This window comes from Gorilla gorilla, chromosome 11, assembly GCF_029281585.2.
Source record: "Gorilla gorilla gorilla isolate KB3781 chromosome 11, NHGRI_mGorGor1-v2.1_pri, whole genome shotgun sequence".
In the NCBI taxonomy this organism is placed as follows: domain Eukaryota; kingdom Metazoa; phylum Chordata; class Mammalia; order Primates; family Hominidae; genus Gorilla; species Gorilla gorilla.
The window spans coordinates 57,419,596-57,707,953 of record NC_073235.2 but is presented as its reverse complement, the minus strand read 5'-3'; the positions used below and the strand labels follow the sequence as shown (position 1 = coordinate 57,707,953).

General features: G+C 34.1%; 1 long non-coding RNA gene and 2 pseudogenes across 1 annotated transcript; all 3 read left to right on the top strand.

Moving 5' to 3' along the window:
* Positions 1-134,778: 134,778 nt before the first annotated feature.
* LOC115933823 (uncharacterized) lies at positions 134,779-134,878 on the top strand (annotated as a pseudogene).
* A 13,964-nt stretch (positions 134,879-148,842) lies between these two features.
* LOC109025910 (uncharacterized) lies at positions 148,843-263,394 on the top strand. The gene is made up of 8 exons (XR_008677703.2): positions 148,843-148,959; positions 187,859-187,917; positions 209,080-209,316; positions 258,144-258,369; positions 259,852-260,046; positions 262,134-262,318; positions 262,621-262,693; positions 263,266-263,394. It is a non-coding gene; the product is annotated as an uncharacterized lncRNA (long non-coding RNA).
* A 23,361-nt stretch (positions 263,395-286,755) lies between these two features.
* LOC101148504 (chromobox protein homolog 3-like) overlaps positions 286,756-288,358 on the top strand; it is a 4,807-nt pseudogene continuing 3,204 nt past the window's right edge.

Genomic DNA, 288,358 nt, shown 5'->3' with positions numbered 1-288,358 from the left:
AAAATAAAAAAATAAAAAACAAGCAACAAAAGAAGGTCTGATAATGATTAGCTTTCTAGAAACACCCGGATTTTTAGGGCAGGAACGTTAATAACTGCTAAAATAAAGGAGAAGCTGTTATGAAAAAAATCTCAAAACTGGAAAACAAAGTTGACAAGATATCCCCAAAGCTGTAACAGTGATGTATTTTTCCTTTCATAAGAGGAAAGCCTGCCTTCTTTGCAAAGCATTTGAAATGTATTTTACTTGATGGTGAAAGCAGAGATAATTTTGTAAAATTATATGTTTAGAGTTCAAAGGGACATTTCGGATAATATGTGCCAATGTCTTGCCTACAAAGATAAGAAAATTCAGATTCAACATGTTTATGTTGCCCAAGGTAATTATTGGAGTCACTCAATGGACTGCTTCTTCCATTGATTTTTGGAACACGTGTCATTGACTGTTCCTTTACAGATGTCTTTATCATGTTGCTTCTCTCATTACTTGTGTTTTTTCTTTGCTCTTTAAGTCTTCCTATTCATTCTCTCCACCAAACATATTAATGTCACATCGTATACAAAAATAAATTTTGTAGAGTTTTGTAATCCTGTTTTTAAAATAGTACTTTTCTTGATATTATATAAATATGATAAATGTTGTTGTTAAAAGTGGGAAAATGGCAAAAAATCAAACGTGAAGTATTTGCTATTGTGCATAGATTTATTATTTAGCTATGTTAAATATATCCCATCTCCACAATTAGACCAATGCTTATATTAGGAAGGAAACTTACATGTGAAACCAAAGTGCACCTTGGATTATGATTGATTATATAATTGATGAACACCTTGTAGGCATTCATACATTTTAGTGACTCATTAATTTATTAGAAAACTTTTTTACCTCTGAAAAATCTATGCTCCATTAATGTACATTTGAAAACACTACTTTGAACAAATATTTAACACAAAAATATATTTACCATTCTTTCTAGCTAAAATAAAAAACAATGAAATCCTAAAATAAAAGGACAATGGAAAATTGAGCTGTAGCTAAATATTTAAATTATCTTAGACTCATGACTTGAAAAGTGTCTTAGAAATAATCTAGTTCAATATCCTACTTCTACTTCAATATTGCAATTAAGGTATTCCAATTCAGTGTTTAGCCTCTACATGACACTCAGCAGATTAAAATAAAAATCTGACTACCTTTTCATTATGTATTTTGCATTCATTGTAGATTTGCTGTCTGGAGAGATAGATGAAATTTAAAGATGGCAATCCATTCCCTTTCCATCATGCTTCGTTTTCTACAGGTAAGCATTTTTCATTTCTCTAACTTTCCAACTCTTCTCCCATATCCTAATATTCCAAAGCTTTATCATTCTATTTATATATATTTGCACACACTTTTTTTTGTTTCAATTTGATCCTTAAATTGCGAAGTTCAAACTAAGCATAATGCATTAGGTACATTCTTTCTTAGAGCAATGTGTGGGCAGCACTGGATTTTTCTGGGCATGCATTTGTCGCAAGGCAACTTAACTTCAAATTAACTCTTATTAGAGACATATACTTTTATGACTAATAGTCTTCTTATAATCACGCCGTCTTCCAGTGTATACTTACATGATTTGTTTACTTTTTAAATCTGAAAATAGAATATTATACTTTTTCTAGACACAATGAAATGAAAACAAGACATATGATTTATCCTAAAAGAATTGATGAGCCAGTAGGGGGCACACAGGAAACATCTAGGAAACACTACACTGTGAAATATTCACTTAACAAGTGAATGAACCAAGTATATTGCAAAGGAGAATTAAATAGATACCTTAATAGAGAGATAAATAAATGGTATAGCACAAAAAGGAAAAGAGAGTTTCATTTCCACATAAAATTTCAAGAAAGTTTTTATTGCATAAGAAATTTTACTAAGTTTGGAAGGAAAAAATATAGAAGCATTGTATTGCATTATCGTTTTTGGTTTATTTGTTTTTCTCTCTTATTTGATCATGTTTATTTTATAGTAGAGACCTAACCTAATATTTAATGTCTTTAATACCAAATATAAGTGCCTGGCCTAGTGCAGTTATCATATTCATGTTGAAGTAATGAGTAAGTGATGGATATTATTGGAAAAAGATACAAGGTTAGAAAAATGTTAGTAATAAAATGACATGGTAGATTCTTTGTCCACTGTAATTTTAATGCAGGTTTCATGAGGACCTTGGTTTTCAAAAAAGAACATCAAAAGGTCAGTTAATGTCAACATAATGGCAGTTGTGTTTGCCATGGTAAGAATGTTACTGTGTGGAGGTAGGAGATGATCTTAAAGACAGGTGTGACATGATAGGCATTGTCTTCTATGAATATGCTACTTAGTAAGGAAAAGGATACACTTGATAATTTAAATAGAGTGGGAAGATGAGATCAGAAACTATTGTAATCATGAAGACAGAATGAAAAGGGTCAGAATTAGGGCAGTATCACAAGACATTTGTAAAACGTTTTATTAGATATAATTCACATCATGAAGATTCAGATTACAGATTTCCTGGATGACTTTTTAGTTGAAATGGTAGGAAAACAGAAGTCTGGAAATCTACCCTGTGTATCTGAGAAGACTAATGTGACTCAAGAAAGTCCTGATGTTCAATACCCTATTTAGTGTATTAAATGCAATGAATTTTTCTAAATAATTCTTGTATTACATTTATATGTACTCAAAGGTAAGGTATTTCTTCTCCTGTGTTCCTGGTCATCAATTTATTTATTTATTAATTTAGGAAAACATTTATTTAGTCACCCATTTAAACTATATGTTTTAAACCGTTGTAGACTATAACACCACAATGCGGTACCAGACAGCTATATTCTACATAAAATTGTTTCCAAAGTTTCCTGATGTCAATTTATCTTCCAAAGAAACCCAGAAGAGGGGGAACTATTGAATTTCTATCCTGTTAACAATAACTTTCACTAGGTTTTTCTCAAATCCAATGCCTACAAATTGCCCAGACTCTCTTCTGAGCTATCCAACTATATCCCAAATCCCCAATGAAACAATAATTTGAATAAATATGCTATTGGATATAGTGTATATTTATAAACTATGATAGTATCAAACAGGCTTACAATTTTTGTTGCTTGTTAATGCAGTTTTTGAATTCTTTAACTTATATGATATAAAGAGAAGCGATTTCTGTAGAATTTCATTCTCCCGAAAATGTATCTTATGATACACTGAATGAAAAGCAATAAACACACTGTTAAGCAGAAAATTTCTATCATTTATTTGTTTTCTCTTTTGTCTCAGAAGAAAGTCAAAATATTCGGTTGCTACATTAACAGCTTAATACAAGATCAGAGAGCAAAACAATCTAGAGATTTATTAGCACATACTAAAATCAGAGAAGTGTTTGTTTCATTTTGTGATTCAACCAAATGAAAGTCCATCATAGGTTTGGCACAAAATCTGAGCTTATAATGTTAGTATGCTCATAATAGTCAGTAAACACTGAGTAATAGAATAAGTCTAGTGACAAACTTTTACTGTTAGAGCCAAAGTGGAAAAATATCTTAGAAATTAATTTCAGTGAGTGTAATTTCTAGTAGCCTTTGCACATAAATTGAAAAAAAAGCTCTTGGATTGTCTGAAATCCTTCAGTTTTACATGTGACCATTAGAAACAACAGTAAAGTACATATTTCAGGTATATTACTAAACTAGCAAGAATGATAATCTTTCTACAGACATATTTATTATGAGGCATAAACCGAGGGCTCAGTGCACCTCAGTGTGAGCTTACATAAATGGATCATACTACATCTAGTATTAAGAAACTTACTTTTTTTCATTTAATATTGTGGCTATAGCTCTGTTTTTATTTATCATAATGTATCACAGTTTATTGAACAGACTGTGTTTCCATATATTTCATTATAATCCATGATGTTGTGAATCTCTTTCTATACACATATATACACACACACAGAAGTTAAACTGCCAAAGCAAAATGTATGCATTTTTCATTTGCATAGACAATCCTAAGTCCCTTTCAAAAAAGACGGACAATTTCACACTCTCACCAAAACTGTGTGATGATATGCATTTTTTCACACACTATCAACCGTAGATATAATCAATATTTTTCCTTTTCTCCTATGATGATTGAAAAATGATATATGCCTCAAATTCTTCATGTTGATTCTTATATATTATAGCATTTTCACTGTTTAGTTGAACATTTTCTTTTAATTACATATATTTTTTAATTTTTAATTTTAACTTTTGTGAGTACATATTAAGTGTATATGTTTATGGGATACATGAGATGTTTTGATACAGGTGTACAATGTGTAATAATCACATGATGTGCAATGTGGTGCCCATCCCCTCAAGCATTTATCCTTTGTGTTACAAGCAATCCAGTTATAATCTTCTAGTTATTTTTAAATGTACAATTAAGTTATTATTGGCTGTATTGCCCCTGTTGTGCTATCAAATACTAGGTGTTGTTCATTGTGCCTATTATTTTGTACCCATTAACCATCTCCACTTCCTCCCCACCCACCCGACTACCTTTCCCAGCCTCTGGTAACCCTCCTTCTGCTCTTTATCTCTATAGGTTCAATTGCTTTGATTTTTAGATCCTACAAGTATGTGATGACATACGATATTTGTCTTTCTGTGTCTTGTTTATTTCACTTTGTAGAAAGACGTCCAGTTCCATTCATGTTGTTGCAAATGACAGTATCTCATTCTTTTGTATGGCTGAATAGTACTCCAAATTTTCTTTATTCATTTATCTATTGATGGGCACTGAGGTTGCTTCCAAAGTTTGGCTATTATGAACAGTGCTGCAACAAACATGGGAGTGCGGATATCTCTTTGATATACTAATTTCCTTCCATTTCGGTATATACCTAGGAGTAGGATTGCTGGAGCATATGGTAGCTCCATTTTTAGTTTTCTGAGGTACCTTCTAATTATACTTTTTAATTGAAATTTGGCCAATATATGGGAAAATTGTTCATTTCTTATCTTATATCAAGCCATATTAGCTCATACTGGTTTAAATGTAGTTTTAAAGTGTTTGATGTTATTACATCATATTACTATTATTTTGTATAATGTTTAAGACAATGCACTTTTAGTGTGACATATCAGGACTCGAATCTCATTTTTAATGTTAGGCATATTCTGTATTCTTTTCTAGATCATATTAATAAAAAGTCTTGGCTTTATCTTTGAAGGCTTATTCAATTTCTTTTATACTTATTAGTCTAGCCAGGTTTTCTACTTCTAGATAAATTCTTATGCTTTACATATTGCTAGGAATTAATGTGCTGTATCTAGATTTTTAAAATGTATTTATATATAATTGCTTTATGCCCACTAAATTCATTCATTTATTCATTCACATTCCTGGTAATATTTGATATTTATATCTTTACTAAACTTTCTAAATTATCTTTGCTAGCCCAAATAAGGTTGTATTTAAACTATTTTAAAGATCAAACCTATACTTTTAAATTCTATTAATTTTGGCTTATTATTTATTTTACCTGAGAACATCTTTGACTATATTTTATAAATTGGGTAAAATTCTATCTGCCTTTGATTTCTAAATTATGCTAGCTTATTTTAAAAAATTACTTATAAGTGAATTTATAAGTGAACATACTTTTGGAGTATCCTTTTGTTATTTTACTGTGGATTTATTGCATTTTGTTAAGTAATGTGCTATGTAGGATTTTTAAGTTTTTGAAACTCACTGGGATTTCTTGTGTTGCCCAATATATTTGTTAATCATATGCTATTTTTCTTTACTCATGTATTTAATACTTGGTTTGTTATTCTTTGTGAGAGGCTTTTTGAAGTCAATCAGAATTTATAAAAACTTTTAAATTTTCTCTTGTGCTTCTAATATTTTTGTGCTTTATAAATTTCATTGCTAAATTTTTTAATGTAAAATATGCTCATTATTTTTCTATTTCTTGGGTGGATTTAAACTTTTATTAACATAAAGTACTTCTCTTTTTTATTTAAAGCATTTTCTTAAATTTTATTTTCATTGATATATTAAATTATATTTAACATTCCTCTTTTTTATTCTTTCCTTCCCATAAATTACCCCCAGTATTGTTTTGTCTGTAATATTATTGTGTATTTTTGATTAATTAAATGTACATTTTTAGAAATAGTTATTTAGATACAATTTTGTTTTTCTTTATTTGTCCCCAAAATGTGTCTTGTATTTCACAAGATCTTTTTGATTTTCTTTTCTGTTTTCATCAATTTATCATCTACTAATTTTACCAGAATTTTTTGGGATATAGTTCAAACTTCATATTGGACCACTAGTTTTTTCCTGGTTTAGGTTGTTAGGTTTAAAATAATTAAATAATTCCCGTGCAGGCGTTATATTTTAGCAGCTATTAAAATCTTTATGACAAAGATTTTCTGTTTTTTTTCTTTCTATTTATTTTTGGATTCTGACACTTGACAAAAATACATCTAAATTTGTCTCATTAAAATATACTGAGAACTTTTGGTTTTGTTTTTCTGTTTCATTTTTTTTCTGATGAGAGACCTCTGAGCCCTTTCAATCTGAAAACTGCCTTCCTACAATTCAGGGAAATTTATTCAACTGTGTCTTTATCTTTCTCTATCCATTTATTCTGTACTCTCATTTTATAAATTTCTTTTATATGGATCTTGAAACCTGTAGATACATCTCATCATTTTTCTTAATTTCTCTCTCATTCAATCACTTTGCCATTGGCTTAGCATTCAGGCAGAAAATCTCAGTCAGACATTCTGGTTTAAGCCAATCTTCAGCATGTTTATTTTGTTTCCCTTTAAAATAAATTGTTTTAATTTCTTTAAAGAAGGAAACCTTTCCTTTCTGTCAGATGTTCATTTCTGTTGAGGCTATTGAACATGTAGTTTCTTTAAACTCAACTACTTTCATGAGGCCCGTTTGTAGGGCTTCCTCTTTACGTGAAACCTTTACTTTTCTGAAACGTATGTTCATTCAATGTTTTTTCTTCCCGAATATATTTGATTATTGATATTTCCTTGTTATTGAACCTGTGTTCTTGTTATGGCTAAAAACTCTGAGTGATTATAAATAAGGGAGAGTGTTTATCTTCCCACTACAGGAGTTCTCTATCCAACTGGCTGGAGTTATGGTGGCACCTTGTCTGAAGTCTTACTTAGAGTCACTGCTTCAGTATGGGAGGCTGAGTCAGATGCATTTCTTTTCTTTGTGTTTCTGCCTCTGTAGTCCCTGTAGTGGTCTGGAGTTAGCTTTACTCCTGTAAATCTTCATCGTTAGTTGCTGAGTAGGATCTCTCTCTAAGCAGTTACTTTACTCTGTTTAGAAAATGTTTGAGGGAGATTGACAGTCAAGACTGCCTATGCTGCCTAGCTTCTCAGAATAAAGATCTTAACCGTGGTAAAGATGGCCCTCAGTCCTTGCAGATACTCTTTTGCTCTTCATAATTCACTCTCGTTTGAGAGTATTTCTACAGGCTTCCCTGATAAGGCTTTATTTGTAGTTTCCTCTAGTCTTTATTGTCAAGTAAACATACCATGCCTACCTCCTAATTTTCCAATAATTTCTTAAAATATAAAATCTGCTGCTGGGAAACTCTGATTTTCCCTAAGATTATGAGTTTACGCTTTAAAAACATGTAAAACCCACTGTATCATTTCAAAGACTTCTGGGATAATGGAAAGAAGAGGTAGACAATTCTGACCATTGGCTCTTAACTTAAAAAATAAATATTATATATGCATTCTCTAATTAATAATATGCTTTTCTTAAACCTCTTGTATTATCTTCTATATTTTTATGTTTATCTTGATATATTTATCTCTTATTTAAACAACTATAACAGTGAATTGAAGCCAATTTTATTTCATATTTTTTATTATATACTATGGTAAGGATTTGGGGGACCTTGAATGTAAGATAATAATAGTATAATATAAATAACAATTAACCTTAGATTCAAGTAGAACTATTTTAAGTTCTGGTTTTGACAGCTATTAGCTCTGTGACCTTGAAGTATTTGTTTAATGCCCCTAAACCTCTGTGGCTCCAGATGCAGACTAAGAATAGTAATAATGAATCTATTGAGTTATTGGGTTGTGTTGTCTGAAGTCTTACTTAGAGTCATGGCTTCAGTATGGGAGGCTGAGTCAGAGGTGTTTCTTTTCTTTCTGTTTCTGCTTTAGTCCTTACAGCAGTATGGCATTAGCCCTGAGGATTAAATAGGATAATGCATGTGAAGCATGTCAATGACAACTGGCAAATAGTCGAAAAATGCAAGCTTATCATTATTAACCTTAGTAATGATGTAATAAATACTTATTAAATTTAAAATACTTTAAAATAATGCTTTTTGTATTCTAACTTCAAAAATGTTTTAGATACATTGATGAGTATAAGCATTTCCAAGTCATAACAAAGATAATAATTGAGATGAGATATCATACGTTTTTAGTGTGCCTGGTCTAGATTGTATTTTGTTGCTTCAGAATAACTCTCTGCAGCATGAGAAGTGGAAGAAGGGGTATAGTTTTGGTAACGTTAGTTTAGAGTGGCAGTAGTTTATGCTGGAACCAGAATACATGGAATGTTTGTCAGGACATTCCAGAAGTTTCTGAACATGGGTGTCTAGATTGGACAAGGAGTCATATACAGCCAATAGGACTGAATTAGAAAAGAGACGAGATCAGAAGTCCTACTGTCAGTATTATTATTCTTTTCTATATTTCTGTTACTTTAAAGAAATTTTTGAAGAAGAGATAATAATTTCTCAAATTCTACAGGATTGATACAGGAAGATAGTTACATAGATATAGATAGATGGATGGATAGATAGATAGATATCCAAATGCAAAACTAGCATCTCCTAGAATTTTGTATGGGTATATAACAAAAACTGTTCTGTTTTTAGAAAACAGCATCAGAATAATATAGCTATTGGTTTTAGATTTGAATCTTCTTTGTGTACTAAACTCTTTGATGTCTGGGTTTCAACCATATTTTCTACAAGTCGGGAATGGTGCTATCTCATAGAGATGTTGTTAAGTGAATTAAATACAAGTTCTCAAAGCATCACACACTTTTTAAAGCTGAAGTTTGCCCATGTTCTTAAAAGTCTCCATGAAGTTGGGCACCTTTGATGCTGAAGTTACCTTTCTGGTTCTTCCTCTGCTCCCCATTCAGCCTCCACTGTATTTTCTCAGGCTCTCTCACCTCCCGCTGAGACAACTGGGCAGACCTGATGATGATCCTCGATCTTTATTCTTATTTCTTCCTCAAATTGCTGCCAGAATGATCTTTCTAAAATGGAGCTGGTAGTTTAAATAGTAACGTGTATCCCAAATCCTCCTTTTAGTTTTATCTCCCACCATTTGCTGCCATGCATTTTCCATGTGAGCTGCACTGGATTTTAAAGCATTTATGTGAATGCTCCAGGTAGTTTCACCATGTCCGTGTTTTTTATGCAATCTATTCTTTTGGAATTAGCTATTTTTCCTTCTTAGTTTGACAGAAGTCTATTTATCCTTATGGATGTTCTGATATTCCTTTACTCTCAGTTTGTGGAAGGTATTTGCACACACGGCTGTAGCCTATTCCACTGGCTCTCTCTTGTTTGTTGCACTGCATATTTACACTTTCAGGGCAGACATTCTATCACTTGAGTTTTGCATTTCACATGCTTAGTACAATACTTAGTTTAACATATGGGGTTTTGAATGACTTGAATTGAATAGTTCTAGAAATCAGAGAACTCTTTTTGAATTGTATTGAAAAGCATTTTCTTGTTAATTGTGAGATTCATAATAATTCCCCTTCTCTGTTTATTGTGGTTGAAGTTTATCTGGTTGCATTTGCCTTAGAGCTGAACAATATATATTAATGTTATTCCAAATTTAGTGGAAAATATGTCCATGTTCATATTTAACACTAGCATTCTTCATATCTCAGTGACACCTTTATTCTTTCTTATATGGTATATCGGTTCTAAAACAAAGTGTGAATAATAACATTTGGGAAGTCACATTCTGGTTCTTTATTAGGAAAGAGTGCTAAACTGGTGAGAATAGAAAGGCTTTTGTTTGTAGCTGCTATCTTTCACAATGCAATTATCTAACATCAATCACTTGGCTAATAGGATGGTAACTTTCAATCATTAACTTTCCTTGAAAGGAAATGACTTCATAAGAACTGCACAGATAATTAGAAGCAAGAAGTCTACTTAGACATTAGAGAAAGGACAAATTTGAAGAATTTCAGAATGTTTGTTAAATTCTCCTTTAGATTCACACAGCCTATTCATTGTTCTTAACAATAATTCTTTTGAAGGACATCAGGATATTGGTAAAGTTATACAATAACTTTTGGAGGTTATTGCAATGCACCTCTTTATTTGTGTACTAGTTTGTGTGTGTGTGAGTGTGTTTTGCACCTAAGTGGCTAAACAGAGGTTTCAAAACATGTTTTTCTATGGAAGAAGGAAATGATGAAAAACTAAATGAAGGAAAACAGATGTGTTTGCCTGGCTTTTTGAAACGCAGACAACAGAATGTCTCTTCTCCCTTTCCCTTCCTGTCTTTCTTGTCACCAGGATATAGTGCAGTGCTGTGATCATAACTCACTGCAGCATCGAACTCCTGGGCTCGAGCAGTCCTCTGGCCTCAGCCTCCTCAGTAGGTGAGACTTCAGAGCCCAGCTCTGTACATGTGTGCCATCATGCCCAGCTATGAATTTCACTATCAATTACTATGCTATCATAAACCGACCCCACTAAGCTTAGGCTATAAACCCAACACATTAAAAGATATAAACTGTGAATTTATGCCTCTTCACTCTGTGAGAAGACAAAATTCTAAATTGAAATGTTAAGACAATTAACATTTACAATGTTCTAAGGAAATTATCACCTTCTTTTTTTATAACATGAAAGACAGTACAATCATTATGAAGACAAAAGTACCAAGTTAAATAAAAAATAATAAGATACAGTATCTTGGAATTGGACTTACTGCCTCTATAAGACTCTTTTCAAATCTATGTTCTATCATGTACTAACCATATAGAGTGGACAAGGTATTTATTCTTCTAGGGTGATAGTTTCCTATTGTGTAAAGAGATGCTAAGTTTTTGGATCTAATGTGTTTGGTTGTGGTGAGGGTTAATTAATTAGCATCATGTCCTGCACATTGTAAATACTCAATAAATCATTACTATTTGGAAGAAATGGCATTTTACAACATGCTTAGCATTGCAATTGATGATTTCTTATGTTTCCATTGAAACTTAAGAAGACATACCAGATTAATTCCATCAGAAACATATCTATAAAATATGACACATACGTAAAATGAGATACATATATCATATATAAAATAAGACTATTCATTACAATATTGGACGAATTGCACTTGAGAAGAAAAAAGCATATTCTGAATAAAGAAGATTTATAAGTATGCCACATATGCCTAAATTATTTTATTTTAAAAATGGAAACAATTTATTTCCTCTGATTATAAAAGCAATAAAATTATGATGTAAAATATTAATTAGGCAGTATATAAAGATATAAAGTAGTAACTTTTATTCATACAGTTCAGATATTTCCACTGTCTCCATTTACTGAATGACCACTATAGGCTAGATGTTTTTCTATGAATATGCAAGTACATGTCTTTAATGCAAGATTATTTTTATTCATAGTTTTATACATTTTATTTTAATATGTCATGAATTTCTAAATAATAATTTATATAATGATGTAAATATTTCAATTTTGTCACCATCAAGATCAAGTATATTACCAAGTTCACAGAAAGTGTTCAATAAATATGCATTAAGTGAATGAATGCCTGAATGTTTGAGCCATCACACTCTTCCTTGGCAATGAACATAGATTTACAGTATTTTAATGAAAAAAATAAATAAATTGTATGGATACACATTGATTTATCTAACTGATCTACTCCTGAGGAACATTTACATTGTTTCCACATTTTTTCTACTTTGAGTAACATGACAATGCAGTACATTAATTTACTTACACTTCACTTGGCCAATACCAGAAATTGAGATTCAGAAAGCTGGTGCACCAACTGGCAGCCACAGGGTTCCATCACTTTAACTGCAATCTTAAATCTAAAGATCAAGCACTAAACACTAGAACTGTTGGCTCTGGAGTCACCACACATTTGCTTGACAAGGGACTACCTTGCCTCTTGTATCTCTTTTCTTCTCTTCTTTCTTCTCTTATCCTCTCCTCTTTCCTTCCCTTCTTCTTTTACTCCTCTCTTCACCTTATTTCTCTTCCTCTTCCTTGTTTCTTCCTCATTCCCCTTCCATGCCTTTCATCTTTCTTCTCTCTATCTTATTTCAATTCACTTTCCAATTCAGATCTACATGAAGAAATTGGATGAAAGAAATCTAAATCACACATAGGTCCCTAGCTTCAATGAACTCAAATGACATGTTTCTTTGCTTTCTATCTCTGCAGTAAAGGAAGGTCCAATAAAAAGGAGGTTGGGATGGATGATGGATAATCTATAATGGTGAATATTCCACACCTTCTAGCTCTGACTTTCCAGCCTTAAGTCTACAGTAAAAGTTTTGCTGTGGTTTATGAAAATTTCCACAACATACTTCCAATAATTCTCTCTGGTCTCTTGAAAGGCAATTCCTGTTAGCATCTGATAGTTTCCTTTAATTTGGTTGAAACTGTATGGTATGTGTCAGTCACTCCAGGTTTTGAGGATGCCATTGAGGCTGTTTCCTCATACAATCATGAAATAATGGAAATTTATTTCTCTTCACCTGCTACATTTATTTCTTCAGGACACAGAAAGCCTGTTATTTTCAGATAACTTCCGTGCTATTCCTTTACAATCTATTTTAGGAAAGTGGTTACTCAGATACTTTTTACCAGAAATCACCAATTTAATTTAACAATTTGGTGACACTAATTTTTTTTCTGTGTTTGAATGTGAGTTTTGCCAACTATAAAAACAAATGTTCAGCTTCTAAATTAGGGACTTGTAGAGAAATGTGTAGATCAGAACCAACAATAAGTCCATATTTAAGTGGACTAAATGGCTTTTAAATTGAGACTTTTAGATCAAGATTTCTCAGCCTCAGCATCATTGACATCTCAAACTGGAAATTTCTTTGCTGTGAGGAGTAGTACCTTGTGCAATGTAGGATGTTTAGCAGCATCCGTTGCCTTTACCCAGTACATACAAGTAGCACCCCCAATTGGAACCAAAATGTCTCCAGACATATCCAGATGTTCCCTGGGAGCCATAATTGCCTTTGATGAGAATTACCACCTTAGATGTTACTTTTAGTGTTACCATTAGGCAACTAAGTAGCACATTTGCAAAGTGGTAATTTCTGGAGTTTTACAGAATTAACACAATATTCAAACAAAAACAATCATGGCTAAGCCTGGTGGCTCACACCTGTAATCACAGTTTGGGAAGCTGAAGCATGTGGATCACTTAGGTCAGAAGTTTGAGACTGGCCTGGCCAACATGGCAAAATTCCGTCTTCACTAAAATTACAAAAATTAGCCAGGCCTGATGACGCACATCTGTAATGCTAGCTACTTGGGAGGCTGAGGCATGATAACCACTTGAACCTGGGAGATGGAAGTGGCAATGAGCTGAGATTGCACCACTGCACTCCAGCCTCCAGGCTCCAGCCTGGGTAACAGAGTAAGACTATGTCAAAAAAAAAATTATAAAAACTGTGGCTCAACTTTCTATTTGGGAAGATATTATAACCCAAAGGAGTGGATAGAGTAAAAAATACTTACATATGCTTGGATGCACTTGATTCCTCTTCCCTTTGCTTCATGAATGTTAATCCTGTTCCTGATTTGAGAAGGTAAATGAGTGTTTAAAGGAAGCCTCACTACTTAACAAAAATGCATGGTATATGCATGCTAACTTTATTTTTGGGTGGAATACATGACTGCCAGTTGTGCTGTACAAAGGCAATCATATTTTTATTTATCATGTACCTGGTCAATGAGTTCAAGTACAGATATCCATTTTCACGAACAAAAATCCGCTTAGGTAACATTGTTTTTTATAAATTCAATGTCCTTTAAAAGATGATACAAAGAGAAATGAACTACACTATGAAATAAGGATCAGAGATGCATTTATAGGAGAAGACATGTATATGCTTAAAATGTTCATCTATTCACTCATTAAACTGGAACTGAGTGCCCTGGAAATAGAGATGGGATTCCAAATTCTGTATATTCCAGGCATATTTCAAAATAGTATGAAATGTAATAGTTTTTTATTTGTTTTGGTTATATTTTATTATAAAATTTAGCCTAACTTATCAATGGTAAAATGCAAAGTAAATACTCTAACTTATTAGTTTTGAGAATTGAAAAAAATTAGAAATTATGGAACTTATTTTCTATAAATAATTATCATATAAATTATATTTAGAAAAATTGCATTATTTTTTCTTAAAAATTATAAAAATTTGAAAGTTGAAATGATTGTTTATTAAACGTAATAAGATGATATGCCATTTTGGTAAATATAATGGCAATTTCTGTTTAGGTTTAATTATGGACTTAAGTGGGAAGACTTCTTGATGCATGATTTTTGTCAGAAGTTTGGACATTTTTGTAGAATGTTAAGAATTTTTCCACTTATAAAAATAGTTTTGAAAGAATAAAACTGTATTTAGATTGCCTTTTCTAAAACACAAGTTGTTATTAACAATTTATTTAGTAGAAAATTCTCAAAAGAAAAATTATGAGAAAATAAATGCACAAGATAAAAATAATTTTAGAAAGATAAAAAGGGTCTACAAACCCTCTAAATTTTGCACATTTTTCATTCATCTTTACTAAGGCAAGTACCTACGTATATTTACATTCATAATTAGCTTAGAAAAAAATAGGATATTGCTCAAATATTTATGTGTCATAATATCTGACCTTAAATTTATACAGACACATACAAAAGAATGCATGTAAAAGTTTTTTATTCAAATGTGTGTAAAAGTTTTCAATTCAATTAAAATGTAACACACTCAAGAATGTGGTATAATTGGTGTTAGTTTTAAGAGCCTCACAGAATTTTATGTTTCCCATTACTCCTAGCAATATTGTTTCATAATTATTTCATGGAATTTGCTTTAAATTTGAGTTCAAGCCATTTTCAGACCATAAAAGTAAATGGAACATGCCAATGCAATAAAAATCATTTCCTAACAAAAGCTGAAATTATTCATTTTTATTTTCTATGAAACTTTTAGTATAATGACTTTTCTCTGACATCTGATTAAACACTAACGTATGCTCTGCTTCTCTGAAATAATGGACTGGAATGAATAAATCTATCTACCAGCAACCTCATTTCACAACAAGTTTTATTGTCTACCTTTAACTGGAAAGAGATATTTCCTTTCTTTTCTCTTATAATCATGTAAGCTTTATCCTATAATGGCTGATTTATAACTTTTAGCCATTTTGTTCTGTCCTTTTAAATGTGTGCAAATAATACTTTAAAGAACTGAGCACTTATTTAAATGCAAAGGAAAAATCTTAATGTATAATTTTATGTTTGTATATTTGCAGAAGAGCTAAAAGAAAAATATCCTATTTGTGTACATGCATAATTGTTACCTCTCCTTATAGCCAAGCTGATAATAACATCTAGATCTTTTATGCAATATTCATATTTGCTAGCCTGCCCGCCTTCCTTCTTCCTTCCTTCCTTCCTGTTCCCTTCTTTCTCTTCCATTTTCTTTCTTTCTTTTTTCTTTTCTTTTCCTTTCTTTCTCTTTTCTTTTACTTTCTTTTCTTTTTTTCTTTTCTTCCTTCTCTTCTTTCTTTCTTTCTCTTTTCTTTCTTTCTTTCTTTCTTTCTTTCTTTCTTTCTTTCTTTCTTTCTTTCTTTCTTTCTTTCTTTCTTTCTCTTTATCCCTTTCTCTCTTTCTTTCTCTTTCTCTCTCTTTCTTTTTATCTTTCTTTCTTCAAATGTTTATTGACCTGGTACTCTACTTCAGTGTGGGGGCACAGTGGTGAATAAGACCAGAGAATCCTTGTTTTAATGGAGCTAACATTTTAGTGTAAAGAGGCAGCTGACAAAAGTTAGTATGCTAAATAAATTATTTTAATTATAACTGCCTGTAGAAAATAAAAGAGGTAAATGGACTGGAGAGGGAATGTGCAGGAATAAAGTATCTTATTTTCAAAAATAAAAAAGTAACAAAAATCCTCTAACATAAAAAAGTAAATGAACTAAAGATATAGATAAACAAAGCATAGTTAAGAAATTAGAAGTATTAGACACATAGTATGAGGAACATAGACTGTCAGTCCATTTTAAATCTAGTTTGCTATGTGAAAAATGCAGTTTTAAATATTTCAGATTTAAAGCACATGACTAAGAAAAATAAATTGTATATGTAAAGGCAGATTAAGATGAAAATCAGTAAAGCTATAGGGCTGAGAGATGCTGCCATATTGTACTAACTATATATTGATTGTATAATCATCCTTGTAGAGATTGTGCTTTTATGAGGCGAGAGTAAAAATGAATTGAGGAAAAATTCTGCAAGATAAAATTTCCATCCTCAAAATATGTTTTACTTGCATCTAGCTATTTCCTGTCCTAGAATTATCTCCCCTACCCCATCACCACCTGACTCACTTATGTCTTTTCCCAATTTACTCCCAAACTCATCATGGCTTAAATAAAACTGCCAGGAAAATGTTTTCTGATTATCCAAACTACTAATAGGTCAGGGCTTCCATTTTCCTCTCATAGTGTTTCATGCTTCTGTTTGTATCTTTATTTGCATGACTCTATCTACTCCCTGCTCAACACTGAGCAGTTGAAGTATACCCGAGTGACCTTGAGCTAGCGGTATTTCTCCTTAAACTAATTTCAACAATTAAAAAACATAAAAAATTTTAAAACTTTCCTAATAAAAACATTCTCATACAGTAAAGTGTCCTAGAATTATTCATTTCCTCTCAAAAATCCTCTCTAATCAACTCAGTTTCTCCTTCCTGGCAATTGCTAAATCTGTCTCTTGGTCTCAGTTGGTCTTAAAATATCCCATTGAGATTTCCCCATCCCCCCTACTCTTTGTGTTAAAACAATAAGGGTATTAATTAACAAGAAGTCCAAATGTAGAGTATCTTCCAAGTTGGTGCTGTCTTTATTTTCCACCATCCTCACCTTATTGGCATTTCCCTTGGGCTTTGATGCCTATAGTTACAAGAAACTGGCTACACAGACAAGCAAGACAATGCTTTTCTCCTCTTAGGTGTCCCATTTAACAGCAATGAAACCTTTCGTAGGAGTCCTGTCACATATGACCCCTCACGTTGCCCAGAATCACACAACACTCTGGTGACCTAACCAGTCACTCGCAAGAGCAATGAGATTACCATAACTAGTTGAGGTCAGTGGTTCACAAAGAGTGATCCCTTGTCAGCGACAGCGTGATCTGGAACTTGTTAAAAGTGCAGATTCTCAGGTCTGACTCAATCTGGTGGTGGGACTGTGCAGTCTAGTTTTTTGTTTTAACACATCTTCCAGATGATTCCTATGTAAGATAAAGTTTGAGAAATGACAGTTTAGAATAATTAGGATTTATACTTGAGTTGGGGATGAATTCACCTTATTCAAAGTTATATGGATACTTCAAAAAATCATGCTTTATTTGCAAAGAAGTGTGCAATGGCTTTGCAATATTGTGGATGTTGTTCAAATTATCAGAAGCTGCAAAGAACGTTCCACATTGACAAACTCCTCCCTCTGTGACCAAGGTCTCTATATAAACAGTGCCAACTTTGTCTCTAATATAACAGTGCCTAAACTATAAGCCTTCTAAGGGCAGGAATCTGGCTCACCTCTCTATCTGAGCCCCTAAGTGGCCCTGTAACTAACAGTAGGTAGTCTAACCTTTTTTGAATTAATGGCAATTTTTCTCTACAAATGCTTAAATGTCCCATTTTGGTGCTAAGGGATATGGGGGGTGATTTCAGAAGCAGGAGAGTTTGAAAATGCATACTGACTCTTGTCCATTGTTTGGAGCTGTGGCAAATATCTAAATCTTTTGAGGACTGAGTGTTTCTCCTAAAAAAAGGGCTCTTCCTTTGAAACTAAACCTCCTTAACACAACTGGTCTTCAACATATTCTTTCTCCTTTTTTGCCAGTAGAAATGAATATGCCTCACAATAATTCAGTTTGGAACCTGAAAATCTAAGTCTCTAATTCAAGTGCAGGTTACACAGATAGTGGAAGACAGTACCCTTGATTAAATCCCGGCTCCATCACTTCCTATAGTGTGACTTAGAGGAAGTTACTTATTTTTCCCAGTGTATTTTTTTAATTGAGGGAAAACACACATAGCATAACCTTTACCATCTTATGCCATCTTAGCCATGTTTAAGTATACAATTTAGTTGTATTAAGTATAATTAAAATGTTGTACAATCACGTTACCAACATCCATTTCTATAACTCTTTTAATCTTGTAAAACTGAAACTGTATTCCTATTAACAAAAACTTCCAAATTTCCCCTTCCACTTGCCACTGGTAACGACCATTCTACTGTCTGTCTCTTTGAGTATGACTACTATAAGTACCTCATATAAGTGGAATCATAGTCTTTTGTGACTGGCTCATTTCACTTAGCATAGTGTCTTCAAGGTTCATTCATGCAGCATATGTCAAAATTTCCTTCTTTCATTAAGGCTCAATAATGCTTCAATTCATGTGTATACCATATTTTGCTTATTCACTCATCTACTGATGAACTCTTGGCTGGCTCCCATGTTTTAGCAATTGCAGATAATGCTGCTATGAACATGGGTATAAATATCATTTTGAGATCTTGATTTCAATTCTTTTGGGTATATACCCATAATTGGAATTGCTGGATCATATGATAATCCTATTTTTAATTTTTTGAGGAACCATCATACTGTTTTCTACAGCAGATGCATGATTTTACATTTCCACCAGCAGTGCACAAGTGTTCTAATTTCTTTATATCCTCATCAACACTTGTTACTTTCTGTTTTATCAATCATAGCCATCCTAATGTGTGTGAGATGGTATCTCGTTATAGTTCCGATTTACATTTCCCTAATGATTAGTTGTGTGAGCATCTTTTCATGTGCTTATTGGCATTTGTATCTCTTCTTTGAAAAAAAATGTTTATTTAGGTCTTTTTTTCATTTTTGAAACAGATTCTTGGTTAGATTGCTTTTCTTTTTCATAATCACTATTCCTCTTCTACTTTTCTCTATGTGTTTATCTCCCTCCTGTCTTCACAAATAGAAAAATTTAGCCTTTTGAAATAGTCAACTCCAAATATTACCCTAACCTGGCAGCAAACTGATATGGTTTGACTCTGTGTCCCCACCCAAATCTCATCTTGTATCTCCCATAATTCCCCCCTGTTGTGGGAGGGACCTGGTGGGAGATGATTTAATCAGGGGGGTGGATCTTTCCCATGCTGTTCTCATGATAGTGAATGGGTCTCACAAGACCTGATGGTTTTAAAAATGGGAGTTCCTCTGCTCAAGCTCTCTTTGCCTGTTGCCATCCACGTAAGATGTGTCTTATTCCTCCTTGCCTTCTGCCATGATTGTGAGGCCTCCCTAACTGTGAGGAATTATAAGTCCAATTAAAACTTTTTTTTTTAATAAATTGCCCAGTCTTGCATTTGTCTTTATTAGCAGCATGAAAACAGAATAATACACAAATGTACAGCTGTCAGGTTAGGGTAATATTCCCCATCATTTTGTCCCCATTACCCAGCATGGTGGCAGGCCCAACAGAGCTATAAATGTCAACTTACTATTCATGAATAAGGAAAAAAGGAAGTCAATTGAAATTCAAGAGACCAGCTTTATAGGGAGAACCTCACCTTTTGCTTTTGCTGCTTATTTTTCTTTTGCACCAGAACATTTAAGAACAAAAATTTAATGGGCACTGTGGCAGGAGGGAATGGCAGTTGTGAAGTCTCTACTAGAGATTCAGACTTTCTTTTGGCACAGGTACAGAGCCAAGGCCACTTTGAACAATAGTTATTATTAATCCTGAATCCAAGGCCTTTACATTTTCTACAAATATATTTGAGACTTGACCAACTGATCAGTAGGATTGATTCCAAAATAATTGAAGAGAAAAGCTGCTCCAGTAATCAGTGTATTGCCTCTCAGCACCACATTCACACTTCAGTACTTCCTCTGCAATGGTGTATGGGATTCTGTCAAGTATTTCCCATTTACAGTGAACATGTGTGTTGTTAACCTTTCAACACTGCAGGGAGAGGGGACTTCTCTTTTGGATTCGGATTGCAGCATTGCTGGTCAGCAATGCGGGTGTGAGGACATTGGGTTGTACTTTGTTCCAGTAACACATCTGGAAGACAAGTCCCCTCAGCAACAAACTTGCATCTCCAGTGGGCCTGTTGATCACCTTCCTGTGGTCTTCCCTTTGTGTAGTACGCTGTCCTCTGGCAGGTTTGTTTTCTGCCTTCCCATTGACAGTGCAGCAGCTCTAACCCTGGCAGCTATACAGTGGGCAACCGCTCCTTCCCAATGAAGATGCCTGAATTCCAACTTTGAAAAAGGGTCTCCCCTTTCTGGTTTGGTCTTTCTTGGGTACTCTTCTTCAGTCCTAGGATTAGATTTTTCCAGATATGCACAATTGCCAAGAAATCACAGTCAACTAAAAACTGAATGAATTTCTTGTATCTAATGAATTTCAAAAACCAAATCACCAAGACCTTTGAAATGTGTGTAGAAAATTTATAGTTAAAAGATATTTAATTTTTAGTATTTTGCTATGGTCTGCAGGTATCCAAAATAAAAATACCAAAGGCTTACCAAAATATTAAACCTAACCTAGTGAAAACTAAAACTGATCAGAGTTAAATGATGAAACCATGTTACAATGATTTTTTTCTTTTTTTTTCAAATGTTAAAGACTTTAATTTCAAAGAAACTATGTGGAAAGCTATGGAATTTTCAGTATTAAGATGATGCAGACTGTACTTAAAAATTAAAATTAGTCAAATTTAATAGTAGTGATTGAAAACTATTTCAATGTTATTACCTTATATCTTTCTCCACATATATTCTCCATAATATCCAAATTTATATTTTATAACATTTGGATTAAAACTACTAGGATTAAATTTTACAACACAAATTTTGAAATTGCTGATATTGTAAGCTCTATGCTTCTCTCAGTTAGCTGGGCTTAAATAAACTTTCATCTCCCTAGGGGCTTACTGATACACTATTAAAATGTTCTGAATTATCTGCTACTTCACTATGACCAGAGATTGCCACTTAGGGTGTTATTTTAAATGTCAGCTATCCATGAAGACAGTAAATGTGGGTGGGAGAGAGAGAAAGAGAGAACATTTGATCATCTGCTTTGTAATTAATTGGGCCTAAATTTCAAATAAGTAATATTTGCTATTTTTTATTCGCTAGTGAATAAGTTTGTTCACCCCTCCCTGATGTGAAGAATCAACATTTCTCAAATAAGACTAATGATTTACTTCTACTGTGTTTGACTATGATTTAATAGACATAAAATGTGTCCTCTATTGTCTTTCTCTTTATTCCAGTAATATGAATTTCCTTGCTAAAGTTAAAAAATAAGACCATCCTGACATAAGACAATTTGGATAAAATGGAAGCATTAATTATCAAAAGAAAGCAGAGCCAAAATATTTTAAAATATAATAGGATTGATTGAATAGTTTATTTTTCATTCAGATATCTGGGACTTTTTTGAAAGCTACTGCCGAAAGTACATTCAGAACAGCCTGTGGATAGAGTCTTCTTTAGGCCTAGATCCTATTTCCTGAGTCCTAATGCTGAATTTTCATGTCGCCAAACCCAGTCATTTTAGCAGTTCTTTGTGGGCCACTTATTTAAAGCAGGTTTTCAGTATTTCTGGAGGAGCAAAATAAAGCAAAGAACATTTTTTTCTATGTCTATTTTGCACGATTTATTTTCGTAAACATACAGAAACATAAAAATAAAAAGTAGCATGAGAAAACCTCAAAGAAGTGTGATAGGTTAACTTCATCTAAACAACCTCATCTGATATTAATTTCTTAGAATTTTAGCTACTAGCAATTTTTCTGTTTTAAAAATTGGAAACATACATACAGCTTCTTGTGTCAAAGTGCTTTAGAGTGAGATTTTTATCTTTTTTATGACTTTCCTTTGATGTCTATTGGAGACATATTTTCTGCAATGCAGATCAGCCTGCATTTGCATTTAGCACCCAAGTGGGGGTGTCTGTGGCTTTCTGTAGCAGTCTAAGTTCCATTTTTTTCCACATCCTCATTAACATTGCAGCATCTTTGAGGGAAGTTTGGCTGAGGTGCCTCAATTAGAATGGGATGCTTAAGGTCCTCAGGCCTTTTGATCATTTATGTCTTTACACGGTGTTTTCCCATCCAACAGAGGGTAATGCCTGAGTTGCAATGAGTTGATCCTTCAATAAAGACAGTCAGTGTAGCTTAATTTGGAATAAAAATGATTGCCATTAATAAGCTTAACTTTCCAGCAATCCAGCTTTCTTTAAAGCAATCCCTCTGGGAATGTACATTAGACTGCCTTTGACAGACTGCAAATTTGGAAACCCATAACTCTATAAAAAGTTATAAATATTTTGTTATGTATTATGAGTCTATTTATTATGAATATAATAGCTTAAAACATATCACAAATAAAATAACGTTATTTATGAATAAAAATGTGAATTACCAAGTGGGCAATTTAAGGATTAATATTAATACCCTTTATAAATTTTGATTAAATCTAAACAATTACTGAATCTTGAAATGCATATTGCATATGTAGAAAGAAAAATATTCCCACTTATTCTTAAATTTTTGAAAAATGTTTGTTGTCAGTTTCTCCTATATGGGTAAACATGGTAATGAAAATATATTGTAGACTCAGGAAGTACATGCCATTAATGTGAGAAATAGAGTGGTATGTCAAGTTTTTTCGTAGTCTTATTGAATGTATGAACCACCTCCATAATAAATGCCCAATCCCACATTCACATAAAATTTTATAGATCCATCCGTTGTCAACTGTCTTTACCTCTTGATGACCTTTTGAGTTCCCATGATCTCCAAGTGAAGATATTGCATATTCATAATGCTATTTAATCAGAAGAAAGGGATTATTGTCATCTTTGAGCTCTCTACTTATTGACTAATTTATTTTGGAGAAATCGTCACTGGTATTTGAGAAAAACATATCCCTAGTTATTAAAAAAAAAGGTACAATGCAGATTTGGTCACTTAGAATAAGTATTACATCAGATATTTTAGATTATCAAATGCTTACTTTTAATGTAGAAAAGCACGTATCTGATATAATTTGCACTCTGTAAACTCATGGATAGAAAAGCAGTACAGTGATTTTAGATTTTAATTGGGTGCTTCAGAAGTGCACCCTAAGCCCCAAACCACTTATGTTTATTACTATGAAGTATCCCTATTAAAATATGAAATAGACCACATTTTATTGCCTCTTGTATTATTACTTTTCATTTTGTGAGAATAAAGTTGAAAACATGGCCTATTTCCCTTTGGCTGTAAGTATCAAACAAGCAGACGTAGCAGGCTGTGTTATAGAACTAATTCAATATAAGTGGCTAGAATCAATTAATATAAAGTTTCTAATCCATCAAGGAAATATTTAGTAAAGCATATTTATTAAAATATTTTGATAACAAACCCAAAATAATAAAAATATATTAAAACAACTAAGTTTTGAGCCTACTCTATATTGCATATTGTTATTATATTAAGTGTATTGCCCCATATCTAAAAATAACTTTTCAAATAAAATGGATTCCATTTTACAGGTGAAGAAATTGAGAAATAGAAATGTCAGACTAATTGCTCTGGTGTCAAACCATAATCACAAACAAATTTTATCTGGCTCCAAAAATTTTGTCTTCCTCTTATGTAATGTGAACTCTGTAAAAGCGATAAATACTTGATTAGGAATTGTATTGTGTCTAGCTTCTTTGTGTTAATGAATGTAATTTTGAGCTTAAATTCTTTTTTTTCTGTCTATACAATTTTGAAAATAAATTTTACTATTATAAAATAGTAAGTGAGCTTTTAAAGATTATAATCACAGTCAGCAATTGTCTTTTTGTAAAAAATTACATAAAATGTGCATACCATAAATTCCACCCTTCAAAATGTAAAATTCAGTGGTTTGGGTATAGTCTCAAATTTGTGCAACCCACACTGTATATAATTACAGAATATTCTCATCATTTAAAAAGAAATTAGGAACCTATTAACACTCAGTAGCAATTTTCCCACTCCTCATCCTCTGGCAACCATTCATCTTATTTATGTCTCCATGCATTTGCCTGTTCTAGGCATTTCATAAATAGAATCATATAAAATATATTTTGTTGTATCTGGCTTCTTTCAACAAGTATAAACTTACCGAAGTTTATTCATGTAGCAGGTATTAATAACTCATCCCTTTTTAAGGCTGAATAATAATCCATTGTATGGATACACCACATCCTGTTTTTCCATTCACCAGGTTTTGGATATTTGGGCTGTCCCTAGTTTTTGGCTATTTTAAATAATGATGCTATGAACATTAGAATATGCATTTTTTTTGTGTGTGTACCTATGTTCTGAGTACTTTGGGTGTATACCTAGGAATGGAATTGGCTGAGTCATATGAAAATTCTGTTTAATTTATTGAGGAATGATCACTGTTTTCCACAGCATTGCAGCATTTTAAATACCCACACAGACTCTACAAGGGTTTCATTTTCTTTACATTCTTTCTAACACTTGTTATGAGTATTATCTATCCTTTTTTTAATAGCCATCTTAGGGTATGTGAAATGGTATCTCATTATGGTTTTGATTTGCATTTTCTTGATGACTACTAATGTTGAGAAATGTTACATCTGCTTATTGGCTATTTATTAATCTTTTAAAATAAAACATATACCTTATTTTTTTTGCCTAATTTTGAGTAGGCTAGTTTTCATTCATTACTGAGTCGTAAGTTTTTTTATATGTAACAGATATGTCTGACATATAAAAAATCTTATTAGATACAACTCATAAATATTTTCTTTCATTCTGTAGGTTGCATGTACACTCTCTTAATAGTGTCTGTTGATATACAAATATTTAATTTTGAAGTTCAGTTTATTAACTAATGATTTTATGTATTTATTTATTTAGCTTATGCTTCGGATATTATATTTAAGAAACTGTTGCCTCAAAGCCAAGGTTATGAAAATTTAAACCTATGTTTCCTTTGAAGAGTTTTAAAGTTTTAGATCTTGCATGTAGGTTTTAAATTCATTTTATGTTAATTTTAGTATATGATATGAGGTAGGGGTTCATCTTCAATTCTTTGCATGTGGCTATTTTGTTGTCCCACTGCCATTTACTAAAGAGACTATGTGTTCTCAATGAATGGAATTAACATCCTTTTCAAATATCAATTGACCATACACTGGGTGCCTGGAATCCGAGCACTTTGGGAGGCTGAGGCAGGCGGATTGCTCGAGGCCAGGAATTGAAGACCAGCCTGGCCAACCTGGCGAAACCCCATCTCTACTAAAAATACAAAAATTAGCCGGGTGTGTTGGCATATGCCTGTAATCCCTGCTACTCAGGAGGCTGAGGCACGAGAATCTCTTGAACCCAGGAGACGGGCGTTGCAGTGAGCTGAGATCAGGCCACTGCACTGCAGCCTGGCTGAGAGAGTGAGACTCTGTCTCAAAGAAAAGGAAAAAAAAAATCAATTGACCATAGATGTGTCAGTTTATTTCTGGACTCTCAATTTTATTCCATTAATTTTTGTTAATTTTCCCTATTTTTTTATTCTCTCTCATTAATTTTCACTCTAATCTTTATCATTCCATTATTTAAGTGGTTTAGGTTAGCTTTTCCTCTTACTCTAGTGTCTTAAGATAGAAGCCTACATTATTGATTTCCAACCTTTCTTCTATTTTAATGTAGACAATTACAGTATTCCATTTCCCATTAAACACAATTTTAGCCAATATCCATAAGTTTAGGTATACCCTGCCTGTATTTTATTCATGTCAAAGTATGTTCTAATTTCTCTTGTGATTTCATCTTTGAACTATTGCTTATTTAGAAGTATGTTGCTTAATTGTTACATATTTATACACTTTCCAGATTCCCTTCTGTAACTGATTTCTAATTTTATTCCATTGTTGTTGAGAAGATACTTTGCATGATTTCCTTCTTTTAAAATTGTATTAAGACTTTTATTAATGCCCTAATATATGGTCTATTCTGAACAATGTTCCATGCGCACCTCAGAGTGTCATCCTCATGTCTTCTGATTTTTATAGTTTTTGACAGTAAATTAGCTAATGATGTTACAGAGAATTCTGTGTAATAATGAATCATTGCTCTCTTGTTGCTTCCAAAATTTTCTCTTTGCTTTTAACTTTCAACTGTTTGATTCTGCTATGTCTAGTTGTGGCTCTCTTTGAGTTTTTCTATTTGAAGTTGGCTGATATTTTTAGATGTGCAGATAAATTTTTTGAACAATTTTGGGGATTTTTTTAGCCATTATTTCTGTAACTATTCTTTCTGCCCCTTTCTTACTCTGTCTTCTTGTGGAATTCATATCATGTATATGATGATATATAGATAGTTCCTGACTTCCAATGGTTCAACTTATAATTTTTTCAATTTTAGGATGGTGCAAAAGCAATACATTTTCATTATGTTTCTTGACTTACGATGGAGTTACATATGGATAAAACCATCCTAAGTTGAAAACATTATAAGTCAAAAACTCAAAACTCAAAAAACTCAAAAAATAGGATATCTATATATATCTATGTATCTATATATATCTGTATCTATATCTCTATCTATCTATCTATCTATCTATCTATCTATCTATCTATCTATTATTAGTTCTGTCCCTCTATAGAACCCTAATACACAAGTCAAACCTGCTTTTCAACCTCTCTGGTGAATTTTTTATTTCAGTTGTTCTTATTACCTCCAGAATTATCTATATTATTTTTACTAGCATTTTCTTTTGATTGGTATTCTCTATTAAGACATTGTTCTCATACTTCAGATTTTCTTTTTTTTAATTTTATTTTGTTATTATTATACTTTAAGTTTTAGGGTACATGTGCACAATGTGCAGGTTTGTTACATATGTATACATGTGCCATGTTGGTGTACTGCACCCATTAACTCGTCATTTAGCGTTAGGTATATCTCCTAATGTTATCCCTCCCCCCCTCCCCCCACCCCACAACAGTCCCTGGAGTGTGATGTTCCCCTTCCTGTGTCCATGTGTTCTCGTTGTTCAATTCCCACCTATAAGTGAGAACATGCGGTGTTCGGTTTTCTTTACCATAGTTTCCTTTAGTTCTTTGAACATATTTAAAACAGTATATTTAAAATATTTGTCTACGAATCTCAGTTTCCTCAGAGACAATTTTAGTTGACAACATTCTTTTCCTTTTTATGGGCCTTACATTCTTATTTCTCTTTGCCTGTATTATAATTTTTTGGCTAAAAATTTGACATCTTTAATATTATAATACAATGGCAACTTTGGAAACAAAATTACCCCCTTTACCAGGGCTTTTATGTTGTTGTTTCTGTTGGTGTTGCTGCTGTTTATTTATGTAATTCCTTTCATGAACAAGTTCTGTAAATTCTGTATTCTTGGTCATGCATGGCTACTAAAATCTCTGGTCTGTTTGCTTAGTGGTCAGTTAATAATTGGACAAAATTATCTTAAATTCTTGGAATCAGTAAGTCTTTGCTGACTTATTGCAATTTGTCAAATAATCCTTGCTCAGGGGCTCTATTTGCATTTTGGGGCATGCTTGCAGTACTCAAGCAGGCACGTTTACTTCTATGTCTGAATCTCCCCTTATCATTTATGTAGACTCTTAAGGTCAGCCAGAAGTGAGATCTTAAAGACTTCTCCAATCTTTGGGAGCATCTGCACAGCCATGTGTATATACAGCCGCATGTGTGTAAGTGGCCCCCTAGATTCCCAAGAATGTGACAAAGTTTTTCAAAGCCGCATATGTTCATCTCATTTTCCAGATTTTCCTTTTAACTGTTTTCACCAGCTTGTGATTTGCCCCAATTCATTTTGCTGCTTCCTAAGGTTGTTATGTTAAGCTATTGATACAGTTTTCAACAAACATCTCCCAGAAAAAGACTGTTTGTACTGGACAAACTTTGAATCAGTTTAAATTAAGATAAGGCTGACAAGTGGAATTTTTCAGGAAACTATTATATAGGTAACCTGAGGACTGTTTTCTGGGAATGGGACTTTGTGGGAGCACTACTCTATTCTGCCACTTCAAGTGGTCGATAGACTTCTGTTTTTCACTATAATTATGGAGCTGCTAGTTTTCAAGGCTACTATGGCATTGGGGAGAGGAGGACATAAATAGGACACGTTAAGACATGACAAACCTTACTGCTCTTACCAAGAGTTACCAATTCTGGTTTTCTTAATTAAATGTTCCCCAGATTGTTGCAAGTCTCTGGTTCATTTGTACAGTTCTAAAAATAAGTTGATTTTGAGAACGTTTGGCAGTGTCTTTATTGCTTTTATGAAAGAGAAGATTTTCAAAGGTCCATACTTAACCATTTCTATCGATATCATTCACACTTTTTTTAAACTATAAAATGGAAATTATGTTAAATGTCTTTAAATATGTTTATTCAAAGTTACATGTTCAACAATTAATTTATAAATGATTAGTGCTTTCTGAAAAATCAAGTAAAAAAACAAAATCGGAAAGAGTTCTAATGTTAAATGTATGTTTGAATTGAATTTGGAAAAGCATTTACTACATGGGAATTTAAATCCAATATTTAAACCTAAAGAAAGAAATAGAACTAAATATAAAACTGGTTACTACAATTATAAGTAATTTGGTTGTTATGTGATAGTTTCTGAGCTGAGACAGGTTTCATTTTTAGAAGTAACCTTGAATAAAGTTGGAAACATCCTAAATCAAGCCAAGTGCTAAATCAGGCTCAAGATCTAATTGTTATGTTATGTTTCCTAAAGTGCTTATTAACTATACTATGATTCAGGTTTCTTGGCGATGTTGTCTAGATAAATTCTAGTTTGATATCTCTTAGGTCTTTAAGCTAAATGTGCTGAGTTATATCTCCACCTGCTATACAATGTTATAACTAAATAAACAAAGGGATTTTAACTGTTCTTAAGTGTTTTTACCATAAATTATGCATAACATTTTTATATTGACCAGGAAATTTAAAGAAAATGATTGCTCCATGGTTTCTCATTTCTATTGGTTGAATGAGTAGGCCTTTCTTTCAAACACAAAAATGGCAGATTGCAACTCCCCAGCATCTCTATTTGGAATCTTAGCAATTCTAAAAATGAACACTGCTGATAGGCTTCTATGTAAATTTCTAACATTTGCTATTCTATTTTAATAGCTGAATACATTGGAAGACTAGGAAATCGCATCATCAGTGTAGGTAAGGAATTTATTTGGCAAAGGGAAAGCTGAGGATTATCCTGTCTATATAACAAGTGCACAAAGTTAACTGCAGTGTGTAACTAGCAAGATGAAACCAGTTATTAATATGAGCATCTGAATTACGTTTGATAATGGCCTTTTTATTTTAATTTCAAATAAATTGTGCATCACAATCTCACTCTTAAATCCAAAGTAGGACTATTATAATGCTTCTGGCTTGAATGAAACATCCAGGGTTGCCAGGATACCGTTGTAGGTGGCTGGCCAGGGCAGTAGACTATTGTTAGTTGAGCTCTGACTGGCCTCAGTGGTAATCATGGTCTCCTCTAAGGCTGAAAATTCAGCCTTTAAATTCAGTAATATTGAGACAATATGTTTTTCTACTCGGCTCTGAATTATGATTATTCACTGTTTCTTCTTAAAAGTCAAACACTGTTTATTGCTGAACCACTTAGTGCTGAAAAGCTAACTGAGTTACAAAAGAGCTTCTTTCTGTATATCTACTTGATTAACATGGTTCATCCAATTCACTAAGAATGGTTATTATACTAAATTAACCTTTCTTATCTTGCCTGCATTCTTTGTATATTTGTGAGAACAAAAAGAGGTATGATAAACTCCTTTTGAAATATATATGTATATTTAACTATGAGTAGTAGTTTTCACACATATGAAAAATATACTCTGTATCAATTGTGTATGTGTGTGCATGTTTGTGATGTATATGTATGTCTGTGCATTTCTCTCTTGTGTGTTTGGTATATCCTAGACTCTGTATTTATTATTTTAATTCCTGATATAAATCATTTCTTTTGGAAATGGTTATTAATTACCTAATTTGAGCAACATGTAGTGGTAAGTAAGATAAAGTCCCTACACTCCTCAAGTTTATATTTTGGTGGAGTAGGTAGAAATTATCAGTATTAATTTTTGGTGGGGCATAGAGAAAGACATCGTCAAGTGTACGGTGCTTTGACGTGCTGAGCACTTTTTAATTCAAGGAAATTTAAAGACCTTAGAAGTTGTCTTAAAACCAAGGACTTTCTAACCTTCCCTTGTATCCTCCCCAACACCCCACCCCATCCCACTTTCCCAAGTGCAGGGAAAAGCTGTCTCTGAAACTTTCTTGATCTGACTGAGGAAATATGCTTCCAAAAGAAATAATTGTCTTAACCTCCCCTCCCCGCCACTGGGAATTTCATTAAATAATCGGAAAAGATTAATCACCAGAGAAAAGAAGAGACTACAATTTATCACCACACCCAGACAGACTTTTCATCTATTCGTCCTTCTAACAGTGGCTCTGAGAGATTAGTTAAGAGAATTTGTCTGCATTATAAGATAACCTTTGTTCACAGTGCAGTTCTGCCCCTCACCTTCCTGTCAGTCCCGCTCAGTTTCCAAAGAGAATCCTTTACTAGCTACTGTCTGCTCTTTGGCCCCATTTATTCTCTCTGAAAATAATTTACCACTCCTCACAGTTGCCCACATCTCTGAGTTCCCTTTTCCCTCTGAAAAGGGGATTTAAGCCTCAATCATCCAGTCCTTCTTTGAGTCTCAGATTTGTGGGATCCTCATGTACATGTGCATGTTAACAAATGTGTATGCCTTTTCTTCTGCTAATTTGTATATTGTCAGTTTACTTTTGCAGGGTGACTCAATTATCAAAAATTCAAAGGGAAAGTTTAAACTTTCCTATATTTCTTACTGCTACTATAAAAAGCTACTATAAAGTTATTCGCTTAAACCAATACAAATATTCTCTTGTAGTTGAGGAGGTCAGCAGCCTGAAGTCAAGGTGGAAATTCCTTTTAGAAGCTGAAAAAGGAAACTTATGACTTTATTCTCAAATTACTCCAATTTTTTCCTTCCATCATTGCACCTACTATTACTCACTGTAATCCTCCTGCCTTGTTAGACATGGTACACACCTGTATAATCCAGGATACTCTGCTTATCTCAGAATCCTTAATCACATTTGCAAAGTCCCTTTCACGGTGTGAGGTAATAGGTTCGGCAATTAGGACATGATGTATTGGGAGAGAGGGTTATTTAGCCTGCTAAAGTAAGCAAAAAAAATTTTAAGATACAAAATACTATCAGGTAAACAATAATATCAAGTGTTATTGATAAAAAATAAACAAGATGAAGAACTTGAGAATAGTGGCCAAAAAATATAGTATGATCGGAGACATGAAGAAGGAATATTGAATAAAATCTTGCACAAAGCAAGGGAAAAAAAAACAGTAGAGGATTTGGCAGAAGTGAATTTCAGCAAAGGACACAGCTGGTGCAGGGGTTCTAATTCAGAAACAAGTTTGGCATGTTCAAGAATCAGCAGGAAGAGCAGATTGAGCAAGGGCAGTGGAAGGAGAACAGGTCACTCAGGTTGGTAAAAAACAGGAAAAAAAAAAGAGCTTTGTAGGCCATGGTAAAGACAATCATTCATTAGTAACTCTCCATGCTCATGACATGTGTAATCTATCATTTTTCTGGGGTGCAATTCTGAACTCTGCTTGCTGCTATAACCTTTATCTGCAGAAATGAACCACTGGGCTTGTGAGGAAGACTAACAACGCAGCATGATATCTAATGTTCTCTACTTTCGTATAGCAAAAGACTCTCCTAAAGTGATAATTCCTATGCTTTTGTTAAATTAGCCTGCAGAGAAAGTCATAGTCTATTTATGTGGCTAGAAATGGAGAAAGACTAAAATTATGTAGCATGAGATTATTCTTAGCCAGAAAATAGAAATTTGAGGTAAGTTAATTTTCAGAAAACTGAATTCAGTAGTGACTCAAATTTATGACTTGAACAAGTCTAACATATTCTATATTTTGTGAAGCTGTTTTAGTTTCCTAGACAATGCCAAACTGTGCAGCAGGTGAGAGCTAAAAGCTTAGAGAAAGTTGAGAATTGGTTAATATCCTATTTCAAAATAGACAAAAGGTACAAATGATTTTAGACTTCAGGCGTCATCATGCTATATTAATCAACAACACAATCTAGTCATTTTTTTCTAAATATCTTGAAATAGAAAATATTTCCCCATTACAAACATTTGATTCTAAGACACCATCATCTTTCATCCATCAATTACTTAAGTCCCTCACTCAGGTTTTCTCGATGACTACACAACCATACTTTTGACAGCCCAACTTATTTCCCACAGCATACATAATCTTTTATAAACAAAAACATAATTTTAAAAATACATCATATACTTTTTCCCCTTAAATCACTTAGCTCCTCCTTAATAAGATTGCAATAAAAATCATAATTTTTACATGTCCCATAAGGCATTACAGAAATTTATTTTCATTAATACCCTCTTATTACAGTTTCAAATAAACATGCTTTTCTTTCTGTCTGATGCTGTTACCCCAGCTGTTTCTTCTTTTTCAAGGCTGATTATCTTCTGATTCCAATTAACAATTGCTAGTCATTAACGATTGATCTCAATGCAAACCACCTTCTCAAAGGAACCATTTCTAGAAGATGACCCACTGTAATGTGTTTATATCTCTCTATATATCTTCTTCATTGACAATTTCACAACTGCTACTTACAAGATTCTTAACGGCTTGTCTGTTTCTCTGTCAAACATAAGACTATACAGTCCTTGATCATAAAATACAAATCTGTCATATTTACCCAGTTTCCCTGAGACTTTAAATCCCAGGACATCCAGAAAAATATATTTTTACTGAATAGTGCATTTCCAGTTTCTAGCACAGTACTTTCATGTAATAGACGCTAAGGAAATATTTGTTGAATTGATAAATAATAAATGAATAGGTGCAGTGGGGTGGCTTACACCTATAGTTCTAGCACTTTGGGAGGCCAAGGCAGGGAAATGGCTTGAGCTGAGGAGTTTGAAACCAGCCTGGGCAACATAGCAAAACCCCATCTCTAAAGAAAAATACAAAAAATAATTAGCTGGGCATGGTGACCTGTGCCTGTAGTCTCAGCTATGCTGGAGGCTGAGGTGAGAGGATCACCTGAGCCCAGGAGGTCGAGGCTGCACTGAGCCATGATCACACCACTGCACTCCAGCATGGGTAACAGAATGAGACCCTGTCTCAAATAAATAAATAAAATAATAAATTAATAAATGAAAGAAGACAACATGCCTACCCTCTAATAAAGTGGGATGTTAAATCCACTACCTGCACATTGAAAATGAGGTTGGAGGCTGTTGGTTGTTTTCAGTATCCTTCCTATTCTCCAGTTTTCATATGAGAGCTCAGGTTTCAGTTCACAGTTTGTATAGTGTGAAGACTTATATGTAAATATTTGCCTGATATTGCCATTTGTATTAAGAACAGCCTGTTCTTTGACATGGGTCAAACAAAATATAAGTTCAAGTAGAGGTTCAACAAAAATGGTGCTAAAGTTGAATTGAAAATTCAAAATTCACAATACATATGTGGTAAATATACCACAAAGTTTTAAATTGAAAAAGGTTATGCAGTTTAAAAGCCTGAAAGAATAAAGAGGTATATAACAAGTTTACTAATATACAAGAGAAATTATGGTTGCTTAATTTGGGTTTAACTCTTCACTAAAAAGAAAGAATCATTCACAGACAGAATGATATAGACAGAAATACCTGTATCAAGTATCCAACTACTTAATAATCAAAAATATCATGACACATCTAAAAATAAATATTTGGATTTTACTTAAATTGCCTGGAGCATAAATCTTATTTTTTATATTATTTTTCTAAAGCATTGGACATGCTTTTTTGCACCAGACACATTCATGAAAGTATGCCAGAGACTGTAAAAATACCCTTTCCATTTTATTTTTCAAGAAATTGCCACGTAGTTCTAAATGTATAGCTTCAGGTAGAATAGTAGTATTTCTTTTATTTGCGGTTCAAACAACTATGTAGTTTTTGAAAAATCTGGTGCCAAGACACAAGATTTGTGTATTTTTTAAAATAATCTATTTCAAGTCTGTGTTTAAAAATTATATTTTCCAAGTATTGCATTATTGGAGTACTTAAGACTAATTTAGAGAAAAAAGATTTCTCATTTGATATAATTTTTCTTGGTTTCACTGTGTGAAAAGAGGCAGATATTTCATGAAAGCGGGAACTTTGCCCATTAACTCAAGAAATGTGTATTTCAATGATACCTCTGTGGTCTTTTCTAGAGATATAGTCCAAAATTTCCTCATATTTTTAGATTATGCAATTAATAAAAACAACCTCTTTAATTACAGTTTTCTACACATGATAATATAGGATATGCTACTTTTTTATAATTTATGTATCATAGTTTCTAGTTTTTACAAAAGTTGTTATGGGAAGTTTTAATAAGCTGGTGTTCTCTTGATTCATATGAAAGTTGATTGCCTTTTTTGTTCCCTCTATTCAGTGTATGGTGTGTATTTTTCTTATTTGCCGTGGGTACCATATTCCATTTTTCAAATTGAGTGATAATTTTCTGAAAATTGGTTTTATGTTTTGGTAAACAGTACTTATTGTTGTTTCAAACTGAAGTTTACTAAGAGATCTATCATACTGAGTTTCCTATTGATAATTTAAAATGTTGGCCACTCATATCAGATTTTATGTCATTTTTGTTGAACCTCTACTTGAACTTATATTTTTTCTGTATTTTTTTGTGTGAGGGTGATCGTTCTTGCTTTTTATTTGATGTGAAATAGCCTTGTTATTTTATTTTGAAAATTCAGAGAAGCTTAATTTGATATCAAATAAAGTTTGTATTTTACGCAGGAAAAAGCATTCTCTAGTGTACGATTTAAGTATATTTGTCCTCATATACAGAAAGTTATTAATTTACAATCTATATGCTTGATGTTTAAAATTATAATATTTTTGTATTTTTAAAAAGATGAACTTTATAGTCTACTGTTCTTTCTTGATTGCTAATTTTGGGTGTGATTTCGTAAATAGAAATCAGCAGTGTAGAATGTTTAATATATTTTCACTCCTTAAAAAGTTTGAACACAGTTTTCAGCTTACAGTGAGGGAAAGGAAGTGATGGAGGACTGTGTTCGCCACAAGAAAAATCTAAATACAATGAATCACCTTATCATTACATAACAGGCAATTTCTATTATGTTTCCCTTTTCTGGGTTCTGCTGTTATTCGAATCCATAGTTCTTTGAAGCTTTCTGTGAATTTTGCATAACCAACTAAGAATGCATTTTCACTCTGAGTAGAGCTTACAACCTCTAAGCATTACATTCTAATTCTTGAAATCACTTGGATGGAAAGAAGCGAGAAGGTATTCTTCAAGTGGGATGGTTTAGCTAAATTGTCCATTTATTAGGAATAAATGAGAAAAATACATATTTACATAAAGAATCTACTTTATTAGCAATTTTTAAATATGTGACATATTGTTATTAACTGTAGTCACCATGATGTGTAACAGATATCTTAAGCTTATTCCTCCTCTCTAATTGAAATTTTGTTTTGATTGACAAATATCTCCCCAGTCTCCTACCCTCTAGCCTTTGGTAACCACCATTTTACTATGTATGAGTTAGATTCCACATGCAAGTGAGATCATGCTGTATTTGTCTTTCTGTGCCTGGTTTATTTCACTTACCGTACTGTCTTCCAGGTTCATCCATGTTGTATGTTAAATGACAGGATTTCTTTTTCTTAGGCTAAATAGTACTCCATTGTGTATATATACCATATTTTTTTAATCTATTCATCCATTGATGGACACTTAGTTTGTTTTCATACCTTGACTATCATAAATCATACTGCAATGAACATGGGAGTGCAGCCATCTGTTTAACTTAATATCCTTTCCTTTGGATATATAGCCAGTAGTGGGATTGTTGAATCATGTAATAGTTCTATTTTATAATTTTTTTTTGAGAACCCTCTGTACTGTTTTCCACAGTGGCTGTACTAATTTACATTTTCCCACCAGCAATGTACAAGGGTTCCCTTATCATCGCATCGCATCCTCACCAACACTTAATTATTGTCTTTTTAATAGTAGCCACGCAAACGGGTGTCAGAGGATATCTCATTGTGGTATTACTTTGGATTTCCCTAATGATTAGTGATGTTGCACTTTTTTTCATGTACTTCTTGGACTTTTGTATGTCTCCTTTTGAAAAATGTCTATTCAGGTTCTCTGCCTTTTTTTTTTTCTTTTTTGACAGAGTCTCACACCGTCACCCAGACTGGAGTGCAGTGGTGTGGTCTTGGTTCACTGCAACCTCCAATCCCAGGTTCAAGTGATTCTCCTGCCTCAGCCTCTCGAGTAGCTGGGACTACAGACATGCATTGACATGCCCAGCTAATTTTTATATTTTTAGTAAAGATGAGATTTTGCGATGTTGGCCAGGCTGGTCTCAAACTCCTGGCCTCAAGTGATCCACCTGCCTCAGCCTCCCAAAGTGCTGGGATGACAGGAATGAGCCATCATGCCCAGCCTTTTGCCTATTTTTTAATTGAGCTATTTGTTTTCTTAGTATTGAGTTGAGTTCCTTATATATTTTGGATATTAATCACTTATCAAATGTACGGTTTACAGATACTTTCTCCCATTCTATAGGTTATTTCTTCACTCTAATTGTTTTCTTTGCTGTGCAGGAACCTTTTTAGTTTGATACCATCCCGTGTGTCTATTTTTTCTCTTGTTGACTGTACTTTCGCGTTTATATGCCAAAAACCATTACTCAGAAAAATATGAGGATTTTTCCCTATGTTTTCTTTTAGTAATTTTACAGTTTCAGGTTTTACATTGAAATCTTTAATATATTTTGAGTTTTTTAATTTTTAACTTGGTGTGAGATGAGGGCCTAGCATTGCTTGAGGCAGACTTTCATCCTCACATGACACATTAAATATCTGTGTTTTCCTTTTAAGTCTTGTGCTGCTCTGAACTTCCCGGGTTGCATGAAGTGTGAGCTACGTCTCTCCTGTCTGTTCTGAGACAGGAGAATTCTGAGTAGATTCCTGAGTGAAGCTGCTCTTCGTGCTTCAGCAGACTGTGTGCTTGGGACACTAGTCAGAAATAACACCTTTGTAGTACTTTATTCAGAAAACCAAAACCCTCTCCCTGGCCTGAACTTTTGAATTTTCTAAGCCTTGAATAAGTTGTGCTTCTTCAGTAGCAGCAGAAATATATTTTTCTGCCTCATCATTTTTGGTAGCAATGTAATGGTCCTCTGGTTTTTTTTATTTCTTTTGTTGCTTCTCTAGTTCCAATCAGGCTGTTTTTTTGGTTTGTTTGTTTAACATTTGTAACTTGATTTTTCAGTTTGTCTCTCTTCTCTGCTGCTGTATGCTAAATATCTACTCTTTGCTTGATCTTTCTTCTGTTCCATACTTACCTTTCTAAAGTATTTTTCCTCAGTGTCTTATATGTTCCCCCGTATTTGGAGACAATAAATCAAGTAATTCTGGGTTTTCCCAGAATAATACATTAAATGAGTCAAATCTTGAGATATCATGTTCTCTCACATTATACACCTCATTCAGTTGTATAATTCTACATAGGATTCTGTCAGCAGAATAACATCTTACCCAGGCTGGAAATGAGGGTATTAGAGTCCTCCTCCTTTTATCCCTTTTATTGTAATTCACTTTCTCAAACTGGTCCTTACAATCCTAAATGCATTCCTTGAGGAAAATCACGTATCTGTATTCTTATTTATAATAATTATTATTTTTAAATTAATATAATGATACTAGACTTAGGATCCATAGATTCATTTTGCCAACAGAAAAGGGCTAGCTGGGTGCCAGGCATGTCCAACATGGGGGCTCCATCTTCTTTTTTTCTTAGCATGTGTACAGTAATGAAGAAATGGGCACATGGTGCAGCTTAGGCAGAGAAGCCACCCACATAATAAAAGATTAGGGTGGGGGCTACCAGAGATTTGCACCCTATGCAAATGGCACCCTGCTCCAACCAGTCTTTTGTGCCCTAAGTAAATCAGACACCACCTCCTCACCAGCTCATCTATAATACCCCTTGCATTTCATCATGGATCCAGCAGCCCATTTTTCTGGGACTCCTCTCTGCAGCAGAGAGCTATTCTCTTTCTTTCACCTATTAAACTTCTGCTCTCAACCTTACTCTTTGTGAATCTGTGTCCTCATTCTCTGTGGCCAGGAGACAAGAGTGTTACTCCGGATGATGAGGCCATTCACCATTTTTATGGCTCATCTTAAAGATGAATTATGTCTTGGGGCAAGGATAATATTCAAAATATTTGTCAAGCAGGTCCAACAGAGCTTAAAGTTAAAAAAATTATAAAATAATAATAATAAACCAAAACCAAAATATGTATCAACTAGTTTGGCACAGACCAATCAGAAATGTAAGCTAGAAGTTAAAACAAGTCCTGAAAGTCTCTTGTTTTGGCTGGTGTTCTTTTTAATTGCTAGGTTTTATGAAAAATACCCCGCTAAAGAAGGGTCTGAGCTATCCTAGAAACCAGAGGAAGAGGCCCTCAGGATAGTCAAGGAAGCAGGCATCTATTGATTGGCACAAACAATTATTTTCAAGAGTGGTACAACAATACCAGTATATTCTCCATGAATATTAGCTCTAGCTTGTTGAGTCAGCTGTAACATTTATATTTTTCTAGCCTATCACCCAACATCGTAAATTTCTCCCAGAAATTGATTTTATCTTTAAATTCCTTAATTTTCTCTAAGTTTGAAGATAGAAGTTATTTCTTCCTTATCTAAAACATCCTAGATTTTTTTCTATTGCCTGTTGTCATTTATCCTTTCACTCCCTGGGCCAACCTAATTCCTAAAACCAAAATATTGTGCATATAAGTTTGATATAGCAAATTTTGTGTGTGTTATAGAAGGCAACGAAGTGGCCATATTGCAGTAATCTCCTTAAATATACTCTTCATTTTGTGCAAGTTGTATTTCCAACACAACAGAATTGAAAGGAGTAAATACTCTGTCACCAATTATGAGCTCATGTTTTTAATTTAAATGCTCCCTAAGTACATATTACTATTTTGTAAACCAAATCAAACTTATTTTCTTTTGTCAAGTGATTTATAGACATGACTGAGAAATATAATAAATACAAATAATTTATCTCAACAGTAGCGTAGCAAAAAAAAAAAAAGTGTTGTATATAGGGACCCCAGAAATTCTAATATGATTCTTAAATAGAGAGGTAACGCTAGCTTCTTCTGGTAATCTCTTCACCATCTCAGTCTTGCCTGTTTAGTTCAGATTCTGCTGACGTCCTTCCTGTCTTCCTTGCCTTTTAGAAAACAACTCAATGCCCAATAAAAGTAACACTTGCCTGTGGTGCCATCCACATGAGCTTCTATAAGCAATCATGTTTAAGGCTTTTCATGGCCTAAATTTATTAAACACTAAGTCACTAAAGCTTACAGTTTTGCCACACCAGAAAAAAGGCTTGAGTTTTCCAAATCTTTCTTTGATCCTCAATGCCTTCTCAAAGTTTTCCAAATTAAGTGATAGTGTTTGAGGATAATTGTTTCTTCTTGTATTTTCCCTCTGAAACCACAAAAAATAGGTGCAATAGTCAGACACATGGTGATCATATGTCAGCTTTATTTCTGATATTGCCAGAGTAGGTTTCCTACTGATTCACAATCTTAATTAAAATCACCTACCTAAAACATCAGGTCTTTTCTCATGAGGAGTGGAATTTGCCCACTGGTTTACTGCAGCTTGAAGAGTAATTAGGCACACTTGTGCCTAATTAAGGGCGATAAGCCTTAGAGAAGATAAGACTTCAAGTCACACATATTTAGGTCATTTTACTCAAATCCCCACTCAGATAAGTAGGCCCTCCTCCTGGTGGAAGAACAAATGAAAGAGAACAGGAAAAGAGCTGAAATTACCTTCCTCCAATGTTTCCTCCTGTAAGTGGAGCAGAATTTTGCGCAAGCAAACAAGAGAAAAAGGTATTGTGGGTTTTTATTTCAGTTGTTTCTGGCATGTGCAGAGTGTTATAAACAAACTTTAGTGTCTGAAGAATGTTGAATAGATCAGTGAGGAATGTGCATTGGGTAAAGAATGGGGAATTGTACAGACAACATTGAAAAGTAGCTAGGATTGTGTCTGGAAACTAAGAAATTCGAAATATCCAGGCAACAAAGGCTGAAATTTTGGTAAAAAAAAATTGTAATTAATTTGTATATTGTAAGAAGTGTGTACACATTTATTGGAATACATTGGTGATAAATCTATACTTTAAAAATGAAAAACTAAAAAGAACCCTATGATTTATGGAAGTTTGAAATAAAACAAGAAAAAATCATGGGTATGTAAAACAGTTTAAAAAACTGTAATAGGAAGTAGAGTTTAAATCTCCACAAGCTGGAGACAAATTCCATCCTTGTACTCTTGGAGGAGAAAATTGACCCAAGTATAGCTCCTGGGAGCTAGAATAATTGTATTTCCAAACTTTGATACTAACCTTCCTGGTGCTCTGGACTATACCCTCTATTTTAGGGCTACAGTTAATGAGGAGGGCTCCCATTGATAAGGAAATTGTGTACACAGAGTATATTAGGTAGGAGAGCAAAGCCTTGAAGCCGTGTAGGTTCCACTCTTTCTAGAGAACCAATGGGAAACTTTCGGACCGTTGCAAAGGGGAAGCCCACAAAGACAGTGATGAGAAAGACTGTAACCTCAGCTCTTCAATTCTTTCGACATGCGGGCCTCCCTCAGACACCTGTACACAAGCGTCACTTTTCATGGAGCCTCCTGGGTGCTCGTTGACCAGAGACTGGGAAGGCTTTCAATGTTGACTCCATCATCTCTGTGGCCTTACACTAGACCATCAAAACCCTCCTCCCTCCTGCCCTCTGAAACGCACTCCTAGCCAGTGGAAACTCAATTTTTTTCTCAAGGAAATATCACCTAGAACTTTCTCTATCCCTTTTTAATAAAACCAACTCAATTCAGTTTATTGAATAATCTTTTGACTGGTTTTTCAAGGCATTGTTTTGGGGTATATTAAAGCCTTTTAAAAATTTCTTCCCCAATATTTGAATTCATAACTATAGTTTCAGGAGCTTAATTTGGAATTCAAATGCTGAAGTTTTACTTTTATTATCTTTGCATCTCTGCTATAAAATCCTAATTTTTCTGAAGTTAATGGATGCTTTTAGCTGAATAGGTGAAAGAACAGAAAAAAGAAGTGTCAAAAAGAAAGTGTGAATATGTTTTAAGATGGTATCTCACTATACATTGCACTAATTAAAGCAAAGAATGGTGTGGGCAGTAACAGCATGACAAGTCACTAAGGACTGGACATAGGAATTCTTCAGAGTAGAGTTGGCAGGAATTTGTAACTTAGAGAGTGAGGGAAGAAGCCACATTATAATTGTTTGTGGTGTGCGTGGATTAAAAAAGTGAAAGGATAAAGAGGATTTTGTTTGGTTGTTTTTGTTTCTGTAATTTGCTGTTGCTTTTACTAGGGGAAGCTTGAATATGGTGTCTGTGAGGATCGAGAAGTCAGCACAGTGCTAGGGTAACTGAAGTAGCAATGTGAGGGCAGGTAAATTGGCTTGCTTTCATAAGCGGGTGGTTAGGCCTAGACAAGATGGAAAATGTGTAATATTGTGCACAGAAGGTAGCATGCAAATGTGCTAAACACTGTGCTAGGCCACTTAAGACATAGAAGTATTTTCCTGAGACATGAGAAAGGTGTAATGCTGAAGTGTCCTGATTCGAGAACCCGAGTGTCTGAGTTCAAATCCTGCCACCTCCAATTACTAGCTTTGCGGTCTTGGAAAGTTATTTTAACCTTTCTGTGCTTTGGGTAATAGAACATATTTCCTTTTTCAATTCTGTCTTCTATTTGGCATTATGAAACTCGGGACTTTGGAGACGTTCTTCTCTTCCTATGGTTTTACCCCATGTCCCTAAATCGTATTATTTTAAGAATGGTATCAGAAAAGTGACTGAATTCTGAGCCACTTTCAGAGTTGAGGGAACCATGAATTGCCTCTATTTTTTTTTTCTTGTGTGTATAGATTTTACAGTGTCTTGCAGATACTCTTCATTGCTTGTGGCTTGAAGTTATGGTTTATTTTCTTATTTCTTTGGACATGAACTTTGTGTTACTCCTTTTTCAGGCAGTGTTTAAAAAGAGAAATTAGTGTAACAATACTTTTTATTACAGACTTCAATCTTATTTCAATTCACTTCAGTGTGTCACTATATACAAACATTTATATAAATTCTCCTTGTGAAGTAGAAGGAAATTCTAACACCTAGGACATAGTTCCAGCCCCTATACTTATTATCCTCGTGATCTTTGATAAGTAACTTATAACCATTTATTGGTCTCCTCTGTAGCAGTAAAATGTAGATTTTTTTTAAAAAAAGAAAAATACTTGTCTCTTCTTACTCCCAATATGAACTATATTTTTAAAATAAAACTGCTACACATATAAAATTTTGGTTGCTGGCATATGTCATATATGTTTGGATTTTCATGCATTAAATTTCCTTAAATTAGGACACAGAGATTTGATTTTATCTTATTTAAATTTTAGGAATATTTATCTTGTTACAGCACATAGACATTGACAAAGACATGTCACATATATATCTTTAAACTTTGCAATAATTTTGGGAGGTAGGTATTACTAGCTCTGACTCCTTATGTTTTAAATATGTAAATCATGGGCCTATGGTTCACATCTCCAAACGTTAAGGACCAGTCTTGCCCTAAGATTGATCTATGTGTACTTTTAATATATATGAAGTAAAATGTGATTTATATTTTGCTTATGAACAAATTAGAAAATATAGGTATCTAATAGTGTTTGATTTTTTTTTTTCCTTTTAGATACAGTGTCACTCTATCCCTCAGGATCAATGACAGTGGCACCATTCTAGCTCACTGCAGCCTGTCTTTTGGCTCAAAAGATTCTCCCAGCTCACATTCCCAGTAGCTGGGACTACAGGCACACGTCACCACACCTGGCTAATTTTTTTGTTTCATTTTTTGGAGAGACAGGGGACTTGCTATTTTACTCAGGCTGGTCTTGAAGTCCTGGCCTCAAGCAAATTCTCCTGCCTCGGCCTCCCAAATTGCTGGGGTTACAGGCATGAGCCACCATACCTGGCCCTGTTTAGTTCTTAATTTGATAATATCTTGGCCAGATAATCATCTAGCAGCAATTAGTACTCACTGAAAATCCTCTCAGAATGTAAAAAAAAAAAGCACCAAAAATGAGTGCATTCTAATGTCTTTTAAATACAAGGAATCAAGGAAAAGGAGAAATACTGTCTGAGGCACAGTTTTTAAAGATACAAAAAGAATGTGGTCTGCAAAATAGAGGACTTGGTCAGAGAAATGGATCTTAGAGAATCTGCAGTAGCATGGGACAATCGAAATGAAGGTTCTAGAATCTCTGAAGATCTCATTAGATTTTCTTTAAAATAATTAATTTGTATGTTTAGCTGACATTAATTTTTATGACTCCCCTTCATATCTAAGCTTTTAAATATGATGGTAGCTATTTATACCACTAAAACAATGCTGCTGTAGAAGCAAAACAAGAGTGCTTTCTCATTTCAGATAAAAGCTACAGATATTAGAGTTGGGTTCATATTAAAGTAATTATTGTTGAAGAGTAGCAAAGCTAATTTGTGTTACTTGAGGAGCTCCTTTTGTTAGATTAGTTTTTGAAATGTTTCTATTGTAAAATTTAGAATAACAAGTGTAAATATATTTGTATGTAAATATAGGTATATATTTACATATGCATATAATATTTAAATATATAAACACAAATATGTATATCAAACTTCTAGTGACTACCTTGCAATTATCTTAGGCTATCTTAAAATAATGAGATTGCACATGCAAAGAACCAATTTCTTTCTTTACATATTCCAGTTTCTCTATTCACCAACTTTCAATTAATTAGAAAAACTAAGAGACAAAATGTAGTCAATTTGAATATCAAGACTATGTCAGCTGTTGCTATATAGTTTCACCTTGGGTTTATGAAGAAATCTTATAAACAGCCTTTTAGAACCTAATCATTTTTAAACTAGGGAGCTTCTCTATATAAAAAATGATGGAATTATGGCTGATTTCTGTTTTATTTTGAGCTTTTACAATATTTCCTTTACAAATCACTACTTACATAATTAAAACTCAGCTAGGATATTTGCATGTTGTTCAGATTAAGGGTTGAAATAAATTTCTAAATTCATTTACTTATGTCCATATGATCTAATAAATATCAATTTATTTGACTGTTAATTAATTTTGCCAGCAAGTATTTTCATTTTTAATTTATATTTTTAATTATTTCAGGGCACAGATTTGAACCCTTTATCACAAAAGTTTATTTGAAGATTAGCCTTAAGAATTAAACAGTACACAGTTATAATTTTTCAGTTTGCTAATTGCCTTAATACTTTCCATTTCTCCTCAATATGAGTGATAAATATTTATTAAATTACTAATTAAACTTAAGACATGTTAGCATAGGAAAATCTATTCAATTATGGAGAAATAAAATAAAACTAAATATTATTGTGGTATTACTGCCTCTCTTTCAACTTTCCTTATGTATTAGTCTGTTCTTAGGCTGCTATGAAGAACTTCCTGGGACTGGGTAACTTCTAACAGAAAGGGGTTTGATTGACTCACAGTTCTGCAGGGCTGAGGAAGCATCAGGAAACTTACAATCATGGCAGAAGGGGAAGCAAACACATCCTTCTTCACATAGCGGCAGAAAGGAGAAGTTCTGAGCAAAAGGGGAAGAACCCCTTAAAATACCATAAAATCTCATGAGAACTCACTATCAAGAGGACAGTATGGAAGTAACTGCCCCTGGGATTCAGTTACCTCCCATTGGGCCCCACTCATGACACGTGGGGATTATGGGAACTACAATTCAAGATGAGATTTGGATGGGGACACAGCCAAACAGTATCACCTTATAATATAAAAAGTCTCTCCTTATATATATTGAAATTGTGACTCTTTCTGCCTTATTTCTCCAATTGGGGTCCATAACCCGTATGTAATTCAAATTAATGAAAAGTAGGAAAATTGAATTTTTCCAAAGACATAGTGATGTGAGGGTAGATTTCAAAGCACTCTGTCAGAGGAGTCAGTATCATAGTTGTCAGGCGTAGCAGCTTAGTTTTATCAAAGCAACACTTGCCATAGGCCTTAATATGTAAATTCGAATTTTATTCTTCTTAATTTTTTGCTATTATATAAAATTTGATGTACTTTTGTTGTTTCATGAAAACTATTTGCAGGAAGAGTTTATACTTGGTTGTGTTTATAGATACTCATTAGGAGCACTAATTTGATTCACAGAGGTCAAATAATTTATGTAGCAATCCAATAACATCTTTCTTCTATCTAAGAACATATGACTGTATTTCATTCTCTAATACTACTTAATTATGTTAGGACACACTGGTTTTTGCTATTTAATAAGTGTTTAATTAGTTCTATATAATTTATAAATAAGCATCATCATTACTCAGGTAGCAATGCATTGAAGAATTTCTATTGAAGTGATAGAGATATTTCTATTAAAAAATTTGAAAATAGAATTTAAAAATAAAATAAAGTACTTGATCTTAATGATTTACAAAGTAAAAAAAAATCATTTTTGAAATGCCAAATGAATATATTATACCTGGAAAAATTTCTTAGAACATGTATAAATTATGTAAGGCTATTTCTAGCCTCTGTAAAAACTGCAGCCACAGTGTACCACGGATGATATCCTACCTAACAGACTCCTGGTCACATATTTATCAAATTCCTGGCAACCAATTTATTAATATACTGGAAGATGTCACTGATCAAACTGCCTAATTACTAACAAGTAATAAAATAGAATAAGGCTCTTTCATAGCTTTACTATAAGCATCAGTGTCATCATATGATAGATGGACTACATGGAAAGAAAGACATCATACAATCACTTAGACATTCATTTCATATCCATGGCAGATTTAAGCCACTAGCCAGAAACTGTTTTAACTTTGACCACAGTAGCAAAGAAGATGGTGAGTTTCTACTCTCACTCCTAACAAAAGGAGAGTCATTTTTAAAGTAGAAAATAAAATTAATAAAATAAAAACAAGTTGCTGTTCTGACTTCATAGTCTAAACTTATGATTCAAACACCAGTTTACATTATTATATTTAAATTTAAATTGTTATAGTGGATATTTGGTGATAGGATGTTACAAGTTCTACAAAGTAAGTATTATAGTGATTTTTTAAAATCTAAAGTTAATATATTTAAAAACAGTGGAAGCCATATTTTATTTTATGCCTTTTAGTTTATTTTTATTTGTTTCAGAGACAGGATCTTGCTCTGACACCAGGCTGAAATGCAGTGTCATGATCATAGCTCACTGCAGCTTTGAACTTCTGGGCCTAAGTGATCCTCTTGCCTCAGCCTCCCCTAGTAGCTGAGACCACAGGCAAACTTTACCATGCCCGATTAAGCAATATTTTATACATTTAGCCAAATGTGGACATTTTAAGTGTCCTAAGAACTAAAGAAGGAAGCTGGTTATTAATAGCCTCCCTCAGTTATTACACTACAATTTGAAAAGGTATTGAAGTTATTTGAGTCTCAGTGTATTCATCTACAAAGTTGTAATGCTAATCTTCATGACTTCTAAGCTTCTATAATTAGTCTATTTTTAATATTAATGAATTCATTCATTCAAATTACATAAATAATTAAAACTAATAGAAAATAGAAAAATCAAATAATTTTAAAATTGAAAGATAGAATAATTATATTTAAATCTTATTTTAGTGAAAATATAAAAAATTAAGAAATAAGTGGAACAATCAACAATCTAAACCAAAATGTTAGAATAAAAAGGAGAGGTGACAATATAAAAGTTAATCTTTAAAATTTAATAAATATATCTGTATGTGAAAAATGTTTAGTTGTGCTAGAAGTAACAATTTAAAGAAAGACAGGAACTTTCATAATTGCCTCATGGTGCAGGAGAAAAACTGCATAGATAGAAAAAAATTGTTTGTCAATAATGTCAGAGATCTGATATAGGTTAATATTTAAACAAAACTGAAATATTTGACACCCTCAAGGAACAGATAATTATCATATTTAAACTCTTCCACTGTAAGTAATTTCTCAACTCTATTAATATATTAAACAAAGTAAATCAAAAATATCAAAATTACTTAGATGCTTCCTTATTCAGAGAAAACCTACATTCTGCCACTCCTGCAACACTGGGGTCATGTTCCCGATTTGGCCAAGGATATTTGAACAGAATTGCTGTCCATCGGTTCATGCTTGCCAAAACTTCCTTGCACAATTACCCATGCTGTGCTATTCTCTTGTGGGTCAAACATGAAGGCCAAATTTTAAAGAGAAAAACATTGCAAAGTAGAAGCAGTTTGATCCCATGAGTTTGGAAGGAGCTGCTCAGTAGAGTTTTTGAAACAGGACCACCTGCATATTGACTTTGTTTAGCAAGACTAAGTCCTCAATATTCTTGAACTGTGTTTTTAAAGCAGCTAGTATGATTTAATCTGATAATAAAAACATAGCCCAAAATTATGGTCAAGAAACATACCAACTTATAAAATCTATAGATAAATCTCAAGAATGATGATAGATACAAATTTTTCTAAATAAACTAACAGCAAATAAAATGCAGACTTTATGAAAATAATACACAATAAAAAGTAAGACATAGTTCTGGAATATTAGATAATTCTGTTGTAAAACCAATTAATATAAGGAAAAGTGGTTGATTCAGAAAGAAACAATACAAATACCAATAAAGACATGAAAAAAATATTTTCGGTGACTTCTTACATATTACGAAAAAAGACCAAATAGGTCAGTTAAATGCCATTTAAAAATTGGACAATAATAGTGTTGGGGATATTAGTGTTGGTATATTCTTGTCCATGACTGGTGGCTGTGAAAAAGTTCACAAGCTTTCAACAGGGAAGAATGCACCAAAAGTTGTAAAATATGCATTCTCTTCAATTCTGAAGTGCCATATGCAGAAAATAATCCTCAGACAATAAGGATTTCTGCACAGTATTGGTGAAGATGTTAATTGTAGCATTATGTAATGGAAAAAATATATATTCATTAATGGTTGGTGAGCTAGATATTGCACCTATGCTCTAAAATATTTTGACATTTAAAAAATATTGTAGAAAATACTTGATGATATGGAAAACTATTTATAATAAAAATTTAATGGAAAAACCAAGCTATAATACAATGCTTGAGAATATATTATTTCTTTGTGAGAATAAAATGAACTTATGCCAATTCAGAAAAATACTCTAGAAAAATACAAACAAACTACAGGGTTTGTTAGCTTATGCTATTTGTCATTTTTATTATGATTGATATTTGCAATGTACTTATAATTAATAACCTTTCCTTATATCACTCGAAATTTCTTACATTGCTGATGAAGATGAGATTCATAACAACTTAGACACCATTATAAATCTGAAATATAAACAACTTGCAAGTGTTTTATTTAGGAATACTTCTCATAAGGGTCTTGAAACAATGGCAATGTTGAGAATGCTCATCATCTCCAACAGGCTAATATTTAACACTGTTGAGATCTGTGAATAAATTCTTGACATAAATGTCAACAAATGGCCAACAAACATATGAAATGGCCAACAAACGTGAAAAAAATGCCCAACATCACTAATTGATGTGGTTTGGCTTTGTGTCCCCACCCAAATCTCATCTTGTAGCTCCCATAAATCCCACGTGTTGTGGGAGGGACCCAGTGGGAGATGATTGAATCATGGGCGCAGGTTTTTCCTGATAGTTCTCGTGATAGTGAATGGGTTTTACAAGATCTGATGGTTTTAAAAGTCGGAGTTTCTCTGCACAAGCTTTCTCTTTGCCTGCTGCCATCCACATAAGATGTGACTTGCACCTCTTGGCCTTCTGCGATGATTGTGAGGCCTCCCCAGCCATGTGGAACTGTAACTTCAATAAAGCTCTTTATTTTGTAAAATGCCCAGTCTTGGGTATGTGTTTATGAGCAGCATGAAAACAGACTAGTGCACTAACGATAGGGAAATGCAAATCAAAACCACAATGCAATACCACCTTACTCCAGCAAGAATGGCCATAATAAAAAAAATTAAAAAAAATAGATGATGACATGGAGACAGTGAAAAGGTAACACTTTTACACTGCTGGTGAGAATGTAAACTAGTACAACCACTATGGAAAACAGTTTGGAGATTCCTTAAAGAACTAAAAGTAGAGCTACCAATTGATCCAGGAATCTCACTACTAGGTATCTACCCAGAGGAAAAGAAGTCATTACACTCAAAAGATACTTGTACATGCATGTTTATAGCAGCACAATTCACAACTGCAAAAATGTGGAACCAACCCAAATGCCCATCAATGAATGAGTAGATAAAGAAACTGTGATATATATATATATATATATATATATATGAATGATGGACTACTACTCAGCCATAAAAAAGGAATGAGTTATGAAGTAACTCAGGAATAGAAAAGCAAACATCGTTTGTTCTCACTCATAATTGGGAGCTAAGCTATGAGGATGCAAAGGCATGCAAATGACACAGTGGACTTTGGGGACTCAGTGGGAAAAGGTGGGAAAGGGGTGAGGGATAAAATACTACAAATCAGGTTCAGTGTATTCTGTTCGGGTGATGGGTGCACCAAAATCTCACAAATTACCACTAAAGAACTTACTCACGTAACCCAATACCACTTGTTCCCCAAAAACCTATGGGGAAATAAAAGCCTAACATCATTCTTAAAACAAAAATGTTCTCTTTTACGTATGAGTGTCCAGCTTCACCTAATTTTCTCTGACATTGGAGGCCTATTCGTGTATTGCAATTTTGAAAGCACAGTATACTCAGAGGAAAGCAATTTCAAGGCAAAGTATATGGTGAGACAAAAAGGCATATAGAACTTAGACAGAAAGGCAATGACATTTGTTTTTCAAAAATCTTGATGCCAGCAGCATAAAAAGCTGTGGAAAGATAATTTGTTTTTTGGTGGGCACCAAGAATGGTCATTTGGTTCATTCACAGTAATATATATAAATTGAATATTTGCACTTGAAGAATGCTATTTTTATCCTAATAATACCATTAAAATGTGTCCTTATGGTACATTTTCAATATTTTATTCCTGGATACAACTTTACATCATAAAATATTACACAATATTAAAGTAATAAATGTTCACTTACTTAAAATGGTATATTCTATTCACTGAAAAGTAAAAACTAATTCGTATTTATGCGTAAAAATATAAATACAGAGAAGAAGTTGGGCCTTAAAGCTATTAATGGAATGTGTAAAAATAACTAATGGTCTGTTAGAATAATGTTGGCAATGATTGTATTAAATGATCATCTGCAAAGCAGAACTGCATTCCACAGAGCTTGGATGTTCCTCAGATGTGCTTTGGATATCCTTTGTGTCTAGGGCTGTCTAAACCTTAAACCCATTTTAGCCAAAGAAGTCCTACAATTACAAATTGTAGAGAAAATCTGTTCTCTTTATTCAACCTCTAGTTTAAGATTTTCTTGGTAGGAAGAATTTCAAAGTCAAAAATGCTTGAAACAATTTACTTCTACATGATATTAAAAATCTGCTGCTACATAATACATTAACTTTCAACTAATGTGTTTAATAGGAAGATATGTATTGAGCCTAATTTTTATTGATTATGACTGTTTATTAAATAATCTCATTTATAGGAGACCTATATTTCAAAAAGGTTGTATTGTGGTTGATATGTCACATTAAAGCATTTGCTACATGTATTTCCTATAAGTGTTGTGATCTCCTATTTCTTCAAACTCAAAGTAACATACAAGTAGCCATTCAAGCCTGTTTTGTCAAAATAAAACATATCTATGATACTGTTAAACAGTGTTAAATAAATTAATCCTGTTAGTGTTTTCAAAATTGCAAATATACTTCACTAGTATAAAGAATGCTTTTATACTTGTGTCAGAGCTTTAAAATTACTACATTAAACCAATTAATCTAAAATAGTGTTGTTACTGGGATCTCAAAGACTAAACTTCCTTTTTTATTATCCATAAAAGAAGCCTGCCAACAGTGTAAAAGTGTTCCTATTTCTCCACATCCTCTCCAGCATCTGTTGTTTCCTGACTTTTTAATGATGGCCATTCTAACTGGTGTGAGATGGTATCTCATTGTGGTTTTGATTTGCATTTCTCTGATGGCCAGGGATGATGAGCATTTTTTCATGTGTTTTTTGGCTGCATAAATGTCTTCTTTTGAGAAGTGTGTGTTCATATCCTTTGCCCACTTTTTGATGGGGTTGTTTGTTTTTTTCTTGTAAATTTGTCTGAGTTCATTGTAGATTCTGGATATTAGCCCTTTGTCAGATGAGTAGGTTGCAAAAATTTTCTCCCATTTTGTAGGTTGCCTGTTCACTCTGATGGTAGTTTCTTTTGCTGTGCAGAAGCTCTTTAGTTTAATGAGATCCCATTTGTCAATTTTGTCTTGTGTTGCCATTGCTTTTGATGTTTTAGACATCAAGTCCTTGCCCATGCCTATGTCCTGAATGGTATTGCCTATACACCATGGAATACTATGCAGCCATAAAAAAATGATGAGTTCATGTCCTTTGTAGGGACATGGATGAAGCTGGAAACCATCATTCTCAGCAAACTGTCTCAAGGTCAAAAAACCAAACACCTCATGTTCTCACTCATAGGTGGGAATTGAACAATGAGAACACATGGACACAGGAAGGGGAACATCACACTCCGGGGACTGTTGTGGGGTGGGGGGAGGGGGGAGGGATAGCATTAGGAGATATACCTAATGCTAAATGACGAGTTAATGGGTGCAGCACACCAACATGGCACATGTATACATATGTAACAAACCTGCACATTGTGCACATGTACACTAAAACTTAAAGTATAATAATAATAAATTTAAAAAAAGAAGCCTGATCTTATCGTTATCTTTTTGATATGACTCACACAGAACTTATAATATTTTTAATGTTTAATCCATACGGAATTATTTGGGTGTATGGCCTGAGATAGAAATCTATATTTATTATTTTTAATGGATTGCTAATTGTCCTATATATTAAAAATCCATTTTTTACACATTCAAATTACCGTTTTATCATATATGGACTCTAATGACTTAAAAATGCAACCAAGTATTGAAAAGAATGCGTTTCAGAAGCTTAGATGTTGATATTGATTGCCAATTTCCGTTCTGCATTAAATGCCAAATGGAGTCGTAAGCATTTAGCTAATCAGAAAATCTTGTCCAGATGAAGCCAACCAGGGGGAATATATAAAGAGAGAAGTGCAACCATGGAATACCAATGAGTGAGGATATTTAAGAGATTTGAGAGCAGGTGAAACAAAGAAAAAAAATGTAGAGTAGCAGCTCCCCATAGTCCAATAATAGTGTGCATTCTGGACAGCAAATAGACACAAGGCAGTATGCTTTAAAAAGTCCAAGTTTGTAAAAATTGTGTCCTTTTCTTTAGTGACAAACGATGTTGTAAGTAACCTTGGCTAGAGTAGTTTCAGAGGAGTTATGGACCAAAAACCCAAGACTCAAAATGCTGCTTTTGTAATATTGCAGAACACTGGCATCTAGAAACTGGGAATCTGATATTTTTTCCACAAGATTTATAAACAAATTAAGGGCTGGACTGGCACTGAAGTTAATTGTCCATAAATAAACAAAAAAGAAATGTAAAGCCACAAAAATCAAGGAAACAACTGTTTGTTTCTATTATACTTTAGAGAGGTTTTAGTGGTGGACAAGGGAAAATTCTGCATATTTCATGTTAGACACAATTCCTAGTACTGTAGCTATTCATGTGAAAAGTATTTATAGCATACTTATTTCAAATGCTAACACTTTAATTGTTTCTCCATGGGTAAAATGATTTTATTTTTTATTTTGGGGGCAAATTTCCATCTTTAAAGTTTGTTTGAATAGTAGGATCTATTTGGTTCCCAATTTCCAGGAGTGTGTGTGATTTGTTCCTATCATATATACATATACACACACACATGTATATGTATATATACACACATATATGTGTACACACATATGTATATACATGTATGTATACAGACATATGTATATATACACATATATACGTGTATACACATATGTATATATACATATATACACCCGATATATACATGTATATACACATATATACACACATATATGTATATATACATGTATACAGATATACATGTGTATATACATGCATGTATACATATATACATGTATATATACATATGTGTGTATATATCTACACATATACGTGTGTGCGTATATGTGTGTGTGTGTGTTTCATGCCTTCTTCTTGCCGTTGTAACAACTAAGTAAATGTCCAAACTTTTTCAGCATTCTTAGTCTCTGCGGAGTCTGTTGCAGACAAGATTTCTTCTTATGTTGTGTGCAGAGTTGAAAAGGAAAGTCCCAGTGGGATGTAACTTTTCTGGTCACCAGGACTTCTGTAACTGCTTTGATCTCCTCTCCTTCATGTCCCAGGGCTTAGTCATGAAACACAGTGATATGCCTATTTTGGTAATGTACATTTCCTTTGTGCTTTGCATTTTAAAAAGTATTTCATCTTTGATCTTAGGTCTAAGATTTTCCCTATAATATATCATGCCTATATTCTGAATGCTTTTTACTACCATTGGGATTTCACTTTATTTCTGGTTTCAGGTTGGACATAACTCAGGCAACACACAACTCCCTGTATCATCTGATTCAGTTGGCTCTTCTAAGTTTGACACAAAGCCATTCCTTTATTATCACTGTCTCCTTTATTTTTAAGGCAGCTCATCCTTCTATTTGAAAGAGGGGATAACGATCTTGGGTTAATCTCACTTAATTATTCAGTGATTGGTTTTAATTATTTGTATATAAGAATTCCAACTGCTTTTCCAAGTTTTTTGACAACAACAAAACATTGGTTTAGTTAAATATCTTATTTGTTCTAATTTTTCTATCACTATATACTATCACTATACTATCACTATTTTCTTATCACTATATATATATATATATTTCATTTTTCCTCCGAGTCTTCTATTTTTTGAGTTTTAAAAAAACAACAACAAATCATAATCAAAATAACTGACGAGAGGAAGACAAAGCCTGGAGATCAGACAGATACCAAGTGGCAACGGATGAGTCACAGGTCAGGCTTAGCTGGATTTGTGGAGCAAAGTGGTGGGAAGTTCCAAGGGCTTTGGGCTTTGGGCATGTAGGGTCTGCAGAAGGAGAGGGAGGTCACTTTAAAAAGTACGTATATTGTACACATCTATATGAAGTGTCCTGTGTCGAGGGAGTGGGGCGAGGTCATGGGATCTGGCCCACTTCCTCCTTGGACCAGCCTCCCTGCTGGCTCACTGGCTTGCCCAGCATGGGGACCCCTGCAGCTCTCTATCTCCTTCTGTGGAGCAAGGAGAAGGTAACAATTTAGTTCCAGCCCTTGGTGGGCAGAGGTCAGAGGCATGGGGATGGCCACCACTCCGCTAGGAAATCCCTGTGCCTTGTGCTGGTGCCTCTCACAGAAGCAAAAGAAATTTGAATTTATTGAAAAGCAAATGTAAATCCATTGATTTTGAAGAAAATTGAGGAATTTTCAAATTTTCTATTGAAGATTCTCTTTTATAGATCTTTGTTTTAAATATATATAGAGGAAGATATATTTATTTTCAAATATTTTAAATTGTATCCTTAATGATATTTTTGGTTTACACTTTCCCATCTATATTCTGAGTTGAGTATTGATTTCTCAGCCACACTTAAAGGTATATCTTTATTTGTCTGTAAATATTTTATGAATGAATAAAACATCACAACAATGTTCTTACACTTAATTTTGAAAATCATGCTTTTTTGTTTCATAACAATCAAATTGTACTAAAATTCTTTCAAAGGAAATCTCAGCATATATAAATATCTACTGCTTTCTGGGAAAAATATAGTAAGTTTAAAGTTGTTGGTTTCATGTGATATTATTTCTTCTCTAGTACTTGTAAAATATTCTAGTCTTATTTAAAAACTTATGTTTGGAATTCATTGCCTTAAAATATAAGTTTTCAGATATTATGATTCACATTTAAAGGTCCATTAAAATAAGTTAAAAGCGAGAGCATTTCATTTGGTCCCTAGAGGAACAAATATCCTCAAAGTATTACTAAGCTCCTCTCATGTGTTATCAGGAAAAGGAAAAGAATCAAATGAGACAAATTCTAGGATATGTTTATTTGAGATAGTGTAATGCCATTGTAAAGTGTATAATCTCTTCATTTCTCTTTCCTTCACAATATTAGTAAGTAGTGTTTCATATTCAGAGATCAAATCATATCACTCCCTTCCTATCTAGTATTACATTAATAATGCATAGCTTAGTAACATTTTGAATCACACGTCGGAATTCTTTAGATTGATCCAATGTTGATATAATAGCATAAATTTGAACTGCTAGGCCTGAAGACAGAGTCTCAATTTTTAAAAATGCGTTTCTATGTCTATATCCATAGCTTATGGAGCTTTGGCAGTGAAATTCCATTTATTCAGTAGGTGCTTACTGATTATATACTATGTGTCAGAAATGTGAGATGTATTGCATTCATATCCAAGTAAGATTCACTTTTGCATCAAAGTTTCTTTCAGCTTTCTCCTAGGGACAGCCCAATGAATACTTACCATACAAGGTGAGAAGTGCTATGGTGGACCTTTACCTAGACGGTTATAAGAGGGAAAATAAAAGAAAGAACCTTCCAGGGCAATGTAACTACATCTGTGAATCTGTGGAGGCATGAGAGGGACAGGGCACCCACATGCTGTGCACTGTTGGCTGTTATGGGAAAAGAGCTCATTTCAAAAATGCTGGAGGTGAAGGGGAAGAGGTAGGTTGGGTTGGAACAATAATGAGTCATGTACATCACTTTCAGGTTAACGAGGCTTTTTGTTTTCCTCAATTTTTCAAAAGTATGTTAGAGTTCATAACAATTTTATTTCTGATGTAAAAAATGTAAGTAAGATGCCTGGTCTTATTAATTCTTGTAAAGGTGATCATAAGACTGATGGGAAATCTCAAGTGGTCTCTGTCTTTTATTTAATTTTCTTTATTTTGGAAAGAAAGATATACAAAAATCATAGCTGCTCTCTGTGGGAAAGTCATGGGAGTGTCATAAGGCTTCATGTTCTCTTCTTCTCCAAGGAACTGACCACATCTCTGATATCAATACTGAGTGTTGTTCTCAGTTTCTGTATACCCCAGAAACACTTTATATGATCCGTGTGTAACATCTGGAACTCCGAGAATCTTTTTCCTTCAATGTCAACATATTGTACAATTTAAATCTCGTAAAACTGAAATTAGGGCAATAAGAAAAAATATTATTTAAGCGATATTATTAATGGATTAGATTTATATGTTTGACATGGATCTACTTTCAATAGGAACAGGGATATAAAATCAAACTTTTCTTACTTAGAATGCCATATAGTTAATAATTTCTATAAAATAATGATTTTATGATGCCTAGTAAGGAGTTAAAGAAGATCATCGCATACAAACTGATTTTCTTATTATCATATGAAGGACTGATATTCACAGACGTCATATAGCATGAGTGGAAGAGGAACATGTCTAGACTGAAAAGGAAATTTTAAGCTTATTTCAAATGTAGCCCAGAGGTAGACCTTAATAAGAGCTGCCGACCATTGCACCTGGCAAACAGCAATTAGGAAGAAGACATTTTGCTTTTAGTAAAGGTTTCTGGTCAGTTCTCAAACCTAAGCATCAAAAATATCTGTGTGTACATGTTATTACAGCAGCCATATATTAGAGGAATATTTTTAGCTACTAATGGCACAATGTTAAGAGTGGGAGGTAAGCCTGCATGGCCAGTGATAACCTATACTCTACAGAGGCATTTAGAAAGATGCTCTTTGTTATGGTTTTGTGATTTCAAATGTACTAGTTATAATTACAGAGAAGACACTAACATTCTAAGGCACAGTGATCTTTATATGACAGAGGAAAAGCCAAAATTAAAATTAAATTATACCTGCTTAAAGAAAAAAGGATGGAACCATGTTCTTTTTACATTCTACAACTGTAATTTAGCATGCCAGTTCCAATACACCCAGCAATGGATTTCTTATTCTCAGTTACCTTGTGAGTGTAATAGCAGAGTTAAGACCTACTCAAAATGTGTAACTGTAATGCCTGTCTTACAATACTTTTACTTCAATTCTACTAAAATAATAAGTACTCATTATAACTGGAATTCTGAACTGAGAAATGCTGAAAAATGCCTTGGGACCCAGAAAAATAGGAGAAAAATTGTGGACTGTTTCAGAAGAAACATTAGTCCCCGAAACTGGTGGGGAATCTCAATATTTTTTATTAGTATAATGGAGTACACATAGAAAACAAAATAATGTTCGAAACCAGTGGGCACAGCCTCATATAATTATATAAGCCTGCATTGTAGAAATATTTAAACAGATTTTACCATTAATTTCTGAGAGTTTCCAAAACTGAATGAACCTAGTAGAATTATTCAGTAAGAATATATCCTAGCTGCTATGTTTTATGCTAATGTTCGTAAGGCCCTGTATTATAAACCCTAAACATGTGAATTACTTGAACCAATAAAAATGAATCCCATTTCCACTGTCGTCTTCCATCAGTGACAACAACATGAAAACAAATGTAGTTTTTATATCCACATTATTAGATTATTGCCTCCAAGGCCTGCTCACCAGATATTAACTCCCCGCACAAAGAGTCATTTCTCCAGTTATTTCTGGGACCTTCTTGAGGTACAGTGATCTGAATAGATTCCTTTATGCCAGCGCTATTTGCTGTTTGCCACCTCCTTGTGGCATGACTACTGGGCAGATCTGTCTGCTCATCAACACTGTGCTGCCACTTGTGCCTTAGGAGTCAAAGTTGGTAACTGAGCTGCTGCCGTCATTGCTGCTGTCACTCTAGGAAAAGTAGAGACCGATCATGCTGCTGACTCTACCTAGTCTACCTCCACATCAATACAATCACAGCAACGCACCATTTCTTCCACTACATCCACTCTAGGCACAACCCAGCTTTTCCTATCTCAGAGCCTTGAAAACCCCAGAGATCAATATGTATCCTCCTCTCTGTCATACCACTCTCATTTTAGCTAGTTCATGGGATGTTTGACCATGAAATCATTGATTCCTTAACAAGTAAAGAGAATACCTGCCCCATCCATTCATATTCAGTCTCATCCTCTGGTTCAAAGGAGATTTTTTAAAAATAAGATGAAACAAAATAAATAATGCAGCTGCTCTGAACATTAGCAAGGAAATGTTTTGTGTGGGCATATGTTTTCATTTCTCATGAGTAAATACTAGGTAGGTGACACAGTAATTTTATTCCTAGGTATTTACCCAAGAGAAATGAGAACATATGTCTGCAGACAGAGTTCTATATGAATGTTTATGGAAGTTTTATTTATAATAATCAAAAAACCTAGAAATAACACAAATATTCCTCAACAAGGAAATGAATTTTAAAAAAATGGATACATTCATACACTGGAAATCAACTCAGAGATAAAAACAAACTTCTAATATTGCAACAGCGTGGGTGAATCTCACCATCATTACATTGAGTGAAATAAGCTAGCTATAAATGAATCTGCACTGTATGGTTTCATTTATATAAAATTTTTGAACAGGCAAAACAAACTTAAGGTAATATAATCAGATCACTGATAGTCTTGGGTGAAGGTGAGGGTGAGGATGGCAAGTACAAAGATAGAAATATTCTATATTTTGATTTGAGTAGGGTCACTTAAACTTGTGAATTTTATTGTAGGTAAATTATTCCTGAATAAAGTTGATTTTCTAAAGACCTAGGATAATATACCTTTTCAAGGCCTGAGTCACTCAGTCCTTATCCTACTACTTCTATCTTTTATAGCACATTACTGCAAGCATTTTCTTATGCTAATTCTCAACAGATTTTATGACTATTCCTTTACATCCAACTCTTATAAGTTAAACAGGACAAATATTAGTACCCCATTGTGCATGGTCTTGGCATATTTTCAAATGCTGATTAGTTTGCCAAGACTTGTCTTCTCTTCTTAGGCTAAAACCATTTTACCAACTAATGCAATATATAACTCATCTAAATATACTGATGGAGAACAGAATTCAAAAACTTCTTTTTATGATACTCAATAGGAAAAAAAGTACTTTGTATCTTTACCCTTTTCAGTGCATTTGTAATGATAATCTAGTTTTAACTTGTGTTGACTTCAAATGGTGATGTTTGGCTTCAGTTAAAAGGTGATATATCCCTAATTTATACAAATAGCATCTAACCTCTATATAACATAATAAGTTATGATATTTATTAACTATATCCCTTCATCATCGTCCCATATGGCCATTTCCCCACAGAGTAAACTTTTATAAAGCTATTTCCAAAAATACACTTTTCACATTTTTAAAAGCTTCACAGAATCATCTTGATATTTTTCACCTTATTTTTAACCTTAGTTCAATGCTACTACTATCGCATTGCAGAGTTTTCCACTAGGAATGAAACTAACTTTAAAATGATGTCCTTAAAATAACATGACAGAAGCATTATTTATTTTCTTTTTTTGGTGAAGAAAATATACTGCAACAACTTTATAAACTTATTCAGCAAAACCAGCCAACAACCATTAACAACATATGCTATATAGTCAAGGGCAGTGCATTGGCTCGAATTCTAAGTTAATTGTGTACCACAGGCAAAAAAAATCCTGAAAAGTGTTGTCAAAAGTATGTACTCCATAAAATTTGTATTTACCCTCATAAAATCTATCATAAACAAATTTCTAAATGTCATCAAAATTATTGTCTCTAGGTTTAGTCTCTTTAACAAATACTCAGAAATTATAAACGTCAAGGAAAAAATAACACTGATATTTCAGGTAATCTGCTAGCAAATATAAACGTATGTGTACATTCACACATAGTCTCTTCCATTTTAATACAGTCAATCTTTTTTGGCTTATATATCTAAAATATTTCACCATGTTAACACTTAAGGTACCATGTGTATCCTTTGATGTACATCTTCCTGTATTCTATAATATGCGTGTAATTCGTACTCTTCTAAAACCGAACTTTAGTCGCAGACATTTTATAGAAAATAAACTAATGTGTATAAAATAATATTTTTTATTTTTATTTTTATTGGTGTTTGCATATATACATATACACAAAGATGTGCGTAGCTTAACTGTGCAGTCTGGTTGTGTTGTAAACCACAAATATACCAAATAAAATTTATTTGTAAGAAATTAGTGTCTGTAAACATGCAATGTCTTTTCCTATCTCTGCCCTTAAAGTTGAAAGAATTATTGCAATAGTTTATATTTAGTTTTCATTCTATATTTTTTGTAGTCAATGCACCTACAGGCAGATGTATTCTAAGGCACATGTTGATTTATTTTATGTTCTAGATATTTTGTACCATCTTTACTTCTTAGGTGAATTAATGCATAATAACATTTGTATGGCCTTGAGTAATATAGAGAGCTTAGATTCGTTGCTGTTGCTGATATTACAAACAGCCTGAGCTTGGAGTATGTAATACATGATATTATCAAATATTAATTGTGCTTCATTTTGATGTACTCAAATTATTTATTTAAAGAAAAAGGTATCTAGGTGTTACGTTAAGAACTTGTGATTATGAGGGAGAAGAGCTATGCTGTCCATGTGATATACGAGGAAACTATGTTCAAGTCCTAGTTTAACCATTTACTAACAAATTGAACTTAGTAAGTCAACCTGCTTTAGTTTCCTCATCTTAAAAAGCAGGAAGAAGAACAGAGACCTAAAGTTAAAAGGCAAGATGGTAGAAACATGTAAGCATTCCTCTTCCTCCCTCTAGGTTTATCTTGATAGCTTGATACACTTGAAATTGCATTCTTTATTAGTGTAAAAATGTTAGTGAATTTTGAAATGGCTGATACAGCAGTTTTGACTTTCAACATAAAAATTTGTGAGAAGTCTGGTCCCTTGCTACATTTTATATATATAGAAAATATATGCAATTTAAAATTTTTTTTTTTTTTGAGACGGAGTCTCACACTGTCACCCAGGCTGGAATCTCAGCTCACTGCAAGCTCCTCCTCCTGGGTTCATGCCATTCTCCTGCCTCAGCCTCCCAAGTAGCTGGGACTACAGGCGCCCACCACTACACCTGGCTAATTTTTTGTATTTTTAGTAGAGACAGCGTTTCGCCGTGTTAGCCAGGATGGTCTCCATCTTCTGACCTCGTGATCCGCCTGCCTCGGCCTCCCAAAGTGCTGGGATTACAGGCATGAGCCACCGCACCCAACTGCAATTTAATTTTTATGAGATTAATGAAGTAGGAATAAAAACCCAGACTAAACTGAAACTTCTCAATTAATTCTGTGCTGCATTTACTTTGAAAAAAAAATTGGGTGTGATCCATTTGCAACATGGAGGCTATAGTTAGTAACAATTTATTGTATACTTGAAAATTGCTAAGAAAGTAGATTTTGAATGTTTTCACTACAAATAAAATAAGTATGGAAAGTTATGCATATGTTAATTTGCTTGATTTAACCATTCTACAAAGTATACATATATCCAAACATGTTGTATATCATAAATGTATATAATTTTTGTCATTTGAAATAAATAAGAGAAAATGAGATTTAAAAAAATATAGGTATAACTCGTACTCTTCTGAAACCAAACTTTGGTCTCAGACATTTTATAGGAAATAAACTAATGTGTATAAAATAATATTTTTGATTTTTATTTTAATTGAGGTTTGCATATATACATATGCACAAAGATGTGTCTAGCTTAACTGTGCAGTCTGGTGAATTTTCATAAACAGAATATACCTGTATAATTAACACCCTGCTCAAGAGACACTTACTAGAAATCCAGAGGGCTCCTTCATGCACTCTTGTTTTTGGCCACTGCTTACAATACAAGTGGAATCGCTATCTTCTAAAATCATATATTAGTTTTGCATATTTTCTACCCTACTTAAATTAAATTCTACCATTATTTCATTGTATAAATCTGTAAAATTTTCTTTCTTCATTCACCTACTGATAAATGTTTAGGTGGTTATAATTTTTGGCCATTACAAATAATGCTGAAGTGGTCATTTTGGTAATGTCTTTTGGGCAATAAAAGTATACATTCCATTGTGTACATACCTAGAAGTGTTGGGACATAGGGGATGTGTATACTCAGTTTTCATAGACACAGTTCATGTGATTTTTTTCTAAATAACCCTATCATATTTTGCTCCCACCAAGAACATTCTCCATCAGAGAATTCCAGTAACTTCACATCCTTGTTAATACTTGGTATTATGAGGCTTTTTAAATTCTAGCATTTCCAGCGGTTATGTTCCTTACTAGTCATCATGAAATCTATATTTAGTACAAATTATCGACTACTTGGCATTCTAAGTAAAGAATTTTATTACTTTATATAGTTTTGTATCCCCATTTGTATTGAAAGTAGATCCATTTCAAACCTATGAATCTGATCCATTAATGATTTTCAGATGACATTTGTTCCTTAATGTCCTAATTTCAGTGTTAGGAGGAGATTTAAATTTTATAATAATATGTTGAAATTGAAGAGGAAAAAGTCTCAAGAGTTCCAGATGTTACACGTGGATCATATAAAATGTTTCCTGAATATATGGAAACTGAGAACAACACTCAGTATTGATGTCAGAGATGTGGTCAGATCCTTGGAGAAGAAGGGAACATGAGGCCTTATGACAGTCCCATGATTTTCCCACAGAAAGCAGCTATGATTTTTGCATATCTTTCTTTCCAAAATAAAGGAAATTAAATAAAAGGGACCACTTGAGATTTACCATCAGTCTTATGATTACCTTGACAAGGATTAATAAGGCCAGGCATCTTACTGACAATAAATTCTTTTACATCAGAAAGAAAATTGTTATGAACTCTAATATATTAAGGAAAACAAAAAGCTTTGTTAACCTTAAAGCAATGTGCAAGACTCATTGTCGTTCCACCCCAAAGACCTCTTCCCCTGCATCTCCAGCATCACTGAAATGAGCTCTTTTGCTGTCACAGAAAACAGTGCACAGCATGTAGGTGCCCTGTTCCTCTCATGCCTCCGCAGATTCACAGATGCAGTCAATCCAAATAATCCAGCACATTTTACTGAAAGGAGTCTCTTTACTGTGTCAAATATATACTGTCACTTTGTCTTAAATCAGGTAACTACATGTGTGGGTCTTTTTCTGGATTCCCTATTCTGTTCTTTGAGGTATTCTGTCTATAATAGGACTGATACTATACCATTTTAATTATCCAGTAGCTTTTATGTTTTTCTTTTTCAAGATTGCTTTGGCTATTCTTGGTTTTGTGCATTTCTGTACCAATTTTAGAATCACCTTGTCAATTTCAGGAAAAAACTATTATTTGAATAACTGTATACAATTTATTATTATTATTATTACTATTCTTATTATTATTATTTTGAGCTGGAGTCTCATTCTGTCACACAGGCTGGAGTGCAGTGGTGCCATCTCAGCACACTGCAACCACTGCCTTCTCAAGCAATTCTGAAGCCTTCCAAGTAGCTTGGATTACAGGGGTGTGCCACCATACCTGGATAATTTTTGTATTTTTATTAGATATGGGTTTTCGCCATGTTGGCCAGGGTGGTCTCAAACTCCTGGCCTCAAGTGATCCACTGGTCTCAGCCTCCCAAAGTGCTGGGATTACAGGTGTGAGCCACTACTCCTGGCCTATATACAATTATTAATATATAAACATATATACGTTTATAAATTTTTGGAGAATTGACATTCTTGTAAACTTACTCTTGTAATTCATAATTATGATGTGTTGTTTCATGTATTTTGAACTTTCTATTAATAGTATTTTGTTTTTAGTGAAAAGATGTACATGTTTTGGTTTTTATGCATTTGCTATAAAAGATATATATTTTTATGGAAGGAATTGAGGGATACATTAAAAATGAACATCAGTTTGTCACTCATACATAGCAGTCAGTAGAAATTATTATAGAATTTATAGCCAACATAAAATGCTTTGAAAGATATGCATATGCATACAGGCATATGTGTGTGTGTGTGTGTGTGTGTGTGTGTGTGTGTGTATGTGTGTACCTAGCCAGGGCTATAATAGATTAGAAGTGTATAAGAAAGAATTTGAATGATTTAGGTTTCTGAGCATGAATATAAAGAGGGTAAAGAACTTTTATAAAACAAGATTAATTTATCTTCTTTAAGGTTTTTTAATTCAACATTTTTCTTTTGGGTGTTTAAAAACAAAAACTCTTTTGGAAGTAATTTCTGAAGACCGTTTAGTAAAACAATATGTCTGAGGTAGTAAAATTCAAAGGTCTTCAAGTAACTTCACTGGCAATATTTAACTGAATTGTGACTCTCAATGTTCAGTAAGTAGAATTCCTATTTCTTTTTTTTTTTGAATACTTTAAGTTCTAGGGTACATGTACACAATGTGTAGGTTTGTTACATAGGTATACATGTGCCATGTTGGTTTGGTGCACCCATTAACTCATCATTTACATTAGTATTTCTTATAACACTATACCTCCCCCAGACCCCCACCCCCAGTAGGCCCCAGTGTGTGATGTTCCCCTCCCTGTGTCCATGTGTTCTCATTGTTCAACTCCCACTTATGAGTGAGAACACGTGGTGTTTAGTTTTCCGTCCTCGTGATATTTTGCTGAGAATGATGGTTTCAAGCTTCATCCATGTCCCTGCAAAGGACATTAACTCATCCTTTTTTATGGCTGCATAGTATTCCATGGTGTATATGTGCCACATTTTCTTTATCCAGCCTATTATTGTTGGACATTTGGGTTGGTTCCAAGTCCTTGCTATTGTGAATAGTGCTGCAATAAACATACGTGTGCATGTGACTCTATAGTACCATGATTTATAATCCTTTGGGTATATACCCAGTAATAGGATGGCTAGGTCAAATGGTATTTCTAGTTCTAGATCCTTGAGGAATCACCACGCTGTCTTCCACAATAGTTGAGCTAATTTACGCTCCCACCAACAGTGTAAAAGTGTTCCTATTTCTCCACATCCTCTCCAGCATCTGTTGTTTCCTGACTTTTTAATGATCGCCATTCTAACTGGCGTGAGATGGTATCTCATTGTGGGTTTGATTTGCATTTCTCTGATGACCAGGGATGATGAGCATTTTTTCATATGTCTGTTGGCTGCATAAATGTCTTCTTTTGAGAAGTGTCTGTTCATATCCTTTGCCCTCTTTTTGATGGGGTTGGTTTTTTTTTTTCTTGTAAATTTGTTTAAGTTCTTTGTAGACTCTGGATATTAGCCCTTTGTCAGATGGATAGATTGCATAAATTTTCTCCCATTCTGTAGGTTGCCTGTTCACTCTGATGGTAGTTTCTTTTGCTGTGCAGAAGCTCTTTAGTTTAATTAGATCCCACTTGTCTATTTTGTCTTTTGTTGCCATAGCTTTTGGTGTTTTAGTCATGAAGTGTTTGCCTATGCCTATGTCCTGTTTCTATTATTAAATTAATTTTAGCCTAACCTTGCTTCCTTACATATTTTAAGTTCAGCCTAAAGGTTTCTCTGTGCATAGTGAACTGTAATCTAACTTGATGTGTAAACAGACTGTAACCTACTCTTGTACCAATCACTAAGCCTTAGGCAGTCACAGGCGGCCAACTGTTCAAACTGTGATCAAAGAAGTTAAACACTGAGCTATAACCAGTCCAGCTGTTTCTGTATGTCAATTCAGTTTTCTGAACCTCACTTTCCTTTTTCTGTCCATAAACCCTCTCTGACCATGCAGCAGTGGCAGAGTTGCTCTGAACCTATCCTGGTTGAGGAGGGGGCTGTACGATTCACGAATTGTTCTTTGCTCAATTAAACTCCATTAAATTTGTCTCCCAAAAGACAACCAGAATGGCTAGAGAGTAGAAAGGAGAACTTTATTAGTAGTATCAGTTTGCAAGCTGGGAAGCTTAGTCTCCGGTCAAAGTTGTGCCAAAGAGGTTCTCTTCAAAGAGGGGAAGATGGGTTGTGTTTTATGCCTCACAGGGTCCATATTATACAATAAGTTGTACATATTCAGCAGGTTTGGGGGGAAAACCATATGTATTCACAAGGGGAGCTGGGCATGTGCACAATGGGTAATATATGTAACATACATCCCATGTTCACTTTGAGAATGGGTTTTAGCATTAAAATGTGGTGGAATTTAGCATTTTTAGTCAAAAGGTTAACTATAGGACACAAAGTTTGTGCACAGCCTCTCTAAGCTGGCTGAAACTGGCTTAAAGTCTATAGTAGCTCATTAGAAAAGAATGTAAAGCCAGTCCTCTGTCCAATCAGGGTTGTAATACTTGGGTTGTAAATCAGAGTTCTGGTAATTTATCTGATAATTTCTTCTGTTATGGAGTTTAACGAAAGTGTGGTTTTTCTGGAATTTAAATATTTTTCATGTTAGCCAGGTCCTGAATCATCAACCTGTAGGAAACTTTGCTTCCTTAACCTTAGAAGCCGTCTTAATTAATGAAAGGGGTATTTACCTTGGTCTCTCTCAGATCATAAATTTAACTTAAGTTTTCCTTTTAATACTATAAAAAACATTTCTACTCTGAATTCTTTCTCTTATTAAAAATGGAAGGAATATACAGAATTCCATTATTATAAGTTGTTCTAAAAGTGAATATTTCCAATGTAATAAGAGTAAAAGAAAAGAAAGCAATAAAGAAAACATCTAGTAAAATCAGATTTCATAAAGATGGCTGATGGCTATCATTTAAGAACCAGAAAAATGTGGCAAAATTTAAGTTTAGGGCTGGAGTAGCACAAGAAGATTGTGGCTTATAATTAAATTCTAACAATTTATTTTTGTTTAAGTCAAATTTATAAATTAACCCACATCAGAAAAAATACAAAAAGGATCAAAGCACTTGAAAATAATTTTAAATGTTGAATAGATTTGTGAAGCAATGTTATAAATCTTTTCAATATGAAATCAAGAAATTATGTATGACCACTTAAGGCAGGAAAGTCCTCAGATGACTAAGAAATAAACCTAAGATGTCTGGGAGTCAACAAACTGGAATGAAATAAGAATATAATTAAAATAAGATATTATGATCTGTTTATAGTTTTTTAAACCCCCAAATTGGGTGTACATTAAGCAATTGAAATAATCAGGGTTGCATATTTTCTGAAAATAAGGTAATATATAGAAGCCTAAGAAACCTAAAAAAAAAGAAATTTTAATAAGACTATAAAAATAATAAAGTATCACCATAATGTGTTTCAATATTATCTTTTTAAATATTATCTTTTAATATTATCTTTTTCAATATTATCTTTTTTTGTCTCACACTATATTATATTATTGGTGATTATTTGAAGAGGTATTGTGATTTATCAATTGTGATCAGTCAATTTTAATATAAAAATTAAACTTTTTTACTTTTCAAATGCTGAAAAATAATTCAATAAACAAAATGCAGGCTAAAAATAGCAAACAGATGCAAAATTAACTGGGATAGCTTTGTTCCCTGAGGATACTTAATGAATGATATTTTCCTTAATCTCTGTGCATGCCCAGTAGGCATAGGGTTTACAGAGATTTAACCCAAATATTTTCTTGTAAAATAAGACTTGCATATATTTTGGTTTTGAGAAATATGTAACATAACATCAGCCACATCCTGAAACCAAAACATATTTGTGCCAACAAAAAAGACTCTTAATGAAGTTACCTAAACTGATAACATCTATGCTTCCGAAATAATGAGGTATTTGCTCATAAGAACTTCTCATTTTTTTTTCAGTGTGTTTATTTGTATTAGCTAACATATCTTTTGCAATGATCTTATGTGAAAAGCAATTAGAATAGTGGGGGAAATATCAAACATACACACTTTCCCAGTTTATGACCATGTATCATTGAGAAGTGCTAGTACATGCTTTCAGTGCGTTTTTTAAAATGTGAATTTGACAAATGTTCTTTTCAGAACTTGGAAAAATAGGAAATAATTCAGAAATAGTTTAAAGAAATTACCAGAAAAGCATAAAGGAATCTGACTGTGTGCAGGCATTAACATTTAACCCTGTTTATTGTTTTGAATAATATTATACAAGTTCATTTGTTTCTTTTTGTACCTCATTTTAGATATCCTTCTTTCCACCCTCACCCCATCGCATAAGATAACCCTCAAGGTACAGAGACAGTTACTGTAACCATTTGCTTTTTATTCTCCCATCTCACTCCCTCAGCTAAATGAGCTTAATCTTCTCCATTTGGGTAGCACTTCAGAAAAGCTGATTTTGGACAGGAAAAAACTCAGGAGAACCACTTCTCTCAGAGTCACAGAATCAGTAGCGAGTTGATTCTAATGCCATATGCCTGCATCCTGACTTTACTTAACCTACACCTTCACCTAGGTTCTTTACTGACTTTTTTTTTTTAACCAGAATTTTTCTCTGTGTACCAGTAGCATGGTATCCATATTATGATCTGTACCACTGACCACTATTTTGGCTACATCTCAGACCTGCTCTTTGCTTGGCCAGTTGTATAAAGTTAGCCTGTGTATCCACCTTTTGCCTCTTTATGTTGCCCACTTTCCTGCCTCTTTTATCTTAAGAAGCTACTGACCACTTCTATGTTGCTGAACTTGTGATTTGGTTTCCTCTTCTGCCCTGAAAATACCTATCAGCCCTGTCCTCATGCCTCTCAAGTCTCAGCTTGACATAATCTGTAGGTTGTTTTACTGTATAGTGCTTAGGTTGCTGGGTGAGTTGGTGATAGGAACTGAATTGTATCTCTCTCCAAATTCATATGCGGAAGCCCTAACCCCCAGTGTGACTGTCCTTGAAGAAAGGGCCAGGTTAAGTGAGGTCATAAGGATGGAACCGTAATTCAATAGCACTGAGGGATGTGCTTGCAAGAAAAGGAAGAGACATCACAGATGCACAAGCACAAAGAAAAGGCCATGTGAGGACACAGTGAGAAGGCAGCCATCTGCAAGCCAAAGAGAGAAGCCTCAGAGAAAACAAACCTGTCAGCACCTTGATCTGGAAACTCCAGCCTCCAGAGCTGTGAAGAAATAAATTTCTGTTGTTCAAGCCACTCCATCTGTGATTTTTATATGGCAGCCCTGGCAGACTAATACAGTTGCAATGAAGAATAATTGGGGATGTTTACATCTACCCAAGAAGAATAATTCGATTTATACTGGATTACCTATATATTGAGTTTCCTAAGTTACATGCAGTCAAACTTCCGAACTTTGTTGTTTAGCTTTTGTTTGTCTGTGTGCACTTAGTTATGCAATGCTAAATAATGATGATATGTCGTCTTAGAGATATAGCTTTAGTGTACTTGTTCTCTGAAGTGGATATTTATGTCTGATATAATATCACAGAACCATCTGAAGAAATGGGTCCTGAGAGACAGCCAATAGAATATATATATTGCTGAAACCATTAGAAGTTACTCTTCACACTAAATTATCTAATGTATTTATCATGTAAATTATTTAAGTCTTACTCTTTAAAGATATATATTTGTTTCAATCCTTTTTAATCACATTTATTTAGGATATTTTGGAAAGAAACCACATTACTGTCCTTTATTTGTGGAAGTGTATAATAGTTGTTATACCAGACTACATAATGTATTTTGAAGCAATTATTTCTAGATCTATGTTTATTTCTATCACTCTCTCTAGAAACAGGTTTAAACGGTCTCTGAGTGCTTTGTTTCAAGAACTTTGACTATGTATCTTTGTCATATTGCTTAATACTCAAATTCCAGATGAGTACCAATTTTGGTGAGCCCTGTAGCATGGTGTTAGTAGAAAGAACCTGCATGTTGGGTCCAAATAATGATTTATTCCTTGATTTTTCTACTTAGTATCCTTCTAGCTTTGGGCAGCTTCATTAAAATCTCTGAGTCTCAGATTTCTCATCTGGAAAACAGGTTTAATAGCATTCCGTTGTGTCCTATAGTGAAAACTAAATGAGATAAGATACACTAAGTACACAGCACAGTTTGCTGAAACATAGCATTCAAAAAAAATGCTAGCAGTTACTGAAAGCTACCTCTGAATATTTTCTGAAAGTAATCACTGCTCTGAATAGTATTCATTTCAAGTTCTTTCTGAATACATCAGGGAATTCAAAATCATGGATCTAGACTTGTTCCAGATGGGGGAAAATGAACACATGCTTTTAAAAAATTCATTTGTGGTATGGTAATATATTTTTGCCTAAATTCTTAGTCAAAATTTCAGGTGAGTTTAACAGTTAAAAAAGTAAATGCCTATTTTAGATAATATAATTGAACATAATTCCTGTTGCTAAAAGTACACCAATATATTCCTTTTCATCTAGATATGAGTAAAAAGATCAAGAAGGCCTTGGGAGACAGCTCACCAAAATGTTCAGAATATTTATGTTTATCATTTTATTATTTCTGGTTATATTAAAAAGTTTATTAAGTCAGCACTATTTAAGTTTGTTAAGTCTAACATTGGACTTCTTTTTAGCTTAGTTTTAAATAAATAGATTTTATATTTATACAGCACTCCATTTCCTTTGCATTTGTCTAGTCACTCATTTGATTAAAAACATGTAAATGTGTATTAGAAATAAAAAACCTCATATGGTTTGGCTGTGTCCCTACCCAAATCTCATCTTGAATTATAACTCCCACAATTCCCATGTGTCAAGGGAGGAACCCAGGGGGAGGTGACTGAATTATGGGAGCAGGTCTTTCCTAGGCTGTTCTCATGATAGTGAGTGAGTCTCATGAGATCTGATGGTGTTAAAAACAGGAGTTTTTCTGCACGAGCTCTCCCTTTTGCCTACCGGTATCCACGTAAGTTGTGACTTGCTCTTCCTTGCCTTTCACCTTCTGCTGTGATTGTGAGGCCTCCCCAGCCACGTGAAACTGTAAGTCCAATAAACCTCTTCCTTTTGTAAATTGCCCCATCTCTGGTATACCTTTATCAGTAGCGTGAAAACGGACTAATACAAGACCCCTTTCATGTGTTTTGAGAGTAAGTAATGAATACTAAAATTTAGAGAAAGCTGTGAGAGAAGTTTGACTTCCAAAAGTAAGAAAAATCCCATTCAGAATACAAAATATATAAATATATTTAGGTTTATTGCTTTCAAATATGCCCTTTAAAATTGTGGTAGATACTGGGCTGTTCAGATTCTCCTTTATTCAGAAAATTTCTGCAGCCAAAGAAAGCTGTCTTATCCAAGGTGACATGCCTTCCCCATCCCCAGGACAGCCTGAATCCTAAGACTGCTTATATGAAGGTTTCAAAAGGCCCAGGCTCCCTTGGTTCAAAAATGACAAATCTGATGGGTGCTGCAGCTCAGGAACTCCGAGTAAGTGAGGGAAACCTCTGTTGGCTACTACCTAGTCCCTCCCTCTCCCCTTTCTCACACGGGCATTTCCGCCTTGCCACCCTCACCCCAGAACACACTCTAATCAACTTTCTGGTTTCCAATTCCAGTTTCAGAATCTGCTTCCCTAAAGGAACCAATCAACGAAAATCCAGAAAGAAGTTATGACCAGTGATTCAGTTATAACTCACAAGCACTTATATCTTTCTCCAACCCATTGTATTCCAAAACTTTTATTTAAAGGGAGAGGGGTGGAATTGTGAGCTAGGAAAAATTATACCTATGGAAGATACAGGTTGCATCATAGAAATAATTGAGAGTAACCATGTAAAGCAATTAATTTCTTGTGGAAAAACTGTATCTTAAAGCTCTACTATATCAAATAATTTTAAATGCTAGTAAGTACAGTCTATTAAATCAATTAAACCCTTTCATATTTATTTGAGTAAAACATATTATCTGAAGGCCTCCATTTCCCTGTTACCCTGTTATAGTTTCTAGAAATCACCACACAAGGTCAGTCTTTGTGATATGCTCTCTGACAGAGCAGAAAGAGTGGCCAAAATGCTTTCATTAGTTTATTGGCAGGGGGTGATCTGAATTAACAATCCAAGTACCAATACGGAGGACTTGCAAATACTGATTAGATTGAAAGCAATACATTAGGTGATTTAAAGTATGGATATGCTTTAGTAGTGGAAAAAGAATTGCATTTGGATCATGGGCAGCCAAATGGAAGAGGAAAAGAAAAAGAACGACAAGAATAATAAATAAAGAGAAGTTCCATGACATATCACTTAGATATGTTGTATTTCTAAAGAGATGTCAACCTGCATATTCATCTGAAGAAAAAAACAAAAGCCTAGAATTTAAACAGAAAGAAAAGCAGCTCTTTGACAAGAAAAACTTAGTGCTAAGCCTTTAACATGAAATCCAGATAGAGGATCAAATCTTCATGGCTAACCCCATAAAATCTAACAAAAAATGTGTTCCAGAGGGTTTGATCTAATAATTTGCAGCCTTTTAGGCACAGACGCTCCTATGATTTGAACACAACTTTAGGTTCTGTATTTGGAAACCTATATTACTATGGTCTATAAACCAAGGATTCTAAAAAGAACAAGATGGAAATTATAGTTATAAACTATATAATTATAAAATAACCATTTAAACTGTGAGAAAAATATACTGTCCTTGTTAAAAAAAAATAAAATAAAAAGCTTAGCAGAGTTAAAAGATCCTGTGGGGGTCGGGCGTGGTAGATCATGCTTGTAATCCTAGCACTTTGGGAGGCTGAGGTGGGCAAATCACGAGGTCAGGAGTTCGATACCAGCCTGGCCAACATGGTCTCTACTAAAAACACAAAAAATTAGCTGGATGCAGTGGCGGGTGCCTGTAATCCCAGCTACTTGGGAGGCTGAGGCAGGAGAATTGCGTGAACCCAGGAGGTAGAGGTTGCAGTGAGCCAAGATCGTACCACTGCACTCCAGCCCAGGCGACAGAGTGAGACTCCACTCAAAAAAAAAAAAAAAAGAAAAAAAAGAAAAAAAGAAAAGAAAAAGAAAAAAGAAACAAGAAGTCCTGTAGGACATGTAGAACTGAATTAAATTTCCACCTGCTCTATCTATATGCTTTGTGATCGTGAAAGAGTCCATTAGCAGATCAGAAGCACAACATTCCCATACAAAAAATAGGAGTGATAAAATACTATGTCATAGAATACTTGGAATAATTAAGTAAGATTTCATATGCAATATATTTAGCACAGATTTTGACATATAAAATGATGTACTAAGTAGTCCAATAATTATAATAATTTATTAGTAATTTTATCCTAACACTTAAGCTAAACACTTTTCCAATAATCCTAATTTGAACATTCTATAACAGTAGGTAGAATTGAACTATTCTGATATTCTCTAGAACTCATTTTAAAAGACCACATTTGTATTTTGGCTTCTTAAAATCTGTTTGGAGCATTTTAAATTAAATTAAAATATACTGTGATTGAATCACAGTTGTACAAACTCTCATCTACAACACACACACATACACACACACATATATACCATATATATTGTGCTTTTCATTTCAAAGCATGATAAATAAGAAATGGAGATCAATAAGTCCTTGAAAGCCTCGTGGGGATTTGTGTGATCTAGAAATGAGGATCTTGCTTAAAATCATCTTAGAGAGGGTCTTTTTTAAAGTCATTTTAAAGTCTGCTTTTTGTTTGTATATTTTTTACTTGGAGTGATTTTTAAAACAATTCCAATTTATAAAACACATCAAGACACATGCTGAGAAACAAATTGGGTGAGTTGTGAGCCACGTCTGTGTAGCCACAAGGCCTGCTACACTGCACATCTCACCTCCTGCAGCCTTCACTTTATTAGTCTCTTGTACGTACCCATCTATTATCCAGCCCCATGTTAAACACTGGCAGAAGTTAAAAGAAGTTTTAAAATATATTAACATACAATGCATTTTTTACAATGTGCCTATAAACCATTCCATTAATCTCTGGAAAATTTAATAAAACCCTATGTAGTTTTAGAGCTGAAAATTTCTCTCCCATCATGTTAAAAATACATATTTTTAAACAAGTGTTCCTTTACAATATAAATATTGCATAGATGGTTAACTGTGCACTCTCTCTTTAGAAAATAAATCAAAATGCTAAAATCTACCAGTTATCTCAGATCAATGTTCAGATGTTCAGATGCTTTAGCATAAAAGAAGTAATTTATGAGACTGACCCACCCACTGTCAAGGAAAAATGAGTTTGAGTGGAATGCCTCATGGAGGAACTTTGCTCAGCTAAAAATGTACGTGAAGACACTGAGCATAAAATGAAGTCAAGAAGAAGGAAAAGAATCCAGATGGAGATGACTATTTAAAAAATTAGACCAGAAAAAAAAACAGTCAAATATTTAGGATAATGAATTAATACAATGTACTTTTGGATTATTGATACGTTTATTTTCTTAATTGTGCCAGTGGTTCACAGTTTTGTATAAATATGTCAAAACTTTCAGATGGTATAATTTAAATTTGTACAATTTACTGTATGTCAGTGATACCTCAAGAAAACTATATAAACACAAACTAAAAGAAAATACAAAAGACAATAAAACAAAACAAAAATAACAAATAAAACATCCCAAATGCTTAGAAATTAAATTCTTAATAATACTTTAGTTATAGAAGAAATCATAATGGAAATTAGAAAATATTCTAAATAGTTATGAAAATATTATACATAAAAATATGATATAAAACTAAAGCACTACTTTTAGGAAAATTTATAGAATTGAATAAATGTAAAAGAAAGGAAGCTAAAAAAATCAACAAAATCAACAAAACATAATTAATGTGGAAGTTAGAAACTATTAAAGAAGAATAAAAATCAAAGAAATAGAAAACATAAAATGAAGAACTCCCCATAAATTTTAAAGCTCAGACTTTGAAAATCTTAATAAAATCAAGTAATACCTTACAAAAAATGTATCAAGGAGAAAGAAGGCAAAACACAGTGTGATGGTTAATATTGAGTGTCAACTTGATTGGATTGAAGGATGCAAAGTATTGATTCTGGGTGTGTCTGTGAGGCTGTTGCCAAAGGAGATTAACATTTGAGTCAGTGGGCTGGGGAAGGCAGACCCACCCTTAATTTGGGTGGGCACCATCTAATCAGCTGCCAGTGAATAGAAAGCAAGCAGAAAAACATGAAATGGCTAGACTGGCTTAGCCTCCCAGCCTGCATCTTTCTCCCATGCAGGATGCTTCCTGCCCTTGAACATCAGACTCCAAGCTCTTCAGCTTTGGGACTCAGACTGGCTTCCTTGCTCCTCAGCTTGCAGATGGCCTATTGTGGGACCTTGTGATCATGTGACTTAATACTACTTAATAAATTCCCAAATATATATATATATATATATGAGTTTATTTTTACAAACTGTGTAATATTTATAATAGGAGATATATATATATATATATCTCCTATTATTTCCATCCATCTGGAGAGCCCTGACTAATACACACAAATTGAAAATATCAGAAATTCTAGCAACCAATTGAAAAAAATATTGAATGATACTATTTATAAAAAGATAAAGACATAAATACCTAGAAATAAAACTAAAGTGGTATAAGAGCTCTAAAAACAAAACAAAAAACATATAAATCACTTTTGGGAGAAATTAAAAACTAATTAGGAATAAGCTGTGTGATTTTAAGAGTTAATATTAAAAATGTTGTTTTAAAACTGATACATAGATTTAGTGTAATTCAAAACAAATTTCCAGTAGTTTATTTTATGAAAATGAATACATGGATTCTCTAACTTACATGAAAATGCAAAAAAAAAGAATAACAAAGACAATTATGATGCAGGAGAACTTAGAACACTAAGTATTTCATCTTCATGTAATTACGGTGTGAATAAACAGTGAGGTATGGGTACAGATAGAGATAAACTCATCAATAGAATAGAATATAAAGAGGGACACCCACACATATATAGTCAGTTGATTGTAACATAATACAAAAAATTAACAAAAGAAAAGGATAATTTGACAAATTGAACTTAATTAAAGTTAATTAAAATTTTATATCTTAAAAGACATCATTAAGGGTTAGAAAAGGCAAAAAATCAAGAAAAGATTATAGTTAAATGTTTATGTATACACACACACATATATGTATATATAACAAATATTAAAAATTTAAAAAAGATGTCTCAGGTCAACAATATCAAGATAAATAACCTGATAAGAAGATAGGCTACAGACTTGGGCAGGTGCTTCAAATAAAAGCCATCCAAATAATGCATAAACATATGAAAAGATGTTTAACCTCATTCATCATTGGGCAAACAAATGTTACAACAACAATGAAATCCCACTGTATACTTACTGGAATAACTAAAATATAATAAAATACTAATATTTCCAAGTGTTGGTGAGGATATGGAACTCTCATATATTGACGGCAGGAATGTGACTTGGAACAATCCCTTTAGACAATTATTTGGCAGTATTTACTGAAGCTAAACATACATATATTTTATAAAGTAGCAATTCTATAATATATTGTATTACCTAATAAGATGCTTGCATGTGTCCATCAAAGTACATGCAAAACTATATCATCATGATTTATAATAACTAAAATGTCCATCAATATTAAATATAGTGTGGTATATTCATATTATAGGATGCTTCATGTCAATAAAAATAAACTGAAATTGTGTGTGACAACACTGATAAATCTCAGTAACATAATGATAAGCAAAAACGCTATATTCAAATGTTACATACAATAAGATTTTATGTATATGCATTTCAGAAGTAGGCAAAGATAATTAACAGTGTAGTTCAGAGGGGGTAACAGATGATGGTAGAGGTAATGACTATGAAACAAACTTACCATGTTATGTTTTCAATGAGTAATAGCATATACAAATGTCAGGAATGGAACATGCCTTTTCTCTCTTTACTTTCTAATTTATTTTAAAATCAAGTTTTCTAAACTAGAGATTTGCCTTTGCCTGGTGGTAACAAATGAAGAGTATTTAAGAAAGGTTCTGAAAGAAATATGATCAAATATGCAAGCCCCATTGATCCAAAGCTACCTTGTTGAAAAGACATCTCACAAATCTGAATCAATGCATATGGATTCAGAACAATGCAAGTCAGATTCACTTAAATTGTCCATCTTTTATTCCCCTTTAAATCAAATATCAATAACCTTGGGGAGGTGATGCTGGCATTCAAATTAAATGACTTCTGGTTTTTCATGTTGTGGACCCGTTTATAATCTTCCCTCGTCTCAATTACCCAAATAGGGAAGAAGAGATATTATTAATTATCTTATCGATCCACTTGTCACCTGAATAAAGTAGAAACATAGTGATTTGTTTTGCTTAATATGACCTCAGGAATCACAGCAACAATAGTCAAGCTCCCAACTGTGCTCATTCTCTGCTACAAACTAAATTGTATACCCAGGCCTGTTACCTCTCCTTCCCCCTTCTCTTTTAATATGTGTTACACAGGGTGTAATTTTGCTAAAACAAGCCCTTTAATTATACATTGCCAAAAGTGTCACCTACTGTTAAACGATTCCTGTGCTGCAGACAGAAGAAACCATGAACCCTGCAAGGTTCTGAAGTTTCCATTACGTGCACAGACCCCAAGAACAGCTGTTAACAAATCTGTTGGTGGTTTTGTGTAAAAAGCAGCCAGGCTGTGCTCCTGCTGTACTTTTGGTCAGAGAAAGCAATTTGCATTTTGACAGGCTTCGTGGGCAGAAGAAAAAACAGCACAGGTATAATAATAGCTCTAAATGGAAGATTTGGAGCAATGTTTTACTAATATTGAAAGTTGCATTAAATAATGAGCAGCAATCAGAGAAAAATTATCTCAGGAGAACAGCAATATTAAGACTGTTTACTGATAACATAGATGAGAGTATTATTTTAAGGAACTTTAAGAAAAAGACGTGTGATTTAATATTTTATTAGACTGTTTAACATAAATTTTATCAAAATGAAACAAAAGAAGATAAACTTAGGTAGTAATGTAGAGCAATTTTGTCTTTAAGAAAACTTAATAATTATTTCAGTTCTCCATTCTCTTACGTTATAAAATCTTTATCTATTTTGAACCTATTTTCCCACATACTTTTAAACTGTAATAACTTACATGTAAATATAGAGTATATGTTTTGCTGCCAACCAAAATACTTAACTTTGTATTGCAATTGCTGCTCTATTTTACGATTAGACCTTAAACATAGTGATCTAGAATTGAGCATGGGCCTTGCTGAATTTAAATACTAAGTCTAAATTTACTGTTTGCATTACCGTACTTAAATTATTTTACTTTAAGTTCCTCATTAAGTAATATAATACCTTCAAAAAATTTTACATTGAACACAGATCTCAAAATAAAATAATTTACATTTATAAAATGTTAATAAGAAAGTAATGCTTTATTACTGTGATAGAAGTTGATTGTATTTATCAATATTTGGTTTTTCTCTGCTTGCTGGACATACTTAAACACATTCTACAGACATTTTGCTTCTGAATGGGACCACAAGACACAATTCTGGCTAATGGAATGTGTGTTGCAGAATGGTGTGCCACTCCCAGAGCTGACCAAAAAAGCAGTCTTAAAAACACTCTCTTCTCTCCAAGGCCCTAGAAATAGCAGACACAATACAAGGTGGGGTCTCCCTAATCAGAGCTTGGAAAATAGTTGGGTACAAAGGCCACACAACAAGGATCAAATGTATTGGACTTCACATAAATGAGAAATAAAATTGCCCAGGAGATTTTGCGGATAACTTTTTTTAAGTTACCCTTTGCTAACTGACGTTATTATGTAGATATTTAAGCAGAATATGCATCTATTTCTAAGAAAATATCCACTCTATATTAAACTTCCTTAACCCATCAGGGTGTTTTTTGTTGTTGTTGTTGTTTTGTAGAAAAGCCAGAGAATTTAAACGCTCATGTAATAAATATTCTAGATGAGAAACTTCAAAAACAAGTACTAAAAAATAGTACTTTAACAACCAAAGAAATGCATAATTATTTTAAGTCTTTAAAATCTTATCCTATCTGTTACATAATATTAAATAAGCAGATGATTTTAAGGAGATAATTTTATTCTATTTGCATGTTTGTTGAGAATCCATGCTATGCTGTGTTGGGGTCAGAAAACAATACCCTAAAATGAAGGACTCAGAAGCAACCTCACAAGTAAACGTTTTTCCTCTGACCTTCTCCTGTTCTTCTGCTTCTCAGTCCCATTCTCTCCAGAGGCTAGCTGTAGAAACTAGACTCCCTCTTCTTCCCTAGGGCAGGCCATTGAAACCAGAACTGCTTTTCCCCAAAAACAACCATAAAACCTAAAAACATTACTCCAACTTTCCCTCCATCTTTCTGTGTAAAAAGTGGCCATAAAGAAATTATCTGACCTACCTTCTTTGGCTGTAAGTCATAACACCCCATTTCCAGAAAAAGTCCTGCCGCCACTCAGAAAGGAGAAAACCTGCATAGAGAGGCCAAGAAGAATATAAACAGACAGGCCTTGCTGGGCTTCTCCTCTGTCTATTAACATTAGATCATATGCTTTGTATCCAATTATATATCTACACAGCTGTCCATACTTTGTTGAACCTAAGCAAATAAATAGACTATTTCCCCCTGTATCTCTGTGTCTTCATTTTGAAAGCTCTCATGTATACATGTTAAATAAGTTAGTATGCCTTTTCTCCAATTTATCTGTTTTCTGTGAGTTGATTTGTCAGCAAACCTGCAGAGGGCCAAGCAGAACTTTCCCCTTTCCCCCTACAGCTGTTATTGTTAGGTACAGAGAAAGATGTAAATCTTTCCTTTGTAAAAATAAAAACAAAAATGGCTTATAAGTAAGTGTACTACTGATAGGTATTTAATTATCAATAAATAGTGTGTTAACTCTATAATTCTTGAGTATATGGTATCTTTCAGACTAAAACTCAATCTCTTTGCTTGTAGTTTTATTATGATATTCTAATCAAGTTGTAATATGATATATTGGATTAATATAGCTAAGCATAATTATTTTATAAAAAGGTTTGAGATAAAGTAATACATACATATTTAAAATATTTTCTTGGAAAATGAACTACAAAGCAATATGCGAAAGTAGAAACAGCTTTCTTGGATAAAACTTTTAAAATAATACTTCTTAAGTATGATGTAACATTTTTTTCTAACATAGCTCTATGTTGACTAGACAATATATTTAGAAGATAAGAAGATAATGATTTATTTTAGTGACTCTCTGTCTGACTAACACATTTCTCATTTACACATTTTCCTTGAAGCTCTCAAAACAGCAGCAGCCGCTACAAGGCCCTGAGATTTCCAAGGCATACATCTGCATGGCCACAGATTTCATCTCCCTCCCATCTAATTACTTTGTTTTCTTTTTCTCTTCTGCTAATCTCTGTCCATCTAACTTTCTAACATCTCACAGCTCAATACATTCTTTTTGCCTCCAACTTGGTCTTTTTACCTGCGAATCACTTCCCCACTGAAGGTCTAACATCTTAGTCCCACAATGAGTACAGTTTTTTAGAAATGTTATTTCCAAATTGCCTGTGGCAAACTCAAAGCTTGGCATGTGATCCTTTTCAATGCTGCAGCTTTGAGAAATATATAAAGGATCTTAATAAGCTTTGCTTTTGTGTAAATTCAAGCTGTAGTATGGATAGGAAGTTCCCAGTTGGTTCAGAGACATCCTAACTGATATTGAAAATACAAACAGTTAAGCCAGCAGTATGAGGTAGGCCAAAGATCAAGACATAGAACAGATGGGTCTAGCGAGAGTTTAGTTCAGACAGTTGAGGATCAAAATGGCATGAATCCATATGAAGTGCAGATCAATCAGATAGACTGAATAAACAAAGAGGAAAAAAAATCCCCAAAAGTCAAGCCATTGAAGCTATCTTAATACATACTAAGCAAATATTTCTAAAATTTCATTTAATATAAAAATCACATAGTAATCTTTCCTTCTCTTCATTGCCAGACTTCTTCAAAGTTCTATAAAATAGTCTACCTTTATATTTTCAACTCTTATTTACTCACTTCATCATCTCTTTACAATCAAATTTCTGTCTCCACTGCCCTATAGAGATTTCTTCCTTTAGGGCCAAGAATAGACTTTTAATTAAGAGCTAATTGTTTCTATGCCTTCAACTTTGGCACTGCTTACTCACCCTTTTATTAATAAAATGATTAGCAATGAACTCTTAGCCTCAGTGGAATCATTTTTTTTCTGGTTTTGATTCTATGTTACAAACTTGTGCCTCCATTAGTTTTTAAATTACTTTTTCATTAGCTGAATCAGACTATATTTCAATGTGCTTGTAAAAACTGTTACAACCTCACCTCTTAAAACACTTGTTCTGACACCATATGCTTCAGACTTACAGTGCTTCTTCTATTTGCTTGTACATGACCTTGTTATGGGCCATCCTCTCTGTCTAAGGTGTCTTTTGTACTTTTTATCTGGTTAAATACTACTGGCCAAGACAGAATTAACATTTCTCTCATCTTGACTAAACTTTAGACGGGCATCCTCCCCTCCCACATAGTCACCTGTAGAATTCAGATGGCCTAACCACAGAGACCTTACCTCCCTTTTCTTAGCACATTTACTTTAGAACATTTGTAGCTGCAACTTTTTTCCTCTGCCCATTTGAGATGCAAATCCTTTAAAAAGCCTCCTTGCCAGTTGTACAACCCAGGACTATCTATCTCAACTACCTGAAGGCAATCCCCTTGAAATGTAATTATCAAAAATAAAAAATAATACCCCTTATCTCTCAGTCTCTGTGGAAGAATGGGGCTACTGTTGGTAGGAGCCTTTCTCGAAGTTGTAAAACTACCTGCTGTCATAAAGATGCGAAAGAGCTTACCTTTCCTTTGGCCAGTTAGCAAATACAGGTGGCCTGTGATCCTCCTATAGGAAATGTCCCCTGAAAGAGGCTTTGTCTTCAGAAAGGGAAACCTTCAGACCACAGCAGCTCTGTTAGAAGGAGACTAAGATGGGTTTAACCATCCTGATCATACTCACCTCTCTTTCTCTAATGTCCTGTCAATACATATCTGAAAGTCAGAGGTTCAGAGAGCCTGATGCAGGTCACATACCCAAAGAGCTAGGTGGAGAAGGGTAGATAGTAGACATAAAGAACCTAATAAAAGATTTTTTATATATGTATCTATGTTTATGTATATGTATCTATGTATATGAATATATGTATATGTATATTTATATACACACATACATAAATATTTATATCCCAGTTTGTAAACTAGTTGAGTCATTCATCAGTCTACCCACTCATCCCTTCAAAGGACTTTTTTTTTAAATGTGATTGGCAATATATTAGGTCCTGGAGATTAAAAAAGAAATCAATACAGCATTAAAATAATGATAGCATTGAATTGCTACTACAGAAACATTTCCAAATATTGTGGAATTTTAGGAAACAAAGGTACAGAAGCAGTAAAATTTTTATTGTCATTTGCTTTAAGGCTTATAAATAAATACATTGCCAAAAAAGAAGTGGAAGCAAGGCTTGATGGATGTGAGTGGTTTCGTGTATCTGGACTATAAAATCTGTGAAAAAGATAGAGAGGAAAGATGTTGGTAAAATAATAGCAAGCTAGCTAGCTAAATAGATAAGTGGATAGGTAGATAGATAACAGAAAGTCACTGTGGAGACCAAGAAAGGAATGATTACAATAATCACCCAATAGTGTCCTAACTGTGGAACACTCAGAAAAGTAAGACTGAAAATTGACCTTTGAGTTTTTGATTGTGAAAAGAGTATTATTGATCTTCACAAGACTTGCAGGTGGAAAATTATAAAAGGTTTAGATTTTATTCAAACCTGAAGAAATCTAACTACTTATTACATAAAAAACTCAAAAAGATAAATGATGAAAAGGAAGAATTACCTTGAATCGAAGTATAATGTTGAGTTAAAAAATGAACTGTTTTTCCTCTGCTGTCACACAACAATCAACACGGAACACTTCTGGGACCAAGTATCTGGGGATTTTTCCCCACCAGTAAGCAAGCAATTGATTCTGCAGTGGACACCAGCTGGGTGTTCTCCAATTCAACACTATCTACTGGGAGATAGCATCAGACCCCACAGGTTTAGGACTCAATCCACTTCTGATGCCAGTCACGAGCCTTGGGTTATTTTATTTGTGTTTCTGGCCAACCAGCTATAAGTCATAGTTCCCACAACCTCTTCCTTGGGTTTGATTAATTTGCTAGAGTGGCTCACAGAGTTGAGAGAAACAGTTATGTCCACCAGTTTATTATAAAGTATATTACAAGGGCTACACCTGATAAGATGCAGAGAGCAAAATACGGGAGAAGGGTCACAGGGCTTCCACACCCTCTTTGGGTACATCATCCTCCAGGAACCTTAATGAGTGCAGCTATCTGGAAGCTCCTTATACCATCCTCTTGGGCCTTTTATGGAAACTTCATTGCATAGACATAACTGAAGCATCAATAAGGGGATAGAAATGTGATTGGACAAAAAGGGTATGATCTAAGACAAATAAACAGAGTGGGGAAACCCAGCAAGTTCTATCTATCTGTTCAGATTCTTTTTTGGCCTCCCTGTGCAACATTTTCTCCTCCAGGGTATGGGGCAGAACCCCTTCTGAAATGGTGGTTTCATGACTTATAATCAGACAAGGTAGGTCAGAGAATTTCTTTGTGACCAGCTCCAAGACAGAAAGGCTGGAGGAAATTAGGGTATATTTGTAATTTCGGTGGCCTGCCTTGAGGCGAAAAAGGAGCAGGTGAAAGGAGGGCAGAAAAAGGTCAAAGAGAAAGAAATTCTGTGTCTGAGGCCTGATTCTGAGGTCTAAAGCATCCCAATATTATAACAAAAGATGATCTTTCACTTTTATCTCTCTGAAGTTGCTCCAAAGCTGCTTCAGGAAACAAGGACAAAAGGCCAAATACTTTTAACAAAAGGTATGCTTATTGTTTTAGTCACTTAGGAAATAACAAAGGTTACGGGGGTTATAAGCCAGGAACTGTGGACGAAAACCAATATGTATATATAATAATATAACAGGCATGTTTCTCATTTTTTCATTTACCTTTTTGCTGGTAGAGGAGAAGATTTTATTGATGGATTCCATCTTTACTGCCTTTCAAACCCTGCCTTTCTCCTCAGAGGAAATAAAAAGATTAAACAATTGTTCTATAAACAGCACATGAATTGTTCTAACCTGATATTATCAGTAATTCTTAAATATGTGTTTATCAGGAACTCAGTACAAATTCAGTATTTTTAGTCTATTATATTGTTGCGGTCCAGAACACACCACGCCAAAATATGACTGGAGAAGACCAGAATATTTCAGCCTAATATATATGTTTTTGGAATATTTTAAGCACATTATTCACATTAGTTTTAGAACCTGCAGACACAGAAGTATCTCTGAAAAGCTGTCCTTTTGTAAATATATATAAAGGAAACCTGCATTTGTAAAAGTATCTCTATCAGGAAGATAGTGGGCTGCTTCCACACAACTTTTATTACCTGAAAGACTTTTTATCAGAATAATAAGGCCATCTTTATTCACCATATATTTTCTCTTCTAACTCTCTCATAACTTGTCTTCACCACCCCACAGAAGGCCCAAGCCTTTATTGTTTTTTGTAGCTCAGGATGTTATGTAAACTTTAAACATCTGTGACCCTTCTTTAAGTTACATATTTTTGTGGGACCCCCATGCATATGTATATAATTAAATACAGTTTTTCTACTGTTAATCTGTTCATGTCAATTTAATGTATAGCCAAGCCTAAGAACTAAGAAGGGTGAAGGATGCCACTTTTCCCTCCTCTGTAATAGTCAACAGAATATTTTTCACTCTTTCATTTTGTGCTTTTTTGTCATAAGGCTTCAATAAAATTGTCAGTTCCAGGCCGGGTGTGGTGGCTTACACCTGTAATCCCAGCACTTTGGGAGGCTGAGGCAGGTGGATCACAAGGTCAGGAGATCGAGACCATCCTGGCTAACACGGTGAAACCCTGTCTCTACTAAAAAAAAAAAAAAAAAATTAGCCAGACGTGGCAGCGGGCGCCTGTAGTCCCAGCTACTTGGGAGGCTGATGCAGGAGAATGGTGTGAACCCGGGAGATGGAGCTTGCAGTGAGCTGAGATTGAGCCACTGCACTCCAGCCTGGGCGACAGAGCGAGACTCCGTCTCAAAAAAAAAAAAAAAAAAAAAAGAAAAAAAAATTGTCAGCTCCAATCTACTCATTATAAACATGTGCTATTTTTATTGAAAATTGTATCAGTGGCATTTCTAGAGAGTAGTTGTGAATTGCTAATTATGAAATATGGTAAGTACTATAAGACATTTTATACCTTAGTAATTTTAATTATTTTTAGAAATGAAACTAAAAATACCTTTTCCAAAAATTATGACAGTGAGAAATATCTGCAGAATCACTGGACTCTCGACCAATCAGATTCTACATAGATCACACTGAGAATACAACTTTTAGTGACAAAGATAAAATGATATGCCTATTAACAAATTATGTTATACTACCCTTATTTCTCCATATTTTGGTATTCTGTTGTCCACTAAGACTTTCTACAACTGTGGTAACCATAGATATTAGTTGAATTTCTATTCTGTGTCAGTAAATTTGCATATACTTTGTTTAAAGTCTCTCAGCTAGTAGGCACAGTACAGGATTTTTCTGCTAGATAGGCCATAGATACTACTGTGAAACATTTCACGTTCTAATGCAATTGCATATATCTTTCTCTACTCTTGACTGTTAGCTCCCTAAGGCTTAAATGTATCTATTCACCTATGAGTATTTTTATGCTAGCACAATGGCTAAAAGTGGGTGAATAATTTAGAATTTAAGCTATATAGATTATAACACCATAAATAAGGAACCATGATATACTTGGTAGCGGTTATATTAAATTACATGGGAAATGCTTAGAAGTCAATCAGTGGCTTTGTGAAAATTCTGATATGCTGAGTGACTACTAAGTCACTGGTCAAATGCATGCATGAGCCAGAGAGTGTCTTATTTTGAGATTGACAGATTTGATCTCAAGCTGCTCTAAGGAGATACAGAGACTGAAAACCAAGATTTAGAGAAAATGCCTAGATAGAGATAGGTGATAGATGGATGGATAGATGATTGATAGGTAGGTAGATAGATAAATAGATAGATATAGATAGATAGATAGATAGATAGATAGACAGACATAGAAATAGGTATCAGTTGTCAAAAGCTACCTTGAGGGATCCAGAGTCAGCTGATATAAGATTAAAACAGCTAAGCTGGTGTCATTAATTCATAAGGCTTTCTGTGTCATTATACAATGCCAGTAAGCAGAGGCTTCAGGAATACTGAGGTAGTCGTATTTGTTTCTGAAATCTCTTGTACATTCACGGCCACATGTGAGTAGTCCTGCTTATGAGTAGAACGCAAATTTAGCCAGAGGCAGAATCAGAATAAAGAGGTATTTATTTTCTCTTTCAGGGAAGCTTATCTATGATTATAGGAAGACTCTTCCCATATAAGAAGCTCTTAACGTGGGAAATGATAGAAAAAATGTTTCATTGCTAATTTATACTACAAATACTTCATATTCTCATAAAATTAGATTTTAAAAGTTTGTCATAAAGAATAAAAATCAAGGATGCAATAGCTGATTGCCTTTATTTAAAATGAGTATCCATTTGTGGTCTTGTCTTAAATCAGGCTTTCGATAGACACAAATATATACTTTCTCATAACTGAATGAAACTTACCTGCCCTATTTTCTTCTCATTAAGAGAATATTTTCATATTCAAGGGCTAAAACAAGTTTTCAACATGCAGTTCTGATTTAAGATTATAGATCTTATGAAATATTTAAAATCTTTAGGATTTTGTTAATTAGTTTTTCAGTGGTAAATAAAACATATCTAGAGTTCTAGGGCTTTTATAGTCTTTTAAAATCTTCTTTCAAAGTTGAAGAAATAAATAACAAAAATTTTCAAAACAAGCTTGGGAATGGAATATGCTACCACATGACAACATTAACAATGATACTGAAATTACCAAGCAATTGCACCATATTCCTTCCTGAACTCATCGCACATGTAGGACCATGCAAAAGTTTCATGTTAGATGACAGTGTTTTACAAGTATAATCATGTATGTATTTGGACATCCCATTGCTTCAGAAATGCTCTGTGGAGGAGGTGAGATCTGGGGTTGGGGAGGAGTTTCTTTGAAATAAGGCAACTACTTTCTCGGGGAAAAAAAGAGCATAATGTGTGATCAGAACAAGAAATGAAAAAATAGAAATAGAGGGGGTGGTGTGTGGCCCTTTCTAAATAAATGACCATTTAGAGACTTTTGTGACAAACCACTTGTGAACCAAATTCATGGTTTTAATTTTATATTTTCTTTCTTTTCCTTCCTTATACAAATTGCAATTAATCATTATTAGAACTATGACATTAAAATGCTTGAAAAAATGCCAGAAAAAATAATTTTTAGGTAGTAGTAGAAAATGTCATTTTTAAAAGTCCTGCCTGAAAATGCAATTAGATACCACAAAGATTCATGCAATTAGGCAGAAAATATTTCACAATGCTATTTCTAAAAAACAAAACAAAACAAAAAAATCATGCTTTCAAACTGAAGAATGATTAATTAACTAATGCAAAATAATTTCAAGTGTAATCTCTAAGTATACTGTTTGTTATAAATTTCTTAAAGTTTATAAACTATTTCAGTGGCTTTTTGAAGACAATAAAGAATGCATATTAATACTCTGTACCATTGATAAGCTGAGTGTTTATTATCTGAAATTGTTTACAATTCAGGCCAATAACAACCTGTTTAACTTTTTTCTGCCTTCATTATTATTCTTTAAGAACCAAAAGTTTTACTTCTGAAACTTAATTTTGTTGTATTTTGATGGATGATACAAAAATGGCTCATGAATAGGAAACCAAATTCAGAAGTCATATTTTTACTTTTAGAATTACAGTATTGTATTCAAGTGTGAAGCCTAAAATAAAACAACATAACATATTACTCAAAGGAAAGACTTGTCAGCTACTTTCTCTCTCCTTCCCTCATCCCTGATAGGTGTGTGTGTGTGTGTGTGTGTGTGTATTTGTCTATACACAAACACATTGTCCACATATGGGGACAAAAACACACATGTGTGTGTTCTCTAGCATAAGTAAGATTCAGATTTGCTTGGGGAAATCTTGTAACCTAGGGATCACTAGAAACTTACTTAGAGGTGGCCAAAATTCTTCATGGAAAAGGAATGAGATGTAGGAGTTTTAGACATAACAAGCATACATTAAAGGACTATCTATGGGCTTATTTAGGCAGACAAGAGTCTATTTACAAATAGGAAGAGGTATGGATGTCTTTTTTGTAGGAACATTTATCCTAAGGTGATAAAGAGCTGGACCTTACAGACTTGACCCTATATCAATAACATAAATTACAGACAGGAGAAGCAATTCTGAATAAACCTTGCTGTCCATTAAATTACATATTATGTATACATACATATTTAGTGTCCCATTCTCTTTTTCGTGCTTTGCTACTTCCATGAATTCTATCAGTCTTTTGTGTGTTGCTCTCTTAATACTTCAATCAAATAGTCACCATAGAACTGGAATGTGGACAAGTGTGGGTTCTTATTATTCTCGAACTAGTGAAAGAATCCTGATTTATCAATACTTATATTACTGGCTTCTCAAAGGCCATATAATTCTCACACTCACAATTTCAGGTACCTAGTGGGTAGTATATCTTTCCAGTTCTCATTAGTGATAAAGAATTTTGCCTATTTCAGTTAGAAAACTGAAGATGTGGGTATCAAATGCATGGACCAATTAGACCATCACATTCATCCTGAAAGTCTATATGATTGTATAGAAAGTCTCATATGTATATATGGAGGGAGTATACACACACGTACTTTTCTATATACTGAAAGTTTTGTGGTAATTCACAAAACATACAATTTAACCATTTAAAGTGTGCAATGCAAAATTCCCAGAGTTATATAACCATTATCACAATTTTAGAGCATTTTGATCACCTCAAAATGAAAGCCCATACCCTTTATCTATCACTCCAGTATTTCCAAGTCAGACAACCACTAAGCTGCTCTTTCTATAACTTGCCTATTCAGGATTTTCATATAGATGTAATCATATTATGGGTGATCTTTTGTGTCTGGCATTTTGGTATAATGTTTTCAGGGTTCATCATATTGAAACATGCATGAATATTTCACTTTTTTATAGCTTAAGAGTATTCCATTGTATGAATATATGATATTTTATTTATCTACTAATTAGTTGCTTGATACTTGTTTCCACTTTTTGATTATTCTGAATAATCCATTCTTTAAACATTCATATGCAAGTTTTTCCAAGCATATATGTTTTCACTTGGTGGGGGGGGGATATATATAGCTAGAAGTGGAATTGTTGGGTCCAATGATAATTCTATATTTAATTTTTTGAAGAACTGTCAAAATGTTTTCCAAAGTAGCTGCACCATTTTTATCTTTCCACGAGTAGTTTACGAGAGTTCCAATTTCTCTATGTCTTTGTTTACACTTTTTATTATCTGTCATTTTGATTATAGACAACCTCAGGGATGTGAAGTGTTATTTCTTATGGTTTCAATTTGCATTCATCTGATGAGTAACGAGATTGGGCATATTTTCATGTGCTCATTGGCCAGTGGTGTATTATCTTTGGGAAAGTTTGCTAATAGTGGTCATAGTGTACATTTTGATGACCCCCAATTTATTCGGTATTTTGTTGTCGCTCGTGCTTTTGGTGTCAAATGTAAAAAATCATTGCAAAATCCAAGATCATAAAAATTTACTTCCAGGTTTTCTTATAAGAGTTTCATACTTCTTGCTCTTACATATTGGTCTGTGATTCATTTTAAGTTGATTTTGTGCACAGTGTGAGATAAGGATCCAAGTCCATTATTTTGCATCTATATGCCCAGTAGTCCCAAAGCCATTTGTTGAGGAGACCATCCTTTCCCCACTGAATGGTCTGTTCATCCTTGTAAAAATCAATTGACCATAGATGTATTTGTATATTTCTGGACTATTCATTTTATTCTATTGATCTATGTGTCTATCCTGATGCCAGGACCTCACTATTTTGGAAGTGTGTTAGGAAGTGTGAGTACTCCAACTTTGTTCTTTTCTAGATTGTTTTAACTATACTGGGTACCTTAAATTTCCATATAAATTTAGGATCCACTTGTCAATTTCTACAAAAAGTCAGCTAGGATTCTGAAAGGGATTATGTAAAACTTATTGATCATTTGGGGAGTATCCTATCTTAACAATATTAGGTCTTCTGATTCTTGATCATGGATATCTTTCTATTTATCTAGAACATCTATTTATCTAGAACACCTTTCAGCAATGTTTGTAGTTTTTCATGTACATTATGACATTTTCAATTATTTTGCTAAATTTATTCCTAAGAATTTTACTTTTTGTTGCTATTGCATGTATAACTGTTTTCTTAATTTTATTTTGGATTTTTCTATCTAATTTACATAGTACAGTTGATTTTTAAATTTTGTTTTCTGCAACTCTCTGAACTCACTTATAACATTTAAAAGTTAAAAGCCCACAAAGTAGATTCTTAAAGATTTTCTATACACAAGATCATGCCATTTGTGAAAAGAGAGAGTTTTATTCTTCATTTTTAATATAGATGCTTCTTTTTTTTCTTGTCTAATTGCCCTTCTTAAACCTTCCAATTCTAAGTCAAATAGAAATGGTGAGAGTGGACATGTTATTTTTATTCCTGATCTTAGAGACAAAGCATCTGGTTTTCACTAGTAAATATGTTGCTAAGTGGAGGTTTTTTGTAGATGCCCTTTTTCAGGGTGAGAACTTTCTCTTGTGTCCCTAGTTTGTTGAGTGTTTTTATTATGAAGGAATATTGGATTTTGCCAATTGCTTTCTCTGCACAAATTAAGGCAATCATCTGTTTTTTTATCTTCATACTATTAATATGGTATTGATTGATTTTCATATGCTGAAATATTTTTGCTTTCCTGGAATAAATGTCACTTGATCATGGTGAGTAATTCTTTTTCTATGGTACTAAATTCAGTTTGCTAATATATTTTTAAGGATTTTTTTTTCATTTATATTCATAAGAGATGTTGGTCTGTTGTTTCCTTTTCTTTTCATGTTTTTGTTTGGCTTTGGTATTAGGGTTAAGTAGGTTAGGAAGCATTTTATCTTCTATTTTTTTAGAGGTTTGTGAGGAATATATGTATATATATGAGACAGGGTTTCATTCTGTCTCATACCTAGGCTGTAGTGCAGTGGCACAATCATGGCTCACTCCATCCTCGACTTCCCAGTCTCAGCCGTTCCTCCCTCCCAAGTAGCTGGTACTACGCGTGTGCACCACCATACCTGGCTAATTTTTTGTAGAGAAAGAGTCTCTCTATGTTGCCCAGGATGGTCTCAAACTCCTAGGCTCAAGACATCCTCCAGCCTCATCCTTCCGAAGTGCTGAGATCCTTCCAAAGTGAGCCACCATGCCGGGCGTATTAATTCTTTAAATGGTTGGTAGAATAAACCAGTGAAGCCATCTAACCTGTTTTATTTATTGAGGTAGTTATTGTTTATTAATAATTTAATTTTCTTGCTTGCTCAGGTCTATTCAATTGCCTTTCTCCTTGTGTCTGTGTTGGTAGTTTGTGTCTTTCTAGGAATGTATCCATTTCATCTAAGCTATCTAATTCATTGCCATGCAGTTGCTCACAATATACATACATTTATTAATGTATATTTAAGATGTATAACTATAAATATAAAAATATATACATTTCTGTAAGGTAGTGCTATTTCCTTTCTAATTCTAGTAACTTTAATATTCTTTCTTGCTTTGTCTGTGTGTGTGTCAATATAGCTAAGTATTTGCTTATTTTGTTAATTTTTTTTCAAAGAACCAACTTTTGGCTTTATTTTCCCTGTTGCTTTTCTATTCTCTATTATATTAATTTCCAACCTAATATGTATTTTTTTCTCTTTTTGCTTCAGGCTTAATTTGCTCTTATTTTTTCAGTCTCTCAAAGTGGAAGTTTAGGCTAATTAGGAATCATTCTTGCTTTTTATGTAGGTATTTCCAACTATAAATTTTCCTTCAAGCAGTGCTTTACCTGATTCCAGTAACTTTTGGTGTGGTGTGCCTTCACATTTATTTATCTCAAAGCACTTTCCAATTTCCCTCGTGATTTCTTATTTGACCTCTTAGGTATCTAGGAGTATGTTATCTAGTATTCATATATTTATGGGATTACCAGATTTCTGTTATTGATTTCTGTGTTCAATGCATTGTGACCAGAGAACATACTTTCTGTAATTTGAATCCTTTAAAATTTATTTTGACTTGTTTAATGGTCATAAACTGTCTCTCTTGGAGAAAGTTTCAGGTACACTTGAGAAAAGTGTGTATTCTACCATTGTTGGCTGCAGTATTATAGAAATGTCTGTTAGATTTAGTTGGTTTAGAGTATTGTTGATGTCTTCTACTTCTTTGATAATCTTCTGCTTGGTTGTTCTAGCCATTATTGAAAGTGTTTAATTCTCTATTTTTTAAATTATCATTTCTTTCTCTTTTTCTTTCTTCTCGTCAGTTTTATTTTTCATTTTTTGGGGGAGGGGGCCCTGTTTTGTAAGTGTCCGATTGTTACATCCAACTTATAGATTAAACTTTTATCCCTGTGAAATAAGTCTCTTTTTCTTAGTAATATTTACTTGATTTAGAGACCAAATTTTGTACGGACATTCCATATTTCTTATAATTTATGTTTTCATGATCTCTTTTTGAATCCAAAGTTTGTCTTCTGTAGTAAGTATATGGCTGGATCTTATATCTTTTAAATCCCTCTGACCATCTATGTCATTTGGAGATTTTAGTCTACTCACAATTAATGTTATTATGATATAGTTGGATTTATGGCTGTGAATTTCTTTTGGTTTTCTATATGTGTTTTATATTCTTTTATTTACTCCTTTTAATACATTAAATAAATATTTTCTAATGTAACATATTAATTACCTCAATTTGTTTGCTATATCTATGTTTTTTAGCTGTTTTCTTATTAGTTATTCTAGGGCTTACCATATATATCTTAACATTGATACTTCACATTTAGACTAACCTAATTCCACTGAGCTCTAGTAACAATATACTAATATAGCTCTATTCCCTTTTCCCCACATTTGTACTATGATTACCTTATATAATTATATGTCTCTTAAACAAGTGGGAGAAGAGAGGCGAGCAAATATGTATTTATATAGATGGTAATATTAACTTTCTTATATTTTATTTCTGGTTTTCTTTATTCCTGTGGATACCTGTTACCACCCGGTGTCATTTCCTACTCCAATATAGTTTACCTCCCACACAATTTCTTTGTAGTTGTATTAATCAGTTCTTACACTGCTATAAAACCTGAGACTGGGTAATTTATAAAGAAAAACGGCTTAATTGACTAAGGTTCCATGGGCTGTACAGGAAGCATAATGCTGGCATCTGCTTCTGGGGAAGCCTTGGGAAACTTTCAATCATGGCAGAAGGCAAAGGGAAAGCAGGCATGTCTGACATGGCTGGAGCAGGAGGGAGAAAAATGGGGAGAAGTGCCGCACATTTCTAAACAACCAGATCTAATGAGAATTCTATCACAAGACAGCACTAGCAGGATGGATGCTAAATCATTAAAAACCACCCCCATGATTCAATCACCTCCCACTGTGCCCCACCTCCAAGACTGAGGATTACGATTCAATGTAAAATTTGAGGAAGGACACAGATCTGAACCATAGCAATACAATTTTATTTTTATATATCTGTCTGTGTGTGTGTGTATAGTTTTATATACTTCCTTTTTAAGTCATTAGAAGAAAAAAGTAGAAGACGTGCATATATGCTATATTTAATAATTACACAGTTAATTTTACTGGAGGCCTTTGGTTTTGTTTTTCTTTTTATGTAGATTGGAACTATTGTCTGGAGTCATTTGCTTTTGGCCTAAAGAATATCCTTTGTTATTTCTTGTAAATTGTATCTACTAGTAATAAATTCCCTCAGTTTTTGTTTACCTGTGAATGTTTTGATTTTCTTTTCATTTTTGAAAGATAGTTTTGCTAGGTAAAATTTTTGGTTTGCAGTATTTTCTTTCAGCACTTTAAATATATTACTCTACTTCCTTTGGCCTCCATTTTTATGATGAGGAGTCAGTTGTTTAATCTTATTGGAGTTTCTTGGTAAATGAGAAGCCATTTTTCTCTTGATCTTGTCAAAATTTTCTGCTTTGACTTTCTGTACTTTTCCATGATATGTCTGTGTGTGTCTCTGTTTGTTTTCATGTTACTTGGTGTTCAATGAGCTCCTTAAATTTGTGTATTCATGTCTTTCATCAAATTTGGAAAGCTTTCCAACTTTTACAACTTGTTTTCTAATTATTTTCTTCCTTCTCATCCATAGTAATTCCATTAAAAGTATATTAGTGTGCCTAATAGTGCCCATATTTATCTGAATTTGTTTACTTTTATTCATTCTCTTTTCTTTCTATTAGTTTGATTGTATAATCTCTATCAATCTATTTTTCAAGCTTATTTATTCTTTCTTCTTCAGGTTTAAGTCCACTGTTGATCAACTCTAGTGATTTTTTTCATTTCAGTTGCTGGGTTTTTAAACCCCAGAATTACAATTTGGTTCCTTTTATAACTGCTGTTCCTTTGTTGATATTGTCTATTTGATGAGATCATATCATCATGCCTTCCTTTACTTTTTAAAGCATCATTTATTTTGCTTCTTCGAATATATGTATAATGGCTATTTTGAACCTTTTGTTTGTTAAGTACAACCTCTAATAATTCTCACATGCAGTTGCTTTTGCTCAAATTTATTTCATTATATGGGCCAAATTTTTTGTGTGTATCTTTAAATGTCTCATAATTTTTTTCCAGAAAACTAAAAATTTTAGATAATATATTCCAATAATCCTATTCACTGTTTTTTTCTCCTCCCTCTGAAGCCTGTTTTAGTTATTCATTTAATTATTTGTTTCATGACTAGATGGATAACTTCAGTACAGTCTATTCCTTTTCTCTCTCCACCCACTAAAAGCCTCTGATATTGCTCCTCAAATCTCACTGCCTTGGATATGTACACAACTAGCCTTAAATGACAGTTGTTTTAGTAGGGCTTTCTTTGATTGTCTCTTTTTCTGACCACAACCAAATGTTAATATCCTCTAATTGCCAGCTCATTATTCTGTTGTTCTTAATGTGTTCTGGAGCATAAATTCCTCCACAGGTTAATCCAGTTAATCTGGGATCTTTTGCATGAATAGTTTTTGAGTTCAACATTTTGGTTTGCCCTGATCTTTGGAGAGCACTTCTTAACTGTTTATTCATTTGGTTACTCTGATAAGCCTGTTGGTCTGTGATTTAACTTATACCTCTAATGAAATTATTAGTATCCTCTTAATTGCTTTCCACTGAAAACTTCATAATTTTTTTAGCATGCTTTTAGGTTTGAAGTTCCCTACACTCTGTTTCACATAATGACAATTATTTTAGGAAAAGCTTCTGAGCTCACTTTTTATGGCCTTTCTGTCCCCTCTGGGGAAAAAAAAAAAATTCAGGTCACATCTTTGGATCTAGGAGTGGGAACACTGTCCTGCTTCTCTTTGATTGACATTTCTGCTCTTTTCTTGCTTCTTCCATCATTGAACCTTCATCCTATGAATGAGCCAATGTGAAGCCAATCAGGATCCCAATATCCTTAACAAGTGTTCTCAAGGTAGACATTCTGTCCCACAGGTTTGGGAGGGGTGGAAGAAGATAGATACCAACATCTAAGGCAAAGTCAACCAAAATTTAGTCTCCAAAACAGGAATGTGAAGGATGAAGGATGAAATAAAAAAGATTGATTTCCTACCTCTCACACAAAGATGCCATAGCTCACAGCTGGCAGTTGGGGTAGAATAACCTGAACCTGTATTGTTAGTTATACTCACCTGGAATGGAAGTCACAATCTGCTGGGAGTGAGAAAGGACATTGTAGATCATAGTTCTAATATTACAGACTCTCACTGTTTTTACTGAGTTTTAGTCGATTTTCTTGAATAAATGTTTCTTCATTTCCTGTACACTCTTAGAAACATACCCATAGATTTAACATTGACCTTTTCTTAACGTATATAAATTTCACCAGTTTCATGGAGGATTTCCGTGGAGCTCCTCATGTTGCCATTTCAGAACACTTATTCATGAAACAAATATTTGTTGACTGTATAAAAATAGGTACTGTTTCCATGGTAATATGAAAGAATAGCAATAAAAAATAGGGAGGTAGTTCTTAGAATAAATTCCTAAAATCTGTTATTTTTAAAATTAAGAAACACAAAACTTAAATATATCCTTAGTATTAAACATCCAAAAAATATTGAGTTTCATAAAAGCAGAAATCCTAATAGGTTTTATGTGATTGTTTAATTTTTTATAACACACATGTTTTACAATAACAGGAGAGACAGTTCAACTTACTGAGCTGAGAAATACTATTGGAAATGTGTTTGCTGACTACACAACTACAGAGTAGAAAGCTTCTAAATGCAGGAAATGAAGCTATACACAAAAAGAGAAAGGTTGGGATATTTGTAGGTAAGGTGTGTAAAAAAATCCACAAGCAAGAAAGATAGTAAGAACTAAGCAATAGATTATAATAGGTTGATGCATAGAGAATTACTGGTGGTTACTTAAAGATCTGGGAAGAACTCCCTTGCCAGGTGACATATCAAAGGAAATCTAAATGACAAGAAAGGTTCAAACAGAATTTCAAAGGATAGGGAAATCCAGGTAGCAGATATGGCTATTGAAAATGATATAAAGAAAGAGACTGGTTATTAAGGGAACAGAAAGAGTCAGTGTGACTATGCCATGGTAGATAAGGAAAATGGCAATAATATTTAGTTCTTGGGTCATGGTATCTCCCAATCAAATCATCTAATCAGCTGGTATATATCCCTAAGCATTGTGTAAAAATCTGATTCCCATTCTGCACCCAAAATTTTGCAAATTCTATAAATCATTATTTAATATTATTACTAAAATGGACCTTTCATTCCTGTCATATCTGATCATCATTAAAAATACTTAGGTATTTTGTGAATAAAACCATTCTCAATTTAGATTTGATTCTCTTGTTACCTGCTTGGACCTGATATTGCTATAAAATGCTTAGGATGTAATGTATGATATAGCAATTCATTTAATTCTGCTTGTTGAATTTTCAGTTTATCTGATCTGCTTCTGTAAATGTCCTATAACTACATCCGGCCTGATTGTTTAATTATCTTGGCATTACTCCAGTCTAGAGCAGTTTCAGCATTGTTAATCCTACAATGTAAATGTAGACTCACTATGTGAGAACTCCTGAAATTATGTTGTCTGTGTAAAAAGCAGAGAAAAGTATATGACTCATAATAGGAACTAACAAAGGTAAGTTTTGTTGCCTTCCTTGCTACCTTCCTTTCTCCCTCCATTACTTTCTCCCCTTGCATGAGAAGAACCTGAGACAGGTAGGGCTATCCATTGTTTGTACATCCTAATGGGAGGGGAAGCAATGATTCGTTCAAAAGGAACTGTGGTGTGGTGGGAAATGACAGGTTTTGGTACCAAAAGACCTGAGACTAGGCTTGTGTTTAGTACTAACTTTTAATAGCTCTGTGTATTACTCAGGGTTCTCTAGCAAAACAGAACTAAAAGAATGTACATATAAGTACGTGCACGCACACACACACACACACACATTCATTTTATTTTTTAGTAGCAGAAAGATTTATTAGAAATTTATTACCCTGAACTGGTGTTGCATGTGCTATAGTACTATTAGTCATTAAAATTGATGTGAAGAAATATTCTTGCTTCCAAAATAGTTTTGAACAAAGCTATAAAATATAGTTTCCAGTGTGACTTGTGTTCTGCCTCTTTCCCTTGGCATCCCACCAATGACTATGGTTATCCCTTTTACAGATGAAGATCGTGAGATACCAAGGTAGATGCTGCTCTAATGGTTACACATTACAGTGAATGACAGGAGTTGCCTTTCTCTGCCTGGCCTAGGTGGAAGGTATTGGAGAGGCTGATGTGTCTGACCAAAGATATGGACACCCGTGGCCCCATCCAGTTGACACACAAAATAAACCATCATATTATACTTTGTTGGCATGAACAATTTACCCAAGTTCCCTGAGTATTAGTTTATTTTTGAATGAATTATAGTGGGTAAAACATCCCACAGAAATGTTATAAAGAATAAATTAAATATGCAGAATATCGGAAAGCACTTTGTAAACTTTTATGGCCATAATATTTACCATTATTTTACCTGATTTTACCAAAAATTTTTTAAATGAAGCTATAGGAATGTTTAAGTTACACATATAAAGATTCATTTATAGATTTAACAATCATACTTCTGGCACTTTTCTCATTTATGGTGCTACAGCATACTAATACATAGTATACAGTCTGCTGGAGACTGTAACTTTTAGTATCATTCAAGAAAAATTTGGTAAATATAAAAACAAAGAAAGACTATCACTTTTTTAATTTCTGAAAAAGCTTTTTGGAACATCTTTATCTAAGTCCAATCTAAGCTAATTTGAGATATTAATTTAGAGACTTTTTCATTGCACTTTCTTTAGGTCAATTGGATGAGAGAGATCATGAGGGTGCTTGAGCAAAAGCAACATCTGGCATTTTTCAGGGATGGGGGAATAATTCAGAGATCCAGGAGGATTGGGCTGTGAGAAAGGCAGGCATCAGGTGCTGTTTGCTGTGTTAACAGTTAATAATTACATTGAGGATTTTTGCTCACAATTCTTTTGTATTCTAATTATTTATAGTTCAGGTCTCCAGCTTTTACATACCCCTTTCTGCCCCACAAGTCTCTGGAGATCTCTGAAAATAACTGCTGAAGGACAGTGGCTTAGGTAACGGATTGAGTTGGATTTAAAGTCTTCATACTGAAGAATATATTATGTTTGTTTCTGTCTCCTGTTATGATAATTAAACTCCCATGGTTACTGATTATTCCCAAGCTATTCCAAATAGTGACAATCAAAAAATAGAGAGAACATAAGAGTAATGGCAAAGAGGAGATAGTACATTCAACAAGAAAACTTCTGCTTACATTGCTTGACATGGTATATTTAAATGCAATTGTAAATATTGCTTAAGGGGAACTATTTTAGAAAAAGTTAATAGTTTCTGAAAGATGGAGATTTGATTAAATCAGAATCATGCTCAGGTGATATATTAGCCAGGTTTCTCCAGAGAAACAGAACCAATTCGGTAATACGTATGTGGGGTATGTGTGTGTGCGCATGTGCGTACATTTCTCATACTATATTACCTATAATATATGGTGTAAGGAAATAACTCACATGATTATGCAAACTAGAGACATAGGAAAACTAGTAGTATGCTTTTACTTTGAAACCAAAGTCCTGAGAATCAGAAAACCAATCTTGTAAGTCCCAGGCTGAGGACAGGAGAAGACCAGTGTCTCAGCTAATGCAGTCAGCCAGAGAGAGCAAATTCTTCCTTCCTCTAACTTTTCGTTCTGTTTAGGACCTCAATAAATTGAATGATGCCTGCCCACACTGAGGAAGACAGTCTTCTCCCAATATAAATCTAGAGTCTATTGATTCTAATGCTAATTTCATACAGAAATGCCCTCTCAGACACACCCAGAAATAATGCTTAACTAAATACCTGGGCACTCTGTAAAATGTCACTCTGTCAAGCTGACATATAAAATTAGCCATCAGTGAGGTATAACTATCAACTTTCCCATTTTTAAATTCACATGTTACATTATACTGGATATAAATTTTTGGAAATGCAGGGGTGTAAAAGGTTGAGAAAATCTTAAAAATACTAAAATCAAGTAGGAGTTGAAGAAAAAATAAAATTGTGGTGAATATTGAATAAAATTGTTTCTTTGGCTAAAAACTTCCATATGGAATAGCATATTGAGTTTCTTCTCAAAGAGTGGCAAAACTATATACCAGATTGATTGAATCTGGCCTTCTGTGGAACATAAGTTTCTATACACATTTGTAGAGAACAGAAAAAAATGAGAGTCATATTAGGTGTTATGTGTAGTTACTAGCTAGTTTCTTAAAAATTAAGCATTATGTACTCTTTAAAATTTAAAGTTTCATTTTAGAAGCTATGAGATAATAATTTATTTAAATATTTTTAAACCTATATATTTTATTATAATTTATTGTTCTAGCTTGAATTTCCTGAGGGAACACAAGATACTAGTCATAAAAATGGTTCCCCACTTTTAGCGGAACAACAAAAGTGTTCTCCCCACTTTATAGAATCTTTAAATATAAAGGCAAATAGCTGATCTCCAATGAGTTAAGAAAAGTTCAAATTCTGATACGATAATGCCTATAAATATATGTGTGTATACATAGTGTGCATATATATAAACAAAACTAGTAAATATATGTTATGTATAATATATACGAATATGTTAATTATATATGCATAAATATATAATAAATTAACAAATTAGTTTTATTTTTAGACTTTTATAATACATCATTTTATATATTCTCAAATCTCAAAAAGAGATAATACAGGCTTCTTGATACTGTAGCAGGGTAGCCCAAATGGTGAGATTATGAAGGTCAACTGAGAAAATGAATAATTCAAGAATACCATATAAAAAGGTCATTGAATGATCCTGAAGCCTACATGTAGTTCTTTTTTTTTTTGTTGTTTTTTTGAGACAAGTCTCACTCTGTTGCCCAGACTGGAGTGTAGTGGCGCAATATCGGCTCACTGCAAGCTCCGCCTCCCGGGTTCCTGCCATTCTCCTGCTTCAGCCTCCTGAGTAGCTGGGACTACAGGTGCCCGCCAACACACCCGGTTAATGTTTTGTATTTTTAGTAGAGACGGGGTTTCACCGTGTTAGCCAGGATGGTCTCGATCTCCTGACCTTGTGATCCGCCCGTCTTGGCCTCCCAAAGTGCTGGGATAACAGGCGTGAGCCACCGCGCCCGGCCCCTACATGGATTTCTATACAATTGCTTTCAGTAGAAAATCTCCTCAAAAATTAAACAGAATAATTTTTAGATAATTTTAGGATTAATGCAATTGAAAGACTCAAGAATACTCCACATAAAGAATAATATGCAGAAATAAGTGGAGAAAATTAGCTACATTTTGAAAAGATATTCTTCAATCACACAGTAAAAAAATTCTCATAGTGCTGTTCTAAATTTCAAATAAAGGAGAAATTTAAAATTATAGATAAGTGAAATTTGCATATCTTTCCCAATATTAAATTTTTACAATTGCATGACAACATATAACTAAGGTAATTCACAAAAATAGTGAAGAACAGTGGATGAAATAATAATACAATGTGTTAAATATAATGACTGGTTAGTCAATTTATTTTGAATACCAAACAGAAATGAGATTTCAGAGTGAAATATTTTGCCTTTATGTTTGTCTTTCTATTTTGCTAATGATCATTACTAGACAAATTGTGAAATCCACGCACTTTTTACAAAAACTTTTTTTGTATTTTAAAAAGGGTATTTTAAAAAGAAAAAATACCCTAAACTTAATCAGGTATTAATAAAGTACTGAAATTGTGACACCATTTATAAACCTTTAAATCACAAATACTGTATTTCCATTGCCTAAGTTTTACTTTAGGCTGAAATAGAAACTAACATTTATGAGACTCATTAACCCTCAATTAAAGGATGAAAGGATAAAGAATGAGAGTTGTCAAGATTATGTAGAGTTGGGGACAAGAAATTGGAAGCGAGAAACTTTCTCTTTTGATTAGACATTCAGTCTCTCGGTTATATTTTGGCTTCTATTCAGTCTTACTCATTATTCTCTATTCCATTCATTGATGATTATTGGTGGGTGTTAAGAGCCTGGAATAATTTTAATACCTAATTAAAATGTTTTGAAGTTTGAATATCCTACATTGTTATTTTAAAAGTGTGTGTGTGTGATTTTTAAGCATTGCATTAGCAGTGATCATTTATAGGAACTGTCTTCAATATATGTGCCTCAGCCAAATTTGTGAGTTTATTATTCATAAGCACATTAGATTCATCCATATATTTTTAGCTGAAAAAGTTACTTAATCATCATTTCTTGTCAAAATTATTATAATGCCATAATGATGTGCTTGAAAGACTATAATTAAGAGTAAGTTAACAATGCCATCTGAAACTCAAAACTGAGAGATGATTATAATTTAACCCAATTACTCTATTGTAAATGATCTCAGCTTTTCAAGGACTTCTAAGTAAATTTTATTATATTCTTACAAAATATGTGCCACCTAAAATAATTCTGATGATCAAGCTCCTGAATAAAAGCATGTGTTTATTTGCCAAAAATCTCTATAAAACAAAAAATAAAACAGTCTGATTATTTCACTTATTAATAAAAAATTCTTAAAAATTCAAATTTAGTAATATTTAAAAATGGTTGAAGCAAAGCTGAACATATTGAAATGATATCCAATTTTCTATGAATTGGCCACTGTTTCCATTTGTTTTGTGAATTTGCAGGACTAGAGTCTGGAAAATGCATATCTGTATTTTATCAGGGGAAATTATCTTGTTTGGGAAATGTTTACAAACCATAACAGAAGAAATTGAAGCATGTTTTACTTAGGGTAAAATGTCAAGCAAAAAAGATAAGAAGATTATTTTCTCTGTCAATTTCTGTTTCACATAGTTTTTCTCTAAGTTGTTTTTAATAACCATGTAATATAGGTAGGCAACTTGCTCCTATGCCTGAATCAACTTGGGTGTGAACAAATCACCACTCTAAGTGGCAGAAGATTTAACATATATTTACTCTATTATTCTACACTTCAAGTAGAAGTTACTAGGCACTTTTCACCTTTCCAATAATCACCTAGTTGAATTTTAACAATGCCCTTCTCCCTTGAGCATTTATACCAAGGATTGCTCAATTTCTTTGAGATGAGTGCCACTCAATCTATTTGTGGTAAAAATATATGTTTTTCTTTTTATTATTTATTTCTAATATATGAGTTTTATGCATCAATACTTTTATAAAATAAAATAAAGAAGCTTTTACTTTTTTTTTTTTTGAGATGGAGTCTCGCTCTGTCACCCAGCTGAACTGCAGCAGTGGTGTGATCTCGGCTCACTGCAACCTCCACCTCCTGGGTTCAAGCGATTCTCCTGCCTCAACCTCCCGAGTAGCTGGGACTACAGTTGCATGCCACCACGCCCGGCTAATCTTTTGTATTTTTAGTAGAGATGGGGTTTCACCATGTTAGCCAGGATGGTCTCGATCTGCTGACCTCATGATCCACCCACCTCGGCCTCCCAAAGTGCTGAGATTACTATCACACCCGGTGAGAAGATTTTTCAAAGTCACACAAACACAGGCCATTATCACACTCCATACACGTAATACTATGGCTATGGCAATGGTTTGCAGATATCGCTTTGAGTAGCACTGCTTTGGTGACGTAGTGCACTGTTTAATTTTTGATGGGGTTATGAGACTGTGAATTAACTTAGCTTGCTCTTGCTAGTCTTTTTTCTTGACAACAGAATCCTATTCATTGTCTGTTATCTTTTGTTAACAGCATAACTAGATTGGTTTTGGTTCTGCCTGACTTACTTCTTTTCTTCATTCATGTAAGTAAGACTTCTAACTCTTACTATGAATTTCATTCCTGTTTTTAGATCTCTGTGTCTTGCCTAGAACTGGAAAGAATCTGTTACCCTTGTCCACATGGGCATTTAATGACTCGAGTCATTGCCCGAGTCATTGCCCTAATTTCCAAGTAGCTCCCTATATAAATGTATTTCTGGTTCTCTTCCAGCCTTATATATAGCATGATGTTGTAATGCTTCCCCTAACTCAACGGTTCTTAAGAGTTTTCTAGTCCTCTAGAGCATTAATCAATTTCCTTTAGAAGGTTCATGAACCTAATAGATTATATGCATTATTTTGTGCATTGGTGCGTATGACATATTGAAAGTCTTTTTTTGTTGTTGTTTAAAAAGATATACTATTGCCATTTTTTTGTGGAAATACTACAGTGCTGTCAGCCAATAAACCGTAATAGATTAAAAATTCCAAACTTGTTGGGCAGTATGGCCATTTTCACTATATTGATTCTTCCTACCCATGAGCATGGAATGTTCTTCCATTTGTTTGTATCCTCTTATTTCATTGAGCAGTGGTTTGTAGTTCTCCTTGAAGAGGTCCTTCACATCCCTTTAAGTTGGATTCCTAGGTATTTTATTCTCTTTGAAGCAATTGTGAATGGGAGTTCACTCATGATTTGGCTCTCTGTTTGTCTGTTATTGGTGTATAAGAATGCTTGTGATTTTTGCACATTGATTTTGTATCCTGAGACTTTGCTGAAGTTGCCTATCAGCTTAAGGAGATTTTGAGCTGAGACAATGGGGTTTTCTAGATATACAGTCATGTCATCTGCAAACAGGGACAATTTGACTTCCTCTTTTCCTAAATGAATACCCTTTATTTCCTTATCCTGCCTGATTGCCCTGGCCAGAACTTCCAACACTATGTTGCTGCCCAAGGTAATTTATAGATTCAATGCCATCCCCATCAAGCTACCAATGACTTTCTTCACAGAATTGGAAAAAACTGCTTTAAAGTTCATATGGAACCAAAAAAGAGCCTGCATTGCCAAGTTAATCCTAAGTCAAAAGAACGAAGCTGGAGGCATCACGCTACCTGACTTCAAACTATACTACAAGGCTACAGTAACCAAACAGCATGGTATTGGTACCAAAACAGAGATATAGGCCAGTGGAACAGAACAGAGCCCTCAGAAATAATGCCACATATCTACAACCATCTGATCTTTGACAAACCTGACAAAAACAAGAAATGGGAAAACAATTCCCTATTTAATAAATGGTGCTGGGAAAACTGACTAGCCATACATAGAAAGCTGAAACTGGATCCCTTCCTTACACCTTATACAAAAATTAATTCGAGATGGATTAAAGACTTAAATGTTAGACCTGAAACCATAAAAACCCTAGAAGAAAACCTAGGCAATACCATTCAGGACATAGGCATGGGCAAGGACTTCATGTCTAAAACACCAAAAGCAATGACAACAAAAGCCAAAATTGACAAATGGGATCTAATTAAACTAAAGAGCTTCTGCACAGCAAAAGAAACTACCATCAGAGTGAACGGACAACCTACAGAATGGGAGAAAATTTTTGCAATCTACTCATCTGACCAAGGGCTAATATCCAGAATCTACAATGAACTCAAACAAATTTACAAGAAAAAAACAAACAACCCCATCAAAAAGTGGGCGAAGGATATGAACAGACGCTTCTCAAAAGAAGACATTTATGCAGCCAACAGACACATGAAAAAATGCTCGTCATCACTGGCCATCAGAGAAATGCAAATCAGAACCACAATGAGATACCATCTCACACCAGTTAGAATGGCAATCATTAAAAAGTCAGAAACAACAGGTGCTGGAGAGGATGTGGAGAAATAGGAACACTTTTACACTGTTGGTGGGATTGTAAACTAGTTCAACCATTGTGGAAGTCAGTGTGGTGATCCCTCAGGGATCTAGAACTAGAAATACCATTTGACCCAGCAATCCCATTACTGGGTATATACCCAAAGGATTATAAATCATGCTGCTATAAAGACATATGCACATGTATGTTTATTGTGGCAAATACCATAAGTATGTACAATTATTAAATGTCGATTGTTTTAAAAACAGAGAGAAAAGAGGTTTAATTGACTCACAGTTTTGCATGGCTGAGAAGCCTTAGGAAACTTGGCAAAAGGCACCTCTTCACGTGGTGGCAGGAGAGAGAATGAGTGATGAGTGAAGGGGGAAACCCCTTATAAAACTGCCAGACCTCATGAGAACTCACTCACTATCAGAACAGCATGAGTGAAACTGCCCCCATGATTCAATTATCTTCACTTGGTTCCACCTTGACATGTGGGGATTATTACAATTCAAGGTGAGATTTGGGTGGGGACACAGAGACAAACCATATCAGCAAATTTTTGTTGTTTTAAGTCAGTAAGTTTGTGGTAATTTCTTATGGCAGCAGTAGGAAACTGATACAGAGTCCGTTGTCCATGACCAGTCATTTTTCTGTTGCTCCTTTTAGGGTTCTTTCTGGGACTCTGTTTTCAGCATTTTTATTATACTGTATCTGAGTGTGATCCTGTAGTTTGTTGAGGTTATTGGATATGTAGATTAACATTTTTCATCCAGCTTGAGAAATTTAAAATTTTTATTTCAAACATTATTTCTTTTAATAGTTTGTTCCTTTCTCTATCCTCTTCTGTGTTCCCATTTTCCATAGTTGGTGCACTTAATGGTATCCCACATTTCTCCAAAGCTCTGTTCATTTTTCTTCATTCTTAATTCTTTCTGTCCTTCATAGGATCTATCTTAAGTTAGCTGATTTTATGCCTGTCAGTCCAAATCTGCTGTTTAGCACGTCTAGTTAATGTTCCATTTCAGTTTTTAGACTTTTTGACTCTTGAATATCTATTTGGCTTTTTTTTTTTTTTTTTTTTTGGCAGTAGCTTTTCTTTCCTTTTTTAAAAGAGATGTGGTCTGAGCTATGTTCCTCATGTTGGACTCAGATCTGGGCTCAAGCAATCCTCCCACGTCAGCCTTCTGAGTAGTTAAGACTACAGGCCAGGTAAATGCCATTGTGCCCACCATCTGTTCCTTTTTAATTATTTCTATCTCCTTATTGATATTCTCTATTTGATGAGACATTATAACCATACTTTAATTATATAAGTGTGGTTTCCTTTAATTCTTTGACCATCTTGGCTCAAATACTTTGATGACAATGGCTGCTTTGAAGCCTTTGTCTGCAAAGTCTGGCATTTGGGCTTCTCACAGGCACTGTCTGTTCGTTAAGTGTTTTTGTTTGTTTGTTTGTTTTGTTTTTCTTTCTTTCCTGTGCATGGGTGACCCTTTATTTATTTTTGTTGAATTCTGGGTATTTTGGATAATATATTGAAGCAATTATGGATACTTATCCTCTCTAATTTTCCTGAGCTTGTTGTTGCTTGCTTATTTATTTGTTTACTGGCATGGCTGTAATATTTTAGTGAGTTCTTTTTATTGCAGCATGAAGCCTCTGATGCTGCTTCTTTGATGCTGCAGCCTTCAGCCCAAACCTGAAACAACAGTGAATTTATCTGGACTTTTTTTGACTGTCTCTTTCCATAATCTGTTTAACTGTCTCCCTTCATTAGAATCATGACTCAGTTGTTTGCCTCCACTAATTGTTGGATAATTGCTCTATTATTTTTGTTAATGCCCTCAGGCACAAATTTCTCCAAAGTCTGATTCAATTAAAGTTGGGCCACTTTGAGGGGTGAGTTTTGAGATGAGTCTTTGTGATGTGTTCTAACCCCAGGAGGGCTCTTTCCATCTCTTTCTCTCCTTGATTCTCTCTGCTAAACTAGCTGGCTTTTGGTTTAGCTTGTTACTCTCCTGGAGCTACCAGCTTCCTCTAAATTGCTTACTCTACCAAATGTCCATTGTTTTGAGCACACTTTTAGACTTGAAATTACCCACACTCTGTTCCAAATAAAATTGATTCACTTGGGAGATCTTCAAAACTGTCTATTTTTGTGGTCTGCCTCCCAATTTGAGCAAAATCTCTGGCCCCAGATCTGGAGGAAGAAGAGAGAACAAGGTCCTGCTTTTCTCAGTGTGGGACCTCTCATTTTTGAGCAGGATGTGAACTCGGGGTAGGAGTTTCTGGTCTTATTTGCTTGCCACTCCCAGTACGGAAGACCTGCCCTATGAGCAAGCTGGGGTTAGGATAAGAAACAGCCCACTATGCTTGAGACAGAGCCTGTGCAGGGTCCATGCCAGGTGAAGGAAAGGAGTTTTCAACCTCAGAGCTTTCCTTGTTTAGAATTTAGTTTCTGTCGCATTGAGTTGTGAAGGATGAGAAATTCCAGTGGCATGACACTCCTAGGGAGATGCTAAAGAGAGAATGAGCCCATTTTGACTTGAAGCTGGGAGAAAAGAGACCCATCTCGGCCACATCTGCCAAAATGGACCTTCTATCACCCTGAGACGGAGATTGGGGAGCACAAAAGGAGTAGATGGTGGCTCAAGTGCTACAACCACTCACTGCTTTTACTGAGATTGAGTAGATTTTTTTAAAAATCAGTGTTTCCCCCTTTGCTATATGTCCTTAGGACAATTTCCAGATACTTTAAATGACTGTATCTTTTAAAAAATAATTTTCACCCATTCTGGTGTTTCACTGGGGAATGAATCTATGGAGTTTATCATCACCACTACAGAAATAAAATTGAATGATTAATTATTTTAAATCAGATTTTCCATTCAAATTATAGATTAATAGTCTCTCTCAGAAAATTGAGAGTAGGTGATAAAGTTTTGGGGTCAGAAGAGAGCTCAGAAATGGAACGTCAGTATTGAGCTAATTCTGGATGTAAAACCAGTAAAGTCACTTGGTATGTCTAGTCAAAGTAATTTAAGAGATCAGGAAAAAATGTATATAACTAAGATCCTTCTTAAGATAACTTTTATTTCAGTGTAGGTCTGGTAGGTCTGGATGATACCAAAATATGTAGGTTTTTTTTTTTTTTAATGCTTACCTCTATATTTTGACAAAGAACTAGATTTGGTAATTTCTGTCTTAGAAGACCAATGAAAAGTTGATCTTCCCTTAAGTTACAGTCACTGAAAGATTCACTAAAGCCTCTAGAGGAAATGTGGAAAGTTTCAAGTTCCTGTAGCATATGGTGACCTCCTAAATTTGAATGGCTGACCATATTAATGAATCAAACAAACAAGAAAACCCCCAAACAAAACAAACACAAATAAATCAATGATGTGAACAAACAAAACCACTTCTAGCCATCACCTAAAAATAACTAAGCAACAGAGAACAGAGAAGATTTTAAGTCACAGACAAGTAGGAAAAGAAACACCTGGAGAGTCAGCTCCAGTGCCTGTTTTTGTCTTTGTTTTTAATTTGTTTATTTTTTATTTTATTTATTTATTTATTTTTTAAGAGATGAGGGCTTGCTATGTTGCCCGGGCTGGTCTCAAACTCATGGCCGAAAGCAATCCATCTGCCTTGGCCTCCCAAAGTTCTGAGATCACAAGTGTGAGCCACTGTGCCCGACCAGTGCCAGTTTTAAATAGAGAATTAAGTAGACAACTCATAGAAAAGAAGATTGGGGAACAAGGGTATAGGAATTACAATAAAGAAAAAACTTCCCTGCTTCCCATCAAAAGAACAAAATATCACACAGTGTGGCAAAATACAGAGAAAAATATAATCACGTAATTAAAACATGAGATTTTTCTGCAGTTTATCTATGTTTTCTTTCAATGGATCTTTCTATAGAAAATAATTCTAGATTTTGAAATGCATAAAGTATTTATTGTAATTTAGATTTTAAATGAAAGTTTTATTGTTACATAAATGTGTTATGATGATATATCATATTTCATAACCCAATTGTATGTCGTGAATGAAAACATTCCAAATATTTAATAAATATACTAGGAATATATTGTTGCCAAAGTTTATGTTAACATTCTTCTTTTGGTTCTATTTTCACCTTCCTCTTTTTTTTTTTTTGTCTTCGAAAATCACTGTAACTGTTCATGGAACTACAAAATGAGGGAAGATAAAAGGACTATCACAGTATTTGTTTTAACATTTTTAATTTCTCAAAATCCTTTTAAATAAGTCAGCATGTCTAGTCTAGTAACTGGAAGAAGCCATTTAATAATCAGATTAAAGATGAGACACACTTTAGAAAAATGAATTGACAAGATGAAAAATGAAGGAAGCTATATTTAGGTTTCATTTACTCAATTTTGTTGCATGCCTATGGAGTAGCAAAGACAAATTACAATTTCTAATAAATCGTTGAAAAGTTTAGCATTTTCAAGAAACTATAAGTAATTCTGTGCACCGCATGAACACATATTGAAATGGCAGGTGTTGCGTGGGCAGTGAGTTTTTAGAGCCATAGTAAGTGTGTGAACGTGTGTGTATATGAGAAACAAAGAGAGAAGAATTAATGTCAGTGTCTATCCTATATTAAAATATTAAAAATAGGTAACTTTATTTAAAAATATATTTATAACTAAAAAGACTTTTATGTTTTATTCATGCCAGAATGATCTTTATAGAATATTAAAATAATGCCTGTCTTAAGAAATGAAAATACATTCAATAATTATGCCTAATTTATTTCTGTGATCATATCAATGTTTTATGAGATGAAATATTTTGTAAATTGCATTTGAAGAATCACATCAAGTGAAAATAAATGATTTTCTACTAACTGGCAAATGTTTATCAAATGATTAATGAGTGCAAATAATTGTGGATTTGTCATTATGAAAAATATAACTATATTTTTGGACTATACCTCCCAAACTCTTCAAATATACAATCTAGTCAAAGAGTTGTTACATTAAAGACAAAATAACAAAAGAAAATTTGTCACAATCTAGTCCATGTTTATTTGTTAAATAAATTACTATGGCCTAACAATATGGTTACAGAATTTTGTATTTTATTCCTAAAAATTAATTGATCTAAGATGACTAAATCCTAATTGAATAAAATTTGTTTTCCCATTGCTATAGGCAAATTGCATACTAATCTTAATGAACAAGGTATTCATAACCAGATATAAGGTTTTCTAGTACATGGTATGACCCTAAATTTGTTTAAATATATCTGTTTATTTTTAAGTATAGGATAATCAATAGAATGGGAGAAAGAGAGAGAGATAAACACAGGCTATATATTCTATATCTTGGATAATGTTTTACTCATATGTTCAAAGGAAATTTATACAAATAGTTTCAGTTGAAATGTCTGAATTACTGGTAGCATTAGTATTGCTTTTTATATTAAGCTATTATGTATTTTCCAAATACCCAATATCTTATTTATATTGCTGTCATACTGTGAGAAGAACAATTATTATTAGACAATATAAAACCATATAATGATTAAGAAAGGTACGAAGAAAATAATTTAGCTTCAAAATATATATATGTATTTACCAAAATTATCTTCATTTAACCATAAATAGCATCTTCTCTATGTCTCCCTACCCAATCTCTCTCTCTCTTTCTCTCTCTCTAGCAACTTCAAGTTAGAAAGAGTGACATGCAATGATTTAAACTTTACATAATGACCGTAACTACAATTTGGCAGTTTGGAGAATGTATTAAATAGAGACACAGAAACTCTTATATGAGAATGTAACAAGAATCCAAGTAAGAAATGATAGTGGCCTGATTTTGAAAATTATTAGTAGAGAGGGATAGATGTACCATAGATGGTTTTAGGAGTTATTTAGAAGAAATTATAGATAGAAAATTATGATTATGCAGTTTCAGAGTGTAAAGAAAAAAGAAAATATATTGCTATAGTTTCATAATTAGGAACAAAGAGAAAATGATAAAATTTACTAAGATAGAAAACAGTGGTCAAAGTTGGAAGTAAGGTCATCTTTGAAAATTTAACTATGAAGTTTCTACAGCTGAAATAGGACAGATATTCAGGATAAATGTAGATGTACAGGTTTTATTTGAAAGTCATCAACATATGATGTATTTTAATTATCCTAGGTAGTAGACAGAATGAACCTGACAAAATGTGTAGAGTGATCAGAAAATAAGAGTCAGAAACAGTCTCTGTAAAAGCAAAACATTTAATAAATAGAATTAAAGCATAGCAAAGTGATTAATGTTACAATAAACAGAAGTAGCCAACTTCCGTTTTTCCATAGTAAATTTGTAAAGTATTTCCATTTCAATGCTAGAGCAAATTGACATTAATACAAGTACTGAGATATGAAGATTGGCTCAATAACAATGATATGAACTGAATTGCATTCCTTCCCCAAATTTAAATGTGGAAGCTATAATTCCCTATGTGACTATATTTGGAGATAGGGTTTTTAAAGAGGTAATTATGGTAAAATAGATCATAAGGGTGACCTCATAGTGCTAAATGAGGTCATAAGGGCTCTAATCTGATATAGCTAGAATCAGATATGAGATCCTTTATGAGAAAAAGAGACACTAGAGATCTCTGTCATTCTGCACTTGCACAGAGAAAAAGGTATATGAGGACACAACCAGAAGGTGGCCATCTAAAAGCCAAGAAGAGAGGCTTTACGGGAAACCAACACTAATAGCACCCTGATCTTGTACTCACAGCGTCAAAAATCATGAGAAAATAAATTTCTGTTGTTTAAGACACCCAGACTCTGGTATTTTGTTATGATTGCCCTAACAGACAAGATTTTGGTACCAAAAGGTAGGGTGATGCTGTAACAAATAGTGAAAAATGTGAAAGTAGCTTTGGAACTAGGTGATGGTTGGAGGTGGAAGAGTTTTGAAGTGCCTGCTGGAAAAGCTTAGACTGCCTTGAAGGGACTCTTGGTAGAAATATGAATACTAAAGGTGATACTGGTGAGGTCTCAGACAAAAATGAGGTACTTATTATTGAAAAGCGGAGGAAAGGTGTCTTAGTTTATTTTCTATGCAATAATAGAATACCATAAACTGAGTAATTTATAAAGAAAAGAAATATATTTCTTGCAGTTCTGAATGCTGGAAAGCCCAAGCGCATGGCAGTACCATTTCATGAGGGCTTTCTTGCTGTGTTATTTCATGGTGGAAGAACAGAAAAGTAAGTGAAGCATGTGAAAAAGACCTCAAGAGCAAGTTAAGTTTGCTTTCATAATAACCTGCTATCTTGAGAACCAACTCACTCTTGCGAGAACTAGTTCACCCCTGCAAAAACTAACTCCTACAATAATGACATTAATAAATTAATCAGTGCTCTACCTTCAATGACCCAGTCACCTTTTAAAGGCCCCACCTATTAATACTGCTACATTGGCAGTTAAATTTCCAACACGTGAACTTTAGGGGGATACATTCAAATCATAATCAAAGGTGATTCTTAATATAAAGTGGTAACAAACTTAGCTGAAGTATGTTCTAGTGCTTTTTGGAAAGTATATTTGCAAATAAAGACATTGAGTATTTAGCAAAGTAGATTTCTAAGCTTCTCAGGGTGAAGAATGAGCCTCGCTTCTTCTTATTGCTTGTGATAAAATGTGAGAGCAGGGAGATAAATTGAATGAATTGACCAAAAAGAATATTAGGATTTAAAAAGTACTGTCTATCCTAATTGCAAAAAAAAAAAAAAAAAAAAAAAAGAAAAGAAAAAAGAAAGCCTGTTCTAGAGAGAGAACACCGGACAATTACTTCACAAAGAGATTATACATCTAGTTAATCAGCCACCTCAGCAGAAAACAAGAATACAGAGAGGAGTATGCAAATAGGAACATTGCCAGTCTGGACTAAAGTGAACAGAGATTGGATAAAATAAATATAAGTTTTCTAACTTCTGGGATTCTACAGGACAGGATGATACAGCTTTTTAGCTGTGAATTTGCTTCTGCCTTCAAGAAATGGGAGGAGTAACTCTAAAGATGGCTCAGAAATAATTAGGGCAGACACTCCCCTCAACGGGGCTAGAAGGCAAGGTTGTTTCCTTCTTGTTTTCAGAGGATAGGGCCATCTCTTTTGTTTCAATGGGTCAGGCTGTCTTTGCTCAGAGCCTCAGAGATGGGGGTCTCTTCATAAAGCTGTGGGGATGAGGCCACACCAAAGAGCCGGGGGATGGAGTCACCATCCTGAGCTGACAGGCAGGGCCACCAGTGTCCTGAAGATTTTCCAATGTAGTAGTTTCATAGTTTATAGTAATTTCATAGTTTGAGGTCTTAGATTTAAGTCTGTAATTCATTGTGATTTGATTTTTGTGTTAGGCAAGAGAGAGGAGACAAGTTTTATTCTTCTGCATATGGATATCCAGTTTCCCCGACACCATTTGTTGAGGAGACGATGTTTTCCCCAATGTGTGTTCTTGACATTTTTGTTAAAAATGAACTCACTGTAGGTTTGTGGAAATTTAACTGCCAATGTAGCAGCATTTCTGTGTTCTCTATTCTGTTCCATTGGTCTATGTGTCTGGTTTTATGCCACTACCATGATGTTTTGGTTATTTTAGTTCTGTAGTACAATCTGAAATTAGGTAGTGTGATTCTTTCAGTTTTTGTTGTTGTTGTTCTTGTTCTTGTTCTTGTGGTGGTTATTTAGGATAGCTTTGGCTATTCTGGGAATTTTGTAGTTCCGCAAATTTTTGGATTGTTTCTTCTATTTCTGTAAAGAATGTCATTAGTATTTTGACAGGAATTGCACTGAGTCAGTATATTACTTTGCATTTAATCTGTATGACTGTTTAACAATGTTGATTCTTTTCATCCATGAACATGAAATATCTTTCGATTTTTTGGTGTCCTCTTCCATTTATTTCATCAGTGTTTTATAGTTTTTATTATAGAGATCTTTCACTTCTTCAGTTAAGTTTATTCCTAGGTATTTAATATTATTTGTGGCTATTGTAAGTGGGATTACTTTTTATTTATTTTTCAGAATGTTCACTGCTAGCATACAGAAATGCTACTGATTTTTGTATGTTGATTTTGTTTCCTGCAACTTTACTGAATCATCAATTCTAACAGATTTTTGTGGAGTCTTTAGGTTTTTCCAAATATAATATTATACCATCTATATAAACAAGCATACTTTGACCTCTTCCTTTAATTTTGGATGCCCTTTATTTTTTCCTCTTGTCTGATTGCTCTAGCTAGGACTTCCATTACTATGTTGAATAGTGGTGAAAGTGGGCATCATTGTTGTGTTTCAGATCTTAGAGAAAGGGCTTTCAGATTTTCTCCATTTAGTATGACACTAACTGTGCATCTAACATTTAGGGCTTTTATTATTTTGAGGTTTGTTCCTTCTATACCTAGTTTTTCCAGAAGATTTTTCTCATGAAGCAATATTGAATTTTATCAAATGCATTTTCAGCATTAGTTGAACTTATCATATAGATTTTTTCCTTCATTATGTTGATATGATGTATCGCATCCACTGATTTGCATATGTTGACCCATCCTTGCATCCCTGAGATAAATCTCAATTGGCCTTGATGAATTAGCTTTCTAGTTTATTGTTCTATTTAGTTTGCTGGTATCATATTGTGGATTTTTGCATCAATATTTAATTGATATATTGACCTATAATTTTTTTATGTGTCTTTGTCTGGTTTTGGTGTCAGGTTAATACTGGTCTTGTAGAATTAATTTAAAAGTATTTTTCCTCCTCTTATTTTTCAAAGTAGTATGAGTAGAATTGGTATAAGTTCTTTCTTTTTTTCTTTTGTTGTTGTTTTAAAAGGCACTTTTTTGTTTTCTTTTAGTTTCTTTTTTTTAACTTTTAAATTCAGGGGTACAGGTATGGGTTTGTTATATAAGTAAATTAGGTGTCAGGCAGGGGTTGGAGTACAGATTATTTCACCATGTAAGTAATAAGCATAGTTTCTGATAGGTAGTTTTTTGATCCTCACTCTCCTCCCTCCCTCCACCCTAAAGTAGGTCCTGGTATCTGTTTTTCTCTTCTTTGTGTCCATAGGTACTCAATTTTTAACTTCCACTTATAAGTAGGAATATGTGGTATTTGGTTTTCTGTTCCTGTGTTAGTTCATTTAGGATAATGTCCTCTAGCTCCATCTATGTTGCTTCAAAGAACATGGCCTTATTATTTTTATGGCTGCATAGTATTCCATGGTTTATATGTTCCACATTTTTTATATCCAGTCTACCATTGATGGGCATTTAGGTTGATTACATATGTTCGCTATTGTGAATAGTGCTGCAATGAACATTCATGTGTGTGTGTCTTTATGGTAAAATGATTTATATTCTTTGGCTATATACCCAATAATGGAATTGCTGTGCAGAATGACAATTCTACTTTGAAATCTTTCAGAAACTGCTGAACTGCTTTTTACAATGAGTGAACTAATTTATATTCCCACCAACATTTTATAAGCATTCCCTTTTCTCCACAACACACCAGCATCTGTTATTTTTTGACTTTCTATTAATAGCCATTCTGACCATTGAGAGATGATATCTCATTGTGGTTTTGATTTGTGTTTCTCTAATGATAATGAGTATTTTTTCATATGCTTATTGGTTGCATATATGTCTTCTTTTGAATATTATCTGATCATATCCTTTGCTCAGTTTTTATTGTTTTTTTTGTTTTTGCTTTCATATTTAAGTTCCTTATAGATTCTATATGTGAGGGCTTTGTCAGATACATAGTTTGCAAATACTTTCTCCCATTCTCTAGAATTTCTGTTTAGTCTGTTGATAGTTTGCTTGCTTTGCAGTAGGCCCCATTTTTCAATTTTTATTTTACTGCAATTGCTTTTGGTGTCTTTGTCATGAAATCTTTGCCAGGTCCTATATCCAGAATGGTATTTCCTAGGTTATCTTCCAGGGTTTTTATAGTTTTAGGTTTTACATTTAAGTATTTAATCCATCTTGAGTTGATATTTGTATATGCTGTGAAAAAGGAGTCCAGTTTCAATCTTCTTCATGTGGCTAGCCAGTTATTCCTTAGTTCTTCTTTAAAAGTTTGATAGAATTCAGCAGTGAAGCAATTAGGTCCTGGGCTTTTCATTACTGGGAGACTTTATATTATAGTTTCAATCTCGTTACTAGTTATTGACCTGCTCAGGTTTTCAATGTCTTCATATTTCAATCTTGGTAGGTTGTATGTATCTAGGAATTTATCCATTTCCTCTAGATTTTCCAATTTATTGGCATATATTTGCTCATTGTAGCTACTAATAATCCTTTGAATTTCTGTGATGTCAGTTTTAATGTCTCCTCTTTCATCTGTAATTTTGTTTATTTTTCTTTATTAATCTGACTAAAGTTTTTCCATTTTGTTAATCTTTTCAAAAAACCAATTTTTTTGTTTCATTGCTATGTCTATTGTTTTCTTCATTTCAAATTCATTTATTTCTGCTCCAATATTTATTATTTATTTCCTTCTACTAATTTTGGGTTTGGTGTCTCTTGCTTTTCTAATTCTTTAAGATCCATTCTTAGGCTATTCATTTGAAGTTTTTCTTCTTTTTGATGTAGTCACTTCTAGCTGTTAATTTCACTCAGTACTGCTTTTTCTCAGTACAGGTTTTGATATGTTATGTCTCCATTATCATTTATTTCCAGAAATTTTTCAATTTCCTTCTTAATTTATTCATTTACCCACTGGTCATTCAGGAGCATACTGTTTAATTTCCATGTATGTGTATAGTTTCCAAAATTATTCTTCTTATTGATTTCTCATTTTATTTTACTGTGGTTAGAGAAGATGCTTGATATTATTTCAGTTTATTTCAATGTTTTAACACTCGTTTTATGACCTAACATATGGTCTATCCTTGAGAATAATCAATGTGAAAAAGAGAAGAATATTTATTCTGTAGCCTTTGGATGAAATGTTCTGTAAACATCTAATAGGTCCATTTATTCTATAGTGCAGATTAAGTCTGATATTTGTTTGTGGATTTTCTGTCTGAATGATCTGCCCAATGCTGAAAGTGAGGTGTTGAAGTCTCTAGCTATTATTTTAATGAGGTCTGTCTATCTTTTTAGCTCTAGTGATATATACTTTCTATATTTGGGTGCCCAAGTGTTGGGTGCATGTATATTTACAATTGTTATAACCTTTTGCTGAATTGACCACTTTATCATTATATAATAATCTTTGTCTCTTCTTACAGTTTTTGTCTTGAAATCTGTTTTGTCTAAGTATAGCTACTCCTGCTCATTTTTGGTTTTCGTCGGTATGGAATATCTTGTTTTCATCCCTTTATTCTCATTCTATGTGTTTCTTTATAGATTAAGTGTATTTTTTGTAGGCAACAGATCATTGAGTCTTATTTCTTCATTCAGCCACTGTATATCCTTTGATTGGGAAGTTTAACTCATTTGCATTAAATGTTACTATTGGTAAGTAGGGACTTACTCCTACCATTTTGTTATTTGTTTTCTGATTGCTTTGCAGTATTCTCTTCCTTCTTTCTATCATTCTTGTATGATTTTCTCTGATGGTAGAGTTTAATTTCTCACTTTTATTTTTTGTTTATTAGTTGTATGTTTTTCAATTTGAGGCTACCATGAGGCTTGCAAATACTGTCTTATAACCCACTATTTTAAACTAATGACAACACTAATTGCATAAAGAAACAAACTTACACAAAGAAAACTAGTAAAAACTATACATTTTAACTTCATTTCCCATTTTTTAACTTTTTCTTGTTTCTCTTTGTGTTTTATTGTACTGCCTATGTCTTGAAAAGTTGTTATAGTCATTTGTTTTTGATTGGTTCCTCATTTAGTGTTTCTATTTAAGACAACAGTAGTTTATACATCATAATTACAGTGTTATAATATTCTGTATTTTTCTGTGTGTTTACTATTACCAATAAGTTTTGTACCTCCAGATGATTTCTTTGTGTTCATTAACATCTTTTCTTTCAGATTGAAGAACTCCCTTTAGCATATTTTGTAGAACAAGTCTGGTATTGATGAAATACATTGGCTTTTGTTTCTCTGGGAAGTTCTTTATTTCTCCTTCATGTTTAAAGTATATTTTCACCAAATATACTATTCTAGGGTAAAAGTCTTTTCCTTCCATGCTTTAAATATGTCATGCCACTCTCTTCTGGCCTGTAAGATTTCCACTGAAACATCTGCTGCCAGGCCTGTTGGAGGTCAGTGTTATGTTATTAATTTCTTTTCTCCTGCTATTTTTGGGTCCTTTATTTATCCTTGATTTTTGGCAATTTATTTGTTAAATATCTTGGTGTAGTGTGTAGCTTTCTTAGGGTTAAATCTGCTTGGTGTTCTATAGCCTTCTTGTATTTTAAAAAATATATATTATATATATTATATATAATATATTTTATACATGTTATATATTTTATATATATATATATATACACACACACATAGATATTTTCCTTTGAATGAACTGTGAATAAACTTTCTACACCATCTCTTTATCTGCCTTCTCTCTATGGCCAATAACTCTTAGATTTGCCTATTTTTTTTTTTTTTTTTTTTTTTGCTATTTTCTAGATCTTGTAGCATGCTTAATTCTTTTTTATTCTTTTTTCTTTGGTCTCCTGTGGCTGTGTATTTTCAAATAGCCTGTCTTCAACTCAAGCTCACTAATTATTTCTTCTTTTTGATCAATTCTGCTATTAAGAAATTCTGACACATTCTTCAGTATGTCAATTTCATTTTTCAACTCTAGAATTTATGCTTGATTCTTCTTAAGTGTTTTAATCAGGTTGTTAAATTTATCAGATCTGAATTTCTTCTCTGTGTTATTGATATGGTTTGGCTGTGTCCCCACCCAAATCTCACCTTGAATTGTAATAATCCACGTGTCAAGGGCAAGGCCAGTTGGAGATAATTGAATCCTGAGAGTGGTTTCTCCTATACTGTTCTTGTGGTAGTGAATAAGTCTCACACGATCTGATGATTTTACAAATGGGAGTTTCCCTGAACAAGCTCTCTTGCCACCGCCATGTAGGATATGACTTTGCTCCTCATTTGCCTTCCACCATGATTGTGAGGCCTCCCTAACCACGTGGAACTGTGAGTCAAATTAGACCTCTTTCCTTTATAAATTACCCAGTCTTATGTATGTCTTTATTAGCAGTGTGAGAACAGACTAATACAGTAAATTAGTATTGGGTAGTGGGGTGCTGCTCTAAAGATAGACCAAAATGTGAAAGCAACTTTGGAACTGGGAAACAGGCAGAGGCTGGAACACTTTGGAGAGTCTGGAAGAGGACAGAAAGATGTGGGAAAGTTTGGAACTTCCTAGAGACTTGTTGAATGGCTTTCACCAAAATGCTGATTGTGATATCAACAATAAGGTCCAGGCTGAGGTGGTCTCAGATGGAGATGAGGAACTTGTTGGTAACTGAAGCAAAGGTGACTTTTGCTATGATACAGTGAAAAGGCTGGTGGCATTCTGCCCATGTGCTAGAGATTTGTGGAACTTTGAACTTGAGAGATATGATTTAGGGCACCTGGCAGAAGAAATTTTAAGCATCAAAACATTCAAGAGGTTACTTGAGTTCTGTTCAAAGTATTCAGTTTTATGTATTCACAAAGATATGGTTTGGAATTTGAACTTATGTTTAAAAGGAAAGCAGAGCATGAAAGTTTAAAAAATTTGCAGCCTGATGACATAATAGAAAAGAAAAACCCATTATCTCAGGAGAAATACAAGCCGGCTGCAGAAATTTGCATGAGTAACAAGGAGCCAAATGTTAATTGTGAAGAAAATGGGAAAATATCGCCAGGGCTTTTCAGAGACCTTTGCAGCAGCCCCTCCCTTCACAGATCAGAGGCCTAGGAGGAAAAAATGGTATTGTGGGCCAGGCCCAGGGCCCACCTGTTGTGTGAAGCCTAGGGACTTGGTGCCCTGCATCCCAGCTGCTCTAGCCATGGCTAAAAGGGGCCAAGGTACAGCTTGGTCTGTGCCTTCAGAGGGTGGAAGCCCCCAGCCTTGGCAGTTTCATGTGGTGTTGGGCCTGTGGGTGCACAGAAGTCAAGAACTTGGGTTTGGGAACCCCTGCCTAGATTTCAGAGAATGTATGGAAACATGTAGATGTCCAAGCAGAAGTCTGCTTCACGGTTGGAGCCCTCATGGAGAACCTCTGCTAGGGCAGTGCAGAAGGGAAATGTGGGTTTGGAGCCCCCACACAGAGTCCCCACTGGGCACTGCCTAGTGGAGCTGTGAGAAGAGGGCCACTATCCTCCAGATCCCAGAATGGTAGATCCACTGACAGCTTGTACCATGTGCTTGGAAAAGCCACAGACACTTAATGCCAGCCCATAAAAGCAGCTGGGAGGAGGTCTGTACCCTGAAAAGCCACAGAGGCAGAACTGTGCAAGGCTGTGGGAGCCCATCTCTTGCCATCAGTGTGACGTGGGTGTGAGACATGAAGTCAAAAAAGATCATTTTGGATCTTTAAGATTTGACTGCCCCATTGGATTTTGGACTTGCATGGGGCCTGTAACCCTTTCCTTTGGCCAATGTCTCCCACTTGGAATGTGTGTATTTACCCAGTGCTTGTACCCCCATTGTATCTAGGAAATAACTAACTTGCTTTTGATTTTACAGGCTTATAGGCAGATGGGACTTGCCTTTTCTCAGATGATACCTTGGACTATGACCTTTTGACTTAATGCTAAAATGAGTTAAGACTTTGGGGGACTTTTGGGAAAACATGATTTGTTTTGAAATGTGAGGACATGAGATTTGGAAGGGGCTAAGGTAGAATGATATTGTTTGACTGTGTCCCCACTCAAATCTCACCTTGAACTATAATAATACCCATGTGTCAAGGGCAGGGTCAGGTGGAGATAACTGAATCATAGGGGTGGTTTTCCTCTCTACTGTTGTTATGGTAGTTAATAAGTCTCAAAAGATCTGATGGTTTTATAAATGTGAATTTCCCTGCACAAGCTCTCTTGCCTGCCACCACATAAGGCATGACTTTCCTCCTCTTTCACCTTCCACCATAATTGTGAGGCCTCCCCAGCCATGTGGATCTGTGAATCAATTAAACCTCTATCCTTAATAAATCACCCAATCTTGGGTGTGTCTTTATTAGTAGCATGAGAACAGACTAATCCAGTTATCTTGAATTTCTTTGAGATTCCTCAAAACAGCTAATTTTGAATTATGTGTCTGAAAAGTTACAGATCTCTTTCTCCAGGGTTGGTTCCTGGTGTCTTATTTAGTTCATTTGGTGAGGTAATATTTTCTTGAATAGTCTTGATGCTTGTAGTTGTTTGTTAGTGACTAGGCATTGAAGAGTTATGTACTTACTGTCTTCACAGTGTGGACTTGTTTGTGGAAGGCTTTCCAGTTTCTGAAAAGGACTTGGGCCCCAAACCTAATAACTCTGTGTTTTCTGCAGATTTGTAGAGGTACCACTTTGGTGGTCTTGGATAAGATCTGGAAGAATATTCTAAATTACCAGACAGAGACTTTTTATTTTTCTTGCTTTTTCCCAAACAAATGGAGTATCTCTCTCTCTGTGCTAAGCCACCTGGAACTGGGGTTGTGGAGATGCAAACACACCTTTGGTCACCACCACTGGGTCATACTTAAAGCCAGCACAGCACTGGATCTTGCCCCTGGCTAACATCTATTTTCCCTTAAGGCCCAAGGACTATATAATCAGCAGGTTGTGAAGCCATCTAGGTTTGTGTTCTCTTCAAGACAAGAAGTTACCCAGGCCCTATGTACGTATAGAGATGCTGTCTGGGAACCAGGGATCAGAGTAAAAAACCTTAGAAATTTATTGATGTTCTATTCTACCATGGCTAAGCTGACACTCAAACTACAATGCAAAATCCTTCTCACTCTTTCCTCCTCTTTTTCCAAGCAGAGCAGCCTCTCCTTATAACCACTACCAACAACAACCAACAGGGGGTTCTGGCAGGCCATTGCCAATGTTCACTTAAAGCTCAAAGGCTCTTCAGTTTTTCTCACACAGAAGGAGTCTCTTCCTATAGCCACCATAGCTGGGAATGTGCTGAGTCACACCTGAAGCCAGTATGTCTCAGAGCCCAAGGCCCCCAGCACACTACCTGGGTATTGCCACTGGTCATTTGGTGCCCACGGGCTCTTTTGTCAGCAGTTAATAAATCCTGCCAGGACTGAGTACTTCCCTTCAAGGAAGCAGGTTCCCATTTGGCCCAATTGTGTCTAGAAATGTAGTCTGTGAGGTTTGACCTGAAATGGACCTCACAACTTTGCCCAGTGCCCTATCCTCCTGTGGCTAAGCTGGTATCCAAGATGCAAGACAAAGTCCTCTTTACTCTTCACTCTCCTCTCCCTAAGCAGAAGGATGGAGTCCCTTTTGTTGTTGTGAGCTGTGCTGCCTGGGATTACATTAGGGGTGGTCTAAGCACTCCCTTAGCTGTTCCGGCTTGTGTCTCCCAAGGTCACATGCTGCCCAGTCCTCTGGCTCTGAGCCAAGCCCAGCATGAGCAATTGCCTAGGAATTTCAGTCCTAATGTCTTAGACTGCCTTTCAAGTTTACCTGGGGCCCCAGAGCACTTTGGCCCATGGTGATTAAATCTTGCTGAGTAACTGAAGTTCTGACCACTGGGATGGTATATTCCCCTCTGACTAGGTCTGGTCCAAGTGCTCCCTCCATGCATGCATCTTGGCTGACCCTAGTATAACTATGCTCTCCACTGGGACAGGATGAATTCAATGCGACGTCCCACAGTTGCTATGCACTTTGTCCTCCAAGTGCATAGGCTCTCTCTTGATGCCTCACAGCCACTGCCAAAGGACAATGAAGGGGTGGAATTGGTGAGTTTATACTGTCTATCCTGTCCTCCTTAATGCTTCTTTCAGTGATATGAAGTTAAAACCAGATACTGTGATTTTGGTTTTTGTGATGGTGCTTATTTGTGTGCAGATAGTTGTTAAAATTTGGTGTCCTTGCAGGGCAGATGAATAGTGTAGGCCTCTATTTCACAACCTTGCTCTATCCTCTAGATGACATTTAGATGAGACTTTGAACTTTAGACTTTAGAGATGATGCTAAAAATGAGTTAAGATTGTGGAGGCTGTTGAGTTGTCATGAATGTATGTTTTGTGCAAAAATGACATTAATTTTGGGGAGCTGGAAGGCAGAATGATATGGACTGAATTGTGTCCCCCTCCCTCAAAATAGTATGTTAAAGCCTTAAGCTTCAAAGTGACCCGTTTGAGATAAGTTTTTTAAGGAGGTAATTAAGGTAAAATGAGGTTATAACAGTGTGGTCCTAGAGCAATATTGGTATTCTTATAAGAAGAAGATACACAGGAGTCCTGTTTATCTCCACTAGTACACAGAGGATAGGCCATGTAAGGACACAATGAGGCATCTGTACATAAGCCAAGAAGAAACGTCTCACCAAAAACCAACATTGATGACACCTTGATTTTGGATGTATAGCCTCCACAACTGTAAGAAAATTTATTTCTGTTGTTTAAGCCACCTAGACTATTGTATTTTATCATGGTAGTCCTAGCAAACTAATACAATCAATAAGCAGGTTGATAAAATTGTTAAAAGTATAGTATGAGTTTCTTTCCTTTTGATGTAAAGTGTTTCTACTTTCTATTCAATGCCCTTCAATGTCTTCTTACTCCCAGTGCAGTTATGACAAACATTCTTTGCAGCTATATAATTCTCTCCACATTCTTACTCCTTTTGTCAATAATTCCTAAAGTCTGAAACACAAAACGTATAGTGGTTTGTGTGAGCACAAGTGAATTAAACTAGGCAATTTATTGCAGTGATTTTTAATCAACTTTTAAAAAGCATAAACTGAATACAATAAAACAAGCCCATTTAAAGTGTACATTTCAATGATTTTCATCATTACTACCCGTGTGAAAAAATCAGGAAAGTGGGACTCAGAACTCATAATCAATCAAATAAACAAATACCCTGTAATGATAGAGATTATTAAATTACAAGGCAAGGGTGTGGCAATAGCTATTATAGATATGTCAAATAATTAATGAGAACATGAATATAAAGATAAGTGAAAGAAACTATTAAAAAATGAATAGAATTTCAGGATTTGAGAATACATACCTGAAATGAAATTTCACTGAATATATTTAAAGATTCCATACAGAAGAATAGGTCAGTAAACTTGAAGACAGGAAAATACAATTTATCAAAATTGACGTACAGTGAAAACAAGAGAAAAACAAACAACAACAATAACGACAAAAACAGAGTTGTAATGACCTAGCTGTTGATATCAAGGAGTCTGACATGTATGTAATTGTAATCTCAGAAAGAGGAGAAGCAACAGAAGTAGAAGAAACAATGACTCCAAATTTCCAAAATTTGAACAGAAGTTTAAGCTCAGACTCCATGTGAACTATCAGCACAAAGAAATCAATATCAACATAACAAAATCAAATTTATGAAAACAATGATAAAGAGAAAACCTTCGAAACAGTCAGAGGAAAAAATGTGCACAGAAAACAATGATAAGAATGCCCATGAGATTCTCATCAGAAACAACAGAAGCCAATATAACATGGAAAGACATCTTGAAAATGGTGAAAAGAAAACAACTTTTAATCCAGAATCTATATTCAGCAAAAATATATTTCAAAAATAAATGCAAAATTACAACAAAGAAGCAATTAACTGGTGTTTCTGGGCATGATGGTGTTTATGTCAGAATAGTTTAATGAAGTTAAACACATTGGACCATACTCTAGGGGGCTTATTAATCATAGTAAAGTAGGCTTGTTTAGTGAAATAAAATTGCAAGTCCGAAGATGTGGCTTCTTGCTCATTACATTCACTAGAAACCTTGGCTAAATTACTATGTATCTAAGCGAAATATTCATGCTCAGTAAGTTGAGCCTAAACAAATTTTTCCAAAACAATATCCTAGGAAAGACTAGTTCCATGATATGATTAATAAAAACAGGATTTCACAATGAACTAATGCTTACAATGCTGATTATAAATACGAATGCATCACAGCCTCTGGGAACTAAAATAAAGATATTTGTTAGCACATATTTAACAAAAAAAATTGGGTAGTAATATATTATTTCCGGTAAACATTTATTGTCAGTTTTTATTTCTTTAAGGAAATATTTCTACTTACATTTCAAGTTTCAAATTTAATACTTCAAGAAGCTCAATATACTATTATATCCCAAATGGCATAATGGTTTGCAAATTTATAATTATTATAATTCTAGGGGCCTTAACCAATTTATTTGTTGTCTTTATATATATGAACTATATCAAATAACACACAGGAATGCATACTTTTTTATCAAACACAGATGTTACATCTCTGAAAAATTACATATATGGGGAGGATTATAAGGTAATATATTAGTTTAATAGTATCTGTTTTCTATTGTTACTGTAGCAAATTACCCAAAACTTACTGGTTTAAAACAATACAACTTTATTATCTTTCTGGATATCTGAGCTAGTTCTTACGGGGCTAAAATCCTAATGTTGGGAGGGCTGCATTCCTTTCTGTGAGTTCTAGGGAAGAATTCATTTTCTTGCTTTTTCCACCTTCTCAGCATCTTCAAAGCCAGCTGTGTAAAACCATAAATTTTTTCTCTCTATGATACTTCTGCATTTCTCTTTTTCTTTTAGAAGGAGCCTTTTGAACAATAAACACTGGGGCCTATTTGAGGGTGGAGGGTAGGAGGAAGGTGAGGATTAAAAACTACCTATCTGTCGGGTATTAGGCTTATTACCTCGGTGACAAAATTAACTGCACACCAAATCCTCACAGCATGCAATTTACCCATGTAACAAATCTGCAAATGTACCCCTTAAACCTAAAATAAACATTGGAAAGAAAAAAATTAATAAAGACCTTTTTGATTATATTGGTCATCTACATAATCCAAAATAATCTCTTCATCTCAAAATCCTTAATTTATTTACATCAGCGAATTCTCCTTTGCCAGGTAAGGTAACATATTCCCAGTTCCCTAAGCATTAGGACTGAATATCTTTGGTAGGGTGATTTTCTGACTACCACATTAACTAATAGTAATTTAGTATTTACTGATGTCAGGCACTGTCCAAGCATCTTCCCTCCTGCAAAGTGATCATCAGTGACACATCTGTGAACAAGATATACACTTCTGCCTTTGTAGAGGTTACAGTCTAGCAAAAGGAGACAGATGATAAGCAGTAAATGTAATAAATATTTTATATTGTTTTAAAAGGAGATGAGTGCTACTGCAAAAAAGAACAGAGTAAAGTGAAACATGATTGGGGTAGACAGAACTGGCGATTTATATGTGGTGGTCAAGATAAAGCATGCTGAAAAGGTAATGTGGCCAATTTTATACAGACATCTGGAAAATAAAAACCATCTCAGGTATAGAGAATATCTCGTTTGATTGTCCTGAGATAGAGTAGTGGCAGGCCTTCTGTGGTGAGAAAGAACAAAGGGAGTGGTGTGGTCAAACTGCAGTGAGAGAAGCATGGCTTGGGACAGCAGGAGAGCAATAGCAGATGAGGTCAGAGAGGTAATAGAAAGGGGAAAAACAAAAATATAGGACCTTGTTAGCATTCACAAGGACTTTGATTTGCCTGTGCATGAAACAGAAAGTTTCATACGGTTTTCAGAAATAAGCAAAATGATTTGATTCATGTTTTGAAATATCACTTTCACACATGTTGGCAATGACTGTAGAGGGGGCAAGATTGAATAAGAGATCTAGTTAAGTGGCTATGGCAGTTATCTAGGCAAACTTTTAGTGGTGTTTGGGGCAAGAGGTAGCAGTATACATGATGGCAAGTGACTAAAATTGAGAAATTTTGAAGGCAAACCAATAAAATTTTTTGAAAGAATGAATGTGGCATGCGAGAACAACAAAGACAACAAAATAGAAATAGGGTGACTCCGGCGATTTGGCTTGAGCAAGTACAATTGCCAGTCACAGAATTCAGAAGGCTAATTGAAAACCAGGTTTGTGGGGAAAGCGGAAGAGTTGAGTTTAAGCATATTTACTGGAGACATCTTTCTACCACTTGGTGGAGTAGAAACGACAAATTCTGAATGGAGTCAGTTATGAGTGAATGGCAGGAAATAAATTGGAGACAGTAACCATAGACAATTTCCCAGGAGTTTTGCTCCAAGGGGGCAAAGGGGAACAAAGAGATTGCTGAGAAACTGGATCAATAGAATATTCACTTTTTTTGGCTAGAAAAAAATAACAAAATTTTTGTAATTAAATGGAAACAGTCTTATTGATACATACAATTAATGATGAAGGACAGACGAGGCAGAATTGCTAGAGTGATGTCCTGAAGTAGGCAAGAGGGATTGAAATCTGGTACACATATAGAAGTGTTGACTTGAGATAGGATTATGGACAGATCACTTATAATAATATTCAGAAAGAAAGAATTTGTGGACTATTATCTTGCTAGGTGGCCAGATGTGTTTGAATGATTTGTTTTGTCAGTGACATAAAAGCGTTGAGTACAGTTTGTCCATTACACATTCAGATGTCTGGCATCATATAGCTCTAACCAGAGTATGCATATTAAGAACATGAAACGATGCTAATAAAATGACTGTGTCCAGCCATGTGATGTGTAAACCATGTTAATAATTTTGAAGCTCATGTTCCTTGATACAATAAAAAGATCAAAATCCCCCACTTAATATTTGCCAAAGTAATATTAACTTAGTAACACTAATTTTAAAAGATCTATGTTTTTAGCCTCACTCAAATAAAATTGTTTCTGTTGTCTAACAGAGATATCTCCCGTTATTTTGTTACATGCTGTTAAGAATATTTATACTCTCTGGAGATTAAGAATTTATCAGGACTGTTTACCATAAATTATAGAAGCAGAAAAAGAAATTCTGGAGAAATTAGTAAACAGTAAAAATTAATAAATATATATTTAAAAATACCTTTACCATATATATTTACTATTTATTAATATACATTAGTAAATATATATCTACTATCTTATTATATATAATGATAAATACATATTTACATATTTACTATAACTAGTAAATATATAAATATATATTTACTATAACTAGTAAATATATAAATATATATTTACTATAACTAGTAAATATATAAATATATATTTACTATAACTAGTAAATATATAAATATATATTTACTATAACTAGTAAATATATAAATATATATTTACTATAACTAGTAAATATATAAATATATATTTACTATAACTAGTAAATATATAAATATATATTTACTATAACTAGTAAATATATAAATATATATTTACTAATAGTATATATAAATATATATTTACTAATAGTATATATATAAATATATATTTACTAATAGTATATATAATCCTTTAAGTCACCCTATTTCTATTTTGTTGTCTTTGTTGTTCTCACATGCTGCATACATTCTTTCAAAAAGTTTTATTGGTTTGCCTTCAAGATATCTCAATTTTAGTCATTTGTCATCATGTGTACTGGTACCTCTTGCCCCAAACCACCACTAAAAGTTTGCCTAGATAGCTGCCGTAGCCACTTAACTAGATCTCTTATCCAATCTTGCCACGTCGACAGTCATTCTCAACTAATAGTAAATACTATTAGTAAATATATATTATATATATGTATTTACTATTTATAGTAAATAGTAAATACTATTAGTATAGTAAATGTATATTTATACTAAATAGTAAATATGTATTTATTATTAGATATAATAATAGTTACTAATAGTAATAGTAATAAGTAGTAATAATAGTAATAATTACTAATAATAAATATATATTTACTATTTGGATATTAGAAATATCAACACCTTGAAGATAAATATCAGCAGTTATAGTCTTTAGCAGAGCATTAATTACCTTTAAACATTTTACTTTTCTTAATATCAATTAATTAATTTAGTTGTAGATTCTCACAATATTTTTCAAAAAGACATTCCCCAAATACCCAATGGCTATTAAAATATTAAGTATTTCAACATGATATTAATTATGTCATACTTTTCATACTAAAACGTTGTTTATAATATTCTAATGATAGATAACTCCTGTGATGAACTTAAATATTTATCTTTCTTTTTCAAAAAAGTGATACATAATCAATGACTGACATTAGTGATAAAAGGAATATTGAAAGAAATGAAAGTAATCTAGAATTTAACTAATTTAACTAAGTAGTATAATCCATTAGAAGTCCTCTGTCAATTCCAAATGTAGAGGCACATGGAAAACATTGTTGGGTATGTCTGGCAGACAGCAATAAATATCTAATTGAAGAATGTGAAGGGCTGAGGAAAGAGTAAGATGATAGAGGTGGAAAATTCTCCCTTTGGCAAAACATATATCCACTTTTTACTTTTCTAAAGTACAAATGAAATTGAAAAACAAAAGGAAAAATTATTTCAGAGCATATGTTCTTGAAAGATTAATGCAAATGTAGGCAAAGTTCTAGGCCAATTTTGGAGTACATTAAAAAATGATCATGAAAATGAGTGTGTCTTGTAATCTGGATTTCCTAGACTTGGAGGTTTTAAGTGAAATAATTTTTACTCTAAGAAGAAAATATAGTCTTATTATGGTTAAATATAGTACCACAAATATTTACCTAACATTTAGCAGTTAAAATTATGTGTATGCTTTTATATTTGTGTGTGTGTGTGTGTGTGAGAGAGAGAGAGAGAGAGAGAGAGAGAAGGAGAGAGAGAGAGAGAGAAGATGAACCAAAATACTCCAAACTGAAGATTTTCTGACACATGTTTTACCCTTCAAGTAAATTAATTCTAATTGTATAGAGGAATGTTGAACCTGCTGCCTGGCTGATGTTTCTCAAGTTTGAGAAATTGCATCCTGTCCATGTTGGCTAAATAGAAACACATTTGAGTAAAGTAGCATACAGGGAAACAGTGCATATAGTTAGAAAGTAATCAGAATCTTACCACCTGTTTGACTATTTCAACGTTTCTTTAAAATTTGAGTTGGTGCTCAGTCCACTAGATGCAACATGCTTTCTACTTGTTGATATGGATGATAGTGTTGGAGTTACTTTTGAAGTCTCCGATTACTTTTGAAAAGCAACTTCATTTTTCCTTGTTTCTTAATCTATTTCTTACACAATTTCTCTTAAATAATCTGTGTCTATTATATATAATATTTTACTTATAACATAAAATGTAATTTTAAAGCGCATAGTTCAATGTTCTCAGGCATTTCTCTTTTGAGACTGTTTAAGTATACCACTGATTTCTGCTGCTTCATTGCCTAAGTTTCCCGTGATGAAATCTGTGTTTCCCTTAGCATTTATATTATGGCTACTTAGGTCAGCTGATAAATAAAAGTTTTTTAAAAAAATAAAGTAAAAGAAAGAATTGAATTATTCGCTCACAAACATGTAAAAAATTATGATTCAAACTTACATTGGAGATTTTTCTAAAAGCAAGTGTATAAACTATGAGTGATTATATTTCAGAGGCAAGTTCTCTGCTCATTGTAGTATCATATTCTTGAGTAAAGATAAATGAGATCTTGGGAAAAGGTGAATGAAACAGGAGTATGGTGGAGTGGTTTTAATAAATTCTCATCTTTCCTCATGGAAGTTGTCTGCTTGATAATTAAAGCTTAGTGCATTGCCTTAATCTCATCACAAAAATATTGTATATAAATTATATTGTAATGAATTGATATTAGGCAACATAGGCTGCAAAATTAAGTGTAAGGCTTTAACTAAAACAACATTTCCAAACTGTGATGTGCAGGTACATCATTTATGGAAATCATTATGGAAATTTATAAAAAATGCATGCCCTTTCCTTGCTGACTCAGAATCCTTGCTAATGGGGCTAATTGTGAAAAAAAATTAACCTGTTTCTAGTATGAGCAAAAAACAAAGTAACACACCAAATTTTAAGAGCAACTAGCTGAAATATTTTTGCTTATTAATAAGATTTAAAAAGTGTAATAAATTTCTATAGAACAAAATTTAACTTTTTTAATTGCTACACTGTCACTGAGTAGTACTAAACATTGAAATTATGGGTTTACTGATAGACGCGTGGTAAAAGGGCAATAAAATGAACCTTTCTGAATGTGGAATGGAATGGATGATTCATTTCTTGATTAAGAATTTGGCCATAATTGAAGTCTTGTAATATTACCCAAAGAAACGAACAATCTCCATCATATTAATATTTTTTTCTCTGCTATATGTCTACTGAGTTTATGATGTAACAGCAAAGAGAAAATGTGTCAAGAAATAAGTTGATTTTATTTTTCATTTATACACAGCAACTTAAACGTTTCTAGTACACAGTTCAATATGTACAGTTCCATAAATATTGAAAAATACATAGTGTCATGTAACTAACATTACAATCAGGACACAGAATAATCCCCTCACCACAGCTAAATTTTCTTATCCTGTCCCTTTGTAGTCAGATCCCCTGCTTTCCCTAATCCTTGGGAAATAATGATCTATTCTTAGTCGCTATACATTAGCATTTTTCCAGAAGTCATATATGTGGACTCCTATAAGATGTAACTTTTTTTCCCGGCTTCTTTCACTTAGCAAACACCTTTCTAGATGCAGCCATATATTTGACACTCATCCGTTGTTCATTTGATTTTAATTCTGACAGGTATTATATTGTTTAGGTGTGCGAGAATGTTTATTCACTCACCCATTAAAACATATTGGGATGTTTTCAAATTTCAGTTATTAATGAGTAATGTTGATATGTATATTTGTAAGTTTTTGAGAGAATTTTTTTTTTCTCTGATGAAATACTTAGAGCAGGACTGTTAATTCCTATGGTAAGTGTATGCCTGACTTTAAATAAAACAACACACATAGAGTGGAAGAAAGAGAAATTAGACCCTGATGACATAACTTGAGCCCTGAATTTTCTAGAGATTGAAGGATAGTTTACTCTTGGGCTTTTCAGATGGATTTTCTGTCACTTGCAGCCCAAAATTTCCAAATACATTACCAAATTCCTCTTGGTGCACAGTTCCTATGGTGCCCAATTTAGTGTTTTTCAAACTTGCATGATGATTAAAATCAGCTAGTGTTTATTAAAAATGAGATTTCCAGATAATTGTCCTGAAAATTATATTTTATTAAGGTTTCTGGTTTTAAAAATGGTCCTGAAATGAATGTTATGATCTAGAAGTTCATATCATCTAGAAGTTCTGTTAGTTCAAGCTAACAATAATAGTGCAATATTTATAATATTAAAAAACTATTAGTATGCTACCATATTCCACTTACTGAATATTATATGATTCGCAAAATTGCTTAGCAAACCAGTATACAGCTACAGAATCATGGAGTGCTACAGATAGAAAAACAGTAGATATAACCTGCTCCAACAGCCCATTCTTTACAATGAGAAATTTGTAGCTGAAAGAAGTCATACACATAAATCCCACAGGGAGTTAGTAGTAGAACAAATACTACAACATGAGCCTCCTGCTAGTTTCAATTTATCTTGCTACCAAGCTCACATGTCTAAATTAGAAAATTATGAGAAAAAATACGTAACAAGATACTGAAAAATCCACCTTTATAAGCCCCAAAGGGCTTATAGCCTGTTCTCAATTCTTAGCATACTTTTTATGAATGGGCACTCATTATTTGATCATTATAACAATAATGAATACTTTACTTTTTAAACAGACTCTAAAAGCTTATCCTAACTCATGCTGTGATTTTGTAATCATAACCTTTAATACTCATATACCAAGTATCTTATTTATAATAGAAAATTGAGAGCTGTTACTGATGAAAGGATTTTTAGGGTAGATAAGTCTTTCTTTTTCTATGAAACATTAACACAAGAAATTGCTTGAAAAATCAGGTGATCACAAAGCAATAGTCCCAAACAAGAAACTCAAAGGGTTTTACATACCAACTGAGAATTTTTCAAATTTATTTCCCAGTGTTCTGAAAAATTTATATGAAGTAGACTAGCTCCAGAGGTTGCTGATTTAAGGGGTTAATTAACATCACTTGATAGATTTAAGGTCCCAAACTTCTTCACATTATAAAATGAAGCATTATGAACTGAACATCCTCATTATTCTTTCCTCCCCTTGAGTAGTCAAAATTAAACTGATTGCCTTCTATAGCTCAAATTGTTTAAAAAAAAATTTCCATTAATGTTGCAGAAAGTGATATTTTAAATAATTTGTTGCCATTTCAAAACTCTAACATTATCCTCACTTTAGCAATGCATGTACTGAAATTGGTGTAATACAGAGATTAGCATGGCTCCTGTGCATGGATAACACACAAATTTGTGAAGCATTCCATATTTTTAATCCAGTAACATGATTCAAGATAAAATGGCCATATTAGGAATCAAACTGATATGGTAGAGCTGAAAAATCCACTACAAGAATTTCAAAACACAATCAGAAGTATTAATAGCATAATAGACCAAGCTGAGAAAAGAATCTTATAGCTCAAAGGCCAGTTTTTCAAATTAATTCAGTCAGGCAAAAATAATGAAAAAAAAAATAAAAAGAATAAACAAACCTCTGAGAAATATTGGATTATGTAATGAGGGTAAACCTATGATTCGTTGGCATCCCTGATGGAGATGGAAAGAGAGTAAGCAACTTGAAAAACATATTTGAGGATATTGTCCATGAAAATTTCCCCAACCTTGTAGAGAGATTGACATTTGAATTTAGGAAATTCAGAGAACCTGTGCAAGATACTATACAAGAGGACCGTCCTCAAGACACAGAAACATCAGATTCTCTAAAGTCATTAAAAAGAAAAAAATATTAAAGACCACTAGAGAAAAGGGGCAGGTCATCTACACAGATAACTTCATCAAGCTAACAGCAGAACTTTCAGCAGAAACCCTACAATCCAGAAGAGACTGGGGACCTACATTCAGTATCCTTAAGAAAAGAAATTCCAACCAAGAATTTTATATCCAGCCAAACTAAGCTTCATAAGTGAAGGAGAAATAAAATCTTTGTCAGACAAGCAAATGATAAAGGAATTTGTTACCACCAAACCTGCCTTGCAAGAAGTTCCTAAGGGAGTGCTAAACATGGAAATTAAAAGTCACTACTAGCCACCATAAAAACACATTTAAGTTCATAGAACATTGACACCGTTAAGAAACTCCACAATTAAGCCTACATAACAACCAGCTAACAACATAATGATGAGGTCAAATCCATACACATTAATATTAATGAGCTATATGCTATATGCTTGAACATTAATGAGCTATAAGCTCACTTGAAATGCTCAGAGTGGCAAGTTGCATAAAGAAGCAAGACCAAGTATATGCTATCTTCAAGTGACCCACCTCACACACAATGTCACCTGTAGGCTCAAAGTAAAGAGATGGAGAAAGATCTATCAAGCAAATTAAAACCAAAAAAGAGCAAGGGTTGCTACTCTTATTTCAGACTGAACAGATTTTAAATAAACAATAATCAAAAAGAACAAAAAAGATAAACATTTCAATTACATAATGATAATTACATAATGATAAACATTTCAATTCAACAAGAAGACTTAACTGTCCTAAATATATAAGCACCCAACACTGGTGCATCCAGATTTATCAAACAAATTCATAGACAACTACAAAAAAAACTAAGATAACCACACAATAATAGTGGGAGATTTCAACATCTCACTGACAGTATTAGAAATATCATCAAGGCACAAAACTGACAAAGATATTTGGGGACCTAAACTAAACACTTGATGAAATAGACCTAACAGATATATCTATATCTATCTATCTATGTCTATCTATCTATCTATCTATCTATCTATCTATCTATCTATAGAATGCTTCACCCATCAACTACAGAAAATACATTCCTGTTATTTGCACATGCCACATACTCTAAAATTGACCACATGCTCAGCTATAAAAATTTTTCAAGAAATTACAAAAGAAACTCAAAGTTATACCATCCAGACTCTTGACCACAGTATAATGAAAAATAAAAAGCAATATCAAGATGATCTCTCAAAATCATACAATTACATAAAAATGAAACAAGCTCTTCTGAAACGACTTTTGGGAAAACAGTGAAATTGAAGCAGAAATCAATAAATTCTTTGAAATTAATATAAACGAAGATACAACATAACAGAATCTCTGGGACACAGCTAAAGCCATGTGAAGAGGAAATTTATAGCACTCAAAGTGCACATCACAAAGTTAGATTTGTTAATTTCAAATTAACAAGCTAACATCACACCTAGAGGAACTAGAAAGACAAGAGCAAACCCACCCCAAAGTTAGCAGAAGAGAAAAAATAACCAAAATTGGAGCTGAACTGAATGAAATTGAGATGAAAAAAAATAAAAGATCAACAAAACCATAAATTTGTTTTTTGAAAGCATAAATAAGTTTGATAGATCATTAACTAGACTAACAAATGAAAAGAGAGAAGAACCAAATAAACACAATCTAAAGTGACAAAGTAGGCATTACCACTGAACCCGCAGAAATACGAAAACATTCCAGGACTAGTATGAACACCTTTACGCACACCAATGAGAAAAACACAGAATAACAAATGGATAATTTGCTGGAAACACACGACTTCCCAAAATTGAACCAGGAAGTAACTGAATCCCTGAATAGACCAATAACTTGTTTTGAAATTGAACTCATAACAAAAAACTGTCAACCAGAAAAAACCCCTGAACCAGAAAAAGTCACAGCTGAATTCTGCCACACATATAAAGGAGAGATGGACCAATCCTACTGAAACTTTTCCAAAAAATCTAGGAGAGACTCCTCCCTAAACTAAATCTAAGGCCAGCGTCAATCTGACACAAAATCCAGGCAGACACACAACAAGAAAAGTAAACTTCAGACTAGTATTCCTGATGAACATAGATGTAAAAATCTTCAACAAAATACTAGCAAACCAAATCCAGCAACACATCAGAAAGCTAATCTACCACAATCAAGTAGGCTTTATTCCTGTGATGCAAGGATTTTTCAACATACACAAATTAATGAATGTAATTTGTTACATAAACAAAACCATACGATCATCTCAACATACACAGAAAAAGGTTTTGATAAAATTCAACATCCCCTCATTTTAAAAACTCTCAACAAGCTTGGTACCCAAGGGATATACCTCAAAATTATAAAAACCATCTATGACAAATCTATAGCCAACATAATACTGAATGAGTAAAAGCTGGAAGCATTTCCCTTGGGAACTGGAAAAAGACAAGGATGCCCACTCTCACCACTCATATTCAAGATAGTACTGTGAGTCCTAGTCAGAGCAATCAGGCAAGAGAAGGAAATAAAAGGCATCCAAATAGGAAGATAGAAAGTCAAACTATTTCTCTTTGCAGACAGTTTGAATCTGTACCTAGAAAATTCCATCATCTGTGCCCAAAGGCTCCTAGATCTGATAAAAAAAACTTTAGTAAAGTTTCAGGATACAAAAGCAATGCACAAGAATGAGTAGCATTTCAATAGCCATGAAAAGAATAAAATAATTGGGAATAGAGCTAACCGTGAAGGTGAAAGATCTCTACAAGAATTACAATGCACAGCTAAATGAAATCAGAGATGACACAAACAAATGGAAAAGTATTCCATCCTTCTGGATAGAAAGAATCAATATTGTTAATATGACCATACTACCCAAACAATGTACAGATTTAATACGATTTTTATCGAACTACCAACGACATTAATTTTTTAAAAATTTCAATAGCTGTTGGGGTACAGGTGGAATTTGATTACTTGAGTGAATTGTATAGTGGTGAAGTCTGAGATTTTAGTGTACCCATCACCCAAGTAGTATACATTGTACCTAATATGTAGTTTTTTATCCTTCACCCCTCCCCCACCCTCCTCCTTCTGAGTCTGCATCCAAGTTGCTGCAAAAAAATATTTCATTCTTTCTTACGGCTGAGTAGTATTATATGGTATATATATATACCATATTTTCTTTATCCATTCATTGGCCAATGGCTTTTCTTCAGACAATTAGAAAAAAGTATTCTAAAATTCATATGGGACCAAAAAGACTCCAAATAACCAAAGCAATCTTAAGCAAAAAGAACAAAGCTGGCGGCATCACACTATTTGACATCAAACTATAATATAAGGCTGCAGTAATTAGAACAGCATAGTGCTGGTACAAAAATAGCCACATAGACCAACTGAACAGATTAGAGAACCCTGAAATAAAGCCAAGCACTTACAGCCATATGATTATTGATGAAGCTGATAATAACAAGGAATGGTGAAAGGACTTCCTATTCAGTAAATGATGCTGTAATAACAGGCTAGCTACATACAGAAGAATAAAACTGGACACCATTCTTTCACCATATACAAAAAACAACTAAAGATGGATTGAAGATTTAAATGTAAAACCTAAAACTATAAAAACCCTAGAAGAAAATCTAGGAAGTAGGATTCTGGATATTGGACCTACCAAAGATTTCATGACAAAGACTCCTGAAGCAACTACAACAAAAACGAAAATTGATACCGAGGACCAAATAAAACTAAAGAGCTTTGGCAAGACAAGAGAAACTATCAAGAAACTAAACAGAATACCTACAAATGGGAGAAAACATTTGCGAACTATGTATCTGACAATGGTCTAATATCCAGAATATATAAGGAACTTAAATATACCAACAAGCAAAAAACATATAACCCCATTAAAAAATGAGCAAAGGACACGAACAGACAATTCTCAATAAAAGACGTACATGTGATCAATAAGCATATGGAAAATGCTTACCATCATTAAACATTAGAGAAATGCAAATCAAAACCACAATAAGACACCCTCTCACACCAGTCAGAATGACTAGTATTAAAAAGATAAAAAATAACAGATGTTGGTGAGGTTACAGAGAAAAAGGAACAGTTATGCACTGCTGGTGGGAATGTAAGTTATTTCAGCCACTGTGGAAAGCAGTTTGGAGAATTCTCAAATAACTTAAAACATAACTGCCATTCAACCCAATTCCATTACTGAGCATATACCTAAAGGAATACAAATCATTCTGTCATAAAGATGCATGCATACATGTATTTGTCACAGCCCTATTCACAATAACAAAGATGTGCTATCCTCCTAAGTGCCCATTGATGGTGGACTGGATAAAGAAAATGTGGTCTATAGACAACATGGAATAATATGCTAGCACAGAAAGATCAAAATCATGTCCTTTGCAACAATATAGATGGATTGGAGGCCATTATCCTAAACAAATTAAGACAGAAACAGAAAAACAAGTGGACAGAAAGAAGGGAACAATAAACACCAGGGCCTACTTGAGAATGGAGGTGAGAGGAGGGTAAAGATCAAAAAACGATCTATCAGATACTATGCTCAATAGCTGGGTAACAATATAATCTGTACAGTAAACACCCACAATGTACAATTTACTCACGTAAGTAATCTGCACATGTACTTCCTAAACCTAAAATAAAAGTTGTAAAGGAAGAAAACCACCAATAATCTTGAAAATACATATGTGATCATAAAGATAAAAATTAGATACTGGCATTGCTCATGTAAAAAATGTCTTGAAGTATCATATTTATTATATCATATTTCTTGAAGTATCATTATCATATTAAATGCTGAAAATACATGTACTGTATGCATTTATGTAAATATTATTATCGCATAAATTCATTACGCATATATGTTGTCTGTTTTCCTCATAATAAATTTTTCATAGGAAATGTTTCTGAATATATTTAAATTTAAAGGGGCAATCTTGTATTATATTTATTATGAAAATAGGCAAATAAATATAGCTTTGGAATAGATTTGGAAGAAAAGTAAAAGTAGGTCATTGTATGATAGTTATTAACATTTTATAGAAAGAAGAAAAGAAAAACATTAAGTCTTTAAATAATTTCCAAATTTGGCTCTCCCTCAGAATTAACATGGATGCCTTTTAGAAGAAACAAACTCTTCACTCTAACCTTATTGAATTAGAATTTCAAGAAGTAGAGCTTTGAATTTTTTAAAGTTTTTTTCTTAGTATTTCATACCTCGGTATCTAGAGTATCATCAATCTGTCTGTGTCTGGGTTTCTACATCCTATCTCAAGGATGATGTGTACAACAGCGTCCTCTTCTGCAACTTGGGCAACTACTGATATCTACCAAGCTATTTTGCAGCAATCTGTGGTTTCAATTATGCAATACCTGGGTGTTTTTAGAAAAGTAATCAGAACAGGATTGTGATATACAATATATCTTTATTTTAAATCAAATTAAATTTCAAGATTTTTAAGAGCATCACAGCAGTATTTTAAATTTCTTAATTGGCATATGTATATAAATTCTGCTGGAAATATGCTTTCTAAGCAAATAAATGCTAAGGAAGATACATTCCAGGAGTAGGGATGATAATATAAAGAAAATGAATTAAGAGCTATTAGATCTTAAACAATTCTTACTGAATTAACTCATTGTTTAATTCAAAACATATATACATGAAAAAGCAAAAAGTACCTTAGATGGTTTTGCCGTTTATCATCCTCTTTTTATTTTGAATCTCCTTTGTGTAGTTTTAGAATGAGTATTGGCAGACTAAGGTGCAGAGAATTATTTAGAACTCCTTGTTCAGATATTGAATCTTCCATTTCAGCTAAACAATCCCTTCCTGTTCTGAAAATTAAAAAAAAATAAGATAATGAAAACCTGCATTTTTCAAGACTAATGTTTAAGGAGAAACCAAATTTCCACTATTAGTTTTCAGAGCATCAAGTGAAGCTTGTAATCTCTTAAAGAAATGTAATCAACAGTTTAAAATTATAAAAAATGATGATATAATCACTCAAAATTCTTTTTTTATGGTTTGATAGTTTATTATTGTCTTTTTTTTATTATACGTTAAGTTCTAGGGTACTTGTGCACAACGTGCAGGTTTGATACATAGGTATACACATGCCATGTTGGTTTGCTGCACCCATCAACTCATCATTTACATTAGGTATTTCTCCTAATGCTATCCCTCCCCAGCCCCCCCACCCACCGACAGGCCCTGGTGTGTGATGTTCCCCACCCTGTGTCCAGGTGTTCTCATTGTTCAATTCCAACTATGAGGGAGAACATGCAGTGTTTTGTTTTCTGTCTTTGAATCACTCAAAATTCTTAACATAAGGTCCATTAGTAAAAAGGAATATCATCTTAATCATACCAATAGGACAAGGCCAATCAACTCCTCCTACACATCAATATATAATAAATGATTTAATAATTTGGCAGAAACATTTCAGCATTTCCATAGTAAAGAATTGTAATTCTTATCAATGGCTAATCATCAATATAAGTTAGTTAAGAAAATAGCACTAGCAAATCTGGGTCCAAATAAACGTCAATTCAATTAAAATAAGAACAGAAAAGGATCTATGTGTAGAGTACATTTCTTTCTTAATTGTGTAGTCATTACTAATTAATATAGGCATTATTAGTTAGAAACATGAACTGTATCATTGATAGCAATTAAAAAATGGATAAGTTGAGTGATAAATATCTGAAAAGGAAATCCAGATATAATAGATAAGTTACTGGATTTACAGCATGAAAGGGGTAGGGATGTAGCACCAAGTTTAGGATTATGGTCTACAATGCTCCTTCCTAGAAATATATTCTGTTCTTTCATATAAGAAACATGTTCAAATTAGCCGGGCGTGGTAGTGGGCGCCTGTAGTCCCAGCTACTCTGGAGGCTGAGGCAGGAGAATGGCGTGAACCCGGGAGGTGGAGCTTGCAGTAAGCCGAGATCGCGCCACTGCACTCCAGCCTGGGCGACAAAGCAAGACTCCGTCTCAAAAAAAAAAAAAAAAAAAAAAAAAAAGAAACATGTTCATACACATTCTTCATGTGATTTTACCATTTATGAACTAATAATCTGTTAATATATTACTGTTTATTAGCAATAATAACAATAATAGCAATAATAACAACATTCATAACTTGTGGCCTTGATCTAAGAATCCTGGTTTCTAAGATATGTAAATGAATGGTTCAAATACAGCTTGTGACTTTTTTATGCCTAGCAATATTCTGCTTACCAGACATAGCTGGTGCTCCACCAGTTTGTATAAGCAGTGACACTGGAAAGTAGAATATTTGGCCCATAAAATAACTTGTTAATATTCACAGACGTTTGGTGATCATTCTCTGAAAATTTTTAAAAATAACATTTTAATACAACTTTTATTCCATGGGACACAACATCTGCAAGCACTAACTCATCATATTGACACATTATACTGTCCTAGAATTGTAATGAAGATGTACTTGATGACAGGTACCAAATAATCAATTATTGACATCTTTTGCCATTGAATTAATTTATCTTGAAACAGATCATTTATTAATGAAATAAGAAAAAAATATATTATTTGGATTTTCTTCCTTAATTCTAGTAACCACCCAAAGCTGACAAGCTTAATATTGCTTTTTCTAATAGTATGTGGCTTCGTATATTTTATGATCATTTGTGCTACTGTTAGAAAACAATGGTCTCTTTTCCTTCTTTAATAAAATTTTTTAGCATTAAAATGACAACACAGTATAGAGTTTTTAGAATTTTTCCTACTATCTCGGAAGTATGTTATATTTTGCCAATTTTATCAGCATGCTTCATTGTAAAATAGTTAATTAAATGTGACATTTTCTTTCTTCATTAGAACAAAAATAATGTTGGCAGATTAGACACATTGATGACTGTTATTTGTGGAAAATACTTAAAATCCAGTTTGAAATATATAACTGAAGAATGTTGATGTATATTATTTGTAGTTAAAATAAGAAATATGTAGCAAATAAGAGATAATTATTTTAGAATATTAATAGTCTTTTATAAATACAGATTGACACAAGTATACTATATCGGCATCTAAAAGCTGTCAAATAGTTTTGCCATGAGTGGTATGATTTCTAATATGTTCAACTACTCTTAGTAAATTTGGAACCAACTAGAGTACAATAACTTCTCATTTTGCTTGTTAGGTTTATTTCTAGAACATTCAATGTCATTAAAGCCAGGGGAAAAAAGTATTTTTGTGTGAATTTACATCTTAAAAGATAACTTTTAAATGAATTTTTTAATGTATATGTATATCTCTCTCTCAAGGCATTTGAAAGATAAGTGGTATGTAAAACCATTGCTTCCTGTTAAAAGTTGTGCTACACATAGCAGAATGCCTTGTTTCTGTAGCACTAACCAATTAAATGCCATTATCACCATCTTATCATTGAAACAAAAAAGGCTCCCAAATTTACATAATGTCCCTTAGGAATTGCACTGCCCCAGTGAGAGTCAGGACCTTGAACCTTTGGCCTCTTAATCGATCCTGTGTGCTGCCTGAAGCACCATATTGATCGTGTCACCACTCTGCTTAATATACATAAGATAAACTGCAAATTCCAATATCCTGCATCATCTTGCTCCAAACCCAACTCAGAATTTGTCTCTGTCAAGATACATTATCTTAATGCTTCCATTCATGAAGAACTCTTACACGTTTGAACCCATACTTTTTCTTGTATGTAGCATTTATACTGTTCTACACTTTACTGCTGGTATGTGTATCTCTGCTTTTATTTTTACATTATGTAGATTTGATATAGATGAATTGTTAGTTATAATTGGTGTGTTCAGAAATTTTAGTCACTAGAAATAAATAACATAAATCTATTCTATGCTATAAATATTATTCATATACTTACCTCCAAAAATAGAATAATATTGAGGTGTTAAGAAAACATTCTCATTAAAATCTTTTAGGAATACAGTTCATCTTAAAGTTCAAATAACAAGATGAAAAATATAAAAAATCCTTTTCAGATATTCAATTGCGCTTGATTATTGGCAATTTAATCAATAAATTTGCTTTGTTCTCAAATAATTTTTAATTAGAGAGTCATATTCTCGCTGAACTCTTAAATTTTTCACTGCATTTCTCCTGCTTCAAAAGTGACAAGAAAGGGATTTATGGCCAATAAGAAAAAAACAAAGCATTTCAGATTGAGGCTGACCCTGTATGTTTGCAGCTGAATCAAAATGATCTATAACTTTCAATGGGGCCAATTTGCTACAAAGAGTCTGCAAGATTCTTTAAGTGACAAAGAAGCTGGAAGTCACAGTCCAGCTGTTGAGGGCATAACATGCGTAAGTCACAGTAAATTGAATCCATAAAAACATTTTTTTTAAAAGTGATCTACCATGGAAATGTGGACTCAGCTAAAGAGACTTGTTAAATTTGCTCAATCCCAGAGGCTTTAATATTAAAGGAAAATGTGTTCTTCATGCTATATATAAGTCTTTGGACTAACAACAAAAATATACCTAGCTTTATATTTATTAAAGAAAAATATAAATGAATAAGGAATTGGGGAACTGAGAGAAATGTTAATGGCTACAAAAGGGGAAAAATTGTACTTAGCAAGTTGCAGAGAAAATAAGGAAAACCAAATTTTTACAACTGGAGAGTAAATAAGTCAAGAAAACAGGTTATTCCCTTCCAGGATAATTACCAATTGGGAAAACTGGGCCTAGCAAAGAATGACTTGGGATTATACAAAGATACACAAAACTAAACTTTTGATTCATCTCTGTCACTTGTTAGCTAAGTGACCTTGTTCAAATTATTTAATTTTTGTGAGACTTAGTTTCACCTCATTTCTTCGTAGTTTCTTTATTTGAAAATGTTATTGGTCTTTAACATAATCTGACTATTATTAGAAATTTAAAGCCAATTTTTAGTCTATATTAACACAAAGTTTCATTCTTGGATTGCTTTGATAACTATTCTTCCTTTAATAAGGCTGGGCATGGTGGCTTATGCCTGTAATCCCAGCACTTTGGGAGGCGGAGGAGGGCAGATCAGGAGGTCAAGGGATTGAGAGCATCCTGGCCAACATGGTGAAACCCTGTCTCTACTAAAAATACAAAAATTAGCTGGGCGTGGTGGGGCGCACCTGTAGTCCCAGCTACTCGGGAAGCTGAAGCAGGAGAATCGCTTGAACCCGTGACAGGGAGGTTGCAGTGAGCCGAGATCGTGCCACTACACTCCAGCCTGGCGACACAGCGAGACTCCGTCTCAAATAAATAAATAAAATCCTTTCACTGAAAGTATCTTTGTATATCACATGCCTTGGTTTGCCACTTAAGACTGTGTACATCTGACACACTATTTTGTTTTATTTTATTTTTTCTTCAACTTTTATTTTAAGTTGTGGGGTACACGTGCAGGATGTGAAGGTTTGTTACACAGGTAAATGTGTGCCATGGTGGTTCATCGCACAGATCATCCCATCACCTTGGTATTAAGCGCAGCATCCATTAGCTATTCTTTCTGATGCTCTCCCTCCTGCTACCCCTCCTCAGACAGGCCCCAGTGTGTGTTGTTCCCCACCATGTGTCCATGTGTTCTCATCATTCAGCTCCCACTTACAAGTGAGAACAGCGGTGACACACTGTTTTAAAGAGTAATATGATTTATTTCATTTGCACCTGTGCATGGCATTTTGGCTGAATTATTTACTAAGGATTCCCAGATAGTCCTAATGACTTTTTCAGGTTTTCTTACACACTTGGTATAGTGGAAAGCTCATTTACACCCTAAGGCACCTGTGCCATGTTCATCTTGGGATCACAGGGAAAGCAAACCACAACCATAAGTCTAGATTTGAAGTCACCCTAGTCCCTCCCGCAAATTACGTAGAGTGTTGGGAGTCCAAGATACTGTGCAGTCGGCCCATGCTAACTGCCGTAAAAAGCACATATGTGACTACATTATATAAATTCATATTAAAACTATTTTTGCCTGAATAAAGGATATAACCTTCTCTATAAAGTAGTATAAGTAATTGTTACCTATATAACTGTAACCAATGGTATTTTTTTCTGTTCATCATAAACAAACCCAAATTTTGTATATGCATATATATGTGAGGGTATGTTTGTATATATGTATGTGTGTATATATATGCATATACATATATAATTTTCCAGTGTAAATTACATATTAATATATATTTCAGGTGAAAGTAAAAATATCAAAAAGAAATACTGAGGAACTATAACTTCAGCAATAATATTTGTATTGTGCTGATATAAGCCTCCCATCAAAAAACCCTATAAAATTTAATAAAATATATGACTATATTTTTAGACCTTCAAAAAAGTATATTCAACACTGCAAGTCCTAAAAGAAGAAAAGCTCATGATTTTCCTACTGATTTCAGTAGTACTCTACTTGGGGATAATTTCCCAATTATGACTCATTGAGTTGAAATCCAACAGATCATGGCATCCCCTCTAAGATGCCAAAGAACAAAAGAACAACAACAACAACAACAAACCAGAGAACAAAAACCTGAAGAGATAACAAAGAAAGGCCTGGGATCGAGTTTCATATTGGAGTCCATATGGGACTGGCTGGGAGTCCATGTCTAAGAGCTGAGCTGCTTGTCATCAGGTTGTGATTACCTGAGACTTACCAGAGAGCTGTTTCGACAAGGTTCAGAACAGAACACAGAGACTTGAAATTAAACAGCACTGATGCAATTTGGAGATCTGGCCTAAATGAAGTCGAGAAATGTTATTAATGCCTTATTAACACTTGAACATCCAGCTAAGGTACCACAAAAGCCATAGAAGTAAAGACCTACCTAGACTAAGGTTTATTCAAGACCTGTTGAAACAAAGCCTAAAACCAAACTCTGACAAGATCTGCATGAGAGTATAGCCGTGAAGTTGTGTTTCAAGGAGCAGCCAAGAAAGACATGACCACTATAATAATGCTGTATCATAGGTGGGATCCTGGAGTGGAAAAAGGTTAGAAACAAACTAAGAAAATCTGAATAAACTGTGGACTTTTAAATTAAAAATAATGTATCAATATTGGCTCATTAATTGTGACAACTGTGCCCTAATAATGAATGTAAGTTGACAACAATAGAAGGAACTGGTTGTGCAATACACAGGCACTCTGCACTATTTTCACAAGTTCTCTGTAAATCTGAAATTATTCTAAATTTTTAAGCACTATGTAATACCACCTATATAATGCACAACCTATATAATGGTTAAAATCACTGCAAATGCCATTTGGTAGGACAGGAGATTGAGGCTCAAAATACATTGGGGGACCTTTCAAAGGACACAGAGCTAATAAATAAGTAAGTATTGGAGCCGATGGTAGGCCAACAATGTGGGACCTGAGTGCTTTTCACTCTGCAGCCTGATTCTGCAAATTTGTAGAAACTAAGTCCAGGAAATGACAATCAAAGATGAACTGCCACAGGCAGCAAGTATAAAATGCTGTTATTCCACTTATGAACAGGATTTAATAATCCTTCCTTACTCCTAGTTTTCAGTGTTTAATAAAATTGCCATGACTTTCTTCAAACATTTGCTTTCTTGATCAAGAAAGAAACCTTTTCTATTGGAAGTAGTCCAATTACTATTAATTCATTTTCTAAGAAAGCAAGAGGAATGAAACTATTCAAGAGCATTTACAGAACAATAGGAAAGATGAAGATTACTCTAAATTTAAAGTCAGTTTCTTAGACTCTAAACTTAATATATATGTTTTCTGTCTATAAAATGAGTTTTACTCATTGGGATGCTCGCCTGTATAGACTGACTCTTGGGAGAAGACTGTGTAAACTTTTATCTCTCTTTTTTTTCAGGTTCTGTAATGTATTTGCCTCAGGCAAATTACACATATCCACTTTTATCCCAGTAAAGCCAAACAGCATCTTAAAAAGTTAAATGCAAATATTCCTCCAAAGAATGTTAAACCAATGTAGAATCCCTGAGTTTATTTTTATTATAGCTGTGGATCTCATGAACCTTTTAATTATGTCTTCTGGATTGCTAAGAATATGCAGTCCTGTGATGTTTAGTAATGCAATATAAGAAAATGTTATGTACACAGTATAATGTTGTGTCCCAAATCCTTAGGGCTTTTTTCCTCTGCATTTTTCTCAGTATAGTTTTCTGCTATTGTTAAATTAGTCATCTCTCTTTTTGATGTTTATATACATCCCTTCCCTTTTTTGTACCTTAACCAATGTGGAGCAAAACCATGCTCCCTATGAGTAACCCAAACACATCTCATACAAGTCAGCTATCCGTAGTAGAAATTGGTTAAAGAAAGTAGATTTTTGATTATTTTTGCTCTCCCAGCCTTTCACACACCCCATTCTCTTTTGGGAGAAATAATATTCAGATGTTACCCCTTCAGTTTTCAGGCAGTATCATTCAGTGAAGCTCACTCCAGCACAAGATCCCAAGGACGGTCACGTGGGCTCATCTATGCCAAGCTTAACATTCCATCTCTGATTGCCTGATCCATGTCAGACTAATCAAATCAGAGGTAACAGAGCTGAAAGGCAGATCTTGGAGGGACTACTTGAGGCCTAAATTAAGCTATATCTGGGAAGAAAGCTCAAGATCTTGATTTTTCAGTTTATATGACCTAATAAATTTTTTTTGGCTGAAGCCACTTTGGATGGAAGTTGTAACATTTGCAATTAGAAAATTACTATCAGATACAATGTAGGCAAAGGGGAAAGGAATACAGGGAACTGATTAACATGGAATAGATAGCCCTACTTATAAAACACCATCACCACTGTGAAAATCTCAGAACTTACCTTCTACCTTCTTTCTGGCTTCTCACCATATTTCTGGCTCCTCTTTATTCTATCACATTTCATCTTGTTCTACCCTCTCTCCAGGAATCCCTCTCTGTCTTCTTCTGTAATTGACTAGTACAACTACACATTGGGCTTCGTTTATTATGCAGATAAACTACAATTTTTTCAGAGTTGGTCAGTTAATTTTTAATTTTTTAAATTTTAGTATACATGCTCATGGTATAAAATTAGAAAGGCACCGAAAGCTACACAACTGAAAGAACGTTTTCCTATCACTACTGTCTCCCACATATCCAATTTTCCTCCCTGGAGCTATACATTGCTACCAATTTATGAGAAGAAATTCAAGAAAATTTTTGAAATATTCTATTGGTTTTTAAAGAGACTTAATAGATTACACTTTTACAGAGAATTTTGAAGAATAATAATTGCTTTATTATTATATCATTATGCAAGGAATATAGATGATAATTAGATATATAATTTTATCCTTCTTAGAGAATTACATAGTAATTGCCTTTTCTGTTTGTGCACAAATTTATTTCTTAAAAGGGATGAATAAGTGTGCATGACTAAAATAAAATAGAAATAATGACTCTATATCCCTCAGTTATTTTATGTGTTATTATGAAGTTTATACCAAAGGGATAAAATAAGAATATTTGTATAGTAAATAGTATTAAACATATTTTGAAATATGCAGATAAAATGTCCACTTAAAGCTAATTAATTGTCAACAGATCAATATCCCATTTTTCTTTTTATAATTGTATATCATAAAATTAAACACTAGTCACTATCTCATTAAAATTTTTCAACCATGATTTCAAAATTAAACCAATGGTAAAATAGTACCTCATATATCAAAAAAAGTGGACTGCCACTGAAATGTTATAGTATCGTATTTACTTTCATTAGATTTCTGTTATTGGAGATCAGCATTACCCTGGTTCAGTTGTCTCCCTCCAGGCTCTATACACATCCAAGAGGCACATATTCACATATAATCATTGTAGAATCTAATTATTTTGCCCTGATTCTCATGTAGTTCTTTTCACTACTTTTGATTATCTGTGAAACACATGAAAATAGAATCAAATTTGTTTTTTGTAATAAGTTACCAACATTATTAAGCTAGGCCAGTCAGTTTTACCTTTTCATTATTTTGTAGCATAAAGTTGTTTGAAGGAATATACATATTCTGACTCTAATTTAGAGGTTGTACATTCTAAATCCTGGAAACTAGAAAAATTTCTAGTTATCACTGTGCCTGAATTTATAACACTTTAAACACCATTTATCCATACTTGGAAGTATGAAGTTACCTCCAGGGCTTGAAAACCCCCCCCAATTTGTCTGGATTCTTTTTTCTCCTTATACATGATGAAGAGAGACATTTTGGCAACGCTGAGTTAGATTTCCTGATTGTCATTTAGCTATACTTCTTTGCATTGTAATTCCAGTGATTGCTTCAGTGGATTACTGTGAATTAATTTAACTTACAACAATCTAATTAAACATTGTATTTTTAAATGAAATATAGGAATCTTGAAACACTATAGTTTCATTTATTTCCTCATCCTTTGCACTATTCTTTTTGTATATATTGCTTCTACATACATTAAAAACCACTACCATGTTTTTATGAAAAATTAGAAATTAAGAGCAGAAAGGAAAGATTATATAGTCTTTTGTATTTACACATATACTTATCAGTTTTGTTCATTCATTGCTTCTTGTGGATATGCATTAAAATATGGTTTCACTTCCCCTCAGATTAAGCAAATCCCTTTGGCCTTTGGCCAACACAGGTCTGCTACTGATAAATTTTCTGTTTTTTTTTAATATGAAAACTTTTTTATCTTATCTTGAATTATGAAAGACAGCTTTTCAGTCACAGGGCTGAAATTGTTAAAAATCAAATGACTAAGACGATCTGAATTACAACACAAGAGGAACTTCCAGCCTCATAAAGTGTTTCTTGTTAAAGTGAGGTCATTGATTGGGAGTGAATGGGATCCTATAAATTGGGGTAAAGACACAAGAGAAACCCCAGTGAAGCTGTGGACATTGAACACCTAAGTATAATGAGTCTTCTTTGCCAGTAGAAGAGGTATCCCTACCCCAACTGAAAGTGACCTCCTCATTTACCGGAGCTATTGGCCTCTCCAATCCCAACAGAAGTGGCTTCCATATCCCCAGTGAGTGATAGCTCCTTCCCACCCCCTGCAGTATCAGCCTTTCCATCTCAGCGTGAAGAGATTAACCCTACATTGACAGAGGAAACTATCATGGCCGCCTGGAGGCACTTACCATGCAAGACAGGTGATTCTCTTCAGGACTCACACCCACCCACCACCCCTCTTTGCTTCTAGACCTATAACTTTACTCAACTCCCAGCAGACCTATAAAGACAAGGTACAATATGTGACCCATTGGGAAGTGAATTACACTAAAAATAACCACTTGATGTTTTTAATTTATGCACACAAAAACCAGAGGACATATGTAGAAATGGATACTGAAGGTAAGGAATAGTGGTGGAAGAAATGCAAAGTTGGATCAGGATGAATTTATTGGCATGGGCTCACTAAGTGGAGAATCTGTGTTCAATGTTTTAGTTCAGGGAGTTAGAAAGAGTTCTAACCATTTGTTTAGTTGATTAGGTGAAACATGGACTAAAATGTGGCCTACAGTGGGTAAATTGGAAACGCTGGATTTGTAGAGTCAAAGCAGCAATCTGAATAGTCTGACTTACACAGGCCTATGGTGTTGGCTATTTGGTCATGGTTGTTCCTAGAAGTGAAATAGATAAGAAGTGTGCTAAATTCTTACTTTATCTGTATGAGCAGAAAAGCTCTAGGTCAAGTGAACAAAAATCTGACCTAAATCATTGAAACAGAGTGTCTTAGTCCCTTTATGCTGCTATGACAGAATACCACAAACTGGGTAATTTATAAACAACAGAAATTGATTTCTCACAGTTCTGGAGGCAGAGAAGTCTAAGATAAAGGCACCAAAGAAATTGGTGTCTGTTGAGGGCCTGATCTCGACTTCCAAGATTACACCTTGTTGTTGTGTCCTCTGGAGGGAACAAATGCTGTGTCCTTACAAGATGGAGAGTGGAAGAGCAAGAGAGTGCTCCCTGCAATCTTGAGCCTTTTTATAAGGCACTAATTCATTCAGTGAGGGAGGAGCCCTCATGACTTAATCACTTTCCAAAGGCCGTATCTCTTAATACCACCACAATGGGGATTAAGTTTGAACACATTCATTTTAGGAAGCCCATTCCGATCACAATATAGGGTCATGGCTCCTCAATGTATTCCAAGACTTGAGCCAGTTTACCCCCAAATCCCTGGTATAAAGTGGAGTTCAGCACCACTTAGGAGGGTCCCCAGTACATTACCAAAAAATGTATACTACTATTTCTCTCAACCTTCCTTAAAGGAACATATTGCCTTTTCCCAGGTAATTGTATATTGGGGGAAAAAAAAGAAATAATTAGAACTTTTGGGGATATCTGGACATTGGCTCTTAATGGTCAGTAATTCCAGGACAACCAAAACAATACTTTGGCCCACCAATCAGAACAGGTCTTGTGGAGGTCAAATGATTAATGGAATTTTAGCTTGGGTACTTTTCACAGCAGGTCCAGTAGGTCCCCAAACTCATCTGTGGTTATTTCTCCAATTCAGGAATGCATAACTGGAATAAGCATACATACAGCTGGCATAATCCCCATACTGGTTACCTTGCAGAACAGTTCTCTGGATGGCATTGGACCTACCCAATCCTCCCTGCCTTTCTTGTTTACAGTTATCAAGAATGACTGTAGAATGTTCTGGGAGTGCAATATCCTGAGATAGAAAGGCAATGCTTGAAACAGCCCAGGCCTTGTTTCTGTCTCTTCTAGGGAATATAGTATACTAAGCTAGGGAGGAACTGTTTAGAAAAGCCCAGATTTTGTTCCTTTCTATCTTGGAAGCAGGATATCCTTCAAATTTTTAACCCAGTGTGTCATGTGGCCCCTTAGGTATATAACCCAGGATGGACTGCCTTTTTGGGAGCAAGTGTGGTACATGTAGGTGAGACTCCATCGTCCCCCTCACCACAGTTTCTTGAGCCTTGGGGAAATAGCTCACAATAAATCCTAGGTTTCTTTTGTTCCTTGCTGCCTATCTGTAAGTAATAAATCCACATTATGTAACTTGTTGTATATGAAGTGTTCTGTCTCACCAGACTCAGAAAAGTTTATAACCAGTGTGCCATAAATCTGTGTCACATTCCTGGCCTGTGGAGTGAAGATTATTATGCTAGGAAAGGCCAAGTTAAAGCCATTAGAACCACTTCTACTTAGAAAAACAGTAAATCAAAATGCAATATTTCATTTCTAGAAGAATTTCAGAAATTAGTGCCACTATCAAAGACTTGAAAAATGCAAGGTTGATGACTCCTAGCCCATTCCCCATTCAACTCTTCTATTTGGCCTATGCAGAAGACAGATGGCTCTTGGAGAATGATGGTGAATTAACATAAGCTTAATTGCATAGTGACTCCAATTGCAGTTGCCGTACCAGATGGGGTTTCATTGCTTGAGCAAATAAACCCATCCCTTGGTACCTGGTGTGCAGTCATTGATGTAGCAAATGGCTTTTTCTCCATACCTATTCATAAGGCCACCAGAAACAGTTTGCTTTAGCTGGCAAGGCCACAGTACACCTTCAGTGTCCTAGCTCATAATTTTATCAACTCTTCAGCCCTTTGCATTCATTTTGCTTACAGGATTCTTGATCACCTTCCCCTTTCATAACATGTCTCCCTGGTTCATTGCATTGATTATATTGTGCTGACTGGACCTAATGAACAAGAAGTAACAACTACTCTAGACTTATTAGTAAGACACTGGCATGTCACAGTGTAGGAAATAAATCTAACTAAAATTCAGAGGACTTCTGACTCAGTGAAATTTTCAGGACTGCAATTGTGTGTGGCATATTGAGGTATTGCATCTATGGTGGAGGATAAGTTGTTGCACCTAGCTTCATCTACAACCAAGAAAGAGAAGCAAGGCATAGTGAGCCTCTTTGGATTTGAAGAGGAACATAATTCTCATTTGGGAGTGTTACTCCAGCCCATTTACCAAGTCACCCAAGAAGCTGCTAAATTTGAGTGGGGTCTAGAACAAGAAAAATGTCTTCAATAGGTTTGCGTTTCTATGCAACCTGCTCTGCCACTTTAGCCATATGATTCAGTAGATGCAATGGTGCATGAACTGTCAGTTACAGACAGGGATTGGATAGGTGAATAAAAGTACAGGCTCTTATGATTTGGGAGCAAAGCCCTGTTATCCTCCACAGGTAACTACTCTCCCTTTGAGTAACATCTGTTGGCTTTCTAATGAACCTTAGTAGAGACTCATACTTATGGGCCACCAAGTTACTGTGTGACCTGAATTACTTATCATGAACTGGGTGTTACCTGACCCACCAAGCCACAGAATGGGACATGCACAGCTTGAACAGGCCCTAAAGTGGTACATGTAAGTCAAATGAATTCGTGGCCCAAATGTCCATAATTCTCACTCCCACTACACTGCCTTTTCTCTCCCAGCCTACAACTTTAGCTTCCTGAAGCGTCCCCAGCAATCAGTTAACATAGGAAGAGAATATCAGGCCTGGTTTATAATTAGTTCTGCATAATACACAGGCACCAAAAAGTGGACACCTGGAGTACTGCAGCACCTTTATGGGACATTCCTGAAGTACAGATGTAAAGATAAATTTGCTCAATAGGCAGAACTTTCAGCAGTGCAGAGCTGGTTTTGCACTTCCTTGGAAGAAGAAATGGTCAGATGTGTGATTATATATCAAATTATGTGATGTAGTCAATGGTTTGGCAAGATGGTCAGGGACTTAAGAGGAACATGATTTAAAAAGTATTCACAAAGTCCTTTGAAAGAAGCAGCAGGCAGCAGCCTACATCATGAACCAGGTGGAAAACTTTCCACAAGAGAGAGTGAACTTATTCACACACCCAGAATACTACTACAACAATAAGCATCTGAGAAAGCCATCACACAAAGATTCTTTATAACCAAGGAACTCATACACAGCCTTCACCACTGAAAGCACTCAAAGCCAAATGTAGGTGACAATAAACTATAAACATTAAGGCCACATTCACAAAGGGAAAAATAATTAAAAAGTAAAATCCAGTCAAATAAAAAAATAACTTCAAAAATAATTAGAAGAAATAGTCCACCCAAATGAAAAGGAACCAGGAAAGTAATTCTGGCAATATGAATGAAGTAGGATCCTACAAGACCCCTGAAAGATCACACTAACTCTCCAGCAGTGGATCCAAACCAAGGTGAAATATTTAAAATGCCAGACAAAGAATTCAAAAGATTGATTATTAAGTTACTCAAGGAGATCCAAGAGAAAGTTAAAAAACGTAAAGAAATTTTAAAAAATAAGTATACATATGAAAATTTTTCTAAAGAGATGGATATTTTAAAGAAAAACCTATCAGAACTTCTGGAAATTAAAGACACATTTAAGGAAGTACAAATTGCAGTGGAAAGTTTTAGCAATAGACTAGGCAGAGGAGAAGAAAGAATTTCAGAGCTCTAAGACAAGGCTTTCAAATTAACCCAATCAATCAGACAAAAATAAAAAATAAAGGAAATAAACATAGTGTTCAAGAAATATGGGATCATGTAAAATGGCCAAATCTAAGAATCATAGGTGTTTCTCTGGGAGAAGAAACAGGAAAAAGTTTGCAAAACCTATGAGGGAATAATTGAGGAAAACTTCCCTGGTCTTGCTAGAGATTTAGATATCCAAATTCAAGAAGCTAAATGCCTCCTGGGAGATTCATTGCAAAAAGGGCATCACCGAGACACACAGTCATCAGGCTATCTAAAGTCAATGTGAAGGAAAGAATTCTAGCAGTGAGACAAAAACATCAGGTAACCTGTAAAGAAAAACCTGTCAGACTAACACCATACTTCTCAACAGAAATCTTACAAGTGAGAAGAGATTGGGATCCTATTTTTAGTCTCTTTAAAAAGAGTAACTGTAAACCAAGAATTTGGTATTTAGCAAAACTAAGTTTCATAAATGAAGGAGAAGTAAAGTCTTTCTCAGGCAAGCAGATACTGGTATTTGTCAATATTAGGCCAGCCCTACAAGAAATGCTAAAACGAACAAACAAACAAAAGCTTAAAACTGAAACAAAAGGTTGATAGGCACAGAATAGATATACCTGAAAGCATAAAATTCACAGGGCTTATAAAACAGTAACACAATGAAGAAAACAAAGTCACTAGATAACAGCATAATGACTGGAACAGTATCTCACATCTCAATATTAACATTGAATGTAACTGATAGAAATGCTTCTCTTAAAATATACAGGTTGGCAGAATGGATAAAAAATTACAAACCAAATATTTGTTGTCTTCAGTAGATATGCCTAACATAGTCTTATAGATTCAAGGTAAAGGGGTAAAAAAAGATATTTCATTCAAATGGAAAGCAAATGTGAGCCTGAGTAACTATTCTTACATTAGATAAACATACTTTAAAGCAACGACCTTAAAAAAAACACAGAAGGTTATTATATAATGATAAAAGGATCAATTCAACAAGAAGATATAACAATCCTAAATAGATATGCACCTAATCCTGAAGCTCCCAGATGTATAAAGCAATTACTACTAGACTTAGAACAGAGATAGACAACAACACAATAACAATGAGGAACCTGAGCACTCCACTGATGGCGCTAAACAGGTTATTGAGGCAGAAAATCAACAAAGAAACATTAGATTTAAACTGCACTCTGAAACAAATTGACCTAACAGGTATTTATAGAACATTTTAACCAAGAAAAGCAGAATATACATTCTTATCATCAGCACCTGGAACATTCTCCAAGATAGACTATATAATAGTCCAGAAAACAAGTCTCAATAGATTTTTAAAAATCAGAATCATATCAAATATCTCCTTGGACTACTGTGGAATTAAAACAGAAATCAACTACAAAAAGGAACCCTCAAAACTATACAAATACATGGAAATGAAGCAATCTGCTCCTGAGTGATTTTTGGGTCAACAATGAAATCGAAATGAAAATTTAAAATTCTTTTGAAAGGGGTAACAATAACACAAGTTATCGAAACCTTTGGGATACAGCAAAAGCAGTGCTAAGAGAAAAGTTTATAGCACTAAACACCAAAAAGTCTGAAAGATCACAAATTAACAAACTGAGACCACAAATTGAGGAACTAGAGAAACAAGAGCAAATCAAACACAAAGCTAGAAGAAGGAAAGAAATAACAAAGATCAGAGCAGAACTAAATAAAATTGAAACAACAAAAACTGCAAAAGATCAATGAAACAAGGTGGGTCTTTGAAAAGACAAACAAAATTGATAAATCACTAGCTAGATTAACCAAGAAAAGAAAAAAGATTAAATAACCTTAATTAGAAATAAAAATGGAGACATTACAACTGACACCACAAAAATACAGAAGATTATTCAAAGTACTATAAACACTTCTGTGCACACAAACTAGAAAATTTAGAAGAAATGGATAAAATTACTGGAAACACACAACCCTAGCTTGAATCAGGAAGCAATATAAATCTGAAACAGACCAATAACAACTGGTGAAATTGAATCATGAATTTAAAAAATTGCCAACACAAAAAGCCCTGGGTTAGATGGAGTCACAGTCAAATTCTTCCAGAGATTCAAGAGGAATTAGTACCAATCTACTGAAACTATTTCAACAAAGGCAGTATCACCCTGATACCAAATCCAGGAAAAGACACAACAGGAAAAAAAAAAAAAGAGAGAGAGAGAGAGAAAAAAGCTCATGAACATAGATGCAAAAATCACCACAAAATGCAAGGAAACCAAATCTAACAACTCAGAAAAAAAAATTCACCATACCTAATTGAATTTCATCCCAGGGATGAAGGGATAGTTCAACATATACAAGTCAATAAATGTGATACATCACATAAGCAGAATTAAAAACAAAAACAAGGCTGGGTGCAGTGGCTCACGCATGTAATCCCAACACTTTGGGAGGCAGAGGTGGGCGGATCACGAGGTCAGGAGATAGAGACCATCCTGGTTAACACAGTGAAACCCCTTCTCCACTAAAAATACAAAAAATTAGCTGGGCGTGGTGGTGGGCGCCTGTAGTCCCAGCTACACAGGAGGCTGAGGCAGGACAATAGCGTGAACCCGGAAGGCAGAGCTTGCAGTGAGCCAAGATGGCGCCACTGCACTCCAGCCTGGGCGACAGAGCGAGACTCCGTCTCAAAAAAAAAAAAAAAAAAAAAAAAAAGAACTACAAAACACTGCTGAAAGAAATCATGGATGATACAAACAATTGGAAATACATGCTATGCTCATGGATTGGAGGAATCAATATCATGAAAATAACCATAGTGCCCAAGGCAATCTACAGATTCAATGCAATTCTTATGAAAATACCAACATCATTTTTCACAAAATTAGAGAAAAACAACTCTAAAATTTATATGGAACCAAAAAGAAGCCCAGATAGCTAAAGCAATCCTAAGCAAAAATAGCAAATCTGGAGGCATCATATTACCTGACTTCAAATTATTCTACAGGGCTGTAGTAACCAAAACATAATGGTACCAATATAAAAACAGATACATAGAACAATGGAACAGAATAAAGAACCCCAAAATAAAGCAAAATATGACCAACTGATCTTCCACAAAGCATACAAAAATATAAATTGGGGAAAAAAACAACTTATTTGATAAATGGTCCTGGGAAAAATGGTTAGCCAGATGTAAAAGGATGAAACTGGATCCCTGTCTCTCACTATATATAAAAATTAAGTGAAGATAGATTAAAGACTTAAAAAATAAAGACCTGAAACCATAAAAATTCTAGAAGAAAACCTAGAAAATACTTTCTGGGCCTTGGCTGGGGCAAATAATTTATGAATAAGACCCCAAAAGTGAATGTAACAAAAACAAAAATAAAAATAAATAAATTGGACCTAGTGAAACTAAAAAGCTTCTGCACAGCAAAAGAAATACTTGTCAGAGTTAATACACAACCTGCAGCATGGGAGAAGATACTTGCAAGTTATGTATCCAACAAAGGTCTTATATCCAAAAATCTACAAGGAACACAAATAAACCAGCAAGAAAAAATCCCTAATAAACCCATTAAATAGTGTGCAAATGAAACGAATAGACATTTCTCGAAATAGATATTTGTCATATATACATGACCAACAAACATATGAAAAAATGTTCAACATCAGTAATCATCAGAGAAATGCAAATTAAAACCACAGTGAGATACTACCTTACCCCAGCCAGAATGGCCATAGGCCATAATTAAAAAGTCAATGAACAATAGATTTTGGTGTGGATATGGTGAAAAAAGGAATTTCAGCAACTTATACATTGCTGGTAGGAGTGTAAACTAGTACAGCCTCCGTGGAAAATAGTATGGAGATTTCTCCAAGAACTAAAAGCAGATGTGCCATTCGATCCAGCAATCCTACTACTAAGCAAAGAATTCACTATATCAAAGGAAAAGAAGTCACCATGTCAAAAAGACACCTGCATGCATATGTTTATTGCAGCACAATTCACAATTGCAAAGATGCAGAATTAACCTAAGTGCCCATCAACCCATGACTGGATAAAGAAAGTGTGTGTGTATGTGTGTGTGTATATATATATATATATATATATATAATATATATATATATATACACACACACTTTATATATATATACACATATGTGTGTGTGTGTGTATATATATATACACATACACATGGAATACTACTCAGCCATAAAAAAGAATGAATAATGTCTTTTGCAGGAATTTGGATGGGACTGGGGGACATTACCCTAAGTAAAGTAACTAAGGAATTGAAAACCAAGTACTGCATGTTCTTAGTTATAAGTGGGAGCTAAGCTATGGATTTGCAACAGCATACATAATGGTATAGTGGACATTAGAGACTCAGAATGGGGGAAGTGGGGAGGGTAGTAGGAATGAAAAACTACCTATTAGGTACAACGTATGCTACTTGGGTGCACTAAAATCCCAGACGTCACCCCTATAAAATTCATCCATGTAACCAATAACCTCTTATGTCTTTAAAGCTAGTGAAATTAAAAACTTAAACAAATTAATGACAAAGAAATTTTGTCACATAGACTTATCTGAGTGGATGAAGGATGATGGTGAAGGAAAATCCTCTCAGTGAGCAGAACTTTGGGCAGTACACTTGGTTGTTCACTTTGCTTGGAAAGATAAATGGCCAGATGCACAAATATATTTTGATTCATGGGCCATGGCCAATAGTTGGCTGGATGACAAGGACTTACAAAGAACAGGATTGGAAAAGTGGTGACAAAGAAATTTGGAAAAGAGTTATATGATAGACTTCTCTGAATATGCAAAATGCAAAGATATTTGTGTACATGTGAATGCTTACCAAACAGTGGACTCAAAAGAGGAAAATTTTAATAATTAAATAGACAAAATGACTCATCCTATGGATAACAGTTTGCCTCTTTCCCTAGCCACTCCTGTTACCATTCAATGGGCTCATGAACAGTGTCATAGTGACAGAGATAGAGGCTATGCATAGGCATAGCAACATGAACTTCCACTCATCAAGGCAGATCTGGCTATGGCCATCATGGAGTGCACAATCTGCCAGCAGCAGAAAGCAACACTGAGTCCCCAGAATGGCACGATTATTTGGGATCATCAGCCAACTACCTGGTGGCAGGTTGATTACATTGAACCACTTCCATCATGGAAGGAGAAGCATTTTGTTTTTATTGGAATAGACAGTTACTCTGGATATGTATTTGTCTTCTCTACATGCAACACTTCTGCCAAAACTACCATCTGTGGACTCACAGAATGCCTGCCTTATCCACTGTCTTAGTATTCCATGCAGCGTTGTTTGTAGTACAGCAGTGGACCCATACGTATTGCATTCACTGGTTTTATCATGTTCCCCAATGTGAGTGGGCATCATCCAATCCTTTGAGATCCTGAATAGAACAGGCTCCTTTATGTCTGTTTTATGTCTGCTTTATGTGTGCTTTAGCTGGGGTATCAGTCTTCTCCTGTCCTTGGACTGGAATTCACACAATCTGCTCTCTGTTCTCAGACCTTTGGACTCAGATTGGAATCACACCATCCTGAAGCAGCTGGTTTGATAGATAGTGGAATGGTCTTGTGAAGCATTAGTTAATGACAGCCAGTTTTCAATACCTTGCCAGGCTGGGGAATGATTCTCCTAAGGGCTGTATATGCTCCTGTTTTTACCATAGCCAGGATTCACAGGTCCAAGAATCAAGAGGTGGAAATGGTATTAGTAACCCTCACTATTATCCCACTAGTGACACACTAGCACAATTTTTGCCTCCTGTTTCCATAAGTTTATGCCCTACTGGCTCAGATGTCTTGGTTATAGAGGGAGAAATGCTTCCACCAGAAGATACAACATTGTTCCCATTGAACTGGATGTTAAGACTTCCACCCAGCCACTTTGGGCTCCTCATGCCTCTGAAGCAACAGGCAAATTAGGGAGTTAGGGTGCTGGCTGTGGTGATTGATTCTGACTCCCAGGAGGAAATTGGACTACTACTCCACATTGGAGATAAGGAAGAGTATGTATGTCTGGAGTACAGGAGATCCCTTACATTGTCTCTTACTATTATCATGTGCTGTGATTAACATCCATGAAAAACTACAACAACTAATCCAGGAAGGGCTAATAAAAGCTCAGATCCTTTAGGAATGAAGTTTTGTGTTACCACTCCAGGTAAAGATCAGTGACCAGCTGAGTTGCATACTGAGGAAAAAGGAAGTACAGAGTGGGAAATAGAAGAAGTCAGTTATAAATGCCAGCCATTTGACCAGTTATGGAAATAAGTACTATAATTGTGATGTGTAGCATAAGATATATTGACTTTACATCATAATATTTAAGTATTAATTTCATATCCTAATATTTAAGTTAAAGGATATAAATTTGAACAGTAAACATCATTTGCAGGATAGCTGTATTACATTAGTTGGAATGACCTCAGTATTGTTTTTATTTGTAGGTTAAGCATAATTTAAGGAATGTATAGGTACCACGTTGACAAGGGGTAGATTTGTGATTAGTAAATTTTACATATCAACTTGAATGCACTGTGGGGTGCCTATATTAAACATTATTTTTGGTGTGTCTGTGAGGATGTTTATGGATAAGAGTACCATTTAAAATCAGTGCAGTAAATAAATTAGGTAGCCCCCCCCCCAATGTTTGTGGGCATCATCCAGTCTATTAAGAGTTCTAATAGAATGAAGATGCAGTGGAAAGAGGAATTTATCCCTTTCCTTCATGCCTGCCTGTTTGAGCTGGCCTTTTGACTGGAATTCACACCATCAACTCCCTTAGTTCTCAGACCTCTAGACTCAGACTGGAATTACACCATTGGCTTTCCTGGGTTATCAGCTTGCAGACAGCAGATGGCAAGACATCTCAGCTTTCATCGTGAGCCAATTCTTCATAATAAATCCCCTATGTATCCTATTGGCCCTGTTTCTCTGGAGAACCCTTACTAACACAACTAGTTTACTGCAATTCACATATTTATAACCACATATGAAATGTGCCATTTTTTCTGACTGCCTTCAAGATTTTCTTTCTTCTTCTATTGAAGATAATACAGGAAGTCATGGCTAAAAAAATAGACAAGAAAAAGAAATAAAAACCAACCAAATCAGAAAGGAAGAAATCAAATTGTCTATGTTTGCAGGTGACATAAACTTAGGTATCAAAAACTTGAGAGACTTCACAAAAAGTAAAACTGTTAGAACTAATAAATTCAGTAAAGGTGCAGAATAAAAAATCAACATTCAAAAATCAGTTGCAATTCTATAAACTAACAACTAACTCTCCAAAAATGAAATTAAAAATAAATCTTATTTATGATAGCATCAAAAATTTAACCAAAGAAGCAAAAGATCTTTACTCTGAAAACTATAAAACATAGTTTAAAGAAACTAAAGTAGATACCAGTAAATGGAAAGACATCCTATATTTATGGCTTAGAAGGATTAATACTGTTAAAATGTCCATACTAAACAATCTATAGATCCAATGGAATCCCTGTCAAAATTCCAATGGCATTTCTCAAAGAAATAAAAAAATTCATTTCTAAAATTCATATAGAACCCCTTAAAACTCATGTATCCAAGGCACTTGTGAGAAAGAAGAACAAAGCTAAAGGTATCAAAACTCTTGATCTCAAACTACATAACAAAAGTACAGTAATCAAAATGGTATGGTATTGGCATAAAACAGATACATAAAACAATGGAACAGAATAGAGAGCCCAGAAATTAACCCATATATAGGCATCTAATATTTGACAATGCTGCTGAGAATCTCCAATAGGGAAAGGATGGTGTCTCTAGTAAATGGTGTTGGAAATACTGGATATCCACATGCAAAAATATGAAATTGAATCTCTATCTTGCACCACTCACATTATTAACACAAAGAGGATTAAAAGTTAGAACTGAAACTGTAAAAGTCCTTGAAGAAAAGGGGGAAAATACCCTTTGACAATTGGCCATGGTGATGATTTTTTTGATACAACACCAAAAGCACAGACAACAAAAGCAAAAATAAGCAAGTGGGACTACATCAAACCAAGCATATAACTACACATACAATAAATTATCCTTGTCTCATTTGTCATATAACTTTATCCAGGACACTGTCTCACGTTATCCAAAGATAATATGAAACATCTTTTCATTAATGTATAGATACTTGTTATTCACGACACTTGAGGCATTTTATTTTGCTAGCTTTTAACTTATTTTGGGTATGCTAAAATAAAATAGAGCTGTCTTAATATATAATTTAATAACATGATGAACTTTGAAGTGTTCCAGAAATAATTTGCTACTAAATATAAAGGAGTGAGTTGTGTTGATGCTAGTTTAAATCAATAATTGTTTCACTCTCCCGCTTGCATTTCATTAAGCTTTGTTTAGTAAAAAGAAATGGGTGTAGGTAAAGCTGTCTTGCTGACATTGTAAAATATATAATTTTGTTTATCAGTCAGGATACATTATCCTTTTTAATGCCTTGAGTAGGGGAGATAAATGGGTAAAGGATTGCTGTGTGCCAACTTCTCTGTCCCCCCAAATCCAACATAAACGGATTTACCTCAAACTCATGTTTCTACCTACAAAATCATGTTTCTGCCAGAGCCACTACAGAATTATCAAAATTGTACAAATCAGCTCTCTGATATGAAAAATATAACTTTTTATTAGTTAAATATATAAAAAGAGCATTATTTTTTATTTAAGTATATAAAAAGAGCATTATTTTTCAAGATAAAATTTGATCACTTATGAGTCACATGATGATCTCTATATAACAATTTGAAAAACTATTACCACACATGACATGGATGATTCTGATAAGCAAGATTCAATAAAATAAATTAGACATAAAAGAATTCATAAAGTGTGACTCTTTTGAGACAAATAGAAAAAGTCAGAACTAACCCATGGACACCGGGAAATTAAAGTGGATAATACTCTGCTTTTTGATTTATTTGCTGATTTTATCCATCTAAACTATCTATCTGTCTATCTATCTATCTCTCTATCTATGTATCTAATCACGCATGAGAATTTTCTGATATGTACATTTATGATTTGTGCACTTTTTCTGAATGTTGTAATTCCTTAAAACAAATTCCAAAAGTCTATCCCACCTCTGTTCAACTTATAAGTAATTTTGCCTTCAACAAAAATTTTAGTGATTAACTTAGTGTTTTGCTTCTCTAAATTTTATTAACATTTATCAGTTTTGCATACTCTAGAAATTTGTTACACAAATAATTCAGAATTTATACTGAAGTGGATAAAGAATTTGCACCTTTGTTCAAGAAGATGGATTATTCAATTTCAAACTCCTTGTAGAGTTCAATAGGAACTCATCATTTCTACCTAGATGTGATTGATATATTTAGAAATATCTAAACCATTAATAAGGCTTTTAGACTGTGCTTAGATGGCCATTTTCCTTACTTTATGCCTGGGAAAAACTGTACTATATAAAAGCACATTTCACTAAGTATTAATATTCTCCATGATCTAACCATGACAGGCTATTTTTTTGTTCCCTTGGCACTAATGTGATGGATTAATGTAGTAAGTATGAAAAGCCAAGTCTTTGATGATCATAGAAACTCCAGGCATAGAATGTCCATTCCTAATTCCAAGCAAAGTTAGGTAAAAGTAGAAAAGGGAAAGAGAGCAAAATAATTCATAAAGAAAATAAAATGAGATTTCATTATTCCTATTGTGGAAGAATGTACCTTTTGGCTCTAGTATCATAGATGTTAATTATAGTTTTCACAATGGTAAGGCATATATTTTTAAAGATCAAGTTAAAACTTGAAAAAAGTAGAAATTATTTACTTTAAAATTGTCAGAGAAAAAAATAAAGCTAGTTAGCTTGTCTTATAAAATTTCTGTGAGCTGAGTACTTCACAAGCTAGTCGATTCTATTATCATGTCAAAAGTGTTCTAACATTAGAAAGTGATTCCTTATACTGAGACAAAATACTTCTACCTGACAGAACTCAAAGCAGTAAAGACAAACTTGTGACTCACTTGAATTATCTCTTTTCCAATGTTTTTGCATGTCCCTTTACTGTTTATTATATAACAAAGTGTCCTGACCCTTCATCATCCTAGGTTACATGTTTTCTAGAGATGTGCTCTGATTTGTGAATATTCCTCCTGAAGCAGTGTCCAAAGATAAATTCAAAGGCAGATTCCAAAAGACTTTAGCCCTTTCCAACATGATAGCAGAGGCCATAGAACATGTTCACGTGCTCTTACGGTTTCATAGAAATTTCAAAAATAATATATTTTAATCTCAAAAGTTGCCAAGGACTGAATGTTTGAGTTTTGCATAATTCTTATGTTAAAACCGTAACCCCCAATTTGATAGTATTTGGACGTGAGGCCTTTGGGAGGTACTTAAGTTATGAATGAGATGAGTAGTCTTATATAAGGGAACCCAAGGAGCTCTCTCACCATTTTTCTGCCAGATAAGGATACAAAGAATGGTAGTCTGAAACTGGATGAGAGTTCTCACCAACACCAGACAACATTGGCACCCTGATCCTGGACTGCTGACCTCCAGTACTGTGAAAAATAAATCTCTTTTTTTTTTTTTTTTATAAGGCACCCATTCTATGATCCTTTGTTACTGCAGCCCAAACTAAGGCAAGACTACTGCCGCTATTATATTCCAACTTCCTCCCCTTTGTCATAATTCACCTCGTGTCTGGAAGAATTGGAGGATTCGAGGGTATTTTAGGGATCTAGACAAAAAGAAATTGAGTTAGTTAAGTGGGATACAGTTATGTGGTTTCTGAGCATTAAAGCCCATTGTAATAGTGACATCTATTTTGGTTGCTTAAAGACTTGCAGTCAGCTGGTCCACTCAGTAGTGTGACACAAAGGTAGACGAAAGAAATTATATCACCAAATGGTAATGGGGTTTGAGATGTATGGATATAAAAGCAGAATGTGGGAAATCCTCCCACATCTTAGCTTTTATATGTGAGGAAAATTTCATACAGATGTCTTCAAATTTGACAACAATTTCAGAAAAAGTGACTTTCTGAATAATGCGCTGTGGACTAGAGAGCAATTCTTATAAACTATCAATAATAAAAACAAATTTTGATCAACTTTCCTAGTGAAAAGACTGAAATAGCTATTAACTGTAGAAGGCATAATGGGACAAAATCATTTTCGTATGAAGAGGAAGTCAGGGTATAAAGCTACAATATATCCGAAAACCATATCACAGAGGTATATCAGGCAGTTAATTCATTTTAAAAATAATGGTTTTTTTCTAGATTTGGTGATGTCTAGTACTTGTAAATTTCTTTTTTTTCTTTTTCTTTTTTCTTTCTTTCTTTCTTTTTTTTTTCTTAAGACGGAGTCTCGCTCTGTCACCCAGGCTGGAGTGCAGTGCTGTGTTCTCGGCTCACTGCAAGCTCCGCCTCCCAGGTTCACGCCATTTTCCTGCCTCAGCCTCCCGAGTAGCTGGGACTACAGGCACCCGCCACCGCGCCTGGCTAATTTTTTGTATTTTTAGTAGAGACGGGGTTTCACCATGTTAGCCAGGATGGTCTCAATCTCCCGACCTCATGATCCGCCTGCCTCAGCCTCCCAAAGGTCTGGGATTACAGGTGTGAACCACAGCACCCAGTCTAGTACTTTTAAGTTTTTTAATGTGTAATTTGTTGTGATTTTTAAAATTCTAAATAAATATTGTTTTTCTATATCAAAAAAAATCAATGAGTTGAAAGGAAAGATACACTTTGGCAAATCTCAAAAATCTCTCTTCCATTAAACTACCCCAGTGTAGGTATCTTTTTCTATTATTTACAACCCAAAACATTGAGTCCATCTCTAAAATTGAGAGCTTCTTAATTAGTCTTTTCCTGGGAATAGACTTAGAAATGAGTGAATGTTGATGAGATCTTGGGGGAAATCCTAGGTAATTTGATTATTGCAAAGTGACTTCTGAACAGGAGAATCACGGAGGAAGGATGAGAAACGTCATGTGCGAATCAGAGTTTATGATAATACATAAAGACATCTTAAAAATACAGCAATATTTGCAACATTAGCTATTTTATTCCCTTCACCTTTCCATCACTAAATTATGGTTTTTGTCAAAAGATATTTATGGGTTCTAATAATAGCTTTGTGTAACATTTATACTTTACAGAATGCTGCTGCACACATGACTCAATGTGCTTGTCTTTTTTTCTCCTAAAAACTCACCCAAATGCTTTGGTCTTTCCTTTCACCTTAGATTCAAAAAGTATTAACGTGCTATTGAATTAAACCTTGTCAAATAGTCGAAAGTGTCATCATTCTTTCAAAGCTTGCAAGAGGGAAACTAATTTTCAGTATTCCATCTTCTCTTATTGATGTCCTCATGAAAGTGTTAATTATCAAATTTATTGTTTAGCTTTGTTAGATTAACATTACGTAAATATGTATCAAAGTAAATATTGTTACTAAGAAATGACTGGACCCCAGAGTTTGAAGAAAGGTATTATTAATAAATTGAAGACATGCTACAGTAAACACAGGGGACTGTAGAAAGTGTGTCAGAGTGAGAGAAAAAAATATGAATTAGAACCAAAATAACTGAAAAATAGAGAAAATATGAATACAGATCTCAAATATCTGTAGCTAGAAAGAAATTATTCACCTCACAAATATATTCCGGAGCTAGAAAGAAATTATTTAGGCAGTTAGTGAGGATAAAAGAGTCCTTGGCAAGGTTTCCCTTTTAATAAAAAGCAGCCCCCAAATCATTTCTTTTCTAACAAACAGCAGCCTGAAAAATCAAGCTGCAGACATAGAAAAGCCAGCAGCAGTACCAATAGGGAAAGGCTACCTGGGGGGGCAGGCAAGCTCAACATGGAGGTTCCATCTTCCCTTTTCTTTGTCAACCATGGGTACAGTAAAATAGACAACATGATTCCAGCCAGGTAGAGAACCCAGTTGCATAATAAAAGATTAGAATGGGGTGGCCATCTTCTTTGCATACTATGCAAATGGCCCACCTGGTCTGACCAGTCTCTAGTCCCCCATGTAAATCAGACACCACCTCCTCATGCTCATGTATAAAACCCCGTGCATTTCACCATGTAGCCAGAAGACCCACTTGGGAGCCCCGCTTTCTCTGCAGGAGAGAAAGCTTTTCTCTTTCTTTTGCCTATTAAACCTCTGCTTTTAACTTCACGCCTTGTATGCCTGTGTCCTTTACTGAATTATATTTGTAAGGTGAATACTGATAATTTATACTGAAATATGATAATTTTTCTATGGAAATAGAAAAAAATGGTCCTACTCCTCAAGAAATTGATCTCAAATTCTAAGATTTCTTAATATCTCCCTTGATTGCACATGCAAATTCAGAGGGTTTCTTTTTCCTTTTAGCAAATATTCAAATAAGTCATACAAATCAAAAATTATTTTATTTATGTTTTTATAAGATGTTAATGTTTTACATGCAAATGCCTATCAGATATGATAATGTTGTAAGTAACTGGAATAATTTCAAAATCTGTACCATAACCAAGAATCCAAGCATAAGAGAAATGAACAATTAGAGTTTTCACAAATGAAATAATTATTGACTTCAATCATTGCCTTTATGTTTTCTTGGTCCCCCGTTCATAGTTGGTTAGAAACAAACAACAACAACAACAAACAAAAACAACAACAACAAAAAAAAACAGAGAGCCCAAAGAGAAGAAATAAAGATGCTGTCAGAGATGGAACATAGTGGCAGTAAAAGAAAGGACAACCAGTAGACAGGAAAGAAAAAAAACTCCAAGGTAGACTCACAACTATTTTTACTCAGTTAATATTAATGAATAAAGTTTCTTTTGGCAGTGCCTCATCAAAAACTGTGAGAAATATTCAATATTAAAAAAGGTGGTCATTAATATACACATTATAATTATTTCCATAATAAATGTAGTTTAAATTATTTTGTTTATAGAAACTGGAGTCAAGTTCCCTGGTAAAGGTATTTATGCGGAGCAGGTGGCCCCCAGGTATATGCATGAATTCATGAGCCTGAATCAATCCTTAGTTTCCATATAAGTGCTTGGACATAGCACTCAAATTAAAGAATATCAGTTCGCTTGGGCTACATTAGTCCAAAACAAAGTAACGTCCTCAAATTCCAATAGCTAACAATAAAATGTTTATTTCTCTTTGCTATGGCAGATCTGTCTTGGATCAACTGTATATTTTCTTCACTCTGAAACTAAGGGTGATGGCAGGGGGAAAAGGGAGATGTGCCAGATGGTGAGATGGCTCTTAATGTTTCTAAGTGGCGCATGTTACAGGTTCTTTATTATTCACATTTTATTTCACAAAGCAATTCAGATAACCAAGTCTCAATTCTGTGATCTAAAATATATGCTTATTCTGTAGCAAGATGTATAAAGGGAGACTGGACGTTTTGAACAATAATATGATCTACCAAAAAGAAGTTTAGATCTTAATTTTCCCTCACTTTTCTAGAGCTATTGCCCAAGAATCTTCAAATGTAGGACATTGTAATCATTAAGTTTACACTTCACTCAACTTTTCTGTATTTTGATGAAAACAAATAAGAGGATCAAGGTGACATTGATCTATTGTGTAGAAAATCTGTTGTTTATATTTTTGCTTGATTTGATAACTGTTTTAAATGATTGATTTAGAGCTTACAAAAATAGCACAATTCTTTGCTGGACAAAAGGCAAAAATAATTTAAGGCAAAAGTACCCATCTAGGTAAAAAACAAAGTAATCACTTAGGTAGGTAACATTATTTTAAAATAGAAATGAATTGCTGATTTTTTTCATTATTTAAAGAAACTTTTAATTTGAGATAATTGTACATTTTGAGATAATTGTACATTCATATGGAGTTGTAAGTAGTAACACAGAGAAATGCTGTGTACCATTTACTCAGTTTTCTCTAATGGTAACATTTTACAGAACTATAGAACTATGTTACAACCAGGTATTGATATTGATACAATCTGCCACTCTTATTCAGATTTTCTGAGGTCACTTTTATTCATTTGTATGTGTGTGTATTTACATCTATGAAATTGTATCACGTGTAGATTTATGTATTCATCACCCAGTCAACACACAGAATAGTTCCATAACCGCAGGATCTATTGTGTTGCACTTTTATTACCATACCTATCTCCCTGCCCACCCTCCCAAGTCCTAATCCATGGCAAAACTAATCCATTTTCTATTCTATAATTTTGTCATTTCAATAATTCTATGTAAATGAATTTATATACAATGTTTAATCTTTTGGGATTGATGCATTTTTACTCAGTACTTTTCTTTTGAGATCATCCAAAGTTCTTCTATGTACTCATCACTGGTTATTTTTGGTTGCTGAAAAGTACATAATGGTATAAATGTGTCATAGGTTATATCATTCATTTAAGGGCAACTAGGTTATTTTCAGGTTTTTGTTATTACAAATTCTGTTATTTTATTATTTGTATTTTATTTGTTTCTTCTAATTTTCATTCTGCTATTCCTCATTTCTTTTCTGTGGATTGTGTGAACATTTTTTAGAATTTTATCTTCAGTGATTTATAGTGTTTTTCAATATACTTTAATTAGTAGTCACTAGTCACAGAATACCTTGTGACTTACCATAATCTAGTAGTATCAAGTGAAGTTTGGAAATTTGATTTCATTTAAGCTCACTCTACCCTACCCTACTTTAAATATTATTGCCTTGAGTATCAGATAGTATTATCATTTTTGTTTCAATCATCAAATATAATGTATAAAATTCATGAGGATAAGGATAGTCTATTGTGTGTGCCCATCTTTTTGCTCTTATCATTGTTCTTCATTTTGATGCTCCACTATTCTTTTTTAAATCATTTTATTTGTGTTTGATGAAATTTGTTTAACCACTCTTTAATGGTAGATATGCTACAGGCAAATTATCTTAGTTCCCTCAATCTGAAAATATTTTTATTTCCCCTTCATTGGTAAAAGATAGTTTTACCAGATAAAACATTTTATATTTAAGATCAAATATATTTATTCATAAATATATTTATCTTGCCAGACATATCTGATATGGTTAGGTTTTGTGTCCCAACCCAAATCTCATTTTGAATTGTCATCACCATAATCCCCATAATCTCCATGTGTCAAGGGAGAGAGCAGGTGGAAGTAATTGAATCATGGGGGTGGTCTCCCCCGCTGCTATTCTCATGATAGTGAGTTCTCACGAGATCTGATGGTTTTAAAAGGGACTCTTTCCCTTTCGCTCGGCACTTCTTCCTGCCACCTTGTGAAGAAGGTGCCTTGCTTCCCCTTCACCTTCCACCATTATTGTAAGTTTCCTGAGGCCTCCTCAGCCATGCTGAACTGTGAGTCAATTAAACTTCTTTCCTTTATAAATCACACAGTCTCAGGCAGTTCTTCATAGCAGTATGAAAATGGACTAATACAGTATCTTTATCTTGACAGATATATACATAGATAGATAGTTATTTTCTTTCAGCACTTGAAAAGTGATGTGCCACTTTTTTCTGCTTCCTGTGATTTCAGATCGGAATCTGCTGTAATTCAAATTGGCATTCCCCTGTTGGCAATGTGTCATTTAGCTCTTGCTACTTTTAAGTTGTTTTGCTTTGTCTTTAGTTTTGAGAAGATTCATTATTTTGTGTATTGATATAGATTTCTTTGGGTTTACCTTATTTGGGATTATTTAGCTGCTTGAATAGTTTTCATTTGTCTCACCAGTTTTGGGAAGGATTCATCTATTATTTATTTGGATATTCTATTTACCCTACTGTTTTTCTCTTCTTATTCCAGGACTCTGATAGAATGAATACTGGATATATATCTCTCTCCAATACACATATAAGCGTGCAGGTGTATTTTATAGATAAATAAATAGATGTTTTCTTTCAGCACTTGAAAGATGTTCTACTTTCTTCTGTTTCCTGTGATTTCAGATTAGAAATCAGTAATAATTCAAATTGGCATTCCCGTGTTGGCAATGTGTCACTTATCTCTTGCAACTGTAAAGTTTTTACCAAACTTAAAAGTAGCACAGTTTCCTGATTGAGTCAATTTTATTAATCTGTCCTCAATACCACTGAGTCTATCCCCTGTCATCTCCAGTCTACTATTGGGTCCACCCATCAAGTTTTTATTTTGGTCATTATATTTTTCAGCGTTATAATTTCCATTTGGTTTATTCTTAAAACATTTATTTGCCAAGATTTCTACTTATTTGTTTCAAACGAATGTAAAATTGTTTCTTGGAACATTTTTATGATGACTGTTTTAAAATACTTCCCAGTATATCCTGACATATAAAATATCTTTGTATTGGCATTAGTTGATTGCCTTTGCTCATTCAGTTTGTGCTTTTTCTGGTTCTTGATGTTGTGAGCTATTTTTAGTAGAATTTTCATAAATAATTATTCTTTCTGGAAAATATTTGTTTTTGATATCACTGTTTTATATAGATCTTTGGACTTATAGTACAGGCACTTGGGTACAGGAAATAATTTAAGTGGAAGCAAGTGGTGCTTTTGCACCCATCACCTCATTACCTCTACAACTCTGGACCCCAGTGAGCACTGCATGCAAAATCAGTTTCAGGTATTGAAATTTTTGTGGGAATTTCTGAGAAGGGATTGGTTTCTGCTCTTGTTAGTATAGTGGAGGAACATATAAAATTTTACCGATTATACAATCTGTTGAAACTGAAAATTATGGAGGACAAAAATAAAAAGAAATTAAAAAGATTTCTGCTCGAAGCAATGTAGAATAGGTTGTTTCGGTTTGTTTCAGGCTAAATTCTCACTGAAAATGACTATGGAAGGTGGAAAATTTGAAAAAAAAAAGAATTCAAGACACTGGAGAGTTTCAAAAGCATGAAAGAGATATCAAAGATGGCATATTTAAAAAGATAAAGGAAATGCAGAGAATTGACCCCTACATTTGGTTCTGATGTCTCTAGACATGTGCTGATTCAAAATGTGTCTATGAAGCCAAAGGAAAAGCAACAGCTGAGAAGCTGAGGTGGCAGTCAGTGGGGTCTGAGGGGCAAAATTTGAAGTTAAAACCCACTAACGAAGAGTGTCTTGGGCTTAACAGGCATCTCATTTCCTGATTGGATTAGGGTAATCAGCCCCTATGCTAAGGTCTGACAAAATAAAGATAAGTAGACTCTGGAAGAACATAAAAACTGGCTGGGAGTGGTGGCTCATGCCTGTAATTCCAGCACCTTGGGCAGCTGGGGTTGGTGGATCACTTGAGGCCAGGAGTTCAAGACCAGCCAAGCCCACATGGTGAAACTCCATCTCTACTGAAAATACAAAAATTAGCCTGGTGTGGTGGCATGTGCCTGTAATCTCTGCTACTCAGGAGACTGAGGCACGAGAATCACTTGATGCTGGGAGGCGGAGGTTGCAGTGAACTGAGATCGCACCACTGCACTCCAGCCTGGGTGACAGAGTGAGACTCTGTCTTAAAAAAAAATAAAATTCATCAGAACTTCAATCTTTATGGTTTTATATACATATTTTCCATGAATGAAGAATGCAAAAATGCAAGAATTTACCAAAATATTGAAGAATAAGCAGGTAATGGAAAGAGAATTAAAGGAGACTGTTATTGAAGTTAATATACATGAGGATTAAAATAATCGTGATTAATATACAAAAAGTTGAATATGAAGACAAAGAACACATAAAGAACATTAAAAATCATAAAATAGAATGAAATAGAAAATCTGGAACTTAGAAATACAGAAATTAAGATTAGGACCACAATACATTTAATTGGAAATTTAGCGATATGAAAGAGTTTATTAACAAAATAAAAGTTAGGTCATAGACAATTGTATAAACTAAGGAAGAAATTGACAGAAATTAAGCTAAATGTAGGAAAAAATAAAAGATGTATAGGACAAGGCATAAAAACATCTAAAATATATGTACTTAGACTCTAAAGAAGTGAGCAGAGTGGAATGAGTCAGAAAAAAATATATGGAATAATAGCTGAGTGTTTTCTAAAACTAATAAGAGACATAAAGCCATAGTTTCAAGACACGTTTAAGCTAGAAAAACACAAATAAAATCAAGCTTGCAACCAAAAAATAAAAGAAAGTAGCCAGAAGAAAAATAAAGAAAAAAAAACCCAGAATAAGTACATCTTCAAAGTGATGAAAGAAAATAACTGACACACTAGATTTCTATATCATGAAAAGTGTCTTTCAAAAGTGAAGGAAAACTATAAAGATTGGGTGAAATTTTTACCAGATGATTGACATAAATGCAAATATTGAAGGAAGTTATTAAGTCAGAAAGGAAAGAATCACAGATGGAAACAATTAACATCATGGTTAAAGGTGAAGAATTAAAAACATCCTCCCCTTTTCTGAAATTAAGAACGAGACAAAGCTTCCTGCAATCATCAGTTTTATCAGCGTACTAAATGTCTGGTTTGGCACAAAAGAGAAGAAGAAAATGAAAGTTTAATGACTGACCAATACAAAAATAAAAGCCATTATTCAAAGTTAATATATTAACAATAAAATGTCCAAATTAATCTACAAATCATCTTTTACAATTAAAAAGTATTTTAACAAGGTTTCTAGATACAAGGTCAAAGTACAAAATTAATTGCATTCCTACATATCGGAAGAGGAAAAATAATGAAGACGATCTTAAAGAAGAAAAAAAGGAGAACTAATACTAACAGAGTTACTATAAGCTGTTTTAATTAACATATTGAAGTATCATAAAAAATTTTTATATAACAGAATAGAGTTATAGAATTTACCCACACATCTATTAACAGTTGATATATATTGCACATAGCATTGCAAAGATTACCAATGGATAATCTTCAATAAATACTTCTCAATTTCATTCAACGAATATTTATTAAGCATTGACGGGGTGTTAGGGACTGTTTTAGGCGTTTGGATATACATCTGTGAACAACACAGAAATAGACAAAAGTATCTTCTTTCATGAAGCTTACATGCAGGCTAGTTTTCAGCCCTGGCTGGATATTAGAATATCATGGGAGAGTTGAAAAATCCCATTGCATAGCTCACATGTCTCAAAAATTCTGAAATTCTGTTGTCCCAAATGGGGACTAGGAACCAGTTTATTTATTGATTCATAGTGTTTGTAAATATTTATAAGGTACATGTGATATTTTAATGCATGCATACAATGAGTAATGATCAATAAATATTTCTATCTTAACTGGATAACTAGGTAAAATTATGAGTCTTGACATCTATCTAAAATGAAAATATCCAAAATGGAAATAATCCCAAATAAATTCCAGTGGCTTTTACATTAATAGATGATAGGCAATATACCTTCTAAAAATAGTGTCATCCATTAGCTTCCTATCCTCAGATTAGGCAAATATTTCTTTAACAGATCAAAAGACACTTTCCAACAAATAAAAAACAAAAACCAAATTTAAACAACTAAATACATATGATATTTTATATTATATATACATATTATATATTATATATATTACATATTATATATTATATATAGTATATTATATTAATATATTAATATAATATATAATATATAATATAATTATATATTATATATTATATATATTTTTTATATTATATGACACATTGGGCTCTGTATCTTCATCCAAATATATTATATATATTTGGATATATATTATATTATATTATATATTAATATATAATATATTATATATATTTGGATATGTATATTATATATATTTGGATAACCAAATATATATATCCAAATATATTATATATTATATTAATATATATAATTTTTTTTATATTATCATATGACACATTGGGCTCTGTATCTTCATCCAAATCTCATCTTGTAGCTCCCATAATTCCCATGTGTTGTGGGAGGGACCTGGTGGGAGATGACTGAATCATGGGGGTGGGTCTTTCCCGTGCCGTTCTTGTGATAGTGAATGGGTTTCACAAGATCTGATGGTTTTAAAAATGAGAGTTTCTCTGCATAAGCTCTCTTTTGATTGCCTGCCGCCATCCACATAAGATGTGACTTGGTCCTCCTTGCCTCCCACCATGATTGTGAGCCCTCTGCAGCCACATGGAACTGTAAGTCCAATTAAACCTCTTCCTTTTGTAAATTTCCAAGTCTCAGGTATGTCTTTATCAGCAGTGTGAAAACGGACTAATACAGTAAATTGGTACCAGCAGAGTGGGGCGCTGCTGAAAAGATACCCGAAAATGTGGAAGCAACTTTGGAACTGGGTAACAGGCTGTTACCCAAACTGTTGGAACAGTTTGGAGGGCTCAGAAGACAGGAAATTGTGGTAAAGTTTGGAACTTCCTGGAGACTTGTTGAATGACTTTGCCCGAAATACTTACAGTGATATGGACAATACAGTCCAGGCTGAGGTGTTCTCAGATGGAAATGAGGAACTTTTTGGGAACTGGAACAAAGGTGACTCTTGTTATGTTTTAGCAAAGAGACTGGCAGCATTTTACCCCTGCCCTAGAGATTTGTGAAACTTTGAACTTGAGAGAGATGATTTAGGGTGTCTGGCCTAAGAAATCTCTAAGCAGCAAAGTATACAAGAGGTAACTTGGGTGCTGTTAAAGGCATTCATTTTTAAAAGGGAAACAGTGCATAAAAGTTTGGAAAATTTGCAGCCTGACAATGCAATGGAAGAAAACAATTCCATTTTCTGAGGAGAAATTCAAGCCAGCTGCAGAAATTTTCATAAGTAATGAGGAGCTGAATGTTAATCCCCAAGACAATGGGGAAAATGTCTCCAGAGCATGTCAGAGATCTTCCTGGCAGTCCCTCCCATCACAGGCCTGGAGGCCTAGGAGGAAAAAGTGGTTTTGTTGGCCAGGCCCAGGGTGCCCAAGCTGTGTGCCACCTAGGGACTTGGTGTCCTGTGTCCCAGTCACTCCAGCCATGGATGAAAGGGGCTAACATAGAGCTCAGGCCATGGCTTCAGAAGGTGCAAGACCCAAGCCTTGGCAGCTTCCACATGGTGTTGAGCCTGAGAGTATGCAGAAGTCAAGAACTGAAGTTTGGGAACCTCCACCTAGATTTCAGAAGATGTATGGAAACACCTGGATGCCTAGGCAGAATTTTGCTGTAGGGGTAGGATTCTCATGGAGAACTTCTGCCAGGGCAGTGCAGAATGGAAATATGAGGTGGGAGCCCCCACACAGAGCCCCTACTGGGCCATTGCCTATTGGAGCTATGAGAAGAGGACCACAGTCCTTCAGACCCCAGAATGGTAGATCCACTGACAGCTTGCACTGTGCCCCTGGAAAAGCTGCAGACACTCAATGCCAGCCGATGAAGGCAGCTGGGACAGTGGGTGTACCCTGCAAAGCCACAGCATCAAAGTTGCCCAAGATAATGGGAACCCACCTCTTATATCAGTGTGACCTTGATATGAGACATGGAGTCAAAGAACATCATTTTGGAGCTTTAAGTCTTGACTGCCCTGCTGGATTTCGGGCTTGCTTGGGGCCTGTAGCCCCTTTGTTTGGGCAAATTTCTCCCATTTGGAATGTCTGTATTTACCCAATGCCTGTACCCCCAATGTATCTAGGAAGTAACTAACTTGCTTTTGATTTCTTTACAGGCTCATAGGCAGAAGGGACTTGCCTTGTCTTGGATGAGACTTTGGACTGTGGACTTTTGAGTTAATGCTGAAATGAGTTTAGACTTTGGGGGACTGTTGGGAAGACATGACTGGATTTGAAATGTGAAGATATGAGATTTGACAGGGGGAGAATCTTACAGTTTGGTGCTGTGTCCACACCCAAATCCCATCTTGTAGCTCCCCTAATTCTCACGTGTTATGTGAGGGACCCTGTGGGAGATGATCGAATCACGAGGTCAGGTTCTTCTCGTGCTGTTCTCATGATAGTGAATGGGTCTCATGAGATCTGATGGTATTAAGAATGGGAGTTTCTCTACACAAGCTCTCTTTTATTTGCCTGCCACCATCCATGTACGATGTGACTTACTTGCCTTCCGCGATGATTGTGAGGCCTCCCCAGCCATGTGGAACTGTTAAGTCCAATTAAACCTCTTTCTTTTGTAAATTGCCCAGTCTTGGGTATGTCTTTATCAGCAGTGTGAAAATGGACTAATACAACATACAAAAAAGCATCATCATAAGAACCAAAAATCAGAGCATAATTGGATTGTTTCTAACAAAAATAATAAATGCTTGAGAGGATGGATACTCCATTTACCATGATGTGATTATTATGCATTGCATGCCTGTATCAAAGTATCTCATGTACCCCATTAATATATACACCTACTGTGTACCCACAAAAATGTAAAATTTAAAATTTAAAAATTTAAGACAAAGAGTACTCCTGGGGCTCATACTGCATTATGTCTTTATTTAAATGGTAATTACATGGGTGTGTTTACTTGGTTAACATGCTTTCACCTTTATAGGTTATACATTGATGAAAACTTGTATACAGTCATACTCTCACATACATGGAAGAATGAAACCAGTCTACAAGCCCATCATGAGCAGGAATTATTTTTCTACAGCATCCCTTTTCAAACCAAGCTTAAAATTTCTGCAGTTGGGGCACCACTAATTTTTTAGTCACTAGTCAAATATTTCACAATTTCAGTTGTTAGACCTTTTTGAGGTATATAAGAGCATTTATTTGGTCAAATTTTTTACCTATAGAGGTATATAAATGCATGGAGGGGTGTGTGTGTGTATGTATGCATGGGCACTGGGAACATGCAAGTCAAAATATTAACAAATCTACATGGTGGAATTAGAAGTGGTTTTTATTACTCATTCCTTATATTTTCTAAGTATTTAACACTCAAAGTGTATTCCATGTAAAGTGGGAAGGTGCAAAATTACTCTTCTAAAGGAAAAATAATTGCCAATGAACAGAAAACAAACAATAACCCACTGCAATAAATAAAGTGATGGAAATCCAAGTGATAACATCGCCTGTTGCTGTGACTTGAGTCCGGCTGACAGCAACCACAGTGACAACTTGTGGAGGCAGGTGACATGACCCTTCTTAGTTGTTCTCACAGCATAGTCTTAAGAAATTGAAGACTTACTCTTAATAAGAAAGATAACAGTAGCCTCTGTTATCTGAAACTGATCTGATGCTTCCACCTAAATGTCAGTGTTACTCATTACAAGCTGACCATTTTGTTCCCCAGTTGGACATAAACCATCTTGCAGAATACTAAGATTGGATAAGGATATTCTGAAACTTTTATAAATAGAGAAAAAAACAAAGCTATTTCAAAAAGTCTCCTCTCTTGGCTAAAATGAGTGATTGTGAATTCTGCAACAAATGCAGTTTAATCTTCATTCCAGGCTTCCTTCCTTATAGGTAAGATTCGTTGAGATACTGAATGATAGAATTGCCCCTAATTAATGCCAGCATTGAATTTAGAGCAAATCCCTGCTTCCTTAGGCACTCCCATAAATTACCTAACCAAAGTGCAAATACTATGGAAGTTTTACTCTAATAACTTTTACTGAGAAACGCATCTTCCCCATGTTATATATTGTCCCTCGCTGCAACAAGTAATACTTATTAACTTCAAGGTGTGTTCCTGATGTATTTTTGCTGAAGGTGCTATTTTCTTGATAGTTTATTGACTAATTTTATTATATTCAGTTTTGGTGAGATTTTCAGTCAATTTCCTTTCTATGTCTGGCATCCTGGGCAGGAGAAATGACCTATAAAATTAATGTTGCCTATAAAGTGTGAACAGTAGGAGGAGAATTTTTCGTGTTGGTAAGCTTTACTTGTTTACATGACTCAGCTGCATACATGGAAAAATTTCTTAAAATTGTCCTTGAGTTAATGATATTTAAACCTAAAACATTATAAAATTCACTTGTAGTTGTGTTTCAAAAGTTCTGGTGGTTCTCATGTTAATTTTCATCCAATGATTAAAAAACTCATATTCAGGTGACTTGGTAACCTCAGAATATAACAACAGAAAGCTTATTCTATACAAGTCACAGGCTGGACATTTTGTCTTCCAAGATAGAAAGAATCAAGGGGCATTACAACCAGTTTTACATTCATGGATATTGAAATCATCCTTAGTCATTCAGGAAAAACCTAATCAAATTAAAATAGAAACTTCTATTTTAAAGTATTTGATGAATAATCTTTGCAGAGATGCTGTGAAAGATAGCTGGACAACTAAGAGACAACTTAGTTTTTAGATAGTGAGATAAAGTGGTACTGCAAAAAGAGATAAGCACTCTATCATAGGAATTCTAAGAAAGGACAGTGGGTATGGTTAATTAGTTCCATAGTTAGTTCCATTGTCATAAACTACATAATATCACCCTCTGGAAAAGACTCATTCTAGCTTATAATAAATGGCAAAATCTCATTGAGACTAATTAGATTGAACAAAATGAACTCAAGTAGAAAGTCAGTTTAAGGGATATTTTTTCTTAAAAATAACATACACAACAAAATTTCATATTTGCAATTCAATTTCACTTGGTAGAATGAAACTTCAAAATATGAAGGCTTAGCAAAATACACTTTAATAAGAGTCAATGAAAACAATGATAAATGAAGTTATAAATGCATGAATCTGGGAAGGACAAAATAGTGTGCTTGGTGTCAAACTTAGAAGTACATTTAAGGTGACTGTCGCTCCCTAGAGTTCCACTCACCAAAAATGCTTTATCCAAAAATGATGTTAAATGTGATTGGTTTAATTTTTTAATTACATTAAATTTAAATATAAAATACAAAAGAACATTAAATACACATTCAATTTGTCTTGGTGCCTTCTTTCAAATTCTCATTTTTCTTCAATATAAGCTTTAGTCAGACACAAAAAAATAATTTGTTGTCAAATGCAAAGAGTATACACTGAAAGAATGTCTTTAATTTTGTCATATGTATTTAATTTTATGTGTTTGTGTGAATATATATGTATGCTTACAAAGAAAAAAGAGACTCTAAATGTAGATTCTGATATTTATATATTTTTAAAAAAGATATTTGGAGTATTTTGTAAGGTTTAAAAGAACAGTGTGAAATAAGAAAAAATATAGTCAGGGAAATAAATTTTAATGATTAAAAACTCTTCCAGTTGAAATATGTTAATAAAGTGAACATATCAAAATATTTTAAAGCAATTGCCAGGTAAATATGAAAAGAAAAAGAACATGTAATAACACTGTTTAGGCAACTTCAAACGTTAAAACTTCTTTTTCCTGAGACCAGTCGTTCTTTTTACAAAGTATGCCCTAAATAATGCATTATTTCATAATGTTGCTTTATGTTTACAGGACATAAATGCCTTTATCCTATATGTAGATGGGCAAATGAATATGTAAAGTTGGTGTTTGGTGAGCTTTTTATGTTATTAATTTGTAACTGGTAATTATTCCTATAAATTTCTTACGTTTCCTTAGTCAATTATTTAATGTCAATTTCTTATAGAATATGTAGTTGATGGCTCTAAGGTATCACCATTTTTATAAAGAAAATAATATGTTATTTGGTCTGGCGCAGTGGCTCATGCCTATAATCACAGCACTTTGGGAGGCCAAGGCGGGTGGATCACAAGGTCAGGAGATCGAGACCATCCTGGCTAACATGGTGAAACCCTGTCTCTCCTAAATATACAAGAAATTAGCAGGGTGCGGTGGTGGGCGCCTGTAGTCCCAGCTACTCGGGAGGCTGCGGCAGGAGAATGGTGTGAACCTGGGAGGCAGAACTTGCAGTGAGCTGAGATTGTGCCACTGCACTCCAGCCTGGGTGACAAAGTGAGACTCCATCTCAAAAATAAAAAAATAAAATAATAAAAAATTTTTTTTGTGGCAAATATTACTTTTTCCCAAGTTCTAATTTCTAAGATTCATGAATATGAAAAGCACAGAGCAATCACAATAAACAACAATTAATCTGTAGGAAATACACTCAAGAAGTAATATGTTTATATATATTAATAATATGTATAATACTAAAGTAATATATAGTATTTAATCCTTATATTATTTTTACAAAACTAACTCATTAGAAGTTCTAATATGAATATTGGATTTTATACATATTGAAGTAATAACATATTATATATGTAATCTGTTCTATTACTAGAGGAGAAGTTATGAAACATATGAGTTATAAATTCCATTTCCTAATGAATCTTGAGATATTATAACAGTACACTACATAGAAATTATGCAATATATCATAAGGTTTTGGTTGAATTATATTTAAACATTTCAAAAAGTGCATAAATGAGGATAAAAATGGTTTATCATGTGAATTTCATATATATTTCATCTACATTAGTGGAAAGTGTGTAAGCTAATAAGACTTCAAGACTTCTGTCTCCCTCTCTAACAATCCTATTTCAAACATCACATAGCTATATTCACTATGTCTCATCTTATCATGTGTTTTCTACTTGCCTTTTGTTTGTTTCTACTAAATTATTTATATATTTGCACTTAAATAATGTTATTTTTCTTCAGGGAGAAAATTAGATTGCTCCTCATATATCATTACTTTAAATCTGTGTTTATAAGTACATAGGCACTTTGTAAAATCAATCACTTACCCATTAAAATCAATGGTTTTGAAATAACAAATAACATAATATTTTGTATTATATAAAGTACATATTGTACATTTATTAAAACAAAAGCTAGAGGCAATTTAACTGTGTGCACCTATAATTTAAATAATTGAAATTTTTGTTCGTATACTAATGGAAAGAATTTTCTGTTACTTAAATAGCTTTAAAGTGGCAAAATGCCATATGTCATTTTGAAAGTCATACACTGGATAGATTAGCAACACAGTTTGAAACATTATCCCCTACAGGGGAATCTATTCACTCAGTAGATTATAACAAGTGACAACTGCATCAAGTTGCCATTGCACAGCACAGTAAGCTAAGAAAAACCCAAAAACCTATCAGTTTGTTACATTATTCTCTCATGTTAGATTTTGGACATTATCACTCAGACTGAATTTTTTTACATTGAGACTTTAAAATTTTTATTTATTTTTGTTGACATATAATAATAGATGTACATTCGTTGGGGGTACATATAGTTTGTTACATTTATATAATTAAATTAGGGTAATTGAGCACCCATAACTGTAAATATTTTTCTTTATGCTAGGAATATTCAAATTATTCTCTTCTAGCTGTTTCAAAATGTACAATAGATTAATGTTAACATAGTCACCCGACTGGTATTATTGAACACCAGGTCTTTTTTATTCTGTGTAAGTGTGTATTTGTTTTTTGTTTGTTTGTTTGTTTGAGACAGAGTTTTGCTCTTATCGCCCAGGCTGGAGTGCAATGGCGCGATCTTGGCTCACCGCATCCTCCGCCTCCTGGGTTCAAGTGATTCTCCTGCCTGTCTCCCGAGTAGCTGGAATTACATGCATGCGCCATCACACTTGGCTAATTTTGTATTTTTAGTAGAGACGGAGTTTCTCCATGTTGGCCAGACTGGTCTCAAACTCCTGACCTCAGGTGATCCTCCTGCCTCAGCCTCCCAAAGTGCTCTAAGTGTATATTTGTACACATTAATCAACTTTTTTTAATTCCCCACTCCTCCCTACCCTTCCTGGACTCTGGGAATCAAGCTACTTTCAACCAATCTACTCTCTATGTTCATGAGATCTACCTTTTTAGCTCCCACATATGAGTGATGAAGTGATATTTGTCCTGTGCTTAGCTTACTTCACTTAACATAATGACCTCCAGTTCCATCCATTTTGCTGTTAATGACAGAATTTCATTATTTTTCTTTATGGCAGAATAGCACTTCATTGTGTATATATACCACATTGTCTTCATCCATTTATGCGTGGATGGGCACTTACGTTGATTCCATGTTTTGGCTATTGTGAATAGTGCTCCAATAAACATGGGAGTGCAGATATCTCTTTGATAATATTGACTTCCTTTCTTTTGGATTTATACCTAATAGAGGAATTGCTGAAAAATGTGGTAATTCTATGTTTAGTTTTCTGAGGAATCTTCATACTGTTTCCCATAATGGTTGTACTAATTTACATTCCCACCTAAAGTATATAAAAGAGTTCCCCTTTCTCCACATCCTCATCAGCATTTGCTATTTTTCATCTTTTTGATGATAGTCATTGTAACTGGGTTGATATGATAGCTCATTGTGGTTTTGATGTGCATTTCTCTAATGATTATTGATGTTGAGCATTTTTCATATACCTGTTTGCCATTTGCATTGTCTTCTTTTGAGAAATGTCTATTCAGATCTTTTGTCATTTTTTAAATGAGTTATTTGGGTTTTTTGTTATTTAGTTGTTTGAGAACCTTATATATTGTTATAATCCTTTGTCAGATGGATAGTTTGCACATTTTTTTTTAATTCTGTGGGTTGTTTCTTCACTCTGTTGATTGTTCCCTTTGCTGTGCAGAAGCTTTTTGCTTGGTGTAATTCTGTTTTTCCATTTTTGGTTTTGTTGTCTGTCCTTTTCAGATCTTACACAGAAATTCTTTGCCCAGACCCAATGTCCTGGGATGTTCTTTCAATATGTCCTTCTAGTAGTTTCATAGCTTCGGTCTTGGATTAGAATCTTCAATCTATTTCAATTTGACTTTTGTAAGTGGTGAGAGATACAGATCTAATTTCATCCTTCTGCACATAGTTATACAGCCCTCCCAGCACCAATTATGGAAGAAACTGCTCTTTCCCTAATGTACGTTTTTGGTGCCTTTGTTTAAAATGAGTTGGCTGTAAATGTACAGATTTATATTTGGGTTCTCTACTTCATTCCATTGGTCTATGTGTCCACTTTTATGTCATTTCCATGCTAATTTGGTTACTGTAGTTTCATATTTGAAGTGTGCTGACTCTAGCTTTGTTCTTTTTGCTCAGGACAGCTTTGCCTATCTGGGGTATTTTGCAGTTCCATATAAATTTTAGGATTTTTTTTTTTTTTTGAGATGAAGTCTTGCTCTGTCACCCAGGCTGGAGTGCAGTGGCACGATATCAGCTCACTGCAACCTCTGCCTCCTGGGTTCAAGCGATTCTCCTGCCTCAATCTCCCCAGTAGCTGGGACTACAGGTGCGTGCCACCACACCGGGTTAATTTTTGCATTTTTAGTAGAGACGGGGTTTCCCTGTGTCGGCCAGGCTGGTCTCGAACTCCTGACCTCATGATTCGCCTCCCTCAGCCTCCCAACGTGAGGGATATTTTTCTTTATTTCTGTGAAGAATGTTATTGGTATTTTGATAGGGAATGCATTGAATCCATAAAGTGCTTTGGGTAGTATTGTCATGTTAGCAATATTAATTCTTCTAATGCACGATCATGGAATATTTTTCCATTCATTGTATCTTCTTCAATTCCTTTCATCAGTTTTATAGTTTTCCTTGTGTAGATAGATATTCCACATCTTTGACTAAATCAATTCCTGGGTATTTTATTCTATGTAGCTATTGTAAATAAGATTACTTTCTTGATTTTGTTTTCAAGATGTTTACTGTTGGCATACAAAAGTGTAACTGGTTTTGTATGTTGATTTTTGTATCCTGAAGCTTTACTGAATTCATTTATCAGTTCTAACAGGTTTTTTTGGTGGAGTCTTTAGCTTTTTCCACATATAAGATCATGTCATCTGTATACAAGGCTAATTTGACTTCTTCCTTTCCAATCGAATGCCCTACTTTTCTTCCTCTTACATAACAGCTTTGGCCAAGACTTCCAGTATTATATTGAATAAAAGCCTTAAATTTAAAAGTACTACTCTCAATTCTAGTTGACCAATCAAATCACATAGAAAACTTCATGAAATTCTGATGCGCTTTCTTCTTCTTCATTGTTTCTGATAAAAATACTGTATGATGGGCCCTAGGCAAGGATATATATTTTTAAAGTTACCACTCTAGTATAACGCATAGCCAGAGTTGAGCACAATTGACTTAAAATCAGCTATATAATTACTTTAAACATATTTTAGTTGAAATGAGTATAATTATAAATTATTATTCCTAGAACCCACCACATATTACTAACTATGACCTGTTATGAAATCAGTATAGCACTATGGTTTTGGTAGAAGGCAAGAGGGTTCAACTTCGTGTAACAAAGTCAGTGTGAATTTCAAAGAAAGTTGAGAATTTATGATGTTTAAAAAGTATAATTCTTTTTAAGGGCACAAATGTCCATTTTATCAATGAAATTCTCTATAGAGTGATATATGAAAAAATATTATCTTTAAATAAGACCAGTATAGAAACAGGCTCCATTGTTTGATATTGGATTAATTACTTAATTTTTCTGAATTTTGATTTCTTTCTCTATAGATTATAAAAATCTCTTATAGTCATTTTAAAAATTAATTAATTTATGGTAATAAATAAATCATTTAGTAGTTACATAACAAATGCCAGTCTCCCCTAGAGTATTTTCATTATTTGTGTGTGCTTTAGAATAGTAATTATACAACTGAAAGTCAGACAGATTGATTCTTGAATAAAATATGTATCAATCTTTTTTGAAATCTACCTAGGAATTCTACACTAATTAACTAATTAATCCAAGCTAATTAAACCAATAAAATATGCATTGAAATTTCAAAAGAGTTTTATAAATGGACCAACTCATAAATACTACATATCAGCCCAAGTCTATCCCTAATAACATTACAAATATTTTAATTAGCTGTCAGATATTCATAAATATATCAGTAATGTCAGATAAATTGTATTTCCCATTGTTCAGTACTATTTGATGATGAGGAATATTTCTTTTTCCTTATTAAATGCAATTCAATTTTTTTGACCTTGACCACAAAATAGTATCTCCAATATATGCATATTCACCTTATTTTTTCTGTGCCTTTTATTTTCAGACCCGGAGTTTCTGTCCATGTCCAATGTATTCAAGATTCTTCTGCAAATCTGAACAGTCGTAAGTGCTGACTAAAAATTTTGATAAAGGGAGATAGGCATATTAATTTCCTAGATATCTAGAATGGCTAGATTATAAAACCCAAAAGGTTATCAGTTCTACAAATTGCCTGGCTGGCTTTGTTCAGATGCTCTGCCTACTCCATTCAACTTTGGATAGGATTCAGGGATGTGGGACATAGAATATGGCTACCTAGGAAACAGGGAAATTTTGGAGTAACTCTCTCAACACAGGAATATGCTGAGATATAGCTTTTGTGATATAAGCACCTAAATGCCTTGTTCATTCTAACCTCTTGCTCTTGCCAGCTACACTCTCTATGGTTTATGTCTACAAGAACCGCCTTAGCAATTCTTGAATATTGTAATTTCTCTTATTTTTTTGTTGTGGTTTTACATATACAGTTCACTCAATAGGGAATGACTTTTCATTTTATTTGCTCCTAGTTGGCTACTGTTAATTCCTGAAATTCAGCTCTGTTCTGTCTCTTCTGGGAAACCACCCCTACCATCTGCCTGCTGCCTGGGTAGAAAACCTGGCCTGTGTATTCTCATAGCATATCACTCTTACTCTATTTGAAGCACTCCTTTCAGTCTATAGATATTCTTTACTTCCACATAAAAATCTGGCTAATGGAAGTATCATTCTGTATTTCATAAGCTTATTTTTAAAGATTAAACATGTTAATATGTGTAAAATATACATATAATATTAATTTTAATATGTATATTTAAGATATAATTATGACCTTCGAATACATTAAGACTAAAACTGCTGCTTTTTAGCAAAATATTTAAATGTGGCCATATATTTATTCAGATCGAATCCAAGATCAATTATCAAAGTAAAAATTGTAAAATCTAATTATCTTGAAAGGACATAACTAAAAAATAATAAAAATCATAAATCACCAAATAAATATTATATATATCATTTAAGACACATCAATCAGTACATACAAAAAGTAACAGCAGAACTGAACAAAAGAAATTCTTCACCTAGTAATAGACAGTCTAAACAGATATAATTTATGTGAAATGATGAAAACAAATCTCATAAAGATAATATTGTTGTGAAATTTCGTGACTATATCCTTCATGACCTAGAGAGTAGTGATTTAATGGAAAGAAAGTAAATTATATGCATGGTCTATTTAATAAAGTCTGAGAATCAAGACTAAGCACAATCAAAATAAAGGCTTATTACTCAAGCCAAATTAAATTTGATATGAATAAGGAATATTTATCAGAATAGTAATACTGATGCTAGTTTATCTCTTGCTAGAGAGTACACTAATCATTAGGAAAATCTATACTTATAATTTACACAAAAGAAATAATATTTTGACTTCATGATAAAACCTATCTGAAACAATTTTTAGGTAAACTGAAAATTGAAAACTTTCTTACTTGCTTTATAAAGTTATTGTTCTGTGACATTGTTTATTTGTTACAGGCAGAACATATTAATGAATGGTTATTATATAAACAAGTATACCAACTAGTATTAAGTGTTTTATGGGTGAAGCAAACATACAAAAATTTGAAAACATTTAGGTTATTTCTTTTCTATAGCACATTTAACTGTAAGAAAATGGAGCATATCAACTAAAAATCACTTCTTGAGATATATTGCTGCAATTTTTTCACTTTAAACTGTTTTGTATATATTTAGGCTCAACTGTCTTCAAATATATTCCTGAATAATCAAATTTCCTGATAGTGTTATTTCCGACAAACATTTACTGTGTTACACCCTGAAAGTGAAAATGAAAATGCATGACTATCACACAAGACATAGTGAATTAGTTTATTTTCCTCTCAGCATGAATTTTCAGAAATGAGTCAGTTTTTTTCTCTATAATATATCTATTGATGAATATTTATTTAGTTCAGAAATAAATTTTTATGGTGGAGAACCAATGTGAGTATCACAGTGGCAACATGCAATACAAACAGAACTCCAACCTTCTCTTGTTCATGATTTATATTCCAAAGATAACTGAAATTGCCCATAGTATATTGTAAATCAAACTGATTTTGTATTTCTTTCCCAAGCATTTCTGACTTTCTCTGTCCTCTGTCTCTTGCCTGTTTTTGTTTGTTTTTGCTTGAATAGCTTGTTCATGTGGTCGAGGCAGGAGAAATATTCAGATATATGGAAATGTAGATCGGTGACAGTCTATTCAGGGTTCTTTATTAATTTTATAACAAGTTGCTCTTCCCTGAAATTAAATCTTTTTACCTAGAATATATCGGTTTATTTGCAGAAAATGCCTACCTCATCCAGTCTGTGATCAGCACAGTCTCCCTACTATTTCTTTCTCACAAATTTTCAAACCAGTCTTGTGTCAAAACAATGTTGGAAAGTGCAGTTTCAGAAGTTTCAACTTATTTTAAAAATATGTTTCTAATACACACACAAACATTCATGAAAGTGTTTGGGATAAGGGCCTTATCTATTCAAGTTTGTTAGTATAGTTGTGTGGAACGGCTTTTGGTTTGGAAGAGTCTGATACAGGAAGAGAGAGGGACAGAGAATAAGTTCGAGTTTGAACACATTGTTTTTAAAACACTGATGGAGTACCAATATGAAATGCTCTGAAAGTAGTTGGAAATGTGTGTCTGAACATCAAGAAAGTGGCCAGACCTAGGAATAAATATTTGAGAGGTAGCTTCATGAAGCTGTAAGAAGGTTTAAGTACACACACACACACACACACACACACAGACACACACACGGCATATAATCAAGGATCTCTGTGATCTGACCCATGCCTATTTCTCTCTCTGCTCCTCCCCTCCATTTGATCATTTGAACAGTGAACAGCTTGTATACCCCAAGTATGCCATATTTCTTCAAGATGCTTTCTGGAATGTCCCCCATCTTCTCTTTTCCTCTGTAATCCCTAGAAAGTTTCTCCTCATTTAAGATCCTGCTAGGAAGTTTGTATGTGTAAGATTTCCTGTGGCCCTGAAGTAAGAATGATTCACTGTATTCTTTGTTCCTACGCTTAGGTATTTATCACAGTTATTGCAGTTATTTGTTTAATACTCAGCTGCTGTTAATGCTCTTTTAAGACAAGTTATATCTTATTTATCCAGAACATAAACACATTTTAAAAATATTTGCTGAATAAATGAATAAGTCATCAATTTAATAGGTTTTTGACTTACCCACTAGAGCGTATTTCCTTTTGCAATAATTCACAAAATTTATCAACTAAACAGGGTACCAGTTATTCCAACGATTCTTATTTGAAAACAGATTTGATTTTATCAAAGTTAGTGTTTACATCAGGGGTAGAAAAATTTCAGAGTAATTCATATAATAACTCAGCTGTAGCTAACATATCTTCAAATTTTTCTCTAAGTGTCCATCAAGACTAACATTTGACATAGCAATGGCCAAGAGATAATGTTGTCATAGATGTATATGAGCTGTTACTTCTAAAGTTGTCTTTGATGATATTCATGTATGCTTGAATTTAATTGGTACAGATTCATGGAGTTGTTGGTTTTTTGGTGTTGTTGTTGTTTTTTGTTTTGAGATGAAGTCTCGCTCTGTCACCCAGGCTGGAGTGCAGTGGCACGATCTCAGCTCACTGCAAGCTCCACCTCCTGGGTTCACGCCATTCTCCTGCCTCAGCCTCCCGAGTAGCTGGGACTACAGGCGCCTGCCATCATGCCCGACTAATTTTTTTTGTTGTTTTAGTAGAGACGGGGTTTCACGTGTTAGCAGGATGGTCTGTATCTCCTGACCTCGTGATCCGCCCTCCTCGGCCTCCCAAAGTGTTGGGATTACAGGCGTGAGCCACCGCACCCAGCTGAGTTGTTGGTTTTTTTTTTATTTTTTGTTTTTGACATTTACTTAGTGCCTGTTGTATGCCAGGCACTGTGCTATGTGCTTCCGATCCCTATCTGGTGATTTCTAGAGGACACATGAAGAATTAAAATCTCATTATGTATTAACAACAACAAACAAAATATTTTAAAATAATTTTACAACCAATATCATCTTACAGCTGAAAACATAAATATCAGTAAGCTTGACGGATTATATCAGCCTTAATATCTTTATTTATTATGAAATTTCCATTCAGATTGTAAAATATACTTACATTGATATTAGGCCACTGTCTAGTTTTTCCACTTAGAGTATGTTAAACAGAAATAAATATACCAAAAAATTGCCCATTGTCTTTGAATAAAACTCTTATTTTCTCTTAAACATGATCTAATTAGAATCAAATGTTTTAGGTCGGGCATCATGGCTCACGCCTGTAATCCAAGCACCCTGGGAAGCTGAGGCGGGCAGATTATTTCAGGCCAGGAGTTCGAGACCAGCCTGGCCAACATGGCAAAACCTCCTCTCTACTAAAAATACAAAAATTTGCTGGGCATTGTGGTGCACACCTGTAATCCCAGCAACTTGGGAGGCTGAGGAGAATTGCTTGAACTCAGGAGGCAGAGGTTGCAATGAGCCAAGATTGCCCCACTGCACTCCAGCCTGAGCGACAGAACAAGACTCTGTTCCAAAAAAAAAAAAAAAAGCAAAAGAAAAAAATGTTTAATAATTAGGAAATCCACAGAAAATAATTCTCATCCAAAGTCTATCTCCCATGATGTTGTATATACTTAGAAAACATCTAGCATGTTTAAAGTTGTGTTCATTTGAATAAACTGCAATCTAGTCATACGGGTGTGTTTTTCTAATTTAATTGAATGAACATAGTACAAATCAAGAGATTATGTTTTTGTTTATAGACAATTTTGGAAATGGAGGATTTTTCCAATGCTTTTATTGTTTAACCTTGGATTTGATTTTGTAGACTGAAACATTGAAGGGTATATGTGACCCCAAAACCCAGTTCAAGAAGATGGCAATGGAACTCAACATTTTTAGGCAATGTGAAATTTATCATTATTTTTCTCCACTCTCTCCAGTCTTGCTGCCAAGAAATTCTAGGGAGTCCATGACCTCAACAGCAAAGGAGCCACAGGAACCCCAATTCAGAGGAAAGCTAGTCTTCCTCTTAAATTGGTGGAGCTGTCATTCCAAGAGTGTGGGGCAACTCCCCTCATCCATTTGCTTTTTTTCTCACTCTGTTCTCCTGCTGCTTGGCCTAAGATATGTATGCATTTTCTGAGTCATAGCAGCAGAGCAAGATAACTAAAGCACACATTTTTCTACCCAGAGGGCCAAAAGAAACCAGCAAATATCAGGGAGATTATACAGAGATAAAGAAGTTGGGAAAAAACTAACCCCAAAATTTGTCTGCGAGCTCCCTGGCTCATTCTAAATGGAGCATGTGTAGATCTGACGCTGATCAACATACCAAAGGATTTGAAATCTGTACTAAAAGGGATAAACTTCAGATGCCAGTATAGTCATTTTATTAATTTCCTATGTGCTTTAACGAAGTATAACAAAGTAGTTTAAAAAGACATAAAGTTATTGTCTTATATTTCTGGAAGTGAGAAGTCGTAAGAAGCTAAAATAAATGAGTTGGCATAGTTGGTTCCCTCTAGAGGACCAGGGGAGATTCATCTTTTGCCTGTTCCAACTTCTTGCCACCCTTTCTTGGCATTCCTTGGCCATAACATATCACTCCAGTCACTTGCTTTTCTCATTGCATCTCTTATTGCTGTAGTCCAAATTCCCTCTGCCTCCCACTTATAAGGAGAGTTGTGGTTGCATTTAGTGCCCAACTGAATAATCAAGATCTCCCTTTCTTGAAGTCTTTAACTTTACCACATCTGCCAGATCCCCTCTGCCATATGGAGTAACATCACAGGTTCTAGGAATTAAGACATGGATATATATGAGGGACATTATTCACCCTGGCAAAATCGCTGAGTTACACACTTGAGAGAGACAGATCCTAGGAGCAGAGAAAATACTTTGAAAATGGAACAAGCGTTAGCACCACAGCCCACAGGAAGTGAGTTGGAACTTGTGGGATTCACCTAACAAAAAATATAAATATCCTCTATAAGATTTAATTAAGACTTGGATTCCCCTAAAATTATATTCAAAATTTCCAGGATAGAATAAAAAACTCCTCTGGATAGAAAGAGTCAGGAAATTCTCATGGGAAAAGATAACGAAGTGGGAGATGACACAGATGTAAGAATTATCTGAAAAACACTTAAAAGTAGCAATTGTAAAAAGAAGATGGACTCTTGAATGGAAGATTAAAAACACTTAGCAGTAAAATAAAACAAAGGAAAACCAAATAAAAATTTGAGAACTGAAAAATGCAATAATAAGATAAAACAACCTCACGAGACGGGCACAGTAGCACAATTGAGATATCAAAGGATCAGCAAACTTGGCAATTGAACTTGAAAATCAAACAAAGTGAACAAACTGCAAAGCAAAGCACTATTGAGAAAAAAATGATTAGGGTCTCAGGGACATATGGGAAAACAACATAAAATCTAATATTTGTGTCATCACAATACTAGAAGAGGAGAAAAATGTCAGTGCTGCGAAGTATTTGAAGAGGTAATGGCTGAAAACATGGTGAAAGACATAAACCTATAACCACTCAGATATACCCAAATGTGGAACCAACAGAAATCCTAACTGAAATAAATTATTATGTAACTGCTAAATACTAGGACAAGGAAGAGTCTTTAAAACATCTAGAGGAGTTAATACGTTATCTGTAGAGCAATGGTTTTCAATAGGGGGCAATTGTTCCCTCAAAGGTAATGTTTGGACAAGTGTTTGTTATGACTTAGGGGGAGAATGGACAGAGGGCAGAGACGTCATTTAACATCCTACAATGCACAGAACACCCGCAAATCCCCCCCCCACCACATATATACAACAAAGAATTATCTTGTCCAAAATGTAAAAAGTGTAAAACTAGGAAATACAAGAACAACAATTTGAGTTACTGGATTTTCCATCAGAAACTGGGGGCCAGGAGGAAGTGGTATGATATTAGTAAAGTGTTTAAAAAAAAAACCCAATCCAGATTTTTATATCTAATGAAAACAAATTTCATGAATGAGATGAAGACAAAGAAAATGAAGGGATTTTTTGTTTGTTTTGTTTTGTTTTGTTTTTTGTCAGCAGATGTGCTTTAATTGCTAAAGAAAGCTTTGTATATACAATAGAAATGACTCCAGAAGGAAACTTGGAAATTAGGAACCAAGAAAGAACAACCAAAATGATATATATCTGAGTCAATATAATGGATTTTTCTTCTCTTAAGATATTTAAAATATGTTTGAGTGTTAAAAGCAAAAAAAATTATACTTTAATGGGTTTTTATTGTTTATAGAAATAATACAGAAAATAATATAATATAAAGGGTACAAGGTAAGGGGAACTAGATGGTGATTCAGAATTCTACATAAACTATATTTGAAGGGGAAAATACTCACTCTAATTGGAATGTGAAAAACTAATTATTTGCAGTTTAATCCATAATGATACAAATTTTAAAACCTATGTAAACAGATACAGTAAAAAACAAAATAGAAAATTAAACTGTAATTCTAAACATTGTTCAAATAACATAAAAAGAAGGAAGTCCAGGCATGGTAGCTCAATCCCACCACTTTGGGAAGCAGAGGCGGGAGGATTGCTTGAGCCCAGGAGTTTGGGGCCAGCCTGAGAGACATAGTGAGACCTTATCTCAACAAAAAAATTAAAAATTTAGCTGGGCAAGGTGATGTGCACCTGTGGTCCCAGCTACCCAGGGGGCTGAGGTAAGAGGATTGCTGGAGCCGGGGAGGTCAACACTGCAGTGAGTGAACCATGATTGCACCACTGCACTCTAGCCTGGGCAACAGAGTGAGACCTTGCCTCAAATTTAAAAAAAAAAAAAAAAAAAGGTGAGCAACGCAGAAGACGGCTGATTTCTGCATTTCCATCTGAGGTACCGGGTTCATCTCACTAGGGAGTGCCAGACAGTGGGCGCAGGTCAGTGGGTGCGCACACCGTGCGCCAGCCGAAGCAGGGCGAGGCATTGCCTCACTCGGGAAGTGCAGGGGGTCAGTGAGTTCCCTTTCCTAGTCAAAGAAAGGGGTGACAGACGGCACCTGGAAGAAAGGGTCACTCCCACCCGAATACTGCGCTTTTCCGACGGGCTTAAAAAATGGCGCACCAGGAGATTGTGTCCCGCACCTGGCTCGGAGGGTCCTACGCCCACGGAGTCTCGCTGATTGCTAGCACAGCAGTCTGAGATCAAACTGCAAGGCGGCAGCGAGGCTGGGGGAGGGGCGCCCGCCATTGCCCAGGCTTGCTTAGGTAAACAAAGCAGCCCAGAAGCTCGAACTGGGTGGAGCCCACCACAGCTCAAGGAGGCCTGCCTGCCTCTGTAGGCTCCACCTCTGGGGGCAGGGCACAGACAAACAAAAAGACAGCAGTAACCTCAGCAGACTTAAGTGTCCCTGTCTGACAGCTTTGAAGAGAGCAGTGGTTCTCCCAGCACGAAGCTGGAGATCTGAGAACGGGCAGACTGCCTCCTCAAGTGGGTCCCTGACCCCTGACCCCCGAGCAGCCTAACTGGGAGGCACCCCCCTAGCAGGGGCAGACTGACACCTCACACGGCCAGCCAGGTACTCCAACAGACCTGCAGCTGAGGGTCCTGTCTGTTAGAAGGAAAACTAACAAACAGAAAGGACATCCACATCAAAAACCCATCTGTACATCACCATCATCAAAGACCAAAAGTAGATAAAACCACAAAGATGGGGAAAAAACAGAGCAGAAAAACTGGAAATTCTAAAAAGCAGAGTGACTCTCCTCCTCCAAAGGAACGCAGTTCCTCACCAGCAATGGAACAAAGCTGGATGGAGAATGACTTTGACGAGCTGAGAGAAGAAGGCTTCAGACAATCAAATTACTCCGAGCTACGGGAGGACATTCAAACCAAAGGCAAAGAAGTTGAAAATTTTGAAAAAAATTTAGAAGAATGTATAACTAGAATAACCAATACAGAGAAGTGCTTAAAGGAGCTGATGGAGCTGAAAACCAAGGCTCGAGAACTACGTGAAGAATGCAGAAGCCTCAGGAGCCGATGCGATCAACTGGAAGAAAGGGTATCAGTGATGGAAGATGAAGTGAATGAAATGAAGCGAGAAGGGAAGTGTAGAGAAAAAAGAATAAAAAGAAATGAGCAAAGCCTCCAAGAAACATGGGACTATGTGAAAAGACCAAATCTACGTCTGATTGGTGTACCTGAAAGTGACAGGGAGAATGGAACCAAATTGGAAAACACTCTGCAGGATATTATCCAGGAGAACTTCCCCAATCTAGCAAGGCAGGCCAACATTCAGATTCAGGAAATACAGAGAAAGCCACAAAGATACTCCTCGAGAAGAGCAACTCCAAGACACATAATCGTCAGATTCACCAAAGTTGAAATGAAGGAAAAAATGTTAAGGGCAGCCAGAGAGAAAGGTCGGGTTACCCTCAAAGGGAAGCCCATCAGACTAACAACGGATCTCTCGGCAGAAACTCTACAAGCCAGAAGAGAGTGGGGGCCAATATTCAACATTCTCAAAGAAAAGAATTTTCAACCCAGAATTTCATATCCAGCCAAACTAAGCTTCATAAGTGAAGGAGAAATAAAATACTTTACAGACAAGCAAATGCTGAGAGATTTTGTCACCACCAGGCCTGCCCTAAAAGAGCTCCTGAAGGAAGCACTAAACATGGAAAGGAACAACCGATACCAGCTGCTGCAAAATCATGCCAAAATGTAAAGACTGTCGAGACTAGGTAAAAACTGCATCAACTAACGAGCAAAATAACCAGCTAACATCATAATGACAGGATCAAATTCACACATAACAACATTAACTTTAAATGTAAATGGACTAAATGCTCCAATTAAAAGACGTAGACTGGCAAATTGGACAAAGAGTCAAGATCCATCAGTGTGCTGTATTCAGGAAACCCATCTCACGTGCAGAGACACACATAGGCTCAAAATAAAAGGATGGAGGAAGATCTACCAAGCAAATGGAAAACAAAAAAAAGTAGGGGTTGCAATCCTAGTCTCTGATAAAACAGACTTTAAACCAACAAAGATCAAAAGACACAAAGAAGGCCATTTACATAATGGTAAAGGGATCAATTCAACAAGAAGAGCTAACTATCCTAAATATATATGCACCCAGTACAGGAGCACCCAGATTCATAAAGCAAGTCCTGAGTGACCTACAAAGAGAATTAGACTCCCACACATTAATAATGGGAGACTTTTATACCCCACTGTCAACATTAGACAGATCAACGAGACAGAAAGTCAACAAGGATACCCAGGTATTGAACTCAGCTCTGCACCAAGCAGACCTAATAGACATGTACAGAACTCTCCAGCCCAAATCAACAGAATATACATTTTTTTCAGCACCACACCACACCTATTCCAAAATTGACCACATACTTGGAAGTAAAGCTCTCCTCAGCAAGTGTAAAAGAACAGAAATTATAACAAACTCTCTCTCTGACCACAGTGCAATCAAACTAGAACTCAGGATTAAGAAACTCACTGAAAACCGCTCAACTACATGGAAACTGAACAACCTGCTCCTGAATGACTACTGGGTACATAACGAAATGAAGGCAGAAATAAAGATGTTCTTTGAAACCAAAGAGAACAAAGACACAACATACCAGAATCTCTGGGACACATTCAAAGCAGTGTGTAGAGGGAAATTTATAGCACTACATGCCCACAAGAGAAAGCAGGAAAGATCCAAAATTGACACCCTAACATCACAATTAAAAGAATTAGAAAAGCAAGAGCAAACACATTCAAAAGCTAACAGAAGCCAAGAAATAACTAAAATCAGAGCAGAACTGAAGGAAATAGAGACACAAAAAACCCTTCAAAAAATTAATGAATCCAGGAGCTGGTTTTTTGAAAGGATCAACAAAATTGATAGACCACTAGCAAGACTAATTAAAGAAAAAAAGAGAGAAGAATCAAATAGACGCAATAAAAAATGATAAAGGGGATATCACCACCGATCCCACAGAAGTAGAAACTACCATCAGAGAATACTACAGACACCTCTACGCAAATAAACTAGAAAATCTAGAAGAAATGGATAAATTCCTCGACACATACACTCTCCCAAGACTAAACCAGGAAGAGGTTGAATCTCTGAATAGACCAATAACAGGATCTGAAATTGTGGCAATAATCAATAGCTTACCAACCAAAAAGAGTCCAGGACCAGATGGATTCACAGCCGAATTCTACCAGAGGTACAAGGAGGAACTGGTACCATTCCTTCTGAAACTATTCCAATCAACAGAAAAAGAGGGAATCCTCCCTAACTCATTTTATGAGGCCAGCATCATTCTGATACCAAAGCCGGGCAGAGACACAACCAAAAAAGAGAATTTTAGACAAATATCCTTGATGAACATCGATGCAAAAATCCTCAATAAAATACTGGCAAACCAAATCCAGCAGCACATCAAAAAGCTTATCCACCATGATCAAGTGGGCTTCATCCCTGCGATGCAAGGCTGGTTCAATATACGCAAATCAATAAATGTAATCCAGCATATAAACAGAACCAAAGACAAAAACCACATGACTATCTCAATAGATGCAGAAGAGGCCTTTGACAAAATTCAACAACGCTTCATGCTAAAAACTCTCAATAAATTAGGTATTGATGGGACGTATCTCAAAATAATAAGAGCTATCTATGACAAACCCACAGCCAATATCATACTGAATGGGCAAAAACTGGAAGCGTTCTCTTTGATAACTGGCACAAGACAGGGATGTTCTCTCTCACCACTCCTATTCAACATAGTGTTGGAAGTTCTGGCCAGAGCAATTAGGCAGGAGAAGGAAATAAAGGGTATTCAATTAGGAATAGAGGAAGTCAAATTGTCCCTGTTTGCAGACGACATGATTGTATATCTAGAAAACCCCATTGTCTCAGCCCAAAATCTCCTTAAGCTGATAAGCAACTTCAGCAAAGTCTCAGGATACAAAATCAATGTACAAAAATCATGAGCATTCTTATACACCAACAACAGACAGAGAGCCAAATCGTGAGTGAACTCCCATTCACAATTGCTTCAAATAAAATAAAATACCTAGGAATCCAACTTACAAGGGATGTGAAGGACCTCTTCAAGGAGAACTACAAACCACTGCTCAAGGAAATAAAAGAGGATACAAACAAATGGAAGAACATTCCATGCTCATGGGTAGGAAGAATCAATATCGTGAAAATGGCCATACTGCCCAAGGTAATTTACAGATTCAATGCCATCCCCATCAAGCTACCAATGACTTTCTTCACAGAATTGGAAAAAACTACCTTAAAGTTCATATGGCACCAAAAAAGAGCCCACATCACCAAGTCAATCCTGAGCCAAAAGAACAAAGCTGGAGACATCACGCTACCTGACTTCAAACTATACTACAAGCCTACAGTAACCAAAACAGCATGGTACTGGTACCAAAACAGAGATATAGATCAATAGAACAGAATAGAGCCCTCAGAAATAGTGCTGCATATCTACAACTATCTGATCTTTGACAAACCTGAGAAAAACAAGCAATTAGGAAAGGATTCCCTATTTAATAAATGGTGCTGGGAAAACTGGCTCGCCATATGTAGAAAGCTGAAACTGGATCCCTTCCTTACAACTTATACAAAAATCAATTCAAGATGGATTAAAGACTTAAATGTTAGACCTAAAACCATAGAAACCCTAGAAGAAAACCTAGGCATTACCATTCAGGACATAGGCATGGGCAAGGTCATCATGTCTAAAACACCAAAAGCGATGGCAACAAAAGCCAAAATTGACAAATGGGATCTAATTAAACTAAAGAGCTTCTGCACAGCAAAAGAAACTACCATCAGAGTGAACAGGCAACCTACAAAATGGGAGAAAATTTTCGCAACCTACTCATCTGAAAAAAGGGCTAATATCCAGAATCTACAATGAACTCAAACAAATTTACAAGAAAAAAACAACCCCATCAAAAAGTGGGCAAAGGACATGAAAAGACACTTCTCAAAAGAAGATATTTATGTGGCCAAAAAGCACATGAAAAAATGCTCACCATCACTGGCCATCAGAGAAATGCAAATCAAAACCACAATGAGATACCATCTCACACCAGTTAGAATGGCAATCATTAAAAAGTCAGGAAACAACAGGTGCTGGAGAGGATGTGGAGAAATAGGAACACTTTTACACTGTTGGTGGGACTGTAAACTAGTTCAACCACTGTGGAAGTCAGTGTGGCGATTCCTCAGGGATCTAGAACTAGAAATACCATTTAACCCAGCCATCCCATTACTGGGTATATACCCAAAGGACTATAAATCATGCTGCTATAAAGACACATGCACACGTATGTTTATTGCGGCACTATTCACAATAGCAAAGACTTGGAACCAACCCAAATGTCCAACAATGATAGACTGGATTAAGAAAATGTGGCACATATACACCATGGAATACTATGCAGCCATAAAAAATGATGAGTTCATGTCCTTTGTAGGGACATGGATGAAATTGAAAATCATCATTCTCAGTAAACTATCGCAAGAACAAAAAAACCAAACACCGCATATTCTCACTCATAGGTGGCAATTGAACAATTAGATCACATGGACACAGGAAGGGGAACATCACACTCTGGGGACTGTTGTGGGGTGTGGGGAGGGGGGAGGGATAGCATTGGGAGATATACCTAATGCTAGATGACGAGTTAGTGGGTGAAGCGCACCAGCATGGCACATGTATACATATGTAACTAACCTGCAGATTGTGCACATGTACCCTAAAACTTAAAGTATAATAATAATAATAAAAAGAGAAGAAAAAAATAATTAAATAAATAAATAAATAAAAAAGAAGGAAAGAAAGAGGGAGAAAGGAATAGGAATAAAAGAAAACAAACAAACAATAAAATTATTAACCAAACTTAAATCATATGAATGATTATAATAAATATGTATCTTTTAATCCTACAAATTAAAACACTATTAGAATGGATAATAAAATGACATTGTGCTCAAGCACTCACATTTTTTTGAGTGCTAGGCTGTGTAAACTATGACTAGATAAGCCTTTTGTAAGATGTAAATTCAAAGTGTGCATAATGAAATATACTTATAGAAAATTAAATTGTCAGTTGTGACTTGATTGAACAGTATTTTAATGAGAATTTATTATCAAAATGATCTCAAGGATTCTATATAAGTCATGAGATGGCAAACATATTCTTTAAAGCTCTTAATATGATAATAAAAATGTATCAAGTGCTTATTATACCCAGAGTAATAGAATAACATTAGGCTAGTTATATACACGATACAATAGAAGTTTATTTTTGTGAACAATACATAGTCCATAGCACATTGAAGTTTATGTTAAGCTTTATGGTTCATTTAAAAGAATTGGTATAAATTTATTCTTTTAAAATCAATATAAAAGTTTATTGAACATAAACCATTTGGTCAGAAATACAACCACATTAATCTTCGAGGAAAACACTGTGCTTTTCATGGCAATTCACATAATGACCTATTTTCCAGGAAGGTTTTATTTTTTATTTTTTGGTGAAAAATGATGCTGCCTATATGGAAATGTGCCTGGCAGAAATGTTTTTCCCTCAGGTAACTTGATCCAAACAGTGCTGTAAATATTTCACAATTATTAGTGAAATTGTGAAATGAGAAAACTCAAAACGCAAATAGAGATTTTTGCCTCAAAACATTGCATTATTTGCTAGTGGGTACAAGCTGGCACTAGTACCGGGACAGCAGGCAATACCCAAAATAGCAACAAGAGGCTCTTAGGCATCAATTTTCTCCCAAATACTGAACAACTCTCTGTGTGTGTTTGTGTGCATGATGCTGTCAGGAGACATGAGGTAAAATAATTCTATGGGAACTGAAAATATTTGTGTGGGTCCTTAAAAAATTATATATCAGCTTCATATAGTGGAATCAGATGAAGAAAATTTTAATTTGGTGAAGTATTTAAGGAAGACACTTAAGGAATTTTTTTCAATGTATTAAAGGGAACTTACTCTCTCTTCATTTTTGCCTATCTGTAGGGCACTAAGTCTAACAAAAATAGATTATTGAAAGTTAGACGTTAGAATGAGGCCATGGCTCCCTTTATTTGGCTTAGGATTCTGGAAAGGTCAGAAATTACAAGAGTAGAGATTTCAAGTCTTTTAAATGTACTTATGAAATATTTATTTCTTGTCACCCTCCACTATCACACCTTCAACCCCTCGTCCTCTCAACACTACATGCCACTTTCCACAAAGTCATTGTGGATTGTTATTTCCTGAATTGTGGGGAATATAAATGTAATAGTAAAATATTTTAATGGTTGTCAGTAACTTAAATGTGATCTGCTTGTTTTCTAGTTGTCCCTGATGATGCTGGGAGTGGAGTCAGTTGTAAAGAATAAATGCAATGAGTAAAATTGGTCCCTTTTAGATAACTTGTGTACGAAGAAACAACAGCAAAAAAAAAAAAAAAAAAACAGTATCAATCAGGGCCTTGCATGTTGTGATCCATATATACAAATGTATAGATTTAACAGTTTAAGAAAGTGGACTCCTTTATTTTTGCCTTCCTACACTACTTAATCTCTCTCCAAAAGTGCAGAATTGTTTTCCTGGAAAACAAGGGATTTTATTGCAGTTCCAATATGACCTAGATGTGTCTAGGAAAAAAAAGATTTAGAAAACCATTTATGCTATTAATAGGACTGAAAATCTTCCTCAAGGATTAATTCAATACTCAGGAGTCCAAATTCAGGACTAGTTTAACCTCCAAATAATACATAGGGTCTCCTTGGATGATTAAATTCAAACATCTAAAGCAGATCACTTCTTAAGAGAGGTAAGTTCTGAGGGAATCCTTGAGATAAACTCTTCAGAAATGTTGAGCCCTTTCTGTCTTTGAAGCTTGTGGTTGCTGTGTTCTCCCCAAAAAATCAGTGAACCTTATGCAATTCCACTTTCTTTATGCGAACCTTGGCAATATAAAGTAAACTCGGTAGTAATATGAAATAATGGGGAAAATAGTAGTTTAGACTAAGTAATATAATGTGGAATGCATTTCAGTGTACTATGTAGAGAGAAATAGAAGACCATCAGTGTTATAGAAAATAATAATAAATAAATCCTTGTGTCACTGATGAATCTTGAACAATTTTTAAGCAGTATTGCCGTTGATGTTAGATGTTCCCTTAGAAACATAGCTGCATGATCTCGTTTGAAAGTCGGAGCTAAACATTGAAAACACATGAACATAAGGATGGGAACAATAGACAATGGGGACTTTCTCAGTGGGAAAAGGAAGGAGGGGAGCTAGGTTTGAAAAAGTAACTATCAGGTACAATGCTCATTACCTGGGTGAGAGGGTGATGGGATTTTTTTTGTTTGTTTTTTGACTGAGTCTCGCACTGTCACCCAGGCTCGAGTGCAGTGGCACAATCTCGGCTCACTGCAGTAACTTCCGCCTCCCGGGTTCCAGCGATTCTCCTGCCTCAGCCTCCCAAGTAGCTGGGATTACAGGCGCCCACCACCACGCTAGCTACTTTTTTGTAATTTTAGTAGAGATGGGGTTTCACTATGTTGGCCAGGCTTGTCTCAAACTCCTGACCTCGTGATCCGCCCACCTTGGCCTCCCAAAGTGCTGGGATTGCAGGCATGAGCCACTACCCCCGGCCGATGAGATCATTCTTACACCAAACCTCAGCAACACACAATTTACCCGTGTAACAAACCTGCACATGGATCCCTTGGACCTAAAAAAAGAAGTTTGGAAAAAAAAAAAGAATTAAATTATGTCATAATCAAAATATATGTAAATTGAGAAGTAGAATTTTAACTTTGATAAATGAAAGTCAAATTTTCCCAAACATAATTTGTTATATGTGCCTTTAAGAATTAAACTTGAATTATAGCATACCAGTCACTGAAACATTCATTTTAATTAAAAAAAAGCATTCTTGCAAATAATTTCATGAGATTGCATACTTGTTATGTGTGAAGTGCAGAACCATGTCAGAAAAACAAAATGCTAATTTATTATTACCATTAACAGAGTAAGCACATAAACATAATAGTATTTGTGAAAGAAACTCTGTTGAATTTCTGGTATTTTTTCCTTATAAAAACGGGATAAATATAATTGTTGATTTTATTATTTAATCCACTTATTGGTCAGGTAGTAAAAGAATTTTTCAGCATCTTCTATGGATTTAACAATACAGCATTTCTCGTTCTCTTCTCGTTATTCTTTTCAAACCCCATTAAAATTGTAGTCATATACAGCAGAGTTACTCTAGAAGGAAAACTGGAAATTATCCAGTTGAATCGTTTGCATGGTATATCATTCCATACACTAAATGCAGAATGTTGAAAAGCAAAGCAACATGCCATACAGGTCTCTGTTTAATTAATTAATTCTACTGTTATACTATTTATTATGAATTGTCAAATTTTAAGACCTTTGCAACATTTATTTACATGTAAGGGAAACCCTCTAATGAAACCTAGTAATCATTTCATCTCTCTAAATGAAATTTCTTAGAGAATTGAACGCCAAGACACAGAAACTTTCATATGGAATTTAGAAAGACTGAAAAAAGGAAGCAAAGACATATTTTTATGGCATAAACCTTTATTTTATTGTGCTTAGTTTTTGTAACACAAGGGGAAGTATTGTCAGCATGCATATTAAAAGGTGAATATTTAACACATGTAAAGTGACTCAAAAAGATTGCATCTAGTCCTGCAGGATTGGACTGGGTGCAATTGTTTACTTATTATTGTAGCAACCATGTCATATTCATCTTTGAATCAGAAGGGCTTACTGACAGTATTCAGCATAATTCAGGTTCTCATGAAGAAGCTATTAAATTTAAATCAGTTATAATTGAAACCATTTTATGACCACAAACAAGCCTGACTTATAAATATGATCGTAATACTCCCTAGAATTGTTATAATTATGAACTTGTTTTTCTGTAGATTTTAAGTATGATTAAAATAAGGTAGGAAAAATAATTCCTGAAATGACTGAAATTAATTGCTTACATAATACAGAATCTCCTGTAAATCAAGTTCCCATTTCTGGCCTCACAGGATAATTAGAGTGAAACAGAATAATTTAGATAAAAAATAGTATAACACAGTGAGTACTGGCTAAAATTAGCTTACAATAAAGATAAATAACAATTTAATTACAAAACAAAATTAAAAATAAAGTTAGACGGAAAACAAATATATAAACTATTTAAACTAATATGATTGCTATGAGTCAAGGCAAAAAAGGGAGAAAACATAGCAGGTTATACAATTTCCATTCTATAAGAAAAAGCAGCGCCTCAGTTTTGATAAAAGGCATTTTCCTGAAATTAAGTGTTTAAGGAAGTTAGATTACACAAAGATTACACAAAGGCCTTGAGCAAAATCATGAATATTGCTCTCAGCAATAACTTGATGCTACTAGAGAAATATGGTCCTTACCACTGTGGGAGAGTCAATTTTATTAGCCCTGAAGCCTAGGTAAGAAATTGCATTATTAGTGATGTGAGTATTTATAACTGAGGCCTTATGTATTTTTACATATCCTTTTCATCAATATATTTGTTCAATAATTATTTGTTGAGTTACTATTCTAAGACTGACATGCTAAACACTAAAATCACCTTAGTTTTATAGTTCAGAGTAAAAAGCTTTCCTGATCTTAGCAAGGAGAGATAAATTCTCACTATAGATTTTTACCTGACACTGGTTTTTAGCTCTTTTCGCCAGTTTTTAAACTCATGGTATGGAAAAAAATGTTTACCTTTTAATTAACCAAAATAGCACTCAGAAATAGTTGAAAAACCCTAGGATCTTGGATGGTTTTTCATTTTTCCTTGTACCATTTCAAGTAATTGGCATTAATACAAATGCTTAGTGCTGAGTACATTGTGCTGCTGGGCAAATTACTGAGTCATGGCTACATATTACAACTTCTCAAAATTGAATTCAAATAGTTATTTCTGTAGGAAATCAATATTGTTTATATGGTTATTAAGCTTCTTTTTAGTAGTAAAAATGTCACTTAAGTATACTCTAATGGCTATACACATATGTGTGTAATACCTAATACTTGTACATAAGTTGAAGGTTTTCAATGTGTCAAGGGCACCTGCTAGCAGATAAAATAAGTCCAGGCTGTAGAAAAACATATGCCTATTAGAAATAAATCAATATTGTGGGTATTAGCAGTGCTTTCCCCTTGCTGACTGTCGGGCACTAAAGCAAGATCAGGGCTCCTAAATTAGAATAATTTGAGAACAAGGACAATAAAGCCATTTCTTACTTATGAAAAGCTTGGTTTCACAAAGGCATATTTTTTCAGTCTTCCCAAACAAATAACTAGATTTTTCAGGCAATGGCCCCTGAGAAGCATTAATGGAGTCACAAAAGGCAGCTCTATTAAAAAAATGCCAATTGGGCTAACAGCTTGTTCTGTGTCATGTGAAGCAGTGCTTTGTGAATTGAATTTTTCTTTTGATACTTTTGAGCTCTGAGTCCATCACTTAAAGAGGATCATCTATTACTTAAACAGATGCAATTTCCATTTTCTGTCTTAGCCTAGAAATCAATTGAAAGTAATGGAAGGAACAGGAAATTCTATTTGTGCCTTAAAAAAGCCTCTCATCAGTTTCGTCAACAATAGAGACAGGCTTCACTATGCTGAGCTTAGCCTACCTTGCCAATATCTCCCACAAGCCCCAACTCAAATCATTGATTACAGAGTGATCTCTTTGTTGTCTTCCATATAAGGCAGGTAGCTTCCCATCCTGTATTTTTGCTTGTACTATCTCATTACTCTTGGCTGACATTCAGCCTGTTGAGGCAACCTGATGTAGTCCTTAAGAGCTTCAGCCTGGAACCAGACAGCCTGATTAAAATCCTAGGGCTGCCACTTACTAATCTTTGGCAGTTACTCACTTTGAGTCTCTATTTCCACATCTGTAAAGTGGAGAAAATAATATTACCTTTTCAAAAAATTGATGTGAAAATTAAATAATATGTATAAAAATTTTAGAATAAGACCTGGAACAGAGTAAGTGCTATATAGCTGTTTATTCCGTTATCTATTCAAATTCTTTTACATCTTTCAAGTGCCAATTTGACTGTATAATCTTGAATTATTATTGTAGTCCTTTCAGATTTTGACTTCTTCCATATTTCTAAAGTAATTTGACAATATCACATACTTGTATTCAGTGATTTTCTAATTGCTTCATACATTTTATCAATATTTATGCAAGGAAATTATTAGCACTGAAAGTATATAAAATTTATTTTCTCTCTGTGCATACTAAAATTAGTCAATTTCTAGGAAAATACTGAACTCTCATTTTTATTAATATATAAAATTCAGTTTATAAAACTGAAGATTACATTCTATTAGTAACAACCAGAAAATATTCAACTTCACTCATTCTTTTCTTTTGAAACTCCAATGTGCTTTGAAGTCAATTCAGGGAACTTTTATTGCACACATTATATTTTGAATTTAAGAATTCCATTTATTAAAGTTTATATTTTGGGGCTTGTATTCTCCATGGACTCACTCAGTATGTACATAATTTTCTTCAAATCAGTGGATATGTTATTAGTAGCTTTTTAAACATTTTTATGCTAATTTACACTTATTCTGAATCTACTTTTATTGACTCTTATTATACCTGCATATGGGGCATGTCATTATGCTATTTGAAATCTTAGTAAAACATTAAGAATATTATCTTGTTCATTAATACACTGATATTTACTCTCTTCATTTAAAGAAAACTGTGACTTTTGGTTTCTTAGAATACAGACAGCTGGTATCTTGCATTCCTAAACAAAACAAAACTGGCCAACAAACTGAGACAATCTGCACTCTCACAATTTTCTACAATCAATTACAGATTTGAGGTCATAGGACAAACAACTAATCTGAAGTCTAAGGAAGGCAACTGTGTGCAATGAGAGATGGAACATAAGCAGTTACATACGTAGGCAGATGCACCCAGACAATAGTAAATGTAATTCAAGGAAAAATTTAATGAATTGGTAAATGTAGAGTGTTGGCCAGCAAGATAAACAAATATGTTTTTCCACAGGGCACTGCAAAATTCTATCGCACTTGAGAAAAAGGAACAGAAAAACAACCTCTGTGTATTTGGGAAAAGGGCAGGATTGTATGCTGAGCCCAGAACTATAGCTGGGCAATGGGAAAAAACACTGAAATAAACACATCTCTGAAGCCTAGAAATATCATGTCTGCCTAAGACCGAAACTTATCTACGGCAACAGAGATTACTCATCCCACCACTAGGCTAAAAACGTTAAATAATAAGGTAAGAAGGGAATACTGAAGGGGTATTTACTGTGGCACATAGAGATTGTTTTCTAATGTGCACCACAAAACAAAACCTAGAGCTTAGTGTAGAGTGAACATTGAGAAAAATCCTCTGCCAAACTAAAATTTGCTACAAATGAAATATATCACAAAAGTACTTTGAGGTTTTGCATGCAGCGCAGAAAGCCAAACCAGCAACAAATCCTAAACATAGCCCAATCCCTGACTTGATTGAGCCAAACTCTGACACAAGAAGCCTAGCAGAAAAAAAAAAAAGTGTGCCAATTTTATGGTATAAAATATAGTTATAATTTCCTAAGTTCTACAAAAAAAAATTCAACATCTTTTTTAACAAAGTATGTCATACATAAGATATCCAGTTCTCAACAAAATTATGAATAATAGAAAAAATCTTGAAACAAAAGAAAAACACAGTTTTAAGAGGCAAAGCAACCAACATAACTAAACTCAGATATAACATAAATGTTGGAACTATCAGAATGGAAATTTTCAAATAACTATAATTGAATTGTTAAAGATTATAATGTTACAAGTTAATGACATGCAAATCCAGATGGATAACATTAGGACAGAGATGAAAAATAGAAAGAAGAATCAAAGGGAAATGCTACAGGTAAAACAAATAGAGACAAAAAATACATTCAGTGGGCTTATCAGTATATTCAAAATAGCCAAAGGAAGAATCAGTGAACTTGAAATAGAAAACATGAATTTTCCAAACTAACACACACAAAAAATAAAGCACTGAACCGAGCCTCACCCATGATCTCAGGAGCAATTTAAAAGGGTCTAACATAAATTAAATTGGAAACCAAGAAGAAAGTGAGAGACAATGGAGCATACAAAAATAAAATGTTTTAAGAAACACTGGCAAACAATACTCAACAATTAATGACAAACGCAAAACCATGAATCCAAGAAGCTCAGAGAAATTAAGCAGTATAAATGTCAAGTACACAGACAAAATAAATATCAAACTACTGAAAACTACAGACAAAAAGAATATCTTGACAGCAGTCACACACACACACACACACACACACACACACACACACATGCCCACCAACCCCATAGGACCAGTGATAAGAATTACATATGACTTCATGACTTCTTCTCCAAAGCTATACAATTCTAAAGACTATGAAATAGAATATTTAAAGTACTGGAAGAAAAAAGTCCTATCAACCCAAAATTCTACACACATCATTTTCTTTTTCAAAATTGAAGGCTACAGTATAAAGTTACTTGGCAAAACATTTACCAGAATAGTTAATTGCCACCATACCTGAACTAAAATCAGTGTTAAAGAAGTTTTTTAAGCAGAGGTATTCTACCAGACAAAATCTTGTATCTACACAAAGAAGTGAAGTATGCTTAAAATGGGATACATGAAGATAAAAATAAAATTTATTTTTTCTTATTTTCAGTAACTATAAAGGATGACTGACTGCTTAAAGTAAGAGAGAAAATTAGAGGAACAATGTATTGTGAGATTATAGAATACCTAAAAGTAAAATATGTGACAAAATAGAAAAAAAGGATGAGAAGGTGGATTAAGGAAGAGATTTCTCTATATTCTTATGTATGAAATAGTATAATATTACTTGGAGGTATATTATGAATAGTGAAAGATGTATACTGCAAACCACAGAACAACTGTAAGTAATTTTTTAAAGGGATATAAAAAACATCAGTAGAAAAGATACAGCAAAAGTTATTTTAAAAATCTTGATGGGGCAGGGTATGGTGGCTCATGCCTGTAATCCTAGCATTTGGGGAGGACAAGGAAAGAGGATCACTTGAGCTTAGGAGTTTGAGACCAGCCTAGGCAACATAGTGAGACCCTGTCTCTACAAAAAATAAAAATAAAAAAATATAAAAAATTAGGCATGGTGGCATGCACCTGTGGTCCCAGCTACCAGGGAGGCTGAGGAAGGAGGATTGCTTGAGCCCACGAGGTCAAGGCTGCAGTGAGTCATGATCACATGAGTGTACTCCAGCCTGAGTAACAGAGACCTTGTCTCAAAATAACAAAATAAAACTCAGCAAAAACTCAATGAACTAGTAGAAGTATTCAGAGATGAAAAAAAGAAGAAAGTATAGAATTTAAAAATAGATGATGGCAAGTAAAATGGTAGATTTTAGCCAAACTATATCAATAATCACATTAAAAGTAAGTGGTCTATAGATACCATTTATAAGATAAAGACTGAAAAGAAAGTGTGACCCAACTAAATTATTTGTAAAGAAAACCACTTTAAATATAAAGGCATGTACGATAAAGATATACCATGCAAACTCTAATCAAAAGAAAGCTGGAATAGCTATATTAATTTAAAAAAGCGAACTTCAAAACTAGAAATACTAACAGGAATGAAGCAAACATTACATAATAATAAACAGGTTCATATTCTAAGAAGACAAAACAACCCAGAATGTAGTAAGTGTTACAAAAGAGAATACATATCTGTGAAATAACACCTGGTAGAAATAATAGAATTATCAGGAAAAAAATCCCTGCAAGTAAGCAGGGAGAGTCCAACACTTCTCTCAGTAGATGATACAGCAAGCAGACAAAAAATAAAGTCATATTTTACCTGAACAACCTATCAACGAACTTGGCCTAATTAACAGTTATAGAACACTGCATTTCAAATCATTAGAACCCACATTTTTTTTTCAAATAAAAAAGAGAACATATTCTAAACTGTAAAATAAGTCTTAACACATCTGGAAGAATTGATATACAATGGTATGGTCTTTGTTCATAATGAAACAAAACAAAAGCGTAATAGAAAATCCCTAAGAAATTGAAAATCAAACAACACACTTCTAAATAATCTATGGGTTTAAGATGCAGTCTTTAAGAAGTCTTAGAAGATAGTTTATGTACAGCATTCAAGTTTTATTTTGAAAAATAGAACTTCAGTAATCTAAGTTCCCCTCAAAATAAAAAGAGAAAAAATGCAAAAATAACACTAATGTATTATATAGTTTCAAATATCTGAAAGGAGGATATTGAACATTCCCAACACAAAGAAATGATTAATGTTTCAGATGATGGATGCTATTACCCTGATCTGACCACTGTATGCTATATGTATTGAAGCATCACTATGTACTCCATGAATATGCATAATTATTACTGTCAATTAAAAATAAAATAATTAAAAATGAGAAAAAAAGCCAACAGAAGATAAGAAACAAACAGTAAAAATTAATGAAATGTAAAATCAACAAAAATTGAGAAAAAATAATAAAATCTACAGCTGGATTTTTGGGAAAAAGAATCAGTAAAATGAATAAATCTCCATCCATCCCAACCAAGGAAAAAGAGAGATGATTAGGAATCCAGTAAAAGAAATTAATAATTATAAATCATAAATCTCAGGAAAAAACCCAAGTCATTACTACTGGCCCTATACACATTAAAATAGTTCCAAAATACTATGAACAAATCTATCTCCATAATTTCAAAATTAAGATAAAATAAATTTCTTGAATAATATAAATTAATAAAACTCACTGAAGAAAAAATAGAATACCCCAAAAAATTGCATGAATACATTGAATTCACAGTTTGAATGCTTTCAGGAAAATACAAATAGAATAAACTGATGGCCTAAGTGGTATTATTGGCAAATTCTACCAAACTTTTCAAGGAAAAAATAATGTGAACTCTACAAAATCTTTTACAGATAATTGAGTTGTCTTGAGTATCAGTAAAAATGTAGGGTGAATACTCCCACTTTGTGCTTCTGCAAAATTGTTTTTCTATTGAAGCTCTTTGATCTTTCCACATAAATTTGAGAATCAGCTTTTTTGTATGTCTAAAAATCTTGACGGGATTTAGATTGGAGTTGCATTTAAATGTACAGATCATTTAGGAGAGTATTGACATTTTAATAATTATAAAGGAGCTTCAATAGATAAACAGTTTTGCAGAAGTACAAAGTGGGAGAATTCACCCTACATGAATTCAAGACTTACTATAAAGTTCAGGATTATAGCTCCACATTGTCCATTGTCCAATGGTTAAATACACTTTGCTTTATAATACATTTTTATTCATACTCAAGATACCTCTATTTTTTTTTGCCAAAAAGGTTTTTTATAACCACTGTGGCTTTGTGCTCATGCATAAAAATCTGCTTTTTATCATGGAAAGTCTGATTTCAATGATGTGAATTGTAACACCATAGAAAGGTAGAATTTGTTATTTGTATTAGATTAGAAGAAATAATTTAGAGATAACCCTGCCCCCTACTACATGTTTTTGATAAGTTTTAAAATACTATTTCTGTCTTTTTAGAAAATTTCAAAGTTAGGAAGTTTTAGCTGAAATAGTAAAACATTGCAGGAGTGAATAAATTAACTCTAAGGTAAAATTACTAATGATGTAAGTTAAATTTTATAACACTGGTTAGATATAATGATTGAGTAATATATTTTATGTACCTAGATTTTCATCATAAGTATTTGTGACCAGATCATTATTCAAATAGATTCAGAAGAGCACAGTAACATTTATAGATATTTATGTCACTGTTCTTGAAATAAAGAAATATCTTTCAATAATAGCTTTATCACAAACTATATTTGTAAAGTTGGTCATTACTAAATTATATGCTGACTGAGTCATCTTAGCTGAAAATGAGTTATCTAATAGGTAACCTGTAACTTTATTTTGGTTTTTATTTCTCTGATTCTATAACCCATGTATATGTAGACGATACTACATCGTATAGACATATACTATTAGGGAATTTACAATCCAAGACATGCAGCCATTAGTGCTATACCAAAATTCTTTTTCCTTTTTCGTCATGTAGGTGATCAACATCTTCCCTCTCTACTCTTATTTCCAATTTACTTTGAAGCATATTTTATGCCTCTTGATTATGCCAGAACACTCCTTGAATCTCTAAATACATACTTCTCAGTAGCTTCCCAATGCTCAGAGTAAAGTCCAAACTCCTCCCTGTAGCTTAAGCTGAACTCTGTCTAAAACTTTGATGTGTTTTATAACATTTTCTTACATCATTATGCTTCTGTCACTCTAGAATTTTTTCTTCAAATATTTTGTGGTGTTCATTTTCAATTTGAACTTGCTGATCCATTTCTTTTCCTTCTGTGTCATCTACTAAGCAGTGTGACCTTATAGAGAACAATAGGTGAGTTCAAAAGGACACAAGAACAGAAGATCTGAAGGCAATGAGAGATAAGGTAGGCGATTTCTTATTTTACCCCTCCCTGCTTTGACATAGAGCTTCTGGTTGGTTACTGGGCCTTTCCAAGTTGTAGCTCTTGCCATGTGGCTCCCCAACTTTAAGATTTAAGATTCCAGGTCTCACTGGACTCCAGGAACTGTATTTCTTTTGCTTATTCTTCTTGCCTAAGGGAGGTATCAACTTTCCCACTCTTGCTTGCGTTTGGGTGACTCCTCTGTAACTACTCTCTTCGTTGAAGCCATCTTAGTGGAATTTTCTTTTCTGCCAGGATCTTCACTGGTGTGATGTCAAATTTTTCTATGCCTCAAGAAATCTGTTTTGTTCTTCCCCTTAGATAATTTATCTCTGGATCCTCAATTGATTGAACTTTTTTCTTTAAGTCATTACCTCAAAATCATCTTCTCAAAAAAAACTCTTTTATGTCTATTACAAAATACCTCCCATTATTAGTTTCTATAGAATCATACTTGTTACTTTCTTCTTAACCCTTATCTTGAGCAGAAATTATCTTATTTTCTTGTTTATTTGTTATGCAACTACTCTTTACTAGAATATAATTTTAATGACAATAGAATCGTATCTCTCGTCTTCACTTCTAGCTCTGGATCTCTGGAAGTTAGAACAGTGACTGACACAAAGTAGCTCTTCAGCAATATAGAATGGATGATGAATGAGTATGTGAATAAATATTTTGCTAAATTATTATACCCTTTGTAGCAATCTGCTTCAGAGTCTGATTTTTAAATTATTCATATTTTATTTAAATTTCTTGGATAATTCTTCATTGGGGCAATTATTGTTTGTTTACATGTGACATTCAAAAGAATTTAAAAATTTAGAGACTTTTAGTAAAAATCAAAATACACTTAATATGGAAGAAATTTGGACAAATCAGCTCTATAATAATCTGGGTGTCTTTGTTAGGTTGTATGAATTTTCTCTAATGAAAGAGTTCTTGGGTTTTCAAATAGCTTTCATTCTGTGCAAATATTTCCTAGTTCAATATAAATGGCATTTATGATAAACTGTGGGACCTTTGTTGTTGGCTAGACAAAGGTTATAAATAATACTTTTTCTTGCCTATTTAAAGCCTTTCTTATTTTTTAAAGTTTTTATATTTAAATTACTTTAAATTCACAGAAGAGTTGCAAAGGCAGTACAGAGAGTTCCTGCATACCGTTTTTACAGCTTCCTCTGATACAAGCATCTTACATAACCATGCTACATTTATTAAAACTAAGAATTTAACATTGGTGCATATTGAAAGAAGAAATCTCATACAGAATAGACCCATATTAGATTAAACCTTGTAAATATGAAGTGAGATTAACTAAACAATCAGCCTTTATGCAGATATCACTAATGAGTTTTTACACTTGTGTCTTTTTCCTGTCCAAGATCAAATGCAGGATACCACACTGTTATTTGTCATCATGTCTCCTAGTCTCCTCTAATCTGTGATGGTTTCTCAGTCACTCCTTGTCTTTCGTGACCTTACCATTTTTGAAGAGTGTTGGTCAGATATGCATTTTGTAAATAACCTCTCAATTCTGGTTTGCATGATGGTTTCTTGTAACTGGGCTGGGGCTATACATTTAGAGGGAGAATACCATAGAGATGAAGTGCCCTTTTCATCACATCACATCAACTGATACATGCTATTAACATGACTTATTATTGGTGATGTTAACCTTAATCACTTCGTTAGTGAGCTATTTGCCACATTTCTCCATTGTGATTAGTGTAAATAATACTTTTAATCATAGTAGGTGATTACTTCCTGATTAACAACATGAACTATGTAACAAGTAAAATGAACTTTCATTCTTGAACCAATAATGTTAATATTGGTAATATTATATGTTTTGGTATAACCATCAGTTATTTATAAATTACACTGTAATCCTGGATACCTGTCTCTGGAGTACTTTTAGGAGCTGAGATGTAAAAAATGCAAGAAAATAGATTAAAGAGTTCTTAAAAGCCCTGTTGCCTTTATTCTCTATTACAGTGGGGAAATTGATGGAAAGAGAGATGTGAGAACAAATCAGTATTCTATTTAGTTTCTAATAAAGTACAAGTGAATAAAACCATTACATTAATTTTAGCATATGTTTATCAGTATTTTTAGCATTAATGGATTTGTTTCTTTTCTGTTACTTTAAAAAATTAGAACCAAGAAAAGAATTTTTTGGTGGTTTTTAACCTCATTTAATCTCTCTCTCAAAATACCTTGTGTATTGAGCTGCCATTGTCTTGGCAAAGGACAATATAGCACTCTTTGTCTCAGACATTTCCCAATGTCATTATTCTCCTTCAATTTTTCCAAAAATATTCTATATATAACCAAGTTAAGCACACAGAGTATACATAAAAATTGTATCATATGTGATCAATAGTTCCTAAAAATTTGCAGTCTAGCTGGGAAAACAATGGTTATTCAAGAAAACAGTCAGTGAAGGCATAATAAAAAACATGGAAATTGAGCTACATCTTTTATATAAGTGGAGAAAACAACATTTTAGGAAGTATGATTAAAGCAGTGGGGTAGTGGGGTAAAAGTAGGCGTAAGCATTGGAAAGCTAAAATAAATCATTGAAATTAATATATAAAGTAACAGGACACAAAATAAGATACTTTTCTGAGTCATTAATCAATCAGTATTACATCAAGTAAAATTTAGTTTAGTAATTTTCTTATTTCCAAAGAATGATCATTTTTGGCAATAGCTAGTTAACATAATTAATAAGGCTTCTTAACAGGTGCTAATGGCTAATCTGTAATTTGTATTTTTAGACAGCAATCTAAATAAGTAGACATGATGAGTAAAATTGAATATTGAGGAAATACTCTGAATTCTGTTACATTCTTCAACACAGATTTTAAGAAACATCTATTTTAACTAGTAAATTGACAGTCATTCATTACATGTAAATCAGTGACCACTAACTATTAGACACCCCAAACACCTAAAAATATGGCACTGCTTGTGTATATCTTAAATTTAATCTCACTTCATATTTACAAGGTTTAATCTAATATGGGTCTGTTCCGTATGAGATTTCTTCTTTCAATATGATTCTTTTTTACATGGCACCCAATGCAATACTTTTTAATTAATACATTATATAGTTTAAAAGCTTAAAAATTAGTATTTTTATTTTTTGTATTTTTATTGATATATCATAGCTGTACATACTTTTGTAATATATGAGATATTTTGATATGTGTGTACAATATGTAATGATTAAGTCCAGATAGTTGGGATATTTATCCATGACCTCAAACATTTTTCTTTGTATTAGAATACTACAATTTTTCTCCTCCAGCTCTTTTCAGATACACAATAAACTATTGTTAACTATAATTTCCCTACTGTAGTATCAAATAGCATAACTTATTCCTTCTAACTGAATTTTGTACCCATAAACCAAGTTCTCTTTATTTTCACTCCTTTCCCCTTAGATAAACCTTAATATTATCTAAAGCAGAAAAGATAACATTGGGTAAAATAAGAAACTAAGGCTTATGGGGTTTAAATGTATTGCCAAAGTTCAAAACCTGTAAGTGGCAGACATAGACATCAAAACAAGGTCAAATGATTTGAAGTGTGGTGGTGCTGTATCTTCATATTTCAACCAGCACAAGTAAAATTGAAGGTTGTCCAAGAAATCAGATATGTCATATCTAGTTCTTTATTTAAATCTAATTTAAAAGTAGCAGGAAATCAGAAAAAAATGTTTATCTTGGAGCTAGAGTAATATTGGATGTGTTGGGAGAATTGTCTGAACCCAATGTAGGCATCTGTTAAAGTGTTTTATCAGTAGTGCTTGGCATTGATCTCTGGTCATTTGCCAGGCCTGATGAGAGAGTAAAAAGCCTATACACCAAAAGTGTTGCAAGAATTAGTGAGCAGGCACCAACATGAGCCAGTAGAGCACTCCTGGAATTTGATTTTGAAGGTTGCTTCATTAAGGAAGCTGGATATATTGCTGGATAAAAAAGAAGGTTTTTAGTGTTTTTTTTATTCCTAACAGGAAATGGGTTTTACCACCATAACAAGCACCGTGCGTTTGGCGGGGTTTGGGGGGGGGTGCGGGGGGTGGGGTGCAGGGCTAGAAAAACTTGCTGTTGGGATGGCATCTATAATTTTGGAGAATGTGATGGCCAGTGCTCAGCCAAAAGGAAAGACCTTACTTATCTTGTCAGATAGGAGAGGAAAAAATAGAGGCTAAGGAAAATGGACATGCTGGAATGGATATATTACGTAAAGGCCAGAAGGTCCACCAAAGGACAATGTTCCTTGGGAGGAAAGAAATAACCCTCCGTTTACTGATACAATCAAGAATGTGATGATGTGAAAAGTGCCAGCATCACTGGGAATTTGGGGCTTGCTCTCTTCTGTCAGCCATGATTGATGACAGGAAAGGCAATCACAGATCCGTGTTTGCTAAAACTCAAGGGAAAGGTAGAGCCCCAAAGTAATAGAGGGCAAGTGGCTCCACTTAGCCAGAAAACTTGAACTGCAATTATCTTCATGACCAGAAAAATCAGAGGGGCCGCCAAGGAGATTTGATCCTCAGAGAGTTATGGGAGACGATGAATAAAGCATCCTGTCTCTAGGAGCAAGTTCGATGGGTTACTGCTTAGCATCTAAAATCAAATGGAAAGAAATAATAAAGAATCTGCCCACTGAGTGTGGCCACTCTATTTAAAAGTCTTGCACCTTTGCTCAGTTCCTAAACATGAGTCAATGTTTAGAATTAGGACCAATTGTCCGAAGAGGTGGCCATGATCCTAAGAGAAAAAACACTGTACCACTATGGCAAGTACTTACCACAATGATTTCCACATGCCTTCCTCAGTGGGACCTGTGGTCATTCGCTGTGGTGACTGAACGTTAGAGAAAGGAGAATAATATATTTCCAAGATGACTGAACACCGTGTCTGAGTTGATATTCATATTGGAAACCCAAATCACCATCATGGCTTAGTTAAAGTGGGTGTGTATGGGACCAGCTAATGAAAAATGTCCTGGCTAAACTCTGTTTTACAGGGGGCCCACTAAGTCTGTGGACCCTCCCAGGGATCATTTCTTCAATTCCTTAGTGCATAGTTGGAATCTATGTGCTTGGCAGTTGGAGAAACCACCACAATAGTTCCATGGCATGCGTGGAAATCTCTGAAACTGTTATCAGCCCTGCCCCTGACTAGAAAGTATATAAAAAACAATATTATACATTAGGGTTGTGGGATGGTAAATATTGGTGTCACTATTAAGGACCTAAAGAATGTAGGGTCAGTTGTCCCTGTCATATCTCCATTTAACTAACCAATCTGGCCTCTAAGGAACTGAGAGAATTCTGCAGATTGTAGACTACACAGGCTTCATCAAGCAGTACCCTTGTTAGCAGCTGCTGTGATATTACTGCTAGAGCAGATTAATAAGGACTCAAGTACAGGGACATGCCGTTGATTTACATAGTGTATTCTCTTACGTTCCAATTAAGAGAAGAAACTCCTCCCATTCTAGTGAGACAAATAAAAATATTCATTTAGACTTTTGCCTTAGAGTTATAATTCTCCTACTCTTGTCATAATATAGACTAAAGAATCTGGACAGACTAGTGATCTCATTAAACATCAAACTAACCCATTGCATCAAGAATATATTGATCAGACAACAAGGGGTAGTACACTGAAGCCCTGGGTAAGACACAGGAGCTCCAGGGGTACAAGATAACGTCTCTAACATTCAGGGAACTGCCACTTCAGTAATATTTTTAGGAGTGAAAGGGCAATGAGCATGTGCAAGTTAATTTACCTCCAATTAAGTTATGAATGTTCTAGATCTTCCATCTCCTCATACAAAAAATAAAGCAACTACCTGAAAGGCATCCTTGGGTTCTAAAGGCAATATATTCTATACCTAGGAATCATGTTCCAGGCCATATATCAGATGACATAGAAAGTTACCAACTTTTGCTGAGTATAGAGTTCTAGGATGGGATACCTTTCTTTCTGTAAAGATACCATCTACTGTTTTCTCACTTGCATTTTTTTTCCAGCAAGAAATCTGCTATCATTATCTTTCTCCATCTGAAATGTGCTTTCTTTTTTTCCCCTGGCTACTATTAAAATTTTCTCTTTATCAATGGTTTTAAGCACTTTAATTATTATGTCTTAAGCTAGTTTCCTTCAGGTGTCCTGAGCTTGGGTTTCATTGAGTTCTCCAAATTCTGAAAATGTTTGGGCATTATTTATTTAAGTATATATTTATTGCTTTTTTTCTCTTTTGGAGGGACTCTAATTTCACCTATATTAGCCTGCTTGAATTGGCCCACAGACCCCATGGTGTCATGGTGTTTTGTGTTTTGTGTGTGTGTGTGTTTTCATTTTACCCTACATATTTTATTTTGAATTTTTTCTTTCAGTATGTCTTCAAATTCACTAAAGTTACATTTTGCAATTTTTAATGTGCTTTTAATCTCATCTATTGTATTTTTCACCTTAGACATTGTAGTTTTTACATCTACACATTTGAAATAGGCTATACTTATATAGGCCATGACTTTACTAATTTTTTAAGATATGGGATATAGTGATAATTTCTGTTTTAAGTTATTTCTCTCCTAACTTTAATTGGTGGCAATCTTAATACCTATTTATTTTTTTCCCTTCTGTCTGGATTGTATTTTCCTGCTCCCTTGCCAATCTGATAATATTTTATTGAACTATTGTGAATTTTAACGTGTATTTCTGAAGAAATTTGTAGTCATAAATAATCTTTAACTTAGTTCTGAAATACAATTAACTTAATTGGAAACCAGCTTTATTCTTGAATGACACCTTCTCTAGATATGTAGTCTGGGGTAATTGTCTTTTTAACACTTACAAATATTCTTCCACTCTCAGAGTCTACCTTATCATTCTCCATGACTTCTAGTGAAAAGTCAGCCTTAATTGAATTTGCTTTCTTGTACGTAATTTCAGTAATCTCATGGTGCATTAAAGATTTGATGTTTATACTTGGTTTTCAAAAGCTTAACAATGATATACCTAGGTGTGGGCTTCTTTGTGTTTATTTAACTTGGATTTCATTTAGCATGTCACATCTGTAAATTTGTGTTTTTTATAAAATTCAGGAATTTGGAGCCATTATTTTTTCATATGTATATTTTCTCCCCTATTTTTCCATCTCTTCTCTCTTCGGAATACCAAATGCATACATCTAACAATTTGATATCTAACAGTTCCATAAGAATTTCTGCATTTTTTTGCTCCAAGCCTTTGTTTTTTTGTTTTTTGCCTTAGATACTTAACATTGCTCTATCTTCAACTTTACTCTTTGCTCTTTTTTTCTGGAGTATCAAGTCCACTTAGTATTTTTAAAATTTTTATTTTGTCAATTGTATTTTCAGTTCTAAAATTTCCCTTGGTTCTCTTATACTCTTTCTTTACTAGGGATTTATATCTCTACTGAGAATTCGTATTTATTCATTCAATCTCAATACTGAGATTATAATCATTAAAAACATGTTTTGTTTTATTCCATTAAGTGTGTGTGTGTGTAGTAAGTGCTTTAATTTTTAGTCTGTTATACACAATATCTGGTTCATCACAGGAACAGATTTGATTTATTTTTTCCTCATAAGATTGTGTTTTATTCTCTGTTCTTCAGATGTATAATTTTGCATTGTAGAAATGCAAAATCCAATTTTGTTTATCCATTGAGAGTTATCATTATAATTTTTGTTATTTTGTCCTAGGATATTTCTCACTCAAAATACCCGATCATATTAATCATACTGGATCTTAACTCTATAGTTATGCTACTAAGTGGCTAATATCTTTTTTCATGTTGGGCAATTAACATCATGCTCACTCCTTTAAGTAAATTCAAAAGTTTCCCTTCTTTTTGTGTGTTCTGAATACATTAAGCAGTATTGGCACTATCTGATCTTTAAAAGGCTGGTAGAATTTCTCTGAAAAAACATCTGGCCCTTGTGATATTTTTGTTGGGGATCTCTTTATTTTATTGCTTCAATTTCAATCACCTTGATTTTATTATGATCATCTTTCTCTAGTTTTATTTTTCAGAAAAGTATTTCATCTAGTAGTTCACATTTATTTGCATAGTTTTATTCAAATAATATTCACATTTTCTCTTTTGAGGGTTATTTCTTCCATGCATTTTACTAATTTTCGTTAAGTAGATCTTTCATGGATTGTGAGAAGTGTATTAATGTCTGCTACTTTTAATGTGCTACTGTTTCATTTCTTGTAGTGTTTGCTTCCTGATAATTGTTGAGTTATTGGGTACAAAATTTATCTGCAGTGTAAATGACAGCCCTTAGCATTTAAGAAACATCATTGTTATTCTATTCTGAAATCTTTAGTCTTAATTTCTATCTTGTCCATTATTTTTCCATTAAAAAAAGAACCTTCTTATTTGTTTCTGCATTTATGTAGTATATACTTGAACATTCTTTTTTTTTAATTTTATTATTATTATACTTTAAGTTTTAGGGTACATGTGTACAACGTGCAGGTTTGTTTCATATGTATACACGTGCCATGTTGGTGTGCTGCACCCATTAACTTTGCTTTTTGCGTTTTGATACTATAAATAACATAGTGTTGGAATTTACTGGTTAACCTAAATAATTTTGTTTAATCAGTGAGATAATCCTATCTGAATTCATTAACTTGATCAATATATGTGCTCATACATTTGTAACAATTTTGAAGTCATCTTTATATATCGTATATATCTATATGCTATATTAATAAACATGGTATGAATTTAAAAATAGCATTTTCTATTCACTTTCTATCCATGAAAGATCTAGTTGATGAAAATTAGTAAATTGCATAAAAGAAAAAACCCTCAAAAGAGAAAATTTAAATATTATTTGAACAAAACTATGCAAATAAATTTCAACTACTAGATGAAATACTTATTAGAAAAATAAAACTAGAGAAAGTTAATAATAGTAAAAACAGACCAATTAAAATTTAAGACATAAAATAAAGAGCTCTCCAATAAAAATGAATAGAAAATGACTAGAAATAGAATAGAAAGTGAAAAGAAAATGCTATCTTTGTATAGTATCAATTTTGAAATCAACTTTATACATAGTGTATCTGCTGTATATAGAAAGTGAACAGAAAATGCTACTTTTAAATTCATACCATGTATATCAATATCTATAAATTTAAGTAAATGGGAAAAATGTGTATTATATCCACCTGAAAATTAGAAAATATTTTTGAAGAAAACTAATTCAGGTGTAAATTGATGCTCTTGTAGTGAAAAGTGTAAAACTGTCATTTCTTCCCATATTTATCAATAGACTGATCTATCAATGTAATGCAAATCCAGTCTATATAGCATTAGGTTTTTGTAGAAATTAATACAAGTTTCTAAAATTTGCCAGAAAGTAAACAGCACCGAAAAATAGCCATGGCTGTCTTGAGGAACAGAAGGATGAATTATACTATCAGACATCAAGACATTTTATAGTAATGTGTCAATCATTCTGATTTTTGTTTTTGTTTTTTGTTTGTTTCCTCCTTTCCACCTTCTGTTTTTCATATAGTATTATCCATCATGTTAATTACCCTGTCTTCTTTCTAGTATAGTCTTCTTTTCTCAATTTTTTTTTTAACTTGATCACCATAGCAGGCTTTGCTCTGGAGACAACTTGGCCTTCTGTTCAATAACCTGCACCCACCTTTGCAGCCAGTTTCTGCCCTAACTCTGCCCTTACTCACCTTGGGAAATTTCTACTTGGTCCAAGAGAGTAGTAGAATAGCTACTTTCTTATTTATATTCTTTTTCAACCAAACTTATTGAAAACATGTATCTCTTTTATTTGAAGAATTTAAAACATGTCACTGGGGCTATTCCAAAAAGTCTGTTTAAGAGTTGTCATTGTGTTTAGTTCTCTTAGTAATTTTCAAACCCTTAAAACTTGTGTTCTGACTACAGTAGCTGGGTACACTTTCTACTATCCTGAGATGAGTTCTCAGGAACTGGAAGAGCTTTAATCTCTAATTTTGTAATGATTTTTTGTTAATTGTTTTGTTTTTCTCTTTATTTTTTATCCTAATATTGGTATACTTTGTCTGATTAAGATTACTAAAATCCTTCATTTCTTACAGAGGAACTTTGGACCTTTAAATAAGTGGGGTTTTTATTTTAAATGTTGGGCTTTTCTGCGATTTGTACGTTTTTCACACATACCTCTTAAGCACAGACTTTCAATGCATGTTTATTGAATGGATATTGTTTTCTTTTGTGCTTTGATCCAGATATATTTTGTCTTCCTGGATGTACACATATGGTTTCAAAGGAAAGGTTAGAATCCAGTATGTTTTCTCTTTTATTTCAAGAAAACTAAGAATACATTTTAGTGCCATGTTGTAGCTATCAATTTATCTCAAGTGTTTAGAAACATTTACTCCTTCTGTTTGCAATAAATGTATTCCATTTTTGTTAACCCCTCAATTTGCTTTTTCTCACAATGTGTTTTAATGTGTGAATTACTCAAAGTCTCCTTAGAAATGGATACTTTGTAAACAACATACAGCCACACACATACCCAAACACAGACACGAAGTCACTCAGGCTGTAAGATAATAGAAACATTCATTGAAATTAATGCATATTTACTTTTAATTAGAAAAAGCAGAAGTTTTATCCCTTTCATACATAAAACTGTAGCATTTGCTGAAGATTATATTTGATATGTGTTCCTAAATACATAGAAGATATGACCAAGTTAATCATTGGATAATATGGAAATTAATTTTAGTGTACTAATCAGGATAGTGACATGGAAATCAAATCAAATAAAAAAAGACAAATATGGATAAATTTAGAAGAGAAAAGGGATGACAAGAAGCTTTAAACTATACAAATTTTTACAAGAATAAAAATAATAACTTTAAAGCTACAATTTTTTCACTGCAATTTTTATTTATTTTTTTTGTCTCTGTGAAAGATAGTACCGATGCAGATACATGATGAATCTGAAAATGCTTGTTTAAAGCAAAAGATTGGACAGAAACATTTTATGGACACAGACATGAAAACCATCAAGGAAAACTCTAGTGGAAAAATATAAGAGATCAGTTCCCCTGGCTCTATGAGGCCCAAAGGGTTTTTTACATGCTTTATGACCTATAAAAATCAAATATATAATTAATTTTAAAAACACTAAAAGAGGCCAGGTGCGGTGGCTCACACCTGTAATCACAGCACTTTAGGAGGCCAAGGAGGGTGGATCATGAGGTCAGGCGTTCGAGACCAGCCTGGCCAACATAGTGAAAGCCTGTCTCCACTAAAAATACAAAAAATCAGCAGGGCATGGTGGCGGGTGCCTGTAATACCAGCTACTCTGGAGGCTGAGGCAGGAGGATCGCTTGAACCTGGAAGGCGGAGGTTGCCGTGAGCGCAGATTGTGCCACTGCACTCCAGCCTGGAAGACAGTGTGAGACTCCGTCTCAACAACAACAACAACAACAAAAAGCTAATAGAAGAAACATTGAATCTTGTAATATCCACCGTAATATGACCTACTTAGATCAATACGTCAGTGGGCATTATCAAATACACGAAAAGCCTCCATGAATTCAATTTTCAGGTGCATCTGTTAGAATATGTGTGCACACATGTCAGTAAGGAAGTAGAGGGGGAGAAGGAAGCCATAATTAATGTTATTTGAAATAAAGATGAACAGAATATGGTTATTCAGGGACACAGATACATAGTTGTTCTCCTCTTTATTAATTGCCTGCCAAGCAGTAAGAGTTTAATACTCTCCATGGGCCTACAAGTGACCGACTTTTTGTGTTTCCTCTACTGCTTCATTTTCTCTTCTGAGAAGAATAATGCATTGATGAGTACTGTTCTGAGTCCCCAGGAGAGTCACATGATAAAAATCCTGTGCTCACTTCATGGATCAATATGTCAGGCACCAGAAGTTGATCAATTAATTTACTAATTGTTGTTAGTTTCTCTGAAGTAAAAACATGCCAGCTTTATTCAAATAGTCCTTCAGGAGACATCACTAAATATGTCAGTCTGCTGTCAATATTAAATTTACTTTAAACATAGCTTTTCTAATCTTTGAAATATACATGCAGATTAGAAAGGTAGGCACTTTAGACCATTCACAGTTGCAAACTGGAATTAAAAGTGGAAATGTATATATTATTTGTATGGTACAGTGGCAATATGACTTCAGAAGATTAAATCTTGGAATGAAAAATGATAAACCAGTGTTATTTTTGTGAACCGCACAATAACATATGGGATGTAGGCCAATAGCATCACACTAAATCAGCCTTAGAATTTCACAAGCCACCGAATGTCACAGAAGAGGACTGTTATTCATTCCACCTACTTGACATAATGGAAGAAAATAATAAAAGTTCAGAAGTAAAATGAAGTTAGCTAAGCCTGCCTCTACTCTACTGGTTACAGTTATTAGTGGTATGGTGGTTGCAGAGGCCAAAGTTTCACATTGATCATAAGGATATGACACAATGACAGCTGATTAATTCTAACAAGAATTTCACAGGAATCTACTTTGCTAATTTAGATGAGTAAACACTGCTCACATAATCCTCCTTGCAAAGAGAATCCTAAAAAGAATACATGTCAGGTGTCAATTTATTCTAAGTTTAAACCAAGTAAACGAAAGGACTAACAATTGTTTGCTACCTCCTTAAATTAGGCTATTGTTTTTAATTTTTCTTAAATTTTTGTACTATGCAAATTTTGATATGCATAATACATAGTACTTGTATATAAACTGAAAGTTTTCAGTGTGGCAAGGGCACCTGGTAGCAGATGAAATATGGCTAGGTTATATTAGTACATATGTCTATCAGAAACGAATCATTGTTGTGAGTGTTAGCACTGCTTTCTCCATGCTGGGTGAAGGGCACTAAAGCAAGGAAGGGGATTCTAAATTTAAATAAAATTTAGTTTCTGTACTTTGAATGCATGCTAATAGTAAAACGTTATAACAGTACAGAAATTTACAGGGTGAAAAAGTGGAACTTCATTTTCCTGTCTTCTCGCATGTATATAAAACCAAGTTTTACCTCTCTCCTTAAGGAACCTATATACACATAGAAAAACATACTATATAATTACATATATACACAAACACATATACAAATGTATGTCTTTGGTTTTGTACATAGTTGTTTTTCCCACATAAATTGAAAGCCATTTTATTACTGAATTAATAGACACAAACATAATTCTGTATGGATATAAATGATGTATTATATATATGTTTTTGACTTGTTATTTCTATTCGATAATATAAGCACATAAAGATTTATAATATTTTCTAAATTTCTAAATAGTATTTTTATTATGGAAAAATATTGATTTAACTATTACTTTACTAAATGAACTTCTTTTTAAAATTTTTCACTTTCATAAGCAAGGCTGAAGAAATAAACATTAAATAAATATAGGTATAGATAGGATAAATATACATGCAGATAGATATAAATATGGACATATAACGAATGTATACATAAGTGGATATGCACAAGTCACACAGACACACATCCCTGATCGAAATGCATATTCCCCCACTGGCTTGAAATTCTGTCGTAATAACAAAGAAGACTCCCAGTGATATCTAAGCCTTTTTCTCCCCTCATTTTCTCTTACAGTCCATTGTTTTCTATGCATGTAGACACACTGTAGTTTGATAACATGTTTTAATATAAAAATGGGAAATACCCTTATTGTTATTCCTTTTTTTTTTTTCAAAATTGTAGTGTTATTCTTGCATTTTTAGTTCTCAGGATTAACTCTGAAGTTTTGCTTAGGGTTACATTTTTAGGTGACTTAAAAGAATTGACCCTTTATCATAATGGTGTTTCTTGTTGAGGTATCTTATGTCCTTCAATATTTTAATAGTTTAAATATTTGCATATACCTTTTCAAATGTATTTTATGTATTTATAGATTTTGTAAGTTTATGGAAAAATTATTTTTCCTATCACAATTTTTTATTTTGAGTTTTGGTAGTGAAGAAAGTGACATTGTATTTTTATCGATCTTTAACAAATTCTCCAACTTTCTTATTACCATAATAATATTTTTCTATTAATACAATCATGTGATCTACATAAAGTGAGAAAATTTTACTTTCTTTTCTAAATTTATACCTCTTGTGTGTGTGTGTCTTATTTCACTAGTTATGGTCTTCAGTACAAAGCTGATTAGTAATGGTGGTCCTTGCCGTGCTCTTCAAATTAATGAAAATAGTTTTAATGTTTGACAGTTAAGTACAATGCTCTTAGTTTACAAGATATTACTTAGCAAAATAGAGGCTTTTTTACTCTAGTTTACTAAGAGTTTTTTTTAAGGTTTTAAATACATTCTTTGTACCTAATGAGAAAGGAACACAGATTATTGATTATGTTCAGTAAATTGTTAATGTAGTTAATCATATTTAACTATTGGATAGCTTTGCATTTGTGAATTATATCACTGTTGGTAAATAATTTTTCTTTTATTATACTGTTCCTTTTGAATTCCAATATTAATATTGGATATTTTAATTTATGTTCCCAAAGTTTCTTAGTCTATTATTTTTCTGTCTTATCTTGGTCGTATAGCATTGTAAAAATTTCAGCCTACATAATGATGTAAATAACAGAGAAAATTTCTGTTTCTTGAAGAATTAGTTTTTCTCATACAGTTATATGATTAAAGGATTTTTATGGGAATAAGTTCTTTTTCCAATTTTTAGAATGGCATTGATCTAGTACACCTTTCCAAGTGTCCTTGTGTTAACACTTTGGACTTTTCTGTATTATTATTCGATTCATCTGGATATTCATATTAAATATTAAGCAGCTACTAAGCTGTAGACAACGTTTGAACACAAGGACCTGACATCAGAGATTGTAGCATAAAGTACAATCCTTCCCAAGTGTTAATTAAAATAAGTAAAAATGTAAGTGTAAGATAATACTTTGATGACAAGTTTCATTGGTTATTATTAAATGTATCACATTTTGGGTCAGAATGTGTTTATAGTATGTTTTCTGCCATTGGGGTTTTCACTACTCAATTACATTTCGATTTTTGTATTAATTAATTTATGTATTTCAGGATTTTGGGAGAAGTTAAAGGGCATATATCTAGATTTTAAATAAAATAATATTTACAGTCAGAAAGTTTGTTTCTCTTAATGGACACATTCACATTTAATGTGCTATTTTGTATGTTTAGTCATATTTTGCCATCTGTTTTATATTTTTCATTTGATCAGGCTGCATTTTTATTTCTGTTTTCCCCCCCCCTTTCATTATTTGACTTTTTCCATTTCTTTGTTTCTATAGGGATAGATCTTAGACATTCTAATTCCTTAATTCTAGAGAGTACCAAAAATAGCCTATTTCAATAAACATTGAAAATTATTATAATTAGCTTCTATTTCTATTATATAAGATAATATGAGATATTCCATAATATGAGATATTAGGTATTAGATATCCTTTCCCTTGTCCTCATTGCTGACCTTGTGAGCTTTTGTAGGTATAAATATAAACCACAAATTCAGCAGTTATTTAAATCCAGCTAAAAGTTTTTAACAGCTATTTATATTCTTTATCTTTTGCATTCATAGGTCTATGCCTTATTTTGCTGGAACGTTCACCCAAGTAAATTCTGTTACTAAAGGTTCATCTTAGGAAATATCTCCGTCATTAAATTTTCAGAAAAATTTCGCTATTTTCTATTTTCCATTTTTATAAAAATAAGTCTATAACACATTTACTTTCATATATATCCTACTTTTCTTTAGTTCTCTCTTTTGCTTAGAAAGATATCCAGTGGCTCCTTAGCCTCAATTTTTGAAAATCTTAACAAGTGTGTTTAAATGTGGGTCTGTTTCATTAATTTAGCATTGCATTGTTCAGACTTTTCACTGTGGATACTGCATTTTCAGCCAGGAAAGTGTTTCTTGTTTTGTCCATTGTTTGTTTTGTTTTAATATCGCTTCCTCTTGGCCTCAATTGTCTGTCCGTTAAAAATGTCTGTAATAAATATGCTGTGCCTTTTGAAGCTATTATCCTCTTTTTCAAAACTGCCTTTTAATTACTCATATTATCTATTGATTTTTTTTCTTTTTTCTTAAAACAACGGTATCCATGCTTTCAATTTTCAAGAATTCTGCTTCATTTTGGAAAATTTTTAATTCTACTTTGTCTTTATTTTAGAAAAATGGCATTGTTTTGCATAAAATACAATTGAAATAAAATATAATCGTCGGTCATGCCAAAAGGGACAAATCTTACACGAATAGATTATGTTTTCAATTGGAAGGGGAAATAATCCAAGAGCATAAAGAAAGATCTAGAATTCTGTCACTAAAGATTTTGCTTCAAAGTTGCCATTTAGTGATCATTTTTTAAATTTAAATTACAAGTTTGAAATTCAAAGTAAAAATGTCACCAGTAATTCAAATTTAGAAAGGTCTCCCTCTAGTTGTTGATATAGCTTGTTATAGACTCTTTATCAAGAGAAGACAACTTGAGATACATATTTCTTTAGAAGTATTCCTTAAAGAAGTTCATTAGAAGGCACAAAAGTAAAAATTAAAATCTCTTAATCTTACCCTTGTAAAATTATTACCAAGCTATTCTCAGTAGCCAATCCCCTACTTTTATTTTTCCAAATGTCAATAAATTAACCTGAAAGAAGTAGATTATATAAGTTATTATTTTATACATGAGATTTTTGGGGCTTACTAGTCAACGAGAGTCTATATCAAAGGTTGTAAACTTGCTGCACAAGATCCAGAAAGAGCACAGAGCACATATGGGTGTTTTGACATGATGGTACTAATTTTTTAATTAAGTTGGTTTCCAACTTTTAAAAAGTGAGAACAACTTTGTCTTTAAAAACCTCGACTTGGTGCTTCTCAAGATTTTTGAAGATTCAGAAATATCTAGTCCTAATTTCTAATTTATGCTCATCTTGTGGATCTGAGTAGCAGCTCACCTAGATAATATCCTATTTTCCAGGGTCCCCAGCACACTCTTTTTAAAATAAAATCTGCCTTTCATCTGACATATACATTATTCGTTGGGATCCAGAAATTATTTGAGGAATTCCCAAACCACAATGATAATCATTTAAGGTTATCTTAAAAACAACTCAGTTTAAATCACATGCACTTAAAAGATGAACTTCAAAGCACCCTGAAAACCTTGGACAATTTAGAAATAATTGAATTTTATATTGTGTTTCTGTTGAGCAATGTAAAATCAAATAAACAAAAACATAAGCAGCTTGGGATATCAAAGCTCCTGGTCTGGTATTTGCTAACATTTAATAGGCATTCATCACATTGTCAAAATTTCTAGTGAAAATTCAGCTCTAACTTAGTCCGCAGATAGTAATATCCTTATTAAGGTACTTAAAACTTGCCATAAACACTTAACAAACATCTGGCTTTTAAAGAAATTTTTTCCAATTTTATTTCCTTTTAAAATATAGACTTGATATTTTAGAGCAGTTTTAGGTTCACAGCTAAATTGAGCAGAGAGTACAGAGCATTTCCATATACCACACACACACTCACACACACACACACACAGGCACACACACACACACACACACACACACACACACACACACACACACACAGCCTTCTCTAATGTAACATCCCCCACAAGGATGGTACATTTGTTACAGTTGATGAACCTATACTGACAAAACATAATCACCCAAAGTTTACATTGTGGCTCACTCTTGGTGCTGTACATTATTTGTATTTCAATAAATGTATAATGATGTGTATCATGATACTATTAAAGTATCACACAGAGCAATTTCATGTCCTAGAAATTATCTGTGCTCTGCCTCTTCATCCCTTCCTTCCTCTAACTCCTGGCAACCAGTGATCTTTGTACTGTCTCCATCATTTTGCCTTTTCTAGAATGCCATATAGTTGGAATCATTCAGTTTGTAGCATTTTAATATTCTATGTCTTTTCCTGGCTTGATAGCTCATTTATTTTTAGCACTAAATAATATTCATAGTTTGGATACGTGACAGTTTATTTATCCGTTTACCTACTGAAGGACATCTTGGTTGCTTCCAAATCTGGCAAGTATGAATAAAGCTGCTATAAATGTGTGTGTAGGGCTTTGTGTGGGCATAAGTTTTGAACTCATTTGGGTAAATATCAAAGTCCCCAATCACTGGATTGTGTGGCTCGAGTATTTTTAGTTTCGTAAGATACTCCCACTGTCTTCCAAAGTGCCTGTACCATTTTTTGCATTCCCACCAGTAATGAATGAGAGCTCTTGTTGCTACACATCCTCTCCAGCATTTAGTGTTGTCAGTGTTCTGGATTTTCGCCATTCTAATAGATGGGTCGTAGTATTTCATTATTATTTCAATTTGCAATTCCCTAATGACATATGGTGGGCACATCTTTACATATGTTCATTTACTATCTTTTTGTCTTTGACAAAGTATCCATTCAGGTATTTCAAATTGGACTGTTTGTTTTCTTAGTGTTGAGTTTTAAGAATTCTTTGTATATTTTGGATAACAGTCTTTATCAATTGTGTCTTCTGCAAATATTTTCTCCCTGTTTGTGGCTTATCCACTTATTCTCTTGACAGTGTCTTTCACAGAGCAGAAGTGCATAATTTTAATGAAGTCTGATTTATCAATTATTTCTTTCATAGATTGCATCTTTGATATCGCATATCCCATAAATGCCTGCCAAACCCAGAGTATGTCTCAGCTAATCACAGCAAATATGACCTTTTATTACTTTTAAATTATAGATCTTTTTCTTCACTCTGGCCATGGAGGGCTAAGAAATAATAGTCATGAAGGTGAGAAAGGAGCTGACAGATCAAGGAGAAAAGAAATCTATTGTACTCTCCCCTCTAGATTCCCCTACCCTTGTTTCCTTGTTTCTATTTCAAGTTCCTGCCTTTAGCAAAGCTGAAGAAGGGGATTCTAACTTCAAATAAAACAATATTTTGACTATTTTGTGGAACATAAGTTTATGGAATAAGAGTGCCCTTCTTTAAAATTCTGAAGGGGATTTTTCTTTTCTTTTTCTTTTTTTTAACCTGGGAATGACCAAAAAAGGCACAGGCCTGCCTCATATTTTACCCAAAAGTCAGGATAGATTGGATTGATACGGACAGAGAATAAAGTTGTTTTCTGTCACCTTATGAGTCTTACATTTTTATAACTTTGTTTCTAAGTTTGTGCTAGGGATACTGTTGTTTATTTTGATCTCAGAAATACTCAACCATGGAGTCATTTTAATCTTTATGAGACAAACTGAAGATTGGGAATTTAATAGCCAAAGTTTTATAGTTAGGTAATAGCAAAGGCACACTCCAAGAGTGCCCTTCTGAGTCATGTAGTATGATTGCTCACTAGCTGTGATTTCCTCTTTGAGCATTACAGGGAGAGAAGACAGATGTTTGCAAGGGTCTCATTTAATGTAAGCCTATTCATATTTAAGATTCTTAATAAAATAAATACTATTGTTCTCAACTGGATAATCTTTGCTTTTAGCCTCGCATTTGTAGGAGGGTGGCAGTTTCTTGAAATCTAGATGCTGCATATTTTTAAAACAACTAAAAATTAGAAATAAATAATAAATTTAAAAATATATTTTGTGTTTTAAACATGGTTATTCGGTTTGAGATATTATACTTGTATCTTGACCATTTTAAAGTTAGACAATTTTGCTTTTTTGAATTTTGCTAATTTTTTATTTTTAGATATACCATTCTCTTTTGCTTCTTAATGTATATATATATTTCATAAAGCTCTTTATTTTATAACTTGTCATGAATTACTTCTAACTGAAGATTATGTACACTTAACAGGTATAGGATTCCCATGTGATATTTAGCCTGTTAACTCTCATATACTTTGTAGTCAGAGTGGCTTTTGTTTATTTATTTATTTTTAGAGACAGGGTATCCCTATGTTGCCCAGGCTGGTCTTGAACTCCTGGTCTCAGCAATCCTCCTGTCTCAGCCTCCCAAGTAGCTGAGATTACAGGTTGAGCCACCACACCTAGCCAGAATGTCTTTAATGGTGTAATTTGTTGCCAAGAAAACCTCTTCTGCCTCTTTAAATCTTTTTTCTTATTTTATTATACTTCAGGTTATTTAAGTAAAAGAAAGATTTTATTCAAAACATTAGTGGCAGAAGATGAAATTCAGATCCTCTTGGAGTGTGCACATTTGCCCTTGTTCATAAAAAGTATACTTGACTTTCATGAAATGCTTTCTGGAGAGCAGAGATTAGGAAATGGGTACATAGGTGAAAGGCAATGCTCTGGGTACTGAAAGGGAAAGTGCTTCCTAGGGACCAATTGGAGCCAGAAAGGGGAAGCAAACCATTTGGAAAATTATCTTTAAACCAAAATACTGCTGAGAAGGTTTGAACTTTTTGTGGTAACATTAAATATCTTTTAGTCATCCTCTGTTATTTTTACTCCTTTTTAAGATTTATTTCTCTTAAGTTTTCTTAGCATCAGTTCTGCTTCTGACCTATGCAATAGGCATGTCACTAATATCAAATAGCCCCCACATTCACTGAATTCCAGTATCTCATCATTAAATAGTTTACTAAAACTTTCTTACAATTTTAATTCAATTTCTTTTTATGAAAAAAAGCACTTGAATTTTATTTTGAAACATTTCTAAAGTCACACTACATAGTAATCATCTTGGTTTCTCAATGATAAAATTGCTTTTATTTACAAACATAATTTACTCAGTAATTATAAGTGGCTGAATTCAATAACAAAAGAGAAAAAATCATCTTTGTGAAATATTTTGTTCTGTCAACTAATTTTGGCATTTACTTTTTTTAAATTTTATTATTATTATACTTTAAGTTTTAGGGTACATGTGCACAATGTGCAGGTTTGTTACATATGTAAAATACATGTGCCATGCTGGTGTGCTGCACCCATTAACTCATCATTTAGCGTTAGGTATATCTCCTAATGCTATCCCTCCCCCCTCCCCCCACCCCACAACAGTCCCCAGAGTGTGATGTTCCCCTTCCTGTGTCCGTGTGTTCTCATTGTTCAATTCCAACCTATGAGTGAGAACATGCGGTGTTTGGTTTTTTGTCCTTGCGATAGTTTGCTGAGTATGATGGTTTCCAGTTTCATCCATGTCCCTACAAAGGACATGAACTCATCATTTTTTATGGCTGCATAGTATTCCATGGTGTATATGTGCCACATATGCTTCTATATGAGTTTTACAAATTCATTTCATTGATTTCACTTGATTTTCTCTTAAAATGTCACATGGATTTTCTTGCTAATGTACCATGAATGCATCTTCTAAGTGAGTAAATCTGAAAAGTCACAAACTTATTTTACATAAATGAATGTGTAGCTTGTTTTATTTCATTAAATATAAGAGATAAAAGAGTTTTTGTACAATTAAACGTTTTTAAGAACAAATGTCAAAAAGCTCTGTAATCACCACTGTCTAAAAATAGAATGACTTGTCTTTACACATCTTGTACATTTGTAAACTACAACAGGTAGAATATTTAGCATTAAGATTTGAGAGATTAAAAAAATCTCTGAAAATGTACTGTATATCATACTTCAGACAATTACATGAAAAAAATATAAGAATGTATACTTAACTTTTAATAGCCAATACTAAAAAAAATTAAAGGAAAAAAACTCTTGCTCTTTCACATGAGAAATGTAAGTGTGAAGGCCATGCTAAAGTTGCAGGGCTAAAAATGAATAAATAAAAGTCATGACTTTGGCTCAGCTGTCAGTAACTGTGCAACAAGGAAACAGATTCAGCCAACAGGAAAACTGGAAATCCTTTTTACGTCACAGTAAACATTTGGGAAAGCAGCAGCTTATGATAATTTGGCAGGCTTATAAAGTCCCTACTGAGTGTATAGCTGTAGGAGAAGTGGTTGGAAAGGAGTCAATATGTCAGAGTCTGTTGGCTTCTCCTTGCTGCTTTTAACAGGATGTTTCAGAAAGCAATACGATGTGGTATAAGCTAGCTGATCTGCAACAAACTGAGGATGGATGATAGAGAATCCAGGGCTTAAACTTTTTCAAAGGCTGGAAAACCAATTGTTCCTATGGGCCCAAAGAGCAGAAAATGAGACTGAAAAGACCTAAACAGCAGAAAATGAGACTAAAAAGACTTTGAACAACAAAGGCTCCTAGGAGACAGTCAAATGACACCTGAAAGGGGGCTTTCAGCAACAAAAGCCCGTGAAGGCTGTCAAACAAAGGCCCTCAGCTTTGTATACCAAAGGGCGGAAAAGAATATTACCTGAGCTACAAATTCCTCCTTCTCATATTTGTATATATGAAATAAATAACATTATAAAATATGTCTTCAATATACATTTTAGTAAAATAGTTCAAATGTGGAGTTACCATTATCCTTCTTTTAGTAACCATTTTCTAATAGATATATGTGAAGGGAAAACTTTGAAAGTTTTCTCTGATTTGGTATTTTGTATATAAAGACAATAAAGACAATAATGTTTTATTTAAAAATACATATATGTCTTTGACTAGGATAGTAAGACCAGACATTTGTTTGTATGTATCCTTTCCAAAAAAGCATGAGTTAATTTTTATTTAATGTAAAGCAAATATGTTTTAATCCTTTCTTTGTTGTTTCTTAAACAACATTGAATAAAAAGGAAAAAAAGCAAGCCCATTTTCTGGAACCTTAATATGTGGCCATAGCAGAATTAACACCTCCTTAATTTCATTATAAGTTTCTGGTCAATAGTTTCTCATATTTCTTCTGCATAGAAGAAGGTTATTCCTAAAAACTGCAGCATATTGAGCCTGGAACAAATTTCGAGCTAGATTTGGGAATTGAACAAAATAGCTTCTTAAATTCCATAAATGTCTCTGGATTCCATTCTCTGTATTCTGCATATTTTCTTCTAAATTGTGCTTTAAAATGTTTAATTTATTTCAGATTATTTACTAAAATAACAATCAAAACAATGGTATCAACCTATTCAATTTCTTACTTTTTAATATTTCTATGAGCTGTGCTAGTTTTTACAACAAATATAGCAAAAACTTCATTTCTATATATTTAGGTTTAAATTAATAAAGCCAGGAGTATCAAGTTAAGAAACTTAATTTCAAAATCGAAATTAAATCCATCTTCTTATTTTTAGAGTTCTGCTTAAGTGACTCAGAAAGTGTTATAACAGATTAGGGAATTAATTGTCCTCTCAGTAAAAATAATTAATGTTGAAACAAGCCAACATGAAAGTTCCTAAACACTTTTAGACACAAAGTAGCCAACTGTCTTGCAGAGTTTAGATAAACTTTGTTGAAATTGGGAGGTTTGATCAGATGATGACTAGTTACAAATCACTGAATGTCTACTATTTACATGCAGATAATACTTTTGATGCGATATAAAAATTGAGAGTAAAAGCTTTGACTCTAGTGTTCAGTTGATATTTATATCCTGCCCATGTCTCTAATCTTCTAAATGTAAAATTGCAGTTATAAAAGTGGCAAAACTTTTATAAATACAAGCCTGAATATTTAAAAATGGCTACCACATACTAGAATAATAACAATTAGCAGTTGTCACATTCAAAGTGTTAGAGAAATATTAAGAAGTTAGTGTATCCCTTTGGTGTACTTTGGTGAAACTCATATCAAATACTATCAATAGGACTTTTCACTCCTTCAAACTACAAAGAAAATTTGTCGCCAGACAATTTTCACAGCTCTAATTACAGCATTGCTTTTGCAACTCTATAATTAAGAGTGAACTACAATTTTCCTGCCTAGTCTCAGCTGTAAAAAAAAAAAAAAAAAGAAATAAAAATAAAAAACTTTAGAAAAATAAAACTTGCTCAGAATTTAACATGGTATTTATTTCGTTAGGGCTTCAGCATAATAGCCCCCAAAGTTGGGTTGAAATAAAATTATTTCATGTCAATAGTTCTAATTTTCGGTAGATGTCAGTCTTTAAAAATGTATATCTATTTCAAATGCCAGCTTCTAGTAATGCCTGTGTTTTTTTCTCTATTCCTATGTAATCATTTTCAGTAGTGTATCTGCATGAATCAATGTGCCTACAAATAAACTACTTGATTTCCTGCTTTCTTTCTCTTTCAAAGGTGCTTGAATGTTTCTTTTATTTACCAATGTTATACATTTATATTTCAAAAAATTAATTATTTTAGAGTTATACGGTGATTCAAACATTTCTTCAATTAATATCTTGATTCATTTTGCAATTAGCTCCTAGAATTATGGCTCTTTGTTTAAATCATTAATTCAGTCTATGATGCACTCTTCCCCACATATATTGCATGATTTTTAAAAATTTTGATGTAACTTCCAAATAAACAACACTCATTTGGCAAGGCAGTTTGGAATACTTAACCATACAGTGAGTATCCTAACCACACAGTTAGCATTCTTCGGTACTGCTTATACATAGCTCATGGTCTAGAGTGACACTCATATAAGAACTCAGAGGGGAAAAACTGCCTCAGTTGCAGTTCTTGGAAGAGGGCGTTTAGTGTCACTTTTTCCAGGGATGAAATCTTGGAGAACTTTGCAGGCAGTTGTTTACATAGACCAGTTTGAGCCCATATGGATCATATGCATGCACAAACTTATAATCTGCTTTTGAGTTTTCATCAACTGAAACTCCAAAGACTCAAACCTTTCTCTTACTTTAATCTGAAAAGGCTATCACCAATTCCTCCTTCTCCTGGGTTTTTCACCATTCTGCCTCCATTATGCCATAATTGCATTTCCTTTCCTCCAAATTCTTAACTGGATTCTTCTTCGAGTTTCTTCTCTCTCTCTCTCTCTCTCTCTCTCTCTCTCTCTGTGTGTGTGTGTGTGTGTGTGTGTGTGTGTGTGTGTGTGTGTGTCTTATTTTCCTCTTCCCTCTCTTTATACTCTTTTTTATAACTTTTATTTTAGGTTCAGGGGTACATGTGCAGGTTTGTTATATAGGTAAAGTGCATGTCATGGGGGTTTGGTGTACGGATTATTGCATCACCCAGGTAATAAGCACAATACCTGATAGGTACTTTTTCAATGCTTACCCTCCTCCTACCCTCTACCCTCAAGCAAGCCCTAGTGTCTGTTGTTAGTTCACTTCAAATAATAACCTCCAGCTCCATCCATGTTGCTGCAAAGGATATGATCTCATTCATTGCCATGGCTGTGTGGTATTTCATGGTGTACATAGTATTCCATGGTGTATATGTACCACATTTCTTCATCCAGTCTACTGTTGATGGGCATTTAGGTTGATTCCATGTCTTTGCTTTTGTGAATAGTGCTGTGATGAACATACATATGCATGTGTCTTTATGGTAGAATGATTTATATTCCTTTGGGAATATATCCAATAATGGGATTGCTAAGTTGAATGGTAATTCTGTCCTAAGTTATTTGAGAAATTGCCACACTCCTTTCCACAATGGCTGAGCTAATTTACCTACCCACCAGCAGTGTATAAGCATTCCCTTTTATTCTCAACCTCACTAGCATCTGTTATTTTTTGACTTTTGAATAGTAGCTATTCTCACTGTTGTGAGATGGTATTTCATTGTGGCTTTGATTTGCATTTCTCTAACAATCATTGATATTGAGCATTTTTCCATATGCTTGTTGATCATATGTAGATATTTTGAGAAGTGTCTGTTCATGTTGTTTGACCTTTTATAATGGGATTGTTTTGTTTTTGCTTGTTAATTTGTTTAAGTTCTTTATAGATTGTTGACATTAGACTTTTGTTGATGCATAGTTTGAAAATATTTTCTCCCATTCTGTAGGTTGTCTGTTTACTTTGTTGATATTTTGCTTTGCTATGCATAAGCTATTCAGTTTAACCCATTTGTCAATTTTTATTTTTGTTGAAATTGGTTTTGAAGTCTTTGTCATGAAATCTTTGCCAGGTCCTGTGCCCAGGACTATCTCTATTCTCTCTCTCTCTCTATTCTCTCTCTCTCTCTTCTGGCCCACTTTTTTGATCTAATAGAGAATCTAGGTTTAGAAGAAAACCAAAGTGGAATAACAAAAACCAAAGTAAGTAAAACTTTCATATTTTGAATTTCTGTGAATCCCTGAAACAGCAACTACACAACAGTAAGAGTAATAGAGAAGTAGTAGCAATGATATTAGTAGTAAGCCCTTCAATTGTACCTATCTGTGCCAGGCATTGTTCTAAGTGCTTTGCATATAATAAATCAGTTAATCTTCATGACAAACCTATCAGGTAGACTTTATCATCATCTCCATTTTATACAGGAGAAAACATTTACAAAGAGGTTAACTAACTTGTCTGAGGTCAAACATCTGGAACATGCAGGAACAGGGATTTAGTTCTTTGCTCCATATTTATAAAAAATAAATGATTAGCCCTAAAGGAGCATCTATCCTCAAACTTTCTGTTAAAATTCAGTACAGTCAACATAAATATTCCAAGAAGACAATGATCTGCCCCATTGTTAAAGTGGACTTACAGCCATTCTTGATACCACATAACCTTATAATATACGTTGAAATTAGAATTTTGCGTACACTATGTTTTCTTCTGTTGATCTTATTGGTGTATTTTATATCTGTAATTTTTTGTTTCATCTCTAGTTAAATTGGAAGCATTTTCATAAGTATGAATTCTAGCAAAAATATTTATGTCAGTTATTGTTGACAAATTTTATACCAAATATAAAAATTGGACTGTGATAACCAAGATGGTGTCTGGAGACTTGCAAAGCATAAAAGCCCAAAAAACACACGAAATTCACCAGTAAACTTTTTAGTAAACAGGTCTTTCTATATATGAAAAAGGTTTTGGGGCCATCTGAAGACAAAACATGGTACCTCTTGATCAAAGATTATGACCAGCAGATACCTACCCTAATAAGAATATTTTTGGCTCTTCTGAATATGCAAATTTGTCAACATTCCTTCTTGTGGCTCTAATTATTCTGGTTATTGCAATTTATTGTTTATCTGTTGGTTGCTAGCTACAAACTGCTTTACCCTTGTCCTTATTTATCTATCACTTGTAAAAAATTTTTGATTGATTTGTAACTTTATTCGGCATTGTAATGAAAATGAGGACACAGTGGTATGGCTGGGTTTGATAATTAGAAAAGAATGGAAGGTAACGCTGGCTCCTCCATTCATTGGCTTTCTGTCTTTCTTGCCTCTCCATGTGTCATTTTTCCCTTCTGCTAATGAAGGTGTTTCAGGTAACATCTAAGGTCCTTTGCTTATCAAATAGTCTGTGATTGTTTCCCCTACTAGAGAGTTAAAAAGTAAATAAATGTGTGTACTTCTCTGAAAATAGGCTGCTTTCCTCATTGCATTCATTAGTGTTTGCTCTCCTTGTTACAGGAGATGAATGTTATATACATGAAGATCTCCATCTTGGCCAAATGATTACATCGTTTTTCTCAAAGGGGAAAATGTAAGAAAAACTGCTACATAGTCTTACCTCTAGGTAGGCAACCCATTACTATGAAGAGTTTAGTGTGATAGCAAAAACTTTTCATTACTTCTCTGTACAACACTCTCTTTCCACCATCCAACAAACATGTATTGAGTGTCCACTTTCTCCTAGGATGAAGATTTAACACAAAACAAAAGGACACACTCCCTCCCTTTATGAGTTTATATTACAATAGAAGAAGTAAAAAAAAATACTAAAATTATTTGTTGAATGGTGATAGGCACCATGAAGAATAATAAAACAGAATAAGAGAACTAGTGAACACTAGGAGAATATGTGTCCAATTTTTAAACAGTAGTGCCGGAAGACATCTCTGATGAGGTGACATTTGACTGGAGTTCTGAAGAAAATGAGGAAGTGACTCAAATGTTTATTTGAGGAAAAAATCCTCCAGGCAGAGGGAACAGGTGGAAAGACCCTGAGACAGGAGCATTTTTGGTATGTTCCAAGAATGCCAATGTGGCTGTTGTAGAATATACAAGCAGGAAATGTTAGAAGATAAAATAAGAGTTGTCAGGAGAGCAAATTATGTGGTGCTGTGGGCCTCTTGAACACTTAGGCTTTGACTAAGAGAGGGTCTGCCAGTGCAGTGTTTTGAGCTTTGGAACTACACAGTATACTGATACTTAGCATTTCTACACATCTGTGTGTAGGCATTCTTTAAACCCATTTTATTCGTGTGTTCATTGTGTTTTAAAAGAACCACTCTAGTTGCTGAGTAAAGACTATAACATCTCCTGTACGTTGAAAAGAAGGTTATTTAAAATAACTTCTGAAAAATACACATAATAAAATGAACAATTTAATGCATACTTCTGCATTTGAACATAGAACACAAAAAAGTTTACAAAAATAATATTTTGAAATTCTACATGAGTGATTACTTTAATAAATTGTCTACATGAATAAATTATTTTACAAAAGTTCACGGCCTGATGTTTTTGAAATTTAATAATGTATTTTCTCTTAATGTTTTTTTCAGTCATAGTCTTTACTAAGATATATTAATTATAGGCAAGTTAATACGATTGTCATTTTTAATAGATGGAGAAAAATGTGGTACAGCCTATGTGACTTAAAACATATTTATGGTCAGTCTTTTATATATACACTTTAAAATAACTGTAAGCATTATGTATACATTCCTACACATTTGCATATAGGCGGTACATATTGCTTAGAGAATTTAAAAATGTATATATACACATGGATATATGCACACACACATACGTCGCTTAGAAATATTTATACATGTGTATGTATGTATCCTAATTCCTCATTTAAAGATTTTTAGAATGTTTTAAAACTTAACTTATAGCTCTATGAAGTCAATTTTTCCCTTAAAATACTTCTCCTAAAGCTCTGAACACAGTGTGGGCTCACTGAAGGCAAATGATTAGCACCTAGTCACATGTTCTGAATATTTGGGGGATGCTTTCACTCTCGACACTGACAAATGGGAAATATCTTATTGAATATTTTACCTACAAACAATTCATATGCCACTCAGAATGTCTTTTACCTAATCTTAGATTTTTTTCCTTCACAATTAATAATAGAATCTAAGTCAAAAGGAGGATGGAAAATTTTCTACCTATCAATCATTCTCCAAGTTTTCCACCTCATAGCATAATTATTAAATGAGATTATACACATGAAAGCACTTTGAAAAGAGCTAGGCAAATGTGAATTATCATTTTCAGAAATTTCTGCTAAATTTTAGCTCTGCTTCCTAACTACATGAATAACTTTGGGACATTCCTACAGTGACTCCCAGAATCAGGAGACCTTTTTTCCCTTTAACTCTTGATGTGGCTGGGTCTTTCTTGCACCTCATATCTTAACTTCCTTGTCACCACCTCAGGGAGAGTTTCCATGACTCCCCAAACAAAATAGTTTCCTCTTATTATTCTCTTTCTGGAGCCCTATGTCTTTCTTCACAAGACTTAGCAGAGTTTGTAATACTTAAATCCTAACTGATCCCTTCACCTGGGGAAAGCTTTATCAAAAGTGTCTTTGTAATTTGTTACTTTGCTTATAGAACTCTAATTTTCATGAGGAAAGAAACCATGCCAATTTTATTCAATAACGTATCGACAACACTAATCACAAGGCCTGGCTCAGAACATTTGCAAAGTGAAGACAATAATAGTTCATTAGTTACGTCAAAATATTGTATAATGATCAAAAGAGATTATTTACATAAAAATGCCTCCCACTCTTATAGAAATAGGCAAATTTAAGGTGCTATGATTATCTTGAGGAATTAAAAGTTTACCAACAACCTTCAATGTGAGGCACAAAGAGTATAGAATTCCTGGACCAGCAAATAAGTAAGTTTTATCATTCTGGTTTTTGTCTTAAAATACCAGTGTGGAATGATGGGAGAATACCAAGATCATGTGGACAATACCTTTCTTAAGATTAGAGGTAGGTAGATGAAAGGCAGAGGAGACCTACAACCAAAGGTAGACCACCGGCCACTACTGCTCATTTTGCCTTTGATGTTACATGACTCAGAGTGGAAAAAAAAAGTGTTCCCCAAAGCACAAATAACGGTTAATGTGAGTATAGCTATTTCATGAAAAAATGAAATGCAACCTGGTACCCTATAGTCTCCTCAGTTAGAAAATGACTTATTATGCTTTTTTTAACTTTTATTTTATGTTCACAGGTGCATGTGCAGGTTAGTTTTTAGATAAACTTGGATCACAGGGGTTTGTTGTACACATTATTTCATCACCTAGATACTGTGCCTAGTACCCAATAATTATTTTTTCCACCCCTCTCCCTCATCCCGCCCTCCTTCAGATATGAATACCTTATAGGTTTTCATTCTTTTCATACCTGAATCATCTTTGGTGGACTACTTCTGATAGCTTTGTATGTTTCATATTTGTACAAAGACAGCAAAAATTGAACATTTTCAACATCTGTATACAATTGCTGAAGACTTTGGCTTTATCACTGAGTCTTCATCAAAGAAGTTTGTGTAGTTGTTTTTTCTGTTAATTATCATATGGTTTTACACCAATTTAGGACTACTGTTGCTATCTGCTAGCACCAGAAATGGATTTTTCTCTATTTTATATTCTGTAGCAGAAAGGAGAGAAATACAAGGAATTACACAAAATATTCTTCATTTTGGAGGGCAGAAAACAATTTATGCATTGTTCAGGACTACAAGATTAATGAAGACTACATCCTTTTAGGTTTACTTCCTGTGTTACAATCACATTTATCATTTGCTATCCCTATCTGAACATACAGGAAGTTGTATTTAAATTTTTATTTCTATTTATATGCTGGCAGATGTAGATATTTTAGTCAAAATCAAATGCATATTCTAAGGCAAGGCAGCAGAATTAAATACAAGGAACGGAGATATTACTTGTGGTTTGTATGAACAGGCGATGCTTGTTTGAGATGGTGGATGGTGGTATTTAGTCTGGAATGTCAAGACTAGTGTGATCTCAAAAACTATATATCAAAATGAGAAATATTTTAGGCACATGAAATAAATATCTGACATTTTCTTTTAAGTAAATACAAGCAGTCCAAATTATTACATGCAGAAGCGTAGAAATAAAGAAGGCCATAAAGGTAATTTGAGTTTGGATATGGAAGTTCTTTACCATTATGTGAAAACATAACATTTAAAAAAAGAAACAGTGGATCCTGACCAGGTTTTGAGCAACAGATTGGAATGATTAAGACTTTGGCAAAATCAGCCTTGCAGGTATAAATTAAAGTACAAACAAAATCACAGAATTCAGATTTTTGAACAGTCAAGAGATCAAGCAATAGGACCAGATAAGAATACCTAAAACAAGAATTGTGGCTGTTCAAACCATCTAAGACAGAAGAAGTCCAACAAGACATTTTGTTAGGAATATAAAGCTCAAAGACTGTATGAAAATAGATACACAATGTCATAAATTTGCTGAAATAATGATGTGCTCCTAAATGAGGCATTTAAATTTTTCATCAGCTGACAAATGATAGCAATTTAACAATGACGATTAACTGAGGTAAAGTCAATGGCAATTTAACTTTGCATTCTGAGAAAGACATAATTGAAAATATACAAGAATAGCATATATAAATTAATTGAGATAATATGATAAAATGAAAACAGCTCTAGACTAATCAGGAGATATTTTCTCACAAGTCAGCATGCTTCTATGGAATTGGGTTCCCTATTTGCAACATAATAAATATGGGTAGGCTATTTCATACAGCTTCTTCCAGCTTTCTTAAATTCTAAGACTATGACTCGGACATGAACAGACACTTCTCAAAAGAAGACATTTATGCAGCCAAAAAACACATGAAAAAAATGCTCACCATCACTGGCCATCAGAGAAATGCAAATCAAAACCACAATGAGATACCATCTCACACCAGTTAGAATGGCAATCATTAAAAAGTCAGGAAACAACAGGTGCTGGAGAGGATGTGGAGAAATAGGAACACTTTTACACTGTTGGTGGGACTGTAAACTAGTTCAACCATTGTGGAAGTCAGTGTGGCGATTCCTCAGGGATCTAGAACTAGAAATACCATTTGACCCAGCCGTCCCATTACTGGGTATATACCCAAAGGACTATAAATCATGCTGCTATAAAGACACATGCACACGTATGTTTATTGCGGCATTATTCACAATAGCAAAGACTTGGAACCAACTCAAATGTCCAACAATGATAGACTGGATTAAGAAAATGTGGCACATATACACCATGGAATACTATGCAGCCATAAAAAATGATGAGTTCATGTCCTTTGTAGGGACATGGATGAAATTGAAAATCATCATTCTCAGTAAACTATCGCAAGAACAAAAAACCAAACACCGCATATTCTCAGTCATAGGTGGGAATTGAACAATGAGAACACATGGACACAAGAAGGGGAACATCACACTCTGGGGACTGTTGTGGGGTGGGTGGAGGTGGGAGGGATAGCATTGGGAGATATACCTAATGCTAGATGAAGAGTCAGTGGGGGCAGCACACCAGCATGGCACATGTATACATATGTAACTAACCTGCACATTGTGCACATGTACCCTAAAACTTAACATATAATAATAATAAATAAATAAATAAGACTATGACTCAAGAATTGAGGACTTCAAATTAGGTAGTTTCTAAGATTGCTTCCAGCTGTAAAATTACATTATTCTATACATCTAGATTCTTACATCTTTAATTTTTTAATTTACAGTTTTCTTAATACAATAATTAGATTTACCAATAATTGGATTAAATTATATTGACTTTTTTGGTGGTATGTATATCTATGTATGTGTGTGTGTGTTTGTGTTTATGTGCATATATATATATATATATATATATATATGTGCAAATGTATTGAGGTAACTTTTTTCCTAACATTAAGTTTAATCACTAACCCCCATAGTTTTATTGTATTGTAATTGACATGTGTTGAACTACACATATTTAACTATACAGTTTGATATATTTTTACAAATGCATATGCCTGTGAAACCATTAGTACACTCCAGATAATGAAACATTCATCACATTAAAGAGTTTCCTTGGGATCCTTTAAAGATGTCCCTCCAGTCACTGTTTACTCCATCCCCAGGCAACCACAGAACAACATTCTGTCACCATTCGTAAATTTTTATTTTCTAGAAATTATGTAAATAAAAAACACAAAATATGTACAATTGACCCTTGGATAATATGAGCTTGCACTTCACAGGTCCACTTGTACATGGATTTTTTTAAAACAAAATTTACACTGAATATTCCTGTCTGCCTCTCCTGCCTCCTCTTCCACTTCCTTTACCTTTTCTGCCTCTGCTACCCCAGGACAAAAAAAACAACTTCTCTTTCTCTTCCTCCTTGGTCTACCCAACATGAAGACAACGAGGATGAAGACCTTTATGGTGATATATTACATATAACAGGCAAAATATGTGTTAATTGACTGTTTATGTTATTAGTAAGGCTTCCAGTAAATAGTGGGCTATTAGTAGTTAAGTTTTGGGGAAATCAAAAATTATACATGGATTTTTTTACTGCACAGGGGGTTGGTGCCCCTAAACCCTGTGTTATTCAAGGGTCATCTCTACTTCTTTTCGGTCAGGCCTCTTCACTCAGCATAATTATTTTGTGATTCATCCATCTTATAGCATGTGTCAATATTTCATTCCTTTTCATTGCTAAGTAGCATTCCATTGCATGGATACCCCATGAATATACCACAGTTTGGTACATATTCACCTTCTGATGAACATTTGGTTTGTTTCCGGTTTTGGAATATTACAAATAAAGCCTCTAGGAACATTTATATATGAGAGTTTGTGTACATATGTAGTTGCAGTGTTTTCAGCAAGAAATCTGTCATCCTTATGTTTGTTCCTCTGCACATAATGTATCTATAACTACTTTCAAGAGTCTGTCTTTATTGCTGGATGTGAGCAATTTTATTATAATTTACCTTTGTGCAGTTCCCTTCCTATTTCTTGTGTTTGGGGTTCATTGGGATTTTTAGATCTATGGGTTTATAGCTATGATCAAATTTAGATAAATTTTGATATTGCTTCTTCAAATATTTTGTTTCCTAATCCTCCTTTCTCTCTTATTTGCTTCTGCCCCATGGAGGACTCCAAGTATACATATGTTTAGGCTGCTAAAAGTTGTCCAACATTTCGTTGACACTGTGCTCATTTTTGTTTATTTATTTTTATTCTCTTTGCTCGTGGTTTGGATCATTTCTATTGCTATGCTTTAAATTTCACTTCCCTTTTCTTCTGCCACATCAACTCCATTATCAGTGCAGTTATTTTCCACCCCATATGTTGTTTTCATTTCTAGAAGTTTGAGTTGGGATTTTTAAATATATATCCTTCATATCTTTCCTTAAATTTTGGAAAAAATGAAATGAAGTTATAATATTTTAATGTCATCGTTTGCTGATTCTAACATTTCTGACAGTTGTGGGTCAGTTTTTCTCCTCATTTTGGTTTGCATTTTCTGGCTTCTTTAAATGTTTGATGATTTTTGGTTGGATGTCAGAAATTGTTAATCTTGTTATATTTTGAATATGTTTATATTTCTGTATTACAGATTTTTTTTCTAGGAAAAAGTTGTTTGTTGGAAGGGCTTTAAACACTTGGGTTTTTATGGTTTATTAGTCATAAGCAGAGTCATGCCCAGTCTAGAGGAAATTACAAGTATTGAGACAAAATTTTTATGAGTACTCTACGCTGTGTACTGTGAATCATGAGATCTTCCAATCTGGCTGGTGGGTACAGGCACTCTTCTAAACCTCATGTATTGCCGTGTCGTTGTTCCCTCACATCCTTTTGGGAAGTTCATCCCTCAGGCTTGCATAGTTTCTTCATATGCACTCACTCAATGATTAGCTGAATGCTTGAAGAGACTTTCTGTAGTTCCCTGAAATTCTTTCTAACCATAGCTCTCTACTCTCCTGTATGCTCTTTATGAACTCTTCATGTGCTTGAGGCACAGTTTACTGGGATTTGCCTGTGCATCCTCTCCCTGTGCCCTACTCTGGTAGCTCAAGAGAATAAGCTATATAACTGGGCTCATCTCATGTGTTTCCCATCACTTAGAAATTATCATTCTTCATTGTCTGATGGTCACTTTCTGGAAACCATTGTGTTTGTCCATTTTGTGTCATTTCAGAATAGAAGCAGGTGAGGGTGATGGTAAATTATGTCTATGTTTTATCTATGTTGGACAAAAGCTTTATTTGATTTTTTAGCTTAAGGGTCTCTCAATCTCAAGATTTTTAGGAAGTAGGAAGGATATTCTACTTTCTAAAAAAGTCTCAGTTATGCAGTTAAATATATTGCTATGAATTACCATTTATCTCCAAGTAACAAACTACTTATTAAGGAATATCCATATAAAACCTTTAAACCATACCCACTCTATGTGTTATGTCAAGGTATACTTATCATCATAAAAAATCAGTAGTGTCACCTAGAAGAAGATAACTGGCCACCAAGAGAGATCTTTCCAAGATGGCCTTTAACTTGGTGAACTCAGTAGTGCCTAAAGTCAGTCTCTTTACTTTAATAACTCAGAAAATAAGTCATGTCAATGTGCCTAAACGTAGAGTAATTGGGATTTTTAGTTGATGCTGTATATAGAATTATAGGATTCTATGCAGAAATAAACAAATGAAAGCAAAAACAAACGAAATATATATGTGTGTATAATATATGTGTGTATATATAGTATATATAGCATATTTTATGGTAAATATAAAATATATATTTCAAATGTATGTACATATATTTTATATATTTCACATATATTTATGTATATATGTGTGCATGTATATATGTGTGTGTATATTTTTCATATATATGTATGTGAAATATATATTTCATACACTATGCATATACACACATATATACACAGTTGTATATTTTTATATATAATATATACACACAAACATGAAATATATATATATATATATATATATATATATATATACATATTTCACCTACTATATGTATGCCAGGCTCTGTTAGATACGTTGATAATGACATGTCAAAATAATCATTTATGAACTTACAAGGAGAAATATAATTGTCATGAAGATCAAACAGTCATTTTACTCTAATGTGTTTGTCCTCTTTCTGTATGTAAGCAACATGAAAAGTCAGTAGCATGCCTAGTGATGAAGAATTTATATGTTAAATGAAATAAAACCAGTTCATTGGAAATGCATTTACTGTGGCAATGTCCCTTTTTAAGAACATATTTCCAAATAGAATCAGTGAAGAATATAAATTTGAGTATAAACATTGACTCAAGTCCTGCCTTGAGTTGTTAAACATTACACTACATCTTAAAACACGATTTAATTTGAAAAAAACTCTTCTCTATGTTAGATTCTGAGTGACATTTGGTTTTAAGATAAAGATCAGTGTGGGCTTTGAAATAATATTGCATTCCAGCTACTAACTAAACTGACTTCCTTAGAACGTTTATAAATGTTGTACAAACCATTCTAAGGAATCCCAAACATTACTGTTTGGTTGAGGCTTTATTTTGCACATTTGATTTTAGTGACACAAAGAGAACACTGAATTTGGTTGGCAGACATTATTATCACATTTCATTTCAATGGTATAATTTGTAAAGCCCATTCAAGCTTTTCTATATTTCATTCTACAGCATTAAGAAACTTCATAATTTTCTTAAATCAATTGCATACATCTGCATGCCACAGTCTTTTTGTGGATCAGATTGACTTTTTTTGTATTTAGAGATAATATTACTGGATACTAAAGAGGCTTAAAAGAATGTATTTGTCCAGAAGTTCCCTTTATACCACCCAGAACTCTTCTGCCTTTGTAGTAGCCATGCAACAGTAACTAACTAGCTTGATTTTGCTTGAGGAAATCTGCCTTTATGCCACTTAGAGAAAATTACTCTTAACCATGTTGTAAAAATAAAAGTATAAAAAACTAACTTCCATTCAAATTGCTATCCTATAAAAAGATTATTGTGTACTTTGGAAATAGTTTTATTTGATGAGGGGAAAATGTACAACGTTTGGCAGAAATTAGCTATCAAACATTTCAGATAATTTACTGAGAAGTGAAGTTTTCATAAATAATGAGTTGTGTCTTGATGGTGTTATTGTATGGTCACTATTAGACATGATTTCTTTCCAGGGAAGGCTCAGAGAAAGACTACGAATTGAAGAAAGGAACCTGTATCAAACTACATGTTTTTGAGAAAATTAAATTTCCATCCTTACATAAGTAATAATAGCAAGGAAATATATATTAATATTACTATATTAACATTTGTTCTTTTTAAACAAATTCTTACAAGAACCTTTAATTAATATAAAAGCTCATATAAAATATACTTATTTTCAACTTGATTATATTTCATCTACAACTTATCTTCTTGTACTTTCACTTTAAATGCTTGAGTTTTATCATTTAGATCATTTAATCTATGTATCTAACATAATACAATAGCAGAACTATAATGTTATAGCTATAATGTTCTGGGCAAGAGGTAAACAAACTATTCCTTAGAGATTTTATTGTTTTCATCAAGCTGACTCAGTATGAATAGAATTTGAAGATGTATCAATAAGAATACAATGCACCATTTTTTAAACATTGTGCTTCTGCTTCTGCCAGCAACTGGCCACTACATGTATTGGAGGCATTTAAGATCATCTAGTTGCACTGTAAGGGCCACTTTTTCCTTCCAGGGAAATAAATATTTCCCTTAAACATATTTTTAAAACAACAGATGAGATCAATAACATTGAAGAAATAATACGAGCATGAAGTCTTTCAGCTTTACTTCTCAAGCTATACTAGAGGAGACTTTAACAAGGTATTGAGACAATAAAAGAGTATAAGGTGAGGAATAATATTAATCTAATGCTTAGCTATTAAAAGTCTACATTATAAAGGCACTCGGTATTGGGATGAATAAGGAAGTACTGTTTGGTGAGCATCCATGATGAAACCTCTCCTAACTTTCCCTAAAAATCCCAGAAGGTAAAAGAAATAAAGGATATCCATTGAAATTTAGAACTGATTAACATAAGGTATTTCTACTAACTGCAAAGATAGACCCAGTTAAGAAAAACAAATCACTCTATATAGAGATGGAGAGCTATCCTTTTATGCTATGAATTACAACTCTCACATTATCAGAGCACGATTTCTCAGATTTCTTTTTAAAGTAAACTTGCAAATATGGTTAAAAATGAAAAGCAAAATTAAAACATTATATTTTAAGAGGAGAAATAAATTATAGTTATGATTTGATCACAAGAATCTGAGTATCAAATCTCAAAGTATATTAACAAACACAGGTAAAAAGACAAACAATACTAAAATTAAAACATCTTACATACCTTCTAAATCATAGGTGAAGATAAATGGCAGGTAGAGTAAGTCATTGATGGTAAAGAAAGAGGGAGAAAGGATATATCAGAAAGAAAGAAAAGTTCCAGAAATCTATCTTCCCCTCTTTAAATCCAGAGGAAATTACACAATAAATATATTTTTAATGCAAAGTCATGAGAAACACACAATAATCACGAGCAAACTAAGAGAGTGAGGCTATTCTAGATGGCATAAAGTAGATGACTGTAGACTGGGAGCAAAATCTACTTAAAAAAACAGAAGAACATACTACTCCAAATAGAAACCAGAAGGCAGAGAGCATTTAAATACAGAAAAAGACAAAAGAAAGAAAGGAAACATTAACGGCAAGAAAACAACAAAACACATTTATCTCCTGAAAGAACTCTGAAGAGAACCGGGAACAGAAGAAATGAAGGATGAAAAACATGAGACGTTGTCAAAATAAAATTAATTAAATGTAGGTCCCTACACTCAGAGCAGCCAACTTAAGAACAGGAACCAAGGCTAAATCACTCAACACTGCTCTCTAAAGTCATAGTTCTGACAGGACACTCTTAGAGTGACCATGGTTGCTAGGGCCTGATAATCAAAGCAGTGTTTGTGGTAATTCATTCACTATATGCAACCTCATATCCAGACTCTCTCTCTCAAATATCACCTGAAAACTTTACTATAATAAAAAAATGATGTCACATAAAGAGCATGACTTTTTACTGCTTAAGAAATACACTCCATCTTTCAAAAAGTAATATGTCTCCTTCTCCACACGATGTAAAAATAAAAGCAATCTTCTATATTTTGAGAAAATGTTGCCACATCAATAAAAGAGACAAATCAATATCAACAAACTGAAAAACTCCAAAGAAACAGAATTAACTTAAGAAAGAGATGGTGTTAAAATGAGTAAAATGGATATTTCTCTGGTGATTCAAGAAAAATAAACCATATTCTGAAATTAAATGCATGCATCAAAATCAAAAAGAGCAAAACAAAACAAATACCTTCAACACATAAAATTTAAATATTTAGTTTTTATAAAAGATGTTAGATCACTACCTCACACCACACACAATTGCCAGGATGGTTAATAGAATGTCAATCAAGCTGTTTAAAAAAGTGAACTATACAAGCAATAGAAGACTTCAGGTAATGGTGTACTTATTTTTCCTTGCTGTATTTCCAGCATCTAGAAAACTGTATGACAGAGTAGGTGCTCAATAAATATTTGTTAAAGCCTCAATTTCAATTGGCTATACTTCCCAGAATGCCTTTGTCTCACTATAAAACCAGAAAAGTAAAACCAAAGAAGCTCTGTACTTGGGGACATTCACAGTGATTGGGGGCTAACACTGGGCTGAAAACTTGCAAAAGCTGTGAAAGTTTACACACTGAACTATAAGACCATGGCATCTTATTCTGTTTCAGGAAATGCCAGTAGCTAAATATAAAACCTATCCTTACCACTACCATGAAGGAGATTGAACTATTCATCTCTACAAAAATTAAATGTACCCAGAGTAAAAATATATTGTTATTTGCATGTCTCACAAGGAAGAAACTGGCTCACCACCTCAAAATCTGGTGTGAATCTGGTACTCATCCAGAGCCTCCAATCAAATTTTTGGTGTCTTCCTCTTCAAATAAACAGCCAAGGTTCACTTGACTTTTGGGGAAATAATCCACGTAAGAAATTCCAAGGATTACTAAAAAAACAAAATAAAAATAAGCAAAGACAATGTGGACAGCAAAAACAAAACAAATCTTCAAAATCTACAGTATATCTATCCACAAATTAAAACAAAGGATGCTATTAAAAAAACAAAGAACAAAAAGAAATGTAAAATATAGATAATTTTTAAAATGAAGAATAATAACTCTGAGGAATCATTTATAAAAATTTTAAATTGGACAAAGATACAGATGATTGAAGGGAAAACAGTAGTGAATTAGAGAATCAATCTGGGAAGAACAGTGTCAGAATAGTTGAGACACTATCAACCAGCCATATTGCCTTGGTTTGAAATCTAGATCCTTACCTTACTAGTTACGTGGCAGTGAGTGTCAGTTATGTTGTGTATAAATTAGGGAATACGACAGGATATTCTTCATATTATTGTAATAAGCTGAATGTTAATATTAGTAAAATCCCCAGAACAGAACCTGATATAAATACTATATCAGTTTTTATTAACAATTTAGTGTCCCTTCACACCTTTACTGGCTTTACTTATCTTTCAACAGCTTATGGCTTGTGGCATTTACTCTTCTTTTTGTCTGGAAAATTTTTTATTCACATTTTTCATAAGTACCTTTCTTAAACCATTTGTTTCTGATGAATGATGTGAGATCATTCAAATATCATCGCTGCAGAGACTGCCCTATTCATCCTAAAACATAGCCCCTATCCCCTCTAATTTACCTTACTTTATTTTTATTTATAGCATTTATTTCAACCTGAAATTATAAGCGCATTAATGCCTTTGGTTATTGCTTATACCTACCACCGAAAGATATATTCCATGAAGCAGGAACATAGTTTATTGTTTTTATCCCTGTATGTTCAGTGCCTAGAAAAGTCCCTGCCACATAATGGGTGCTCAGTAAATATCTGTTCATCACAACACAGCAGAGTGGTTAAGAACAAAAACTTTAGAATCAACCTGCCTGTGTTTCAATTCCACTTCTATTAACAACTCTATGCCTTCAGCAATTTACTTAACTTTATTTTAGCCAAACTGGGATAATAGTAGGACTTTTTTAATGTTCTGATGATTAAATACAAATAAAACACTTTGAGGTCTGTTTGGCACATATTTATAGATGTGAGCTATTATTATTAGCTAAAATGTTTTGAACGAATAGCACCATGAATGAATTTATGAAGAAATAAAGGAATGAAAAGCATAGGTGAAATGGGACTTTATAGGTTGCCTTGCTTAATTTTTTTACAACCAACATGTTTTTCTTTTTAACCATTTTAATGCTTAGAAAACAAATTTTAACACTAATAGAAATTTAAAAATCTGTATTTTTTTCTAACAGGAAAAAAGGCACAAGGCTTACAATTATTTTTCCCACTTCTCAGTTCTCTCTGCATCAAACATATTATCTTCAACCTTGAAGTTCATGTCAAGTTACTCCCAATGAGAAAGACAGCAATGCAAACATACCAGTTATTCTGTTACTCTCTTTTAACCCCAAAACCCCATAATCCAAGGTTTGTCCTTCTGTGCCCTGCTTGTAATTAGGGAGGCTGACCCCTGTGGACTGCATCTCCTTTGCTTTTTCACTTCCAAGCTTCCCTTTGGAGTCAACCAATAAGAGACACTGATAGGGGATCAGAGAAAAGGAGAACAGAAAGCATGGTGTTTTACTAGTTGGCCTCTATCTCCCCGAGCTCTGTGCCCAGTACCAACAGTGCCAGTGGCTACATCCCTCTATGGCCACAGCTACTGTAGGACTGCCCGTCTCCTATAGATCCAAATTTTACTTCCCTTGCTCCTTTAGGCACAGGGAAGGTAAATGGCTCCCTGCTATTGCTAATCCCTAGGCGTCTCATCATCCCTGGTTGGTGTTTGTAAATCTGCCACCAATTCCGTAAATAATCCCTTCATTAAGTAAGTTATTTCCAAAGTCTTTTAAATACTCCATCGACTTCTTGACCAACAGTCAGAAAATTATGTTTCATAAGATGGCTGTAGCATGTGACAAATGCAAAAGTTATGCTTTATTCACCATCAGCCTTCATGGCACAAAGGTAATAACTCTTCATGGAAGAAGGTGATTCTGTTTCTGTTTGTCGTCTATGGGCATCTACTAGTTTTGGATTTCTTCCTCTTTCAGCTCCTGAAGCTTTTTATACTAAGATATTGTAAGAGGGGTGGAAGTTGGGGAAGGCTTTGAGCCATTTGACAAATGAAGCCTTTCCTTGATCAAGTCCACACAATGTTCTGCTAAAGATTCCTGAAGAGAAATTAGGTTTTGCTAAATTCTCAGGAGTCATATTTTTAGAATTTACATGACAATTTGGGATTGAAAATCATAGGGGAAAATTAATTTGGCATAAACATGTTTGAAAATTTTCTATCTAGACAAATTATGTTAGGTCTCCTGGGTATACATTTCTAAGATGAAAATAACCACTAAAACCTAACTAACTTCAGCTAAGAGGGCAGATGAGGACATTTTATGTTGGTTTAAACTAGTCCTGTTCCTCCTAGTCACCATAGGCATTGTCTTTCCTGAATATTTGAATTTTTGAGGAAAAAAGTGGCTCTAAGGAGGAATACCTAGAGAAGAATAAAACCTTTGTCTGTGACAGTGAATATATATATAGATACATACATATATATACATATATATATATATATTTTTTTTTTTTTTTCTGAGACAGAATCTCGTTCTGTCACCCAGGCTGGAGTGCAGTGATGCAATCTCAGCTCAACAGTGAATATATTGTAAGAAAATACATATTTCTGTATTTTATGACATCCATGTTACATGATTTTGTAGAAAAACATCTTTAGGAACAAAGAAATGAATAAAAGTGTTCATCTGTTTAGTGATTGCTTATATTATATTTGGTTAAGTACTATATATTTAAGAATATTCAAGTTCCTCTAATGATGTCTTCATAAAAATTTTAGATTATTTTGGGCTTATGTCCTAAATTTAATCAATCAGTAAAACTAGATTAATGTATTTCTTAAATGTAGGAAAAAGAAAAATATATAATTTTATTTATGAAGGTTTTTATTACTTCCTTTAAAAATGCTATCTATTTTTTTCAGTTTTCTAACCTTAGTTTTAATGAAATAACAATAAAAATTTTGCCTTTTCCACATACAGCTTTCAATTTGAGTTTTGTTTTTTTCTGAACCAGGAAAAAAGACAGCTCTGTGATTTTATAAGTGGAACATTGAAACCACTCTTTCTGAGGCTTCAAAGGGGCTATTCCTTAGAACTTACCCTTCTTTGTTGTTGTTCTTGTCAGTTGCATGCCGCCCTGTAGGAGTGAACATTAAGCCACATTAAAAACTTTTTAGCAGATTTGTTTATTTGTTTCTAACACAGAAAGCCTGAAGTACATGGAGGAAAGAAGAAATCCATTTGAATGGAAGAAGCATTCCAAGTGACAGAATGTATCAGAACATTTAAAGAAGAAAGAAGGACATCATTTTGAATCATGAGGCCTACTGGAAAAATAAACAACAAAAAACAAGCAAGCAAAATACAGTGGAGAGAGCTGATAGAGCAGTAGAAAGTCTCCTGGAATATCCCCACAGGCTGCTGGTGTCTGGTAGGGAGGAGAGAGTGAGGGAGCCACTTTGGACATCCAAATAACTTTTAGCGTACTTTACTTTTCCTAGGTGCAAAAGCAGAGAGGCAAGGAGACTATCAGTCTTACAATGCTGATGGTTAATAGGAGCTTGGTGATGCTAGTCTGACCAGGGGAGAGAATTAGAGTGGTGTCCCCATCACCCACTTGTTTGTTGGCACCTTGTAGTCCTACAGTTGTGAACTTCTAGTTCCTATGGCTGAAGGAAAAACTGATCTAACAAAGAGGAGTAATGCTTTAAGTCTTATCAGAAATATAAGCCCTAGCGTGAAGGAGTGTTTCTAGTGCCTTCTTGAAAAAAAGTTTTGTTTTTTTTTCTTGTTTCTTGTTTTTTTTTTTTTTGAGACAGAGTCTCTCTCTGTCACCCAGGCTGGAGTACAGTGGCGCTATCTCAGCTAACCGCAACCTCCACCTCCCCAGTTCAAGCGACTCTCCTGCCTCAGCCTCCTAAGTAGCTGGGACTACAGGCACCCGCCACAACGCCTGGCGAATTTTTGTATTTTTAGTAGAGACAGGGTTTCACCATATTGGCCAGGCTGGTCTCTAACTCCTGACCTTGTGATCTGCCCACTTTGGCCTCCCAAAGTGCTGGAATTACCAACGTGAGCCACTCACTGCGCCTGACCAAAAAAAAAAAAAAAATGCTTTTAATAGACTGAGGATGGAGAAAATAAGAGCAAAGTACAATAATGAGTGTCTGGAGAGGTTGGAATAGGAGACCAGGCAGAGTAGCTTGGGAAAAAGGCAGGGAAAGGTGCAAATTGGATGCCAAGATAAGCTTGGCTTATTTCTAATTTTGCCTAAAGTGACATAATATAACTATGTCCCCAAGCACATGTAACATCTGATCACATTGAGATGAGAAATTGCCTGAGAAATACAGATGGAATTTATGCAGTAAGCAAAGTTGGAAAAGCATTTATATCATTCTATAGTTGCTTAGTCTCTCTAGCCTAGGAAACCATGGGATACTTAATTCAGCCATCTCTATCTAGGCCCTGTTATTAATTGTGTATTACATGGTGTGCTTGCAGGATCACAACTGCATCACAAAAATAATCTGACCCTGGCTGTGAGATTTGGAGATGACGACACAATTGTAAATTTATAAAATTTACTGCACCTACTCAGGGGGACATAAGGCAACTGTGTTAATTCATTTCCCATTCCAGAGGAAAGGAAGGACTATGAAAAATATCATCCAAATCAATAGAACACAGTGATTAGGCTATCTATTGTTTCAATAGTTTCATCAATCGCTGACTGAATCTTCTAGTCTGCAGTTTAAAATCTAGTTAGTACTTTGTCCAATATGCTATAATACATACTAGCAGTCTGTAGAGGGTCTCTATAATGAATTACTGCTACATTCACTGTCCCACCAATTTTCTAATAATTCTGTCAAATCACCTTCTGGATTCCAATTTTCTATTTTTTTTTCAGTGAGATACATGACTATAATCCAACATTTGTGCAATTTCAACAAAAAACATTTGAACATGCAGTAAATCACTGGAGGTTACCGGGGAAGAAAGGACCTGCAGCCTTGAACAAAAACGGATTTAGAAATATGCTCAGCAATACCAATGAATAGTACAAGAGAATCTAGGATAAAGGAAACAGACTGGAAAATAAACCGTAAGTTTACAGTCCTAGGATCCGTTCTGAATTCTCAAGTGTGAGCCTCAGTTTCCTCCTACAATAAGAATTATACACAAAGTAAAATATAAACTCTGGCAACCACCTCACATCTTAATCATATTTTCTTCCTATACACTATTTTGGTGTTGGGAACCAACATTCATCCAGTTGCCCAACCTTCAAATATAAAAAGCCTTTTTAATTCCTTTTCCTTTAATTCTCATATCCATTCAGACATCAAGTATTGTCAATCCTGACTCCTGCATATCTCTAGAATTCAGCCGCTTTCGTATTTTCATTGTTGCTTCTTTAGTTCGTGCCCACTTCATCTCTTACCTGGATTATTATAATAGCTTTCTGATTGGACCTCCTCAAAGTTTCATTCTATCCTTGTATAACCTCCACAGTGCTCACTAGAGTATTCATTCTGAAAAAGAAGTTGTCTTAGTCCATGTGGGCTGCTATAATAAAATACCATAAGCGGATAGCCTATAAACAACAAAGTTTATTTCTCACAATTCTAGAGGCTGGAAAGTTCAAGATCAAGGTGCTGATAGATTTGGTATCTGGTGAGGGCTGGCTTCCTCACAGACAGTTTTCCCACTGAGTCCTTAGAGGGCAGAAGAGGTAAAGAGTTTCTTTTTGTCTTCTTTTATAAGGGTTTGAATTCCACTGGAGGGCTTTGCTCTCATGACCTAATTACTTGCTCAAGGCTCCACCTCCTAATGCAATGACACCAGGAGTGAGAATTTCAACTTATGAACTTGGGGGAAACATAAACATTTGGACCACGACAAAAGTTAATTTTTATAATCTTCTATTTTAAATGAGCCACAAACACAAAATTCTACAATATAGGAAAAAACAAAACCAAACAACAACAACAAAAAACAACCTAGTCCCTTCAGGATCTGACCTGTACCTATCTCCTGTAAACATCCTTACCTACTACCATTGACATCTTAATGTCCCACTATCCACTGAATGAGTCATGTTCTTTCTTGCTGGTCCTTCTGCCTGGAATACTTTTCTTCCTCTTGCCCATTTAGCAAGCGCTTAATCAATCTTTAAGATTCATTCCAAGTATCATTTCTTCATCCAAGTTGTCTCCTGAACCCTTTTCCAAGGAAGTCCACCTCTTCATCTCCCAAGAATCATGGACATGATTCTATTACATAGTCCTTATGTATTACTTAAATTATTCACTTGTAAATATCTCTCCATCAGACTCTGGCTACCTAAACTTAAGGACCACATATTACTCTTCTTGAAATTCTTGGGCTTTAATACAGTGCTTCATGCATAGTGAGGATGACATAACTATTTGCTGAAAGTAATATATGAGCTCTATACAAACATACAGTGGTTTTTGTAGATGCTGTGGCTTTTTAAGCTAGGTTCGCATTCTCTTAATTACACATGTTATTTAAATTACTTTTTCGATATCCTATATGAATTTCTAAATTTTAATTACTTATTGTTGCAAGATTAATAGTGATGGTAGTATCTTAAGGTGAACTGTTTTTTACACAAACCCCACTTTAGAAACAGATTCCTTTTGGCTCTCAGAAGGTGCTTGTTGAGGTACTAATGGAGCAGTGGTGATAATTAACATTTCCAATCATCCTAAATTAGAACCAGCTCAAAAGAGAGAAAGTGAACTTTAAAAAGATGTTTTCCAGAGAATCATCTGGTAAGAAGCCATTTCTGGAAAATAATCTGTGCTAATGAGGAAAAAAACAAGTGAAGTAAAAGTGGGATGTGGGCTTTGCTATTTTCAGCTCTTTGTTTTGCTTTCAACAAGGTGTCTCTAAACCTTGCTGTGAATTTTATACATTCTGTCTGAGTCTCATAATCTGAAAAGTGGAAATGAAATCATGCTAAGCCATGGCACAGGGCATCAATGGGAGGAGTAACCTACATCATTAATTTAATGGCAATTATCTCTGGAGATGGGTCTGTGAAAAACAGAAAAATACATTAATTTGTTTTACTATTTTGGATACGGCTCCAAAATAAACACTGCACACTGAATAAGCAAAAATAAAAAAAAATTATTGCAATTAGCCATTATGTGTTTTTAGATCCTAGAAAGAAAAGTTCAGAGAATGAGAACCCCTGGACTGTCTCAGAAAAAAAAAAAAAAAAAGAAAAGAAAAAAACAGAAACGCAACATGCTCTAAAAAGGAATATTTAACCTGGATTAATTCATAAAATAATAGGAGAAAATTTTTGCAGCCAGAATACTATGAATTTGAGTTGTTTGAAGGTAAGAAAACACAAGCCTGTCAGCATCTCCCCATTTCTCCCTCCCTTTAGAGTTCACAAATAATTAAATCAATAAATGGTTATTAAACCTGCTTTAATATTTCATTTTGTATAGTTTTTGCTTTACTGCACATATTTCCTGTAAATAAACAAAAAGCTGTTAGACTCCATTCTTCTCTCCTGACATGAGATATCTAAAGAAAGGATAAGTATCCTTTTGTCATTTCATTTTGGAATGCAACTGTGCTGTGCATGGTACAATCACAGAACATATTAATGCATAGCTAATTCCTTTGTTTTCAGAACAACCTCATCTTTTAAAGCAGAGAAGTTTTCTCGGATATGTTTTCCAGAATGCCAAATCGTAAGTAAATTGGTGAGTTTCTTCAGCATTACGAACCCAAAATGTAAGACGCTTTAGATAAAGCTTTCTCTGGTGAAGGGATCAGTTAGGATATGACTATTACAATTTATAGATCTGGGATATTGGTGGATAACTAAGCTTCCCAATAGATCACTCAAAATTAAATTGGTTTTAGCTATCCTTATCTTTCCTCGTGAACAAAAGCACAGGTAGTTGCTTTACACAGGACGTGTAAGTATGTGTGCACCAGACACCTTTTTTCTGCCATTTACACTCCATTCTCAGAGAATAAAAGATTTTATCAACCAAAAAATAAAACTGTAACTCTATTATTGGCCGTAAAACCATTGGCTCTGCACCCAGCATAGAGTATTTCTGTGCCCATAACTACTTGGACTATCTTAACATAACCTTTTGTTAAATATGTTAGAAATTTTCTTTCTTAGTCATTTGTAACAGCCAGCATAGCATACCATCATATATACGTACACATATAACCAGTACCTTGCAGATTACAGTATAACTGATCAAATAGTATTGTAAGTTATATGTTATATATTATTCCCAATTTACATTTTTTTTAGATGCGAAAACTGTGGCTCAAAAGTTATGTTGCTTGTTAGACATCAGCAGACATTTAAGTGGTAAGCACAAGATGTGAACACAACTCTTCTCTATTAAACCTATTAGACCTGCACAGCCCAATATGACAGCCACTAACCACAAGTGGCTGCACACACTTGATATATGACTAATTTGAAACAAGAAGTGTTTTAAGTGAAAAATAGAGATGAGATTTTGAAAACTTGAGATGAATTAAAGGATGTAAACTATCTCAATAATTTGTATATTGTTTGCATATTGAAATGATAATATTTTGGATGTACTAGGTAAAAGAAAATAATTATTAAAATTTTTGTCTCCTGCTTCTTTTTTATTTTTTATAATGTGGCCACTGGAAAATTTGAAATTTTATATGTGGCTTGCATTTTTGGCTCTTATTATATTTGTATTGGACAGCATCTTATTATACCATGCTGTCTAAATCTTTACAGGAAAATTTCAGTTGATGACCTACTGGCTTTGAAGAAGCAGGAAAAATGCTTTTTAAACGTGAATTTTCCACCTCAAACTTACAGACACACAGCTTATTTACATGTGTCAATAATGCTGATCACACTAGAAGGAGAATTATTTCTCTTAAGCATGAGCTTCCTAATGTCAATGTGGAGAAACATCACATTCTGTGCTTTGTATATTTCTTTTTTCTCTAAAATGACTGCACTGTGCTATGCTATCAAGTATCATCGGTTCTTGTGAGGATTATTTGTGCTGCAAAACTCTCAACACCTGGATGCTCTGCATGACTGGCCAGCTCTCAGGATAATCAGCAGTATATGGAATTACATTCTTATACTGCAGGAAGGACACAGTCATTTAGCAGCTGTTCTCACACTTTCATCTACTTAAGATTGAGGAGGAGAGCTTTTGAAACTATAAATTTCCAGAATTCCACTTTCATGGAATTTGATTCAGGAAGTTTGGGAAGTAGCCAGGAATGTTCATTTTGTTAGACTTCCTGAGTGATTCTGAGGTATGTAGCCTATAGACGAACCTTTGAGAAATATTTCCTTAGAGGAAGGGCTGTGTGTGCATTTGGAAGCAGAGGAAATAAATGTCTGAGCAAATCATGTCGATGTCAGTCATCAGAATCCATCTTATTTTTATGAATTTGCTTATATTATCTGTATTTTGTATAGCCTCAACATGAATCAACATTATGTCAAAAAAATTGAAACTAATCAGAGATGGAATTATTATAGATAGATACATATATTTTAAAGCACTGAGTTTAAAAAGGGCAAGTCTTTCTCAATTTCTAAAATTTCAATTTCATCATTTATAAAATGAAGTAGAATCCTATCTTCACTACAGTGTCACATGATATATTTTAAAGTGCTATAAATATTGTTATTAATTATTTAAACTTTATCTACCAACAATACTTTAACTAGATGAATATCTGGTAAGACTCAGTATTTAGCCTTCACTGTAGCTTGAAAATAAAATACAGCCTGAGTTCTGAAACTAACTTTTGCATTTTAGGGTAAATTATTGAACTTAGTTATTAAGGAATGCAAAAAAATTACTACATTGGCAAAGATGTGGTATAAGTATGATATGATACATGTGGCTGATTTTTAATAATAAAAGATCAGCACATATAATAGAAAAAAATTTATTGCCTGTATGTTAATAAAATCTACCAATTTTTCTACCTTCCCCATTTTATCTATGCTATCATAGAACACCAGAGAATACTAAAGTAAATGTACTACACAATTCTTTCCCAAGAATTCATTTCAATAGAATTGAGTGACCATAATGTGTAACACATCTTACTAAGTACATTATTATGAGAAAGCAAAAATCATGGTGTATGCCTTGCAGCATAAAGCCTGTCAAATACAAGGCCATGGATAGAATCAGCATATATTAAACAATTGTTGAATAAGTAATAAATAAGTTAATAAATAAGCAAATGAACAAATGCAATGTAGCAAATGCCTCTGTCAAAATTCAGAAGTAGACACATCCTTTATCTACCTAGGCACTCTTGTCAATATATGTGAAATATTCCTTCTCAGGTGTCAATAGCCTCTCTCTGCATTGCAAGGGGAAGAATTCTGGTCACTACACATTGTGTGCACATATCAAAATGTCAATGTTCCCCATAAATATAAACAAATATATGAAAAAGTGGAACAAAAATAACAATTCTGAATACGAGGTTTAATATCATAAATACAGCTACGTGTAAATGTCATAGAACAAACTGAAGATTTTTGTAAATTCCCAAAGTAACTCCACTTGCTAACTAGGTGAGTAAGGCTAAGAAATTAGGAGAATGCCCTTAAAGTTTTAAGACCACAGTAGGAAAGAGCTGTGGACCACACAGAATGTAAAATGATGGAATTCAAGTCTTTCAGCAGGTAGTTTTTCACTAGATCAGAGGTGTGACAACACTCAGTGCTTAAATTCACAAATTAGCGTTAATTAATAGATATGCCCAAACCATCAAAGTCCCAGTCCCGTCTAGACATAAGGCTGATAATATCAGGGCATAACAAATAGGAAAACTAAGCAAAGGGGAGAGTCCAGCATTTGTTAAGGACTATCTATATGCTGGGCCCTTCTGTTTATCTTAATTAATTCTGACACCAACACTGACAGCTAGGCATTATTCTAATGTTGCACCAAAGAAAATTAAGTTCCTTTCCCTTCAACTACGAAACAAAGCCATATGGTAAGTAAATGGTGGAGCCAAAATGTCAATTCTAAGTCTTCAATTTCCTGGGCTCTTTCTTCTCACCCTGCTACCCTTCAAGGAAGAATATTGCTTCACAGCCATCTGAATAATTTCTGGGATGAGTGAACTGAGTTTTAACTTCCATCCTACCCAGGTAGCCTATAGCCCTTCTAATGTTATATACCATACAGAAAGAAGAGACAATTATGAATATGAAAATGTCCTAATGTTCAATCCAACGAAACTCTGAATTCCTAAGCAACATAGAAGGTGGCAGTAGAAGCAGGATGACTGAAATCTGTAAAGGCTTTGACTTATACAGACATAGCTTCAGTCTATCTGCAGAGCCACCTACCTACCACGAATCCCCATGCTGATCACATTCATTTCACCACAACAAATTAAAGAACTGAGAGGGATATAAATAATTAGCACTGTGGCCGATTCCAGTAGGGTTTTCTGTCTAGTTAAATGTATGTTTTCATTTCACAGCAATTTTGAAACTGAAAACAATCACAGAATTAAAGAGAACACTTATTTGAGTGCCTCTAAACTGTTCACATTCTATGTTACTTTTGTGCAGTTACTCCTGATCTTTAGAGAAGGAACCAACTTTACTAAAATGAAAGACAGCTTTGGAAAAGAATATATGCATTTATGTTAAAGAGAGATATGTTTTATGTTAAGAAGAGATACGAAACATTTATGTTTCAGAGCAACGGCTCTGAAAGGGGAAGCTCTAAGCTAGTTCTGATTTGAGCAGGTGAGAAAAGGTACAAAACTGATAGTTGCTGACAGAATTCCAGGAAATCTGGGAAGTCATATCTTTGGGAAGTACAGGTAGACTTTGTTTCATTGAGCTTTGCTTTGTTGATTTTCACTGATATGGTGTTTTCTACAGATTGACATTTTGTGGCAGCCCTGCTTCAAGCAAATCTATTGACACCATTTTTCCAATAGCATGTGCTCATTTTGTGTCTCTGTGTTACATTTTGGTAACTCTCACAATATTTCAAACTTTTTCATTATGATTATTATTATTATTGGGACAGAGTCTCACTCTCCCTCCCAGGCTGGAGTCCAGTGGTGCTATCTCGGCTCACTGCAACCTCTCTTCCTGGGTTCAAGCAATTCTCCCACTTCAGCCTACCGAGTAGCTGGGACTACAGGTGCATGCCACCACACCCAGTTAACTTTTTTATTTTTAGTAGTGATGGGGTTTCACCATGTTGGCCAGGCTGATCTTGAACTGTTGACCTCAAGTGATCCATATGCCTCGGCCTCCCAAAGTATTGGGATTACAGGTGTGAGCCAACGTGCCTGGACTTTGTTGATATTATTATACCTGCTATGGTCGTCTGTGATTAGTAATCTTTAATGTTCCTGTAGTAATTGTTTTGGGGCATCAAGAACCCCACCCACATAGGACAGCTAACTTGATTGATAAATGTTGTATGTGTTCTGATTGCTCCACTGTCTGGCTATTCCCTCATCTGTCTCCCTGTCCTCCAGCTTCCCTATTTTCTGAGACACAGTAATTTTGAAATTAAGCCAATTAATAAACCTACAATGGCCTCCAAGTGTTCAGATGAAAGGAAGAGTTTCTCATCTCTCACTTTAAACCAAAAGATAGAAAAGATTAGGCTTAGTGAGGAAGGCATGTCAAAAGCCAAGATAGGCTGAGAGTTAGGCCTATTGCAGTATACAGTTAGCCAAGTTGTGAATGCAGAGGAAATGTTATTGAAGGAAATTAAAAGTGCTACTCCGGTGAACACAAAAAATTATAAAAAAGCAAAACAGGCTTGTGTTAGTGGTCTGGATAGATCAAATCGGCCATAACATTCTCTTAAGTCAAAACCTATTTAAAACAAGGACCTAACTCTCTTCAATTCTGTGAAGGCCGAGAGGGGTGAGGAGGCTGCAGAAGAAAATATTGAAGCCAACGGATGTTGATTCATTAGTTTCATTAGGTTTAAGGAAAGAAGCTTTCACCATAACATGAAAATTCAAGGTGAAGCCACAAGTTATCTAGAAGATCAAGCTAAAATAATTGAAGGTTGCTACACTAAACAGCATATTTTCAATATAGGCAAAGCAATGTTAGATTGGAGAAAGATGCCATCTAAAACTTTCATAGCTAGAAAAGAGAAATCTATGCCTGGCTTCGCAGTTTCAAAGGACACTGGCTTTTGTTAGGGGCCACTGGTGACTTTAATCTCATTTACTATTCGGATCTCATTCACCATTTGGACTTTAAATTCATTTACCATGTGGAGCTCATTCACCATTCTGAAAATCATAGGGTCCTTAAGAATTGTGCTGAATTTACTCTCCTTGTGCTCTATAAATTGAACAATGAAGTGTGGATCACAGCACATCTGTTTACAGCATAACAGTAAATCTGTTTACAGCACTATTTAATAAATATTTTAAGCCCAATATTAAGACCTACTGCTAAGGAAAAAAATTCCTCTCAAAATATTACTGCTCATTGCCAATGCATGTGATTACTCAAGAGCTCTGATGGAAATGTACAAAGAAATTAATGTTTATTTTATGCCTACAAACTTAACCATTCTGCAGCCCATGGATCAATGAACAATTTCAACTTTTGAGTATTATTATTTAAGAAATACATTTTAGCCAGGTGCAGTGGCTCAGGCCTATAATCCCAGCACTTTGGGAGGCCAAGGATAGCAGATCACCTGAGGCCAGGAGTTCAAGACCAGCCTGGTCAACATGGTGAAACTCTGTCTCTACTAAAAATATAAAAACCAGCAGGATGTGGTGGCAGGCACCTGTAATCCCAACTACTTGGAAGGCTGAGACAGGAGAATCACTTGAACCCGGGAGGCAGAGGGGAGCTGAGACAGTGTTATTGCACTCCAGCCTGGGCAACAAGAGCAAAATTCCATCTAAAGAAAAAAAAAAAAACAGGAAAGAAATTCATTTTATAAGGCTATAGCTGCCATATATTGTGATTTCTCCGATGGATCTGGGCAAATAAATTGAAAACTTCCTGGAAAATGTTCACCATTCTAGATGTCATTACAAATGTAATTCATGGGAGGTCCAAATATCAACATATACGGGAGACTGGAAGAAGTTGATTCCAACACTCATGAATAACTTTGAGGGGTTTGAGACTTCAGTAGATGAAGTAACTGCAGATATGATAGAAATTGCAAGAGAAATAGAAGTGGAGCCTGAAGATGTGACTGAATTGCTGCAATCTCATGATAAAATTTGTACAGATGAGGAATTGCTTCTTATGGATGAACAAATAAAGTGGTTTCTTGAAAGTAGTCCTGGTGTCACACATAGGCTCAAAATAAAAGGATGGAGGAAGATCTACCAAGCAAATGGAAAACAAAAAAAGGCAGGGGTCGGAATCCTAGTCTCTCATAAAACAGACTTTAAACCAACAAAGATCAAAAGAGACAAAGAAGGCCATTACATAATGGTAAAGGGATCAATTCAACAAGAAGAGCTAACTATCCTAAATATATATGCACCCCACACAGGAGCACCCAGATTCATAAAGCAAGTCCTGAGTGACCTACAAAGAGAATTAGACTCCCACACATTAATAATGGGAGACTTTTACACCCCACTGTTAACATTAGACAGATCAACGAGACAGAAAGTCAACAAGGATACCCAGGAATTGAACTCAGCTCTGCACCAAGTGGACCTAATAGACATCTACAGAACTCTCCACCCCACATCAACAGAATATACATTTTTTTCAGCACCACACCACACCTATTCCAAAATTGACCACATACTTGGAAGTAAAGCTCTCCTCAGCAAATGTAAAAGAACAGAAATTATAACAAACTATCTCTCAGACCACAGTGCAATCAAACTAGAACTCAGGATTAAGAAACTCACTGAAAACCGCTCAACTACATGGAAACTGAACAACCTGCTCCTGAATGACTACTGGGTACATAACGAAATGAAGGCAGAAATAAAGATGTTCTTTGAAACCAAAGAGAACAAAGACACAACATACCAGAATCTCTGGGACGCATTCAAAGCAGTGTGTAGAGGGAAATTTATAGCACTACATGCCCACAAGAGAAAGCAGGAAAGATCCAAAATTGACACCCTAACATCACAATTAAAAGAACTAGAAAAGCAAGAGCAAACACATTCAAAAGCTAGCAGAAGGCAAGAAATAACTAAAATCAGAGCAGAACTGAAGGAAATAGAGACACAAAAAACCCTTCAAAAAATTAATGAATCCAGGAGCTGGTTTTTTGAAAGGATCAACAAAACAGATAGACCGCTAGCAAGACTAATAAAGAAAAAAAGAAAGAAGAATCAAATAGACACAGTAAAAAATGATAAAGGGGATATCACCACCGATCCCACAGAAATACAAACTACCATCAGAGAATACTACAAACACCTCTACACAAATAAACTAGAAAATCTAGAAGAAATGGATAAATTCCTCGACACATACACTCTCCCAAGACTAAACCAGGAAGAAGTTGAATCTCTGAATAGACCAATAACAGGATCTGAAATTGTGGCAATAATCAATAGCTTACCAACCAAAAAGAGTCCAGGACCAGATGGATTCACAGCTGAATTCTACCAGAGGTACAAGGAGGAACTGGTACCATTCCTTCTGAAACTTCCAATCAACAGAAAAAGAGGGAATCCTCCCTAACTCATTTTATGAGGCCAGCATCATCCTGATACCAAAGCCGGGCAGAGACACAACCAAAAAAGAGAATTTTAGACCAATATCCTTGATGAACATTGATGCAAAAATCCTCAATAAAATACTGGCAAACTGAATCTAGCAGCACATCAAAAAGCTTATCCACCATGATCAAGTGGGCTTCACCCCTGGGATGCAAGGCTGGTTCAATATATGCAACTCAATAAATGTAATCCAGCATATAAACAGAGCCAAAGACAAAAACCACATGATTATCTCAATAGATGCAGAAAAGGCCTTTGACAAAATTCAACAACCCTTCATGCTAAAAACTCTCAATAAATTAGGTATTGATGGGACGTATTTCAAAATAATAAGAGCTATCTATGACAAACCCACAGCCAATATCATACTGAATGGGCAAAAACTGGAAGCATCCCCTTTGAAAACTGGCACAAGACAGGGATGCCCTCTCTCACCACTCCTATTCAACATAGCGTTGGAAGTTCTGGCCAGGGCAATTAGGCAGGAGAAGGAAATAAAGGGTATTCAATAAGGAAAAGAGGAAGTCAAATTGTCCCTGTTTGCAGACGACATGATTGTATATCTAGAAAACCCCATTGTCTCAGCCCAAAATCTCCTTAAGCTGATAAGCAACTTCAGCAAAGTCTCAGGATACAAAAATCAATGTACAAAAATCACAAGCATTCTTATACAATTCACAATTGCTTCAAAGAGAATAAAATACCTAGGAATCCAACTTACAAGGGATGTGAAGGACCTCTTCAAGGAGAACTACAAACCACTGCTCAAGGAAATAAAAGAGGATACAAACAAATGGGAGAACATTTCCATGCTCATGGGTAGGAAGAATCAATATCGTGAAGATGGCCATACTGCCCAAGGTAATTTACAGATTCAATGCCATCCCCATCAAGCTACCAATGACTTTCTTCACAGAATTGGAAAAAACTACTTTAAAGTTCATATGGAACCAAAAAAGAGCCCGCATTGCCAAGTCAATCCTAAGCCAAAAGAACAAAGCTGGAGGCATCACACTACCTGACTTCAAACTATACTACAAGGCTGCAGTAACCAAAACAGCATGGTACTGCTACCAAAACAGAGATATAGATCAATGGAACAGAACAGAGCCCTCAGACATAACGCCGCATATCTACAACTATCTGATCTTTGACAAACCTGAGAAAAACAAGCAATGGGGAAAGGATTCCCTATTTAATAAATGGTGCTGGGAAAACTGGCTAGCCATATGTAGAAAGCTGAAACTGGATCCCTTCCTTACACCTTATACAAAAATCAATTCAAGATGGATTAAAGACTTAAACATTCGACCTAAAACCATAAAAACCCTAGAAGAAAACCTAGGCATTACCATTTAGGACATAGGCATGGTCAAGGACTTCATGTCTAAAACACCAAAAGCAATGGCAACAAAAGACAAAATTGACAAATGGGATCTCATTAAACTAAAGAGCTTCTGCACAGCAAAAGAAACTACCATCAGAGTGAACAGGCAACCTACAAAATGGGAGAAAATTTTCGCAACCTACTCATCTGACAAAGGGCTAATATCCAGAATCTACAATGAACTCAAACAAATTTACAAGAAAAAAACAAACAACCCCATTAAAAGGTGGGCGAAGGACATGAACAGACACTTCTCAAAAGAAGACATTTATGCAGCCAAAAAACACATGAAAAAATGCTCACCATCACTGGCCATCAGAGAAATGCAAATCAAAACCACAATGAGATACCATCTCACACCAGTTAGAATGGCAATCATTAAAAAGTCAGGAAACAACAGGTGCTGGAGAGGATGTGGAGAAATAGGAACACTTTTACACTGTTGATGGGACTGTAAACTAGTTCAACCACTGTGGAAGTCAGTGTGGCGATTCCTCAGGGATCTAGAACTAGAAATACCATTTGACCCAGCCGTCCCATTACTGGGTGTATACCCAAAGGACTATAAATCATGCTGCTATAAAGACACATGCACACGTATGTTTATTGAGGCATTATTCACAATAGCAAAGACTTGGAACCAACCCAAATGTCCAACAATGATAGACTGGATTAAGAAAATGTGGCACATATACACCATGGAATACTATGCAGCCATAAAAAATGATGAGTTCATGTCCTTTGTAGGGACATGGATGAAATTGGAAATCATCATTCTCAGTAAACTATCATAAGAACAAAAAACCAAACACTGCATATTCTCACTCATAGGTGGGAATTGAACAATGAGATCACATGGACACAGGAAGGGGAACATCACACTCTAGGGACTGTTGTGGGGTGGGGGAAGGGGGGAGGGATAGCATTGGGAGATACACCTAATGCTAGATGACGAGTTAGTGGGTGCAGCGCACCAGCATGGCACATGTATACATATGTAACTAACCTGCACAATGTGCACATGTACCCTAAAACTTAAAGTATAATAATAAAAGGAAAAAAAAAGAAAAAGAAAAAAAGTAGTCCTGGTGAAGATGCTGTGAACATTGTTGAGATGAGAAGAAAATATTTAAAATATTACATAAACTTAGTTAATAAAGCAGCATCCAGGTTTGAGAGGATTTAATCCACTTTCAAAAGAAATTCTACTGTGGGTAAAATGCTATGAAACAGCATCACAGACTACAGAGAAATCTTTCATGAAAGGAAGAGTTCATCTATGCAGCAAGCTTCATTGTGGTCTTATTTTAAGAAATGTCCACAGCCACCCCAACCTTCAGCAACCCCCAGTCTAATTGGTCAAAAGCTATCAAAGTTAAGGCAAGACTCCACAAGGAAAAAGATAAAAATGTGCTAAAGGCACAGATGATAACATTATCTTTAGCAGTAAAGTATTTTTAATGAAGGTTTGGATGTTGTGTTTTTTAGACATACTGTTATTACACAGTTACCTATAGTGTAGTATAAACATAATTTATGTAACTACTGGGAAACCAAAAATTATGTGCAACTCACTTCATTGCAATATTTTCTTTATTGCAGTGATCTGCAACCAAACCTGCAATATCTCCAAGTTATGACTGTAGACTCCACAGTGTAGTGGAGATTAAATCTCCATGGAGATGTGCCTGAAAATCTCTTACTACATGATGAATGTTACTCTTTGAGAACAGATGGGACATGCTAGCTAGCGAAGGAAATCCTAGTCTGACCATACCTCCCCTCTGTATAGTTGTTTGTCCCCACTGCCTTTCACTTTGAAACATGCCATGTGAATCTCTGTTCTTGTACTTGCCATAATTTAGAATCATTTATTTATGTGCTCATCTTCCTCTATTTTAGTGTGAACTCTGGAGAGCAAGAATTTTTATTATTTACTTCTCTACTATGTATTCAAAACATTGCCTTAGAAGGTTCAGAACATACTACTCTCAGCCACCAACTTGCCCCCTATACCCCACATAGACGGTCCCCACTAACAATTACCCACTGTCTCCTGAGATGATTGGTTTAGGGTTCATGGTCTAGGCCCTCAACCACTTACCTCATTTCACTTTGTACTTTCTTCATATCCCACAGGAAAGCTGGTTCCTGTTCTATTGTCTCTCTCTTTTGTCTGTGGTGTTAGATGCTCTTCTCTTGCAAATGACACTTTATGCTGCTTTTACAACATCTTTCCATTATATTCCACTCACATTGGTACTTATTGTTGGAATCAAGTTTAGTTTTTCTACTCAGGAGGGCTTTCAACCTGACTTCTCAGAATCTATGAGTTGGCTCATAGATTTGGCATCAATGACAAGGCTTAACTTATCTGTGAAAGATAACCAGATACAAAGGAGGCACTGAAAATATACTGCTAAGTAAATATCTAAAATCCAGGAGGCCTTGCAAGCATGAAGGATAATATTAAACAAGAAAATAAATGAAGAATGACCCAATTCTGTGCATCTGACATCCACAAAGAAATAAAAAGCTTAACTTATAGCCTCAAAATAATAAAAAACAATTGTGAAATATACTGGTCTTTCTACTAATTTCAGAGATAATTTTTAGAAACACACACAAGGCAAGAGAACGAAATCTATTTGTATTTTTTTAAATTTTTGAAGATTCCTATGCTCAAACACAGGGAATTATGATATGAATTAAAATATAAATTAGTTGTAATTTGCATGGGTTCACAAACCCTCATATGCAATTCCAGAGCTGTATACAACAGCATTCCCAATATGAGAGAATCAAGCTGACTTGGTTTCTAGGATGTCCCAGTGCTTGCTTTGGATTTGTTCACACACAGATTCAGATGCATTTTAATCTCCAGCTCAGCCCATATGGTCACCCCATGAGCATTCAGAATAATTCTCAGGTACATAGTCACTCAGCTCTGAAACAAAAGCGTGAGCATGTCAGGCGTGTAACATTCATCATCTTCAACATAATAATTCATGAACGTTAAAGAAATAGTACAAACTCTACTGAAGCCTATTAATTTCCAATTCCATTTAATAGCAGGATCAAAAGCTGCTTCTTTTTCCAGTGTAAGGGACATGCACAGTAAGAGAATAGATAGAAATGCTTTCACCATCAAGCTGGGGTATGAAGGCTCCATCTGAGTAGGAGTTCAGGATCTGTTCTGTGATTTCTGTTGCTAGGCAACCACTTCCTTTGTCTGCTTTGTTCAGAACAGTTGCTTTATTTATACTTGGTTTTAATGATGCAGATCATAATGTGAAATTATAAAAGAAAATAGGAAAAAATTATATCAAAAATTGTTCCAGGGAATTTGGAATACTGTGTGAAAACTAATGAATGTTGATGCAAATAGAACTTCTGCAAAAAAAAAAAAAAAATCCAAAATCATAATCCAACAGGTCCCACCTACTTGAGACTTTTTGAGTGGGCTATCTCATAACCTAGAGTTAACCTTGAATATTAACTATGTCTGTCCAAAATAAAACCTAGCACCTAGGCAATAATTAAAAAATACCAAAAACAACTGGAAGGCAATTTTCAGAAAACAAATAACTTTTTTTAGTGTTAGATGTTGAGATAATTTGGAGATTAACATGTGTTAAAAATCAAAAAGTAAACTTAGAAATGAAAAGGAAATACAGGAGGACAAGGGATGCGGGAGATAAAAGGTATATTTATAAATTCTAAATTTTGAGAAACCTTGAAATATGTGATAAAGATTCCAGAAACTCTGATGTGTACATACCATAAAATTGAACTAAACTTCTTCATTGACAAAAACCTCACTATTTTCTACCACAGGTAACTTTAAAAAAAATTATCCTCAATCTATTATTTTAAAGATGATTATTAATGGAAGAAAAACAATGGCTATGCTTTGATCATGTTGATTATTACTTAAGTTTTGCCTAGGTTTTCCATGTCAATTCTTTTTTTCATTAGCTAGTCTTATTTGTTTCCTTGCCCATTAATAACAGTGAACCTCTGGGGTGCCCACAAGGTCCCAATATACTAGTACTTCACAGATCTTAATTTGATCTTCAAATGACCCTAAAGAAGGCACTATTATTATCATCCCCATTGTATAGATGAAAAAAGTGAAGCACAGAGGTGTGAAATATGTTTCCCTGGGGCATCCAACTAGCAGGTGGCAAAACCAGGATTAAAACTCACATACTCAGCAGGACATGCTCAGTTACTAATCTATGAAATTGTTTTGTGATTCCTCCCAACCCACTGCCTCAACACGATTTTGTTAATGACTGCTTTCACACTGAGTACCCTCCTTGATTTGAGTTTTCATAAAATAACCAGCTAACTCAATATTTTCTGTCTCCATCTATTTTTATTCTCAATCTTGAGCACTATAGGTTATAAAATGTTTGGACTGCTGCATTCTGGTTATAATAAACCCTAAGTAAAATGTGTTCTATTCATGTCATTAATTTTCATGCCTCTCCCACTGTTGCCTATAGAGTTTTGAGATGCTAGAAGACCTGAGGTATACTTATATTGTTGCTGTAGACTGGCTTGCTTGCATACTTATGAAAGTCTTCAGGCTTTTAGTCCCTCTATTATATAGGAAGGTATTAGATAAATACCAAGAATTAAGGACCAAACACACAAGAGACTCCATATGAAGTTTGATTATCAGTATTTTTGCTTATGAAATGTGGGCTTCTGCTAATCTAAACCGAGGTCTCAGATGTTTTCTTTAATGTCCCCACAATTAAAATTCTAATTTTTTCTTCTATTATTACGTAAAAAATAGTTTTGACTAATTTTTGAAGCAATAATAAGTCTAGTGTCATAGAGATTTTGTGACCTTTATGTCTACATTAACCTCGAATTTCAGAGAAGTTTGCATTTTACCCTATATAAAGGCATTCCAGAAACAGGCAACAAAAGAGGGAGAGGAGAGAGATTCTGATGCCACTGGAGTTTGTCGTTCATAGAACAAATAAGGCTGTGTTTCAAGAGAGGTCTAATTTGCTTTATTCCTTATGTGCTTGTCTTCTAATGAAATTCTCATCTCTAAGTCAATAGTTCTCCAACTTTGGGTCCCAGACCAATGGAGAACAGATCTCAAGAGTACATGTGGCCACTTGCTTCCTCATTAAACAGAAACAGAGAAGCAAGGCAAAGCAAACCAAGAAATGCTGGCCACAAAGAGAGCATACTAAACTTCTTTAAAGCTTATAATTTTCATGTGATTTTATGTAACGTTGTTTTGAGCCAAACAAAGCTCATTTCAATCCATTTACTAAATTATAATTTTTAGAATACAGACCCTTTTCTTTATCAATAATATACCTACAATTAAATTATTTATTAAAATTATTATGATTATTGCTAAAGTTGCAAGAAAATTTATTTATTTATTTTTACTTTTTTATTTCCATAGGTTTTTGGGGAACAGGTGGTATCTGGTCACATGAGTAAGTTCTTTAGTTGTGATTTGTGAGATTTTGGTTCACCTAATGCCCAAAGAGTATACACTGAACCTAATTTGTATTCTTTCATCCTCTACCCCACTCCCACCCTTTCTCCCTAAACCCCAAAGTTCATTGTATCATTCTTATGCCTTTGCATCCTAGTAGCTTAGCTCCTACTTATGAGTGAGAACATATGATGTTTAGTTTGCCGTTTCAGAGTTAGTTCACTTAGAATAATAGTCTCCAGTTCCAACCAGGTTGCTGCAAATACCATTAATTCCTTCCTTTTTATGGCTGAGTTACTATTCCTTCATATGTATATTTAAACATATATATATATATATATATATATATATATATCGCAATTTCTTTATGCACTCATTGATTGATGGGCATTTGGGCTGGTTCCGTATTTTTGCAATCGCGAATTGTGCTCCTATCAACGTGTGTACAAGTATCTCTTTTGTATAATAGCGTCTTTTCCTCTGGGTAGTTACTCAGTAGTAGGATTGCTGCATCAACTGGTAGTTCTACTTTTAGTTCTTTAAGGGATCTCCACACTATTTTCCACAGTGGTTTTACTAGTTTACATTCCTACCAGCAGTGTAGAAGTGTTCCTTTTTCACCGCATCCATGCCAACATCTATTGTTTTTTTATCTTTTTTTTATAGCTATCTTGCAGGCATAAAGTTTACTCCTGCAAGATAGCTATAATCAAAAAAATCAAAAAATAATTGTTCTTTTAGACTTTCCTCTGGGATAATGTGCTTGGACAACCCTGAGTGTTTTATATAAGGTAATCTTTTTAATAGTTTTGATAGTCCCTCAAAAATAACATAAATATTATTAATATTCTTACACAATGAAATATTTCTTGAAATAAATTGCATATGTTTAAATATAAAGTAAAATATGTTATGTTTTAAATATAAAATACATAAATAAAATAGATTATAGTAAATATACTATAATGTAGGATCTGTAGTAGAAGGGACCTTGTGGGCCGGGCGCGGTGGCTCATGCCTGTAATCCCAGCACTTTGGGAGGCCGAGGCAGGCGGATCACGAGGTCAGGAGATGGAGACCATCCTGGCTAACACGGTGAAACCCCGTCTCTACTAAAAATACAAAAAAATTAGCCGGGGGTGGTGGCGGGCACCTTAGTCCCAGCTACTTGGGAGGCTGAAGCAGGAGAATGGCTGAACCCGGGAGGCGGAGCTTGCAGAGAGCCAAGATCGTGCCACTGCACTCCAGCCTGGGCAACAGAGTGAGACTCTGTCTCAAAAAAAAAAAAAAAAAAGGACCTTGTGTGAGTTGAATCTGGGACACAAAAATGAGCTAACAATTCATTAGCTCATGCATTTTTTAGGTTACTATGGTACAGAAAACACATAAGGCTCAATTAAAGAATAGAAAGGTATAGTATAAAGTCTACCATCAGATATAATAAAGTGTCATTGTTTACTGACAAGGAGAGGCATAGGTAAATTAGAGGGCATGCAGGAAAAGAGGAATATGATTTGAAACTTTTTATTTCTGTAAAGCATTTTGGTAGATGTTCTCTTCTAGCATCACATCATAAACCTAAATGAGTACAAGGGGCACAGTGATGTCAAAAATATTTGAATCTGGCTAAGTATTAAATCATAGATAATGTAACACCCTGAATAATGACTCTTCCCATTTGTTGTCTGTAGTTAGATTCATAGCCAGCCCACTGAATATGAATTGGGTGTTCATCTTATATAGCAATGTGAGAAAATAGTTAATTTAAGTAAATAACAGCAAGAAGGATGTAAATACTAACACACTAAGCAACTATTTTAAAATATTTTATATACGTCAATTAATTTAATTATATAATAACCCCACATGGTAGATACTTTTCTATGCTCATTTTGTGGATGAATCACACAGAACATAAATACTTTTTCCAAGGTTACATAACTATTAAGTGCTATAGCTAGAATTAGAATCCCTGCAGTTTAATTAAGGATCCCAGTGTTTACACTGACCTATGATTATTAATTCTAACTTGAAACACATTTTCCTTTAAATAATTAATGACAGTTGATTTTAAAAAATTGTTTAATTTAAACATAATTTTACCTATGTCAGAGACTTGCTGAATTTTTTTCAGAGTCTCAGTAACAGAGCAAAATTTTATAGCTGAGACCCATGTTCCATAGTACAACTTCGTATCACAAATGAAATCCACTGGAATATAGATGGCTACCTCTGTTCACGAGATAGATCCATTTCCAGTTAATAAAATATGTTTTTGTATTGTCATATATCTTCTTGTTAAATATCAAATTACCTTTAATTTTATAAAAGCCATTATAGGCAAATAATAGCTGAAGTTTAAATTACAACGTTAAGGAAAGTTAAAAAACCACAAGATTGGCTGGGCACGGTAGCTCACGCCTGTAATCCCAGCACTTTGGGAGGCCGAGGTGGGAGGATCACGAGGTCAGGAGATCGAGGCCATCCTGGCTAACACGGTGAAACTCCGTCTCTACTAAAAATACAAAAAAAAATTAGCCGGGCGTGGTGGCAGACCCCTGCAGTGCCAGCTACGCTGCGGGAGGCTGAGGCAGGAGAATGGTGCGAACCCGGGAGGCGGAGCCTGCAGTGAGCCCAGATCGTGCCACTGCACTCCAGCCTGGCAGACAGAGTGAGACTCCGTTTAAACAAACAAACAAACAAACAAAAAAAAGGAACACAAAATTATGGTTACAGATATTTCAGCAAGACAAGTTACTTAAATATTGTCTCTTCTACTTCTGAAATATGTGCCCCTTATGATGTGTATGATTAGATAATTTGAACAATGAAAATTGGCTATGGAAATGTAGTACTTTCTCACATATGTCAGGATATAATCACTCATGATTTATAGCAAATTTCTGAGTTTATATATTTATTTTATATCTAATTATTTTTTGTATTTTTTTTCTTAATGTGTCCATATTTGCTTCTGCAACCCCTTAAAACAGAGTTATAGTGAGAGCTCAGAGCACCTCAAGCAGCTGGTGGAAGAATGGTTCAGGCTGTTTTTTGTTCTCTGATTAGTATAAGATCCCAGGATGAGGAATGAAAATAAATTAGCATTAGACTAAGAGAAATTCTAGGTAAATAAAAACATGCAGTATACCACAACACTGCAACCTGTCTATGCCTCAGAAAACACAACATAAGAGTTAGAAACAATTCCAAAATGCCAATAAATTGTGAATCTATGATTTGTTAGTTAAAATTACCAAACAATTATATTTTGTACTCAAGAGTCTTACATGCTAAATAATTGTAAATATTGAGGCAAGTAAAGATGCTTTCCCTATGTATATCTGTAGGCATCAAAGAGCACAGAATTACATGTCATTCATCATCATTTAAAACCATTTTAAGTGTTAGATAATTAATGATATTTTTCTCATATTGAAATGTAACATCTGTCTAATTCTAATAGGGCATTAAAATACACGATATGTGTTTAAACTCCATAGTGTTAATTGATCCATAATTAGTCTGTGCAAATAGGAAACATGTCACTTGAGATGGATAATAAATTCATATTAGTTGAAATATATGGAAAAAATCCTGTGCTGGTATGAATGATAAAATTTGAAATGTTAACACGACTGTGAAGTGTACACCCTCTATCTGCTTTGGTCAAATCACATTATTCCTAGTTAGGACTTTTCCCCTAACTGGGAAAATTAGAATTTCTACTGGTTTAATTTCTCAGTTTGCTAACAGGAGAAATTTGAGAATTTCATGGTAACTTAAATACATACCATAAATGTTTATAGAAACGAAAGTTAACGCTCAATTCAGAAAAAAAAATCTGTTTAAAAATACTCTGATAGAAACAAGGACTCTTTTCACAAGCTGACCAATTACACATAATTCTATGGAGATCTGAGAGATAAATGGATTCCCAACTGGAACATTGTTATTCTTATGTTGTATTCCTTAGTTATAAAGTCTGCGTCTCCAGGATTTCAAAAGCTCAATATTGTAATGACTGTGGATTAAAACTACAGCCATTTGGCATACAGAGAAGTTGTAATGCATTGCAGGAGGTACTATCAGCAAGATCAGCAGGGGTGAACTTTATTAAAGTGTTTTTGCCACTCCTTGCCTATAAAATTCAAGCTGTTCTTAAACATTAGTCCTTATGTAGGTTGCCCTCTGGAAGTGGAAATTTTTGCAAAATTTCACAATGCAAGTTTTTTGCTCTGGGCATGTCAATGGGTTAAAAAATAAATAAGTAAAACCTCTTATTGGCTTTAAACATTGTCATATTCTTTCTGTCTACATTTTCCCATTTTTTTCATAACCATGCTGCTACACTTAAATGAAAACAGTTAAATTATAATTTTTAAGAAATGTGTTATTACGTTCTGCGCTCTTCTCCTGTAGTATGTTTCCTATTCAACAATTTTTTTTAAATTGTATCTTACATCTGCTACCTTACATTAGATAACCCTGCTCTGACATAAAGTCTGCTTTTAGGAGATGCTTAAAAAGTGGGATTATAGCACCAGATAATGTATCTTACAAAATCATGGCTTGGACCCAAGTGATTCTCTATTAACTTTTAGATTGATCTGGTTCTTGAAGGCTGTTTGGTTGACTCATGTGTTCATCAGATTGAAGTTTATCACGGATTTCTGGCTTTAGCTTTTTAGATCTTGTCGATTCTCACAGCATTAAGCAAGCAAGCTGTTCCTTAGTGTTGTAAATTTACTGGTGATGCTTTTGGATGTTACTTAATGTGGCATGTGGGAAAAAAAATAAGAAAATAGACAACCAGAGACAGAGGAGTGTTTGTGGCAAAATCATATCTACCTTTGTTCAGTGTCCAGGGAGCATGAGAACAGAGGATCTGATTTGATCTGCATAATCCTACTGAAAAGCATGTCATGGTCAATGATTGATTTTTGAATTTGTAATAGTGAATTTAAAATGAAAAATTGGAATAAAATAATAGTATGAGGAATTTTGATAAAATTAAAAGAAGAATTTTATCATCTCATTTAAATTTCAAGACTTTATAAGAGGTGCAAAGCAAATTACAGATCTACATCTCTCCCAGCCTCACCCCATAAACAGAAAGAAGATGAGACTGCAGAATATTAGGAAATACATTGCCATGAACAAGTAGGATTTGAAAGCAGTCTGCTGTCTTATGCACTGAAGCTGAGGACCCACACTTTAACAGAATCTAAATGCCAGAAGAAACACGGACTCAGGTTACTACATTTTTTTTCACTTTCCCAGCTTTCATGGTTCAAATATCTTAACCTGTATGCTGGTCAAAGAGCAAGAGCTCTTCCACATTTATTTTCCTATAGTGATTAAACTTATTTATTAGTGCTAGACCATTTTCTGATTTTTCTAATTTTTATTAGGACAGCCCCATAATCAAGAAATACTGGAATTTGGTTCAAAGTAATGCTACCCAGATACTGACACATGATCTTTTCCCCTTTGCCCAGCCCAGAATTCTCACCTTTCAAAGTGGATCCTTGAAATTCCTGAAGGCGGCCTGCTTAGAATTTTGTTTTGTTTTATTTTTAGTTTCCTTTCCTTTTATGACCTCCCAAAACAAAAGAGGTCACCTGTCCTGCTCTGGTGTTTCTACTCTTCCTTTTGCCTCCTTTTCCCCAACACACCACTGTTCCACAGATTCCAGTACTCTGTATGGGTGACACCATGCCTGCCTATGGGAGAAGCAGCAATCATGGATACTAATTAGGATTTTTCTTCTGGGAACTTACTAAATGATCTTATTTTATGTCTTTTTATCGATAAAAATGTAACAATTAAGATTCTTTATGGGTCTGTTGTGCCTGAATATCAAAATAGTATGGATTTTTTAATCTTAGTCTCCCTAAATTAGTTAAGTATTATGCTAACTGACCATAATAGAAAACCCAACAGTGTTTACACTGTTCTTAAGTGTGAAGATTATACTGAGAATTAGCCCCTTACTTTGGGATAAATGCACCAGTGGTAAGCAGGTAAAAAGTAGTAGGTGGAAGGATTATTGATTCACCATCACAGGGGAACTTGTCGTAGTAATACCTGACCTATTTCCATGATTCCTTGAGGCCTGATCCCACTGATCTTTCCTGAAAGAGCGACCTTGGAAAAGATCCCGTGTCAAGTAGACATGGTTGAAAAAGAATTAAGATATCAAATCCATCACTGCCATATTTATTTAGAGAAAGGAACCCTGAACCATGGAGACAGCTAAGCAGAGTTACCAATTTTCATGATTTCCATTTGAAGATGACAGTCTGTGCAAAAATATTGCTTTCATTTGGATCAGAAATGCTCCTGAAATGAAAGTGAAGTTACACAAAAGGAATAAAACTGTAACAGGAAAGAAAATTGAAGGGAGTGGTTATTACAGGATAAGATTTTTTTAACTTATAGAAGTCATACACAGGAGGCTGCTGCATGGATACTAAAGAAATAAGGGAGTGTAACTGTTTATGAGAACTAAGGACAGAATCTAGGTTGTAATCATCAGGTGTATGGAGTTTGAAATGAGGGATGAGGGATACAGTAAATTGAACTGTGTCTACTGAGGGACAGTGAGGTTAGACAGAACGAAATTGAACCCTAGCATGCCAGTGATAAACAATGTTTATCTAACAAAATGATAATAAAACTATTCTAAAATTTCAGAGTCAAGGTACAAAGTAAGAAAGACTTAGTTATGATTGAGGATGTAATATAATATTAATTACCTTGACAATGTAAAATTAAAATAAATAGGAATAGCATATGGAAAGGGGGAAGAAAAGAGAAATAATTTTAGAGGCACTATTATTCTTATATTTACAAACAAAGAGTCAACAAATATTGTTTAAAGTGGCTGAAACAATAAAAAATTGGATTATAATATTTAAAGTTACTTAAGAATCAATATCAATAAAACCATAATATAATAATCAAGCATTGAAAAAATTAGTGGACAAGAAGGTAGGAGATAAAATGAGCTAAACTTTTAGTTTTTTAAGATACAGCCAGTAAGTACTGCCTGAAGTTGATAAATAAAGAAAATGTGGTAAAATATTATCTATAATGATGGAGGAAATCACTAGGAAAAACGGAAACAGAAAGAATGTTAGAATGTTCCCTCAGGATAGAAATATTAGAGTTGGAAAGGGTGGTAAAGGCAAATTTTTAACCATAAACTCTTCTATACTATTGGCTGATATTTATTATGTTTTTTGACAGGCTAACAAAAGAAAGTTTATTTAAATCCTAAATGTAAATGTGGTTCTAACAGTTGTTCTTTCTTTATTCGAACACAGTTTTCTCAGGTTGAAATGAGATAGGATCATGCCTGTTACACAAGTGCTTGATGAAATAAATCATTATTATTGTTATTCTGCTTATTAACATCACTTTCCTTGGGTAGCAGGGTAGTTGGTAGAGAAGGAAAGTCAATATTCAGTTATAAAGCATGTGGTTATATAACCACATTTTCTTGACTACTAAACTGGAACTCATTTCCAGAAAGTAAATCCAACAAACAAGAAACCCAAGATCTGGAGAGTCACATTCCCATTGTCTTGTGTAAAATTTGGAAATAATCTAAGCAGCCTGTTTTGGGATTTCTATCCCTAACATTAACATCATCACAGAATTTTGGGTTTCTCCAGACAGAAATTTGAGCTGAAAGTCAGCATTAACACGGAGGTTATAGAGTTATCGCACCCTCATTCATGTCTCCTGTTTAGCATGGTGAGGATTCAAGCCATTCTGATTCTTTTTTTTTTTTAATTTTTATACAACCTACTAACAGGAAATGATGTTCTGCATATTGCTTCAAATTTTGACTTGAAGTAGTTTTCATTTATTAAAAAAAACTTGTGGTTTTTAATACATTGTTCTATTTAAGTGTAGGAGGTTTTCATTGGAGATGACATTAATTATAAGTAAAGTTAATTTAACAGATGGGTGATAATGAGATACTTGAATCATCAGCTGAGAGAAAAATACAAAATTAGAAGAGAATGACAATCACTGTTCACTGGTCATTTGTAGGCTATGTATCCAATATTTTAAATTATCATATTTAGAATTATATTACCTATTATATTGGGTAGAACATGTGTATCATAAATGTGAGTTATGCTTATACCAAAACACATAATTTTGGTGATGCCAAAATAATATACCTATAAAAGAACATTGCTTATAAATGGACTAAAAGTAAAGGCTACAATTCCATTTTTAAAGCATCCTGCATTAAGTTCTGTATTTACATTTAAATTCAGCACCATAAAATCATGTTTCTGTAAAACCTGAAGTGGTTGCATGCATTTCTTTAAATGTTTTATAAATATGTAGCGTATCACATAATAAACTATATGCCTAAAATATGTAATTGTTGTAAATTCTGATGCAATAATATTTAATAGGTTTTAAAGGAAATTAAAGACATTATGAGGAGAAAGATAAAGAGTGATTTAGTGGAATAAGTGACTCTGCATATACATTGATAGATTCATACTTTTGAATATGTTAAGCCACCATTACTGTTTCCCAGCATGTTTGAAAGGTAAGGGACATGTTGATGGCACGGCTTTCATGCTCTAAACACAGAAGAGTCTCCTCTGGAAGGGACTATAGTGAGTACATTCAAAGCCTTTCATTAAATAGACACTGATGACTCCATCAGTGTTCAGGTATGTCAACATATTTTGCTGTAAGGGATTCCTTTACTTATCATTAGTCAACTGGAATAAGATATTTAAACATGAATGACATGAATGAACATATGCCTAAGGGTTTTCAATTATTTATGAATATACTTAATGTTGTCTCAATATTTTGATAATGACTTAGACACACACACCTTAATCATGAATTCTGGACTACATATCTTGATAATTATGTCCTAGCCAGGCATTACTAATTTTAATGCCAGTGTTTCAGTTCAGGATTGATTTAAAATCAGACAAAACAGTTTATTTTGCCTGGACTGTCTAGAAAATAATTCGGAGAGACTTAACTCCTAAGTTTTACATTCATGCCAAGTGAAATTCAAATGTTTTCCACAGTGCTGTATAAGAACATATGTATGTGAGGCGTGCAGGGCCGGAAACTGGAGCAGCTCAGAGGCAGTGAATAGCTCTTCAAGCCTGCAATAAAAAATGACCTCCAATAAAACTACATTGCAAAAAAATGGGAAAGTAACAGAATGGGAAATGTAGAAAAGTCAAAGAGGCAGAGACTGAAGAATTTGTGGTGGAAATAGCAAATAGGAAGCTGGAGTATTTCCCGAAGTGGAAGGGATTTACAAATGCTGACAGTACTTGGGAACCGGAAGACTACTTAGACTGTCAAGAGTTAATTGAAACATTTCTTAACTCTCAAAAAGCTGGCAAAGAAAAAGATGATACAAAAAGGAAATGTTTATCTGACAGTGAATCTGATGATAGCAAATCAAAGAGATGCTGCTGACAAACCAAGAGGCTTCACCAGAGGTCATGATCCAGAAAGAAAAATTGCCACAGAGAGAAGTGGTGAATGGATATTTCTCCTGGAATGGGAATATTCAGATAAGGCAGACTTGCTGCAGGCAAAAGAGGCAAACATGAGGAGTCATCAAATTGTAATTGCTTCTTATGAAGAGCAATTGCCTTGACATTCTTGACGAGAAGATGAAGCTCAACAATTGTTTGCATTGCATTTTACATATGTATTTTATATATATATATATATAAAATCTGGATCGTGTTTTTTTTTAATTTACTAATGTGAAGAAATCTCTACATTCTAATGAAAATCAAGTTTGATATGTTTGTTTTCAAAGTAGTATTGGGAGATTTGTCAGGAGATTTTTTTTTTTTTTTTTTGCATCAATCACATTGGTTAATTTCAACAAATAAATGAAACTTTCTGTAGTTGCTTTCTTTATCAGAAAATAACATTTGACACCATGGCATATTTTGTCCTCTGCACTAGAGAACAGCTTTGTTAATGTTGAGGGAAACTTCCTTAGTCATTATACAATCAGTACTTGTGTTTAACCGTATGCCTAAGAACCATTCTGAGTTTTATGTTTTGTGTGTTTATGCTTAAAATACAAATGTAAATGGTTTTCTTTCTTGGTTTATTTTTAAACTTTCACCAAAACAAAAACCATGGGTATGCCCATGGTCCTGGGATGCCACAATTCTGTGCAACCTAAGAAATAAATAACTTCAAGTTAAATTGAAATTTTTCCTGAAGTCGTAATATTTCAAATTACATAGATGATTCTATAATTAACTGGATAATTTAAAAGCATCCACATCAGAACACACATTTCTACCTTTATTCATATAAATGTGATTCTTTGTTTTCAAAATTTCTAAATGGAAGATTTTTTATTACTACCAACAACCTCCTCACTTAGACAAGGAAACTAGACAAATCTTGCTGTTTTAATTGGCTAAGCAAGTGTTAGTCAAATAGACATATTTAAAGATTCCTCTAATGAGCCTTTCCTTTAGAAAAAGCTGTAATCCTTGTGCTGTATTGATTAAAACATCATGATTTGTGGAATGTCTCAGTCTTGGCTCATGGAAACCTAATCAGATAAGTTTAGAAAAGGCAGTTTAGGACCTGCTGGCATAAATGGGTAAAGAGACGTGTATAATGTAAACAATTGACCTGCATGTGTTTTCCTTTACTCAACTCATTCCTTACATGTAGGCTCATTTTTTTCAGTATTTGGGTTACTGGTTTAGCACAAGCCAAGAAAATCAAGGA